The sequence below is a fragment of the Nuphar pumila genome, chromosome 14 (genome assembly GCF_984573655.1).
Source record: "Nuphar pumila chromosome 14, dmNupPumi1.hap1.1, whole genome shotgun sequence".
In the NCBI taxonomy this organism is placed as follows: domain Eukaryota; kingdom Viridiplantae; phylum Streptophyta; class Magnoliopsida; order Nymphaeales; family Nymphaeaceae; genus Nuphar; species Nuphar pumila.
The window spans coordinates 24,543,349-24,831,706 of record NC_143262.1 but is presented as its reverse complement, the minus strand read 5'-3'; the positions used below and the strand labels follow the sequence as shown (position 1 = coordinate 24,831,706).

The 288,358-nt window shown below is 37.3% G+C and overlaps 3 protein-coding genes across 4 annotated transcripts; 1 reads left to right on the top strand and 2 right to left on the bottom strand.

The window, feature by feature from the left end:
- Nucleotides 1–81,561: 81,561 nt before the first annotated feature.
- On the bottom strand, nucleotides 81,562–83,276 carry LOC149816648 (uncharacterized). Its single transcript, XM_089987878.1, has one exon. It carries the CDS (start codon nucleotides 83,243–83,245, stop codon nucleotides 81,941–81,943), a length of 1,305 nt encoding a protein of 434 aa, XP_089844004.1. The 5' UTR covers nucleotides 83,246–83,276; the 3' UTR covers nucleotides 81,562–81,940.
- Nucleotides 83,277–115,465: 32,189 nt separating this feature from the next.
- On the top strand, nucleotides 115,466–156,008 carry LOC149816647 (uncharacterized). Its single transcript, XM_089987242.1, has 5 exons — nucleotides 115,466–115,744; nucleotides 115,872–115,945; nucleotides 153,670–153,787; nucleotides 154,775–155,086; nucleotides 155,423–156,008. The coding sequence occupies exons 1-5, from the start codon at nucleotides 115,604–115,606 to the stop codon at nucleotides 155,693–155,695; spliced, it is 918 nt and encodes a 305-aa protein (XP_089843368.1). The 5' UTR covers nucleotides 115,466–115,603; the 3' UTR covers nucleotides 155,696–156,008.
- A 15,440-nt stretch (nucleotides 156,009–171,448) lies between these two features.
- On the bottom strand, nucleotides 171,449–249,081 carry LOC149816646 (polyadenylate-binding protein-interacting protein 3-like). 2 transcript variants are annotated; one of them, XM_089987455.1, is made up of 16 exons: nucleotides 248,957–249,081; nucleotides 231,763–231,916; nucleotides 231,297–231,467; nucleotides 230,971–231,107; nucleotides 230,537–230,727; nucleotides 204,929–205,106; nucleotides 204,601–204,828; nucleotides 201,352–201,476; nucleotides 201,155–201,227; nucleotides 200,773–200,806; nucleotides 197,367–197,414; nucleotides 197,038–197,258; nucleotides 196,760–196,906; nucleotides 181,362–181,457; nucleotides 181,137–181,199; nucleotides 171,449–171,812 (listed from the first exon to the last, which is right to left on the bottom strand). In XM_089987455.1, the coding sequence occupies exons 2-16, from the start codon at nucleotides 231,896–231,898 to the stop codon at nucleotides 171,783–171,785; spliced, it is 1,878 nt and encodes a 625-aa protein (XP_089843581.1). In that variant the 5' UTR covers nucleotides 231,899–231,916; nucleotides 248,957–249,081; the 3' UTR covers nucleotides 171,449–171,782. The 2 variants fall into 2 exon arrangements, with proteins under 2 accessions (XP_089843581.1, XP_089843582.1); XM_089987456.1 differs by lacking the exon at nucleotides 197,367–197,414.
- Nucleotides 249,082–288,358: the final 39,277 nt, after the last annotated feature.

Below are 288,358 nucleotides of genomic sequence, written 5' to 3'. Positions count from 1 at the left end.
ACCTTATTATTGCTCAGATGAGACTCGTAATGAAAAGGTAAAAAGCGAGACCTTTTATTATTCACTGTTATCATTGCAAAATTTTACTTTTTCAAGTCAAACTCACCTTTGAAAAAGATTTTGAAAATTACTCGCCTCTGTTTTAAAATACAGAATAATTCCGAAGAATGGGACTCGCCTGTCGGTACGAGGTTCAACCATTCCTGGCACCATAACCAGGGGTAATCGAACCAAGAATCAATCATGTGCTTTGCTATACTCAACTTGTCTAAATCGATGTTCGATTCCTAAATGCACAAAGAATCAGGCATGTACTATGACTTAGAAATGTTTTGACTGAAAACATGATGTATGCTTCAAATATTAAAAATTACTTGGAAAAGCGGATACTTTAAAAATCGTGAACCACATCTAAGAAGTATTTTTGAAGAAAGGAAAATCGATTTCTGAAGAAAAGGATATCGAATTCTGAAGAAACTTTGGAGATGTTTGAGAAAATCGATTTTTCTGAGTTTTGAACTCTTGAATTGATCAAAAGGATGGATGTGTAGCCCTGTGAAAATTATTCATGATGCAATCTAAACCTAGATGAATGAATGAATGTAATTTGCAAAAATATTTTCTGAAGAATTTGAGGAAAATCTTTGAAAAGGAGAATTTTTGTGCCTTATAGAATTTAGATGAAAGAGATTCTTTACATATCCCTCACTATGGCCACAAATATATATTGAATATATCTTATTTGATTCTAAAAGCATAAAATACTTAGAAAAGTTTGGAAAACATGCTATGATTTCTGAAAATGCCTAAGAGTGTAGGTCATTTTAGGCTTAGAAAAAGATGATAAATCTAGGTTTCGTTCGTATTCTGACTATGGCCATAAATACGAAACCCACCGAGTTTATCAACTCCTTAGAAGCTGGTGCACGTGCCATTCATGTAGACCATGGTGAATTTGAATATGCATGAATTATCATCCATCACACAATTAATATTTATTAAAAAAAAATAAACTATCTGCATATGCAAACCCTAATCTAAGCAGGAATTTAAACTCTTATTTCAAATTTACAATTACAATTTACATAAGAAAAGAAAAGGAAATAAAATAAACTCTTGAAGGTACCTGCAAAACTATAAAACTTGTTAGTGAAAATATGTTGGCTTTTCTGGATTTATCTAGTAATATCTGGAAATTACTGGATTTATCCAGATATAAGCTTTTTCCATGTATCCCTAAGATAAACATAATAAAATATGATGTAAAATTGAAAAAATAAAATAAACAACTTTCAAATTCAAATTTTGGAGAAAAATAACAAAAATAGCCCTAAAAACAAGACTATGGCCTTGAAATCAGAGTTTTCAGAAATGATTTTTTGTAAAACTTTAGATTTAGGGTTCAAATGGATTTAAATCAAAGCCAAATTCGATATTAAGTACCCTAGCATGATTATAAACATGATAAAACCCTAAAAATATGAAAAACATGTATAATAATTCAAAATATCACAAAAAGAGTAATTTTTAACAGTGTTTTACTCGAATCGGGACTCAGTTAGCACCATAAAAAGAGTAATTTTTAACAGTGTTTGATTATAACGAATATATAACGAGCTGAAATACATACATCAAGTTTCAGATATAGGAAAATATAGCAAATCGCATTAAAAAATTATGAAATTTTAAAATATAAAATCAGACACATAGAGGAAGATTTTACTTTTTACGGATCATCAATCGGATCTCCGGTGAGAGGGATATGATCAAGAAAAGTTGATCTAAGGTTTAAACAAGATGTAACAGACTCTGTAAAACTGATTCTATCTTATGACAGAGGAAAAATAGCAGACAGATACATAAAAATATGGAAAAATTATAATAAATACTAGACATCAAGCTGAAGCCACTGTAACTTACAAATTGTCAATCAGATCTCTGATAAGGGAGATATCATCTTTGAAAGTTGTTCCCAAATCCTCATAGTGATTTCATGGTTTAAAAAATAAAGTTTGGTTTTCTATTTTTTTGACAGGGGTCTAGAACCCAAAATAATCTGATTCTTTTTCAGAAAATCACTGACAAACCCATAAACTAACCCTAAAAAAATCGATTTTTACGAAAACTTAAACATGCACTAACATGATTTTCGTGTGCTCGGGATTGAAACACATGGATTATCGATAAAGCAATAAAAACCCTAATCTAAATATGAAAAATAAAAAAAAATGTAAATAACTCAACAAAATCAGATTTAATGCTTGAATAAGTAAATTAAACATTAGTATGATAAGAAAAAAAAATAGGGAATACATGGTTGGATTTGATTTAGCCTTTGAAAAGAGGGATTTGACCCATTGAACAGTCGAATCTCATCTTTTATTTGGATTAAATATAAAAAATAATATTTATAACGATTTCAACAGATTGAAATCATAAAAAACATCCATATACAGCCTTAGATCACTTTCTTGAATCGTTTTTATGATTCTTGAACAAAAGAGAAGCTTGAATCTCATAAGTAAGGGGTGGCAATGGTGAAATCCATGGAAAACTTGTAATAAATTTAATAAAATAATGAAAATAAGTAAAGAAAACTCACCTTGGGTTGCTGCAGCTTCAATGGAGGAAGGAGAGGATGTTGTGAGAAGAAAGAAACCACAAAAATTGAGAGAGAAAAGAAAGGAAAAGATCCAAATTGACCCCCTCAAAAGAGCACCTTTTATTGCCCTTGAAAACTCATTAATTAAGGCATAATTAATGCTAACTTTGACTTTTTCAAACTCTATCTAAAACCATTAAGGGGGTACGATTTTTAAGAGGACTCCTAACCTAATCTAACTCTAGTTAATTAACCTAATTGTCCTAATTAAACTAAAAATGACCTCAAATGTGTTGCCACCTGGGCGGGCCCACATTTGGTTTTTAAAATTTTAAATAAAGCAAAGCTAAAACACTAAATTGAAGATGGATTTTTAAAATTGATTTTGACTCCTAACCTAAATAAGACATGGACTTACCCTAAGCTAACCTTAACACTCTCAAATGTACCACCACTCAGAGTGGGCCACACTTGGTTTTCCAAAGAGCTATTTTAAAAGGCCTCAAAATAAAAGGGGTTAAAAACAGTTTTTCAAAACTTCAAAAAAGGACACCTAAACTAACTAATAATTTTTTTGTATTTTTGAAATATGAAAGATGTTGAATGAAATGAAATTGAAAATTAAGGTTTTGCACCCTGCAGGGTGGGCCTTGCTTGAAGAAAGTTGAAAACTGATTTTAAAATCAAGTTTTTGAAATAAAGGGTTTTAAGAAGGAAAGTTTTTTAAAGAAAGTTTGAAAATAAAACTGAGGTTCTAAATCAATCAGAGTCCTAAATGAATTGAAACTCTTCCAGATGTGGTGCTAACTGAGTGGGCCCCACACCAAGGTTTTTAAAAAAGTTAGAATAAAAACTGGAAAGGGTTTTGAAACAGAGTTGGAATCACCAGATGAGGATCATAAGCTTCGAAAACAGAGTCCTAAACTGACTGAAACTTTGGACTAGAGTCCTAAAATTTTGAAACTCTTAAAATTTGAGATTTTTTGAAAGAAAACAAAGAGGTTTTGAAAGATCTTTTCAGAAATTGGTAAAAATGAATAAAATACGAGACCAGGGTCAGAGTTCTAATCAACCGAGACTCCAGGATAGAGTCCTGAAATTTTGAAACTCTTAGAACTGAATCTGTTTTCGAAAAACAAGTGAGATAAAAGTAAAAAGAGGAAATCATAGTAGAGTTCTCGACCGATTGAAACTCTAGGACAGAGTCCTAAAATTTTGAAACTCTTCTACGAAATCTTAGAATTTGAAATTTGATTGTTTGAAGGATAAATAAAGAATTTTTTGAAAGATTCTATAAAAAGTGAAGTCGAAGTTAGAGTCCTGATTCAACTGGGACTCTGAGACAGAGTCCTGATCCGACTAAAACTCTAAAATTTTGACTTCTTTTGAAAGATTTTATTGAAAACAAGTAAAAACTGCAACAAAAGATAGAGTTCTGATCTGACTGAAACTCTGAAGCAGAGTCACAGTCCAACTGAAACTCTAAAATTTTGACCCAAAATAAAAGATTTTGATAAATTTTGTTGAAATCCTAATCCGACTGAAACTCTGTGATAGAGTCCTAGTTCGACTAAAACTCTAAGATTTTGGCTCTTTTAGAAGTCAGATAAGAAGGTTTTTGAAAACAAGTGAAAAACAGGAATAAAGGATGAAATCGGGATAGAGTCCTAATCCGACTGAAACTCTGAGATAGAGTCCTAGTTCGACTGGGACTCTGTGATTTTGGCTAAAAACATAAGAAATTGACAAGGGATAGGACTACCTCTGTTTTAAAATCAAAATAAAATTTTGAAAAGGTTCAAAAAGATGAAAAGGCAGCTCCTAATTCGATTAGGACTCTGAAATTTTGAGAATTTTGACAAATGAAGGAATCCAGAAGCGACACCACCTATATGGGTCTCATCTGAGATTTGAAATCAGTTAAAAATTGAGTATGAAATAAATCCAGATTGTTTTCTAAGGAAAATATTTTGAAATATAGGATCCTAGGGGTTGACAAATGGTAAATGTTGATCTAAAACCCAAGTTTTTAAAATTGATTTCGAAAGAAAGGTTTTAAAATCAAATCTGAATTTGAAGATTTTGAAAAACCAGAGTGCTGGATCTCGAGAATGGTATGCAATGCCATGCAATGCGATGAAATGATATGAAATGATGAGAAATGATAAGAAATGATAAGAAATGATGATATATGATATGGAATGTCATATGAAATGCAAACCCTGGATAAAGGATTTCAGATATTGGACCCCGATCGACAGTTGTACCAATTAAAATGTGATAAAATTCATAAAAATGAATAAAATGATTCAAGAAATGGTTTTTGTTCCTGTAGGGCTAGGAGTGACTGAAAACTGGGGTTTCAACTAGTTTTAACTGGAATAAACTCAGTTTTAGGGTTTCAAAACTCAAATGAACTGACAAGACACTGGCTCAACTAAACTCCTAGACTGAACGATCGAGAAATGATATCATTACTTAGAGAAATGGTGAGAAATGATCACTGGAGTGAAGTGAGTTACGAACAAGAACTGGGTTTTGAGCTGGAACAAAGATCAACAATACTAAGATGAACTAAAATTGAAGCTCAAACATAGCTCAATTGACTGGACTAAGCTCAATTTTAGCAGAAATGAGCTGAAATGGGCTAAAATTGACTCTTAGACTGTGGGAAATGGATTTGAACTGGAACCGCGCTACTTGAACCCCTGGTGAGTTCAAGTTAGACTCATGGGAATAGGGTCGACTGGATTTGACTGACCCAGGAACAATTGACTGAGATTCAAGTTAGAAATGAGCTCACTTCTCAAGAAATGAACCCATTTTGGCAGGAATGGTCAGAAATGAACAGTTTCTGCTCATCGCGAGCTCAAGTGAGCTAGAAATGACTGACATTCTAACTATTCTGAGCTTAAAAATGAGCTTGGTCGACTCTGACTGACAAGAATCTAAGGTGACCTAGGGGTAAAATGGAAATTTTACTGACAGAATGGGGGCGGTAATGATACCTAAAAGGGGACAAACCTAGGGTTAGACTCCTACACTGACCTACATGTTTGACATCTATGGCAGGGCGTCTGAAAGTAAACGAGGAAAATTTGGGGTGTTTATAGATGCCCCTCTTTGCTACTAAGCCGGTTAAAAGCCGAGCTTAGTGGCAAAAAAAAACACACCAAATTTGAACTATAAAAATGCCCGAGTTAAAAGGATCTGACTGGATATGAAAGAATTAGCTCAGATGATAGTGGTAGATATGGGATGGAGAATAAAGAAGAAAATTCACCTTATTGGAATGAGGCTCAGGATTAACCCTTAACCTGGATGGGACGAAAAATACCCCGTGAAAGAACGAGGTTCAGGCTTGACCCTTGACCTGAACGGGGAAAATAGAATGGAGAAGAAAATTCACCTCATCAGAATGAGGCTCAGGCTTAGCCCTTAACCTGAAGAAGACAAAAAATGGAATCCGCAAAAGAAGAAATTATGATGGAACCTTTGAATTTTGCACAATAAATCCGAGAGGGGTTTGCAAAAGGAAGAAAATGGGGTTCCCTAAAGCTTAAAATTGATTGATCTTGGATGTCTCATTGCAGAGACTGAATGACTTTTAAAACAGATGACCTTTTTGCAAAAATAATTCAGGTTTAACCCTTACCTTGAACGGGGAAAAGAAATATGGATTCCTCGAATGAAGAAACCATGGTGGGACTTTCAGGTTTTTGCATAAAGAATCCGAAAGGGGTTGTGAAAGGTAATGAAAATGAAATTGCAGAAAGAAATCTTGGAAGACGAATAAGGCAATTGTTTTTGAAGAAGTATAAGGCAATTTTTTCATTGGTGCAAAAGGCAAATAAGGCAACTCTCTCAAAGAAGGGCAAGGGTGATTTTTTCGACAACACGAAAGATGAATAAGGCGATGTGAGGCAATTCTTTCGACAATGCGAAAGACAAATAATGCTATCCTTTTGGAGAGGAATGAGTCAAATCTTTTGACAATACGAAAGATGAATAAGGCGATGTGAGGCAATTCTTTCGACAACATAAAAGACAAATAAGGCTATCCAAAGGAGCATGGTGATTTTTTCGACAACGCAAAAGACAAATAAGGCTATCCAGATGAGAGAAGTGAGGCAAATCTTTTGACAATCCGAAAGACGACTAAGGAAATCCTTTCGAAGAGGAGTGAGGCGAATCTTTCGACAACACAAAAGATGACTAAGGCTATCCTTTTGGAGAAAAAATGGGGTGAATCTTTCGACAACGCGAAAGATGAGTAAGGCTATCATTTTGAAGAAAAGTGAGGCAAATATTTTGACAACGCGAAAGATAAATAAGGCTATCCTTTCAGAGAGAAGTGAGGCAAATCTTTCGACAACGCGAAAGACGAATAAGGCTATCCTTTTGGAGAGAAGTGAGGCGAATCTTTCGACAACGTGAAAGACGACTAAGGCTATCCTTTCAGAGATGTGTGAAATGAATCTTTTGGCAACGCGAAAGACAACTAAGGCTATCCTTTCAAAGAGAAATGAGGTGAATCTTTCGACAACGTGAAAGACGAATAAGGCAATGTGAGACAATTCTTTTAACAACGCGAAAGACAAATAAGGCGATGTGAGACAATTCTTTCGACAAAGCGAAAGACGATTAAGGTGATCCTCTCAAGGAGGCATAAGGTGATGCCATGATGTGTTAAAATGGACATTGAGCTTTTTTTTTATATCAGGATAACTAGAAAATATTACCAAAAATGATAAAAAAAATGCAGTTGATTCAAAATAATTAAAATGTGCACATCCGTGTGAAAATATTCCCTCTTCTACCTAGAGTATTACCTCCAACTGGGTTAACTCCGTAGAATCCAGAATCAAAATCAAATTTATTTTTGTTGAGTTTCTTCAAGAAAGCTATCTATTTCTTTGATATGAAAAGAAAGGAATTTGTTCTCCGTATCATAAATGCAATTGATGAAAAGATATTGATAAAAGAATTTCACATAAATAAAGATAATTCTTGACAATTTTGGCAGTTTGATATCTGAGGTTTACCCATGATGATCCTTTTGCACTCTTTTGAGACATAGAGAATGAGTTTTCTTGAGATTTGGCGAGAATTTCATCACATCGGCCTTCAATCTGGCTATGTTATGATTTTTCCTGGAAGGACATGTCACATACTCCTTCAATTGGAGATGATCTGAGTCTTTTTTGGTCCCAGAAATTATATTAATGATATTGTCTCTTTAATTGAAATCTCTTGATAATCTTTTACGCTCTTTTGAGACATGAAAAGTAAGCTCTCTTGGGATTGGGCAAGAATTTCATCACATCAACCTTCATCTTAGCGATGTTCTGATTTTTCCTAGAAGGACACGTCACATACTCCTTCAATTGGAAGATGATTTGAGTCTTCTTTAATCCCAAGAATTATATTGATAAAATTGTCTTATTGGATTGAAAATCTCTTTATGATAACAATGATCAAATATCTTTTAGGGATTGGCGGGAGGTTCATCGCATCAGCCTTCAACTTGACGATGATTTAAACTTTCTCTGGAAGGACACGTCACATGCTCCTTCAACTTGGAGATGATCCGAGTCTTCTTTGGCCCTGGAGGTCTAACTCATCCCTCAATCTTCATCTTGACGATGATTGAGAGATCCTTTTTGCAGATAGTTGATTGTAGCTTAATAGATTGGAGAGATATTGAAATTGAGATTGAGTGAATTCTTTTATATCGCCCAGGATATTTTCACTGCCTTATTATCAGAAGAATGATCTTTAAAAATGTGTCATAGCTATGATCAATACCGATTCACTTATGGCTTCTCAACATCATTGATTTTTTTTCTTTACTGGTCATATCGAGGATTTTTCTTCATCCTTTTGGTTGACCAACAGAAAAGCTTGAATTTTATTCTTTCTTCGCAAAGGCTTTGTCCTTTTGGAAGGAATACTGAAGGTAATATGAGGTGAAATTTTGTGCAATAAATATTTGGAGGTTAACTATTCTTTACAACAAATTGGCAAAAATATTCTTGAAATTTTTAGTGAAAGAAATTGCTTGGCATCCAATTGACACATCCGTGACTAAATAGTGAACCTTGAAAAAGGCTTGGTATTAATAAAAAATCAACTCGAAAGTTGAATTTTGGAAGAGCAACCAATATGAAAACCGAATTTTGGTGAGAGGACCAACACAAAACTGGATTTGATAAAAGAACCAACGAGAGGTTTGGGTTTTGTAAAAGGACCAACATAGAGCTGGATTTTATAAAAGAACCAACGTAAAGCTGAATTTTGGTGAAAGGACCAATGTAAAGCTAGATTTTGTAAAAGGACCAACGCAAGGCTGAATTTTGTAAAAGAACCAACGCAAGGCTGGATTTTGTAAAAGGACCAGTGCTAAATGAGATTTGTAAGGACCAACTCGAAAATTGGATTTTATAAAAGGACTGATGCTAAATCGGATTTGGAAGGACCAATGCTAAACTGGATTTGTAAGGACCAACTAAAAATTGGATTTTATGGAAGGACCGATGCTAAATCGGATTTGGAAGGACCAGTGCTAAACTGAGTTTGGAAGGACCAGTGCGAAGCTGGATTTGGAAGGACCAGTGCTAAACTGGGTTTGAAAACATTGACCAGTAAAAACTGGATTTAGAAAAAATGCTTAACCCGAACGTTGATTTTGGTAAGACCAGTGAAAATGGTTTTGATAAAAGACTGGACCCCAAGGTCGAATTTGAAAAAGATTGGTGTTTTGAAAAGTGTTTGTTGATTATGATGGGCGTTTTTCAATCCTTGCCCTGACAATGACTTGGACAACTTGTCGGGGTCTCAGGATTTATCCCTTATCCTGAATGGGTAAATAAATTTAATGCAAATGCAAAATGGATGCAAATAAATGCAAATATATGCAAATGAATGATGAAAGATTTTGTTTGATCCTGCCAGCATACAGGACATTTTGAAGTAAAGACAAATTTTTAAAAATGCCCCAGTGTAACTAGGAAGTAAGATGTTGGACAAAGAATAAATAATTGATATTTGAAGAATGCTCTCTGAAGATAACAATAGAAAGATTGACGATGTGCTTCTTGATTGATTTGAGAGACACTCTGAAAGAGGTTATTCCTCGCAAGAAAACATTTTGCGAAAAAAGGAGAAATACAAAGAAGTGCGTCGAGCTATGAGGAAAGTTGATAATTTTATTAATGCATTGAAGGGAGGGGAATAACAAATCAATAAGAGAACTTGGACTACATTGCCCCTCCAAAATGACAAAAGATAAATTAAAGAAGTGATATAGCATTTGCAACATCCTTCTTCTTCGCATCCAGAAAGGATGTTGGTCGGATAACTGATTGATTATCTAATTTGCCTCAAGCAAAAAATCCTTCGTCGATGCAATCCTGCACAATGTTCTTGAAGATGAAACAATGCTCGGTGGTATTTGCAAAATTGATCCTTTCTTTTCTCGAGAGTGACAAAAGGATCAATGGTCTGTGGAAGTCTGACCATATCTTTTGTGAGCATGTATGCGAGAATACTCTCGAGTGTTTGATCTAATGGGGTAAACTTGCAGTCATGGTTCCACCCTTCATGCTTTATTTTTTGCTGAGTGCTTGATTTCTACTGAGGCTTGGTCGGCACAGTCGATTGGTCTTTTTCTTCGTCCTCAATGAAGAGATTCTTGTCGATATAGTCTTGGACGATGTTCTTAAAGACAAAACAATGGTTGGTATTGTGCTCTACTGCCCGATTGAATTTGCATAACTGACTCATGAATCTTCCCATGATCGTGGGAGGGTCCATGGCTCTTGGGAGCTTGACTAGTCCCTTGGTCAGCATGTATTCAAGGACTTCTTCGAGCGATTGCTCTAGGGGAGTAAACTATCGATCATAACCCCAGTCGTCCTGCTTTATCTTTTCTTTCTGCTGGGATTTCTGGTGAGAACTTGATTGAAAAAGCTTGTTGTCGTGCTTGAAGGTATCTCCCTTTTTGCCTCCATTGTTGCTTTTGTTGGACTTAGAACCTCCTGTGCTGTTGCTGTTGCTAGTGATGTTCTTGGAGAAGGTGACAAATGTCTTCTTCTTGGTGGGAGCCATTTTAGGATTGTCCTCAGCTTGCTCAGACATTATTTTAATCATCATTTTCCTAAACAACTGATATACGGCGAGATTGATGTCATCCATGTCAGTCTGACTTTGTCTTCTGACAGATTTAGGAGAACCCATTTCTTGCTCGGATGCAAAAGAATAACTGGTATGTTGGACGAGTGCAGTTTTCTTGCCAAACCTTGTCCGAACTGTATGGAATCACAAATGCTCTCTGCAGAATAAGATGGATGAGTAGGCTCTAAAATGATTTAGGATAAAGACGAATAGATGAAAAATATTTGTTAAGGACCAGATTGACAATTTGAAGAATATCTCATTATCAGGGATTGGGTCATCGCTGGAATCGTGACAATTGCATTGATAAACAACTAAAATATGCCTTATTACCTAAGTGAGGTCGTTAAACCATGATAGAATGTGAATTATTGAAGGATGATAATTTTATTAATACTAAACTTGACAAAGAGGAGGTGGACAAACAATTTGCCACCACTCATGGTAGTCAGAAGATAATCAAGGACCAGGAAAAATAGCGAGAGTAACAAAATGATCTCAATTATGCTTGGAAAAATGGTATGCTCCAGACCACTGAGCATACTTTAGATCGAACTCTGGCATAATGCCTGACATTAATCGGGCCTCAATGCGCTTCTGCCTCTGCGAGAATTGTCTGACACATCGATCTGACTGGTAATAGACGGAGAAGAATGGTCCGAGTAACTTGAATCGCTTACCATATACATAAGTATATCGAGGGGGCGACTCCTGGTGGTCGAAGTAGTCCCGCACGATTTCTTCTTCATGGAGGTTCTTGATCAAGAATCAGTATTGAGAAGTAGGTAGTGGCTTCTTGCTATTGTAACTGAATGAGCTGCCTTGCGCTAGCACATGCCGGAGGAACCAAGATTGTAATGCGTAGATGCACCCTTCTACTAAGATCAAATCTTTGAGCGTGAAATGGGTCAATCCACGGTACAAGAAAGCAAGTGCAGTCATGGCGATCGAGAGACGGTTGGTCTGTGGATTTCCTCATCTTTACAAAAGTTGCACTATTCTAATATCAACGTAGTTCTGTCCATCTTGGAAGAAGGCTAGTCCTATGTAAACACCCCAAATTTTCATCATCCATTCTCAAATAACCCTCCTCGTGTAGTGCCAACCCTGTTAGGTCAGTGTAGGAGTCAAACCTCGAGTCAGTTTAAAAAAATCACCATTTTACCCATTTTCATTAGGAAAATTACCATTTTACCCCTAGGTCATCCCGGACCCCAGTCAGTCAGAGTCAACCAAGCTCACTGGTTAGTTCAAAACAATTAGAATATCAGTTATTTCAAGCTCATCTGAGCTCACAATGAATAAACCATTTTCATTTCTCACAATTCCTGCCAAAATGGGATCATTTCTTTAGAAATGAGCTCATTTCTCATTCAAATCCAAACCAATTGTCTTCGAGTCAGTCATTCCCAGTCAGTCATGTTCCCTAGAGTCTAACTTGAGCTCACCAGGAGTTCAAGCACTCCAGTTTCAGTTCAAAACCATTTCAAGTGTCTAGGAGCCCATTTTATTCCATTTCAGCTCTTTCAGCTGAAATTGAGCTGAGTTCAATCAGTTGAGCTAGTGTTTGAGCCTCGATTTTAGTTCATCTCAGTATTACTGACCTTTGTTTCAGCTCAAACCCAGTTCAGGTTCGTAATTCACTTCATTCCAGTGATCATTCTGTACCATTTCTCTAAAAATGACAGCTTTTCTTGAAAATTCAGTCGGAAAGGTCAGTTGAGTCAGTATCATTGTCAGCTCATTGAAGTTCTGAATCTCTAAATCCCAGCTCAATCCAGCTCAAACCCTAATTTTCAGTGTCACTCTAATCCAGTAGAGTCCCGAAAACCATTTCTTGAGTTATTTTGCAAATTTTATCAATTTTAATGCTTTTTGAACTGGTACAACGGTGAATCGGGGTCTAACATCCAAAATTCTTCATTCAGGGTCTGCATTTCGCATGTCATTTCTCATCATTTCATATCATTTCTCAGAATTTCATAACATTTTATCACATTTCATTTCATTTTCGAAGTCCAGAACTCCAGTTTTATAAATTTCAATCCAGATTGAGTTTTTAAAGTTTTTAGAAATCAATTTCAAACCCTGGGTTTCCAAAATTAACATTTTTACCCCTAGGAGTCTAAATTTGGAAATATTTTCTCAAGAAAAACAATTTGGATTTATTTCAAACTCAAATTATCAAATTCTACACTGGATTTGCTTCGCAACGGGGTATTGAACTTCAAAATCCGAGCTCGTTTCAAAAATTGCCAAAAATAGCTCGTTTCATCTGAAAATAAATTTGGAAGTATTTTCTCGAGAAAAATAATCTGGATTTCTTTCAAAATTACATTTTAAAATTCTACATTGGATTTGCTTCGCAACGGGATATTGAACTTCAAAATCCGAGCCCGTTTCAAAAACTGCCAAAAATAGCTCGTTTCGTCTGGAAATTTTCTGAAAAGATTATTTTACCCCTCTAATCGTCAAAATGAATTTCAAAAGTGGAATTTGGACCCGCTCTGAGATAGCCCACTTATTTACATTTCTGTTTTATTAAAAAAAAAATTCTTTTATTCCTTTCAATTTTCTTTTTTATTTATTCATTTTGTTTTTTTTTTTTATTTTGCATTTTAGAGAGATGGGACGCACAAGGTGGTCGCCCAAGCCTCCAGCCCCACTTTCCATTTTTTTTCCTCATTTTTCTTTCCCTTTTCCTTTTTCCCTCCTTTCTTTCTTTCCTTTCTTTTTCCCTTTCCTTTCTTTTTCTTCTTTTTCTTCTTCCTCTTCTTTCCTTTTCCTTTCCTTCTTCCCTTCCTTTCCCTCTTGCCCAGCCATTGACGTAAAGGCCTTCTTCCTTTCTTTCCCTAATTAAAACTAAAAACTTAGGGAAATATATGATCTTTCCTAAGTTAAGAAAAGAAAGAAAAAGCCACTTACGGCTGGCCCCTTTTCAATCTTTCATCTCACGCCTCTCTCTCTCTCTCTCTCTCTCTCTCTCTCCCTTCAGCTCTCTCTCCTTCTCTCTTTTGCTGCTACAACCACAGCAAAACTTTTTGTTTTCCATCACATAACTCTCCAAACAGCAGCCTTGGCTGCAACTTCCAGCAAAAAGGGACACAGCCCATCAGCCCTTGGCTCCAGCCCAACAACAAGGTGCAGCCCCATCGTTGCAGCCACTCCATCGGTTCATCAGCCTCCACGCTCAGCCGGTTCAAGCCACCAGCAACACCTCTTTGAAGCCTCCACGCCCAGCCAGTTCAAGCCACCAGCAGCACAATCTTCAAGGCAGCCTCCAACCAACAAAGAGGCTGCACCCTTTTTCATTCTCTCTACAACAAGAACAATAGCCTCCGCTTCCAGCTAGCAGCAGCCACCCGCTACATCCCAGCCACCGGTGCAAACCATCACTACAGCGCCACCTTCAGCCTCTGAAGGTGACTCCTTTTCATGCACAACCTTCTCCCATCATCCATTGTAGCAAGTCCAGCTCTTCCAAGACCTCCAGCCAACGCTCCATATCCTCTTCCTTCAGCCGGTTCAAGGCCACCCTTCCTAAGGTAAATACTGATTCTTTTATTGTTTTGATTATTGTTTTCTTGCTGAATAATAATATAAGGTTCTTCGGTATTGTGTTATGAATATAGTGAGAAATCAAAATAAAAAATGGGTTCAGACCTTGCTTTATGGGTTTAAGCCATGTGAAATGTTGGTATGACAAAGTTATACGAATGAGGCGATTCATCCGTTCAAATGGATTGAATCCCTCATTTCAATAGCTAATATAAATATAAAAATTCATATCTTCCTTATTTTATGTTATTTTATCGTTGTTTTCATATAGATTATATACTCTAGATATCATACTTAGTTTATGTTATTGTTTTATAAGTATCTTATTTAATTTCATTAATATGTATCTTTTAGTTTGTAGGGGTTAATTTTGGTGTCTAATCTCGTTGACATTTCATGTTTGATTGCTAATTCATAAATATTGATAATTTCATACTAAATGCATCTACATATCTCTGATCTTCTGTAAAAAACCCAGATCAATTTGGGTTCTGTAACTCCATTCTAAAAATCGAATCCCAAGCTGGGATTTCGCAGTTCTCTGAACTTCCAATTTCTGCTTTAGCAGACAAAAACCTCCGGCACCACCCTCGTGGGGGATTCGAATTGTCCTCCAAAAATCACAATGGATTCATGATTGAATCTACTAATGATATGGAAATTTTTAGGTTTTTCCAGTTAGTTTTGGCTCTCTGTAAAAAATCGGTTTTTTCAGACCATTGGGAAAATATTGATTTTCTTTCGTCAGGGTATAGACAGACCCTAATACACCAAGTCCGCCCAATCTGTAGCTCGTCTGCAAAACCTTTCAACACAAAAGTTGTTTCTAACATGTTTTGCTGTCATTTTCCAAAATTTGGGAATTTTTGGAACTGTTTCAGTATTTTTCCTGAAATGTTATTTTCTGTCTAACAGATTTCAATATCCTAAAATTCCAGAGATTCGAGTCTCTGATAACAGCATGCCCTTTTTCAAACCGTAATCCGAATCCCAGTTTTGTAAAAAGACAAAATTTTTATATGTTTGTCAGGGACAGTTTCCCATAATTTCAGTCTTTATCCCATCTGTTTACAGATTTTCCCACATTTTATACCGAAACTTGTCTGTTTCCCCTAAATCCTAGAGTTGCCAGATTCCGATCCGACTTGCCGGAGTGGCACTGCTCCGACCATAGGTCAAAACCAGAAAGTGTAAAAATAAAAAATTCACCCCATAAAATGTGGGAAATTTTTATAGAAGTTTGATATCTGAAATCCCCTTTAGAATCAACATTTTAGGCAAAAATCACAAAATTTAGGGTTTTTAGTTGAATTTTCATATTTAAAAATAAACAAAATTTAAATTTTCGAGATCCATTTTGTTTTTAGGGTTAGTTTAGGTGTCCATGCCAAATTTGGCTTAATTCTAAGTTCATTTGCTCCATGCGTTAGTTTATCTTTAAATTCAAAAGCAAAAATCAGGCGAAAATCAGGTTAAATTTGATATTTTATGATATTTTCGCCATTTTAGGGTTTTTATCATGTACATAAGCATGTAGAATCATATTAGGGTTAATTTCAATCTCATTTGCATTTCATATTTTTCAATTTTGCAAAATTTATTTCATTAAACCCTGGTTTCAAGGCCATAGTCTTGTTATCAGGGGTATTTTGGTCATTTTGACCATAATTTCGAAATTTCAATTTCTAATTCTCCAAAATTCTATGCATATCATCATATTTTATCATATTATGTTTGATTTTTTTTATTTGATTTTCAAATTTCCAAAATTTCCAAAATTTCTTTCATAAAACCCTAATTTCAAAGTCATCAGGGATATTTTAGTCATTTTGACCCTAATTTCGAATTTCCAAGTTTATTTTCAAAATTTATTCATTATTTATCATGTTTATATCAAAGGGGGTATGAATTTGGGTTTATATCTGAATAATATCCGATAATTTCCAATATTTTCGGATAAATTCAGAAAAACCTACATTATTTGTGATAACATTGTTTGCTAGTTTTGCAGGAACATTCAAGAAGACTTAGTTACTTTATTTCTTTATTTTATTCAATTCAATGTAAAAAGCAATGTAATATTTGAAATAAGAGTTACATTTTTGCTTAGAATAGGGCTGCATTGCATATAGTTTAATTTCTGCAAATTTCAATATGTGATGTATGATTCATGCACATTTATTTCAAATTTACTATGGTTTACACGAATGGCACGTGCACAAGCTCTTATGAAGTTTATAAACTCGGTGGGATTAGTATTTATGGCCATAGTCAGAATACGAGGAAAACCAAGATTTATGATCTTCATATTAGCCACATTCAGCCTACACTCTTAGGCTAACTTTAAAAATGCACTGCATTTCTCCAAGTTTTAAAAGGACTTCTCAATTCCTCAATGAAATTTCCTTTTCGAATTCATATTCATTCATTCATATTATTCAAATTGTATTGTTTTCAAATTCATATTCCAATTTCAATTTAAAAAAAAATCAATTTTCTCAAGGATTTACCAAGTCTTTCTCAAGATTTGATTTTCTCAGAATTCTAAATTTTTAAATGAGATTTCAAAGCATTTCCTAAGTTCAAATCAATATTTTCCAATGTTTTAAAATTCTCAAATTTCAAAATCCCAAGTTTTTAAAAATCGATTTTCTCAGATTTTCCAGTTTTCCTGAGAATTCATTTTCCATTTCAAAAGTCATTTTCCAATGAATTTCTTAGATTTTCTCAGATATCTCAAATCCATTTTCTCAGAAAAGCGATTCCAAATTTCAAAATCGATTTTCTAAAGTTCAAATTTTCCTGAGAAATCACTTTCCAATGCAAATTTCTGATTTTCAATGAAATTCAATGATTTTCCCAGGAATTCCAATTTCAAGCACTTTTCCAAGCATATTTCAACTTTCCAAGCAAACATCATCCTTTCAAAACTTGCATTATTTTCAAAATTTCATAGCACAAGCCTGATTATCTGTGCATTCTAGGAAAAATAGAGCATAATTTAGATATTTGAGTCAAGTTAAAGCACATAATTGATCCTTGGTTCAATTACCCATGGTAAAAGCGCCAGGAACGGTTGAACCTCGTACCGACAGGCGGATCCCATTCCACGGAATTTTCCCACAAATTTTCAAAACAGAGGCGAGTTAGTTTTCAAAACAATTTTCAAAACTTTGGTCGAGTTTGACTCGCGAAATTCGTTTCTCTCTCGCAAGGGAGGGGAAAATTTTTGCGATGATAACAGGTTTGGCGACCGTGATGGGACCTGTCTTCGCCTGATCAATTATGTGCTTTGACTTAGCTGAATTATCAAAATCGTGCTCTATGAAATGTCAGCTTTAATTCCTGATATCATGTGAGCCTAGGAGCTTAGACTTGAACCCAGCTGACATGGATTGCATGTAGACTAGGCATGGTTTGGTAGGACTATATTGAGGAGAATTATTCATGCTCACTTAGACTTAGGTCTGAAATACAACACTCCTCAATCTAGGAATTGTATGAAAACAATGTTTGCTTCTTCAAAAAAAATTCAAAATTCTATCTCTTTAGGACTTAGAGCCCTCTGTTTGCCTGCATGTGCTCATGTTTTAAAAAAACCACCCCACCTATGTCTACCTGGTCTTCACGTTGCTGGGCTCTCTTCCAGAACCATAGTTCGGGACAGAGCCTCACAACTGGGCCACTTATTTGGGCTAACGTCTCCCTGCCACGTACCAAGGGCCATAGTCCAACGTATATCGGCAGACGCTCAAGGATGTCGGGAAAACACAAGCCTAGACCCAGAGATGAATTTTTATGCCACGTACATCGAGCCTGGGCTCGAGTATATCGGCATAGCATGATTGGACACAGTTGATCTGAGCCTAAAGTCAGGATTAGGGTCCTACAACTCTTTCAAAATCAGTGCATTTAGAGTCGGCTTCTTAGGGAATGTTGTATGTGCTTAATTGTTTGTGCATGATATGATTGAATGCATTCTTCTTTTATTTTCTCATTTCCCTTTTGTTTCCCTTTTACATCATTTTCCAAATTTCATCTATTTTTTTTCAACAATTTTATCAAAACCCTGGACGATTTTCAAAACCTCATATTTTTCCTCAAAAGTCCAGGCGATTTTCCTTTTCCTACCTTTCCTTTGGACTTTGAATTTCTAACCTTATTTTGATCCTGCCTGCAATTTTTCAAATGTTCAAATCTTGTCAAACTTCTTTTTTCTAGGTCTGCCAGATTTTCGTCTCTTTCCAAGTCCTTAGATATCTCTTGCATCATCTCAATTTCTCTCAAAAATTCTTCAGTTTAAACCATTCCTTTATTCTGCAGAAAGCATTGGCATTTCGCCATATTTCAAACAAAGTTGGGAAAGAGAACAACACCAAGCAGTGTCGAAGAGATGAGTTCTTCGAGGCCAGTCAAGAAGAAGGACAAGACAAGTGAAGATGAGATTGATCCAGTCATGTATAGGATGTTTCAAAAAATGATGACAAAGATGTTATTGGAGCTACCTGAGTCAAGCATAAAAAAGGTGCCAGTCAAGGAGATGACACCAGTCACATTCTCTGTGAACATCGAGGGCAACAACAATGGCAAAAGCAAAAGAGGTGGCAGAAAAAATCATACTGTCAGATCAGGAAACCCGAATACAGGCAGAAAGGACCACGCAGGTCAAAAGGATAAATTGGACAGTCAGAATGCCCGACCCCTCCAGTCCAGTCCCCAGCATCAAGGGAAAGAGCAGGAAAAACCAAAACACAAAGACTGGAGCACTGATCGAAAGTTCACCCCTCTGAATCAGAAGCTCGAGACTGTTTTAGAAAATTTGCTTGCAAAAGGCATGGTTCATTTACCAAAGGTCGTCGATCCCCCGTCAATCATGGGCAGATTTAAAGAACAATTTTGCAAGTTTCACCGTGCAATAGGACACGATACAGAAAATTGTTTTGTCCTCAAGAATATCGTTCAGGATCATGTAGATAAGAATATTCTGGGGGAAAACAAAATAGTAGACCAGCCGGCTATCCTAACCAAATCCCTTCAATCCTGCTCCCAGCAGAAAGCAAGCAGTCAAAAGAAGCCAAAGCATGAATGTTGGGAGCGTGACTGCAAGCTCACTCCTCTAGATCAACCCCTCGAAAAGATCCTTGAATACATGCTGAGCAAAGGAATGATTAAGCTTCCAAGAATTGCTAATCCTCTAGTCGCCCTAGGGAAATGGAAAGATCGCTTCTGCAAATTCCATTGAGCTACGGGGCATGATATTGAGCGATGCTTTGTCTTAAAAAATATCGTTCAAGACTATGTTGACAAGAATCTCCCTGTTAAAGACGAAGACCAGTCGGCCGTTCTGACCGAGCCTTTCCTTGATCATTCATGAAGATGACAAATGCTAATGCTTTCTCATTTCCATCATTTCTGCTTTTTGCTTCTCTGAATAAATGTAGTCTCCAGTTGCTTTCTTTAAATTTGTCATCCTTTCTCCAAAACATCAATAAAATCATCAGTTTTCCTTATATTTGAAGGTCATTTTCTTCATAAGGTTATTTTTTTGAACTCTCATGCAATATTCCCTTTGTGATGAATGCTTTTCCCTGAAAAAAAAAATTCTTTTTGCCTTCCTTCTCAGATATTCTACCAAATTCACAGGGAAGCTCATTATCAATTATGCATTACTTTGTTATATTCCTTCAAAAATGTCTTTTTCTTCATGGTTGACGACCTCGCCTAGGTAACAAGGCATATCTTGGTTGTCTATTTCCTCTCATAACAATGCAATTGTCGCAATCCCAGCAATAATCCCATCCCTAGGAAAGGGATATCCTTCAAATTGTCAACCCAATTTCAAATCTTTATCCATTATTTTCCTTCTATTCTCCAAGTCATTGCCCTCAAGAATTTTTCCTCATTCTAATCATTCTATTTGTCTTACAGAGAGTTTCGGCATCGTGGAATGGTTCAGACCAGATCCAAGAAGAAAACGGTGTCGCTTCAGCACCCTAACAGTAGCAGCGAGCAAGAGATGGATTCTTCGCGATCTAATAGGAACCAAAGTCAACAAGCCAATGATGATATTGATCCCCAGATGTATGCCATGTTTCAAAAGATGATGAATAAGATGATGGCAGAGCAAACAGGGGCCAGTTCCGACAAGATTCCTACCAAGAAAAAGATCAAGGGCCGAACATTGATGAAACAACTAGAGATATCCAAGAAGTATATCCAACATGAGGATACATCTGATGAAGCAGAATCAGGAGGTGGCACCGATGAAGAGTGTGAGACTCAACAAGCTTTTCAGAAGATGACATAGGGGCAGGGGTCAGCCAATAAGCTAAAAGATCAGTCTGCTAATAACTTTGACCTGTCACAACTCAAAGATGTAGTCAAAATGGTTAAGGATCTGCAAGCCCGCGACAAGGGCAAAAGGATTTTTACAAGCGAAGATTTCTATGATGGTTTAGATGAGGATGATAGCCTAGAAGATCTCCCTCGTAAATTTGTCAAATTTGATGGGACTGGCGATCCCAAGGCTCACCTGGCTATGTTCTTTGCGGAGTGTAATCGATTCAAGAGAGACAATCGTGCTTTGTTCAGATGTTTTCCTTACAGTCTGGAGGGCACCGCCGCCAAGTGGTACTCAGAACATATCAATCCCATCGAGTTGAAGGAATTCAATAAAGTAGCCAATCTGTTTATTGAACGATTCCTTCTCAACACTGAAGCACTGCCGACGTTAAACCATCTCTATAATACAAAGCAAAGAGATAATGAGAAAGCCAGAAACTTCATCCGCAGATGGAGAGACACTTGCAATAAAATGAGAAATCCCATCTTAGAGGATCATGCACTCCAGATTATTCTGAACAATTTCTCACAACCTTTGAGATGTCTTATCTCCACCTCGCCTTCCAAATCTTTCATTGATCTCACTGAACGGGCCGAGTGGCTCGAGATGGGAATAAAGAATGGGGTCTATGATGGCATCACCCTCATTAAGAGTAATCAAGATTCAAAGAAGAAAGAAAATTTCACCTTCTCTGCCAATGTCAGCCGCAACGACTACAAAAATAACAAGAGCAATCATGCAAGTCGGAAAGAAAAGTCTTCAAAGAATAAAAAATTGAGTCAGCAGAAAGAAAAGATAAAACGGGATGGTTGGGGTGACGATCGTCAGTTTACTCCTCTTGAGCAACCTTTTGATGAAATCCTTGAATATATGTTGACCAAAGAAATGGTAAAGCTCCCAAGAGCCACAGATCCTCCCACGATCATGGGAAGGTTCATGAACTAGTTCTGCAAATTCCATCGGGCTTTAGGGCACGATACTGACCACTGTTTCATCTTCAAGAACATCGTTCAGGATTACATTGATAAGAATCTCCTCGTTGAAGAGGAAAAGAAGGACTAGCCATCTTTCCTCGATTACTCAAAAAGCCGACAATGGTAGCATTTTCCCACTTCTCATTTTGCCTTCAAAGGATAATGTAATCATGTCTATCTTTCTTTGATTTGTCATTTTTTTTCTTCATCAATAAAATTATCAATTTTCCTCATAAGCTTGTTCTCCTTCTCTGTACCATGTCCTTCCGCGAGAAGTGATATTTTTCAGAGTCTCTCCTGAATCAATCAAAAGTCAGTTGCTTTGTTACCTTTATACAGCATTCTTCGAACATCAATTATCTTTCTTTTATCCAAAATCTCTTTCCCCTATTACACTGGGGCATTATTTTAAAATTTGTCTTCAAAACATTCTGTATGCAGGCATGATCAAACAAATCTCTCAATTTGCATGCATGTGCATTCATTTACATCATTTTGCATACATTTGCATTCGTTTGCATTTACATGCATTCATTTGCATTCATTTACATTCATTTGCATCAAATTCACTTCTCCTTCAGGTTAAGGGATAAACCTGAACTACCCATTCAGGATAAGGGATAAATCCTAAGACCCCGACAGTTGTCTAAGTCATCGTGAGGATGAAGACTGAAAATCTCTCATCAGAATCAGTTGGGTAAGATTTTTAAAATCCAATGTTCGTGCTGGTAAGATTTTCAAAATCCAGTGTTCGTGCTGGTAAAATTTTCTAAATCCAGTGTTCGTGCTGGTAAATCTTCAAAATCCAGTGTTCGTGCTGGTAATTCTTCCAAAAACAGTATTCATACTGATCCATTTTCAAAATCCAGTACTTATACTGGTTCATTTCCAAAATCCGATATTCACACTGGTACATCTTTCAAAATCCAATTTTTATTGGTCAAACTTTCTAAATCTGGTTTTACTGGTTAGTGTTTTCAAACCTAATCCATGATGGTCTAGTCTTCTTGCGGGATTCGAGTTCCGACTCGAATTTTCTTTCCTTCGGGATTTGAGTTTCAACTCGAATTTCTTTCCCTTCTGAATTAGTCTAGAAAATTAGAGTTCCGACTCGAATTTTCTTCCAAATCCAATTCAAATGTCCTAGAATTGGTCTAGAAAATTGGAGTTCCGACTCAAATTTTCTTCCAAATCCAATTCAAATGTCCTAGAGTTGGTCTCGAAAATTAGAGTTTCGACTCAATTTTTCTTCCAAATCCAATTCAAATGCCTGGAATCGGTCTAGAAAATTAGAGTTCCGACTCGAATTTTTTTCCAAATCCAATTCGCTTGGCTTTCTTTAAAGGTTTGAACTCCTACTCAAACTTTTCTACAATTTAGTAATTGGTCTAAAAGATCCAAGTTCCGACTTGAATTTTCTTTCAAAACCCAATTCATTTAGTTTTTCCTTGAAGATTTGAATTCCGATTCGAATCTTTCGTCAAAACCCAGTTTAGCACCTGGTCCATTCTAAGCTCACAAGTTGAATCCTTCCTTATTAAACTATGGTCCTTAGGTTAAATCCCTATGGAATTGATAGTTCAGAGGTTGAACCCCTGCTAAACCGATGTGATCCCTATGTTAAATTTCTATGGAATTGATAGTTCTTAGGCTGAATCCCTATTGAACCCATGTCGTTCCCAGTGAAGCAATGTCGTTCTCAATAGAACCAATGTCGTTCTTAGGGTGAATTCCTATTGAACCCATATTTTTCCTAGTAAACCAATTCCAATTTCAGCCCTCAGGCCATCCAATCAATAATGTCGACCCTTAGGCCATCCAATTACCAATTCGGCCCTCGAGCCACCCAATTTCCAAATTTCCAATTTCGACCTTTGGGTCACTCAATTTCCAATTTCGACCTTCGGGCCAATCAATTTCCAAAATTTCCAATTTCGACCTTCGGGTCAATCAATTTCCCAAATTCCAATTTTTAAATTCCAAATTTCGGGTCAACCAATTTCGACCTTCGGGTCAATCAATTTTCAATTTCCAAATATCAATTTCCAAATTCCAAATTTCCAATTTCAAATATCAAATTTCAAAATTTAAAATTTCAAAATTTCAAAATTTCAAAATTTCAAATTCCAATTTCGACCCTTTTGGTCACCTAATACCAATTTCAATCATTTCCTCTTGCGAGAGACCCTTTTTGCAGGGAGAGTTCAAGGGAGCTCGTTCTTTTCGCATGCTATCCTTTGTTTACCTAGCCCCTTTTCAGGATGAGTTTGAAGGGACTCGTGTCTATGTGAACCATTTGCAAAACAAAATTCCAATTTCATGCAAGGAACGCTTAGTTCAGGGAGAGCTTCGACGGAAGTTCGCTTTCCTTGTGACCACAATTTCAAACTAGGCCATTTCATCATGAAGGACCCTCTTTTCAGGGAGAGTGTGATGGACTCGTTTCTTCATGACCAATTCACCGTCCTCACCATTACCGGCCCTCTTTCCATAAGAGAAGCCTAATGTTAGGAAGTTTTGACGAAAGCTTAATTTCTCTTTGAAAGTTTGTTTTGCAAACACCTCCTCTTCAGGGAAGAGAGGAGTAATTTCTATTTCCAAATTTCTGAATTTTCTCCTTTGGGGAAAGGAGAAGAAAATTTGTGTCATGGATGCATTGCGTTGTGCTTCAGATGCTCGCTCTCACCAAGGATTTCAAGAAAATTTTGCCAATTTGTCATTAAATATTTGTTGATTTCAAAATCTTTATTGCACAAAAACATTATCTCAGAATACCTTCAGTATTACTTTCGAAAGGACAAAGCTTTCGCAAAAAAGGATTCAAAATTCAAAACCTTTCTTTTGGCCAACCAAAAGAATGAAGAATAAATCCTCAATATGGCCAGCAAAAGAAATTAAATGTTGTTGTAAAGCCATAAGTGATCGGTATTGATCGCAGTTAATGGCTCATTTTTAAAGATCATTCTTGGGAAATAAAGTAGTCGAAATATCTTGGGTGATACAGAAAAATTCATTCAATCTCCATATCTCCTCAATTACCTAAGCTGCAATTAAATATCTACAAAAGGGATCTCTCAATTGTCGTCAAGATGAAGACGAATTATGCGAGTTGACCCCAGGGGCCAAAGAAGATTTGGATCATCTCCGAGATGAAAGAGTTTGTGACGGATCCTTCCAAGGAAAGTTCAAAGCACCGTCAAGATGAAGGCGACTGCGATGAGCCTTCCGACAAACCCTAAAGGATATTTAATTTCAGCTATCATCAAGAGATTTCCAAACAAGGAGCCAATAAACGTCAATATAATCCCTGAGAGCAAAGAAGGATCAGAGCATCTCCAAGATGAAGGAGTTTGTGACGTACCCTTCCAAAAAAAAGAGAGAGAAAAGTCAGGACATCTCCAAAATGAAGAATGATGTAATAAAATCCCCAAAAGCCCAAGAGAGCTCTAATTCTGCCAATAAAAAAAAAGTGTGCAGAAAGATCATCATGAGAAAGAATCCCAGGATATCAGACTGCCGAATTTGCCGAAGAATCTTCTTTAAATTTGTGAAATTCTACTATCAATATTCTTTCACCAATTGCCTTCACAATATCAAGAATACTCGCTTTTCTGTTCATATCAAGGAAATTGATAGCTTCCTTGAAAGAAAGTCAATTGCAAGAAATTTGAATTCGAATCTTGATTCTACGGAGTTAAGCCCAGTCAGAGGTAATACTTCAGGTAGAAAAGAGGGAATACTTTCAAACCAATGTGCATCATTTCCAATTATTTTGAATCAACAAACAATTTTTAACATTTTGGCAATATTTTCTTACTATCTTGAGATGAAGTGAAGAGCTCGATGTCCATCTTGACACATCTTGGTATCACCTTTTACCTCCTTGAGAGAGTAACCTTTATCATCTTTCGCGTTGTTGAAAGATTAGCCTTTTCTCTGAAATGATAACCTTTGTTATCTTTCGCGTTATCGAAAGAATCCATCTTTTGCGTTGTCAAAAGAATCGCCTTGCTCCTTTGAATCGCCATGTCATCTTTCGCGTTGTTGAAAGAATCGTCTTGTTCCTTTGGATCGCCTTTGCTATCTTTCGCATTGTCGAAAGAATCCATCTTTTGCGTTGTCAAAAGAATCGCCTTGCTCCTTTGGATCACCTTGTCATCTTTCGCGTTGTTGAAAGAATCGCCTTGTTCCTTTGGATCGCCTTTGCCATCTTTCACATTGTCGAAATAATCCATCTTTTGCTTTGTCAAAAGAATCGCCTTGCTCCTTTGGATCGCCTTGTCATCTTTCGCGTTGTTGAAAGAATCACCTTGTTCCTTTGGATCGCCTTTGCCATCTTCCGCGTTGTCGAAAGAATCCATCTTTTGCGTTGTCAAAAGAATCGCCTTGCTCCTTTGGATCGTTTTGTCATCTTTCGCGTTGTTGAAAGAATCGCTTGTTCCTTTGGATCGCCTTTGCCATCTTTCGCGTTGTCGAAAGAATCCATCTTTTGCGTTGTCAAAAGAATCGCCTTGCTCCTTTGGATCGCCTTTGCCATCTTTCGCGTTGTCGAAAGAATCCATCTTTTGCGTTGTCAAAAGAATCGCCTTGCTCCTTTGGATCGCCTTGTCATCTTTCGCGTTGTTGAAAGAATCACCTTGTTCCTTTGGATCGCCTTTGCTATCTTTCGCATTGTCGAAAAAATCCATCTTTTGCGTTGTCAAAAGAATCGCCTTGCTCCTTTGGATCGCCTTGTCATCTTTCGCGTTGTTGAAAGAATTGCCTTTAGATCGCCTTTGCCATCTTTCGCGTTGTCGAATAAATCCATCTTTTGCGTTGTCAAAAGAATCGCCTTGCTCCTTTGGATCACCTTGTCATCTTTCGCGTTGTTGAAAGAATCGCCTTGTTCCTTTGGATCGCCTTTACTATCTTTCGCGTTGTCGAAAGAATTCATCTTTTGCGTTGTCAAAAGAATCGCCTTGCTCCTATGGATCACCTTGTCATCTTTCGCGTTGTTGAAAGAATCGCCTTGTTCTTTTGGATCACCTTTTTCATCTTTCGCGTTGCCGAAAGAATTCATCTTTCGCGTTGTCGAAAGAGTCGCCTTATTCTTCTTAAAAAAAATTTGTCTTATTCACCATCCAACTTACCATTTTCTATCTTCCCAATCAGGATAAGGGTACAAACCTGAGCCTCCTTTGATGAGGTATTTCATTTTCCGCCCAATCAGGATAAGGGTACAAACCTGAGCCTCCTTTGATGAGGTATTTCACTTTCCGCCCAATCAGGATAAGGGTACAAACCTGAGCCTCCTCTGAGGAGGTATTTCATTTCACGATCAGGTTAAGGGTTAAGCCTGAGCCTCCTTTGATGAGGTATTTCATTTCCCCGGTCAGGTTAAGGGTCAAACCTGAGCTTCGTTTCTACATGAGGTATTTTCCGCCCAATAAGGATAACGGTACAAACCTGAGCCTGCTTTGATGAGGTATTTCATTTTCCGCCCAATCAGGATAAGGGTACAAACCTGAGCTTCATTCTGATGAGGTATTTCGTTTCCCGATCAGGTTAAGGGTTAAACCTGAGCCTCATTTTGATGAGGTATTTCATTCCCGGTTAGGTTAAGGGTCAAACCTGAGCTTCGTTTCTATACGAGGTATTTCCCGTCCCATCCAGGTTAAGGGCAAAACCTGAATCTCACTTTTTTGAAGTAAAATTTTCTTCTTCATTCTCCATCTCATATCTATCATTTTCATCAGGGCTAATCTCTTCGTATCCAGTTAGATCCTTCTAACTGTGGCATTTTTATAGCCCAAATTTGGTGTGTTTTTCTTTGCCACTAAGCTCGTCTTCAAGCCGGCTTAGTAGCAAAGAGGGGCATCTGTAAACACCCCAAATTTTCATCATCCATTCTCAAATAACCCTCATCGTGCAGTGCCGACCCTGTTAGGTCAGTGTAGGAGTCAAACATCGAGTCAGTTTCAGAAAATCACCATTTTACCCATTTTTATTAGGAAAATTACCATTTTACCCCTAGGTCATCCCGGACCCCAGTCAGTCAGAGTCAACCAAGCTCACTGGTCAGTTCAGAACATTTAGAATATCAGTTATTTCAAGCTCATCTGAGCTCACAATGAACAAACCATTTTCATTTCTGACCATTCTTGCCAAAATGGAATCATTTCTTGAGAAATGAGCTCATTTCTCATTCAAATCCAAACCAATTGTCTTCGAGTCAGTGATTCCCAGTTAGTCATGTTCCCCAGAGTCTAACTTGAGCTCACCAGGAGTTCAAGCGCTCCAGTTTCAGTTCAAAACCATTTCAAGTGTCTAGGAGCCCATTTTATTCCATTTCAACTCTTTCAGCTGAAATTGAGTTGAATTCAATCAGTTGAGCTAGTGTTTGGGCCTCGATTTTAGTTCATCTCAGTATTACTGGCCTTTGTTTCAGCTCAAACCAAGTTCAAGTTCGTAATTCACTTCATTCCAGTGATCATTCTATACCATTTCTCTAAAAATGGCAGCTTTTCTTGAAAATTCAGTCGGAAAGGTCAGTTGAGTCAGTATCATTGTCAGCTCATTGAAGTTCTGAAACTCTAAAACCCAGCTCAATCCAGCTCATCTCAGTTCAATCCAACTCGAACCCTAATTTTCAGTGTCACTCTAATCCAGTAGAGTCCCGAAAACCATTTCTTGAGTTATTTTGGAAATTTTATCAATTTTAATGCTTTTTGAACTGGTACAACGGTCAATCGGGGTCTAACATCCAAAATTCTTCATTCAGGGTCTGCATTTCGCATGTCATTTCATATCATTTCTCAGCATTTCATAACATTTTATCACATTTCATTTCATTTTCGAAGTCCAGAACTCCAGTTTTATAAATTTCAATCTAGATTGAGTTTTTAAAGTTTTCAGAAATCAATTTCAAACCCTGGGTTTCCAAAATTAACATTTTTACCCCCAAGAGTCTAAATTTAGAAATATTTTCCCAATAAAAACAATTTGGATTTATTTCAAACTCAGATTGTCAAATTCTACACTGGATTTGCTTCGCAACGGGGTATTGAACTTCAAAATCCGAGCTCGTTTCAAAAATTGCCAAAAATAGCTTGTTTCATCTGAAAATAAATTAGGAAGTATTTTCTCGAGAAAAACAATCTGGATTTCTTTCAAAAATACATTTTTAAATTCTATATTGGATTTGCTTTGCAACGGGGTATTGAACTTCAAAATCTGAGCTTGTTTCAAAAACTGCCAAAAATAGCTCGTTTCGTCTGGAAATTTTCTGAAAAGACTATTTTACCCCTCTAATCGTCAAAATGAATTTTAAAAGTGGAATTTGGACCCGCTCTGAGATGGCCCACTCATTTACATTTTTTGTTTTATTAAAAAAAATATTCTTTTATTCCTTTCAATTTTCTTTTTTATTTGTTCATTTTTTTTTTATTTATTTTGCGTTTTAGAGAGGTGGGACCCACAAGGTGGTCGCCCAAGCCTCCAGCCCCACTTTCCATTTTTTTTCCTCATTTTTCTTTCCTTTTTCCCTTCTTTTCTTTCTTTCCTTTCCTTTTCCCTTTTCTTTCTTTTTCTTCTTTTTCTTCTTCCTCTTCTTTCCTTTTCCTTCCTTTCCTTCTTCCCTTCCTTCCTCTCTTCCTTTCCCTCTTGCCCAGCCAATGATCGTAAAGGCCTTCTTCCTTTCTTTCCCTAATTAAAACTAAAAACTTAGGGAAATATTTGATCTTCCCTAAGTTAAGAAAAGGAAGAGGCCCCTTTTCAATCTTTCATCTCACGCCTCCCTCTCTCTCTCTCTCTCTCCCTTCAGCTCTCTCCCCTTCTCTCTTTTGCTGCTACAACCACAACAAAACTTTTTGTTTCCCATCACACAACTCTCCAAACAGCAGCCTTGGCTGCAACTTCCAGCAAAAAGGGACACAACCCATCAGCCCTTGGCTCCAGCCCATCAACAAGGTGCAGCCACTCCATCGGTTCAGCAGCCTCCATGCTCAGCCGGTTCAAGCCACCAGCAGCACCTCTTTGAAGCCTCCACACCCAGCCAGTTCAAGCCACCAGCAGCACAATCTTCAAGGCAGCCTCCAACCAACAAAGAGGCTGCACCCTTTTTCATTCTTTCTACAACAAGAACAATAGCCTTCGCTTCCAGCTAGCAGCAGCCACCCGCTACATCCCAGCCACCGGTGCAAACCATCACTACAGCGCCACCTTCAGCCTCTGAAGGCGACTCCTTTTCATGCACAGTCTTCTCCCATCATCCATTGTAGCAAGTCCAGCTCTTCCAAGACCTCCAGCCAACGCTCCATAGCCTCTTCCTTCAGCCGGTTCAAGTAAGGCCACCCTTCCTAAGGTAAATACTGATTCTTTTATTGTTTTGATTATTGTTTTCTTGCTGAATAATAATATAAGGTTCTTCGGTATTGTGTTATGAATATAGTGAGAAATCAAAATAAAAAATGGGTTCAGACCTTGCTTTATGGGTTTAAGCCATGTGAAATGTTGGTATGACAAAGCTATACGAATGAGGCGATTCATCCGTTCAAATGGACTGAATCCCTCATTTCAATAGCTAATATAAATATAAAAATTCATATCTTCCTTATTTTCTGTTATTTTATCGTTGTTTTCATATAGATTATATACTCTAGATATCATACTTAGTTTATGTTATTGTTTTATAAGTATCTTATTTAATTTCATTATTATGTATCTTTTAGTTTGTAGGGGTTAATTTTGGTGTCTAATCTCATCGACATTTCATCTTTGATTGCTAATTCATAAATACTGATAATTTCATACTAAATGCATCTACATATCTCTGATCCTCTGTAAAAAAACCCAGATCAATTTGGGTTCTGTAACCCCATTCTAAAAATCAAATCCCAAGCTGGGATTTCGCAGTTCTCTGAACTTTCAATTTCTGCTTTAGCAGATAAGAACCTCCAGCACCACCCTTGTGGGGGATTTGAATTGTCCTCCAAAAATCACAGTGAATTCATGATTGAATCTACTAATGATCTGGAAATTTTTAGGTTTTTGCAGTTAGTTTTGCTTTCTGTAAAAAATCGAATTTTTCAGACCTTTGGAAAAATCTTGATTTTCTTTCGTCAGGGTATAGACAAACCCTAATGCACCGAGTCCGCCCAATCTGTAGCCTGTCTGCAAAAACTTTCAACACAAAACTTTTTCCTAACATGTTTTCCTGTCATTTACCAAAATTTGGGGATTTTTGAAATTGTTTCAGTATTTTTCCTAAAATTTTATTTTCTGTCTGACAGATTTCAATATCCTAAAATTCTAGAGATTCGAGTCCCTGATAACAGCGTACCCTTTTCCAAGCCGTAACCCGAATCCCAGTTCTGTAAAAATACAAAATTTTCATCTGTTTGTCAGGGACATTTTCCCACAATTTCACCCTTTTCCCCATCTGTTTATAATTTTTTCCACATTTTCTACCGAAACCTGTCTGTTTCCCCTAAATCCTAGAGTCGCCGGATTCCGATCCGACTTGCCGGAGTGGCACTGATCCGACCATAGGTCAAAATCAGAAAGTGTAAAAGAAAAAAAATCTTTGCCTTACTGTCCTCTGTCACCCCATAAAATGTGGGAAATTTTTATGGAAGTTTGATATCTGAAATCCCTTTTAGAATAAACATTTTAGGCAAAAATCACAAAATTTAGGGTTTTTAGTTGAATTTTCATATTTAAAAATACAAAAAAAATTAGATTTTCGAGATTCATTCTGTTTTTAGGGTTAGTTTCGGTATTCATGCCAAATTTGGCTTAATTCCAAGTTCATTTGCTCCATGTGTTAGTTTATCTTTAAATCCAGAAGCGAAAATCAGGCGAAAATCAGGTTAAATTTGATATTTTATGATATTTTCGCCATTTTAGGGTTTTTATCATGTACATAAGCATGTAGAATCATATTAGGGTTAATTTCAATGTCATTTGCATTTCATATTTTTCAATTTTGCAAAATTTATTTCAGAAAACCCTGGTTTCAAGGCCATAGTCTTGATATCAGGGGTATTTTGGTCATTTTCACCATAATTTCGAAATTTCAATTTCTAATTTTCCAAAATTCCATGCATATCATCATATTTTATCATATTATGTTTGATTTATTTCATTTGATTTTCAAATTTCCAAAATTTCTTTCAGAAAACCCTGATTTCAAAGTCATCAGGGGCATTTTGGTCATTTTGACCCTAATTTCGAATTTCCAAGTTTATTTTCAAAATTTATTCATTATTTATCATGTTTATATCAAAGGGGATATGAATTTGGGTTTATATCTGAATAATATCCTATAATTTCCAATATTTTCGGATAAATTCAGAAAAACCTACATTTCTGTGATAACTTTGTTTGCTAGTTTTGCAGGAACATTCAAGAAGACTTAGTTACTTTATTTTTTTATTTTATTCAATTCAATGTAAAAAGCAATGTAATATTTGGAATAAGAGTTACATTTTTGCTTAGAATAGGGCTTCATTGCATATAGTTTAATTTATGCGAATTTCAATATGTGATGTATGATTCATGCACATTTATTTCAAATAAACTCGGTGGGATTCATATTTATTGTCATAGTCAGAATACGAGGAAAACCAAGATTTATGATCTTCATATTAGCCACATTCAGCCTACACTCTTAGGCTAACTTTAAAAATGCACTGTATTTCTCCAAGTTTTAAAAGGACTTCTCAATTCCTCAACGAAATTCCCTTTTCGAATTCATATTCATTCATTCATATTATTCAAATTGCATTGTTTTCAAATTCATATTCCAATTTCAATTTAAAAAAAAAATCAATTTTCTCAAGGATTTACCAAGTCTTTCTCAAGATTTGATTTTCTCAGAATTCTAAATTTTCAAATGAGATTTCAAAGCATTTCCTAAGTTCAAATCAATATTTTCCAATGTTTTAAAATTCTCAAATTTCAAAATCTCAAGTTTTCAGAAATCGATTTTCTCATATTTTCTAGTTTTCCTGAGAATTCATTTTCCATTTCAAAAGTCATTTTCCAATGAATTTCTTATATTTTCTCAGAATTCTCAAATCCATTTTCTCAGAAAAGCAATTCCAAATTTCAAAATCGATTTTCTAAAGTTCAAATTTTCCTGAGAAATCACTTTCCAATGCAAATTTCTGATTTTCAATGAAATTCAATGATTTTCCTTGGAATTCCAATTTCAAGCACTTTTCCAAGCATTTTCCAAGCATATTTCAACTTTCCAAGCAAACATCATCCTTTCAAAACTTGCATTATTTTCAAATTTTCATAGCACAAGCCTGATTCTGTGTGCATTCTAGGAAAAATAGAGCATAATTTAGATATTTGAGTCAAGTTAAAGCACATAATTGATCCTTGGTTCAATTACCCTTGATAAAGGCGCCAGGAACGATTGAACCTCGTACCGACAGGCGGATCCCATTCCACGGAATTTTCCCGCAAATTTTCAAAACGGAGGCAAGTTAATTTTCAAATCAATTTTCAAAACTTTGGTCGAGTTTGACTCGCGAAATTCATTTCTCTCTCGCAAGGGAGGGGAAAAAATTTGCGATGATAACATCCTACTGTGCACAAGGCCATCTTATGTTGAATCCTTTCTCGTATTGCCTGGGATAGGGAGTCAACTTATTTAAATGCTCCATACTGTCGGTATAGCTTAAATAAATCAACACATTGGCTTTCATATGCCTCTATTAGGGGCCAGGATCTGCGTCCAGTCATTCATGCCAAAGCATCTCGGGGGTCCAAACCCTTGACATTGATCAGAAACTACTGCTCTAATGGATCTTCTGGTTGACTAGCTGGCTCAGGTAGACTCATAATCTCTAAAATTTTGTCAAATAGTAGAGTCATCTCTTCCCATGGGAACCAGAAGGTGCAAGTGCATGGATTGTACCGCTCTGCTAGTGCTTGAATCAATTGCCATTGATGATCTACTCTCCCACTGATGGTGTCAGTTCTAATCCGCAATCACTCAGATGGTTCAGGAACATATAAGAGTAGTTCTTGAGCCAAGAATAGTACCACCTAGGAATGAAAAGTCCGGTGTTCAGAGTTCGATGACCAGAGAGACCTTGCCGCACCTCATAGGAGATATGACCCTCAGGAAAGACTGAATTAAGCTGACTGGATGCCATCAGGATAGGCTGGAAAATAAATAAGGACAAGACTTGAGGGGAAAACCACACAATTTTTGAAAAAATTACAAGCAGGATAAAAACAAGGCTGAAATTTCGAGATCTAGAGAAAAGGAAGTATGGAAATCACCTGTAGTTTTGAAGAAAAACAGAGGAGTTTTTTGAAAAATCATCCAAAGTTTAATAAAATAAAAGAAAATATTTGATAATTCATGAAAAATAAGGGATTTTGAAAATCGGCCAGTATTTTTAGAAAAATATGAAAAAATAAAAAGAATAAAGGAAAATAACCAAAGTACATTCAATCACATCCTGCACAAACAAGTATGCACATACAACATTCTCTAAAGGCTGACTCTAGATGCATAAATTTTGAAATAGTTATAGGATCTTAATCCTAACTCTAAGGCTTAGATCATATATGTTCAATCAAGTTATGCTGATATATTCAAATCGAGGCCCGATGTACGTGGCATAAAAAGAATTTTTTCGATTCTAGGCTCATGTTTTCTAACATCTTTGAGTGTCTGCCGATATACTTTAAACTATGGCCCTCGATACGTGGCAGGGGGGACCAACACAAATAGGTGGCCCAGTTGTGAGACTTTGTCCTGAACTATGGTTTTAGAAGAAAGCCCAGCAACGTGGTGGCCAGGTAAAAGTAGTTGGGGTTGTTTGTGAAATATGATCAACATGCAAGAAAACAGAAGACTTTAATGACCTAAAGAAGTAGAATTTTGAAATCTTTATGAGAAGCAAACATTGTTTTCAGTCAGATCCTAGATTGAGGAGGATTGTATTTGACCCAAGTCTAAGTGAGCATGAATAATGCCTCCTCAATTGGTCCTACCAAACCATGCCTAAGTCTATATGCAATCCATGTCAGCTAGGTTTGATTCTAGGCTCCTAGGTTCACATGAAATAGAGCTGACATTACAGAACACGATTTTGACAAATTGAATAGAGCAAAGCACAAAATTGATCAGACGATGATAGGTCCCATCACGATCATCAAATCCGTTATCATTGCAAAATTTTACTTTTGCAAGTCAAACCCGTTATCATTGCAAAATTTTACTTTTGCAAGTCAAACTGACATTTGAAAAAGATTTTAAAAATTACTCGCCTCTGTTTTAAAATGCAGGATAATTCTGAAGAATGGGACTCGCCTATCGGTACAAGGTTCAACTATTCCTAGCATCATAACCAGGGGTAATCGAACCAAGAATCAATCATGTGTTTTGCTTTACTCAACTTGTCTAAATCGATGTTCTATTCCTAAATACACAAAGAATCAGGCATGTACTATGACTTAGAAATGTTTTGACTGAAAACATGATGTATGCTTCAAATATTAAAAAATACTTGGAAAAGCGGATACTTTAAAAATCGTGAACCACATCTAAGAAGTATTTTTGAAGAAAGGAAAATCGATTTTTGAAGAAAATGATATCAAATTATGAAGAAACTTTGGATATTTTTGAGAAAACCGATTTTTCTGAGTTTTGAACTCTTGAATTGATCAAAAGGATGGGCGTGTAGCCCTGTGAAAATTATTCATGATGCAATCTAAACCTAGATGAATGAATGAATGCAATTTGCAAAAATATTTTCTAAAGAATTTGAGAAAAATCTTTGAAAAAGAGAATTTTTGTGCCTTATAGAATTTAGATGAAAGAGATTCTTTACATATCCCTGACTATGGCTACAAATATAGATTGAATATATCTCATTGGATTCTAAAATGAGAAAATACTTAGAAAAGTTTGGAAAACATGCTATAATTTCTGAAAATGCCTAAGAGTGTAGGTCATTTGTGGCTTAGAAAAAGATGATAAATCTGGGTTTCGTTCGTATTCTCACTATGACCACAAATACGAAACCCACCGAGTTTATCAATTCCTTAAAAGCTGGTGCACGTGCCTTTCATGTAGACCATGGTGAATTTGAATATGCATGAATCATCATCCATCACACAATTAACATTTATTAAAAAAAATAAACTATATGCATAGGCAAACCCTAATCTAAGCAGGAATTTAAACTCTTATTCCAAATTTACAATTATAATTTACATAAGAAAATAAATAAAAATAAAATACACTCTTGAAGGTACCTACAAAATTAAAAAACTTGTAAGTGAAAATATGTTAGCTTTTCTGGATTTATCTAGTAATATCTGGAAATTATTGGATTTATCCAGATATAAGCATTTTTCATGTTTCTCTGAGATAAACATAATAAAATATAATATAAAATTGAAGAAATAATAATAAAAAAACTTTAAAATTCAGATTTTGAAGAAAAATGATAAAAATATCTCTGAAAATAAGACTATGGCCTTGAAATCAGGGTTTTCAGAAAAGATTTTTTGTAAAACTTTAGATTTAGGGTTCAAATGGATTCAAATCAAACACAAATTGGATATGAAGTACCCTAACATGATTATAAACATGACAAAACCCTAAAAAAATAAAAACATGCATAAAAATTCAAAATATTACAAAAAGAGCAATTTTTAACAGTGTTTTACTATAATCGGGACTCCGCGGGCATCCTATTTTTGTAATTTAATCAAATAATATATCAAATGAATTAAAAAATTAACAAAAATTAATAAGGATAGTTATGATAACCCTAAAATTAAAATAGAATAAAAAAAATATTTTTGACATTATTTTAATATGAAAATTGAATAAAACCCTAAAATATACAAATTTGCTCATGGGCACGTACCTGTCATAGTGTCAGACTCGAATTAGGTATCAAATAACCATGAAAATTCATAAAAAATTACAGAGAGTTACTAGATAAAAAAATAAAGATTTACCTTTTTACAGATCTGAAAAATCATCTTCGGTTAGGGAGATATTGCTCTGTCAATATATGACTGATTATAATGAATATATAACAAGCTGAAATATATGCATCCAGTTTTGGGTATAGGAAAATATAGCAAATCATAATAAAAAATTATAAAATTTTAACAAATAAAATCAGACATATATAGATAAATTTTGCTATTTACGGATCATCGATCGAATCTCCGGTGAGAGAGATATGATCGACACAAGTCAATCTAGGGTTTAAACAAGATGTAACAGGCTCTGTAAAACCGATTCTATTTTGTGTCAGAGGAAAAATAGCAGACCAATATAGAAAAATATGGAAAACTTACAGTAAATACTAAACATCATGATGAAGTCACTGCAACTTACAGATCATCAATCGGATCTCTGATGAGGGTGATATCATCTCTGCAAGTTGTTCCCAAATCCTCATAGCGATTTCACGATTTAAAAAATAAGGTTCACTTTTCTATTTTTTTGATAGAGTTTTAGAACTCAAAATAATCTTATTTTTTTACAGGCAATCACTGACAAGCCCGTGCACCAACCCTAAAAAATCATAATTTTTTTATGAGAACTTAAATATGAACTAACATGATTTTCGCGTGCCCAAGATTGAAACACATGGATTATCGATAAAGCATTAAAACCCCTAATCTAAATATGAAAAATAATGAAAACAATATGTAAATAATACAACAAAATTGGATTTAATGCTTGAATAAGTAAAATAAACATTAGTATGATAAGAAAATAAAAAAATCAGGGAATACATGGTTGGATTTGATTTAGCCTTTGAAAAGAGAGATTTGACCCATTGAACGGGCGAATCTCATCTTTTATTTGGCTTAAATATAGAAAATGATATTTCTAACGATTTTAATGGATTAAAATCATGGAAAACATCCATACACAGCCTTAGATCACTTTCTTGAATCGTTTTTATGATTCTTGAATGGAAGAGAAGCTTGAATCTCATAAGCAAGGGACGACAATGGTGAAATCCATGGAAAACTTGTAATAAATGTAATAAAATAATGAAAATAAGTAAAGAAAACTCACCTTGGGTTGTTGCAGCTTCAATGGAGGAAGGAAAGGATGCTGGGAGGAGAGAGAAGCCACGAAAATTGAGAGAGAAAAGAGATAGAGGAAAATATCCAAATTGACCCTCTCAAAAGATCCCCTTTTATAGCCCTTGAAAACCCATTAATTAGGGCATAATTAATGTTAACTTTGACCTTTTCAAACTCTATCTAAAACCACTAAGGGGGGACTATTTTTATGAGGACTCCTAACCTAATCTAACTCTAGTTAATTAACCTAATTCAACTAAAAGTGACCTCAAATGTGGCGCCACCTGGGCGGGCCCACATTTGGTTTTTAAAACTTTAAATAAAGCAAGGCTAAAACACTAAAATAAAGATGATTTTTTAAAATTGATTTTGACTCTTCTAACTCCTAACCTAAATAGAACATGGACTAACCCTAAGCTAACCCTAACACTCTTAAATGTTGTGCCACTCATAGTAGGCCACACTTGGTTTTCCAGAGAGCTATTTTAAATGGCCTGAAAATAAAAGGGGTTAAAAACAATTTTTCAAAACTTCAAAAAAGGACACCTAAACTAACTAATATTTTTTTTGTATTTTTGAAATATGAAAGATGTAAAATGAAATAAAATTGAAAATTAGGGTTTTGCACCCTGCAGGGTGGGCCGTGCTTAAAGAAAGTTGAAAACTGATTTGAAAATCAAGTTTTTGAAATAAAGGGTTTTAAGAAGGAAAGTTTTTGAAAGAAAGTTTGAAAATAAAACTGAGGTTCTAAATCAATCAAAGTCCTAAATGAATTGAAACTCTTCCAGATGTGGTGCCAACTGAATGGGCCCCATACCAGGGTTTTTGAAAAAGTTGGAATAAAAACTGAAAAGGGTTTTGAAACAGAGTTGGATTCACCGGATGAGGATTAGAAGCTTCGAAAACAGAGTCCTAGACTGACTGAAACTCTGGACTAGAGTCCTAAAATTTTGAAACTCTTGAAATTTGGGTTTTTTTGAAAGGAAACAAAGAGGTTTTGAAAGATCTTTTCAGAAATTGGTAAAAATGAACAAAATACGAGACCAGGGTCAAGGTTTTAATCAACCGGGACTCTAGGATAGAGTTTTGAAATTTTGAAACTCTTAGAACTGAATATGTTTTCGAAAAACAAGCGAGATAAAAGTAAAAAGAGGAAATCAGAGTAGAGTTCTGGACCAATTAAAACTCTACGACAGAGTCCTAAAATTTTGAAACTCTTCTACGAAATCCTGAAATTTGAAATTTGATTGCTTGAAGGATAAATAAAGAAGTTTTTGAAAGATTCTCTAAAAAGTGAAGTCAGAGTTAGAGTCCTTATCCAATTGGGACTCTGTGAGAGAGTCCTGATTCGACTAAAACTCTAAAATTTTGACTTCTTTTGAAAGATTTTAATGAAAAATAAGTAAAAACAACAACAAAAGATAGAGTCCTAATCCGACTGAAACTCTAAAGTAGAGTCCCAGTCTAACTGAAACTCTAGAATTTTGACCCAAAATGAAAGATTTTGATAAATTTTATTAAAAATAAGTAAAAATGAAGATGGAGGACACTGTCCTAGTCCGACTGAAACTCTGTGATAGAGTTCTAGTTCGACTGAAACTCTAAGATTTTGGCTCTTTTGGAAGTCAGATAAGAAGGTTTTTGAAAATAAGTGAAAACAGAAATAAAGGATGAAATTGGGATAAAGTCCTAATCCGACTGAAACTCTGGGATAGAGTCATAGTTCGACTGAGACTCTGTGATTTTGGCCAAAATGAAGGAAATGAACAAGGGATAGGACTACCTCTAATTTAAAATGGAAATAAAATTTTTGAAAAGGTTCAAAAAGATGAAAAAACAGAGTCCTGATTCAACTAGGACTCTAAAATTTTGAGAATTTTGACAAATGAAGGAATCCAAAAGCGACACCACCTAGATGGGTCTCATCTGAGATTTAAAATTAGTTAAAAATTGAGTATGAAATAAATCTAGATTATTTTCTAAGGAAAATATTTTGAAATATAGGATTCTGTGGGTTGACAAATGGTAAATGTTGATCTAAAACCCAAGTTTTTGAAATTGATTTCCAAAGAAAAGTTTTAAAATCGAATTTGGATTTGAAAATTTTGAAAAACCAGAGTGCTGGATCTCGAAAATGGTATGCAATGCCATGCAATGCGATGAAATGCAATGAAATAATGAGAAATGATGATATATGACATAGACTGTCTTGTGAAATGTAAACCCTGGATAAAGGATTTCAAGTATTGGACCCCGATCGAGAGTTGTACCAATTAAAAGGTGATAAAATTTATAAAAATAAACAAAATGATTTAAGAAATGGTTTTTGTCCCTATAGGGCCAAGAGTGACACTGAAAACTGAGGTTTTAACTGGAATGAACTGAGTTTTAGGGTTTCAGAACTCAAATTAACTGACAAGACACTTACTCAACTAAACTCCTAGACTGAACGGTCGAGAAATGATATCATTTCTTAGAGAAATGATCACTAGAGTGAAGTGAGTTACGAATAAGAATTGGGTTTGAGCTGCAATAAAGATCAGTAATACTGAGATGAACTAAAACTAAAGCTCAAACACTAGCTCAACTGACTGGACTTAGCTCAATTTTAACTAAAATGAGCTAAAATGGGCTAAAATAGATTCCTAGACTATGGGAAATGGATTTGAACTGGAACCACACTACTTGAACTTCTGGTGAGCTCAGGTTAGACTCAGAGGAATAGGGTCAACTGGATTTGACTAACCCAGAAACAATTGACTGGGATTCAGGTTAGAAATGAGCTTATTTCTCAGGAAATGAACCCATTTGGCAGGTATGGTCAGAAATAAACAGGATATGCTCATCGTGAGCTCAGGTGAGCTAGAAATGACTGGCATTCTAACTGTTCTGAACTTAAAAATGAGCTTGGTCAACTCTGACTGACAAGGATCTAAGGTGACCTAAGGGTAAAATGAGAATTTTACTGATAAAATGGGGGTGGAATGACACCTAAAAGGGGACAGACCTAGGGTTAGACTCCTACACTGAGCTACAAGTTTGGCATCTATGGCAGGGGGTGTCTGAAAGTGAATGAGAAAATTTTGAGGTGTTTACATTCACCTTTTCTGAGACAAGCATAATTGAGTCATTATCATTCCACTTTAGTGTAAACGATAATACTCATAGTTGTTTCGTCTTCTCAATTCATAAGAAATTGACTTCAAGTGGTGAAACTAGTGGATCATGTAAACAAATGTAATTTAGCACTGGACCTTTGGGTATGAACATGCTTTATGGGCTTAAATACAAATCTACTATTACACCATATGTGAATTTGGAATACAACAACCTACCTTTGGGTAGAATCGTTGTTTCATGAAGTCACACACAATCAAAATATCGAATCTTAATACGGTCCAAAGAATCCTCAATCAACGTAACTCAGATCACTTTGGTGATTACATGAGTCAGTTAATTAAGATCTTTTACCAAAATCATATTCATATTATAGAGCATGCTCATGCACACGTATTAATGCATGTATATTCATGATGAAATATGCATTACATCTCCAAAATACAAGTTTATGCTTTAACCTATATGTATAAACTAATTTTGATGAAAATACATTAAAAATTGTCATGAATTTAGTCATAATTCATGCTTAAGAACTTTATGCATAACTTAAATAACATAAAATACATGTATTAGACATGCATAAGTCATGCTTCCTTAACAATAAACACTTATAAAGCATGAAAAATAACAAAAACATACTCTTATAGGTAAAACCCAAGGTTCTCTAAGGGTCTGAATTGGTTCTGAAACTAATGAACTGCTCTAAAACATGAACAAAAGCTCATAAAACTTTATAACCGAATGAGAAAATCCATGTTCTTTCATAGATTCATGAAAACATGGTCTCTACATCTCAGAACCGGTAAAAAAATGATAGGAACTGGTCGAAAATGACTCCGAACTGATCTCAGAAAGAGCTGTATCGGTCATAGAACCGATTCAGGTGTAAATAATAAACGAACCTGTTTCAGATCTGATCTGATCCAATATGGATCCAGATCTAGTTAGAACAGATCCTAGGTTGGATACCCCTGGTCTGGATCCAAACCCATAATGATCAAGTCCCAGATTGGATCCAATATCTAAAACTTGATATGGACCCAGATCCGATACATGATAAGAGCTAAACCTGGTCCAGACCTGGATCCGATTGGGTTTGGATCTTGACTCGATCTTAACCGGATCAGATCAGACCCAGTGCAAACCCAGATCTGGTTGAAGTCGGATCATGACCTGGTATGTCCGTATCAAACCAGACCCAAAATCCAAATGGGTCTAGTTTCGATCCAACCAGGCCAGATCCGGTCACCGACCAGCTGTATGGATTAGACTCATATTCAGAACCTGAAAGCGTCTGGGTTTGGTCCATACAGCAAATCGGGTCCCGAGGCTGATCTAGATTCTCTGGATCAAACCTAAATTCCAATCCAGACCCTTCATATCAAACCCATACTTAGAAACCAGATGGCTCCTTGTCTAAACCAGGGTTAGATCAGTACATTAGGATCCAAGTAGACCTGATCCACCCTTTACGGGTCTAGATCGGGGCCGCCACCGGCTCAGAATACCTGATCTGACCCGTGTCTCGCAAAATAAGCCGATAAAATGAAAGGTCAGTTTCAGAAAACTGAAGTTTCAGTTTTCTCAAAAACCTAAGGTCACCAAAAAGGGCAAATGGCCCTTTAGCCTCCCAGTTACAGAGAATGTTGCCAATGAATCGACGATGCTCGGCGAAAGACACCCTCCCTGTCCTGGTGACATTCCAACTACTAAAACCCCAACAAAAAACACAGGCGATGCATGGGTTTGGGGTTTTGATCAACAGATCAGTCCGACGACAGTGGAAATCTGACGACCCTTTATAGCAACCAGCGAGGCCACCAGCGATCCACGGCGAAAACCCCCTTCCAACGAAGAGCATCGACCACCCGATCTCGCTGACAGAAACCAAAAGCACCACTAGCGAACGGTGGTGCTCCAACTCTACCAGCGGCACCAGCGAGGCCGTCGACGATCGTTGCCCCCCTCAAAAATTCTGGGGCGTAGCAGACCTGGTATCAGAGCAGTGTTTTAGAAAAGTGTTTCAGAAGTGTGGTTCAAGTCTCTGCATGCATCGACCATCGCACTGTAAGTATGCCTAATTTAGTAGAATTGTATTTCTGTTGATCAATTGCTTCTCCTGCATGTTTAGATTAAATTTTATGATATTTCGGATGTCGTCCGATATGAGACACCATTTCGCGTTTAGGCCTTGTATACTGGTTTAAGGTATCGGATGTCGGAACCTAGGGGTTCGTTTATGCTTGTGGATATAGTTTCCTAAGCTAATTCGAGTCGACTTCTGCAAGAGTTGGAGTTCTCGATTGAGACCTAGAGAACTACTTGTGTAGTTCGCTCTTCTCGTTCCACACCGTGTTTGTGGAGACGATTGAAGAATCGTGGCGACGATCGAAACTTTTATCTTTATCATGTCGAAGGCGATGTAGCCTGATAAGAATTGTCGTGTGAGGCTCTAAGTGAGTGTTTTCCCTCCTTCTCCAACTTCGTTGGAATTGTTCGTAACCCTGTCTTTGACGAAGGGTATCTTTTCGGATGTGACCTTTTTGGACAAAAGGCTGAAGCCTTGTCTGTGCCAGTTGAGCCTTTGTGTATCCCGTTGGTGGATGTTGTAGGTCCCCGTCGTTCTTGGTGATGAGAACGTGAACGATGTTTTGCCGTAGCATGTTGCTTTTGTGTTGCCGGTGATGGCAATTGACTCCAGAGAGGGTCATTTTTGGGGATAGCTTAACATCGATTTTCAAAGTGTTGATGCTCTTGAGAGAGCATTGCAGGGATTTTTGTTTTCCCCACCACTATCGGACGGATTGTGGTGAGTTGGCTCAGGTGGTGATTCCTAATAGTGCCAACTATATCGTTGTAGTGGTGACGCTTCAACGATGCCGTTAGAGTGGTGATTCTCTAACGATGCCGTCAGGGTGGTGATTCTCTGACGATGCCATTAGGGTGGTGATGCTCTAATGATGCTACTGGGGTGGTGATTCTCCAGTAATGCCATCACGGTGGTGATTCTCTAATGATGCCATTAGGATGGTGATTTCCTAATTATGTTGTTGAAGTGGTGATTCTTCTGCAATGCCGTCAGGGTGGTGATTCTCTTACGATGCCATCAGGGTGGTGATTCTCTGATGATGCCATTAAGATAGTGATTTCCTAATGATGCTGCTGAAGTAGTGATTCTTTAGCAATGCTATCAGGGTGTTGATTCTCTAATGATGTCGTTAAAGTGGTGATTCTCTAACGATGCCGCTAGGGTGGTGATTCCCTAACGATGATATGATTAACGATGTTATATGAGTAATGATGTCTCTCTTTGTTTTGTTGTGTTAGAGTGGTGATTCTCTAACATTTGTCGTCTAGAATGGTGACTTTCTAGCGATAGCGGCCTTGTATGGTGTCGCTTGAGGTTGTTCGAGGAACGTGTTTAATGTTGTGTTGCTGCATGATTTGGTTGTGTTGTATTTTGCTTGAATTATGTGTTGTGCGCCCGATGATTTTTGAATGATTGCTGCGATTATCGTTTCGCGAGCATGGTTGTCAGACCTATCGATTGATTGTTTTGTCTTTTTGTCATGATAGATGACTTGGAAGACCAGATGCAACGATATTATGGGCACTGTGAACAACCTTGCAGAGGTTGTGCAACAGCATGTGGTTGCGATGCAACAGATGGGTGCGAATCTTCAGTCTGTAGCCCAAGGTGGGCATAACATAAGTACGGTTACCTATAAGCGATTCATGGAATTGGATCCTCCTGCTTTTGAGGGTAAGACAGACCCTGAAGCTGCAGAATCGTGGATATGTGAGATAGAGCGTATTTTTCGCATTTTGGATGTCCCAGAGGAACAAAAAGTGAATTTTGGTACCTATCGTTTGAAAGACCACGCTAAGAAGTGGTGGGACACGATCTCATCGGTTAAATTCAAGGACACAAATGTTACGTGGGATGAATTTCTCGAAGTGTTTAACTCCGCGTATTTTCCTAAGCATGAACAAAGTAAGAAGATACAAGAATTTCTGGATCTGCAACAGGGAATGACGACCCTGTCTGACTATATTACGAAGTTTCGTTGTTTGGAACGATATTGTTCGAATGTTTACGTTGTGGAGAATGATCGAGCAATAAAATTCGCTCATGGTTTGAGGCCTACTCTGAGAACCAAAGTGTTCACTAGCAGGCCAAAGTCGCTCGAAGAGGCTATTGAGGTAGCTACTCTATTGGATAAAGACCAAGCCGAGCAAGAGACTCATATTTTTGCGATTGTGAGTGAGAAGAATCCTAGTAAGAAGGAGTCCTTGCCACCTACTAGAGAGCGAAAGCGTCAGAAAGTATCTCAGAACCGCCAGTAAAGGCAATCCCAACGACCGAATGTCCAACAAAAGTGTCGACGATGCAACGAAGATCATGCTTTTGGAGCTTGTCCTCTCTACGATGGCAAGTGTTTCAAGTGTGGACAATCGGGGTATATTGCCAAGTTTTGTTCGAGGAAGTCTACGAGAGACTTAATTATTTCCGATTAGGCGCCGTCATATGTGATCGGACCATTTTGTCGTTGTTTGATGTTTTGTGATTTCGCGAACGAAATCCTTTTTAAGGAGGGTAGGATGTAAGACCCATGAATTTTTCTGAGGAATTCACGGTTGCATAGAGTGGATATATATACTTTCATGTGGTTATGTGGTTGTAACATGTAATTAAGTATAAATTGACTATGCTTTGTATTTCGGTTCATTATGCGCGCGACCCGAAATCGCGTAAATACACTATATAAGTAAGAAGAGCTCAATTCCGGTCGAATTAACTTTTCAAAATTTAAGGGTAAGTTTATAAGGTATGTATTTAGTTTGTCCCTGAATTTGGGTCCTATACGACGAAAAAAACTCGTCAGTGCATGTGAATTACGAGAATTGCTTAACGATAGTATGCGAGTTGTAACAAGCATATTTCTTGCAAACAAAAGGAAATTTCTTTATGAAGCTTTGAACATTTCATGTCAATTAAGATTGTGAAAATGAGTATTTGATTTATTAAAGTCAAATTTTAGTTAAAAACATTAAATGAACATTGTTTTAAATAGTGTATTATCATTTTGGATCTGGATCGGCTAGAGGTGGCCCAAACCCATGTGGCGCCCCTCTAGTGGATGTTTTTGACCTTGGTGGACCAGTTGGTCAAGGGTTGACCAGCTGGGTGGTGGCATCCTTGTAAAAGGATGCTTTGCTTGAAAAAGAAGGACCACGATTGGTCGTACTCTTGATTCAAGGCCTCATGATGAGGCTTAAAGCTTCATCATGAGGGGCAACTTTTCAAGGAGGAAGGCATGGAGTTGCGCCCCATGGCCTTTCGGTTATTATTTTGAACATTTTCAAATAACAAAAAATGATAGGCTGAAAAGGGTGGCAGCCTTGGGGCTCCCCTTGAAATTTCTCAAAACTTTAATGGTTTTTCAAAACCCTTTTGAGTGGCGTTTTTGAAAGAGTTTTAAAAGATTTCAAAAAGAAGATTTCTATTGGAAGAGTGGGCGGCTATGGGAGGGGGGCGTGGAGCACCCCAGCCCTCCATCTCTTCTACTTTGATCTCAACCACCCATTTTGCTTAACCTAAGTATTTAAGGCATGAAGAAAGAGAGAGAACGCATTTTTGGGCGATTTTCTTGGAGTCCCTCTCTCTCTCCTCTCTTCTCCCTTTCTCCCATCCGTGGACACCATCTTCACTATTGAAAGCCTCGAAGGTGAGACATCTCTTCCCATATCCATGTTGTGGGTTTCGATTAAGCAAGTTTCTACGTTTTCTTGCATTCTTGTGAGCTATCATTCCACTTTGTGTTACCTATGTTGTGGTTTTTGCATGAGTAACCATTCACGTTTTCTTGCATTTTGTGAGTCTATGCTTGCATTCTCTAGCATTTTTGCTTTGCACTTAGATTGCGTTAGTTTTTCCTATTTTTACCTCTTTGGGTTATGTTCGTGATGACCAAGATTCTGCCCGGTTATGGCAGCAAAATCTGGGTTGTTACGAGGAGTTCCTTCGGTTGGCAAGGAGGCCTTAGACCGACCCCATGCTCAGCAGCCATACCCAGCCGGGTCGACCTTCTTGGGTTCGGGTGCTGCTGGCCTCGGATAGGTAGGTCGAGCCATGGTGGATCGCTCCATTGTTTTTCCCCTTTACCTTACTTGTTTCTGTTTTGTCTGGCCAGGGACGTCATGGTCCCCTTGCTGTTCGGTTGGACCAGTCCAGCCAGCTGGACGTGTCCAGCAAGTGCGTCCCAGGTCGACCACAACCGGGCCAGCTCGGGCATCTCTCTCTTTGTGTTTCGGCCTCGCGCAACCCACAGCCGAACCCCCAACTCGGGTGGCTGTGTGGCCTATTTTCGGATGGCCTGACATGGTCTGGACCGAATCTAGTCCAGACCTGTCAGAGGCCCTTGGTCGAACTTGGTTCGGTTAAGGGCGCCTCCACCCTTCAGCCCCAATGGCTGACATTGGTGGGCCTGCTGCAACCGAGTTGCAGCAGGTGGGTTGCATCCGGGTGCAAGCTGCAAAGCCTGCACCCTCTGCATTTCGGTGGGGGCCCAGCCCCATTTTGGATCCTCTCTACTTTTCGTGGTCTGCAAAAACCCATGAGCCGAGCCCCATTTCGGCGGCTATGGGTTTTGGTTACCTTTGGCCTGACATGGTCTGGACCGAATATGGTCCAGACCTGTCAAAGGCTCCGTTCCGAGCTAAGTTCGGTTGAGGGCACTTTGCCTTTGCGCCCAGCTAAGGTTGGCACTTTTGGGGCCTGCTGCAACCGGGTTGCAGTAAGGGGACTACAACCGGGTGCAGGCACGTGGGCCTGCACCTCTCCCTTCGGTGGTGGCCGAGCCACATGTGGGGTCTGGACATTTGGTCTAGACCTTGATCAGGTATGAGCATGCTCATTTGTGGGTTTGAACTAATCGGTCCAGACCTGGGTTTTCTTGGTGGCCGCGACCCATGCATATAGACTTTCCCCTTACCAAGCTCTTTTGGTCTGGGTGGTTCGGCACCTGCAGCAAGCTGCTTGCTATCGCCTTTCAGTTTAAGATGCTGCCCTCTTTCGGTTCAGCAGTACCGGGCCCTGCTATGTGCGTGTGGTGCCCCATGGCACCGAGAGGCTGGTAGGTTAGTGGGTCTGTTTTGGACAGACTCCCGCCCAGCAGTTGGATTTTTCTCCATTTTGTCGCACTTTTTAGCTTCGTTAGCAAGCCTCCGGGCTGCAGCCCATGGGGTTGCATGTGCGCTTATAACACGGGTTCCATTTACCCCGATAACTCCATAGTTTTGACACGTCACGACATGTACGAAGAGTGCGCGTTTGTCCAAAGCAAACTTACGCAAATATGGTTATGTATGCAAAAAAGAAATGATAAAAACCATCGATGTGATGTGGTAGGGACTCACACTTATTCGCGTATGTCCGCTTTTGCACTAGAACACAAAGTGTTTGCAAATGACACCTTATCAAATGCCTTCAAGTAAAATAAGGTTTTTACGTAATTAAGAAACCTATGGCGTATGTCAAACAAATGAATGCAATTATGGCACTTCCCTTACCATACACGACACGACACAAATTATATATTTATTTAAGTGAATCATCGCGTGTTATGTGTTACATGATATCGTAACAAAGTGTGCAATAAAATGATTTAAGGATTTTAGGTAATTAAGAAGCTTACGGTGTATATTGAATTGTAACACTTAGCTCGAAATGGTATAATTGCGGTGTTTTCTTGTCGCACACTCTAGCACGAAAGCTAGTGCATAAATGTATGCTAACATCTGTTCGTATAATGTTATTATTGGGCACGAATCACTTTGGCAATAAATGTATTTCCCTAAGTATGAAGGGATCTTGAGGTACATATATGAGAATTTTTTCTTTGCGACATATGTAATATTTGGAACGCCTTGGCAAGTTGTTGGTGTGGGTGATGGCCCTACCTCGTGAGACGAGCTCGCTTATGTTAGTGATACATAGTTTTATATGCTTTTACATGTCTCATGATTCGCTTCTAGAGATGCCTTACCGTGGTAAAATGTTTCTAATTGTCTCATCGTAATGCTTGATGTTCTGTATCGTCACATTGTCACTTCGCGTACTTGTGGCACAATGCAGATATATGTACACTTGTATCCATGACATATTCTCTTGTGATGTTACGTTGGTTGATTATGTTCTGTGATGCGTACCATGTTACTCTGAATTGTGAAATGGATAGTTGTAGTTATTCTCTCATGTCTTGCTTAATTGTATTTACTTATTGCTCCATGTGTAGTTTTGTCACTCTCTTTATATTTGCTTATGCTATACCTGTTCAATTATTATGAATGAATGAATGTATGAGAAATGATAAGCTTTGCTTCGTTTTTCACATACTGGCATATTGTGATTGGTTTGTCTCACCAACTCGAAAGAGTACTGACCCCATTTGATGGGGATACAGGTGCTTGCTTCTAGGTGTGCGATGAAGTTCGATGTGCGGCGGCGGACATGAACCCACACTTCTAGAACGTCAAGGATCTTGGCAGAGTTTTTGTAAAGGAAAATGATTGTACCATTTTGTAAAATGTATTAAATAAAAGTTGTTTCATATCATTGTTGTTTCACCCCTGTGATCTGCCCAGATTTTTCCACTTGTTTTTCCTTTTTGGTACTTTCGCGTTTGCGCAATGTTTTAAAAAAAAAAAAGTTTACCCTAAAATCCAAAGTATTTTTATTTTCAAAGTCAGAAATTCTGGAGGTAGCACTAAATATGCCAACATCAATGAGCATAGACTGAACATTCCTGATGCACCCACATGCACAGCGAAAGTGTGGTGGGCCCATAACCCAATGTTAGGGTATGCTCAAAAATTAAAATCAAAATGCTAATTCAATACATATCGATAGATGCCAAGTCTGTGCGACGTGCGGGTGCTCGGAGTTCTTCTCAGCCTATCGACACCTACGATGAGCCCAGATCTTCAAGTTGATGGTAAGCAAAACCCTTAACCCAAATAAAAATTACGAAAACACAGGCAATAGGCTCGTGCTGCCAAGCCCGATATTTATAGTGGAGGATAAAGGGTGGTTTTCAGAATGTGAACCCCTTCACATTCTTGTAATCTCTACCCTACTCAATTTCACCTATTGCCCACTAATTACTAACCCCTTATTAGTGGATCACACTATGGGTTGAACTCAAACCCAAATATCCAACAACCATAACAATCCTAGTTCAATTCTGACGGGCTCTGTCGGTGCATGGTTGTAATGCAATCAGAAGAAAAAAGTAGAAGCCACGACCCCATCATGCTCATGACACTGGAAATATTTGGGCATCGAATGGTTGTCAGGTTTCAAGATTTGGTGGTGCTGGTGTTTTGTGAAATCAAGGTCAACAAGGGAAGAGAGAGAGAGAGAGTACACCGTCTGTGCCGAAACGTGATTGCATACTTTTTAAGCGTGCTGCTGCACGTGATAACCTTCCATCATTGCTAGGGCCCCAGCTGACAGGCTTTCCATATCTTTCGTTCAGAAAATTTCAATTAAGCCCCATTTTCATTATAAAAAAAGTTTAATATTTGGTATTAATAAAAGCACGAAACTATTAAACATAAATCAACTTTTTTTTGTTTTATATTTTGGAGCTTTTTTTATTGCTCCTTATATATGCAATCTACAAAGTTTTATTTAATAAAAAATGAATTTTGAATCATGTGATTGTAATATATAACTATATAAGCAAGTATTTTAGAGCTTCAAAAATCAATAGCTCCCGATGCACTAAATTTTACAACTCAAAACATCATATTTTTAAATTAAAATAACGCCATCAATGGTTTGATCTTTGGAAAACAAACCATATACATGATCAGATTGAATCAACAAAGAATGAAGCTATTTCTATTTCAATAGTTTTATGCCTTCTATAATAATAAATATTAGCTCAATGATAAAATAATTGAAGAAGAAAACTGTAGAAAAATAATCAAATGTCTTGACAACTAATTCCTTTATTTTTTTCCATAAAAAACAGGTCAGAACTGATAAGAGAAGTCTGGTTAAATTTTTTCCATGTTTGCTACAAAACATGGAAAAACATTGTGTATGGAATAAGTTTTTCCTTCCAAATTTTATCTGCAATCAAACAGGGTCTTAGCAGATATTTGTTTCATGCCAATAGGTAGGAAGGAGGCCCACATTCAGGTGAAAGAAAGGGTGAGGAACAAACGCCTAATGGAGCCCGCAAAACAGTACTGAATTACGCCCAAAAGTTTAATTTTAAATTTGTTCAAATATTCAATCCAAACACAATCCGTTGACATTCAATTCAATCATATATATATATATATATATATAATGTCGAACTCACAAAGAGTTAGTCGTTACATCCAATGCGGGCACGTTCATAAGATATAAGAGCTTTTGCAGAGGTCGCGACCACCGCTAAAACTCTTTTCGCAGTGACATTTAGCGACGGTCAAAGGCTGCAAAAGCCATTTTATGCTAAACTTGGTGTGTGTTGGACACGTCCGACTTTTGAGAGTTCGATGATACTTTCAATCGTGTGTCTATATATATAAGCCTGAATCATCAAACAGTTAAAATATCTGATGCAAATTTGACAATTTTGCATTAAATATAGTTTTTAAAAACCTTTTTTTTATTGTGTAACAGGCACCAGTTCAATGTTACAGGTTCAAACAGTTAAAATATCTGATGCAAATTTGACAATTTTGCATTAAATATAGTTTTTAAAAACCTTTTTTTTATTGTGTAACAGGCACCAGTTCAATGTTACAGGTTTTTGTGTGTATATATATATATATATATATATATATATATATACACGGTTGAGAGTATCATCGAACACATCTGAGCATAAAAATGCTTAATCAATAACATGTTTTTGATTTAATAAATAATGCTGTCAAAATTTAGCATAAAACACTTAAACCTGTGATTTTTCGAAGGTCTTAAAGGTGACCTAACTAAAAAAGCGGCACCACAATCCCCATTCTCATATATATATATATATATATATATATATATATATATATATATATATATATATATATATATATATATATATATATATATAATATTGGTTTATTTAGCAGAAAAAATTATTTTGAATCGTGTGTTTACCACAAGGAATTAGGTTTTTAAAGAGGTCCAAAAATCAATAGCCCACAATGTGCCAACATTTCATAACTCAAACGATCACATTTTTACATAAAAAAAAGCACAATCCAAGGCTTGATCCTTAGCAAACAAAGAACATATCGATGTGAGTAGATCGAGTTAATACAACTTGCACCTACGATTTCTAACTCATTAGTTTTAGTAGCTAATATTAACCCATATATATAAAATTTCTTTGACTCAAAAAAACTGCCCCACGCAAAAAGACCAAGCCGCGCTGGTGAGCCTGCTGTACTTACAATCACGGTCCTGTCAGCGTAAAACTCTGAGGTCTTACCCCTCGACTCTATGGAGTCACCAAGCTTCGGCTTACACCCAAAAGCTATCCAATAGTAATGGACATGTGTGCGATCCAGCGACGTGCAAGTCAAAACACTCAAAAAAGAAGTCTTTAGGATGGACTTGACCGGCACTACAAACCCCATGTCTGTATGGATGTCATTAGGGATGACATTGGATCCGGGTGGAGGCTGGGAACACAGTCTCCACCTCGCTCATTTTCAAAAAATTTGTATTTGAATCATGGTTAGGGCTCAGATCCATATTTAGATTTGTGTTTACCTGTTTTCCTATAAATATTCATTGTAAAGACGAGTTATTCTTTTATTGTTTTCCTATAAATTATCAGTTATTTTTCATGGAATTTCTTTGAATTTGCCATAGAACATAGATTAGGTTAGAATGGATCATAACTTAATTTTTTATGTTTTTTTTGCGAATCCAATCCGGTAAAGGATTTACGTCAAATGGGCTGCAATTAAACCATATCGCCACCTACCTGACCGAGTACGGACCTTGTTCCCTCACCCACATACCCCACTCCCACTGGGCCCATGCCTTAACCATTTCACACGACGAGCCAATGCCATCAGTACCATTACGGTGTATTTTCCTCTCTCTCTCTCTCTCTCTCTCTCTCTCTCTCTCTCTCTCTTATTTTTATATATATATATATATATATATATATATATATGAGCTGCTGCAGTTCACTCCATTGCGTCACACTGACGTGCGTGTGATATCACCCCTTTGGAGACTGCTTTTTCTTTTGTCTGTCTCCTTGTTCGTTTGGATAGTCCTCCGGGATTTGTAATTCCACGACGTTTGGAGAGAGAGAGATGGTGCAGGTAGCTCGACAAATATATACATCACAAAGATACGGGTGCACCCTAGGCATGAGTCGAAGTTGACACGCAAGTTCAATTTATTTTGAAAAACAAAACATGAAGACGTGAAGTCTTTCTAAATAATTTGAATAATAAAAAATTTAATTTTTAATATTTTTACATATAAAATGTATTTTTATTGAAATTTTATTATGAAATTGACAACTATTTATTTAATATTCAAATAATCTTTGTATGTGTTAATATCATTGGGTCATATTGTGTTGACTCGTGTCAGCTTTGGATATAATCAATTTAAGTTTTTTTTAGTATTTTTAGTTAATCAAGTTTTTAGTGTTATATAAACCGGATTTTTTTGTTAAACAAAAAACACATCTATACATGAAAAATGTTTAAACCAATACATGTTTTTAACTAAATAAAACATAAACATCACATCTACACATTTAGATTAAGTAAAAACGTTTTTAAAAGATGCCTAAGATGGTCTAGAACTTACACATTGCTCTGCATTTGTTTCTGATACTTTATTGTTGCACTTTTGAGATACAGGGGAACGTTCAAGAGGGTTGTGAGGAAGGGGTCGGTGGAGGATTTCAAGGCAATTCCTTATGTCTGCACCCTGCTCAGCACTTCCCTGTGGACGTACTACGGTCTTCTTAAGCCGGGTGGGCTTCTAGTGGTCACCGTTAACGGTGCCGGTGCGGCATTAGAGGCCATTTACGTCATTTTGTTTCTGATCTACTCACCTAAAGATGCAAGGGTACTCTCTCTCTCTCTCTCTCTCTCTCTCTCTCTCTCTGCTTGCTCTCTCTCACCTGAGCCCCCGCGACTCCCTCTCACCTGAGCCCCCGTGAACCTCACCGGCCCCGGGGAAGGGCCCCGGCACGCTCTCCTGAGCCCCCTTACCTTGCTCTGCTAGGATGACCCTGACCCTGAGCCCCCGTGTCTCCCTGAACCTCACCGGCCCCGGCACGCTAACCTGAGCCCCGACCCTCCCTCGCCTGAGGCACGCCGGAGCCCCCTTACCTTGCTCTGAGCCCCAGTGTCTCCCTAATCCTCACCGGCTCCGGCACGCTCACCTGAGCCCCGATCCTCCCTCGCCTGAGGCACGCCGGAGCCCCCTTACCTTGCTCTGCTCTCTCTCTCTCTCTGTTAGGATGACCCCGACCCTGAGCCCCCGTGTCTCCCTGAAACACACCGGCCCCGGCACGCTCACCTGAGCCCCGACCCTCCCTCGCCGAGGCACGCCGGAGCCCCCTTACCTTGCTCTGCTCTCTCTCTCTCTCTCTGTTAGGATGACCCCGACCCTGAGCCCCCGTGTCTCCCTGAAACACACCGGCCCCGGCACGCTCACCTGAGCCCCGACCCTCCCTCGCCGAGGCACGCCGGAGCCCCCTTACCTCCTAGCTTTCCCCTGACGACTCCTACCTCACTGTTTCCCTTTGAACCCCCTGATGCCCCGTTTCTCTCTCCCTGACTCTTTCCCTAAACCTCTCCAGCTCACCCGATCATCGTCTCCCTCATCCCCTCGCCAAAGCAGAGCCTCCATCCATCGACCTCCTCTACAGCTACGCCCCGCCATCGCCCGACCTTAGGGTCACCCTCTGCAGCGTCGTCCCTCACTGCTTCGGAGCCACCATCGCCGAACCTCTGCAGCTTCTTCCCTCTCTGCATCGGAGCCACCATCACCTGCGTGCACTTCCACCTCTAGTGCTGCCCTCCTCTCCTCCTCATATTGCCGCCGTAGTGGACAGCCGCAGGAAGCCGCCCCTCTTCTCCCTTCGCTGCTGCGTGTGGGAGATGCCCAAACAGTGGGAAGGGAGGAACGATCGTGGGTGGTGACGACCTTCTCCGTGCGGGCTCTGTAGCGACGCTCATCGCCGCTAAGGAGCCACCGTCGGCAGACCTCCCCTGCATGATGCCCCTCGCTGTGCCAGAGCCACCATCGCTCGACCTCCTCTACAGCTACGCCCTGACCTTAGGGTCACCATCGTCGGACCTCTGCAGCGTCCTCCCTCACTGCATCGGAGCCACCATCGTCGGACCTCTACAGTGTCTTCCCTCATCGCATCGGAGACATAACCAACTGCAATCGCCTCGACCCCCCTCTGCAACCGTCCAACGTCCCTCCGACAGCCAAGTGCTCTCTCTCCTTTCTTCCTCATGAGTTGCTTGCCGCATGTTTTTTGGGGTCTTGCTTCTGATCGTTCCTTGGGAGCAAATCAGAGGGCCCTCCATTTCATTCAGGATGCTCTTAATGACTGGGGCGCAGCATTCGCCCTTCGACGGTGGGGTTTCGATGTTGACCTGCCTTTCAGACTCAAGCATCAATTATTTTTCAATCTCTCGGATGTTCTTGGTTCATGCTTGGATGCGGGCTCTCTTCATATCTCGAACGTCAGAAAATTTATCCGTGCCGTTAGGAGAGAGCCTCTCGAAGCCTGTTCTGTCATGGCACTGCTTGACCCGCCTTTCTTTTTTCGGGAGCTTCCGCATTGGGTCGTTGATCGGGGTTGGCAGCAGGTTCAATCTTCATGGCAACGCTCTTTTTGTGCCCTTCGCGCTAGACCGAGAGACTGGTGGTGCGCATCATGTTTGTCTTTGAATTTTCAGAAACGCTTTGACTGCCATAGGTGTGGTTCATCTTTCCTTGCTCGTCGTCATCCTGTTTGGAAGCGAAAGCGAATAAATGCTCCTCACCAACATTCAACCGGGAAGCCTCTTGACTCCAACGAACCTTCAGTGTTGGGGACCCACTTTGCCTGTCAGAGTTCTAAGCGACCTTCGCGACGTACTTCTTTTTCGTCATGGGTGCAGATTGGAGATCTTCAGGAGCCGCAGACTTCTTTTCATGCCATTAAGATTGGGACTATCTGGGTCCCGGTCCAGTTATCACATGCTCTGCCAAGGCAGCTTACCAGGAAATCTTGTTCTAATACGGTTCCGGCTTTATCATCTACATCTTCGACGTTCGTTGCCAAACCCAACACGTCTGCTCGACTTCTCGCTTCTCGCTTTCAACGGCCGTCGAACGTGCTGCTGGGGAGCCCTAAGATATCTGCCGCAACTAGTTCTGAATATTATCCTACTGGTGATAATTCTATTATTATTCCACATGCTCATGCCCATCATGGTTTATCTGTTAGTGACTCTGTGCCTTACACAACTAGCGCCCCTTCTCGAGGTGGATTGGCAACTCGGTTAGACAGTCATGCTAAAGGTGAAAAAAGGTCAATTTTGTCATCGTCTTTCATTAATTTTCCATTGAGGCGCTTTGATTATATGGCGGTTCACATTATGGCGTTTAATGCTCGTTCGACTGAGGCTCACAGATGCATGATTATTGGTTTATCGGTTCTTTTTTCTTTATCGCCGGTCGTTACTGAGGCCACTATTACTGCATCTACCGTCACTGATTCTGTGTGTAGTTCTTGGAGGTGTGAGGCTCTCCCAAGTGTGACTCTCCCTTCCTCTCCACCTGTTCCTCGACAGTCCCCCCCTCTGTCGCCCTTGGGTGTTGAGGTTGAAGAGGCAGCCCGGATGCTTGATATCTCTCTCTCCTCAGCTCAGCTGCATCATATAATTGTCGATATGGTATCTACCATTTCGGTAGTCTCTACTATCCTAGGTGGCTCATTAGGTCCTTCACTTGATGTTGTCTCTGATCTAAGGGGTGATTCTCCCAGTCCTTCGAGGGCTACTCAACGTATGGGGGTTGTTCGGCACCGACAAGTTAGCAGTGGTAGTAGAAGCAAGAGGAGCAACCCACTCAATGTTACGACTTTCGATGGCAGGTCTCCATGGGTCTGTTTTCTTTGTCTGTTGCCTTCACTTTGCAAGACAGTGGCAGGAGGGTTGTGGTCACTGTTGTATATGGCCCTAATCACGCTGTCATGAGGCCTGCTTTCTGGAACGACTTAAATAGGATCGTCGTCTCAAATGGAGAGTACCATTTTCTTATGGGAGACTTTAATTGCCTTTTGTCTATTCAGGATTCTAATAACCCCGTTCTTCCAAATCCATCTATGCGAGGTTTTCAAGATTTTGTTCATCGGCATCACCTTTACCCAATCCCTTTTAGTGGGGAGCGTTACTCTTGGTCGAATAAGCGAATTCGCCCATGCTGCAGAGTTCTTGACAGGGTTTTTGTCACTCCAAATTTGCTGGATCTCATTCCAGATGTCAAATGTGTCTTGCTGGCTCCTTCTATCTCAGACCATGGTCAGTTAATCACTACTTGGGGGGGGGGGGTTTAATTCCGCCAGGAGTTTTGTGTTTGAACAATGGTAGCTCCAGGAGCCAGATTTTCATACTATTATTTCAGACTCTTGGAACAAGCCCTCCAATGAGCAGTGGGCAGCTATCCGGTGTCATGAGAAGTTGTCTCGTCTCGCTAAGGATATCAAAGATTGGCTCCATAATCGAGACGTGGTTAAATTTCAGCAAATGACTGCTTGGGAGCAAGAGATTTCAGCATTGTATCAAACTATGTCTTCCCCGGAGTCTCTATCTGATTCACACTTGCAAAGTTTGCAGGCCAGATCTATTGAGTTATCAACGCTTTTGAAGAACTGGAGGGTCAAAGAGGAAATTAGATGGAAGCAACGGGCAAGGGTGAAATGGCTTGCGGTCGGAGACGGTAATACTAAATTTTTTCACTCATATGCTTCTCATCGTCATAGGAGGAATGTCATCCCATCAATCACCATTGGTAATGTTTCGTTCCTTAATCAGCACGTTATTTCAGCTGTCACTCAGTATTTCAAAGATTTATATTCTGTTTCACTTACTGCGAATGGTGTCATTGGTCCTGTTTCTGTTGGTTCGATTCGGCAAGATCAAGCTAGAATTATGCAAATGAAGTTCTCTGAAGATGAGATTTTTAGGGCAATCAAAGGTTTGTCAGGGTGGAAAGCTCCAGGTTATGATGGGTTTCATGTGGATTTCTTCAGAATTTTTTGGCCTTGTGTGAAGCCTGATGTTATTAACATGTTTGTTGAGTTCTATCGCAACTCCAGATTGCCTATTCAAACCCACTTGGCAATTATTTCTTTAATTCCGAAAGATGATGCTGCTACTGATATCTCTAGGTTTCGTCCGATTTCTGTTATGAGTGCCCTTTATCGGATGATTGCCAAGGTGTTGGCTAATAGGTTGAAGGTCGTGGCTCACCAAATTTTTTCTAACTCTCAGTTTGCCTTTATCCACAATAAGAGGATTCAACATTCATTCATCTTGGCCTCTGAAGTCATTCACTCCTTACATCTTAGTGGTCAGGCCTATTTTTCTCTTAAATTAGATTTTCATAAAGCCTTTGATTTTGTGCATTGGCCCTTCTTATTTCAAATGTTATCCAATTTTGGCATTGGTCGTCGTTTTTCTGGGTGGGTGAGGGAATTGGTCTCTAATGCTCAGGCCATGATTAAGATTAACGGCACTAGAGGTGGTCAGATCAAATTGGGGCGTGGACTAAGGCAAGGCTGCCCTCTATCGCCTTTGTTGTTCAATGTCATTGCTGAGGGTCTCGTGGTGTTGCTCAAGCGTGCTGCGGAGAAGCGCCTGATAGATCCTCTAGATCTTCCGGATTTTTCAGACCATATTCTTATTTATGCTGATGATATGATTATTTTTGGGCGAGCAAACGTGCAACAAATGCTTAGATTCAAGCTTATTCTCCAGTTTTTTCTTTCTCTTTCTGGGCTTTCCCTAAATGATAGCAAATGCTCTATTACTATGTTTAATGTTCAGTATCCTATGCTTGCAGCGGGTCAACGGATTTTCAATTGTGCAATCTCTGAGTTGCCGATGACGTATTTGGGCCTGCCGTTACAAGTGAAGCGCCTATCTTCCGCTGCTTGGGCTCCAACTATTCAAAAAGTGAAAAACAATCTTTTTTCGTGGCAGGCGTCTTATCTCTCCATTGCTGGTCGTCTGACTTTAATCAGACATGTTCTTTCTTCTATCCCTGAATTCTTCATGTCAATGTTCGTGATGCCGGTGGGCGTGGAGAAGCAGATTTGTCGTTTAATGACGGATTTTCTTTGGTCTGGGTGTCAGCTTAAGAGTAAGCGCCATTTGGTTGGTTGGCGAACGTTGGTGTTACCTAAGCGTATGGCTGGCTTAGGTGTTTTTGCTCCAAGACAGAGGAGTATTGCTCTTGTGGCCAAGCAATGTTGGATGGCCCATCAACCAGGTTCTCCTTGTGCTCGTTTGCTTCATGCTAAATATGGTGCTCCTGATTTATCTAACTTTCGTCATGGAACCCGGGGGCTGGCGATCTCGCACTTGCGAAGCATGTGGCTGAGAGCCTTATTGTCCTTCAGAGATCAAATTGGGGATACAGGTAATTATGATCAGTGGTTGCATTGGGCTATTGCACCAAATGGTGCGTTCCACACCCATAAAGTGTATAGATCGTTGCTCCCCCCAGGGGCAGATTGGTTCCTTGAGTGTGCGTTATGGGGTAAGGGCCCTACCCCAAAATCTCAGGTCTTGGCTTGGTTAATTTTGCATGATAGGGTTCAGACTCACAGTTATTTAAAGAAGTTGGGCTTTCAGTTCCCAAGTTGGTGTGTGTTGTGTCAAGCTGCTGAAGAAACTACTTTTCATTTATTCTGGTCCTGCCCAATCTTCGTGGCCCTATTTAATAGCACGTGGAGATCTCCGAACGTAATTGTTAAAGAGGAGTCTTTTGCGCTTGATCTGCTCCTAGGCCCTATTGAAATTAGACGTTGCAAGCGGTGGAGACTGATCTGGAAGACATGGTTGCTTACCACTTTGTGGTTTGTTTGGATGGCACGCAATGATGCTACTTTCCGTCAAATTCCGGTCATTCTTAACAATCTTGTCCATAAAATCTTGGTTGATGTATACGCGATTCTACGTATGCATCTTAGAGACCTCTCCTTCCGTCTGAACAATGTTCACTCATCGGTGGTTCCTTCTTTTCCAGAGGATCCTGGTTGAGCTTGGCTTTGTTGTTTGTTGCTAGCTGGCTGTAGTTTCTTTTCCTTTTGCTTTTGTTTTTCTATATTTTAGTTTTGTTTTCTATTTTGTTGGGTTCAACATTTTGTTGATCTTCATGTGTGATAATGTTGATCCTCTTTCGGCTCTCTCTCTCCAAACTCTTTCAAAACATGTATTTGAATGTGTTTAATGCTTGATCCAAATATGTAGATGTGTTTATCATTGCTTATTCACTAAAAACCATGCTTCATATGTAGATGTGTGTCAGCCAAGCTACCACCGCCCTGCCACCTGACCGACCACAACCACCAACCGTTGACCTCTTATGTTTGTCGATTGCATCCAGTTGCAATCCACCATCAATTTGTGTCGTTCATCGATTGACTTCGATTGTCAGGCACTAACCTGCCTGATTGGCCAGCCAAGCCCTCTGTCTATCGAGGCCTCCTTTTAGACGAGGCCACCTGACCCCCCATCAGCCTCCTCTACTAGTTGAAGCCTACCGGTTGATCCAGACGACCACTTGCTTCTCTCCTTCCTCGATTCCGTCTCTCTTCCTCCCATAGAGGGGAAGAAGAAGAAAAGAGGAGAAGAGTGAAAAGCGGGACCCACTACCTCTACCCCCATGCGCAACTACAACTATCGTGCCTTCAGAGCTGTTGTCGCCTTTTCGTCGGGCCATGTGGGCTCTGCTGATGTCGGGCAATCCTGTTGTTATAACTGCACTGTTGCCACACTATGCGTGCATGTTGCCACTCACCCACACCACAACTGCCACAATTGTCATTGTCACACACCCCTTGCGTAGTTGATATGCCACCAAAGTTCATGCCAAGCTAAAAAAAATTCTCTGAAGTAAAGGACGTGACTATAGAAGTACGATTCCTTGCATTCTTACTGCGTCTTAGGATAATCGCGTATGAAGATAGGGCAAGTTCTATCCTAACTTTCGTTGATGTACGTAAACTCTGAAAAAGGCTTTTTGGGGTTCGTAAATATTTAATTATTGTTTACACACTAACCTGAGTTGGGAATTGGCGGACAGGAGATTAAAATTATAGAATCGGGTAATCCAGTATATTTGAAGTGTTTTGTTTTGAAGGACAAATGTTAAACATTTAAAAGATAAAATTTGGTATATAAAATTATGTATTTTGCAGGTTAGACTGTTAAAAGTGTATGTTTGTGTGTGCGTGTGTCAGAATGACATACGTATGAGTGAATAATTATGCACATATGCTAGTAAGGCATATGTGATTAGGGGTGGCAATCAGGTCAGGTCGGTGGGTTGGCGGGTAAGGTTGGTGGGTTGGCGGGTCAGAATACCTCAACACGAAAATGACTCGTTTATTAAACGGGTCGGATGTGGCAAACATGAACACAACCCATTTATTAAATGGCTAACTCGACACGACACAGTTAACCCGTTTAATAAACGGGTCGGGTCGACATGACACGGCGACCCATTTATTAAACGGGTCGACCCAATAACATAGACACAATAACCGCACAGGCGCACACCACCACTGAGGAGAGGTCTCGGGCTCTCGGCTGCGGCTGGGTAGGAAGGAGTTAGGTGGGTGACTAAAGTGTAAAGTTAGGAGTTAGGGTTAGATAAGTTTATATATATATATATATATATATATATATATATATATATATATATATAAACGGGTTGACCCACCCGCCTAACCCGTTTATTAAACAGGTTAAACGGGTTGGCGGGTTGGCATACCCCTAACACGAACACGACCCGTTTAATAAATGGGTTAGGCAGGTCAACCCGTTTACGATACAAACCCGTTTAAGCCAAACCCTAACCCGGCTAAGAAGCAGGTTGGCATGTCGGGTCAGATTTTGCCACCCCTATATGTGATATGATGTGTATGTATGCGATCATGACATATGTATGAAAAATCTGTTGTTATTTGTGTGCATATGTCGAATCAACATACGAATGAATGTTTATTTGTTCATGTATGCAATGATGCATACACTTGATCATGTGTATTATGACATGTTTGTATGCAATTCTGACATACATACCAAAATTATTGTTATGTGCATGTACCCAAGATGCATATTTCTGTTGCACTCATTTTCAATATTCAAGTCCTTGTCTGGTTTGTTTCTTTCACTCACTGATTCCTAGTGGGCTAATATACACTTGTGTTTTCTCTCAAGCGGGCCCCTAGTACTTAGTTTGGTTGGATTATCTCTATTGATCAAGCTCATATCATTGAGAAAGTAGAGTGAATGATAATATTCACAAGGTACATGTGCTTGGATAGTTTGTATAATATTGGATGTCGATATGCAACACATGCATATGCAACTGATGCATACCTAGAAATATTTGTATTATGTTTGTTCATAGTTGAGAAATGACTGAACTGAAATCAGGTAAAGTTGGTATGATGATATGGCATAAACTTTAATGATGAATGTTGACCTTATGATATATCTATGCTAGCTTGGCATATTCATTATTAGTCAGGGTTGTGCTATTAAGTGAACCTGTGATCCTAAACATGTTTGGAACATGACGGAACGAATGAGTGCATGTATTAGAATTTAACTCCATAGGGTAGATTTCACGCAGTAGAAGATATTTGATTATGATAGGTCGCGTAGGGATGATCCTAAATGAGTTCTCGAATACGAGGCTTCGTTGTACGTATTTGATAATCGCGAGTTTGATGAATAGTCTGTGATATGCATATGCATGATTGGTTAATATGAAATGTATGAGTATTGACCCAAGTGTGATTGCTAAAGTGATAATATTTGGGCATGTGTATTCCTTGTGAAATGATATGTATCGAGGAAAAAGTTCTCATAAGATAAGATACGTAGCACACATTATGGTCAAGTTCAAATCTTGTGATACCGTAACTTCGGCTCATACTATTGAAGTCGAGCAAGTAGGTTATATATGAACCTGTACCACACTAAGCCTGAGGGAATGAGTGAATGTAGATAAAAGTTATTCCCATTAGATCAGATGTGAACCTTTCTTCTACCCCTCAATGGTCTAAGGAGATTTATACTCTGATACGTTTGGTGGAGTATGAGTTATAGTTGTATACCTTTGCAGTGTTGCAAGAGACGCCCTAGACATCTTCTAGAGATGAGGGAGAGAGAGGGGGGTGACTAGATGTAAATGAATTTTCATAATTTCAAATTACGTGTCTAACAGGGTACCCAAACCTCTATTTATAACTTTTGGTTTGCGTTTGAGTCTAGCTCAAATCCAAAAATAAAATCTTATCCAGATAACCCATACACACTCTAACTCCCAAAAGAGATCCTAATTGTCAGTTAGAACTCGACAAAGAAAGAGGTTCGATTGACCTAACTAGAGTCCCTTCCTAACTAGATCCTAACTAGGCCTTATCATCTTGGCCTTACTAGAAAGAACAATTAAGAAATAGAAAACATAACTTAGTTGAACCCTATCCATATCTTTCACTTTCTAGAAAGGAGGAGATGCCTCCTACTTGTCTTTCTTCTCCTTCTTCCAAGTTATCCCCTATATGCCTCACTATCTTACATATCTTTTATTTTGGCATTGACATGTCTCATTTGACTTTTCTTCTTAAAGAGGAGCCACATCAACTCCTTAGGCCTCATTTTGATTTGACTTGATGAGATGACATTAGGATCTGAAAGCAATGTTCTTGACGTCAACTCTGAATCTATGACCATAATAAATTGATTTCAATTTAGTTTCCAAGATACCAACTATGTTAAGCTTGTTCTCTTAAATCCACTTGGCGAGTAAAAACTGCTTGTGAGAAAAATTTAAGCCACTAATAAGCTAGACCATGAGCTTCATTCCTGGAGATGGGTGAGAGCCTTGGTCCTCCTTATAGACCACACGAGGGTTTGTGTGGTTTGTAGACAATGATCAATATTGTTCTTGCCACTTGCTTGATCTGTCGTAAGGAGGATGGAATCATACCCAACTTCAATTTGAGTTTGGAGGCTAGAGTAGTCATCTAGAATGGCTCCAGTTGACACCCAAGTTGATAGAAACCCAAAGTTAATGGCGCCTTTAGTTTGTGGGTCAAGGCATCATTTGGAGTCAGAATGCCAAGATCCTGCAAGGTGTATGACATTTAGGATCAGGGTGTATGCAATGAGAGAAGAGAACTGGAGAAAAAGAGAGAAAGAGAAAGAGAGAGAGGGGGGGGGGGATTCAGTAAGCGGCCTGCCTCAAGGGGATCCAATGCTTGATATCTTCTACAGAGTGCAGAGGCTGGGTGCATATAGCCCTCTCACTCAGTAGTCGATTTCCATCCTTAATAGATGTTTTAATATCATGTGTTCTAGAGTTTATCTCATACATTTGTGTTTCCATGAGTTACGACCCCACCATATTGTGTGGCTCCTTGGATTCCTTGGTGAGCTCATATATCCACATTAGATCTGATACATATATCCAACATCTCTCACTTAGCTATACGGGGTGAACATGCATATTATATTATAATTGGTGCATCATATATCACATATAGCACTTCATGACAAAACATGCACCAAATAAACCTGCACAATTCCTTGGGTTATATCAATATCTAAGTATGATATTTTTCTCATATGATATGAATTATTTTTTCATATAGTCATGTGGATTTTTCATTTCAAGTATGAGGTTTTCACATATGCTATTGGTTATTTTTCACAGAGTCATGTGGATCTTTTCATCATTCATATTCAAGTATAAGGTTTTAACACATGCTATGGGTTATTTCTCTCATAGTCGTGTAGATCTTTTTAGTTTTTATATTCAAGTATGAGGTTTTCACACATGCTATGAGTTATTTCCCACGTAGCTATGTTCACTTTCCTTAATTTTCAAGTATGATGTTTTTCATACATGCTATGGGTTGTTTATCACATAGTCATGTGGTCTTTCTAACATCATATAAACCATGATTCTTTTTACATATAGTATAAATTTAACCATGTCATTATCCTTTCATGCACTCATTTCACGTATTTATATGAGTTTCTTATTGTCACAGTTTAAATCATAACCTTTAATGTGTAATATCATATTCAAACCAATACATAATAGTGTGAGTTTTACTTTCTTAGTTAGCCACAAGATTCTTATGGCTCCTCTATGACCATACCATAGGACATCATCATGTGCTGATAACCTTGCACAAAGTCCACATGCACAATGGTGGAATACTATGAATTTTCATCAACTCATAGATTTTTGATAAATTATGATTTAATTTACCAAACATGATAAATGCCCCAACTTTTCAAATGTTTCACCATAGTCAATACTCACAATTTATGTGAATCATCATCACATGCAACATGCTTTAACTCTCATTATGCCATTATTTTGGATTGATATATCTATATCCAAATAATCATAAATATAATTATTGAAAATATGAATACCACCATGTTGCATACTATGCATAAAACTTTCAAAGTATGAGAAAATATAATGTTGCATACCATGCATAAAGCTTCTAAAGCATGAAAAAATAATCATTCATGCATTCACACAAGCAAACCATAGGAGCACAATTTATGATGATGATGATTTATCATCATATGCAAATAAATATTCATATGCATGTGCAAATAATAATTCAATTCTTATTTTTTTAATGCATTGCAATTAAGCAATATGTGCATTATGACATCACAAACTAGAAGTAGTATGCATTAGGAATAATGCATAAGTTCTCACACTACAAGAAAATACATCATTGTTGATGATATTTATTGTCGACAATATATGATTTATGGTGGCCAATAACTTAAACGATGATATTTATCGTTGCTCCAGGCGTCGACTTTTTATGGTCATTTATATTACTAATAATGATGATATTTATATATCATCAGTTTTATAAAAATAAATTCGATGATATGATATAGTTGGTATAAAAAGATACTGCTCTAGAATATCATCAATAATAGTATTTAAAAATGATGATAATTATCATTGGCTATACTAGTTAAAACTGGCGATAAATATCATCGCCTATATTACTTAAAGCCGACGATAAATATTAGCAGCTATACTAGTTAATAAATTTGATGATATGATATAGTTGGTATAAAAAGATCGGCTCTAGAATATCGTCGATAATAGTATTTAAAAATGATGATAATTATCATTGGCTATACTAGTTAAAACTAATGATAAATATCTTCGCCTTTATTATTTAATGCTAATGATAAATATCATCAATTATATATTAAAAGCAACGATAATTATCATCACTTATATGTTGAAAAATTATATATTTTCAAATAGCCGAGAATAGTTATCGTCGGTTATAGTAATTAAATTCAATGATAAATATCGTTGCCTGTGTTGTTTTAAGTCAACAATAATTATCATCGACTATATTTAATAATAATAATGATATTTATCATTGGCATTGACTATAATTTTTTTTAAAAGCTCGATAGTATTTATCATTGATATTGACTACATATATATTTTTTATTTACATCTAGTGCCATAGATGAGCCAAAGAAGCAGTTGTTGCATAAAAAGAATAAAATAAGAAGAATCGTAACTTACAAGAAAGATCAACCATATTCCCATTATAGTAGTGTATACAAACAACAAAATAAAGATATACAACATGCACATATTCTAAGCCAAGATTAGCTTGAAACATGAAGAGAGGAACAAGAAAAGAGAAGCACAGACAGATCACGGTGATGCAGGCCAATCAATCCCATCATGTGTATCATCCAAGGCAATGTAGAGCCTCAACTCGAAGCCATCCAACCCTTAGCCAATACCCCCAATGGATGCAATGCCCTTTTTAGAGATACTAGAGATTTGCAGTTCATGTCAATGGCCTCTAGGGCTTGAGCTTCTATACCCCCACAGTAGCCCACATCCTAGAATCTCAATTTTTGAAACTTCTATGCAACTTGATAAAAAATGACATCACTCAATTGGCTATTTGTGATTCGCAAGTCCTCTAGAGAAGAAGCACTAGCAAGTTCAACAGAATCAAGTCAATCTTTGTAAAGTAAGAAATGGGCAACAATAGGAACAAAAGAAATTGAAGGAACAAAGGCATAAAATAGGCAAAAAATCAATAAACCTGAAGGGGTTAGATAAAGAAAGATGAACACCATCAATGTAGCTTATGGACTCAGATATGCTCCTTACAATGATGAACACAATGTGTGCTTCAGAAATCCGATATCTTGAGATTTTCAGTTGAAGTTTGGCCTCATTAGTACAAAATCATGTTATGGGGTATGTATATCCTCCAACAGGTAGTTTACCATCTATTTTAAATTGTTGAATAATATGTTGCACATCTCCTCCCACCGCGCAACAAAAATATGCTTTGGAACATTGGCTATGGCTTCATCCTTAGTTGCATATCCCTTAAAGATATTGTTGTAATCATGGCAGATCTCTCTATAGGCTCGAGCTAATTGAATGTTTAGGGTTTTTCTATCCTCTGACTGATTCATGTCTAAAATAAAGTCAGACTGAAACATACCAAGTCTTGCAATTCTTTTTGTGTACTTCGAGCACCTTCTTTCAAGATATATGATAAAGGTGTGCATGCACATATACAATGTGTGTCACCAGCCCAACAAATATAGGAACATTCGTGCACTCCATTGCATGTGATCCATCTGGGATACTAAGTGGGATAGGGCATGTTTGCCTCAACAGTGCAAACCTTGTGCACATGTTCTTGCCTCAAGGTGCTCTCGTAGATGGCATGGTTGCACAGACAAGTACATATGGTTAAAATAGATTGCATCAAGGTAAAATATACGAAAAAGAGACACAATTAACATGAAAATGACCACTTACATGTAGCATTGCTCGATGCACCATGATTATCTGATACATACCATTGAGCCCTAACTAGAAGAATATCATCTAGTGATACAAACTTGGAAGCTCCTAACCCACAAGCTCGTTGAGAGAAAACAAATAATTTTGTATGATTCTCAATCGACAAACCATTATAGTTACACTCTTCATGGTTATGTCTTGTTTCAATTCCACGTAGCTACATGGAAGAAAAACTCAACCATTTATCTGTGATATATGTCATTGTAATTGATCCTTATGGATGTACTTTGTTCCTTATAAAATGTTTAAGTTTTTCAAGATATCGTTCAATTGGATACATCTAATAAAATTGTACAGGTCTTGCAAGCTTAGCCTCTCAAGGTAAATGAACTGATAGATGCATCATGATATCAAAGAAAGACGATGAGAATATCTTTTTCAACTTGTATAGAATCAAAGTCATATCATCCTTCATGCAGGTCAAGACATATACTTTTAAAGTCCTAGCACATAATTCTTTGAAGAATATGCCTAACTCAGATAAAGTTGTGGAAACTTGTTTGTTGGTAAATCTACGAATTACAACAAGTAGTAAGCGTTGAATGAAAACATAACAATCACGACTCTTCATTTCCACCATCTTACCATCGTTAATGTTCACATATCGACCAATATTAGATGCATAGCCATCAGAAAATTTTACTGATTTTAACCCATGAAGGCAGTTAGTCTTCTCAGGTCCTACCAATGTGAATGTTGCCACCAACATATATGTAGATGTACCACAACTCTGTAGATGTGAATTTAGATGTATGCCCATTGCATATAGATCTCTTTATGCATTTTCATTGTCATTTGTTCTCAGGTGTAGTAATACACTTAACATATTATCACATACATTTTTCAATATGCATGACATGTAAGTTGTTCCTTAACTTCAATGTTGACTAGTAAGGCAATTCCCATAAGATACATCTCTTAGACTAATTCAACTCGATCTCGCTACGCTTCAACCTTCTTGTATCCTTCCCAAACGGCCTATATAGAAGTTGCGCTAACTGCATATTTAATATATCTCCAAATAATTCTTTGGTACTATCATACTCTCAATAGTACCATTAAATAAATTCTTTTGCCTTCGCCATGGATGATCTCGAGGTAAGTATCCCTGAAATCCCATGTAATGCGTCTTTTTTGCCAAACTCGAGTCATTTGTATTATTATATGTGGGACACATAGACTACCCAAATAGGTTAGCATATGCAAGAAAATCATTTATAGTCCACAAGAATGACACATGCAACTAAAATGTTTGATTTGTGGATGCATCATACGTATGCAAGCCATGATACTACAAATTTTTTTATATCTTCAAACGGTTGTAAATAGACATTTATTTCATTGTTAGGTGTCCTAGGTCCTGAAATAAGCAGAGACAACATCATGAATGACGATTTCATACACCTCCACCTCCACGGGGGCAAATTATACAAAATTAACACTACGGGCCATATGCTATATGATGTGCCTATAGTTTCAAATGGGTTGAAGCCATCACTTGTCAAGCCAAGTCATATATTGTGGGAATCTATCATGAAAAAACTATGTTCTTTTTTGAACTTTTTTCAAACTATAGAATCATCTGGATGCCTTAGGTAAATCCCATTGTCTACACATCCTTTTTTGTGTCATCTCATTGTCTTTGCAATATCTTTTGACATAAACAACCGTCTCAACCTGGGCTTAATCGGAAAGTATGATAAAACCTTTTGAGATAACCTCTTATGTTTACCGTCACAACGTTCTTCATAGTACCAACTTGAAGTTTGACACTTTGGGCATTCATTGATATTAGTATTTTTCTTTCAAAACAATACACAATCATTCTTTCAGGCATGCATTTTTTTTAGCTAAAACCCAAGTCTTTTTTTGTAGTTATTTGCTTCATAAAACGAATTTGGCAAGCCTACCCACTCAGGAAACACATCACTTAACAAGTCAATCAATATATCAAATGACGTATTACTCCAATTGTTAGGTGTCTTCAAACGAAGAAGTCTAATGATGAAAGAGTGTTTTAAGAACTTATTACATCCTAAATAAAGTTCTGGCTATAAACCTGAATATCGGTAAAACTAAGACCTTCCGGCTATAAACCTGAATATATTATCCCCAAGAAAAAGCTAAAGCCATATAATGAATCTCTTGAAATCCATCTTCTTCACAAGAAGTAAACTCTCCTGTATTGTTAGGGTTATACGTGCAACCCAAACATGAAATGTGTGCACCAGAAAAATTCTTAGTCGTTTCATACTCGAGAAAACACTAAACCATGGAAACCATTTTTTCTATGCATATTTACAATCAAATAATAGTAAAGCTATGTCTCAACAAAGGGCTAAGCTATCAATGCATGTGAAGATGAACCACATTTATGGGAAATGTTTGTGAACATGTAAAAATACAATTCTTTTAAAATTTTCTTTAAGATGAATCCTGTAAAACTCCATAAATTTTTAAAAGATATTTACCAGTGTCAATGAAACCAATCCACATTCACAACTACACAAAATAATCCAATCAATACAACTAACAAAACGTAATCTCATATGAAGTTTACTATAAACACGGACTCAGTCAAAATCCTCAGTTATTATAAAAGAAAAAGAAAAACAGAAAAAACCTAGACGTCGCATAAGGGATCAGATCTAACGTTTCTACTACTTTCATTGTTATCATCTATCAACACAACCTATTGAATCCTGAACCCAAAGGTATTGCAACAATGCAAGAATAATTCATTTCATAATCACAAAAATTAAAACAAAAAAAGGAAGAAACTAGTTTTTGTGCAGAGAAGAGGGATCCATTTCAACTCACGACGACGACGATGGTGGTGCAGAGAAGAGGGATCCCTAAGCAAAAACCAGTTTTTGCATCGACGGTCAGGAAGGCAGTAACGGAGAGGTGCGAGAGGCGGCAACAAGGCAGGGGAGACGCCCGACGTTGAGAGGGGGAAAAGGAAGAATTGGAAAATGCTTTTCTCTCTCGCGAAGACCTTGTAGCATTTATTGGGTTTTTGCTGGCGCAATGTTAGTTGCGCCAAAAAAAAATTGGATTTCCTGGCCCAGGCTGGAGTTGGGCCAGAGAAACCAAGTTTTTTCTGGCGCAACTTCAGTGTGCACCGGCAACAAGGGTTTTCACTGGCTCCGCACACTCAATTTCTGTACCGGTAAAAGAAACTTTCTGCTGGCGCTACCGCTTAGGTGCGCCAGAAAAAACTACATTTCTTGTAGTGTTGGTAAAATCCGATCCAAGATCCAGTTTACTCATGATCCAAATATGACAAAATTGAGGTGTGTACAGTGATATTTGTATATTATCTAGATTTTTCATTCAATGTTTTTTTTGTATCTCTTTTTTTACTGTATATTTTAAAAATATATATACAATATTTTTCATGAAACACCAAAACTTTCAAAATATCATGAGATTTACCTCCCCAAAGGTTTTCTAGAGAAGAATTGAGACCGCAAATGTACCTGTCAGTAGTTTTAAAAGGTTGAAAAGGTTAGTTTGAGATATTGTGCGTCCATGTCAAAGGCCTGTAATTCAGTAAAAGGGTTAGGGGGAAATACGTGCCACCCTCCTGGCTAAGTGCATGTTTTCACTAAATCAAACCCATAAATGTGTTCAGCATGGTCAAAATAATAAGACTATCCTTAAGATCGTGTCTTTTTTTACTTCAAGATATGATATTTTAAGAGTTGAAAATTCAGTATATTATAGGTCGTCGATTTTCGATCCTTCAAAAGACCAACATATATACACATCGAAAATACATGATCAATTGGGTTGGTTTGTACTACTCTAGTCTAAACATGTAGATCACATCTCAGGGGTCAGATGCGCAAAAAAAAGAACACAATTAGACGGTAGCAAACAAAGTTTAAGAGAGGAAGGTATTTGGCATTCACGAAACATGAAGAGGATCCAGGGAATTAGTTGCAAGAGTGGACTGAGATGAAAATCTTTTCTCAAAAGGAAAATGTAGGTGCAACTCCAGAAAAGTCAGCTAACTTTTTTTTTTTTACTTGGAGAAACCGCTCCAGGCGCGGAGACCTAGCTGTGCTGGCTCAGCATGGCATACTTAGGTCTCTGTCCATGTCAGCGTAAAACTCTGAGGGTTTACCCCTCGACCCCAAGGAGTCACCAAGCTTGGGAATACACAAGGGGTGACACCCATGGGATTTGAGCCTAGGCTGCCCGTCAAAAAGGTTTAGGCTCCATCCCGCTACGCCAAACCCCTTGGGTCTATAAATCGGCTAACTTTGGGAATGAGAAATAATGCAAAAACTAAAGGAAGCAGCAGAGGAAGCCACGGAGAAACTGGGAGCACAGAAAGTGTGCCCTTGCAGCTTTGCAGGTTCATTTTATTTATGCAGTTCTTCTTTCTATTCTATGACTCATATATAGTTGAATCAGTTGTGTTCTTCACAAGTCAGGTTTTGGGGAGACACGCATGCTTTCTGTCTTTGCTTTGCACCATCTTAAAGTACGGTTCTTGCTGGCACTACTTTTCAGTGGATTCATTTTGCTGGTTTTGGATTAATTACCAGCTACCTCACAAGAACTCCATGCAGGTAGGGCTGGTAAATAATCGAGCCAACTGAACATGAAGGGTTCAAGCACAGTTCTCATTGGCTTGTTTATAAAAAAATACATTGCTTCAAAGCTGGAAGTAATAGGATTTAAACTTTTGACCTATTGAGCCAGTCTCAAGCCGACTGGTTTATAAGAAAACTACATGGTTTCAATGTTGGAAGCAACTCAAACATTTCTACTGTAAAATATGTGATATAAAATATACTTAAGATATATTTATTGCTGCTTAAAGAGCTTGTACAAGCCAAAGCATAGCCGAGCCAAAACACTTAGTGCTCATTTTCTGACAGTTTCACTCATTTGGACAAGTTCTTTAGGAGCCGAACTACAAGCAAAGCAGCTCATCTTGTTTCTCTGCCCGAGATGCAAGTACTATTACAAAAGTATAATTGTTTTAAAATAAAACACAAATATATTTTTCATATCTTAAAATATAAAATTATGTTATTATTGAAAGTATTACTAAATGTAATAAAATTTATTCGAAGATATAAAAATAAGGTTTCAATGTATTTTGACAGATTCCTCGGCAACCCATTGGCCGGTACTCTGACAACACTATTTGGTGGTCCGACTCTACAGCACATCTGCCTATAGCGAGCACCAGTCGTCACCGCGACCACTCATATTCGAAGATGCAATAACATGATCTAGCGACAAGTGTAGCAATGACCTCTGAAAGCTTGCCACCAACAACGGTAGGTTTTGGTGCACCCTGTGTTGAATTCAGAATCGACACATCGACCCACCACCAGTTGGTTTCAGCAAGCTGCACACTTTTGACAACGAGTTGTGCCCTATTGATGGAGGGATCTCTGTTCACCACCGTCGGCCCCTTTTCTTTGCAACAGGCCATCCAGGCAGACAGGGGTACCCCCGCCGGCCAGCACTTGGCTGGAGATTGTTCACCGGCCATGTCTCCTGGTGAGCTTGACGGAAGGCTGCCTGGTCCTCGTAACTTTCCCACCACCATCGCCTGTTCCCTATCCCTTCATCTTCTTTTCCCTCACCATCTTCGTTCACCCAACCACCATCGCTGCCCACTATCCCTGACCAGTGGAAGCCCTTGCCGCCGGCCGCTGGCATTCAAGCAGGTTGTTCTGTACCTACTCCGCTTTTCTCTTACCCAGCCGCCCAAGGAGAGGCATGGGCCGGTAGGAATCCGGCCGGAGATACGTCCCACCACCGGCTGGCGGACCTGCTGGCCTGCTACCAAGCATGGAAGCGGTGGTGGATGTTTCACAAACCCTAACCTACAAGCCCCTCCACCCATTGTCAGTGTCGATGGGTGTGAGCCAGCCAGCTTGTTTCATTAAACCCATCACTGACTCCTTTGAACCTTTCTATCCCCACCGGTTTACTCTCCTTTGCAACAGTTTGGGAACGGCTCTTGTAATTCACCAAGACTATGCCCAGCCCTTTATTTTGGATCAAAACCAATTCCAAAACCCTATAAAACCGACTCATTTATTCCCAAATCTCAACCTTGGTGACCCAAACCCGACTTTGGACCCTCTAAACTTGACCCAAATCAGACCAAAACCTATGTTTTGTTTATAACCCATCCGACTCACCTAAAATGGAAGTCGTATGTAGCAATGAGGCATTTTCAACCAAGTTGGGTCTTTCAGTTCTCAGGCTAACAAGATCCAATAACGCCATTGAATGGACCCATGTGATGGATGACTTATGAGCACTACCAATTTCTAGATTTTGGTCAAGTCATCTTAGCATCTACTCAACTTCGTTTGGTAGCCGAGTTCGAGTTAAAGGAATCTAATGCAAATTAGATTTGTTGATGATCTATATCCATCTTATGTTCATGTTTTCACAAATGTTCAAACCCAAGTAGATGAAATCTAATCAAAACCCTGTCCAACCAAGCCTCTCTTAGAACTCATCCAAGATCTTCCTCAAGACCTGAATTCAATTCAAGATGATTTTGATCTAGAACAATATCTTGAACCAAATATCTTATATTGAATCCACCTAAACATATTGTGGGCCCTCATATCCCTATACCGAAAAACCTGAAGTTGGACCTAAACCTGAGCTTGTTGAATCCAATCCAAGAAGGATGTTTTCATGTTCTGTCTCCTAGCCAGATCCAAATCAATCCTATACCCATCTTGCCAAACATAAGCGTGTTTCATACCTTCATTTTGCCTTAGATCAAATCGGTATGGGCTTCCACAACTAGCTATGGATGAAGTTTTTTTTAGAGTGAATCCAAATTTTATTTCGGCCATCTGCTCCAGATTCATTTGACCAGTTAGACAACTTTTATTTTCGAGTCATACATCGATTCAATTCTATGTTGTGAGCCTATAACACACAAAGTGGAGCAAAATTGAAGAAAGCGAAAACAAGATCCATACTTGAGAGCAAGTATTCTCCAACCAGTAGTGAATGATGCACTTGCAGAAAAAAAAAGAACAGGGTCCATAACGACTCAATTGGATCTATTTGCATTTTAGATTTTTATCTGATATTTTGGTTCTTGAATTTGAATCGCCGTATTTGATCCATATTTTTAGGATATATTTTATTTTTTAAAAGGTTATATTAAAAGGTAATTTTTTTATTAGATTAGAAATTTCTTTTTTTTAAGGAAAAAAATCTAATTGTGAATTCAGAGTTGATATGAGAATTCTCAGTCAATTATTTTATTTAATTTTCAGTTATTTAAATTTTTCATTATTTCTTGCTGTTCCAATTTTCTTAGAAATATTCACAGTTTGGAAGATCTCCGCAAATTGGGCAACCGATTTGCATCTGCAGTGGTATCTAAAATGGAGAGAAGATTAGTCCAAGAAATCTTGGATTAAAAGCTGTCCTCGAAACCTTGGGTGTCATTCAATGTTACATGTTTTGCACGAATCTGGAGTACCTTGCAAGGAACTCAGTCCAATCACTATGTACTACACATCCAGTCATTGGGAAGGAGGATGGGTGAACGCATGTCTGCCAGTCATTGGGCCATGGCCAAGTACCTTGCTTTCATTTGTGAAGCTTTCTTATTTCAAATTTGTGTTCATACAAATGGCTGCCAATCTTTCCAATTGTGTTCTAAAGATATGGCTCAATAAATTTTTGACATTGATAACAAGATACTCTTATTCAACGGGATCTAGAACTTCTTCAAGGCTAATATCTGCACTAGAAAATGGCTGAAATTGAGCAAGTTTTTTTTTTTTTTTTTACCTCTCTCTTTGTTAGGAGCAGGGATTAGGTGAAATGTGCTTGTACGCAAAAAAAAAGGTACCACCCCCGTCTCATGCAATGACATCAGTGATTCACTGGCTCTTGGGCTGATCTAGACAGGAGTCAATGCATGAGAAGGGCAGGCACATTTTTTTGTGCAATCACATTGCACCTGATCTGCCTGGGTTAGGGCAGAGAAATTTAGTAAGTTTTTGGCATCTAAGGATCTCAATAGCTTCATATGATACTAAAGAGTTTCTACAATTTTTTATATGGATTTGTGTGTGCCTAAGAATCTACATATATAGTATTCCTCTAAAAAGGAATTAGCCTTGCTAGAAGCTAGGGGATGGCAGTGGACCGGGGCGGGTGCGGGGATAAGGTTTCTACCTCCTGCCCCGTATCAAAATTTTGCCCTCCATCCCTGCACGGGTTTTGATTTTAACTTTCATCCCTGGTCCATTCTTTGTTTCATGTCCTCTATCCCCAGTCCAAATGAGGCAAGGCAGGAACTTGTTTTACTGGTTTTTTCATCGGTGTTGTCTTCCACCATTAGAGGAAGAATATGAGATAAATGGGAGCTCGCATGACTTGTTAGAGGAAGGAGAAGAAGGAGAGAGGAGAGATTCGAGAATGAGTTTTATGTTAGGGATATGAATATATATAGGATTTTATAATATGTATAAGGGTATACTAATAATTTTTTTAATGGAGATCGAAGATGGGATAGAGCGGGGGAAAGAGTAAGTCCATTCTCGCACAAATTTTGATTTTAACCTCCATCCTCGATTCATTCCCCATTTCATGTCCTCCATCCCATGTCCAAATGGGGCGAGGCACGGTGGAGCCCCGTTTTCCCCCGGTCTATTGCCATCCCTACCAGCAGCCCATTATATATTGAATAAATAGGAAGAATACTATGTGTCTATGCATTAGGGGTGTCAACGGGTCTGGTTTGGTTCGGACCCAGGTGAAACCAGACTTGGACCCGATTTTTGGGTATGGATCGGGTCTGGATCTAGGTCTAATCGGGTCCACTATAAGAAAAACATACCCAAACCTGATAAGGACTGCATGAACCAGACCCAGTAAAACCATATTTTTTTATCATTTTTACATTGAAACTTTACGGGTCTTAATCGAAACTTGGGTCGGGTCTGGGTCTAGTATAAAATTTTATAAACTATACCTGGGTCCATGTATTAATCAGATCTTTGGGTCTGGGCATGAGTATTAATTGGGTCTTCTTATTTATCACCATACCTGGACCCTATAGGGTTTGGTTAGGGTCGAGTCCAGGTAATCTCAACCCATTGAAACCTCTGTTGTGCATGTGTGCGCGCATGCGTGTGTAACCAGCCTTGTTAGTAGTCCAGTTACCAATATCAAAAACATTTTTAATAACCAATGGTGCTCCGCATGGTTGGTAGGAGCTACCAGTGCATGTCTCCCTGTGGTGGGACGTTGCAGGTTCAAAACCCCAATGGTACTATTGAATAATAACTGGTAGGGGTCTGTGTAACCCCCGCTTGCCTTTCCAAAAAAAAACATTTTTAAATAAATAGGAAGAATATTACAGTGTGTGTGTGCACGTGCGCTTTTCGAATGGGTTCCAGCAGGTAAGAAAAGTTCTGAGGAATCCAAACATCCAACAAGTACTTTTTCCATAGTCGTTTAGCCTCACTTTCTTCAAGCAAAGGCAAAGGGAAAATTGGAAGATGGTGCTCATTCCATCCATTGATCATGCTCGCCACACTCCACCATCCAAGTTGAGATTGCACTGTCCCCTCTAGGCAGTGCAGTTTCATGGTTCAGTTAGGTTCACTACTGCTTGCGTTTCCCCTTCAGGAGAAAGCCTATATTGCCACTGTCTACTTTATTAGTCTTGGTGAGGCATATGGTAACCATGTGTGCCAGTCGGGTGACAATGGATCAGATGCCAGCCAGGTCATGTTTAACACGAACCCTAATCTTAATATTGAGCAAGAAGCCGGAATCTAAATCTGAGTCCGAAACCGATCCTATAATTAAAGTACATTTGAATCCTCAATTGAAAGTCATATATGGTACTATTAGATAAGTTTAAATTGGCCGATCCGGACTCGGACACAGATCTGACATAGCATGTTGATGAGAATTCATGTCTGAAATACTGAAAAAGTGACCATAAAATTATAAATCCGGTCAGGAAGTACATTTAGGTTCTCATTTAAGATCCATATAGAAATAAATAATGAATTAGATTCAGATCAGAAGTCCAACCAAATCCAATTTATTTGCGTGCTTGCATGACACTGTCCATTTTAGAGTCCACAGTTAGCAATACATGTAAGTCTGTGCATGCACACACACATACACGTGCACACTCACTAACATGCACATGCACATACACACACATACAGGCAATAACATGCATGCACACGACGCATTGCAGGATAGCATAACTAGTGTAATACTCAAAACGCGTGCATCATGGGACAGGGGTGTGATACTGCGTGAGATGATGCATGCTTATTAGTTGTTTACTCGACGTATTTAGGTCAAATCCTACTCAAAAGGAAGATGCATGGATATATTTATTACTAAATCCTACTACCAAAAGGAAGGTGCAATATTGTTCCAACTTCTTTCAAGATACAAACTCACGTGGGGAGTGACTCTGGCTGTCATGGTTTGGTGGTATTTGGTATGCATGCAATCCAGCCTCAAGTATGCACAGACACACCTCATACAGAAAAAAAGCAAAAAAGAAAAAACTGTATATCAATAGAGATATATACCTCGTCCCTATTAATTAATAAAGTTCACATTTTTGACGTGCCTGTAGTTACAGCAATGTGTTGAGTATCATGATATTTCGAAAATATTGCAAAAACAATGCGATATTCTGTCAACCGTTCAAAACATTCAAAATATCATGATATTTTCAAAATATTGTATATTTAACAAAAAAAAGTGCAAGAACAGCAACAGAATTTCAATTTCTCACGATAATTTGGCTGCCGGTGTTTTGCATTGGAGACGGAGCCTTGAGCTTGCAACCTCCAACAAATTCGTGATTTTTTCTTTTCTCTTGTTAAAAACGATTCTCTCATTTCACGTTGTCAGAAATTGAATAGACTTCTGTTTTTCCAAAATGCCATCGTTCAGTCTCCAGGGGCTCGTGTGGAGCGACACGGTGAATGAGAATCGCTCAAAATTGATGTTTCTTTTTTCATTTAGGGAGTATTTGGATACACCCACTTATCTAGATATCCAGGATGAATTGGGATATGGTATTGAGATTCAAAGTGCAATCTTCCAACTTGTCTTGGTTTTTCTAAGTCAAGGGGTGCATCCAAACACTCCCTTGGTGTAAATATGTTAGCTAATTGAGATATCATTTGTAAAAAACAAAGAGAATATTGCTCCGACTTTGATCACAAAAGGACAAAAAAAAAAGAGAAAAACAAGGGTCTATGGGACTATCATGTAAGTTTGGTAATTGATACCAAAGCATTGATTTGATATATATATATATATATATATATATATATATATATATATATATATATATATATATATATATATATATATATATATAATCTTAGCATTTATTTAAGTTATTAATTTTACTCAATCAAGGATTTCTAGACCAATAACTCTACCCCAAGCAACTGTTGGTGCAAAACTTGTCCACGTAAAGAGTTCGATTAGTCAATAATCATCCAGATACCAGCAGCAGTTGTGTATTGTGTTTTGCCACACGAGTTGACTCGCTGAGAAATCCAACCATGAATGACATTGTTAGGTATGCAGTGACAGTCAGAAACCATAATAACATGCCTCCCAGTTTTAGTCAAGAAGTTGACGTTTCATTGTCACTCGTTAGATTTCAAGGGCATGCTTGTTTGTCCTCGAGAATTCTGGATTTTCCAAATTCCATGCTGTTCACCAGCAGGTGGATTTGCAAATCTAAAAGTTTGTGCATTTTCAGGAACATCCAAAATGGGTCATGGTGCATGGTCACAAAGGATTCACAATTTCCTGAACTTGGCAGTTCTTTTAAGTCTTCTCTGGGTAGCTTACATATAGGCGCCTAACATGTGGTAAATTTATGTTAAGCTGCCTCCAGCCTCAAATATTTATAGAAAATGAGTTACTTTCTTTTGAAATTTTCAGAATTACTCGGTTATCTGTCTGTCACAATTAAAGGATTCACAATTTCTTGAACTTGGCAGTTCTTTCAAGTCTTCTCCGCGTAACTTACATATGATAAATTTATGTTTAGCTGCCTCGTGTTCCAAATATTTAAAGAAAATGACTTTTTTTCAAAAAAAATCAGTTGTCTGCCTGTATTACTTTTTACTTTACTTTCTGAAATTAACTGTTTGCCCTTTTGTAGGGAAAAAAAATTTTAACTCTCATTTTCAAGAGTGAACTAAAGTTAGGCCAATAAAAAGTAACTCCAGCAGCCATATGAGCAATTTCATAAAAAGTTAGGCGAATTATTTTAAAGATTTCAAACCTGAAGTGACTGACATAAATTTTTCATAACGAGGCGCAAAATTTTTCCACAAGTATAGTTCTTTTATTTTGAAATCTAAGAATTCATGGTCACCAGTGCCATCAAAAAGTGCAAAAAAAAATCACAGGTCCAGTTCTTTCAATTTGAAATCTAAGAATTCAAGTCCAGTTCTTCTAGTTTGAAATCTAAGAATTCATGGTAACCAGTGCCATGAGAGAGAGAGAGAGAGTTGATGCTTTGGCTCATATTCATACAAAAGGCGGCGAAAGAAAGAGCATAGTCGGGGGATAATCAATTCATTAAGATAATGTCCCCATGGATACCGATCTGTACATGACTAATATAAAAAATGAAGAAATGGACTTAGAGTTACCTAACTGCCTTACAAACATGGTAGTTGACCCTTTCAGCGGTTCATCCCATGGTGCCATCTAGCTAGCTCTTTCGCGCACGTAGGGTAGTTTACCTGTCAATAGAAAAAAAAAAAGAGAAGGCAAGGAAAGATGGGGCAACGCTGACAAATTAAACATAAAATAGTCCACAGCATTCAATGCAAACAAAAAACAGATCTCTCCCCACACCAAAACAAGGATCCCCAGTACAAGAAAAAGGAATCAAAGAGATTAATAATGTGGAACGATCATGAAGAGACTAGCAGCTCTGATTCGCTCTATTAACTAAAAAAAATAATGCATTCCTTTTAAAATGTCGCATTTATATTAATCAAATGCAAGTAAAGAGAAACTTAGCATTAGCATGTTTCTGTCGCTCCCAACCTCTGTAACAGGATTTACGCATGACAATAGCAAATTTATTCTTTTGGTGCTTAATTTTTTTTTAAAAGGTGTACTTTTTTCATTTAAAAAGGCAACGGTCTTTTTGAGAACGGAGAAGAAGAGCCTGGGGATGCAGTGGGGAGGGGGTGTCTCCCTTCATCTTGACCTAAAGGACAGGAGACGTTGGGCGATGCCATCATTACTAAAATGCCATCATTACTAAACACCAGATTGTTCATTGGCATGGGCCACCATGATTGCTACTAAGAGTCACATGTAGTCACCTCCGGAACCCCAAACACTGAAGAAAAGCAGCCATGACTGATCTCCCACCCTACCTCAAACCCGTCCAAAACCCTCTTCTTATTTCTCATGATTTCTTTTCTCCCCATGTTTGCCTCACTACCATTTCACTCTTCTCATGTGGATGCGACTCCCTCCAAGTTCTACACCATCTACAACATTATCAATATAATTCTCCATGATTATTTTTCTCCCCTCCTTATTTTTCATGAATCCCTCCCATCTTTTCCTATCTCCTTAATTCACTAAAATTACCAAGAAAACAAGTTACCATCGTGCAGAAGGCGACGGGAAATGCCCAACGGACAAAAGAAAAACTCAAATGTTGACGTTGCTGAAGGTATGCGTGTTTAATAATAAGGGATTTCATAGAGAAAAAAGAACAAAACTACAAATGAAAAACAAACAACCAAAAGGGTTTTATGTACAGTACTAAAACCTCAATCTTTGGTGCGCATTCTCTACTCCTGCGTCAATAAAACCGATGAGGAGCACACCGTACAAGACTGACGCTAATCAGAAGAGCAAAGCCAGGAGTCGACCATGCCTTCGCCTCTCGACACGCCTTCTGATGATCCCATCTCCACGTGAAAGTCCCCCGAGGACGTGTTGTAGATCATCTTGCAGCTGCTGCCACCCTTCTGCGGATTACCACCAGCACCAGGGGGCCTAATAGACACCTGATCCTCACTCTCTCCACCACTAACTCCACCCATAAACACTCGAGAAGGCCCAACACCAGAGAGGGTATTGTTACTGCTCATATTCATACTATTCCTCATGTGAGCAGTAGTATCAAGTCCCACTTGACATGGGTTGCCACCAAATTCGTCCAAAGCTCCACCACCCACCTTCATCTGTGCACCAATTGACGACATCGCCGGAGCAGACGACGGCGACAGAACCTGCGTTTGTTTTCCGGGGAGGATGTTAGGCAACGGAAACTTGAGCGATGGGTTTATGAGGGATTGGTAGATGCTGAACAAGTTGTTGGACAGGTTGGGCGCCGGTAGATGGCCGAAGTGGCCGTCGTGGTGGTGGCGGAACAGCGAGTCGGGGGCCGAATAGGAAGCGGTAGTAGAGGAAGAAGGGTTGCAAAGAGGAACGTCGGCGGAGCTGTTGTTGTTGTTGTTGGTGGTGGTGGTGGTGGTGGTGGTGGTGCTGTTGTGCAGATTGACGATTTGAGGCTTCCTGGGGAAAGGGCGGAGGAGAAAGGGAGGCGGAGGGGCACCACCTGGTCCGCCGGCCAGGGAGAGCAGATCTAGCCGGCCCGTCCGAGAGAAGGGAGATGTGGAAGCGAAGGGCGGTGAGGGGATGCCGGTGAATTCCTGGACCATCTGCCGGAAATTGGTGGTGTCAGTCGTGAGGACGGTCGTCGGAGCCCTCCGCGATGCCCTGGACCGCTTCTTGCCGCTCTTGGGGACGGACGGAGCCCCCTCCCCTGCATCGCCGGAGCACTGGTACATGATCCCGGCAGCGTCGGAGAGCTCGTGAGCTCCGGCAGGATTGGGGGTTGCACCGGCAAGAGGCGAGGAGGGAGAGGGATGGAGGCCGCCGATCAGAGACGTCGCTGGCCTCTTGGCGGCCCTCAGCCATGTGGGATCGAGATAGGAGGAGGAAGAGGAGAGGGAGTCGAAGAAGAACGGAGAAGACAAGGAAGGTGGTGGGTTGATGCCCGATCGAGAGTTGCTGGAGAAGAAGCGGGAGGATGACGACAACAACGATCTCAATCGAGGGTCGTCGTAGTCATCGTCTGCTGCATCAACCAGATCTACGTCTCTCGAGGGCCGGACGTCCCCGCTGTGACCGGAATCCATTGGATCTACAACCCTCCCGAGATCAGAACTGAGGTGTGAAACAAAGAAGGATGATGCTCTTTCTCTAATAGCATAAGTCTCCTGAAGCTGGGGGGCATATCGTGCTCACGTTTCCACTTGAAAGATTTGGCGGATATTGATAAGTGGGACTCACAGTGACAGCTAATGAGAGCATGCCACTTGGTCAAAGAAAAAAGAGGGAGAGAGACACGATAGCGTGTTCTCTTTCTTAACTTATATATATATATATATATATATATATATATATATATATATATAAAAGAGAGAGAGAGATTAATTTGATTTGTTGTTTGGGGGGGGGGGGTTAAAAGTAAATTACTTGGAGGGATGAGGTGGGCAGGGCAGGCGACCAAATTGGGATGTGGTGGTGGTTGATGAAAAGTACAAAAAAAAAAAAAAAAATTAGAGAAGAAAAAGAATATAAAACAATGGGAGAGTTAAAAGAAAAGAGCTCAGGTGGTTTTATGAGGAAACAGAAAAGGGATGAGGAGTGCTTGGGGCTGTCAGCTCTCGTGCACCAAAAGAACTAATCTTCCTTTTGTATAAATTGGTAACTGGAATCGGTCAAAAAGATGAACCCTCCTTCACTTGGTAGGATTTGTTTAACTTGGGTTGTTATGCGGTCGTTGTTACACTGCATTCATATGCGTCTAGGGAGTAGTTCCAATCTAGACCAATGAAAAAGCTGATTACTTGGTAGGATTTGTTTAACCAAGCTGATTCGGATTATTTTAAATAAATTTTTTAAAAATAAGTAAATTATTTTTAATATTTTATAATATTTGTTTAATACTTTATGACACGTGTCATTGGGAGGGAAACATTGTGATGTCAAGTATCCAAGTTTCACCAAGTCTAAGTTTCTCAGACTGGATCGGGTCTAAAGTTTCTTAGCTCTTCTTGTTCATCATTAACAAGAGGACTGACTGCCAATGTGCAGCAGGCAGGTGATGAGGGGGTTTTCCTTTGGCCTAACCTAAAAATAAAAAAGTGAATGACATCCTAGACCCGTAGTCCATGAATGCTGTTCATCTTAAGAGTAGATGGCAGGATGAAGGCTTGGAGGGGTCAATCTATGTGTAGGATGTCCATTTTGAAACTGTTTTGGGTGCCTCATCCAAGCTGAGTAATCCGAGCTGGATAATATTTGTTTAAAAATACTTTTTATAGAAATATTATTAAAAAAGTAGATGAGCTTTTTTTATAAACATGAAAATAATATCTGTATGAATCCGTGTTTGAATCAGGGGGTTCCCGCGTGTCGTCACCAAGAACATGCAGTCAAAATGGCGTGTCCCTGTGTTATAGCTTGTTACATGTTTTTGAGGGGTAGGATTCAAACCTGCCACCTTATTAGAACATGCTCAATCTATTAAGGTGAGTCATATATTTTTGCTTTTTATGCAACCAAAAGGATATACATTTTCATAAATTGGGCTTAATCAGGATTATCAGGCTTAATCAAACTCAGTTACTTGATCAAGATTGGGCTTGGTGCTCAGGCTCAGTTCATTTACCCATTGGGATGAGCCACCACTAGGGATGGCAGTGGACCGCTCACTCCGTTTGGACTGGGGATGGAGGACATGAAACTTAGATGGAGATAGGGATGGATGTTAAAATCAAAACCCGTGCGCAGATGGACTTACTTTTTTCCCCGCCTCGCCCCATTTCATTCTCCAATCCCCGCCCCGTCTCCTATCCTTCTTTAGGGATGGCAATGGACCGAGGGAAAATGGGGCTCCGCCTCGCCCTGTTTGGACCGAGGATGAAGAACATGAAACAGGAAGAGAGGCAGAGATGGAGGTTAAAATCATGACCCATGCGGAGATGAAGGCTGGGATGGAGGGCAGGATTTTGAGACGGGGCGGGGTTGGAGACCTTGTCCCCCACTCCGGTCCACTGCCATCCCTAGCCAAGACCAGGCTTAAGCGAGCTAAGTCAGAGCTTACAAGTTCATTGTGGAGGACTATCTCTGTCTGAAGGTGAGTGGACTTCGGAGTTCCTAGCTTGGAGAGTTTTGTTTACCAACGAACTTTGGACATGATCCATTCGACGACTTCCCTATTTCTAACTTGGGAGTTTGTGCAAAGTTTGTCGTGAATTACCCAAGGCTGACGCCTCCTTAGGATCCACAAAATGGGACCCTGGACTCAGACCCACATCCAGTTTGTCAGCATGCCATGGATCTAGCCTTTTATTGGACTGCATTTCTGCATTAAACTTGGATATTTATATATTTAAGTTCCTGATTTTTTTTAGAGGAATTTACGTGTAGCACCTAATGGATGGTAAAAACTACATTTAACCTTTATCTTTTAAAAAAATTCAAAGAGACGGCTATCTTTTTAACAAATTGCTCACATGACCACCTTAAGTTACTTTTTTTGTTACTTCACTCCGGTTAACTTTTTAAAATGACAATTTAACTATTTCTTTTCTTCAAATAATTGAATGTCACTTTTTGTAGTTGCAGTACAGTTAAGACCAAACAAGTAATTTGGCAAATATCTATCTTAAAGTTTTAAAATATAAGCCGATTAATAAGTTACTTTTGTTGTGACTCCACTCTAGTTAACTATTTAAAATTGACATCTTAACTATTTATTTTCAATAAATAATCGGATGTCATTTGTAGTACAGTTAAGGCCAAACAAGTAACTTTAGCAAAAAAAAAAAGATATGCCTATCTTAAAAGTTTTAAAATATAGGCGATTAAATGTAATTTTGCTGCCTTTTAAAAAAACAGTAATTTACAATATATTTGGCATCTGTACGTAAATTCCCTTCTTTTTTAGGCTCGAAGGATGAATCAAGTGGTAAGGAGTAGCACTAGAAACAGAGGAAATAATTGGCTCTACTTGTAATTAGGGGTGTTTACCATGTCTGGTTTATGTAGTTAATATTGGGTCCGGTTATAATTTAACTTATAGTAGACCCGATTAGATTCGGGTCCAGACCCAATACCATACCTGAAAATCTGATCCAAGTCTGATTCCACCTGGGTCCAAACCAAACCCGTCTCGTTGACACCCTCTACTTGTAATTATCAACTATGAACTGCCTTCTAGCAACCAACCAGCATCATGGCTGGATTGCTGTCAAGATATGGAAAAAGAAAGGTGATCGATCTATTGTCACATAGGGTGCAAATGGATCGGGTATGAACTTTTCCGGATTCAGATCAATGTTTTGAATCAAATATATGTTTAGATTTGGTCTAATCCAATCCATTTGCAGATTTTACATGTAAAACCCCCGATTGCAGTCTTATTTGGTTGCATCCATTATTACCCATATATGATTTGGATCTGGTTTCAATCCTACACCATAGGCTCATATTCAAGTTATAATCTAGTGCTCAAAATTCAGATTTGGATAAAAAAATCTGTTCCATATCCAATCCATTTTCATCCATACATATATGATCTAAAAAAGAAAAAAATTGTCTTACAACAACTTGATAGGCAGGAAGACGAGGCCCAACAGGTTGAAGGTTCAAGTCAGAATTTGAGCGGCGCAGTCAAGAAGCATTGCTGAGATATACCTGAAAGGTTGAGCCTTTTGGCTGATCCTGCCGGTGGGCGAGATGAGCGTGCTGACAATGGCGCCTTACACGTTTCTAGGGTTAATTGAGGGTAAACAGGGACAACATCCATCAACATTTACTAAATGAAAATGTTAATGATATAGAAAGAACTCAGTGAACAAACACAAAACCAGTATAAGAGGATATATATAGTAAAATGGAAACCTACAAAATGGGCACAATGCTAAATAAAACATGCTAATGGTTTTTTGAAGTGTTTTTTTTTTCAAAATTCTGACCTCACAGATGTGTTCAAAAAGATTGATTTACTAAAAATCGACACTTGGATCACATATTATATATTATGGATGAAAAAGTCATATTCACTACAACAAATCAGTGGATTAGCGATGACTTAATTCCGTCGCTAACCGGCTTAGTGACGGATATCTTCTATCATGAATTTTTCGACGCTAATAAGCGACGACATATATCCGTCGCCAGTTCCATCGCTAAGTTGCGACGGAATAACGAATGGCAACGTTCGTCACAAAGTCGTCGTTACTAAACGACGACCTCAATTTGGTGACGGCTTTACAGTCGTCGTTAATCTGTCGCTAACTTATACATCTAGCGACAAATATATCTGTCGCAAACAAGGAAAAAAATGTTAAAAAAATATTTGAAAATTAAATATCGAGAAAAAATTTCTCGTGCTACAATTTATATTTCCTGTACAATTTATATTTCTTTTGAATAAAAAACAAAGTATACATAAAATTACATCTAAAAGGAAACTAAAACAATTAATCGTTCCACTTTAAAATTCACAAGTTTTAATTACTTACAATTCAACAATTACATTTTCAAAACAAAAAAAAAAGTAGAACAAATTCAACACATTAATCTAATCATCGCCAAGATTTTGTGCGTCTTCTTGTTCATTGCCATGATCTGTCCCTTCAGCTCCGCTACGCTGATTATCGTCAGCAACCTACATAAGAAAAGAAAGGTAAGTATTGATAAACAAAATGTATTAAAATAAAAAAAAAACTCTATATGTGATTCTATCATGCTCATATGTGTTCTAAGGCAGTCAGAAAAACTTTATATGTAATTCTACCATGCTCATATGTGCTCTAAGGCAGGCAAAAAACTTTATATGCGATTATAGCATGCTCATATGTGTTGTAAGGCAATCAGAAAAACTCTATATGTGATTCTACCATGCTCATATGTGCTCTAAGGCAGGCAAAAAGTTGTATATGTGATTTTATCATGCTCATATGTGTTCTAAGGCAGTCAAAAAACTAAATATGTGATTATAGCATGCTCATATGTGTTCTACGACAATCAAAAAACTGAATATGTGATTATAGCATGCTCATATGTATTCTAAGACAGACAGAAAAACTCTATATGTGATTCTACCATGCTCATATGTGCTCTAAGGCAGGCAAAAAGTTGTGTATGTGATTTTATCATGCTCATATGTGTTCTAAAGCAGTCAAAAAACTGAATATGTGATTATAGCATGCTCATACGTGTTCTAAGGCAGTCAAAAAACTGAATATGTGATTATAGCATGCTCATATGTATTTTAAAGCAGTCAAAAAAACTCTATATGCGATTCTATCATGCTCATATGTGCTCTAAGGCAGGCAAAAACCTCTATATGTGATTCTATCATGCTCATATGTGTTCTAAGGCAGTAAGAAAAACTCTATATGTGATTCTACCATGCTCATATATGCTCTAAGGCAGGCAAAAAACTTTATATGTGATTCTATCATGCTCATATGTGTTCTAAGGCAGTCAAAAAAACTCTATATGTGATTCTACCATGCTCATATGTGTCATAAGGCAGGCAAAAAGCTGTATATGTGATTTTATCATGCTCATATGTGTTCTAAGGCAGTCAAAAAACTAAATATGTGATTATAGCATGCTCATATGTGTTCTACGACAGTCAAAAAACTGAATATCTGATTATGGCATGCTCATATGTGTTATAAGGCAGTCAGAAAAACTCTATATGTGATTCTACCATGCTCATATGTGCTCTAAGGCAGGCAAAAAGCTGTATATGTGATTTTATCATGCTCATATGTGTTCTAAGGCAGTCAAAAAACTGAATATGTGATTATAGCATGCTCATATGTGTTCTAAGGCAGTCAGAAAAACTCTATATGTGATTCTATCATGCTCATATGTGTTCTAAGGCAGTCAAAAAACTGAATATGTGATTATAGCATGCTCATATGTGCTCTAAGGCAGTAAAAAAAAATGTATATGTGATTTTATCATGCTCATATGTGCTCTAAGGCAGGCAAAAAACTCTATATGTGATTCTATCATGAATGATATGTGCTCTAAGGCAGGCAGAAAACTCTATATGTGATTCTATCATGAATGATATGTGTTCTAAGGCAGTAAAAAAACTCTATATGTGATTATATCATGCTCATATGTGTTCTAAGGCAGTCAGAAAAACTCTATATATGATTCTACCATGCTCATATGTGCTCTAAGGCAAGCAAAAAGCTATATATGTGATTCTATCATGCTCATATGTGTTCTAAGGTAGTAAAAATATTATACTGAAATATTATATAAAAGGTTAGTACTGATAAACAAAATATACTGAAATAAATTATATCCAATGCACCTAAGTTAAGGCAATCAAAGTTACATGAAATCTAACGACATGCAATATATTGCATGAAACTTTCATACCTGAGAGGCACCTGCAATCGAAGTTCCCCTGTTCAGCAAAAAACCGTTGAACTCAGATCGGAGAACGTCGACGATGGTTTCATGAAAGTAGTCACACATTATGTCCTTAACGATCTGGTGTACATCATCACCGGAAAAAATAGGATGTTGCTTGGAGCTTATGTCGATGGAAGAAGTCTGTGAGCCGTGACTAGAGGAAGCAATGATAGGTGAGGTGTTCATATTACTCCCAAACCCGAACACATGACCATTTTTGGGTTCACCTGCTATAGTCACCCATGCTGCAGAATCAAATGATGGATGTTGATTAGAGTCATCGTCATATCGCTCTACCATCTGTTGCTCATATGCCTCCTACAAAATAATGTTTACAGTATGCATTAATAATTAAGAATTACAATGTTTATGATAACTTGTATATTGCAATGATTATTAACAGAATAAATACATATTGTTGTCGTTCTCGCCTTCTCTGATACGAAGTCTTCCGTGGTCTTCCGTTTATGTGTTTCAACAAACACATCCTTATATGGTACAATGTCTTCTTTTTCTGCTTCCTGCGAAGTTAAATGATAAAAGATTTAGTTAACAAGTTTGCAACAATACTTATAAAATTGATATTATATATTGATGAGTTACCATTTTCTTCAAGTGACTCCCAAAAGTCTTAGATTCATCTGTGTGTAGATGGGCTTCAGGCATTTTCGCTCGATTTTGTGCTGCCTTCGTAGAGCGATTTCGAAATGCATCCTCCGCCCACTTGTCGCACATTCCCTTTCAATAATCTCTCCTGATTGTAATAGGGTCATGGCTCTTCCACTATAGTGGATCATCTATTCCGCCAGATGCTTTTTTTGCTGCAGTCTTCATATTGTGCAGCATGTCTGCAAATCGATTGGCAACCACCTTCTGCCACATCTTCCTTGCATCATGTTCCTCCACCGTAGTCGCGAAGCAATTCGAAGCCTATATATATTTTCAAAAAGTTAGTAGACATGACTATAAAAAAAATTAAAATATGAAACACATTAACTATGACAAACAACTGTATACTGTGAATGAGGACCATAATCTGTCTATCACCTCTTTTGGATACTCTTTCCATTGAGCGACTGGTCCTAGTAGATGTTGAAAAAGTAAATTCTTAATCTCGCATACTACTTTTTGTGACTCAAACTTCGTGTTGCACATGAATTGGTACACATTAAATATCAATATAAAATATTTATAAGATATGCAATAAGTGAAAACGAAATACTTACGGTCGATTATCGATATACACTATTCGAATGAGTCTTCTTGTGCCAGACTGAGAAGACCCTGCATCCTGTGTTGGCTCCTGACTTGTGTGATCAACTAGTGTAGGTGGGTCATGTACAGGTGAAACATCATCTGTAAAAAATACGTTAGAAATTCTCATAATGCACATTTCAACTAATCAAGCATCCAATTAGTTAAATGATATACCTATCACAGGAGCTCGTGAAGATGAAGGTTGGGCATGACTACTACTGGATGAACGACCACTGTAAGCTCCACGAACCATATTCTCATAAATAAAAAATGGCATACAATACATTCAAATAATTCACATCAAGTATTACAATACATTCAAATAATTTAAATCATTCACATCAAGTATTGCAATACATTCAAATCATTCGCATCAAGTATTATAATACATTCAAATCATTCACATCAAGTATTGCAACACATTCAAATGATTCGCATCAAGTATTACAATACATTCAAATAATTCAAATCATTCACATCAAGTATTGCAATACATTCAAATCATTCGCATCAAGTATTACAATACATTCAAATCATTCACATTAAGTATTGCAATACATTCAAATGATTCGCATCAAGTATTACAATACATTCAAATAATTCAAATCATTCACATCAAGTATTGCAATACATTCAAATCATTCGCATCAAGTATTATAATACATTCAAATAACTCAAATCATTCACAACAAGTATTGCAATACATTCAAATAGAGGTTTGTATTACAAGATTTTGCTCACTAGCTTGAGAATTCTTCCTCATCACTTGTTTGACTTTCATATTCTTCTTCTTCTTCTTCTTCTTCTTCTTCTTCTTCTTCTTCTTCTTCATTGTTTGCCCATTCACTTGGTATATCATTTTGATCACATTCTTCTATGAATGTTTCATCGGCCAATGGAGATATGACATGCATATCATGCGCAACATCGTGACCATAAGAGAAGTCATAGTTATCATCTGATTGATAGTAATCACTGTCTTCAGCTAACTTGTCTTCTTGTAACTGATCATACTCAGGGTATAGTTTGGACTTCACCTTGCAATCTGCCCACCATTCATTTCTATGTGACTTTTTTGTACTTGGATATGAAGTATAATAAACTTGTTGAGCTTGTGAGGCTAATATGAATGGTTCATATGCTGCAAACCTTGATATATGATTCACCTCCACAATGCCTGAGGATTTGTCGAGTCTTGTTGCAGTTGAATCAAACCAATGACACTTGAATAAAGTTATCATATTATTTATGCCTAAGTAAGTCAACTTCATTATTTCCTCTATAACACCGTAGTAATCATGTTCATTTTCACCGTAGTTGCTACCCTTGACACACACGCCACTATTCATCGTTGATTTGTTTATACCGTAATCTTTTGTATGGAATCGATAACCATTTACGATGTACCCGTTGTAACATTGCACAACTTTGGTCAAATCATTTTCTAAATCACATATTCCTTGATCTTTAACATCACTATGGCGGACCTACGCATAAACATAAACAATGATTGTGATCACGACCAATTAAGTAACTTAGTGTTGTTTACAAGTACACAATTTATGTTAGCGTCCTTACCAACTGTTTCAACCACTCTACAAACTTAGTTTCACGTTCTTTTGTACTTCTACATCAGTGAGATGTGAAACTTCTCTTCCCAACTCCAGATCAAATCGTCTGCAAACCACAAATACTTATATTACCGAACCATGTATGCACGTATAGAACATAAAAGGATTTATAATTGTGTTGCGTCTACATATACTTACTCGATGTATGGGTCGATTGCTGAGCAATTAAAAAGAATATAGATTTGTGTTGCATCTTGCTCTCGATCTGTCAAGAGCCTTGATCGGCAACTACCAAATGCATGCCCAAGTGGTTGAAATATCGACAGCTTGTCAGCTACAGTTACTTGTTCTCCATCATCGTTACGAGGCGAGTATGTGTAACGTGTTGGAATTTGAGGTTCAAAGTACATAGATGAGAAATTTGAAATCTCTTCTAAAGTGTACGCCTCACAAATAAAGCCTTCTACTCTTGCTTTATTACGAACCTTTTTTTTTATGTCAAACATGCATCTATCAAAAATATACATTTCAAATTTGAAATATTTGTCATTGAAGAGACAAATATAAGAAAACATATACCTTTCAAATGGGTACATCCATCGATATTGCACAGGGCCACCAACCCTTAGTTCATATGGCAAATGTATAATCAAATGTTTCATAACATCGAAAAATGTTGGCAGAAAAATCTTTTCTAGCAGACAAACAGTGGTGATGAAAGAGTTCTCGAGATTCTTTACATCAGATACTACGACTTTCGATGCGCACAATGTTCAAAAAAATCCACTCAACTCAGATAATAACCCCCATATAGGTTTGTCTAACATATCATGGAATGCTAGGGGTATCAATCGTTGCATAAAGATATGACAATCATGGCTCTTTAACCCATATAATTGTCCATCGTCAATCTTCACAGCCCGAGCAATGTTAGAGACATATCCATCTGAAAATATCAATTGTCTCAACCATTGACATACATGCTTTATTTGATCAGGTCCAAGCACGTACTTTGCCTTTGGTTTCAGTACTTTGCTATTATACTCTTTGAGTTTCAATTCTGGTCTTTTACATATTACTTTTAAATCCATATGAGACTTCGGATTATCCTTTGTTTTCCCTTTAACATTCATTATTGTATTGAACACATTATCAAACACATTTTTCTCCACATGCATCACATCCAAATTATGTCGTATCAATAGGGTCAGACAATATGGTAGTTCACAAAAAATAGATTTCTTTGTCCAATTGTGATCCTTCCCAAATCCACGAAAGGGTGTAGGACTGCGGGCATCTGTTAATACATCTGGAAAGTATCGCAATCTTCTTAGAATCTCTATGCCAGACAATCTTATGGATGAACCTTCCATTTCAGTTGTGTCTGCTCTAAACGCATTCCTTTGTCGTCGAAATGGATGGTCGCTGGGTAGAAATCGACAATGGCACTCTAACCAGCAAGGCTTCCTTCCATGCGTCAATCTAAAAGCTTTGGTATCCTCCATGCAGTACGGACATGTCAACCTCCCATGTGTGCTCTAACCAGATAACATACCATATGCAGAGAAGTCACAGATTGTCCATAGAACAACGACCTTCATATTCAAAATTTGTTTTTTGTGGGCATCATACATGGTAACACCGTCATCCCACAGTACTTTTAGTTCATCAATCAATGGCCTTAAATATACATCAAGATTTTGGCTAGGTGAGGTCGAACCAGGGATCAACAGAGACAAGAAAAGATTTGGATGCTTCATACACAAGCTTGGTGGAAGGTTGTATGGAGTTACAAATACTGGCCAACATGAGTATGGAGTTGATCTACCCCCAAATGGATTAAATCCATCTGTACATAGACCGAGTCTAACATTTCTCACTTCCATTAAGAAGTTCTGATGAGTACGATCAAAGTGCTTCCAAGCTTCAGCGTCAACAGGATGCGTGATCTTGTCTTCATCATGTTGAACTTTATTTGCATGTCATCTCATGTGTTTAGCTGTCCTTGAAGACATATACAATTGTTGCAATCTAGGAGTGATAGGAAAATAGCGGAGCGACTTGTATGAAACTTCTTTTGATCTCGTGCTACCATTGCCTCTTGTCTTTGGCTTGAACCGAGGATGCCCACATGACGGGCATGATATGTTATTTTCCTGATCCTTGAAATACAACATGCAGTGATTTGGACAAGCATCAATCTTTTTATACCCCATACCTAGAGCGTTGACCATAACTTTCACACGATAGAAATTTTGTGCCCATTTCTCATCTTTGGGCAACATACTCTTCACAATCATGCACAAACAGTCAAAACATGATTGACTCAAATTATACTTGAACTTCAAATTCATTAGTTGAAGAACTGCAGACAAGATAGTGTGACTCTCACAACCGTTCCAAAGTGGCTCATCAGCATCTCTAAGTAAATCATAAAATCTACTAGCTGCATCATTTGGTGATTCTTCATCTACTGTAGTTCTTACATCACTAGGACTCATAGCAGAACCCAGTTCTATTCCTGCGGCATCAAATATCAAATTCATATATGGATTACTATGCACCGCATTCACCCGTGCATCAAAATTGTTTCTAAATTCTTCTCCATGAAACATCCAATTCTGATAATCGCTCACAAAACCCTTCCTGTATAGGTGATGTCTAATGCCGTGAGATTCTACAAATCGATTATTCTTACAAATCTTGCAGGGACACCTAATCCGACCTATGAGATCCACTGTACTAACACTTGTCGTTGCAAATTCAATAAAACTTTCAACACCATCCATATATTCATGCGATAACTCATTGTCCACTATCCTACGGTACATCCATTCACAGTTTGCAGTCATTTTGTTATATGATGTTACGAATAGTATCCTAACTAGTTAAAAGAGAATCATCAGAATGCTATGATGAAGAAAATATCAAATTTATCATGCAATATATGATGTCATACAATCACAAGAATTATGATGCATGTATTGATAACTTAATATTTTCATGTGCAAACTATTCATGACACGATACATTCATTTGAAGCATGCTTTCATTATACAATTTCACATGGAAGCCATAATCAAATTGAAAGTAACTACATGCAAGCATGGATACAATCACATCAAACATTGCAATACATCGAAATCATTCATATCAAACATGTACCTGCAGCAAATACACTTCAATATCCCGCTAACTACTACCATGCTTAGCATGGAATCCGTACTCCAAAAATAAGAACACTTATATTCACATACATTAAAATCATACTCAGCATGATCTCCGAACTCCAACAAAGCAGTCCTAGATATCAACAACTAAGTGAGTGTGTGAACAATAAAGTGTTACATCCAATAAATTAAATAGCATGTGATACGCTTGCATCACTTACTCACTACGGGTATTTACCCTATTTGCATTGTTTTTGTCACTTACTTACTACGGATGGCGGGGCACAAGCGAGTTCCGTTGAGAAATCTGCAAAAAACATTGTGTTAAAATGAAGTCACCACCTGCCGAAAAAAAAAAAACTGAGGCAAATGAAAAAATCTTGCATAGGCCTTTTATCTAAAAAATGTGGCCCTTACAGAAGCCGGGCTTTGGTGCACGTATTAGCTCTAGCTTTACTAGAGTTATCCGAGTAGCAGGAACCATCAAACAAACTATAACTGATTTAATGAGTCATTCGCGGTTTCACAGAACGATACAGTTTCATAGAACACAAGGGGCGACCCCCCTGCCTGAATTGCATGGGGGGCGACCCCTGCTTGCCGGAAACGCGGGGGGGGGGGGGGGGGGGGGGGTGACCCCCTGCCTGCCGAAAATGCAGGGGGTCGACCCCCTGACGGAAACGCAGGGGGTCGAACCCTTACCGGAAACGCAAAGGGGTCGACCCCCTGCCTGCCGGAAACGCAGGGGGGGCGACCCCCTGTGCCCTACTACCGAAAACGCAGGGGGCTGACCCCCAGCCGACGAAAACGTTTACATGCGTGTCGCCGGGCGGCTGACGGGGAGCGGCGGTCGACGAGCAGTGGACGTTGAGGGCCGGAGAGAGGCCGACGAGCGGCGAGAGGGAGAGGGCGGCGGGCGGGAGCAGTGGAAGAGGCAGCGAAACAGGAAAAGAGAAAGAGGGCTGAGATTAGGGATTTACACGACATTTAGGGACAGCTTAGCGATGGAATTATTCCGTCGCTACACCGTCGTAAATCAAAACACGAAAATAGCGACGGAATCTATTTCATCGCCAAATCCGTCGCTAAATAGCGACTGAATAGATTTCGTCGCAAAATATGTCGCTGAATGGCGCGACTATTATGACAAAACCTTTCATCGCAAAATCTGTCACTAATTACCGACGATGTTTGCGACGGAATCTATTCTGTCGCTATTTTAGTAAATATTATTCATTTTAGCAACGAATTTGTTTATCTCGTTAATCTGTCGCTAGTTAGCGACAGAATTATTCCGTCGCTAACTTCCGTCGCTAATTCCATATTTTCTTGTATTTAGAGCCTAAAAAATTTATGAAAATTATAAGTTGTTGATTTTTTAAACCTTGTATATATATATAGGAATCAAATGCTCAAAAAAGTTATTCATATAAAAACAAGCATACATATCACATGGGTAGGGTCAAAAATTAAAAGAAAATGTCAAAAATAGAATAACATGTTTCATTTAGCATTGTACCGTTTTGTAGGTTTTCATTTTCATATATATATATATATATATATATATAAAGAGACAACGTGGATTGTGGTGCACACTTTTTTTGGTTAGGTCACGTTAGGACCCTCAAAAAATCATAATTATAGGTGTTTTATGCTAGATTTGAACTGTTAGATGTGTTTGTCATTATTTATTCAATAAAAACTTTTTTTTATTAAACATCTTTATACTCAAATGTGCAAGCGGTAAAAAAGAATGGTTGATATTATACTAAAATTTGATGATAATATATTTACATCTTTACATCAAATCAATTCATTTTTAATAAAAAGGCAATGACAAACACATCTAACGGTTCAACTTTAGTATAAAACACCTAAAATTATGAGTTTTAAAAGGTCCTAAGGTGACCTAACTAGGGGACAGCACAATCCCCACTCACCATCAAGGTTGGTTTGCCGGATGGTGGCTGGCCGCCGAGCCCACTACCGACAACTACCTGCTGGTGGCAGTGGCCAGGGAAAGAGAGTAAACAAGGGGGTGAGTGGTAGTGGAGAAGTTGAAAAGGCAGAATGGGTTGAGTGTTGGGCGATGGCGAGTGTGGGTCGTTGAGAGGGAGAGATTCATCTCGACTGTTTGGATGGTCGCCTTCCCCCTTCCCTGTATACATATATATATATATATCCACATTGAGCCATTAGAATATGAGAACTAGAATGTGAACCGAGATTTTCGGGTTTTTTTTGTATTTTATTTATTCAATGGATGCAATTGACAAGTTTGGTTTTAAAGCAACCGGCTCTTGAATCATCGTATTGTGACGCATAAGCATGATTTTTTATGGAGGAAAAATTAACAACTTAGAATTTTTATAAAATATTCAAGCATAATTACTTTTTAAAATACTTAGTTTACACTCCAGTTCCCATATTCTGGTAGTCCCTATATATATATATATATATATATATATATATATATATATATATATATATATATATACTGTCCTATTGAAGGCATGAGACCATTGAGTATAAATCACCTGCTTTTCTTAATTTTTAGATTGTTTTTTTTTTGTAGATCAGAATTTATTGATGTGATATACTTAGAGTTGTTTAGTAGAAAAAGAGTTTTAAATCATGTGATGATATACAAGTAGGACTTTTAAGGGCTTCAAAAACCAATGGCTCACAATCATTAAAATTTTACAATTCAAAAAATCTTATCTTTAGATTGAAATAACACTATCCAAAATTTGATCCTTAGCAAACCAACCATGTTAACATATCTGTGGTTAGATTGAGTTGATAACGTTTGAATCTGTGATTTCTAGTTCAATACTTTAGTGCCTTCAATAACACCAAACATTAACCATATATATATATATATATATATATATATATATATAGAGAGAGAGAGAGAGAGAGAGAGAGAGTTCAACCAGCGGGCAACAGACCATGCGTGATCTAATGGTTGCACACTTTTAAGTTGCAAAAACAACTTTTAACGACAGTCCATTGACCACCAACAAAGGATTTTTAATAAAACAAATTAGCCCACAAGATGCAGGCCGGCTTGGGCCTCGCTTAGAAGGTGATAGGCAGCTCTCTCTCTCTCTCTCTCTCTCTCTCTCTCTCTCTCTATATATATATATATATATATATATATATATATATATATATATAAAGGTAGCTGATAACCACTTTTCTAGCTAAGTGTCGTGCTAACCGGGCTTTCAAAGAGTTTTTTCATATTCTTCTTAAATTATGCATTCTACATGCTTGATTTTATAGGAATCAAGTCTTGGGTCATCTGATTCTGATACACAGGTAGGTTTTTACAAGATTTAAAAAATCGCCAGTCTAAGATTTTTGTAAATATTCAAGCCTAAAAAAAATAAGTTTTCATTGAAAAAGCATGATCCAAGTATCGTTTTCTAGTAAATCAATTGTGCCAAACACATCCTTATGGTCAGATTTAAGTAATACATGTGAAAACTCCTTCAAAAACCCTGTTAGCGAGTTAGTTAGCTAGGAAAGTGGTTAGTCTCTCTCTCTCTCTCTCTCTCTCTCTCTCTCTCTCTATATATATATATATATATATATATATATATATATATATATATATATATATATATATATATATCAGCTACAAGAATATGAGTGCATTTTTTTCCTTAAAATTTGATTGTTGACCTAAATGCTTAGCTTTCTTCACAAGCTCCATTAAAGCTTATTCATGCAAATCTCTAGGATTATGTTCCTACCTAGTCTCGTCAAGGGTACAAATTTTATTTGTTGCTTGTTGATGGTTTTTTGAAGTTTTCATGGTTGTTTTCTCTAATCAAGAAATTTGATGTTTTCTCATGTTTTATAAATTTCAAAAATATTGTTGAGAAGCAAATCAATGGCCAAAATCAAGATTTTTCATAGTGATTGTGGTGGAGAGTTCTTTAATGATATTTTTATGAATTTCATAATTGGTTGTCATTAAACAATGGTTGTCATGTCCTCGTACCCTTGAACAAAATGGATTGGTAGAAAGAAAATATTGTCATGTTGCTGAAGTGAATTTAACTTTGTTATTCCATGCCTTTTTGGATCATAAATTCTAGGTATATGCATTCAGAACGGCTACATTTCTCATTAATCGACATCCTACACTAAACCTGAGTAAAAAATTCTTATACAAACTTTGCCTTAAACGTCTTCCTGGTTATGAGCATCTAAAGATTTTTGGGTTCACATGTTATCCCTACCTAGTCTCCTATACTAAGTCTAAACTAGATCCAAGATCCAAACCCTATATTTTCCTAAGCTATGACTCTAATTACAAGGGTTACCTATTTTATGATCATGTAACCAAGAAAACATTTATTTCAGGACAAGTTGTCTTTGATAAAGTACACATCCTTTACACCATGAAAATGAATCTCATACATCTCAAGGAGTGTTTGCATGGATTCATAATTCACGAGCCATTTTGCCTAAGAGTTCAGTCAGTGAAATTGCACGACAAATTTGCTCCTCTATTCCTATTCTGTTGCCAAATTTTATGCTCCTTTCCAATCATGTTAGTCATTAAGAGGTTCACCTTGATAAATCTATTGAGTCATCTCAAGACACGCGTCCTCTTGACTTGCCTCCACTTTAACTTGAACATGAACCAGAGACTCCCACACCTCTCCAACCTAACCAAACTAGTGACCTTCATGAGCATACTATCTTGTCCATTTCTATATCTCTAAGTCTAAACTTTATGCTTGACCTAAGTCATCAGACTCTTCCCATAACTCATTAGATGGTCACCAGGTCTCAAGATGAAACTCTAAAGTCAAGGTTTTTATTTGGAACCAAATATCATATTCTTTCTTGATCAAAATAAGCTGAGAAGATCAAGAACCCTATTGGTGTAACCAAGCCCTAGCTAAACCCAAGTGGTGTCAATTCATGGAAAAGAAAATTAAGACTCCTTATCAAAACCAAACTTGGTCCCTGATTCCTTTCGATAAAGCCATAAATCATGTTAGATGCAAATGGGTCTATAAAATAAAAAACATTCAGATGAATCTATAGCTAAGTATAAAGCTCGGCTTGTAGCCAAGAGTTATAGTCAACTAAAGGAGATTAACTACTTCAAAACATTCAGTCGTATGATCAAACCCACATCAATAAGAATGCTTTTCTCTATTGTAGTTAGTTTGGGATGATTGATTCACCAATTGGATGCAAACAGTGTGTTTCTTCATGGTCTCTTGAAAGAAGAAATGTACATGAGCCAACCTTCTGGGTTTGAAGATAAAACTCATCCTAATATTGTATGTAGGATTAATCATGCCCTATATGGGTTAAAGCAACCTCCCAACATGTGGTTTGAACGACTGCGTACCTATTTAGAAAAAATTGGATTCATTGAGTCTAAGGTTGATCTGTCCTTATTTATTTTTCATGGTCATGGAATACATATGTTTGTTCTAATCTATGTTGATGTTATTATCGTTACAGAGAACTCAGTCACAAACATTAAAAATACTATTCAAAATTTTTGGCATGAGTTTTTTTATTAAAGATTTGGGGACTCTACGTTATTTTATTGGGATAGAAGTTATTTGTGAATCCTTATTACTCATGCTCTGCCAGAAAAAACATATTCTTAATCTCTTGGTCAAGACAAGTATGACATATTGTAAACCTATGGTAACTCTAGTTGTTCCAAGCGTGACTCTATCCAAGCATGGAGGACAACTTATAGAAGATGTTATATAGTACAAAAGTATCATTGGAGCCCTGCAATATGTCATGTTAACTAGAGCAGATATAGCATATTCAGTTAACAAGGCCTGTGAATTTATGCATGAATCTGATCACGACCATTGGGTCCACATTAAATGGATTACGTGCTATTTGAAAAGACCCAATCAATTTGGGTCTACAAATTAAAGGGTCTTCCTCTTTTTGACTATATGCGTTTTTTGATGTTGATTGGGTTGGGTGTCCAAATAATCATAAATCTATAAGTGGTTACCTGACCTATATAGGAATCAATTTATTGTCATGGAGCTCAACTAAACAACATATTGTTGCTAGGTTCGACACAAAATTATAGTATAAAGTTGTTGCATGTGCAACATCTGAGCTAACCTAGCTCAAACAACTATTATCAGAGTTGGACATCCTCTCTTGTAAAGTTCATATCCTATTGCATGACAATCTGGGTGCCACATACTTTGTCGCTAACCCAGTGTTCCTTGCATAAACTAAGCACAACAAAATAGACAATCAGTTAGTGCGAAAGAAGGTTGCTAGAGGTGAAATTGATGTTCAATTTGTTTCCTCTAAAGAACAAGTTGATGATATCTTGACCAAGCCTTTTTCCAAACCCAATTCCAAAAGCAAACTCAACCTCTTTGAGGAAGACTTGAGGTGGCATGTAAAGTTGACAGATCAAGATTCAGACTCGAGTCAACATCCTGGGCCAAGCTCCACCGTAACTAAGGAGAGCCCACACGAAGTGAAGTTCTTCATTTGCACTCACATTGACAAGGACTCTAATGTGAATTACTCTGATGTGGAGAAGTTAGTTGTACATAAAAAGCTTAATGTAAACACTAATGTAAAATAAGCATACCATTAGAAAGACTCCTCAACCACAATCATCAAGACTGTGTGGACTCTAGGTGATTAGAAATTATAGAGTCCATAATCAAGTTTGTGTCTCATGTAAACAATTATTTAAATTGAGAGATCATCCCTCCTCTCATTGTGAATTAGAGAGAGAGCTTTGTCGTGGATGTAGGTCAAGTTTGACCGAACCACGTTAACCTTGTGCGCCATTGTGATTTTGTGTGTATGTGTTCAATGGTTTAGTTTCACCTGATAGCAAGGTTTGCTGGGGAAGACAATATGGAACATATGGAGTTTAGGTTCATATTTGAGAACCTAAGGAGGATCTGGCCTAATATTCAGTTCTCACTATGGAAAAATGGTCTGTTTATGATCAGAGTTAAGAATGAAGAGGATTTGAAATTGATCGTGCGAAAAGGCACGGCGGTCTTTGATTGCTAATAAGTGGTCACTAGGAATGGAGTGGAAACTGGAAGTCACGCCCACCGTCCCCTAATGGATTTGTCTTCCAGGTCTCTCGGTTGAATTATGGAATGAAGAATTCTTTTGTGGGGGTGGCTGAACATATAGGGGCTAAGCTTTTGGAGATTGATGATCCTACAAAGAATTTGGGGGAGAAACCTTTATGAAAGGAGTTGCATAAATGATCCGGTGAGTTTTTCTCCAGAAAAAAGATATTGAAGTGCTCATTGGTAATGGCCGTTCATTTCACCAAGTGGAATCTAGGGTCACATTTTGCTAAAAATGTGGCTCTACCTATCATGCTTATGGTGGATGCTTGAGAAGATCATAAAGGACTCAAAAGAATTCGACTAATGTGGAAGAGGGTTGGTAGAAAGTTAAAGCAAAAAAAGTATGGAGGCAGAGGGGAAGCGTTTAATGTAGAAATTTGAAGAGGAGGTCATGGATGTAAGTTGATAATGATGATCAAAACTCTGGTGGCCAAGAGATGGTGAATGCCAATTAGTTGGATCTCAATAAAGCCAATGAAGATAGATAGTATGTTAGAGGAGGAATCGTCTTATAAGGCCATTAGGGTATGTTTGATGGCTTTTCTAAGGTTGGATGAAATGAACAAAAAAGACCGAGAACATTGGTTTTGTTCATTCCGTAACAACTATTCAAAGTCCAACGTTTGTTTGGACCGTACACAAAAGCTATATATGTTCTAAATGTCCATTGTTTGATGATGATGTGTGAACAACTTAGACAATCATTGGTAATGGGTCAAATTACTTTGTTTTGAATCGTATGACCCTATCCGTCCATCATTTTACATGTTTTAACAAGTTTATTATGGTTTTTTGCCCAGATATAAATCCAATTATGAAAGTATGATAAAATCATGATTTTTTCCCCTAAATATGGAATTGAATTTGAGGAAGAGAATAACCATCAAGTGAAGCTGCATTTCTTATCAAATGCTTGTATACTAATAATGATTTTAATTAATATGCTTGTATACCAACAATCAAAAACAAAATGAGTGATTATGAATAACATAATGGCTGGAAGAACAAAGATTAAAGCCATCCAATAGTTGTTGCATCCACCCCTCTAGGGATGAATTGGTTTTGTGATGGAGATACATATGGTGGATTTGAGTTGAACCGGTTCAAAACTATATTGGTCCTCTCTATCCCACCCATCTCTCATGATGGAAATTGGAAAGTGGGAGGAAGGTAGTTAGGGTTTGGCAACTCACCCTCTTCCACCATTCTTGAGAATCAAGAGGTAGAGCTGCCGACTAATGGCTTGGCTTGCCCACTGGTCGTGGGTGGACGGTGGCCATCGTCTGGTTTGAACCTCGTCGGAGAAGGCCGATTGAGGGGAGGCAGTGAAAGAAGAAAAAAGAGGGAAGAAGAAAGGAGGGATGAAGAGTAGTGGGGTGGCAATCAGGGAGTGTCACCGATCGTCCTTGGTCGGCATATAGTCATCGGTTATGTAATGGCCGGTGATGATGCTTGGCGCCGCCTGATTTTTGGGAAAAGAGTGAGTTTGAAGGGAGGAGGAAGGTGGAGAAGATGGGGGTGGTGGAGGGAAAGGGAGGAAGAGAGGGGTGGCTAATAGGGTCGGTCTGGCAAACCCTCACGGGTGGCACATTGTTGGCAACAACAAAGGTCAAAACTCTGGTTTCAACCCACAGTTGGAGTGGATGCATGACTTAATTATGGTTGGAGCCTATTTGGTCAAGGCGAACAGTGAAGGTCGGGCTGGGGGCCACGCCACAATCGATTTCTCTGGAGCTCCCACCGGACATGCTATGCATCCTCTTGAGGTAGAGGCGGTACTGCTGGAGGTGTTGGGAATGACATTCTTAATGTCCAGGTGGAGAGAGAGATGCATCAACGGGTGCGGTGCGCCCGTCGATGCTTTTTTTTTTAATCATTCTCTATGTTCTTGTTCTTTTTGTAACAGAGGAGGTGGATCGAAAATTACACATGTTAATGAACGCGTGAAACATCGTCCACCGTGTGCAATGTTTGTTAAAAATCATGTTCTCGACACTCACGATGGGGATCGAGTGAGGGGGCTTGGTGATCGATCAAATCACTTTGAGATGGTGATCTGACATCCCCTACCGTTCATTGTTTCAATCTCATGGTCTCATGTGCAAGCTATGGGGCTCACCAATAAGTGTTTGATGACATCATCATTAGCAGTCAAAATGGTGACCATTGATCACCATAATGGATGGTGGGGATGTCAAATCAAATCACTTTAACCTGATCCACCTTCAGAATAGATTGCCATTGGTTGTGTTGGATAATGAATAGGGTAGATTTGTTACGTCTTCAGATAGATCGGGTAGATCCGTTACGTCTTCTTCAGATAGTTCGGGTCCTAAAAGAAGGGTACAATCAGGTAACTCTCTTTCTGCAAAGCAGGTTATATGTTACCCCCTGAAGACAGGTGCGTGTTCGGGGGTCCGAATGAGCGCCACATATATAAGCACATGGGGCTCGTATCCTCATGTGTATCGGCATCACTTAGCATTGGAGTCTAGTGCGGTTGCAAATTCTCTTGATTTCTGTTCTTTTTGTAATTGGGGGGAGGTAGATCGAAAATTACACACGTTAATAAATGCGGCGAATGCACGGAACATCATCCACCACATCTAATGTTTGTTAAAAATCATGTTCTCGACGTCTTTTTCATTCCATAGGGGAGTCAGATAAGGATTCTTGGTTGGTAGACCTACCAAGAATAGCAGCAATCAAAAGTGGCAGAATGAGAAGGAAATTTACTTTTCTATGAGAAGGACATATCAAATTCAAATGGTTCAAATAACAGGAATGCGGTTGACATGCAAGGAGGGAAAGAAAATCTTCCTAATGGGGATCCCACTTTTAGATTGAAACAGTCACGGCGGGGTTCGGGTGAGGGGTCTTGGTGATCGATCAAATCACTTTGAGATGGTGATCTGACATCCTCTACTGTTCATTGTTTCAATCTCATGGTCTCATGTGCAAGCTATGGGGCTCACCAATAAGTGTTTGATGACATCATCATTAGCAGTCAAAATGGTGACCATTGATCACCATAATGGATGGTGGGGATGTCAAATCACTATCACCTGATCAGCCTCCGTAATAGACTGGCATTGGTTCTGTTGGATAATGGATCGGGTAGATCTGTTACGTCTTCAGATAGATCAGGTCCTAAAAGAAGGGCACAGTCAAGTAACTCTCTTTCCGGGCCAATCTATGCTATTCATTTAGAGTTTTCGATTCAAGTGAAAGGTATGACAAATTTACTTGCCATCGGCTATAAGGAAGAGGACCATGGTCCTGTTAGTCTGCATTCCTTAATCTTGAAATGAAGATGTTATTCTGAAGTATACGTGGGCTGGGGAGAGCCTGGACCCGGAAGAAATTTATTCTGTGTTGCCGCACAATTCTATGGTCCGTGGGCACATTTGGAAGAGAAAAACTCTTATCGAAAAAGAAAGTTTTGACTATGAGAGTTTTTGATATGAGAAGTTTTCCAAAAAAAAGAATTTAACTTGTTTGTGTAGCATGAAAAAAACAGAGTAAAAAAAATGTGAAAAAATAAGAGAGAGGAGGAGGGTGGTGGTGATGGTATGACGGTGGGTAGTGGTGGTGGTGGTGAGATGAGTGGTGGGGGAAGAATGTCTCCTATCAAAAAATATACTTTTTAGAAAAAGTCTCAATGAAAAAATCTCTCTAGTTTGGAAGGGTTAAAAAAATCTTTAAGGATTTTCCATTTTGCATCACTTTTCCTACATCTTTCTCACTTCCAAATGTGCCCTATAGCTGTTGTGTTTCTCTTTGAAGTCAAACTTTCAGTGGGAAGTGCTGATAAGGCGATGAACAACTTTGGTCAGTATGATTGGGTTGGTAATTTTCACCTATTTGCCACATTATGTGTATTAGACCTTCCACAATTTGATGTTAATGGATTCTGATGGAGTCCTTGAATGTGATCGGGTTTGGAAGGTTAACCCACCAGATTGGTGGCCTTCGGTTGATTCTCTCAGTGTATACCTTCTTTGAGGTAGACTGGTAGGGGTCATGCCTAACCACAACTTGTCTATAAAAAAAAAATCAACAATTTCAAAGTTAAGGAAGAGCACTTCTCAGCAAGGTTGTTAAATGCGTTGAGGCGAAGCGAGGCGTTGAGCTTGTTATGAAGCGAGGCGTAAGCCTCGAGGCGTTGAAGCGTAAGCTTCATGATCAAAATAAAAAAATATATAATATTAATAAAATAATAAAAATTTTAAATAAAAACTAATAATAAATGACAATATAAAATAAATAGTATTTTCTTATAGTTAACTCGTCGTTGTCGTCGGGTTGCTGCTCTTCCTTGCTGCCAACCTGCAATATCAGATGACATTTCCTTTATATCACATAAGAGTAGTACAACCTGCAATATCAGATGATGACTATGTGACTGTATTTGCACCATGTTTAACAGGTGTTTAGGAATGCCCTTTTTTCCTTTTCCTGTTCCTGTTAAGATTTATCTAATCATGAGGCAATAGATTAGATAGATGAATGACTCAAAAGGGGTATCTTGTTACTCTTTTTGTGAGTTTATAATTTGTTTATTTACCTGGTTGCAGTCATCTCATCTATTTATCGGTTGAATTCATTTCTTTAAAATATTCACCTTGCCTGAAAAAAGTAACTTGCAATTAATTTGGATTCCCATCAATGAGGAATCTAGGAAGAGTGGGAATTCACTATATGCAGACTTAATGTTGTAAACCACACTACAAGTTTAATTGATGGACAAAATCGTATTATAGAGTCTTCTCTGTCTTATTCATGAAAGGGCACAACACAAGGTACTTCACTCCTTTTCATTTTGATATGTCACTTCTCAAAATTGAACAGGGAGATATTTGTTTGATTATGCCTTAGTGATTGGATAAGAATTTTCTTCATTTTCAAATTAGCATCATGAATTTTCAAAGCATGTAGCTATTGATTCAGCAAGAACGTATTGGCCCTCTAAAGATAATTGGATGAATCACTAAAAGTTAGTAAGATCATTATGGATTGCTAATGCATGTTTATGACATGACAAGTTCAAAGTATGGCAAAATGTGATTGTGAAGTCACTTTTCTGTTTCACACAATCTGTGCCTGTCACCATTATTTGCTTTTGTGCTATTTGTGCTTCCAATGTATTCTGGTTTTCTTTCTCATTTATTGATCAAATTTTTATCATTGTGCCCATCACAAGTATTTCTATGTCTTGAGATTCTTGCTGCTACTTTTCCTTTTACTCTTGCCAACGGAATTTTTCCACAAACATTATAAAATGCAAAGTTTTGCTCACATTCTTGATGTTGAACCAAAACTTGCAAATTCTTGATTTTTCAGTGGAAGGGGTTAATCTACTGCCGTTAGCTTTTGCTAGTGATGTAAGTTTGGGTTATGTTTGAAAGCATTCATTATAGTTACTACCTTGCTAGCTTATGCGTGTCAACAATTTTGTTCAGCTGCATCAACAAAAGCAACCTCACATTGTTGCCAAAAGTAAATTTTGTTATTGCTCAAAAAAAAATATTGTGCTGTCATGTGGTCAATGTCCTCCTTGTAACCTCATAGAACTGAGATGAATTAACCAACTTCTTGAGTTACTATATTTTGTTCCACAAGTATATGCAGCCACAAGGACTGCAGAAACCATGGTTTGCCTATTTTCAGTAAATCTTTATACCCAACTCACAAAGTGAGTGTGGTCTTTTATGTCTTTAAATCTTCAAGGCTTCTTTACAACTTTTTCTCCCTAAAGATGCATAAATGGACCATCCTGTTAAATATTCCTTCTAGCAGGTACAACTGAGAAAGAGTTATGTTTATGTTATAACTTATAACTGATGAGTGCCCACTAATTTATTCACCAATATAGCCTAAAATGCTGACATTTCATTTTCCACCAAAGACTTATAGTGCAGACACTTACATTTTTGTGAAACATAAATGGAGAAGAAATAGTTGATTATGAATAAATAGCTTAGGGATCACAAGCATCTGTAGGAAAGATGTGCTAGCTACCTTTGAGAGTATCTCCATCCTCATTAGAAAATTATCATTAAGATACGAGAAACAGAATCTGTATAAAAGTAAAGGCCATGATTGTCGTGTAACCTATCCATTTTCAAGATTAAAGCACCATCCTCGAGATTAAGTTAGACTCATAGTGCAAGATAAAACAAGTTATATCTACAATCATGAAAACATATTGAATACATGTGCGGCCATCTCCAAATTGACATGTTCTAGAAATTTGGTTTCTCAGTTTCTTTTGGACAATAAATAAAAACAGCAATATAATAGCTTCCCAGAATCTCAGAAAAAATTAATAACGTTAAAAACAAAATTAAGGCTAATCATTACGTTCCATCAATCGACAAAATACAGAGCATCAACAATTATGAATGGAACAAAAAAGGGAAAATAAAGAACCATAGTTTCAAATTGCTTCCATCAATGGAGTGAAAAGTAGGTATACCCAAAAAGAAATTCCTGATTATCATCAACTCTCTTTCATCAACTCTACATTATTCAAAATCAGCATCGAATCTACAGTTTAAAGGTGCAACAACTTATCAAACAAGGCACTACTAGTTTTCCTCCACTTTATTGTGCATTAGTCTACCGGTGACTTCAGAAGGCCAATGATGACCATAAGCAAACTGTATTGGAATCAACAACTTAATATTAAATCCTCCAAAAGCATGCTTACATTTCCTGGTCTTCAATTGTTCCTTCAATAAATGAAATGTCTATTTTAATGAGTATCATTCTCACTAATGCCATGATTATCATAAAATATGAGGAAGGAAATGTTCTGATATAAGGCAGTAGATTTTCCATCCAAGAGTTTTGTTACAACAATGATCATAGAACAATATTCGGCCCCAACACTTTAACAAGCAAGTAATGTTGCTGCTTGCTGCTCTAAGAGATAGGATATGACTCTATAAACACCATATATAATGCCAAAGCACCCAGTAAAAGGACTCCAGCTCAGCCAACATGGAAATATGCCATCAACGAGAAGCATCTACCACAAGAAAGAAAGAAATGGAAATAAACAAACACATCAATGCACTAAATGTCAAAGATTTCGTCATTCATTCATCAGTCAATAAAATTAAAAGCCACATCTGACAAACACCTAATCTATAGTGGACGAACACCTTTTCAATTGTTACAGAAGCGGATTTTGGTTTCTGTTTTTTCTAGTTCCAGTGACCAGTTTGGATGTTGTGGTAGTTATCAATGGGAAACATTTTGCACTTGTCTTCTCTCATCACAATAAGGATGATTCCTCTGCTTAATGTAGTACATTTAGCTGGTATAAGGCATTGCACTGTACTAGTTGGATCATAACCTAAATCTGCATTTTACATCATCAGTTGATTATTGCCATATCTCCACTACAATTTCTACCAGCAAAGGAAATCAAAGTCTCCAAAGGTTCCACCCTTGCAAGTGATCTGATGAAAGACGGTTACAAACACCCTTTTGTCAAAAATCTTACACAAGAAATACCCTATCAAGCACAGACCAATGTAGTCAAACTGCAAAACCAAGAACCAGCATCCCCTGGACAATATCTAATTGACTACCACCACTGGTTGGCAGTAACTAATACTTATATATGAGAACCCTAACCAAGCTATGGCACTGGATGTTCATGACCTGATTCGTAGAGAAAACAATGCCTATAGGCTATGGGATAGATAGACAAAACTTAAATATTGAACAAAAACCTGCAAGCTTTTTGCTTAGTGAAAGGAAATGTGTCGGCCTCCCGACGAAATAGAAGAAAGGGGGGAGAAGGAGAAGAAGTAGACAGAGGTAGAGAGGGTATGTACCTTAGAGGTCGACGGCGATGGCGGGAGCAATGTTAATCAGACGCAAGGTCGTCGGCAATGGCGACAATAGTGTTGATCAGACGCAAGGTCGTCAGTGATGGCGTTGTCGACACTGGGAGCGAGAGACGAGGAGAGGAGAGGAGGGAGGTGCAGGCTGAGAAAGCCCTCCCTGCCCTCTGTGATTTTTAAAGAAGGTTGGGGGAGGCACGAAAAGGGAAAGGAGGGGATGCGACACACGGGGGGATGAAGGTTTAAAAGAAACCCTCACCCTCCCCCATCTTCAGTGTTTTACTTTTATATATGTGGGTTGTACATGATGCGTACGCCTTCGAATAGAAGCGGGCCTCAAAGTGAGGCGCACGCTTCACTCATGTGAAGCGTGCGCTTCGAGTCTGCAAATGCTTCACTACAGTGCTTCGGTACTTAGAGGTTGTGCTTCGCCTCTGAGGCGTACGCTTCAGGTACTGAGGCGTACGCCTCTCACAACACTGCTTCCCAGTTAAGCGGTAGGTAGATGCTGTATCTAGCCATAAAAATATGGATATGGTGTGTGTGCACTATAACAGTTATAGTACTACATCCATTTGCTATATATGTTAAGCCTGTCAGATCTGGATTTGGTATCAGCTTTTCTCATCTGAATCTGGATCCAATGAATCATGTATGATTTAATGATGCCTACAACCAAATGGAATCCGAGTAGTTTTCCAAGTAACATATCTTTCTATCCTTTTTCCCACCTACGTTGAAGAAAAACTTACAAGCAATGACGTTGTTTTGCTTTATTTGGATGGAACAGTGACACATATTAATCACTTTGATAATTACATTATTGTACGCTATACCCTCATTTCCACCAAATGCCTCTTACTTTCAAACCAACCTTTTCACACGAAAAAGAGGCCCTCTTTCATATGAAAGGAGGGCTACTTACCACAGGGCTCACTTTCTTTCCTATGAAACCACAGCTTTCGTGTGAAAGCGGCATTGCACCACCTCTCTTGGTTCTCGTAGGAGGGGTCTTTTGTGCGATGCCGGCATCCTACCCTCTGATAGGGGTAGACATCTAGCCTTGCATAGGCTGCTTTTTCGCAGTCAGAATCTAGTCTGGCCGGATTACCTAAATGCGCCTAGTGCACTGTGCAAACACACAAGGCCAACGGGGGCTCTCAGCTTGTCTGGTAGGAGCAGCAGATGCATGTCACCTTGTGTTGGGACGTTGCAAGTTCAAAACCCAATGGTATGGTTATACCCCCTGGTAGGGTCTGCCTAACCTCACCTTGCTTTTAAAAAAACCACACAGGGCCTGACAAGGCCCAACCCATTTATCGATCGCTTTTAGGCTCAGCCCAATGTCTTCTCAACTGTGACAAACGCCCTCGGAAGGAGTGCTAACCTTGACCGAATGGTCACTAAAAAAAGAAAGCCACTTGGTGAGCCGTTGGTGTCCCTAAGGGGTTGTTTGTTTGATGGCTTGTTTAAGATTGGACGAAATGAGCAAACAGTTCGTTCCGTTCTTTTTGTTCCAAGTCCAACAAATGTCCCTTATTTGATGAGGGAAGAATGATGAAAAAGAAAAAACCTAATCAATGAAAAAACAAAGCTTAATCAAGAAGAAAAAACCCTAATCAATAAAATCAAACAAAAACCACTAATCTAAGAAAACCTAAAAATGCCCTAAAAAGAAATTTGATTCAAACCCAAATAAAAGAAGAAAGAAAGAAAAAGGAAAAAGGAAAAAGGAAAAAAAGAAGAAAAAGAAGAAAAAGAAGAAAAAAAGGGAAAACCAGCAGCAACGGCCTTGCCAGTCTCGATGGCCTCGCATCGCCTCACCGGCCTCTTGACAGCGGCCTCATCCCTGGCATCCGGGGACCCTTACCCCCATTTTTTTTTATGTGTTCCCCGCGTTCTATTCTTTTTTTTAACAAGAAAATGGGTGTTAAAAAAAAACAGTTTTTTAAGGATGCGGCAGACGCCGTTTCAAGCATCCAATGTTTGTTAAAATCACTGTTCCCTGCGTTCATTTCGTAACCATTTCTGGCAGGGAAAAGTGATTCAAACATGCCCAGGTAATTGTACGGTCATTTTTTCTTTTTACCAATTTTTTGTCACTAAAATCCAAATTTAACATAATAAACAATACTTTATTAACTCGCTTGATGTCCATGTCCATGTCCATGGCCATGGTGGCAAATAATGATTTATGTAATCACATTTCTAATAATGAAGCTGTTTAACACAATACCATAATGCGAGAAAAAAAAAATGCAGAAGCTTTACCTAATTGGATCTTGCCTAATCAGATTCCAATTGGATGAAAAAAAATCAATGCTGAATCTCAACCTCATTCATTACCTAATTGGTTAGGTTTTATACTTAATCATGTTGGCTTATTGGTTGGATTTAGATTTGGATGCAAAGCTGCATCTTCAATCCTAATGCAAGGAATTCTAGCTTCTTTATTCACAGCCATGAAAATAATATCAATCAGGTACTGTACCTACTTAACTGGATCCAACTAATCCAATTAAGATTCAGTTGGATGATCATTTGAAATGCATTTAGATAAAGGGGACCATGTCACGTGATGTGAGTGTGTGACCTTTAAATAGGTGATAAGCTATGCACTTTTTTTTTTGAAAGGCAAGTTGGGGTTAGGCATACCATTGGGTTTTGAACCAGCAACTTCTCAACAGACATGCACTAGAGGCTCCTATCAGACAAGCGGAGCCCCCATTGATAAAAGCTATGTACTTTTGGACCGGTGAAAAATCAATAGCTCACAATTCATGAAAACAATTGCGGCTTAAGAGCCCCAAGCGGGGTTGGCTTAGTGGGGCGGGGTCTTGGCTGCTAGACGGGCAGTCAAGGTTCTATTTTCATGAGTGTTGCTCTTCAGCACAAACCAATGCGTAGCATAAGTCTTGAGGGCAGGGGTGCTAGCCTGAAGTTTAGGCTGTCGGCACAACGACCGTAGGTATGGCAGGCTGAGCCAGTGCGACCAGTTCTTCGTGTCTAGTGCGGTTTCTTCAGGTTATAAATTCAAAAAAAAAGGTGTGGCTTAAAAATGATATAAAACATTATATTTGGGTCAACTTTAGCATATTAAATTAACGTGTAAAACATGCTAAACATGATCCATTGATCAGATTTTGCTTCTCAAACTTAGATCTATGTAAATTAGGTATGTACAGTACCACCATACATAGAAGTGCCCTTTCCTAAATTATTTTATTTATACCACCGATGCAGCGCAAGGATGCACATGGGTCGGATCCAGGATGGAGGTTTGCAATTTTTGGTTGTTCCTAATCTGATTCTGATATGAATCTCCATGTATTTAGATGTTCTGGATCCTAACCATTTGCATCCCTAATGCAGCGCAACAGTTATCCAGGGTGCAAGCATATAGGGTTTAGCCCCATCTTCAATCTGGATATGGTTTTCTGATATGAATCATTAAAGTAAGATTCGAAAAGATATTCGGATCATATTCAGACTTACATATTTGGATTTTTTTTTGCATTTGGGTCGGGTTCACATGAATGTTTTATATCGGATTAATGGTTGGTTCGAATCTAATCTAATTTGTTTCCACATTTTACATGTATAAACATTGATTTATATTTTATTTTATTATCACCATAAATATTTAGGATTTTCCTCAAAAAAGTATGTTTCAAATATGGATTCAATTTTGCATAATCGGATTTCATTCTGAAGAAGATATTGGCTACACTCGAGGGTACGAAAATCTCTAGCTGAATCTCATAGATGCCAGCTTTATTTGACCAATTTGACCTCACGAATGCATTCAACATGGTACGGAAATGCATTATGGATTGAGTGGTTTCTACGTAAAAATATGTTTTTTTTTAATAATGAAATTTTGAAGCATTGTAAACAGTTGAATTTTGTAGCACTTAGAAAATCTGCTTATTACAATATGATTGTGCGATGTAAAACTTATTTTTAACTAATCTAACCATTGTTAATGTATCGGTGCGTATGGGCAGAAAACCGATACAATACTAGCCAGAATATTCTATTTTTTTAATAAATGTCAAAAAATGGTTAAAATGTAAACTTTTAATATTGTTTTAATAGTTTTAACATGTGCCACCGTTCTGTTTGACACAAAATTTTTTAAATTATTTTTTGGCCGAATTCAGAACGATTCACTTGAGAATCAGTATCGGCCCATTCACCTGAATGGTTGGCCAAACGATTCAGGGTCGATAATGATACTGACAACATTGAATCTAACCACGATCATATCGTGTGAAGGAATGAGCGGTTTGTAGTAGAGGGTACGGTGCACTCGGGGGTAGCCAATATTTTCCCTCTTTCCGATTCAACTCAACTGTAACAAAATTCGGATTCGGACTCCAATCAGGCTGGATTCGTCCCATATATGCTACCGTGATCAGTTGCAGCAGTACCGAGTGCACCGTACGGGTGACAAGCTATGCCATCGATTCAGCTGTATGGGCCGATACCGATACTCATCTGAATCGTTTTGTATCAGCTCAAAAATAATAAAAAATTATTATATGTGAATCATAACGTGATACATGTTAAAACCATTAAAATAATTTTAAAAAGTATTTTTTGGTATTTTTATATTTATTAAAAAATAGGCTATTCAGGCCAGCAGAGTATCGAATTTGTGCCGATACGATGTGTATAGGCTGATACGCACCGATACTGATAACAATGACCGACTCTAGGACTACCTTCGGACTAAAGCCGTTTGAATTTTGAAAAATTAAAAAAAGGGTCTAATCGATGAAAGGACAAACCAAAAACCTACACGTGTCAGTAGCAACAAAGTTACATGACTCTTTTTGTTTCAGTAAATACCTGATTCGTTCCGGGGCTTTTGGTAAAATGCCCAAAACAATATAAAACGTAAAGCAGGAAGAATAAGAGTGGAAAGCGTGAGAGAGCCTTCACTTCACTTCACCAGCTGGGGAGTGTGCCAGAACAGAGTTAAGAAAGCAGAGAGAGAGAGAGAGAGAGAGAGAGAGAGAGAGAGAGAGAGAGAGAGAGAGAGTAATGGATCGGAACAGCCCCGTCAGGAAATCCCACACATCAACGGCCGATCTCCTCACATGGTCCGAGACGCCATTGCCGGATCCGGCCGCCGGAGATGCCGCCACGCCGGCGGGTTCTCGTTCCGCGTCGCGTCCGCACCATGTCCGTTCTTCTTTTGACTTTCTCTGTTTTTTTTGTTCACGATCACTGGTTTTTCCTGTTGGTTCCTTGCTCAAAGTTTTTACTTTTTCCGTTTCTTTTTCTTTTTGGTTGATGTTTTCTGCGGTAGCCGTCAGGAGGGGTAGGGGCGGTGGTATTCGGTGGTCAGGTGACTCCGGATGAGGCGGAAAGCTTGTTAAGAAGGTTAGATCTGGAAATCCCTTGTGTTCATTCCTTCTTCTGCTGTCAATTCTGAGAAAAAGTTTTTTTTGGTGATGGTCTTCCGATTTGCGTTTTGAATAAACTGAGCAGCATTGTTAGCTGCTTCATTTTTTCTTACTTTTATTAAACTTCAACGTTATCATTGTAGATCAGTTTTCAGACTATGATTCTCTACTTTCTCTTTTTCTTTCTTCGAAGAAAATGTCTGATCATGATCCAATAGTGTAGATCGCTTTTTTTTTTTGCCCCTCTTTCAATTTTGGGTTGATTAAAGAAGCGTTTTAGTGGGAAAGATGCATTTCATATCATGATGATCCTCTGCGATATAGATATTCCAAATCTGTTGTTGCTGTTTTTCTTGTGATTGATTTGTATGCTATCTAAATGTGCATTGGCTATTATGAAGTGAAATGTTGGACCGGATTTTTGTTTTTGGCTGTGTTTTATAATGGATTAATATTTGAGAAGATTGATTGAGAGAAAAGGGAAATGATTGAAAGAAGGGATCTTTGTCTTGTTGATCTTCTGTTACATGCAGTTCTCAAATTTGTGCTTGCTTATTTGAAATGATTGGTTTAGATTGTACTGTATGGGGTTCAGTTTTTGTGGAAAAATGGTTTAAGATACATGGCCACATTATGTTGGAAGAATTCTTCATTATTGTTAACTTGAATGTAGATTAGCAGAGTCTTATCCTGTTTATGCCAATAGTTATGACAGAATGTCCCTGATTTTTCAGTTTTGGGCTCTCTCTTTGGAGGGTGCACAATGAGCTGAGTAGCTCAAGCTCTGTTTGATCTCATTTATTTAATAAACAACCTGATCTTGAGCTTAAAGATAAGCTCAATTATATAAGTGAGATCGAGCACAAATGCCAATTTAAGCTTGTTTAATATGTATATTTTCAAGTTCTGTTTACCCATTAATACAGCAAATGTGTTGGGTAGAGTGATTTTACTCATGAAAATAGGGGTCGTGTTGAAGTATGTAGCCCTGCTTCTACAAGTTATCAAAATAATACAACAACAACAACAACAACTACGCCTTCATCCCAAAACAATTGGGGTCGGCGATATGAACAAAAAAAAAAATCATTCTGGGTCTTTCACATGAATCCTTCTCCTCCAATCATTTCTATCCAATGCCATGTCCTCGGTGAGGTTCAAAGCATTCATATCCTTTCCTATCACCTCCATCCATGTCTTCCTAGGCCTACCCCGACCTCTTTTAACTAATATATTTTCCCATTTCTCCATCCTTCTAACTGGAGCATCATTAGGCCTTCGCCGAATATGTCCAAACCACCGTAAATGATTCTCTCTCATCTTATTTTCAATGGGTGCAACACCTACCTTCTTACGTATCTCCTCGTTTCGAATCTTATCTTTTATTGTATTTCCACACATCCATCTAAGCATACGCATCTCAGCTACACTCATTTTTTGAATATGATGTCTCTTGGCAGCCCAACATTCCGTACCATATAGTAAAGCGGGCCTAATAGTCGTCCTATAAAACTTTCCCTTCAACCGCAATGGCATTCTACGATCGCACAACACTCCAGTTGCACTCTTCCATTTCATCCACCCAACCTTTATCCTATGATTTACATCTCCATCAATTTCTCCATACTTTTGAATGATAGATCCCAAATATTTGAAACAATCATCCACCGGTATTTCTTGCTCACCAAGCTTCACTACACTCCCATCACTACTTCGTTGCTTACTAAACCGACATTCCATGTATTCTGTCTTACTCTTACTCAACTTAAAACCTCTTGCTTCCAATGTCTGTCTCCATAATTCTAACTTAGCATTAACCCCAGCTCTAGACTCATCAATCAAAACAATATCATCAGCAAACAACATACACCACAACACATTTTCTTGAATTGATCTCGTAAGCTCATCCATCACTATAGCAAATAGGAAAGGGCTTAAAGCAGATCCTTGATGTAACCCAACCGTTATAGGAAAATTGGTTGTCACCCCTCCACAAGTGCAGACATTGGTTACTACTCTTTCATACATATCCTTAATTATACTAATGTACTTGAGAGAAACACCTTTCTTTATCATTGTCCACCAGAGAACGTCCCTAGGTACTCTATATTATGCCTTCTCCAAATCAATAAAAACCATATGCAAATCTTTGTTCTTCTCTCTATTTCTCTCAATAAGTTGTCTAAGAAGATGTATAGCTTCCATAGTTGATCTTCCAGGCATAAAACCAAATTGATTCTCCGATATCATGACAACCTTACTCAACCTAGACTCAATCACCCTCTCCCAAAGTTTCATAGTATGACTCATGAGTTTTATACCACGATAGTTTGTGCAATCTTGTATATCACCCTTATTCTTATATAGAGACACCAAAGTACTCTTCCTCCACTCATTAGGCATCTTATTTGTCCGCCAAATCTTGTTAAAAAGATTTGTCAACCATTCTAAACCTTTTTCTCCCAAGCATTTCCAAGCCTAGTATACCATCTGGGCCAACTGCCCTTCTTGATTTCATTTTCTTCAAAGCCTCTGCAATTTCTTTCTTTTAAATCTTGCGCATGAAGTCACGATTCATCTCATGAAAAAGAATGGAGAAATCTCCAAGATCTTGAGCATGACTTTCATTAAATAGCTTATCAAAATAATCTTTCCATCTCTCCTTAATCTCCTCATCTTTGACTAAAACCCTTTGCATTTCATCTTTGATACATCTAACCATACCCAGATCCCTCGATTTCCTATCTCTCATCTTTGCAAGCCTATAAATATCTTTCTTGCATTCTTTGGTATCCAACTTGTCATAAACCTCCTTATATACCTTATCCCTCGCGTTCCGAACTACTTTTTTAGCTTCCTTCTTTGCTATCATATACTTCTCCAAATTCTCATTATCACGACTCTTACTTAGATTTCTATAACACTCTCTTTTAACCTTAATAGCTAATTTGACATCCTCGTTCCACCACGATGTATCTTTATCTAGAGGTGCACCGCCTTTAGACTCACCTAATACTTCCTTAGCCACATTTCTCATACCACCCGCTATCTTATTCCACATTGATTCTGAATCCTCCTCGAGACACCAATCAGCTTTCTTAACTACCTGCTCTACAAACATTCCTTGTTTAGCTCCTTTCAGTGCCCACCACTTAATTCTAGGATCTATCCTATGTCTATCCCTTTTGCGGCATTGTCTAATTATAAGATCTAAAATTAAGACTCTATGTTGTGTAGCTACACTTTCTCCCGGTATAACCTTACAATTGATGCAACAACCCCTATCTCTCTTTTGAAGTAGGAAAAAATCTATCTGACTCGTATTAACCCCACTTTTAAATGTTACTAGGTGAGACTCCCTCTTCCTAAACCAAGTGTTTGCTAAGATCATATCATAGGACAAACCAAAATCTAAAATCCTTTCTTCACTTTCGTTTCTTTCTCCTATACCATAGCCTCCATGGATACTCTCAAATCCATCCCTACTAATGCCTACATGCCCATTAAGGTCACCGCCGATGAAAAGCCTTTCTCCATAAGATATCCCTTATACTACTCCATCTAAATCTTCCCAAAATAATAATAATAAAACATTTAATACTATTCTTCAAAAAATAAAACATTTAATACTTAATTTCCCCTCTAGCTTTGGCAAGTTCATTCAAACCGAAAAGAGAAGCGAACTGGGATTCGAAGGGGAAACAAAGAAGGAAGTGAAAATGTAATTATATTTTTCTAATTTATCAAAATATAAGATTTATGTTACCATTGACAAAATAAAACATAAGTAGATAACATTAAAGTTAATCTATTAATCTCAAAACCGAATCATATATGCAAGTGCAATCATTTAACAAATTCATCTTGTTGCAAGCATTGATAAATAATAAATCAAGAAAAATTCATAATTCATATTCCTATTGCAACCATTTAATAAATGCATCCTGTTGCACGCATTTAATACATAATGCATAAAAAAAATCATAATTCATGTTCCCGTTGCAACCATTTAAACAGAATCTTTGTGGCATAGCTTGAAATTTTGATGTGTAGATAATTCCTAACACTGCTATTTTAATTTTGTGAATGATTTGATTTCAAGAATTACTAATAGGGGTTAGCACAAGGCAAACACTGTGCTTGGTGAGTCAGTAAATGTTGTTAGGGTTACCCATGGTGCAACCAAAATTAGCATGATCTAAAATTGAGATAAGAGAAGACAAAGTAATATGCATCCACACACACCAATCAACTAACACATGTTTGGAGATCATACTGAAAATGCTATCAAAATTGAAAAATGCTATCAAAGCGGGAGACATAGAGAGTGTGTAAGATGGATAAAGCGAGCGACAAAAAGAGTGAAAGACATAGAGAGCAAGAGACGGAGAGAGAGAGTACCCGAGGACACCCATCATCGGAGATTCGAAAGTCGGTGGAGATCATATATATATATATATATATATATATATATATATATATATAGAGAGAGAGAGAGAGAGAGAGAGAGAGAGAGAGAGAGAGTTGCGAATGATACACAAACCTACGAGGTTTGGGGTTTTTCACGATTTTTTGAAAATGACCATTTTGCCCTCTTAAGAAATATCATTTTTTTGGTAAAAAAGTTTAATAAGGGGTAAAACTGTCCAAACTCTTAAAAAAGGAAACTCGCTTTCTGATTTTGGGAAGCAAGCTTCCCAATATTAGGAAGTGATCTTCTCTATTAATGGGAATTGTGTTTCCTGTTAACGAGGAAGTGCAGTTCCTATTAATAGGAAGTGCACTTCCCCATTAACGGGAAGTGAGTTTCCCAATTAAAATGGGTGCTTCCCCATGTTTCGAAAGCGTCACATTTTGTGTTTCCGAAGCGTGCTTTGCCACTCCTATAGGCTATTCCGGTAACCTTATTATAGACTCTCTCTCTCTCTCTCTCGTGCGCGCTCGCAGACTCAAGCTCCCTTGCCTTCTACCGTCGCTCTATGTACGCCTTCACCTCTTTTTATTCTCCCCCTTCCTCTGCCTCTTCTTATTCTTTTCTCTGTCTCTCTTTCTCTCGCTCCCTTCCTCTGTCTCTCTTTCTCTCTCTCCCTTCCTCTGTCTCTTGTTCTTTTGTCCCCCTTCCCCTTCCTCTTCCTCTCTCTGTCTCTCCCCCTTTCCTCACCTCTTCTTCTTCTTCTGTCTCCTTTCCTCTGCCTCTTCTTCTTCTATCTTTGTCTTTGTCTCCTCCTTCATTTGCTTCTTCTTCCTCTTCTCTCTGTCTATCTTTCTCTCTCCCCCTTCCTTCGCCTCTTCTTCTTATTCTTCTATGTCTTTGCCTATCTTTCTCTCTTCGCTTCATCCTTTCTCTCTTTGTCTCCCTTTCTCTGCCTCTTCTTCTTCTCTCTCCCTTCCTCCACCTCTTCTTCTTCTTCTCTCTCCCTTTCTATGCAGCCAATTTTCCTTTTAGTTGTAAGTGAGTTTAATATCTGAAATTTTTTATACATGGATTATCCATGTACTGAAACTAATCTCTCAGTGGCTCTATCATATTATATTTGTTATGGACAATTTTGTTGTTAGTAATTCATACATGTTTGCTATTAGTTTTAACACTTTATTTTAAAAATTTATATTATTTTTAAATTATTTGGCATTTGTTGATATTCGTAGTTGTTTGCTTTGCTTATTCAATTGTGTTTAATATTTGGATAGGTTTTGTAATGTTCTACATGTTTTTTTTTTGGGTCTATTGCTTATTGTTGATTGATTTTATGTTGCATACATGTTTGTTAATAATTTTAGCAGATCATTTGCATATTTTTTAAATTTTTGTATTTTTTTAATTAAGGTACCGACTAGTCCACCTAGTCTTCGACTATTCTTTTTAGGGGTCCAGTGACTAGGCACCACCGAAATATTTTTGTCTACATTATCATGGATATGATGCTGGAGCAGGATATGATGCAGATATGCTTGGTACTTTCAAAATTTGCGACCCGGGGATATGGTTGTATAAACACAGATATATGCATGTGTGAGTGTAAGACAACTGTTCTAAATCATTATAGTTAGGAATATCAAATAATGACACTAAGTTGAAATTGAAATGTAATGTAATTCATGACAAATTTTAAAGGAAAAAGATTTTAAGTAAATACAAAATAAGTAGGTTCGAGAAAATAAATAAAGTTAATGACACAATGTTGACTTTGTGTGAAATTGGTTCAATGTTATGAAGTGTTGTGTCATGTCTGTTGAAAGTAAGGAGTAAGGAGAGATGCACAACAACCAAGGTAGAGAGAGAGAGAGAAAGAGAGAGAGAGAGACGGCTGGAGAATAATCTAACTTCCTCAATTCAATTAGGGCTACTCTCTATATTAAATAGAGATAGTCCAAAGAACACAATTACACCCAGGTCCCTCATTAAAGAATAAGATTCAAATAACCTTTAGTTTAGAAAAACTTATTTACTAAAAACATCATAAAAACATCTTAGTCTCAACACTCCCCCTCAAGCTGGAGCATAGATATCAATCATGCTCAGCTTGTCACAACACTTTGAGAAATTTGGTCTCGCCAGGGCTTTGGTAAAAACATCAGCTATTTGATCTTCGGAAGATATATGATCGGTGCAGATATACCCAGCCTGAACCAAGTCGCGGATATAGTGAGAGTCAATTTCAATATGTTTAGTCCTTTCATGAAATACTGGATTGTTGGCAATATATGTAGCAACCCTATTGTCACACATCATCAACATAGGTAGGGATACTTTCTCCTGAAGCTCGGTCAAGACTGATTTTACCCACATAATCTCAGCTGCAGTCTGGGCCATTGCTCGGTATTCAGATTCAGCACTCGACCTGGCTACACCGGTTTGTTTCTTACTCCTCCAGGTAACAAGATTTCCTCCCACAAACACACAAAATCCAGATGTTGACTTCCTATCTTCAACAGATCCTGCATAATCCGCGTCAGTGTAAGCAACAACGTCCAAAGATGGATTTCGTTTAAACAACAGATCTTTACCAGGAGATGCCTTTAAGTACCGAATAACCATCATAGCTGCATCCCAGTGAACTTTTGTAGGTTTGTCCATGAACTGACTGATTTTACTCACAACTAATGAAATGTCAGGTCTAGTAACAGTAACATATAGTAACTTACCCACCAAGGATCTAAAGCTGGCACTGTCCACATACTCAGAATTCTCATCGAACATGTGAGTTTTGGGATCCATTGGAATATTAGCTGGCTTGGCTCCTATCATTCCAGTCTCTTTTAATAAGTCCAACACATACTTTCTTTGAGACAACACTAAGCCCTCTTTGTTTCTTGCAACTTCGATACCTAGAAAATATCGTAGGTGATCAAGATCTTTAGTAACAAAGTGTTTCTGAAGATGATCTTTTGTGGCAGAAATATCTTGGGCACTGCTCCCTGTTAATATGATGTCATCAACATATACCACCATAACAACGATTCCAGCACTGGTTTTCTTGATGAACAAGGAGTGATCTGAAGCGGACCTGACAAAGCCAAAACTCGACATTACCTCAAATAATTTGTGAAACCATGCCCTTGGACTCTGCTTCAGGCCATAAATAGCCTTCTTCAACTTGCACACCTTCTTACACTCCCCCTGAACCTCGAAGCCTGGGGGTTGTTGCATGTAGACAATTTCATGCAAATCCCCATACAAAAAGGCATTCTTGACATCCAACTGAAACAAGGGCCATCCATGGTGCACATCAACAGAAAGAACAAGACGAATAGTGCCAAGACGAGCAACTGAGGAGAAAGTTTCAAAAAAGTCAACACCATAAGTCTGAGTATACCCTTTTGCAACCAACCGGGATTTGTACCGTTCAATTGACCCATCCGAGTTATATTTAATGGTATATACCCACTTGCAGCCAACAATATTTGCATCAGTTGGAGGATCCACCAAATCCCAAGTGCCCCTAGAACATAGGGCATCCATCTCATCCTTCATAGCCTGCATCCATTTGGGGTCGAATAGAGCCTGGCTATGATGAAGCGGAACAGAGGAGGCAGACAAAGTCGAGATAAAATTCTTCATAGAAGCCCCAAGATTAACTTTAGAAACAAACTGAGAAATGGGATGAAGGGTGCACTGTCTTTTCCCTTTTCGCAGAGCAATAGGAAGATCCTCATCAACAGCAGAAACTTCAGTATGCTCAGAGATACTAACTTCAGGAGAAGGAGATAATGGGGGCATGGAGGTAGGTGGTAACCTGTGAGTATACACTATAGGAGGGTTTCTGTATCGAGACTCCCCAGAGGATGGAGCCACAGGCTTTGGAGTGAACGACTCTAAAGGAAAAGGGGGAATTGGCAGAGGAAAAACATCACCCTGACTATCTTGTAACCTTGGAGTAGTACTCGAAAAATAAGGAATAGACTCAAAGAAGGTAACATCCGCACTGACATACTCTTTATGAGATATAGGGTCATAGCAACGATATCCTTTTTGGTTCTTAGGATACCGAAGGAAAACACATTTAATAGACTGAGCAGCAAGTTTATCTCGATCAGGACCCAGCTTATGCACAAAACACACACATCCAAAGACTTTAGGGGGGATAGGGAAGAGAGGAGCCTCCGGATGAAGAATTTGAATTGGGATCTGGTCTTCTACAGAACTTGACAGCATGCGATTTATAAGAAACCCGGCTGTCAAAACAGCATTGCCCCAGTATGTAGCAGGCATATTGGATTGAATCATAAGGCACCGAGCAACATTAAGGATTTGTCTATGTTTCCTCTCAGCCACCCCATTTTGCTGGGAGGTATGGGGACATGTAAATTGAGGTTGAATCCCATTAACAGAGTAGAATTGAAGTAAGTCTTTGTATTTGAACTCATGAGTGTTATCAGTGCGAACAATTTTAACACATATGTCAAATTGAGTTTTTATCTCTGCAATTAAAGATTTAAGAATGACAGGACCTTGAGACCGATCTTTTAACAGGAACACCCACGATAGTCTCGAGAAGTCATCAACAATAACTAGATAATAACGACATTGAGACCTATTCAGAATCCTACTTGGACCCCACACATCTACATGAAGAAGATCAAACAATCCTTGACTTGATGGACTCTGACCGGAGGGAAAAGAACTTCGACAATGTTTTCCCAATTGACATGTTTTACACTGAAGAGAAACTGAGGGAGGTATATGAGGAATAACACGACGAAGTTTTGTCACTGGAAGGTGACCCAAACGATGATGCCACAAAAGAGGACTTGAGGATGATGTAACAACAGAATTGGCCGAAACCTCTGGTTGGTGTAGGTAATACATACCACCTTCCTCATAGCCACCACCAATCATTTTCCCCGTCAGCAAGTCCTGAAAGGTGCATCCCATAGGATAAAAAATCACTCTACAATTCAACTCTTTTGTCAATCGACTGACGGATAATAAATTCTGTGGAAACGAAGGAGCATGAAGAACATGCGACAATTGAAGAGTAGGGGTAATAGACATGTTTCCTTGCCCTACAATTGGGGAAGAACTACCATTAGCAAGACGTACCCCTTTTTGACCTGTCACAGGTTTTAAACTTACAAAGTTGCTCGAGTTTCCGCACAAGTGACCAGAGGCTCCAGAATCAATGACTCACCTACCACCTTGAGTAGATAGGCCATCACCTGCCGAGAACACAACCTCCGCAACAAAAGGCTTCAAATTGGATGATCGTAAAACTAGGAGCTCGTCATATTTGTTAAAACATATGTAATAATATGTAATAATACATCTATATATATATATATAAATATAGATATATATTCACCATAATACCCGATAGGGGTATTATGGTCTTTTCACAAGTACCCAATAGGGGTACTTGTTTTATTTCTTTTATTTCACTGTTTTTTATTTTTTGTTTTTTATTTTTTAAATGTATTTTTGGATACCGAAAAGGGGCCCCACAATGGAGTCATTGGGGCCCCCAACGGTCACAATTGTGACCGTTGGGGGCTCCCAACGACTCTATTGGGAGCCCCTTTGGTCTCCTTTTCTTATAAATAGGGGGAACCCCCCTTGTATGTTGTATTGCTCTTGAGAGCTCCTCTTCAATAATAGTGATATTATTTTTCATGTGTGTAGCCTTTTTATAAGGCCCTTCGTATATCCCTTAGTGGATTTCCTCTCTTATGCTTGTTGCATTTGTCCGTGTGAGACATAGTGAATGCTTTAGCATTCTTGGATTCTTCCGCATATTTCATTACATGGTATCAAAGCCATACGATCTTTTAAGGTAAAATCATGTATCTCTCTACTTCCTTTTTTTCTCACACCTCCATTTTGTAGCAATGGAAGTCAAGATCGATCTATCATTCAAGCTCAATGGGAAAAATTACATGATGTGGGCATCCGCAATGGAGAATAATCTCAAAGGTAAGAAGCTTTGGGGTTATGTAATGGGAACCGTTCCGGAACCCCAACTTAAGCTCACAAAGATGGAAGAAGATCAAGAGAAAGCACTTGAAGGCGATGCTCGTCTCAAGGCTATTGAAGATTATCATCACCAAATGGAAGATTGGGAGAGCAACCATGCAAAAATCCTAGCATGGTTTATGAATAATGTTGAACTTAAGGTATGTGCAAATATTGCAAAATTCCGCCGGGCGAATGAAGCTTTTGTTTTTTATGAAGGGTATGTTTACCCAAAAGGATCTTGCAAACGCTTATTTTTTGCAAGAAAAAGTGAGAACCACAAAACAAGGTGACATGAGCATACAAGACTATTATAGTGCTCTAAATCCTTTGTGGGATGAATTGGCTCTTTTAGAGCCTAAATGGGTGTCTATGGAGGATGTGGTACTAAGACAAAAACAAATGAAACAAGATAGATTGTTTCAATTTTTATTTGGGCTTCGTCCCGAATTTGAACAAGTTAGATCCTCACTTCTCCATAGATCTACGTTTCCTCCCTTAGAAGAGGCTATTGCCGAGATTACTCAAGAAAAGACTAGGCATAATATGGGTAAAAGCATTGATGAAGTTCTTGCCGTATCTAAACCCGACAATCATGTCAAAACATACAAACCACCTCATTTTGGTAAGCAAGGGAGTGGTGGAAGAAAAATGATTATATGTCATCATTGTTATGAGCCGGGGCATATTAAACCCGTTTGCCCAAAGCTAAATGGAGCATTCAAGCCAAAGGTGGCTTCTGTTGAAGAATCATCCACTAAAGAAGATGACGGCAAAAACGGGGATCTCAAAGATACTCTTGGACAAATTTCCTTGGCTCTCCAACAAATTCTAAAGGCTACTTCTTCCACCTCCGGTGCCGCCATTGCCTCATCATCACCTCCCGGTACGTACTCTTGGATTTTAGATTTCGGAGCTTCTTTTCACATGACTCCTCATGAAAATGCATTAACCAATGTGCACACCAATTCAAAAATATCTTGTGTCTCTACGGCCGATGGAACTTTTCTCAAAATAAATGGTGTTGGAACTCTTGATTCTAAAAATGTTCAAAATTTCCTTGTTCCAAAAGTTAGAATAGTTCCAAAATTAAATCTTAACCTCTTTTCCGTTTTTCAAATAGCCGACCATGGATGTGAAATATCTTTCTCATCCCAAGGGTGCTTTGTGCAGGATCTTCGGTCCGGGAAGCGGATTGGGCAAGGCCATAGGAAGGGAGACCTTTATTTTATGGATAACTTAATGCTTCCAAATACCTCATTTTGTACTTATGTCCAAGACAAAAATATTGAAACTTGGCATAAAAGGCTTGGATATCCAAGTTACTCTAAAATGTATCTTTTTCCTTTTGGACACAAGTTTTGTAAAGAAAAAGATATCAATTGCAAAGATTGCATTTTTGGAAAAATGAAGTTTACTCCTTTTCCTATTAGAACCTTTGTGACAACAAGACCTTTTGAATTGGTGCATTCCGATGTTTGGGGACCATCTCCGGTTCTATCCAAAGGTGGTTATTCGTATTATGTTACTTTTATTGATGATTATACTAGATATGTATGGATTTATTTTCTTAACTTTAAATCGGAAGTTTTTAATTTCTTTAAAGAATTTCATGCAAAAGTTCAAAATCAATTTCAAAGTCAAATATCCATTCTTAGATCTGATTCGGGTGGAAAGTACTTATCAAATGATTTTCAATCATATCTAAAACAACATGGCATTTGTCATCAAAAATCTTGTCCAAGAACTCCTCAACAAAACGGTCTAGCGGAAAGAAAACATAGACATATTTTGGAAACCACTAGATCCTTACTAATTTCTAAAAATATTCCTAAAAGTTTTTGGGCCGAAGCCGTGTTAACCTCCACCTATTTAATCAATAGGATGCCATCTTCAAAATTGAACAATATCTCTCCTTATGAAAAACTTTTCAATATGACACCCGACTACAATCGTTTTCGTATTTTTGGGTGTAAATGCTTTGTTCTTTTACATAAAAGAGATAAATTGTCACCTAAAGCAATAGAATGTGTATTTTTAGGATATGGTGAAAATCAAAAGGGCTATAGATGCTTTGACCATAAAAACAATAAATTATTTGTCTCCAAAGATGTGACCTTTTTAGAATATGAAAATGGATTTGAAATATTGGAAAAACCAAATGAAATTGATTATATGTTTATCAATGATCTTTTAGAAGATTCAAATGATGACTCTTTGAGTCATCCGAAAGTTTTAGAAAATACTCATGATTCTCATGATAATGATGTATCACCAACTAATGGTGACAATCTCCAAGTTTACACTCGGCGTGAGGAAGCCCAACCTATTAGTGCTTTAGAAAAATTTTTGCGGCTTAATGAACCCCTAGAAGAAACCTCTCTTAGGCGTTCTTCTAGAACATCAATTCCACCTAATAGGTTTGTCTCATATGAAACTCTCTCACCTAACTATAGAGCTTGTCTAATAGCCTTGCATTCTTACTATGAACCTTCCCATTATAATCAAGCAAAAAATATACCTCATTGGGTTGAAGCAATGAAAGTTGAACTAGATGCTTTAAATAAAGCTAAAACTTTAGTTCTTCTTCCTCCAAATAAGAAAGCTATAGGATGTCGATGGGTCTACAAAGTCAAAACTAAAAGTGATGGTTTCCTAGAACGTTATAAAGCTAGATTAGTTGCTAAGGGATACTCACAAGAGTATGACATCGATTATGAGGAGACTTTTGCTCCCGTGGCTCGCATGACAAGCGTTAGAACTTTAATAGCGGTAGCATCATCTAAGAAATGACCTATATTCCAATTAGATGTTAAAAATGCCTTTCTTAATGGTCAGTTGAATGAAGAAGTATATATGGACCCTCCGCCGGGAATTAGCGTTAACCAAGGTCAAACTCTTCGGTTATTAAAAGCTTTATATGGTCTTAAACAAGCCCCTAAGGCTTGGTATGATAGATTTAGTGCTATCATGTTAAAATTGGGCTTTCGCTCATGTTATACTGACACTGCTCTTTTTGTTAAACGTGCAGGTAATAGTATCATCATCCTTCTGCTTTATGTTGATGATATGATCATCACTGACAATGATGAAAGTGGTATTCTTAATGTTAAAAATATGTTAAAACATAATTTTGATATGTCTGATCTGGGTTTTCTTAGGTACTTTCTTGGTATAGAAGTAGCATACTCTCCTCGAGGGTATATATTGCCACAGATGAAGCTTGCTGCAGACATTTGTTCCAAATCTGGGATTTCAGATGACAAAAAGGTGGAGACTCCTGAGGTTATCAATGCTAAACTACGACTGGAGGATGGAGTTCTGCTGGATGATCCTACGCCCTACAGGCAACTCATAGGCTCCCTCACCTATCAGACTATCACCAGGCCGGATATTGCTCATGCTGTGCACTCTGCAAGCCAATTTCAGCATGCTCTTACATCTGTGCATATGAGTGCTGTGCTCCGGATCATTCGATACATCAAAAATACTTTGACTAAAGGGCTATTCCTATCCTCACTCTCTTCTTTAGACTTACTGGCTTATACTGATGCTGACTGGGGAGGAAACCCAAATGATCGAATCTCAACTACTGGCTTTTGTGTTTTTCTAGGAGATTCGCTAATTGCTTGGAGGTGCAAGAAACAGCAGAAAGTCTCATTGTCTTCTACTGAAGCAGAATACAGGGCTATGGCAACTACTAAAATGGAGCTTGTGTGGCTTCGAAGTCTTCTTCAAGATATGGGAGTCGAAATTACCGGTGCTTTGAAGCTTTGTTGCGACAACAAAAGTGCCATCTACATTGCCAGCAACCACACCTTTCATGAGAGGACTAAACATATTGAAATAGACTGTCATTATGTACGTGATGAATATCTTCGTGGGACAGTTACATTGCTATATGTCACTTCAGAATATCAACTTGCAGATTTCTTTACCAAAGCCCTGCCTGCTTCTCGCTTCTTGTTCCTTCTTGGCAAACTTTCGGTCATTCCCCCGTAAAGTTTGAGGGGGGGTGTTAAAATATATGTAATAATACATCTATATATATAAATATAGATGTATATTCACCATAATACCCAATAGGGGTACTTGTTTTATTTCTTTTATTTCACTGTTTTTTATTTTTTATTTTTTAAATGTATTTTTGGATACCGAAAAGGGGCCTCACAATGGAGTCGTTGGGGCCCCCAACGGTCACAATTGTGACCGTTGGGGGCTCCCAACGACTCTATTGGGAGCCCCTTTGGTCTCCTTTTCTTATAAATAGGGGGAACCCCCCTTGTATGTTGTATTGCTCTTGAGAGCTCCTCTTCAATAATAGTGATATTATTTTTCATGTGTGTAGCCTTTTTATAAGGCCCTTCGTATATCCCTTAGTGGATTTCCTCTCTTATGCTTGTTGCATTTGTCCGTGTGGGACATAGTGAATGCTTTAGCATTCTTGGATTCTTCCGCATATTTCATTACAATATTCAGCCCTGCTAAGAGTTACACAATCATTGGAGGAATTTGCATCTGATTTAACCACTTGAGTCATAATATAAACTGATGGGCTTGATTCACAAAGTGCAGGAGCAACCACAGGCGCATACCCACAATTAACAACAAGCCCGACTATATCAAGTTTTGACTTCACCAATGAAATCTAAGAAACACGACCTTCGACTGTTCAGATCCAAACTTTAAATATAATTTTAAGAAACTTGACCAAAACTTTCCACCTCAACCAAGGATGACTATAGGTTGTAAATCAAGATCACACATCCAACACGACTTAGAATGTGTTACCATCACACATCCGCCACTACGACAAACAGTAGCAGCACCCAACACAGAATCTCACTTCAAAAGACAAGGTTCCCACGAACAGAATATTTTTCCACATGCTGTTTTCAAACATCAACTGAGTCAAAAGGATCACGACACAACACCCAGCTGCTTGCTAAATAAAATCTGAGCACAACCAGCGATAACATGAGTAGAAACAAAATAATTTTCCCTGTGCAATTTCACGACTGCTTTTCTGATCAGTTTCACGACTGCTTCATCCACGACCTTGACAGGCTGAATACCACGACTACAATATGCTGTCTACTACGACTATACATCCACCACTATAGAGATGCATATCACAACTAAGATAGAGATGCATACCTCGACTGCACATCCACCACGAATATGCCTCTGATTCATGCTAGAAACTAGAGTCACTCGAACTTGGAGCAGGGCACGAGATCACGCTCACAAGGACAATGGATCAGATCTCTGTTGTATCTGATTCTTCACAGCCTTTAACAGAACCGACCCCCACTTGATTTGATTTCGCGATTTCTCTGCATCAGATCTTCACTCAATCTGAACTTCTCCACCATCCACACTTCAAAGATCATTTGTTTTGAAGCCCGCAGCATCCAATCAATTTGCAACGATCAGATTTTTTTTTATGTAAAAATCTGTGTCGACAACACAAGGAATCAAATCAGACCAGCGGCATCACACGACCCACGTTCTGAGTGCGTCCACGATCAGCCACGATCTGAGTTTCATGACACATGATGCAGCTTGCTGCAGTTTTCCACGATCAACCACAGCAGCATTACACGACCCACGATCAGCAACTGTATCCCAGGAGGGGACGCGGCTCTGATACCATGTTGAAAGTAAGGAGAGATGCACAACAACCAAGGGAGAGAGAGAGAGAGAGAGAGAGAGAGAGAGAGAGAGAGAGAGAGAGAGAGAGACGGCTGGAGAATAATCTAACTTCCTCAATTCAATTAGGGCTACTCTCTATATTAAATAGAGATAGTCTAAAGAACACAATTACACCCAGGTCCCTCATTAAAGAATAAGATTCAAATAACCTCTAGTTTAGAAAAACTTATTTACTAAAAGCATCATAAAAACATCTTAGTCTCAACAATGTCCATGAAGTGTCTGAGTGTCGACACATGATACACTTTCTAAGTGAAGTGTTCTTGTGACAAACCTACTTGAATGAATTCTTGACTAGATCTAGATCCAAACTCTATACAGAAAACAGTTGATGGTCCAATCCAAATTCCAAATTTCCAACATATAGCCTACATTTTGTTGCTAATATCCAACAAGTTCATGTGCTCAGTAGACCTCTCAGTAGGATGACCAATAATCAGGTTTAGAGGAGGTTCAATTATACAATGGGGGCAGTTCTACAGGATCCAAGTACTAAATGGGTCAAAACCTTGCTTAGATGTCTATAATCAGATCTGGTTCAAACTCAATGTTTAATTGAGAGAATTGCATACAAATCTTCATTAAAAAGGCATTTTTTTACTGTTTAATTGATGTCTGGTTCTAACCCCAAAGACTTGGACCTGTTACCTTCAAAGATGGGTCCTACTGATCCCAATATTGACATATGCTACACCTCAAATTTGGCCCTGATGTGTTTTGAAAGTCTACTTTAGTTTTCTTGTAATCCCGGATATGCAACTGGTTTTATATACCTGACAGTGATTTATTATGGATAGAATTTAGATATTACTTGTGGACATTCTATTGTTACTTTTCATTTAAATAGGTTGATATGCATTAATGTGAATCAAATTTATTATATATACATACATATATTTACAGTGGTGGATCCAAGGGGGGTCAAGAGGAGATATATAATGACTTGGCATTGCCTTCTCTCTCCTAAAGGTATAGGCTTTTAAGGGTATTTCCAGATCAAAATCATGGTGTTTGAAGACCTATAGCCTTATAAAATATGGAATCTGAAAAGGTGCCTTTGTAAGTGTATGAAATTAACAAAAAATATTATATTTGAAAGTGAAAAATTACTATATTCTCTCATTGGTAAGTTTCATGACTTTTAAAGTGAATAGCTTTTTAAATAGTTATCTTTTGTAAAAATGAGAGATCATAACTATTCCAATTTTTACCTTTTTAAACCTAAAGATTATTAAACAGTTTAGGAATGTTTGTCTCTCTCTCTACTAAGGATGTCAATGGGTAGGATAAAACAAATATGTTATCCACTAATAAGTTGGATCCAAAAGAACATGTCCAACAAACTAACTGGTTCAAGTCGGAGGGTTAGTTACTAGGTGAATTTGGGTACTGTTGAGCTCTTAGATTTATTTTGATGATTACAAAACTCTCTAATGACTAATATTTGAAAATTAAGTGTGTAGAGATTTGATCTTATTCGTATTGTTTATAAAGTTCAAAATGCAGTTAAAAATGCCCTAAAATCTATTAAAAGGTTACTTATAATCGATGGAGAAATTTGAAAAAGTTTGGAGTAAATTTGACCAAGGTACATGCTCCTAATGCTTAAGAGTCGACCTTTGAAAAGTTTCATGTTCGTATGAGTCAACCCAAGAAAGGACAAGCATACTTTATTTTGAACACTCTAAGAGTCAACCCCCAACTCTTGAGTAGTAGAGTCGACCCCTGAAGAGCATCTGAGTCGACCCTCAAAGAACTGAATAAAAATATGGCTCCTATGCAAGCATGAGTCGACCCCTATAAAGCAGGAGTTGACTTTCAAAGAACAAAATGTAAACATTATGAGTGTGCAACCAAGAGTCGACTCCCATGAAGCAAGGGTCAAGTCTCAAATAGGAAGAGTTGACCCTTATAAAGGAAGAGTCAACTCTCGAGGAAGAAGAGCCGATCCCAGGGACTAAAGAGTTGACTCTAGACTGGAACGGGTGGAATTTAATAGACTTCTAGTCATTGCAAAACGGTGTTTTACGTCTCCAATGTCTATCTAATGCTTATTTCTTATCCTCAACCATATATTGATGATGGTGAACTGTATAAAACCGTGGGAAATCACATCAATCAAAAGTACATCAAAGATTCAAGCTTTCAAGCGCTTCAATGCTCTCCAATAACGAACTACTTTGGTATTCTCATCTTTTTGAATTTTTTGAATCTTTGATGTACTTTTGATTGATGTTATTTTCCCCCGTTTCATATAGTTCACCATCATCAATATATGGTTGAGGACGATAAATAGTCGTTGGATAGACGTAAAACACCTTTTTGCAATGGCTAGAAGTCTATTAAATTTCACTCGTTATAGTCTGGCCTTTGGGGCTGATTCTTCTTCATCAAGATTCAACTCTTCCTTTATAAGGGTCAACTCTTCTTATTTGACAGGGACTTGCTTTAAAGGAGTGGACTCTTGCTTCATAGGAGTGTGAACACCTCAATTTTTTCAAAAAAAATCAAAAATTTCTTTTTTGCCCCTAGCCCCATCCTTTTGAATAATTGGGTCAATTTCTGATCAAATTTCATTCATTTCTCGGATCCACTAGTTGAAGATCCGAAATCCAAATTCAATTTCCATATCTGACTCGATCTCGGATCCAAATTTGATATCCGAATCCAATTCTGAGCCCAGATCTTCTATTTTTCAAAAATAAAAAAAAAATCAATTCTCTTTATTTTCTCAGATATTTTATCTGGACCCAATCTCAATTCAAGATCCAAACTCAATATTTTCTCAAAATATTGAATCCAGACCCATTTCTGAAATCTAATTTCTGAAAATTAACCTTGTGTTTCACAAAATCTTCTTTTGTAAAATCCTTAATTTTTCAAAACAAATATTTTACAAAAATACTCCAAAACCCTCGTTTGGACCCCATTTTGTAAAAATCCCTCGTCTTTCCTTCTTATTTTTAGAATCTCTCTCAAAAATATAAAAAGATTTCAAAAAATATAGCTTTTACACTGTTTTGAAGAAAAACTTGTAAATCAGCCCTCTTTTGAAAATTTCTAGAACTAGAGGGACGTCTTTTGAAAAACTCCTCAACGGCCTTCTGTTATAAGAAGAGCCGCAGGTGAGTCTCTCGAATTCATCGTCTCCACCCCTCCCTCCTCTGCGCATGATCCATCTTCACCCATTCCATTTCACGCATCCTTCTCCCCCCTTCTCCAAGCCCTCCTTCTTCTTCCCTTTCCCCCTTTTCCCCTTCTCTTTCTCTTCTTTTCACTGTTTCTCTCCCTATCGATCGATTGAAGGAATCTCTCCAAAGCCCCACTACGGTAAGTGCCCTTCCTCTTCTCTCTTTTCCTTTGTTTTTCTAGTTTTTTCCATTAAAGCACCCATGTAGTGTCGATTTGCTTGTGGCAAAATCGATCTACACCTGTGCAACATCAACGGAATATCCATATTCTGACAACTCTTTTCTTCTTTTGTAATTCATTTTTTAATTCCTTTCGGTTTACTTTTGTTCATGCTATTTTCTTTTTCTGTAATTTGTCTAAGATCATCTTCAGCATCATCATCTTCTGTATCGTATTTCTTGATTTTCTTCATCATCTATCTCTGCATTCCACGCATTTTTTTAGATTTTGTGGTTCATCGATTTAGTTGTTTCTTCTGTCATTTTCCCTATTGTAATTTAGTCGTTTTGATTTGCATCCTCCCACTCTGGTTCATCTGCGTTTTGGTCATAGCTCATTTCTAGCATCCGAAGCATCCTCTATTTATCTATCGTGTATCCATTTTTTTATCAGATATGACTCAGTCCAAGGGCTGCAATCGGGTGTTCAGATTTAATTCAATTCAACATCTGTATTATTTGATTCTCATCGCATACCCTTCCAATTTCAATCTCATTGCATTTTTTCAATTTAGCTTCAGTTCATAATTGATGAGTTGTAATGCAACGGTTTATATTTCTGCGATTTCTAGTTGTTGTGTGTTAACATGTTAACGGATAACATTGTGTCTTCATTTACCTGTGCATTTTCTGCATTTCGCTTTTTGCTTTGAATTTGCTACCCCCCCACGACACCCTATTCTCGCATAGCATCATCTGTAATCCATAATGTAATACCACCATAGCACTTCAGCAACCTGGTTCGTCTATGCGTTCAACATTTGATAGCAAGCTTGGATTTCGGCCCCGTTGGATTCAATCCAGAATTAGGATTGTGTCCTCTATAGCATTCATTGCCATCGGCCACACCTTCATTTATGTTCCATGGTCATCAATCGGCCTGCCCCTGGCATGCTCATTTCAGGAGATATGTACATTTGTTTTGCAATAAAATATTCTGTAACATATTCATAGCATCGTATGATTCCCTGTTGCATGGTTTGCCTTTTATTTTATTATATTTCAATCTCGTACCTAGATGTGTTCATCAACGCCCTCTGCATCATCTAGTTCACCTTATATTCATTGAACTCATCTACTGTTTGCATCTTCTCTGTAAGCGTACCCCCCTGAGCTCATTCACCGAGTTCATCTTCTGTGTGCATTTTCTCTATAGGCGTACCTAGTGAGCTCATTCACTGAGCTCATCTGCTGTTTGCATTCTCTCTGTAAGCATAACCACTGAGCTCATTCACTGAACTCATCTACTGTTCTGCACATTCTTTGTAGACATATCCATTGAGTTCACTTACTGCACATACATCAGCTGTGTGCACATTGCTCCATCGCATGTCAATTCCAAGTTTGAGCAATATTTTGCAAATTGTTACATGTTTCTCTTAATGCATATGCTCTTAACCTGTCTGCCCAGAGCAATTTATGTAGCACCTCTGCTTGATTAGAAGATCTCAAGAACCCATTTTCTGGAGTCTATTTGGTGATCCTTCTACCACCCTTCCTTTTCTGATGTATCTCTTTATTAGGAATTCTGCATATTTGAAGATTCATCCATGGGGATAAAAAAAGAATATACAAGAGACAGGCTCCAATGTCTGTAATGAGTTCTTTACATTTTCTTATATAACATTTTCCACTAGGCGCCTATTTTCAAAGCTTATACTCTTTTTTTTTTGAAGTTTGATGTCACCATTGGTTTCCGCATTTGGCTTTGATCAGAAAAGAATTCCAGCAGAACCTTTGGCATATTAAAGTTGAACGTGTTCTGCTTTCTGGAGCATCAATATATTTAAGGCTTCAAGGGGTGTTTGGCTTGATGAAAATCTTCAGTTCAACCTTCCGAGATATTGAAGCTGGTTGCACATTTTGGAATAGTTGAAATTTAGCATATCATCACCCATTATACTCACTGCACATCTTCACTACACTTTTCACAATATTTTCACAGCACCTTTGCACCAACACATCTGCATATTCACCTGTATGCTCCCGAAATCTGCCAGAGTATCATCACAGGTTCATGGCTAGTACTGTATAAGTTCATCAGGAATCAGACTGTCCAGGGGATGCTGGAATAAAGAGTCTTTAGTATGTTCCAATGACCTCTATCATCTGCAAATCACTTGTGAAAATCATCTTAAGGTTCTAAATTTGCTGTGAAATATGTGATGTGATGAGATAAAGTCAGATGCCCTGTGGATTCAAAATCAGGATTTCTGATTTATTGTAAAACTTATGATCTGCCGAATTGAAATCAGGTGCTCTGTCGATTCAAAATCAATTTTCTGATTTACTGTAAGATACTTTGCCAGCACCCATATCACTGTTATTTCTTATATAATTGCCACCTGTGCATTCATCCCATCATCAGCCTCCATCACAACTACGAATATCTTCAAACACATCACCTGCTGCCTTCAATAGTTCCACCTGCATGTTCACCCAATATCACCTCCTTCAGCACTTCACTTGCACTTTCATACCATCTACTTCCACTGCTACAGCAACACTTGCACAGCCACTGCTGTACTTTCACACCATTCACTGTACCTTCACTGCACCTTCACATATAGCATCCATATACCCAACACCGCATGTCATTCCCCTGTCTCCAGTTGATGTTTGGCATTCACTATAACACCTGCACACCACTTACACTCTCACACTCACTACACCTCTGTGGCTTCCAGCTCCCGCACCTTCACTCTTTCACAGGCTGCACATCTTCACACCTCTATCCTACTTGCCCGCAGTATACCTTCACAACCTTTCACTTGCATTTACCTTCCTGCACTATGCTTCCAGCCACATCTCATCATTTGTTTCTGCACCTGCTATAGCATATCCAAACCCCTTCGTGAACTGACCTCTTCATCATCTACATAGCATTCACCATTTACACAACACCTTATTGTAACTTGCCACCTCTTTCACCTACACTTATACTCACCTGTAGCATCACTTCTTCACTTTACTGCAACTACCATCACACTTTCCAGCTCACTCCATCCCACTGCTGTAACACCTTGCCATGTACCTACAGCCCCACCACCATTGCACCCATATTTCTGCACTTTCACAGCATTCACATCTACACATTGCTGTGTATTCACATCACTTCCTTCACAAGCACCTCACAGCACAACACTTCCTTCACAGCTATATCACAACACCTCCTTCAGCCTATCACTTGTGCATTTTGCACTTATCTTCAATCCCTGTGCAAAGTACCTCTTGCATGTTATTCATTGCATATCAGCCCTCTCCCCTATATTGCCTTGAGTTGCATGTCAGCATTTGCCTTTTCCATGTGCAATGCCACGTAGCTTATTTAGGCATCAGCATCTCATTGTGCATGAGCATTTAGCCCAGCTAGGCATGGGTATATCCTCTAATATAGGCATTTGTATCCAGTTAGGTCTAGACACAGGCATGTATATCTCTTTATTAGTCTATGCATTTTCTATTAGACATAGGCATGTGTATTCTTTTTGTTGAGACTAAGAGGTTTTTAGTTAAAAGTTTTTCTAAACTAGAGGTTATTTGAATTTTAATATTTAATGAGGGACCTGGGTGTAATTTCGTTCTTTGGACTATCTCTATTTAATATAGAGATTAGCCCTAATCCAAGAGTAACAAGTTCTCTTTTCATACAGCCGTCTCTCTCTCTCTCTGCCTCGGTTTCTGTATTTGTTCTCAGGTCATCAACATGGTATCAGAGCAGTAGATCTCGGGAGCGTGATCGATCTACACACCAACGAAAAAAAAAATCAAATAAAACTGAAAGAGGTGGAAATAGGCGTGCTGCTCTTTTTTTCTCTCTCTGATGACAGATCTTTGACACGATGAGTGTGTGTCATTAAGAGCTGGATATGAAAAGTTTTTTTTGGTTGCTGAAGAAGAAAAAACAAACGAAAGTTTCTGGATGTCGTGATTTCTATGCTTCTTCGTGCGCCTGTTATCGTGGGTCGTGAATCTGGCTGCCGAGTTCTCTTTAAAATATATTTGGGTGTTTGATTTCAGACGTGATTCCCTGCTGAGTCGTGAAAATTTTCTTCCAGCGATAACATGCTGTCATTGGTCGTGAATCTGGGTGCCGAGTTCTTCTCAGATCTTATTTGGTTGTTCATTTTCAGAACATGAATATCAGCAGTCGTGATTCCTGCTGTGTCGTGATTTTTTTTTTGAGTCGTAGCATGAGTGCTGTGAAAACAGAATGTTAATAGCAATTTCTGTTCGTGGAAGCAGCAGGCTGTGTCGTGAATTTTTTTTTTCAGTCGTAGCAGGAGTGCTGTGAAAACAGAATGTTAATAGCATTTTTTTTTTGGAAGCAGCAGGCTGTGTCGTAGTATTGGCTTGTGGAAAGTTTTTTTAATTAGTACTGCTGCTGTGTGGAAACATTTGTCACCTGTCAAGACTTCATTTCTGGTGTGACAACTTGTGTAGTCGTGGACTTGCTTGACGTGGGGTTATAACACACGATGTTCACGTGAGTAAGTCTGATTTTTTTTTTAAGCTGAAATAGGATTCAATACTCAGTATGGGTGAATCTTCGAAATGTGACTCCAAAATTGAACATATTGGGGAATATAAGGCTTTTGCAAATCCCTTCTCGTATGGTTCTTCTGTAAGGTTGAATGAAACTAACTATGCCAAGTGGTCCAGAACTTTTATGATGTCGGTATCTGGACATCGTAGAAAACATATTTTGTTGGAAGATGAACCTAATAAAAAGGTTGGAAAATACGTTACTTGGGATGAAGATAATGACATAGTTATGTCATGGATCATGAATAGTGTCGAACCCCATATTGCAGATGGTTTAGTTTATTATCATACAACCAAACAGATGTGGGATAATCTTCAAGATACGTACTCACAAGAGACTAATGTGAGTCGTATCCTGCAAGTCGAACATGAGATATATAATTTGCAGCAGGGAGATCAGACGTTGGCCCAGTACTATGCCTCTGTCAAAGTTGCGTTTGAAAGACTCAATGCTCACAGACCTCTTTGTTGCTCGAAGCAAAAGGATCATCAAGAACAAACTATGGTTGCTCGGTTTCTTAAAGGTCTCTCTTCAGAATTTTCTGTTTCAAAAGTCCAAATGTTCACTGGATTACCTACTCTTGCTGATGCATGCAATCGTCTGAGTAGACTTGCGATCTCTCTTCCACAATCTCAGCCTGTGACTCAGTCATCTGCTCTTGTTGTCTCGTCTGGTTATGGGCGTGGAAATATTCAAAATATCAGAGGACGAGGTCGTGGACGAGGTATGGGAGGCAGAGGAAAACTTCAATGTACATTCTGTGGAAAATCTGGACATTTAGAAGATCGTTGCTGGGATAAGCATGGTCGGCCAACCTCTTCTTCATCAAAGTCTTATGCTCCTAAAGCAAATGTTACTACTCTCGAGGCAACAAATGTACAGGATAATATCTCTGCAAGTGACAGTAGTATCGCCCTCAGTCGTGCTGAATATGATGAACTGATAGCTCTTTGCCCCTTGAGTTCAACTCCTCCTGTAGCTGGTATTGCCTACTCAACAGGAAATCATCTTCATCCGACTGACAGTAAGTGGATTATTGAATCTGGTGCATCCAGACACTTGTGTGGAAATTCACTTGTTTTTTTAGATCTTAAGGATATTACTGTTCATCGAGGAGTCTCATTAGCTGATGGGAGTTCCTCCCCGGTTGTTGGTCAGGAAAATATTTCTATATCCTTCTCATTACAGTTGAAAAATGTTCTTTATGCTCCAAACTTTCCTCAAAGTCTACTCTCTGTTAGTTGCCTTACAAAAGAACAAAACTATAGAGTAATATTTGATCTGATGGGTTGTCATTTTCAGGATTTGCTGACGAGGAAGAAGATTGGTGGAGGCTATGAAGAAAATGGAGTCTACTACCTACATCATCCAGTGGGTAATGTTCATGTTGCAGTGGAACACTCATTCAATCCTGTTCAGTGGCATCGTCGTCTTGGTCATCCTTCATTGTCAAAGCTTTGGTCTGTCTTTCCTCAAATTCCTTCCACTACATCCTTTCAGTGTGAAGCATGTCAGTTGGGCAAGCATCATCGAAGTTCGTTTCCTTCGAGTCAGAGTCAGTCTAGTAATAAAGTTTTTGAACTTCTTCATGCAGATGTATGGGGTCCTAGTAAGATTCCTACTAGGACTCAGTGTCAATATTATCTTGTTATTGTTGATGATTTCTCTAAGTTGTCATGGGTGTTTTTAATAAAAGAACGATCTGAAGTTCCAAGTATTATCAAATCCTTAATTCTTGAAATAAAAACTCAGTTTGAATCTATTGTCAAGATTGTTTGCACTGATAATGCTCTTGAGTTTAAATCAAAAGTTCTGTTACAATTTTACCAAGATCATGGCATCCAACCCCAAACTTCCTCTGCCTATTCATCTCAACAAAATGGGGTGGCTGAGCGAAAACATCGGCACCTGCTTGATGTTGCCCGGACCATTATGATTCAATCCAATGTTCCTGTGTTATACTGGGTTGATGCGATTACCACTGCTTGTTATCTGATCAACCGCATGCCTTCATCATCTGTGGGTGATCAAATTCCATTACATATCCTAAAACCTAATGCCCCACTCTTCTCTTTCTCGCCAAAAATATTTGGATGTGTTTGTTTTGTACACAAACTTGGACCTGACCGTGATAAATTAGTTGCTCAAGCTACAAAATGCATATTTATAGGTTATCCCAAAAATCAAAAGGGATATCGATGTTATGATCCTATTTCTCGCCGAAAGTATGTCAGTGCGGATGTATCTTTCTTGGAATCCACTCCATATTACTCTAGTATCGGTTCCCCGCTGCAGGTTTATCCAGCTGAGTCTTTTCTATTACCTATACCTCATTTTCCTTTGGAGTTTGTGCCCTCATTACCGAACCAAACTTCATCCTCTTCAAGATTTAATGATCCTCCATTGGTATATGTGTGTAGAGCTCCACCTCCGCAAGTGCCTTCATCTTCTTCTTTCCCTGAGGTAAGTTCTACTGACAATAGTGATCTTCATGATGATGATAACAGGCCTATTGCTCTACGCAAGGGGACACGACAATGTACCTTATATCCCATATCTCATTTTGTCTCCGATGCCAGAATTGGAAATCAGATGAAAACGTTTATTTCAGCTTTATCTGTTGAAACTATTCCTCCGAACTATCATCAGACAGATCTTGATAACCGCTGGAAGCTGGCTATGCAAGAAGAAATGGATGCTTTAGTATCTCAGCATACATGGGATCTAGTTGATTCCCCAGCAGATGCTGACATTGTTGCATGTAAATGGGTATATACAATAAAGTACAAATCTGATGGTTCTATTTAAAGGTATAAGGCCAGATTAGTAGCAAAAGGGTATACTCAGACATATGGTATTGATTTCTTTGAAACCTTTTCTCCTGTTGCACGGATGGGTACTATTCGTCTTGTTCTCTCAATAGTTGTTCAGCATGGTTGGAGCTTGTGCCAATTAGATGTGAAAACTGCATTTCTATATGAGGATCTATCTGAGACTGTTTACATGCAACAACCTCCAGGATTCGAGGTTGAGGGGGAGTGTCAGAAGGTGTGTAGATTGAGGAAGGCGATTTATGGTTTGAAACAAAGTCCTCATGCATGGTTTCAGAAGTTGTTTGAAGTGATGTCACGCTTTGGCTTTAATAGGTCAGCGACAGATCATACACTGTTTATCAAGAAAACTAATTCAGACATAGTTGTTATGGTGGTATATGTGGATGACATCATTCTTATAGGAGACAATGTGAAAGATATTGAAGCCACAAAGGCTCATCTTCAAAAACACTTTGTTACAAAAGACCTTGGTTCACTTAGATATTTCCTGGGTATAGAAGTTGCTAGGAGCCGTGAAGGGATGGTTTTGTCTCAACGGAAGTATGTTCTTGACTTATTAAAGGAAACAGGAATGTTAGGAGCTAAACCATCAAATATTCCCATGGACCAGAAAGTTCAGTTGTTTGAAGAAGGGTCAAAACCGGTTGATAGCAAAAGCTATCGCTCCCTAATAGGGAAGCTACTGTATGCAACTGTGATCAGGCCGGATATTGCTTTAGCAGTAAGCAAAGTTAGCCAGTTTATGGACAAACCAACTGAGGTACACTGGAATGCAGCTATAATGATTCTCAAATATCTAAAATCATCTCCTGGAAAGGGATTATTGTTCAAGAAAAGTGAAACTCTGGAGATAGTGGCCTATTCTGACGCTGACTATACAGGATCTGTAGTGGATAGAAAATCTACCACAGGATTCTGTGTGTTTCTGGGAGACAACTTGATTTCTTGGAGAAGTAAGAAATAAAATGTGGTTTCTAGGTCGAGTGCAGAATCAGAATATCGGGCTATGGCCCAAAGAACTGCTGAATTGATGTGGGTTCGTACTGTTCTTCATGATCTTTAGGTGAAGGTTTCCTCTCCTATGACCATGATGTGTGATAACAAGGCTGCCACATATATAGCGAACAATCCTGTCTTTCATGAGAGAACAAAGCACATTGAAGTTGATTGCCACTATGTAAGAAATATGGTGCAAGCTGGTCATATCACTACCAAATATCTAAAGTTAGAAGATCAAGTTGCAGATATGTTTACAAAGCCTCTTGCTAGACCAAATTTCTCAAAATGTTGTGACAAGCTGAGCATGGTTGATATCTATGCTCCAGCTTGAGGGGGAGTGTTGAGACTAAGAGGTTTTTAGTTAAAAGTTTTTCTAAACTAGAGTTTATTTGAATTTTAATATTTAATGAGGGACCTGGGTGTAATTTCGTTCTTTGGACTATCTCTATTTAATATAGAGATTAGCCCTAATCCAAGAGTAACGAGTTCTCTTTTCGTACAACCGTCTCTCTCTCTCTCTCGGTTTCTGTATTTGTTCTCAGGTCATCAACACTTTTAACATAAGCATAGTACATGAACATGTTAAATTATGTAATCAAACTTGTAATTTCGTATATATATTTTATATATATAAGGTAATACATATACATATATATAATATATGTATATGTATTTACCAATTATATATAAAATATATATAGTCATAGTAAGGGTAGTTTAGGAATTTTACACATTCTTTTTCAAGAATATGTTTTTTGTATTTTCTTTTTTTCTTTTTTCTTTATTTCTTTTTCATTTAATGCATTGTACATGCATTGGGAGGGGCCCAACCCACTAGTCGTTGGACCCCTCCAACGGTCACATTTGTGACCGTTGGAGGGGCTCCAACGACTATGTGGAGCCCCTCCCAAGGCTTCCTCCAAAGCCCTATATATATGGGCAGCTCCTCTTGTATTTCGCTAAGGGATTTGGGATTATAGCCCAACCTCTTTAGTGTTTATGAAACTTATGAGTGCAAGTGCACATTTGTGATTCGGTGTGTTGTGTTTGTTGTGCACAAGTGTTCTTGGGTGTGTATGTTCACACATTTATTCTTAAGGTTGTTGTGTTATCGACTAAAGTATCTTGTTGAAGATACTTTTACATGGTATCAGAGCCTCGTTGAAGAAGAAGAATTGCGACTCGCCTTCTTTTGCATTCCTCGGGAAGCATGTCTTCAAGTTTTTTAAAATCAAAGAGGTTCATCTTCTTCGAGCAATATTTTAGGAGCTCCTTTTGTCAAGAAAGACGCAAAAAGTAATTAAGGTACATACTATCTCTTGCATTCTTTCCTCTCTAATGGGCGAAAAAGACTCCCATTTCTCTCTTGGGTTTAAGCTTAATAGCTCAAACTATCATGTTTGGGCCGGTAATATGGAAGCCCATATTAAAGGAAAGGGGCTTTGGGGTTACGTTTATGGATCCATACCGGAACCGGAACCCAAAATTACCATTGTTGAAGGAGGTGATATTAAGATTCTTGAAGGGGATGAAAGACAAAAGGCCCTTGAAGAGTATTCTAAGAAACATGATGATTGGGAAATGAAAAACTTCAAGATATTATCTTGGATTTTCTCATCCGTTGAGACCAAGATAAATGCCAACATCATCAAATTTAAAAGGGCTTCCGAAGCTTGGGTATATCTTGAGAAAATGTACACCTCAAGAGATCTATCCCACAAGTACTTTCTTCAAAAGAGGGCTTTGACTCTCCAACAAAATGACATGACCATTCGGGAGTACTTTGTCGAATTATCCTCTATTTGGGACGAGCTCGCAATTCTTGAACCTAAATGGAGTGGTGAGGCTATCGAATTAAGGCACAAACAACTTGAAGAAGACCGGTTCTTCAATTTTTTAAATGGCCTTAGACCCGAATTTGAACAAGTTCGGTCCTCTCTTCTCTCCGCCTTCACATCCCCCTCACTCGAAGATGTTATCACCAAGCTAAGTGGTGAAGAAACCCGTATGGGGATTGGCAAAAATAACCCTAGCATTCTTGTTACTTCTTCTACTCAAGAAGATGGTGAAATGGCTAATGCCGTGTCAAGACCGGGAAATAACATGAGGACCTATAGACCTCCTCATTTCAAAAATCAAGGTCAAGGAGGAAATGATCGGTATGGCAAAAGAGACTATAGCAAAGTAACTTGCTATCATTGTAAAGAACCCGGACATATCAAACCCTTGTGTCTTAAATGGAAGAAATTGATTGCAACGGCTATGGCATCTCAAGTTGAAGAACGACCCCCTTTATCAAGTGAGTCTCTTTCTCTTCAACAAATCGTGGAAGCCCTACAACCTCTTCTCAAGGGAGGTACTTCCGGAGCCGCTATGTCATCCTCTTCCCCCGGTAAGACATCTTGGCTTTTAGATTCCGGGGCATCCTTTCACATGACCCCTAGTTATTGCACTCTTTCAAATTTTTCTAAAAGTGCTTTTCCATCCTTTGTATCAACCGTGGACGGTACATCTCTTGAGATTAAAGGAATAGGTAATTTTGAAAAACAAGACTTCTTTGTTCCAAAAATTCGTTTTATCCCAAACCTTAACCTAAATCTTCTTTCCGTTTCCCAACTCTCGGACCATGGTTGCGATATAAATTTTTCTTCTAATAAATGTTGGATACAGGATCGCCAGTCCGGGAGATTGATTGGGGAAGGCTCTAGAAGAGGAGACCTCTACTACGTAGATTTTCTTCAAGTTCCCAAGAGTCAATTTTGCAACGTCGTCCAAAACAAAGACATTCATGTATGGCATAAGAGATTGGGTCATCCCAATATTGTTAAAATCTCGTATTTGCCTTTTGTTAAACATCTTTGTAAAAGTGACTTTTTGTGTAATGAATGCATTCTTGGGAAAATGAAATGTTTGCCTTTTCCTCAAAGATCCATGTTTACGACAAAACCATTTGAAATTGTCCATTCCGATGTATGGGGACCGGCTCCGGTAATGTCAAAAGGAGGTTTTTCATATTATGTGATCTTTGTGGATGACTATACTAGGTTTTGTTGGATCTATTTCCTTAAACATAAACATGAAGTTTTTTCAACCTTTAAAAGTTTTCACATGATGATTTCAAATCAATTCAATGGATGTTTAAAAATCTTTAGGTCTGACTCTGGAGGAGAATACCTCTCAAATGAATTTAAGAGTTATCTTGAAAATTTTGGAATTCTTCACCAAAAATCATGTCCGAAAACCCCTCAACAAAATGGGTTAGCCGAACGAAAACACCGACACATCATTGAAACAACTAGGACTTTGCTCATTTCTCAAAACATTCCAAAAAATCTTTGGGCTGAGGCAGCCCTTACCTCTGTCTATCTCATAAACCGACTTCCATCGAAAAATTTAAACAAAATTTCTCCCTTTGAAAAACTGTATGATAAGGAACCTGATTATAGCAGGTTAAGGGTCTTTGGGTGTAAGTGTTTTGTTCTTACTGATAAGAATGACAAACTTTCTCCAAAAGCCATTCCTTGTGCCTTTCTTGGCTATTCTGAAACCCAAAAGGGGTTTCGTTGTTATGATATCAAAAGTGATAAATTGTATGTTTCCAGGAACGTGAGTTTTTTGGAAAATGTTAGTGGATTTGAACGTTGTGACCCCCATAATGAAAATATGGATTATTCTTTTTTATTTGATTTATTGAATAAGGACGATGATACTAGTGATAATGAGTCAGATCAAAGTAACCCAAATGAACTTGAAACCGAGGAAAACATCTCCTTGTCTCCTTCGTCACATCAACCTATTGAATTACCTAGAGACCCTATCACCTACTCTCATAGAGATCAAAACAACTTTAGGAGTGCTCTTGACAGATATAATGATGCCAGTCCCAGTGCCTCTCAGAATGAAGTGATCCCTCGTAGAACTGAGAGAAGTAGAAGGCCTCCTTCTAGGTTCATTTTCTATGACTCTTTCTCCCCAAGATATAGAGTCTGCCTTAGTGCCATCCACTCTTATATAGAACCTAGAAATTTTGAAGAAGCACGTAAATGCCCTGAATGGATTAATGCCATGAACAATGAACTTGAGGCTCTGAGAAGAGCCAAAACCTGGAATTCCAAAATCTTCCTAAAGGCAAGAAAACAATAGGGTGCAGATGGGTTTTCAAAGTAAAAACTAAAAGTGATGGATCCCTTGAAAGGTATAAAGCTCGCTTGGTTGCAAAAGGATATAGTCAAGAATATGGTATTGACTATGAAGAAACTTTTGCTCCTGTAGCTCGTATGGTCGCTGTTCGATGTCTTATAACTGTTGCCTCTATCAACAAATGAAACATTTATCAAATGGATGTGAAAAATGCCTTTTTAAATGGCGATTTAAGCGAAGAAGTCTACATGGATGCTCCTCCTGGAATGGAGACTCCTAAGGGAAAGGTGCTTCGTCTTCAGAAAGCACTCTATGGCCTAAAACAAGCTCCCAAGGCTTGGTATGATAGATTTAACTCTGTTATGATTGAGAATGGTTTTTCCTCTTGTTTTACTGACACTGCTCTATTTGTTAGAAAATCCAATGCAGGGATTGTAATTTTACTTCTGTATGTTGATGACATGCTCATCACTGGGAGTGATTCTAACGGGGTTAAAAGTATAAAATCTATCTTAAAAGATAAATTTGAAATGTCTGACTTGGGTTTTTTAACTTATTTTTTGGGAATTGAAGTGGCATACTCTCTTAGAGGATATTTCTTATCTCAAACTAAGCTTGCTTCTGAGATCATTGACAGGTCAGGTATTACAGATGAGAAGCTGTGTGAAACTCCTGCGGTTGTAGGAGCAAAGATGAAAATTGATGATGGAGTTCCCCTGTTGGATCCTACACCCTACAGACAGCTTGTAGGATCTCTGATGTATCTGAGTATTACCAGACCAGATATATCCCATGCAGTCCATACTGCAAGTCAGTTTCAGCATGCGCCTACATCCGTTCACATGAGTGCCATCTTACGGGTCGTAAGATACATAAAGGGTACTCTAAATAAGGGAGTTTTTCTGTCCTCTTCCTCTGACTTAAAATTGATTGCTTATACTGACTCTGATGGGGAGGTGATCCAAATAACCGTCACTCCACCACTAGTTTTTGTGTGTTCTTAGGAGACTCACTAATTTCGTGGAGATGCAAGAAGCAACAAAAGGTGTCTCTCTCCTCAACTGAAGCTGAATATCGTGCCATGGCCACTACTACTATGAAGATTGTTTGGATTCACCAACTGCTAGAAGACATGAGGATCAAAATTGAAGGACCAACCAAGCTATGTTGCGACAACAAAAGTGCAATCTACATTGCAAAGAACCACACCTTTCATGAACGGACAAAACACATCGAAATGGACTGTCACTATGTTCGTGAAGCATATCTCCGAGGAGTTATCGATCTTCCTTATGTCACGTCCGAATATCAGTTGGCAGATTTCTTTACTAAAGCCTTGTGCGCTCCGCGGTTCAACTTCCTTCTTGGCAAACTATCGGTCATCTTGCCCTAAGTTTGAGGGGGGGTGTTAAATTATGTAATCAAACTTGTAATTTCGTATATATATTTTATATATATAAGGTAATACATATACATATATATAATATATGTATATGTATTTACCAATTATATATATAAAATATATATAGTCATAGTAAGGGTAGTTTAGGAATTTTACACATATTCTTTTTCAAGAATATGTTTTTTGTATTTTCTTTTTTTCTTTATTTATTTTTGCTTTTTCATTTAATGCATTGTACATGCATTGGGAGGGGCCCAACCCACTAGTCGTTGGACCCCTCCAACGGTCACATTTGTGACCGTTGGAGGGGCTCCAACGACTATGTGGAGCCCCTCCCAAGGCCTCCTCCAAAGCCCTATATATATGGGCAGCTCCTCTTGTATTTCGCTAAGGGATTTGGGATTATAGCCCAACCTCTTTAGTGTTTATGAAACTTATGGGTGCAAGTGCACATTTGTGATTCAGTGTGTTGTGTTTGTTGTGCACAAGTGTTCTTGGGTGTGTATGTTCACACATTTATTCTTAAGGTTGTTGTGTTATCGACTAAAGTATCTTGTTGAAGATACTTTTACAGAACATACACACATGCATTCTTTATTTAGCGTAATCATAGCATTTAGGCATTGTACACACATTTCTTCATTAACATAGGCCTGATCATATGCCTTTCAAGTTTCAATGTAATATTTCCGATCTCTCCATGTCTTGTATCTCTTTTGCTCGGTGCTAACTCAGTTTTTGTAGGAAAATTGTGGAAGATGTTGATTTTTCTTCCTAGATTAAGAATCTTATGATTTTAATTTCAATTTAAGGACGGTAATAAATTAGATATTAATGAGAATTTTTTCCTTTCTAGCTTAGAACAGAATGTACGAGCATTTAGTTCTCATAAATTGCTTGTGACATCTCATTTTAATTTTACTTTTATTTCAAAAATCCACGAATGGTGAAACACGAATGGCACATGCACCTTTCTAATAAGAGGTAAATAATTCTAAGTAAATGATTCACATTTATGGACATAGTCAAAATGTGAACAATACTTAGGATTTTTATTTTTTATGGAATAACATTTGATTTCCATCATATTTTTCTGAAATATTCTTTTCTTCCTTTATCAGAATTTAATATGTGAATTAACTTAAGATATATTTGTGGCCATAGTCATGGATATATTAAAAGTTAATTTCATTTTAAATCCTATAAAGGCACCAAAAATTTATTTTATTCTTTATTAGAATTCAAATATAGATTATATTATAATATATTTGTGACCATAGTCATGAATGTATTATGATTTAATCTTGTTTCAATTCTATTAAAGAATAAAATATGCTTTTAAATTCCAATCTTTAAATTCTTTCAAAACATTCATCATTCTGGATAGAATTACATTCTTTTTCAAATTATTTCAAGTAATTTTCAACATTCCAAGTGATTTTTGAGATAAACTTTCAAAAATGCAGTTTTCATTTCTAAATTCATTTTTTAACTTCCATTTGTAAATTCAGATTTATCCTTCTATTCTCAAAATTCATCTTATTTCAAATTCCAATTTTTCTAAATTTCACTTCAAATTCCAAATTTCACTTTCTTTCAAATTCTCCTTCAATTCAAATTTTAATCTATTTCAACTTTTTGATCTCAATTATGATTTCAACTGTCAAATTTCAAAACTCCTTTTCAAATTTCAAATTCACTTCAAATCCCAAGTATAGATTCAAATCTCATTTTTCTAAATCAAGTTCAACTTTTTGAACCATTTCTTCAAAGATGTTTTTCAAACTTATTTCAAAATCACTTGGAAAACTCAAATTTCTGAGGCATTTCTCAAAAACATACATCTTTGCATTTTCATAAGCACAAGCATGATTCAATGTGCATTTTAGGATCTTAGAATAATCATTTAGACAAATTTAGGCAAAGCAAAAGGCATGAATTTGATCCTTAGTTCAATTACCTCTGATAAAGGCGCCAGGAACGCTTGAACCTTTTACCGACGAACGAATCCCGTCTCTCCATCTTTTCCCGCAAATTTTCGAAAAACAGAGGCGAGTTAATTTTTTAAAACATTCTTTTTCAAATAAAGGTCAAGTGAGACCTTGCAAAGAGTTTCTTTTCTTTCTCTTCTCTTCTCTCTTCTTTCTTTCTTTTTCCCCTTCAAAAAGGAAAAAGGGCGGAAAGGAAAAAGAAGAGGAAAGAGAGAAAAAGAAAAAGAAAAAATTTTGCAACGATCACAAGGAGTCGACTCTTGGTTGCACAATCATAATGTTTACATTTTGTTCTTCGAGGGTCGACTCCTCCTCTATAGGAGTCGAGTCATGATTGCACAAAAACCATGTTTTCACTCAATTCTTTGAGGGTCGACTGGGATGTTCTTTAGGGGTTACTACTCAAGAGAGTTGGGGGTTGACTCTTAAAGGGTTCAAAATGAAGTATGCTTATGTCCTTTCTTGGGTCGACTCATATGAACATGAGACTTTTCAAGGGTCGACTCTTCAACATTAATAACATGTATCTTTGCCAAATTTACTCCAAACTTTTTCAAATTTCTCTATCGATTATAAGTAACCTTTTAAAACATTTTGGGGCATTTTTAACTGCATTTTGAAAGTCGACTCTTGCTTCATAGGAGTCGACTCTTGGTTGCACCGTCATATATTATTTACATTATGTTCTTCGAAAGTCAAATCTTCTTTTCTAAGAGTCGACTCCTGCTCTATAGGGGTCGACTCATGCTTGCACAAGAGCCATGTTTTCACTCAGTTCTTTGAGGGTCGACTCAGATGCTCTTCAGAGATCGACTCTACTACTCAAGAGTTGATTCAAGAGAGCTGGGGGGCGACTCTTATAGTGTTAAAAAAGAAGTATGCTTGTGTCCTTTCTTGGGTCGACTCATACGAACATGAGACTTTTTAAGGGTCGACTCTTCAACATTAGGAACATGTATCTTTATCAAATTTACTCTAAATTTTTTCAAATTTCTCTATTGATTCAAAGTAATCTTTTAACACATTTTGGGGCATTTTTAACTGCATTTTGAACTTAATAAATAATACGAATAAGATCAAATCCCTGCACACTTAATTTTCAAATATTAGCCCTTGGAGAGTTTTTTAATCATTAAAATCAATCTAGGAGCTCAACAACTAGCACCGCTAAGCTAGTAGTTTTAGTGGATTGAGTGTGTGGCTAAGAGGACGTAGGCCGGGGTTGGCCAAACCTCTATACATTTGGTGTTGTGCTTTATCTCTTTCTCCCTACCTCTGTTTATTTCTTTTAGCGTGAATGTTTATTTCTTTTAGCGTGAATCATTAAAAGTTAATCACCCAATTAACCCCCCCCCCCCCCTCTTGGGTGTTTCACCATATTCAGACTCAACAGGTATCATTTGGGTTTATGAACTAGATGCAGATTTGACGCCAGATCTAAATAAGATCCAAACTTTATGGGAATATGGTTTTAGTTTGGTTTACCCTTACCTATTGGTGTTAGATTCAAGACTGGTACAGGTAGTCCTAGATTCAGGTTTGAATTAAATTTGGGTTATATATAAATAAGTGTATAAATATATCTATATATGGGTGTATCTTGTCAATGATACCTTCCATGTTACAACTGTGAATTTCACTATATTCTCATCCTATGTCACATGGGTGCAGGTGTGGGTGCGGGGATGCGGCACTTCCAAAAAACCCGGGTGTGACAATATATATATATATATATATATATATATATATAAGTCCAAAAGTTGGACATAAATGACCAGGGTCAGGTTGACCACATCGGGTGCGGCACCTAGTTGGAGAATCCCGGTGATATATAGGGCAAAAAAAAATTTCTTGGCAATTTTTTTTTCTTTAAGTCTGAAAAATTGGACCAAAATGACCCTGGGTGCGTTGACCACATCCAGGGTCGGGTTGACTGCACCCGGTGACGCACTCGCACCCGCATCGCGTCGCGTCGACGAGGGTGCGGCACCCTGCTAGCCGAATCCCTGTGACATAGTTCTCATCCAATGTTAATTATAAAACTTGGCTGCATACTTTCAGTGGGTTTTCTGTGAGCCATTAGAAAAGCTGCTGATTGCTGATACTAAAACAAGTGGACTATAGATTAACTAATTTCAGTTATTATATTGTTGCTTTTAGGCATGCAGTAGTTTCTGTGTTTTTCCATTTGATGCTTTTTTTTTCATTGCTCAGGAAACCATGTTCAGGCTCCAAAATGAAGGAGATAACTGGCAGTGGAATCTTTGCTGCTGAAAAGGATCTTCCAGACTCAGGAAATCCTAGTAATAAAACTGGCCTACGACTTTATCAGGTATATGCTGCTTTTTTAAATATAAAACTTCACTCACTGGAAAATCTTTGATTTTCTGGATGTGGTTAGGTGGAACTTGAGGGTGATAATTATTTAACTATATGAAATCTTGGGTGGCTTTCTCTATCTGGATTGTTTCTTCTGGATTTTTTTTTTTTTTGAACCTCAAGACTTTTGTCTAACATTTGTTAGTCCTAGATTTCGCTTTGCTTACAATTGGATATTTAATTTGAATGTTTCTCATCCAGTGAATGGGATCCACTTTAGCCTAATCTCAATCCCGCAATTATTCATGCAAATAGAGGCAAAAGTAGGAATTTTCCCTAGTTGGTTGGACCTTGGTCATACAAGGTTGGATCCTTACCTGGATCTGGAAAATAGAATCCTCTGGAAATCAAGAAGGCCTGGTAGAGATAGCTGGATCCAAAGTCTTCTCTCACCTGGATCCAACAGTGTTGCAGCAATATTCATTTGAGTATAGTGCTTATTTTAGGGCAATCTGGAAATTGATTAGGCTTCTCTATCATTCAAATTGCATCTTTAGGAAGCTTATTGATGCTTCCTTTAGCCTGTTCTATTTTTCCAGTAAGATGTGATTGTTCGCATATTTTCAACAAGTATGCTGCTGCTTAAAAACATGACAAAGAAGGCATCTTCCTTTCCTGTCTCTCTTTTTTCTGTACTTCATGACATATACTTGAGTTTTCAATTATGTTGATCCATGATATGCAGCACATGCTTCTGTGGGATAGAGCACCGTTTCTTCTCCCTTCTGTAGATGATGTTTATTATTCATATTATTATGTTATTATTTTTGGTATTATTAAATCTGTGATAGCCTTGCAGTTCATTAGTTTTCCTTGCTGTGAACCACGGTGTTCAGAACTTAAATGCTATCTATTGTAGACAGGGAACACAATTCCTGCTCTAGTGTAGCTGTTTAACCAGTTGATCTGTGCTAACCCAATCAGTGTATGCCTCTTTCAGCAAACTATTAATTCAATCAGCCAGATCTCATTTAGTGCCGATGGAAGTGTGTCTCCCAAGAAGCCAACCTCTCTAACTGAGGTAGCAAAGCAGAAGGAGCTTAGTGGGACTTTAGAGAGCGAAAGTGAGGCAAAGATAAAGAAGCAAATATCCGATTTAAAATCTAAAGAATTGAGTGGGCATGACATTTTTGGGCCTCCTCCAGAGATCCCATCCAGACCATTGGCTGCCCGCACTTTAGAGCTGAAGGAAAAGAATGAGATAGCTGAGCCAACTCCAAGGCATCTTCGCACTTCTGTTAAAGTGTCAAATGTGAGTATGTTTTTGGTGATTATCCCATTATCAGGCTTAATAATTTTTATTTGGTTACTGTATATGCATTAGTTGTGTGACTGCTTCACTAGCTATATTTTGGATAAGGGATCAAGATATTAATAATAGCACCTTCAGTACACACCTCTGAAGCTTCACTATTCTCAACATGTTAATTCACGTGTATGGATCAGTTTGGTTTGGAATAACATTACATTTATATGTGGAGGGTAATATGACCTGTTTACGAAGTTGGTGCATGGAGAATACTGTTTGTGTTTATAATGGGTTCCCCTTTTCCTTGACATATTCTTCATATTCTTGGACATGTTTCAGCCTGCTGGAGGTCAAACTAACTTCATGTTTTGTGAGGAGAACGTTGTGACGACAGCAAAGAAAATTCACAATCAGAAAGTAGCAGAGCTAACAGGAAATGACATTTTCAAAGGGGAAACCACCCCAGCATCCGCTGAGAAGCCACTTAGTATGGCAAAGCTGAGGGAGATGAATGGGAGTGACATATTTGCTGATGGAAAAGCTGCTTCAAGAGATTACCTTGGTGGTGTTCGCAAGCCTCCAGGTGGTGAGAGCAGCATTGCCTTGGTTTGACTTCTAACGTTATCAGTTCTGTCCTCATCTCTACTTTGTTGCAATTGAGGACGCACAGATTGACTGGTTGATAGATACTCTAGTTGTTGACAGTGGGGGTCTGATTTGGGAAGGGGCAGTAAACAGAAGAAAGAAAGAACATAGGACTTATGCTTCTTTTAAGATATTGGTACTTTTCTCTTGCTTGTGTCTGGTTAGATATTCTCATGGTTGGTTTCGGACTTGTTTGTAAAACAGTGTTATGTGTTCTGATTGTTCTCGGACTGTTCATCAATAGAAATTGTTAATTGAAAGTGGAATCTTTAGCCATCTTTTAAAGAAATCTTGTACTGAATATATCATCCTTTTCTCGTGGATGAAATTGTTATTGGAAAGAGAGGTGTTTTAGCCTTTTTAAAGAAATATTTAACTTTGATAGGACTTTTTTACCTTTGTACGTGTGAAACTCACAAAGTTTGTGCGATATATCATTTTACTCGTTGGGTATCACAAACTCCTATGGTATGTATAGACATCACTAAGTTCGCATAATAATATTTGCAAACATTTTTTTAAGATCAAATCTTTAAACTTTGCCAATACCTAACTAAGTTCGCACATCTATATAAAATTATTTCAAATATGTGAATTTTCTTTCAAATATGCAAATTTTCTTCTAAGAGATCTACAAACTTCATAACTTTGCATGTTTTGTTGAATTATATATAAAGTCGATTTTGTTTATTTTAGTTTTGTTTTTTCATTTATTACTAAAAAAAAACTTGAACTCTTTTTCCTTAAGAACCCTAAGCATTTTCTCTCTCCTTACGATGAGTCTTGAAAATTTTTTTGTTGTATTTCGATGAGGTTGTGATATCATTTTTCTCATCGACTTCTTGAGTTAGGTTAAAAGTTGAGTTTTATACGAACAATATATATACATATTATTATATTTTATTTTAAACTTTTTTTTGTAGATATGAGCATTTAATAGCCTCATGCGTATTTGTGTTTGGTTATTGTTGTGGATGTTTTTTTGTATATTTTTTTTGTGTTTTATTTAATATTTATCACTAAATTTATTGATTAGGATTTACTATCTTTACAAATTTTTTCATAAATATATATTTGTTTGTGTTGAAGGTGATTTATGTTTTTTTGTTTATCTTTCAGTTAATATTCAATATTTTTTTATTGGTGTAATGAGGTTAGGGTTTACTATGCACAATAATTGAATATTAGTTAGGGGATTATTGTGGGTAGTTGGTTTTGAAAGTAGTTATTGTAAGTAATTATGTTAATTGAATGTATAAAATGTATATGAATGGTCTTTTTTTACATGTTATTTTTATTAGATGAATGATATGTTGTATGGTTGTTGTGGACAATTAATGATGAACTCTGAAATGGTTATAATATACTACCGCAACACTGATTACCCTACTTGAAAATCCATAATTATCTCCAAAACCAATAGCTATAATTTTTTTTAGCTTTGATGTCTCATAAAATCGGATATGTAGAAAAGTCAATGATCCTTCGATATAATTTTTTTTCGAACCTAAATAGTCATATATGAATGGATGTGTTGGACGATAGTGTGAAATCAATGTTATTTTGAGGTGTTTACTTAGTTTTTTACAAAGCTAAAGAAAGAGTAGAAAATGTGCATTTATCTGATGCACCATCTATCGAGCTCAATCCCTTGCCGATCATCCAATCATATCAAACATTCAACTTAGGCACGCAAAGGGCATGCAATTGCCCGAACCGATTAGAGATATATATGTTCGACGTGAAAGTAATGAAGAACAAATAATCAAAGGATCGTTGTAGATAATATGAAACCACATAGGTAAACCGGTGTTAGTGATCTTTATTGCAGTAATTTGAATAACATTCAGCCTTCCCGGATAAATGACAAAGCTAAACACAAGTTATTGGACTTTGTAATTTATGCAGTAATTTGAATGACATTCAACCTTCTCGGATAGATGACAAAGCTAAACACAAGTTATTGGACTTTGTAATTTATGCAGTATTTTGAATGGACTTCATAAAACTTTGAGTATGAGCCAGTGAAGTTTTATGGTTAATCTTGAATATTGGAAATGTAAGAATGTTGAATGCATGAAAGCAAAGTAAGCGATGGATACAATAAATTTTAATTTAATTTATGCAACCGAATAGTCAATTAGTGGTAGCAGATATCACATTGACAATGGAGAATTTGATGATATCGATGGCAATGACTATTTCATGTCGATGGGAGAGGAGGAAGACAGTGATGACATGAAACAAATGACATTTAAAAAGTCGAACCCTTGGTATGTTGTATAAGCTATACGAACATGTGTTGGACAATATAATTGTTTTATGATTATACTATGAGACATGGTTGAATAGGTTCTCATTCTATGATTTTTTCTACAATTAAGATCAATTAAAAATCATTGAAGCAGAGACATTCCGTTTGTATGTCAACTTGTGTAACAAACATCTTAATGATTATGAATAATTTCAGTGGCTAACAACAAGCTCAAACGATTAAGAAATTGTTTTTAGAAAAAGGTTTAATGATATTCAGCACTATCGTGAGTTTTTGAAAGATCATGCAGTCAAGAATAACTATAAAAAGTTCTTAAAGAGTTGCAATAACAAAGTCACTATCATATATATAAAAAGACCCCGTAAATGACAGTTGATTGCCCTTAGAAGATCCATTGTACAAAGGTGCATGGAGAAATATTATTTCAAGTGAAGAAATATCAAAGTGAGTATACATATGGTGGATCACTGAGCAACCTTGTAGTAGAAATTGTCCTCCACGTGCATTTCATGTGTTATTCATAAATACATACATGATAACTTGAAGATAATTCATGAATGACATTCATCGCAAGGAAGTATAAAGGTTACTTATAAACAAGCATGGTGTAGACAGGAACAAACTAATGAGTTATATAATTCATTTGAAGAGTCCTTCAAGATGTTTCTCGTCTATTAAGATCATTTGATGAAGGCTAACTGAGGATCATTATGGTACATTAAGATCAATCAAAAAGATTGATTTCAGTACTTATTCTTATCCTTATGTTCCAGCATCGATAGATTTTTTAAAGGATCTTCTCGAGTTGTTATGATAGATGGCATGTTCCTAAAAGAAAGATATGTGGGTATATTGTTGTTGGTCATAGTATTGATCCTTGTGGTGAGATGTTCTTTGTAGCATTTTGTAGTTGTTGATAAAGAGTCAAAGAATTCATGGGTGTAATTTTTGAAGCATCTAAAGAAAAAACTCATACACTTCGATGAATATAATAAGGGAATACAACTTACAGTTATCTCATATAGGCATAAATGTCTAAAGTATGTTGTCTCTTACACATGGCCTAAATATCATGTTGGATATTGCATGAAGCATTTGACAAAAAAAAAATTAAGAAACTTGGTTACCACTCAGTGCACTTCGGTGGAGTGTAACTGGAGCAGTCACAAGACGATAGTGCAGTTATTTTCTTCAAAAATTTTGGAAGCAAAATGAAACCACATACAATTATGTTGCTATTGCTATAAAACTGAAACATTAGACTATCAATCACTTTTCTGCAAAAAGATATGAGTTTTTAACGTTTAATATAGCAGAGAGCTTCAAATTTGTGGATTCTCGTCATATATGACAAGCTCTTAATTTTTCTTATTGAAAGACTCAGTCTTATGTTGATGTAATTTTTTGAGAAAAAAAAGAATATCGGGCAGCATATGACAAGCATTGTAGTGCCGAAGGTAAAAGAAAAACTAGAAGAAGTAAAGAAAAGCACAACTACGTGTGCAAGTAGTGCATTGCCATCGACGTCAGTACGATGGTTGTGATCAATCTCACAGTTACAATATTGATCTTGATAAGCAAAAATGTCTTGTGAAGAGTGGCAGGTTAACAGAATTTCATGTGATTGTATGCATTTTATAAGGGCAAGCTACCAGAGGACTACTGCGTCAAGTTCTTCACAATTGAATCATATCGAGCTATATATAATGCACATACATTCCTTCTGATAACACATAATGTTTCACGCATCGCTCCATCAACTCTTATACATGTCTATCCACCAAAAGTGGTTTGTAAAGTAGGACAACTTAAGGTGAAGAAACAGAGAATAAAACACAAAGATGTTATGTCATATAGGTGCAGTATATATGGTGAGATTGGTCATAACAGGCAAAAGCATGAATAACAGTATGATAAAGTACGTATGCATTGCAAAATGTGGTATTTGTTAAGAGTTGTTTAATGAATTGCTTTTTTGTTTTTGTCTAGTGTTTTTTATTAAATTACTCTAATGACTCTTATGTCTTTTATGTATATGCTAGGTATGTCTTGACATAGTATATGATTGTTAGAGATATGATTATAGTATATTTGTCCTATTATACATGCACTGCTTAGGCAAAAACTAAGAATGAAACTTCATGCAGGTACATGTTTATATGTCATGTTATGTTCCACGTGCACAACAACCTTAACTATTTTTATGTTGAAGCTCTTAATTTCTGTCAACTAGGGAAACTACCACTGGGTTATTTTAAAAATAAACATGAAGGATGTGTTCAAGCTGTATATTTCCACACAAGATGTCTGGGAAGTCAAAATTCGATCATGTTCCACATGCACAATGGCTATAAACTCCATTTATATTGCAGCTCTTAATTCCTGTCAATTAACTACTAATGGGTTCTTTGGAAAATGAACATAAAGGAGAATGTAAGTTGTACAATTTCACACAAGATGTTTGGGTTTAGAGTTTGATCATATGATATGGGTGGGATATGAAAGCAATGAACAATCAATAGGTTTATTTTTTTTAATGCAATGTATGAATATGTTCAGTTTTGAATTAATGAATGATTGCATGAGCATGCTCATTTTTTTAATGAATGAATGATTACATGAGCATACTTATTTTTTTAATGAATAAAATGAATGTAATATATGAGAATGCTTGGTTTTAAATGAATGATTGCAATGTATGAGCATATTCAATTTTTTAATGAGTAAAATGAATGCAATGTATGAGCATATTCTGTTTTGAATGAATGAATGCAATGTATGAGTATGTTTATTTTTTGAATGAATAAAATGAATGCAATAGATGAGCATATTCAGTTTTGAATGAATGAATGCAATGCATGAGCAAATTTATTTTTTAAATGAATGAAATGAATATAATGTATGAGTATGTTTAGTTTTGAAAGAATGAATGATTGTATGAGCATGCTCATTTTTAGAATGAATGCAATATATGTACAAGTTAAATTTTGAATGAATGAATGTAATATATGAGCACGTTTTTTTTTTAATGAATGCAATGTATGAGCAAATTCAATTTTGAATGCAATGTACGAACATGTTCATATTTTGAATTAATAGAATGAATGCAATGTATGAGCAAATTCAATTATGAGAAGTTTAGTTTGAATAATCAATGTAAATTTGTATAAATTGTCAAACTTTAATTATATAAATTATGAGTTTAAATTTTAATATTTTTTTAAATATTCTATGATTTATAAAGTATGTTTTGTAACTGAAGGATGTTCCTTAAACAATTAACGAGGTTTTGTAAATGTAAACAAGTGAATTATGTAAATGCTATAAATTAAGCAGGTAAAATTGTAAACTTGCGATAATGAGAAAGTTCACATAAAATATAGACGAATAATGACAAATATTTATGAGGATGATGAAGCCCGAATAAAATATAGGCAAACAATGATAAATATTTGTGAGAATGAGGAAGTCTACATAAAATATAGTCAAATAATAATCAATATTTTCAAGGATGAAGAAGTTTGGGAGGTATATGCAAACTTTGTCCAATATTTGTATAAAATATACATGAACTTCATTCAGTATTTGGGAAGTTATCTAGTTCAATTTAACTTTGCATATATAGAATGAAGTTCATATAAATGTATATACGAACTTCCTATAATTAAAACATGTCAAAACATCGCAAATATTACACAAAAAAATCATAAATTTACTAAAGATTTAAATGTGAACCTCATATTTTTGTGAATGTTCCTATAAGCATAAATTGTGACACTACGTTTTTTAAAACAATGCTTCGATAATAAAAAAAGTGATGATTCACATTTTAGGGTTTGTTTTCTTTAAAAAGCGACAGTAGAGAATATTTTAGAACAACAAGGAGAGGATGCCACGGTTGAGGTGAGAAAGATTTTGGAGAAGTGTAAACACCCCAAATTTTCCTCATTCAATATTCATCAATTTCATGTGTCATTGCTTATCATTGCATGAATTCAGCATATCATTTCATTGCATTGCATGTCATTGCATCCCATTTTCGAGATCCAGCACTCATGTTTTCAAAATATTTAATCCAGATTTGAGTTTTAAAACTTTTTCTTTCAAAAATCAATTTCAAAACCTGGGTTTTTACTCAACATTCTGTCATTTTCCAACCCCAGGACTTTATATTTTGAAATATTTTCTCAGAAAACAATCTGGATTCATTTTAAACTCAATTTCACTTGATTCCAATTCTCAGATGAGACCTATTTAGGTGATGTAACTTCTGGATTCCTTTACTTGTCAAAAATCTCTAAAAACTTCAGAGTCCTAGTTGGATCAGGACTCTTTTTCCAGAGTCCTAGTCGGATCAAAACTCTACTTTTCACTACCTTTTTACCTGTCTTTGAAGAAAACCTTTCAAAATCTTCTGTTTTGGCCAAAATTTCAGAGTCCTAGTTGGATCAGGACTCTTCTTCAAGAGTCCAGTCGGATCAGGACTCTTCTTCAGAGTTTCAATTGGATTGAGACTCTAATATTTTACAACTATTTTTATCCATTTTCAATCAAATCTTTCAAAATGAGTCAGAAACTCAGATTTTCAGTCAAAACAGGACTCTGTTCAGAGAGTCCTAGTTGGATCAGGACTCTGATCCTGATTTCAATTTTGAGATAAATCTTTCAGAAATCTTTCAATCTACCAAAACTATTACACTTTTATCAAAGAATTTCAAAATTCTGAGATTTTATCTCAGAGTCCTGATCAAATCAGGACTCTACCCCAGAGTCCTGATTGAAGTAGGACTCTATCCAAAATTGATTTTCTCACTTCATTTTCACTGGTTTTCAAAAGCTTTGCCCAAATTTCATCATTTGCTTATCAGAAAACCAAAATTCTTAGAGTTCTGATCGAATCAGGACTCTTTCTCAGAGTCCTAATCAAATCAGGCAAAATTCAATTTCATCCTATTTTTAATTGTTTTCAAAATTCTCTCATTTGTTTTCTCAAAAAATCCAAAAATCTGAGAGTCCTAGTTCAATCAAGACTTTGTCCTCAGAGTCTCAGTTGAATCAGAACTCTGTTTTATTCCAATATTCGTTATTGTTTTCACTGTTTTGACAAGTTCTTTCAGTTGTTTTTCAGAAAAATACCAAAAAAATCTAGAGTTTCAGTCCGATCAGGACTCTGTCCCAGAGTCCTAGTCCAGTCAGGAGTCTGTTTTTATTCCATTTTCATTTATTTCCATTTGTTTTAAAAAATTAGGTCATTTTGCAGAGTCCAGTTAGTTCAGGACTCTATTTCAGAGTTCGGTCGAGTTAGGAGTCTAACCCTGACTGTGTTTTTTTTAACTCATTTCACCATTTTCTGATAAAATCTTTCAAAAAAACCTTTATTTGGCTTTTAAAAACCAAAATCACAGAGTCTTAAAAATCCAGGACTCTAGCCCAGAGTTTCAGTTCGCTTAGAACTCTATTTTCAAAACTTTGAATTTCAACTGGTGATTTTAACCTTTTTTTAAAAGCCATTTTTAGTATTTATTTCAAGTTTTTCAAAACTTCAATGTGGGGCCCACCCCGTTGGCGCCGTATATAGAGAACTTTTGACTCAGTCAAGACTCTGTACCATTTCAAAACTTTCAATCTCAAAGTCTACTTTTGCATCTCTTTTGAAAAACCTCTCATTTTCAAGTTTTAAAATCGTTTTTGAAAATTCAAGTGGGGCCCACTCGGGGTGGCGCCACATTTGAAGAAGTCAAGGTTAGACTAGGATTAGTCAATGTCCTACCTAGGTTAGATGTCTAGGTGAGTCAAAATCAATTTTAAAAATCCATTTTATTTAAGTTTTAAACCATTGGGTTTTAAAGGTTTTAAATTCAAGTTTTAAAAACCAAATGTGGGTCCATACTAGGTGGTGCCACATTTGGACTTTCTAGGGTTTAATTAGGTGTTAATTAGGGGTTAATTAGAGTCAATTTAGGTTAGAATTCTTAAAAAAAATCGTCCTCCCCATGTGGTTTATCAAAAACAATTAAAAAGAGTCTAAAAAAATCAAAACTCTTCCTAAACAAATCCAAAAATAAAAAAATTCTATAAATAGGGGAGCTAAACGGGGTCAAAGGGGGCTCTTTTTCTCTCAAATTTTCATGGACTCTCTCTCCTCTCCAGCATCTCCACCTTCCTCCATTGCATCTGCAGCCCCAAGGTGAGTTATTTAATACTATTTTATTATTTTTTATTAGTTTTTTATGATTTTCAATAGATTTCACCATGTAAACTCTTGTGTTCATGGATTTAACCATGGATTTCATCCAAGAACCCCAAAATCAATTCAAGAAGATGATCTAACTCTATTTCATGCTGTTTTTCATGATTCTAATCCATTAGAATCGTTTATTGCATTATTTTTTATATTATTAACCGATAAAACATGTGATTTACCCTTTTAATGGGCTAAATCCATGCTTTTAAAGGTAACATTAAATTCCAACCATTGATTCCCTGTATTTTATTTATTTATTTGTTTATCCATGTTTATTACACGTTTTTCAGCATAGAAATAATTTTTATTTTACTGTTTTTGTATTTATTTTATTATTTTTCATTAGTTAATGCATGTTTTCTCAAGTTTCTTAGATTTCTGTGTGTTTTTAGTTTAGAACAGAAAAGAGCATGCTGTTTTGGATTGAAATATTCACTGTTAATTCTGATTTTTTTTATATGTGATACATGCATATGTAAATGAACTACTGTAAAAAAAATCAGAGTTTTGGGGATTCTGGAACCCTGTCAGAAAAATCAGACATCAAATCGGGGTTTTAAAGCTTTAAAATCGTTGTTAAAATTAGGAAGGTAACTTGCTGTGATGATATTTTTCTCATCCTATATCCGATTTGAGATCTGTAAAGTACCATGGATTCATATTGATTAGATCTATCTACTGTGAAATTTTGAGATTTTTTTATATCTTTTAGTATTTTTCCTCTGACAGAAAGTGTGATTTTAAATTTAAAACTCGTTAGGGTTTACCAAAACCCTAATCAGATTTGTGTTGTTCATAAATCCCAAACCAAAGATCTGATTCATGATCTTTAAAAAGTGAGTATTATTATTTTTTTGTCTACTATTTACTGTTAAAATTTCAGAAATTTTTGATTAAGTTTGCTCATTATGTCTGTATTGTCAATCTGAAGTAGCTGTTTTAACCCTTGTTAGGTTTGTTAGATTCTAGTTCAGATTGCCGGAAGAGTTTCTCCCTAACTGGAGATGCTTTTTCCGATCTGTAAATTGGGAAATCTCTGTTTTTCTTTTTAGTTTATCTCTGTAAAAATTAAAAAGTTTTCATGGAGGATTGATTCCTGATTCGGGTTTAACTTTGAAACCGATATGTGACCTAGGTTAAAAATAGCTTATTTTAGGTTGTTAATGCAATTTTCGGATTAAAATAATGTCAAAAATTATTTTTGCAATTCCAATCTGATTTTAGGGTTATAATAAGTGTTTGTGCCAATTTTTATAAAATCTAGAATTCATTTGATGTCTGAATTAATCAAATTGCAAAATAGGGTCCCTGAAAGATCCAAAAACACTGCCAAAATCACAATTTTTGTGATATTTCTTGATTTTCGTGCATAAGTGTGTGTTTTTAGGGTTTTATCATATCTAGAATCATATTAGGGTGTTTCATGTTTGATTTTGTGTTTATTTCAATCATAAATCCCAAGTTTTTACCAAAATCTATTTCAAAAAACCCTGATTTCAAGGCCATAGTCTTGCTATCAGGGGCAATTTGGTCATTTGACCTCAATTTCGAAATTCTAAACCCTAATTTTCATATTTTTAATAATGTCATATCATACTTAGTTCAAATTATTCTTATTTGTATTTCAAAACTTGCATTTTATAAAATATCTTTCTGAAAACCTTGATTTCAAGGCCATAGTCTTGCTATCAGGGGTATTTTGGTCATTTTGACCCTAATTTCGAAATTTCAAATTCCATTTTCATATTTATTCAATCTTATTTCATATTTTATCAATTTTGATTTAAGGGAATCATGGCAAAAAGGCTTATATCTAGCAAAATCCAGTAATTTCTAGATATTACTGGATAAACCTAGAAAAGCCAACATATTTTCATTAACCAGCTTTTCTAGTTTTGCAGGGACATTGAAGACTTTAATTTCTTGTATTTAAATTCAATAGTGATGTAAATTAAATTAAATTTGGAATAAGAATTTAAATTTCAGCTTAGACTAGGATTGCATTGCATATAGTTTAATTCTGCAAATATTAAATGTTTGATGAATGTATCATTCATGCACATTTTTATCAATTCACTATGGTCTACACAAATGGCACGTGCACTAGCTCTTATAGAGTTGACAAACTTGGTGGAATTTGTATTTATGGCCATAGTCAGAATACGAATGATACCCAGATTTGTAATCTTCGTATTAGCCACATTCAACCTACACTCTTAGGCTAACTTCAAAATGCACTGCATTTCTCAAAAATACAAAAAGGATTTCCTCAATTCCTCAAAATCAAGTATTTCAAATCCATATTCATTCAATTCATGCATTTGCAAATTCCAATTTCAATTCAGAGAAATCAATTTTCTCAAAAATTTCCTAAGTCTTATTCAAAAATTAATTTTCTCAAAATATGGATTTGCTAATGATATTTCAAGTATTTCCCAAGTTCCAAATTCGATTTTTCTAAGTTATATTTTCAATTTTAAAGTTCTAATTCAAAGAAATCAAGTTTTCCAAAGTTATTTCACATTTCTCAAAATCGATTTTCACAAAATCCTTATATTTTTTCAAAAATCGATTTTCACTTTCTCAAATACAGTATCTCAATCATGATTCACGATTTTCAAAGAGTTTATTTTCCAAATATTTTCCAATCTTTGAAGCAAACATCATGTTTTCAAATATGCATTTTCAGAAATTCATAACATATGCCTGATTCTTTGTGCATTTAGGAAATAGAACATGATTTAGACAAGTTGAGCAAAGTTAAGCATACAATTGATCATTGGTTCAATTACTCCTGGTAAAGGCGTCAGGAACGGTTGAACCTCGTACCGACAGACGAGTCTCATTCTTCGGAATTATCCCGCATTTTAAAACGGAGGCGAGTTATTTTCAAAATCTTTTTCAAAGGTCAGTTTGACTCGCAAAAAGTAAAAATTTTGCGATGATAACAAGAAGATAGGAGGTAGAGATGCTGAGGTGATAAATGATGTTGATGATCCTTAGTAAAAGAAGCAGGCCCCAGTTATGGAGATTGCAAAGGAGGTGGTTTCGTCTCATTCATTTACTTAAGAGAAGAGGGGGTTTGCAAACAAAAATAGTAATCTGCCTGACATTAACAAGCCAAAGATTGAACCTAAAATGCTAGGTGGATCTATGTCTGACTGAAAATGAGCTATTGAATGAACAAGTGCATGCTTCAGGTCGGATTGTAAGATTTGCAAGCTTAAGAGTCGAATTGCAAAGAAGGCGATTTTGCCTTAATCATTTGCTTGAAAGAAGAGAGATTGAACACATTCACTTTTAGTGTTGAAAGGCTTTGTGAAAAAAAATAGTAACTCGACTGACATTAAGAAGCCAAAGATCGAATCCTCTAGTGTTGAGCTATGCAATGTGAATATTTATAATATGTTCATTTTTAAATGAATGAAATGAACATATGTATAAGCAGGTTCGGTTTTGAATGACTGGAATGAATATATATATATATATATAACAGATTTATTTTTGAAAGAATGAAATGAATATATGTATGATGACGTTTAGAGGAAATAAATTAAATGAAGTTGTAAGAACAAGTTATTTTCATGCAGATCTCGCAAATTTCAAGAGGTTTCAGTTTTAGAAAGTTCACTACATATATGCGACTTCAGTCCAGTATTTGCGAAGTTATATGGTTTAGATTAACTTCACATATATTTTTATGTGAATTTTGTAAGGTATGTGCGGATTAAGATGAATATTTGCAAAGTTATGAGGTTCAGTTTAATAATAAGTTCATATATTTTTATGTGAACTTCGTATTATATATGCAAACTTTATTTTTTGGATTTATAACCCGAAGAAATTGCACCCAACACGAAGGCTTGGTCACGCTGGCTTCGCCTGCCTTTCCTATGATCATCATGCTAACAACATAAAACTCTGAGGCTAGGACCTCTGCCCCTTGAGCCCATGTTACGCGTTGTCTTGTGCATAGGGGCAACAACCATGGGAATCAAACCTTTGACTGCCTGTCTAACAGTCAAGGCCCCACCCCGCTATGCCAACCCCCCTTGGGGCATATATATATATATATATATATATATATATATATATATATATATATATATATATATATATATATATATATATATGCAAACTTAGTTAGGTATTCGTGAAGTTTCGAGGTTTGGGCTTAAAAGGATGTTAAAAAATATTATTATGCGAACTATGTGATGTCCGGAAAAAAATGTGTTGACTTTTTAAGTGAGAGTTTGTGATACCCGATGAGCAAATAGATATACCAGGCAAACTTCATGGGTTTTGCACATGTAAAAGGTTAAAAGGTCCTAACAAAGTTGCCTATTTGCAATTTTGGCTATCGGACAGATTTTGGCAAATTGTAAGGTTTTTAATGAAGTTGACTATTTTACCGTACAGTAGGGTCATTTTCTGAAGTTTGATCTCATCAAAGAGATTACCAGGTCACATCTGTCCTGCCTAGTTTACCTCTTAGTTGTTTTATTTATTTATTTCTTGTGGGGCGTTCTGGTTCATTATCGGTTCTACGAACTACCATTCGCTTCTGAGTTTCTGTACATGAGTTGCGCCACGCCTAATTGTTCGTGGACAACTTGGTGCACTTGGGGGTAGTATATGTATCAATTCTTTTTTTTATTTGTTAATGATGAGAAGGGTGAATGATTAAAAATGGTCTGGGACTCCTGATTGAGCAGAACTGAGCTTGGGCTCCATTGCAGTTACCTATCAAACCTGGTTATCAAGAAGAAAATACCATTAAAATGAGTCAGTTAAGCTTGAATTTTTAGCCAGTGGCGCATTTAGCAGCATGTTGACCCTTGTATGTCTATGAATCCTCGTTGGGCAATCGGATGGTGAGATGGAACTGTGTTGGTTTTCAAAAGAAAATACTGGGATTGATGATTCCTTGGATCGTCCTATGTCTAGTTTGATCACCCAATTATCCCTTTATTTTTCCTTAATGAAACCTCAGAAAAACCACAAGTGGGTTGCCTGCAATTGGAAGCCTTGAGGCCTGGACAATCTGTTCTAAGCATCAAATCCTTTGCTATTGTGTAACAGCAAGATTGAATAGCACATTATAGGACAAAACTAATCAAATTCGATTTGTGAGATGCTTAGTTTGATATAATGCTTGAAACCTTTTCCATACACCTTTTGCTATGTCTCTTTGGTAATGTTGAATATCAAGCTCTTGGACAATCCTATTCAAATTGTTGATCAGACCTTCCTATCTAACTCGTCATTGTGCGTGTGGTTGTGGCGTATTTCTTTTCTTAAAAAAAATGCTTTGTTATCCTTTTCATTAGAAATGTTGTCATGTTTCTATTGAAATAAAAAATGTGTGATTCTGCCTAACCCTAGCATAGTTTATACAAAAAAAATCTTCTCATGGCATTAATCTTCTTCACCTTAAGCACGTGGCTCGTGAGTTATCAAAGGTTTACTTCTTACAAGCAAATTGACAAATACGTTTTATACAGGAACTCCCACAAGCTCCTATAACAATTATTCATGTATTTGATTCTAGTGACGCTGATTTAAGCAACCCACGTAATGGTCCCAAGATATATGAACACAATTAATATTAGAGAAATAGAAAAATAAAAGAGTCCAAACCATAACGATATGATTTTACATGGTTCACCTATGAACGGACTACTTTCACGAGCAGTGTTGGCAAGCAATAATGAACTATCATAACTAGATGTTTAGCGTCCCGTCCATATGGGCCTAGATAAATCATGTTTATATCAACCTTTTATGACAAATAAATAAGTAAAGAAATATAAATATGCATATGTTTAAAACGCATAATAACATTTTTAAATATACAACTAAATAACTAAAAGCAATAAATACCTTTATATGGGTTAATATATATTTAAACTAAAACATAATGACCCATCCACAAGACGGGCATAGATTATGTTAATTTTTCATGATAAATAAAATGAATAAACACAGAGAACATTGTAGGCGTTTCAAACACATTTTGTTGAGAACGTGACGCATAGGGCTGGCCAACCCCATGAATAAGTTTTTATTTTATGGCTAATGATAAAGGAAGACGAGTGATTTATGGAGATATTTTAGGGGAGAGAGTTATATATATATATATATATATATATATATATATATATATAATTCAAGAGTTTTTGAATAATGACAAGATGCTATGCAAGTCTTTTAAAAAAAACTATATAAAGAAGGGCAAACAAATTTTTAATGACATTGTGAAAACCCATTGAAAGGATTTCAATTTAGAAAAAAGAAGCATCTAATTGTTGACACCTACTACCCTTATGCTTTTATAATATTTAAAATTAGGATAAAACGGAAAGATCAAGGACCAACAACTTCATCTTCTCATTCTAGTGAAAACCTCAAAGTTTGACAACCTATGCGATTGGAAAAAGCATCGTGATAATGAATAGCTCTAATTCTAAGTTGGATTTGAGATAAATCCATTACATAATTAAGATCCAAATTTAAATAAAAAACTCAAATAAAACCTAAACTAAGAACCAGATCTGAGTTACCAATGGGGGCTCCGCATGGTTGGTATGAGCTGTCAGTGCACGTCTCCCTGTGGTGGGAAGTTGCAGGTTCAAAACCCCAGTGGTATGATTGAATAATAACTGGTGGGAGGACAGACTAAGCCCAGCTTGCCTTTCAAAAAAAAAAAACGAACCAGATCTGTATTGATCATTTAGACTTGGATTGCACGGTGCTCCGCACTTGCATCAATTTGAAAGGTAAGATTTTCAAAAGAATAGAAAATACAGGTAAAAACCTTGATTTTTACTCAACACATCATTTTTTTTCTTGGAAATTTCTAGGATTTAGTTTGAGTAGTGACATGACATACCATGTTATATAGATTATATATAGCCGATATTGTTACAATGCTTAGAGCCACTTCCCACAGTGCACCCTCTAATTTGTTGTCATATCGTGAAAGAACACAAGTACCTTAATCAGATCCATGACAAAATCTGAAGCCTTATGTTGAATCGGAAAATGAACAGGGCAACAGAATATTTTCCAACATTGATTCCTGGAGAAAACTATGGAAATAGGATGGCAGGATAGTGTAAATGTGTATGGAAGTATCATCTGCCAACATAAAGAAATGGCAGGACCAAGAGAGCAGGAAGATGGCAACAGATGAGGGGCAGCTGGTCAATGATGGTAAATCAAATTGATGCAAAGTTATATGTAAACCAACACTGGAGTTGGCCACGCAGCAAACAAGATCTTCAACCCACGATGGAGATGGCGATTTTAATACAACATGCCAGCAGAATTTACAAATACATTGTAGGAAAATAAAGCATCGACGATATCAATATTCCCACATTCAGAGCAGCACAGCCCCTGCAACTCTGTCACTGCCAATCATATAATCTTAGTCACAAGGCCCGTCTTTCTTGGTGAATTCCATGAGCCACCGAATACAAAATCCAGTATGTACACGTATGATTGAAGGACCATGCCCTTGCAATTGTGAATTAATACTCTCTTCCTTTGAACTGCAACTCCTGCCAATAGTGTTAGCACAAAAAGAAGCATGATGGTCAAAATGGTAAAAATGATAAATGAGACAAAATTCATATTGGCCAAAGCACTCGATAGTACAGACATATCCAGAATAAGCCCAAGAACCCTGAAATAGGTACAAGACATTTGCTTATAAAAAATCTGCAGGTGTCAGAAATATGACCAGTCCTGCTTCACACACATGCACGCACACAAACATGCCTATACTTTTGGCATCAACAAAAGCATAAAGCCAACACACTTAGTAGAAAATGTAATATATATATATATATATATATATATGTTTTCTTATATATACATATACTTGGTATATGTATATACTTGTAGATTGTATTTTAGGAACTTATGTATTTTTGTTTTTATTTTTAAAATTTGTTTTTTGTATTTTATCCCCCTTTTTTAGGGTCTTTTTAGTCTTTGTGTGCTAGCAATTAGACCAAGCTAATGGCTAATTCTCTCTCTTTTTTTTTGTGTATATATATATATATATATATATATATATATATATATATGGGGTTAAACCCCCCTTGTAAAGACATGCTTCTCTTGAATATTTTATGGTTAATAAAATAATATTTTTTTATATTGTCCATTAAGCCCATTAGTGGCCTGTGTGTGTGCTCTTGACTTCTTGTTCTTTCCCTTAGTGGTTTATGTGAATTTCCCATTGGGGACTTGTGTTTGTGCACTTCTTTGCTATCTTCATTACATGATATCAGAGCCAATAGGCTCTTGATACTATTGGTAGACCTGTGGTGATTGAGCCTTTTCTTGGAGAATGTGGCAAAGCTTCAGGTGTCCAACTCTCCCTTTCTCATCATGGAAGAGTCCGTATTCGTCATGCCCCATCAAGTTGAATGACTCCAACTACCAAACGTGGGCTTCTACTATGGAGAACCACATCTTATCTACAGGCCTCATCAAGTACATTGAGGGTGATTGTCCGGAGCCTCAACTTTCATTCACAAAAATTGTGGATGAAAACTTCAGGTTCCTTGAAGAAGATGAAAAGACCACCGTCACTCCTGAGTTTGAAAGAAGTCACACATGGAATGACGGATGGATAATGCAAAAAATCTTAGCATTGATTGTGAGCAGTGTGACCCAATTCAAAGTGGCCAAGGAAGCATGGGAGTTCTTAAGAGACATGTATACTATGAAGGACATGGCTCATTGGTGGAATCTTCACAAAAGAATAGTCTTTGAAGCAACATGACAAAACCATCCGACATTACTACAATGAGATGACCTTTTTATGGAGAGAACTTGTCATCTTAGAGTCTAAGGAAAGACCATTGGGGATCTTCGCCTTAGACAAAATCAACTTATGTTAATGGTCTAAGGCCCAAGTTCAAATGGGTGAAAATGATGTTACTCCAACAACAACAACAACTACGCCTTCATCCCAAAACAATTGGGGTCGGCGATATGAACCAAAAAGAAAATCATTCTGGGTCTTCCACATGAATCCTTCTCCTCCAATCATTTCTATCCAATGCCATGTCATCGGTGAGGTTCAAAGCATTCATATCCTTTCCTATCACCTCCATCCATGTCTTCCTAGACCTACCCCGACCTCTTTTAACTAATATATTTTCCCATTTCTCCATCCTTCTAACTGAAGCATCATTAGGCTTTCGCCGAATATGTCCAAACCACCGTAAACGATTCTCTCTCATCTTATTTTCAATGGGTGCAACGCCTACCTTCTTACGTATCTCCTTGTTCCGAATCTTATCTTTTATTGTATTTCCACACATCCATCTCAGCATACGCATCTCAGCTACACTCATTTTTTGAATATGATGTCTCTTGGCAGCCCAACATTCCGTACCATATAATAAAGCGGGCCTAATAGTCGTCCTATAAAACTTTCCCTTCAACCGCAATGGCATTCTACGATCGCACAACACTCCAGTTGCACTCTTCCATTTCATCCACCCAACCTTTATCCTATGATTTACATCTCCATCAATTTCTCCATACTTTTGAATGATAGATCCCAAATATTTGAAACAATCATCCACAAATATTTTTTGCTCACCAAGCTTCACTACACTCCCATCACTACTTCGTTGCTTACTAAATCGACATTCCATGTATTCTGTCTTACTCTTAACTTAAAACCTCTTGCTTCCAATGCCTGTCTCCATAATTCTAACTTAGCATTAACCCCAGTTCTAGACTCATCAATCAAAACAATATCATCAGCAAACAACATACACCACGACACATTTTCTTGAATTGATCTCGTAAGCTCATCCATCACTATAGCAAATAGGAAAGGGCTTAAAACAGATCCTTGATGTAGGATCCCAACCGTTAAAGGAAAATTGGTTGTCACCCCTCCACAAGTGCGAACATTGGTTACTACTTCATACATATCTTTAATTATACTAATGTACTTGAGAGAAACACCTTTCTTCATCATTGTCCACCAGAGAACGTCCCTAGGTACTCTATCGTATGCCTTCTCCAAATCAATAAAAACCATATGCAAATCTTTGTTCCTCTCTCTATTTCTCTCAATAAGTTGTCTAAGAAGATGTATAGCTTCCATAGTTGATCTTCCAGGCATAAAACCAAATTGATTCTCCGATATCATGACAACCTTCCTCAACCTAAACTCAATCACCCTCTCGAAAATGATGTTACTCCATAAACCCAAAATTCCTTCTCTTACCGAGATGAGTATGTAGGAAGGAAGATTGAAAGAGGAGGACAATGAAGACAAAGTTAATGACACCTTTTTTGCCTCCTCCAAACCCGATGTCACTACCAAGACATATAGATCTCCGCATTTTGGAAAACAAAACAATGGAAGATCTAGGAAAACTATGTTACTTTTGCAATGAATCAGAGCACATAAAGTTGGCTTGTCTAAAGTTAAAAAAGGTGGCCTCCGTTGGAGACCCCTCCAAAACAAGCAATGATGTCAACAAAGGTGGTGAACTTAAAGATCTTTCAATTACACAATTGGTGGAGGCTCTATAACAATTCTTGAAGGCATCTACTCCTACTTTGAGTGTTGTGGTCTCATCCTCTTCTCTCATCTTGGATCCTTTGGCTCGAGGGTCTCTTTTCACATGACACCTAATCAATGTTGTGAAAAGCGTTGAGGCGTAGCGAAGCGCTCCACCAAAATCTGAGGCGAGGCGTAAGCGTAAGCCTCAATTTTTTTTTTTTGAAAACTTAAAAAAAAATTATAAAAATATCTAAAATTACAAATAAATAAAAAATGCTTTATTGATGAAACAACCAACAAAAAATAAAAAATCTCAAATAAATACTGAAAAATATGAGATTAACATGTAAAAGTAACATTAATGCAACAATTCCATTTTCTACTATGTGACCTGCAATACACAGATTTGAAATTCAATCTAATTCTGTTTTCTACTATGTGACATGCAAAATACAAGCAGTGGTCTTTGAGTTGAGTAAAGAGGCATCAATACAATGGCTTGAAGTTGAGTAACATTAAAGCCACAATTAAAATTATAAGAAAATAAGGTGTCAAGCATACTTAGCAAGATAAGAAAACAACAAAAATAATTTAGAAACAACATATAGTAAAAATCAACCACTAATGTTGTTCTTTACCAGTTTTAAGAATAAACATTATCACCAACAGCAAGGCCAAACTAGCAACTCATACATTCACAAATAATCATTATGTTATACCGAGTTTTTAACACAATCAGTAGTTGCCAATACAAACATGCACGCATGCACACACACATACACATACACATACATATAAATGTTTATACAATGAATGTTGTACAACATAAATTCTATCTATTTCATGTTGTATACCAGCCCAAAATTTAACGCTAAAAGAGAGTAGAACTCAATCGAACTGCAGACTGTTATTTCACACAGAAAAATAACAGAAAAGAAAAATATATACAAATTTCTTTCATATCTAAATGACAAAACAATAACAGAAAAGAAATTTTGTAAATGAAGAGGAGAAGGAGCATTACCTAAATGAAGAAGCTTGTGTGGCCGAGAGAAAGACTGTGTGTGAGAGACGAGAGAGAGACCGCGTGTGAGAGACGAGAGAGAGAGAGAGAGACGGTGTGTGAGAGACGAGAGAGACTTTGTGAGAAAAATATGAGAGATAGAGAGAGACTGCGTGAAAACAAATATAGGGTCGGGGGCCCTTTTTAAACCCTAATTTTTTGTCAAATGAGGGATTTGACTCCTCATTTGACCAAAATTTCAAGGCGTGCGCACCTCAGCTTGAGGCGCGCCTCGCCTTGCCTCGAGGCGTGCGCCTCAAGGCCTATGAGGCACACGCCTCGGGGCTTTTACACCTCATCCTTGCACCTCAAGGCATAAAGCCCCTCGCCTTGAGGCACGTTTTTAATAACACTGCACCTAATGGATCTCTATTATCCAATTGTCACACCAATAAATTTTTTTTTGTGTTTCTACTGCCGATGGTACTTCTTTAGAAATCACAAGCATTGGAGATTAAAAAATGATTCTAAAATTTTCTTTGTTACAAAAGTTAAGAGTTATTCCTAAATTAAATTTGAATATCCTTTATACTACATAGACTTTTTGTGTATTCTAAGAAACTCTTTTTGTAACTATGCCCCAAACAAAAAGATTGAAACTTGACATAGAAGACTAGGTAATCAAAGTGTATTTAAATTATCTCTTTTTCTTTTTTTGGAAAAAAATTGTAATGAAAAAGAATTTGTGTTCAAAGATTGTATACTTGGAAAAATGAAAATTCTTTTTGTTTCTTCTAAATCTTATGAAACTTAAAGACCTTTTTAATTGGTGCACTCAGATGTGTGGGGACTAACTCCAATAATGTTGAAAAGAGGATTCTCCTATTATGTTACATTTATTGATGATTATACTAGATATACTTGGATTTATTTTCTTGGACAAAATAAAAAACATTCTCTTGTTTTAAGGAATCTCATAATTTAATTAAAAATCCATTTCAAACTAACATTCATATTTTTCATTCGGATTTGGGAAGCATGGTTGGTAAACTCGTGACTCGGGCGGGTTGACTTGGTGACTTGGACGAGTTAGGACTATATTTTATAATGTTAGCACATGAATAAAACATAAATAACTCAACTTCAAGCTAATATGTCAATAGCTAAGTTACAAAAACATATAATTATACATGATTATTAACTTTTTGCATTAAACAATATTAGATTCTTCATAACAAGTGACTTTATATAAGAATTATGCATTAAAACAATAAAATACATGATAAAAAATTTATTTGATGGGTTGGATTGGTAGTCCTAAATCGTGACCTAGTTGAGGTCCGATCTGGATCGACTCGGGCGATTCCAGAGTCGAATCGCCGAGTTTGCCAACTATGTTGGGAGGCAAATTTTTATCAAATGAATTCAAGTGTTATTTAAAGGAAAATGAAATTTTACATAAAAGATCTTGCCCAAGAACCCCACAACAAAATGGTCTCATCGAAAGAAAACAAAGACACATTATAGAAACTGCTAGAACATTACTTATTTCGAAAAAATATTCCTAAATTTTTTTGGGCCGAAGCCGCTCTTATCGTTGTCCATTTAATAAATAGAATGTCATCTTCCGCTTTGAAAAACATCTCTACCTTAGGAAAGCTTTGTAAATGTGCTTTGTGAAAGGAATGAAAAATTATCTCCTAAGGCCATTGAATGTGTTTTTCTTGGTTATGGGAAAAATCAAAAGAGTTATAGATGTTATGACTTAAAAAATGAAAAACTTTATATTTCAAAAAATGTTATTTTTCTTGAAGATGATAATAGTTTTGAGAAGAATATGACTAAGATATTGATTATTCCTTCTTGTTATTGCTTTAAGGAAATGAATGAATCATCTAACATTGATGAAATTTGAGTTAATGATTGCATCACTAATGAACCTAGTAATAATGTGAATACCCTCCAAACATTTTTAGTAATGAAGAAAATATTAACAAAGCCAATGGTGTTCAAGAGCTTAAGGTCTATTCCCGGCGTAACAATGAGGAACATCCATGTGCACTTGATAGGTACATGCAAAATCAACCCATAGAAGAAACCAATCTTAAGAGATCGGGTCGTATATCTAAGGCCCCTAGTAGATTTGTGTTTTATGAGTCATTTTTTCCAAAATATAGAGCTTGATTATTAGTCATTCATGCCTTTTATAAATCATCTAAATACAAAGAAGCCAAAAATGATCCACATTGAGTAGAAGCTATGAATGTTAAGTTAAATGCCCTCAAGAGCCAAAACCTGGGAAACTATGAACCTTCCCTTAGGAAAGAAAACCATAGAATGTATATAGGTTTTCAAAGTTAAAACAAAGAGTGATGAAACTTTAAAAAGGTATAAGGTTAGGTTAGTAGCCAAGGGGTAAGATCAAAAATATAAGATAGACAATTGAGAAACCTTTGCACCTGTAGCTAGAATGACAAGTGTTGGGACTATATTAAAAAAGAGTTGATTTACCAATTAGATGTCAAAAATGTCATTTTTAATAGGGATCTTAATGAACAAGTTTACATGAACCCTCCACCCGGGTTTGATGTTGAGCAAGGTAAACTTTTTTTACTCAAGAAACCCTTATATGGTTTTAAACAAGCCCCCCTAAGGTATGGTATGACCATTTTAACAAAGTTATGATTGATATTGGTTTTATATCTTGTTATTCTAATACTGCTCTTTTTGTTAAGAATGCAAGAACATGCATCATTATTTTACTATTACATGTAGATGATATAATTATTACTGGTAGTGATAGAAAAGGAGTTGAATTTATTAAAAATGTTCTTAAAAACAATTTTGATATGTCTAATCTTGGTTTTCTAAGGTATTTCCTAGGTATCGAGGTTGCCTACTCCTTTCTAGAGTATGTTGTCTCAAATAAAATTGGCATCCGAGATTGTTGCTAGGTCAGGGTTGTCAGATGAAAAGGTTGTGAATACTCTCGAAGTCATCAATACTAAAATGAGGACCAACGATGGAACTCCCTTAGAGGATCCCAATCTCTTACATATTTGTTTATTACTCGACGTGACATAGCACATAGCGCCTGCCAATTTCAACATGCACCCACTTCAATTCACATGAGTGCAGTTATGCAAATCATTCAATATATCAAGGGCACTTTAACTAAAGGATTATTCCTCTCATCTTCGTGTTTAAATTTAATTGCTAAAATTGATTCGAAATTGAGAGGCAACCCTAACGATCGTATTTCTACTACAGGTTATTGCATTTTTCTCAGTAAGCCACTCATATCTTGGAGGTGTAAGAAGCAACAAAAGGTGTCTCTCTCTTCCACCAAAGATGAGTATCAGGCAATGGCAACTATCACCTCAGAGATTGTTTGGCTAAGAAATCTATTGAAGGATATAGGTGTTACCATCTCTACAAGATCGAATATGTGTTGCAACAAGAGTGTTATCTACATTGCTAACAATCACACATTCCACAAGCGTACCAAACATATAGAGATGGATTGTCACTAGAGAAGAGTTTCTCAGAGGCACTATTGAGCTTCCCTATGTGACATTTGAATACCAAATTACGAACTTCTTCACCAGAGCATTATCGGTGGCTCGTTTTTTCTTCATTCTTAGCAAACTTGCAGTGATTTCACTGTTAGTTTGAAGGGGTGTTAAATATATATACATATATATTCATGTGTATATAAAATATATATATATATATATATATATATATTTGGTAGATGTATATACTTGTAGATTGTATTTTAGGAGCCTATGCATTTTTGTTTTTTTGTATTTTGTCCCCTTTGTTGGGGGCCTTTTAGTCTTTGTGTGCTAGTCGTTAGGCTAGGTCTAACGGCTAGCTAGTTAGCCATTAGACCAAGCTAACAACTAACTAGCTAGCCGTTGGATCCCAACGACTGGTCCTCTCTCTCTCTCTCTCTCTCTCTCTCTCTCTCTCTTGTATATATATGGGGTTAAACCCCTTTGTAAAGATTCTTGACCATTTTATGGTTAATAAAATAATATTTTTTTTATAGTGCATTAAGCCCATTAGTGGCTTGTATGTGTGCTCTGCTCTTCAGTTCTTATTCTTGTCCCTAGTGGTTTGTGTGCATTTCCCATAGTGGACTTGTGTTTGTGCACTTCTTGGTTATTTTCATTACAGAGAACAGTGAAATTTGAACCAGTAGACGAGAATTCTAGGATATGGTTAACCATGTATTACAATTTACACATGATCCCCGAGTTGGTTATCTAGAAGCACTGAAGTGTTTGCAGTATGTGAAAGGGAAAATGAATGATGAGCTGAAGTTTATGAAAGAAGCAAAACATCCATTGGTTGTGTTTGGTGTTTCAGATGTCATGGGTTTCTTTATATGGTTATATATGTGTTCATGGATAAAAGTACTATTCCATGAGCAATATAGTAAAAGGCAGCAAACTATAACCAATACAGAAGTAGAATACAGGTCTATGGCCTCCTTGAATACTGAAGTTACATTGATTTGACATTTGCTTAATTTGTGAACTGAAAGTATATGGAAATTTATTATATACTGCAACAATCAAAATGCTATCAAGTTGTACTTACCCCTGTACATCATAAACAAAAAAAGCACATACAAACAGATTATTATTTCATAATAGAAAATATAAAAGATAAAAAGATAAAAGCATATTTCTTTGGGATGAAACTAGATAACAGATATATTCACTAAGGAGCTCAACAATCTCTGGCCTTGATTTCTTAAAGACAAGTGTCCATGATAAGAAACCATGCATGGCTTGAAGGAGCTAACAGGAAATGACATCCTGCTTAAGCCAAAAAGTATTAATGTTCATAGTATTGCAATTTTACATGCAATGAGATTTATGTTATCAATATAGAATACAGTTAAGGCATCTTGGACAATGTACATTAAGCCTTAAAGTATTAAAAGATTCAATAGAATGAGATGACATGCATTGAGTAGTCATAGGCTGCTATCTTCAGCAAAAACATTCCCTGCATTCTTCTCCCTAAGACTATTTACAAGTACACAAATAATCCAGACAGCTTTTATTGAAAGTGTATACATGTAGATCCCAGAAGCCAATAGTTTTCAATCAACGCTACAAGCACAGAAGTATATAGAAACAGGTGGCATAAGCTGAAGCAAACTTAACATTATAGCATTGCATGCATACAAATTATCAAAGGAAACTCTGGCAGCACTATGAACACAATAATTTAAATACATAACCCAAATGTATCATTTCCACAAAAGCCAATGGGAAACAATGGATAAAGAGAGTAATGTACAAATTAAAGATGACTTACAGGAGGATAAGTAGGCATATACAAAACTTGCCTAGGCTGACCCATAAACATCTGCTGCCCATACTACCATGAAAGAAGCAAAAAATTAGGCAGATAAAACTTTAAAATAACATTATCAGTAAATTGGAAGGTGCATTTATAATCTGCAAAACTGCATTTAAATTGTAAATTTACAACCCAAAATTCCACAAGAAATGTAACAAAGCATCAGAATTGCTCACATACCATAGGTCCATTTGTATAATATCCTTGAGGAGATGGCATTGGCGCAGAATGTGGATTGTATATAATAGGCTGATGTCCACCAAAGGAGTGAGCAACCTGTAAAATATGATAAGTGTACAATTCAACCTGAAGATGCAGGTTGTACTTGGAGATAAGCATAAAAGAAATTATGATGTGTGGAATTCATGAACGTCTGTTTGTGTGTGTGCATCTGACTACTAGGTTTAGCCAACAGTACAGCCCAAAAGAAACACAAACACAAACACATTTCTATGCTATTGTAACCAGCACAAGCGACACACCAATAACCTCCGAGTAGCAAACCCTGTCTTACAAGCTAGACGTTTTCTGCAGGCACTTTTCTACCACTATTTAAAGAGGAATGCTTAATTTAGCATGTCAAGCATTTCAGAAGTTGGGCTAAAGTAACTTATACTTGTTACAGGGCCTCGTCATTTGTTGGTGATAGAATATCTAGATGTTTTTTGCCAATAATGTAATGGGTCTCCATGCTACTCATAGGGTGTGTTTGATTACCGTGGATCTCCCCATTACATTATTGGAAAAAACATGTAGATATTCTATAACCAACAAATGACGAGAGATCCATGGACACAAGGATCAAGGCTGGGGACCCACGCCATGACCAGACTTCCATACAAACAGAAGATTTCAGAACCGAGGATCTAAGATCCTCGTTTTAGGCCACCCCTGCCCCCCCCTGCCCCTCCTCAATCAACACATTTTAAGTCCAATGGTGGGGGTGTTGAGAAGTGTAGTGTTTGTCATACATATTTTCTTCTTTCTTTGTAATACCCCTCCTATGTAAATATCATTTATTGTAGGGGCATTCTTGTATTTTAGCCATAGTTAGTTGTAGGGATGTAGAGTTAAGCATTTTTGTCTTTTTATGTCATAGAGGGGTAGACCCAGAGTTACCGGAAGCGCCCCTACAGTAGGGGAAGCATGCTTCCTCGATACACGTTTCGGAAGCGCAAAACGTCGCGCTTCCGAAACGTGTGGGGAAGCATCCCCTTTTTTTGGGAAGCGTGCTTCCCCCACGCTTCCCCCTCGCTTCCTAGGCCGTTTCTGGTTCGCTTCCTAGGTCGCTTCCGGTTTGCTTCCTAGGTCGCTTCCGAGACGGTTCGTGGTTCGCTTCTAAGTAGTCCCACGCTTCCCGCTTTCTAAATTTTTTAAAGTGCCTCGCTTCCCACTCCCGCTTCCCGTATGCTTGCCGCTCCCCGCTCCCGCTTCCTCGACTAGCAACCATGGGTAGACCCCATATATGTTGTAATCATTCATTCTTTGTCTTAATGAAGTTTCTCCTCATCTTTTTTGCACTCTCTCATGGTTGGAATGCTATTGCTTTGACATGGTATCAGAATCATATCCAACCCTAGAGAGACGTTTTTGGTGATCATTGAAAAGGAAAGAGGAAGAAAAAACAACATTCTGGTGTATCAGGAGTGTGCCTCATTTTGCATGCCCCAAGAAGGGTGTTCGCACATTTGATGCAGTTTGGTTCGGTTGAGTTGGGGCTTTGGTAGCTCCTGATTTTAGATGATTTCTAAATCAAGAATCATTCCAATCAGAGGTATACTTGATTTTATACATTTTTTTTTGTTCTGAATAATGACATGAACAATGTTCAGATTTGAAATTTTTTATTGATCTGACCATATCAGTGAATTTAATGGGGGCTTGTTGGTTGGTATTGAGTTTTTTTTTTGAGTGAGGCCATCAAAAGTGGTTTGTGCAAAGATTATTTCATTTTTGTCGAGTTTTGGAGTATTTTTGGTTGGTTACTAAGAGGCGATAACCTAGTTTTTCAGCATATTTTGAACATTGACTACAATTGATACTTGTTAATGGTGAGAAATACTTGTATCTTGGTCGTTCTACTATAAGTGACTCTTTGGTGCCAGTTTTGTGTTGAAATCTGGTGGTGATGATGAGATTCCTCAAGATTTCTTGATGTCCATATCCGGCAGTAACTCTATTTTGGGTTATTGAGATTCTTGCACTATCTCTTTTGCACTTGGCTTGTGCAGCAACTTGGGGTTTCTTAAAAAGAATCATGAATATCATGTTTGGTAGCTGTCATTTGCATCACTTGTTGGGGTTGGGAATAGATTTGGTCCACTTTGTTATCTGTTGCATAATCTTTGGTATAAGTTTCAATCATACCCTATGTAGTCAAAAGCGGTATGCAGTACTTAGTCGGTGGGACCCCTAAAAAAACTAGTCAGAGACTAGGAAGGACTAGTTGGATTAGTTGGTACCCTAATTAAATAATATAAAAAACTTAAAATTTACAAAAAAATGCTAAAACTAATAGTAAACATGCATGCAACATAAAATTAATCAACAAGACATCTCTACTCGTCAAGCACAGTAAACTGTTACATTACAAAAAATATATTAGAACCAAATAATCAAATATATATGTATTGTATTTTTATATAATATGCAATTAATAATTATACATATATAGACACACATACACAATAATAAAAGCCCCAATCATTTGGCGATACAGAGTTGGATCTTTCAAAAGTTCTCCATCGTCTTTCTTCATTTTGGCATTGATGACCTCTGGCATATCAACTCGTTTTTCATCTGAACTACCTGATATTTCTATTATCTTGGTTGCATACTTAGTCTGAGACAAAAAATACCCACGGGATGAATAAGCTACTTAAATTCCAAGAAAATAACGAAGAAAACCAAGATCCATCATATCAAAGCTAGTTTTAAGAACATCTTTGATATGACTAACTTCTTGTTTATCATCTCCTGTGATAATCATATCATCCATATAGAAAAGCAAAATGACAATATCATCATGCATTGTAATCAAGTCATGAGAGTGACAATGATGACACTCATGATGCACATTTTCAATATCATCATTCACACTATCATCAACAACATCATGCTCAACAATATCATCATGCATTGTAATCAAGTCAAACAAGAACAAGTAGTCACAAGGTTTCTTAGACTCAATTTTTTCAAAACCATTTTTTTTTCAAGAAAAGTCACATTTCTTGAAACATAAAATTTATTTTTTTCAATATCATAACATTTATATCTTTTTTAGTTTTCGACATAACCAAAGAAAACACAAGGAATAGCTCCGGCAAAAAGTTTATCTTTTTTGTTAGAAATAACAAAACATTTACAACCAAAGATTCTTAATCTCTCATAATCGTGAGGAGTTTTAAATAAATTTTCAATAGAATAAATATTATCAATAACAGTAGAAGGCATTCTATTGATTAAATAGACCAGTGTTCGAGTGGCTTCAGCCCAAAAGAATTTCGAAATATTTTTAGAAATGAGAAAGGTCCTAGTGGTTTCAACAATGTGCCGATGTTTTCTTTCTGCCAACCCATTTTGTTGTGGGGTATAAGGACAAGATTTTTGATGAACTATTTCTTGTTGATCAAGGTAATTTTTTAAATCTTTAGATAGGAATTCTCCTCCAGAATCGATTCTAAAAATTTTAATGGAGGCTTTAAATTGACTTTTGACATAACTATGGAATTTTTTTAAACAATCAAATAGTGTGAAGTGTGCTATTTGTCCTTTGGTGAGCCCTTAGTGGCCTTGTGAGTGTGCTATTTGCCCTTAGTGGCCTTGTGAGTGTGCTATTTTCCCTTTGGTGGCTTGTGTATTTGCCTTAGTGGCATTGTGTTATTGCTCTCTTGAAGGCCATTTCATTACAGTAAGTATGTATGTACGTATGTATGTATTAACACTTCCCTTAAACTTATGGTGAGATCACCCAACGTTTGTCAAGGAAAAAATGGAAACAAGAAAAGAAAAGTGCTTTCGTGAAAAAGTCTGCTAACTGATACTTCGAAGTCAAATAGGGCAAATAAATGGTCTTCAAATACTCTTCCCGAACATAATGGCAATGCATCACAATATGCATGGTTTTCTCGTGAAATGTATGATTCTGGCAATATAAATATTGCTCTTGTTATCACAACACAATCTTAAGGACAATATTAAATGCACTCCCATGTCCTCAAGTAGATGTCTCAACCATTCAATTTTTTAAATCGTAGTGACCATGGCTCTATACTCGGTTTTGGTTGATGAAAGTGATACATTTTTCTACTTCTTGCATTTCCACGAAATAAGATAATAACTTAAAAACACAAAAACACGTGGTTGGTCGATGATCGTTAGGATTTCCTCCCCAATTAGAATAAGAATAAGCAATTAAATCTAAGGAGGATAACAAAGTCTTTTAGAAATGATATTTTTATTATATCTAACAATACTCATCACAACAATCATATTTAATGTGGTGGGAGAATGTTGGAATTGACTCGCCCTATGGACTGCATAAGAAATGTTTGGTCGCAATAGACAAATATATGCATAAGCTCAAGTGGTTTTGAAGAAAATAAGTTTCTTTGACTAAAAATGCTTTTATTTTTCCAAGAATACATTCCATACATGAGAATTTCTCATTACAAAATTTTCTCAAATTTGCAGTAAAAGACTATATGGATATGCTTGTCCTAGCTTTTTGTGTTATAAAATCACATCTTTTGGGCATTACAACAAAACATATTCTTTAGAAGATGTAAATGATCCATGTAAAAACTGCCTTCTCTATGGCCTTCCCCAATCAACTTTCCTAACTAATAATGTTGCACCCAATGGTCCGATAAGAAGGAGATAACAACCATAGTCGGTAATATGAAAAACATAAGAGGTTTAAATTTAGTTTTGAGATAAATCTAACTTTAAGAAATAAAAACCTTTAAAAAATTTCAAACTTCTCAACTTTTATATCAAGAAAAGATCCATCGGCCATGAGAACATATAAACCACTAGAGTTATTGTGACAATCAGATAGCAAAGAATGGTTTGGTGTCATATGAAAGATTGTATTGAAATCCAAAAGCCAAGAAAACATATCAGAAGGTGTTGAAGTAGAGAATGCGGCTCCAATAAAGGAAGAGCTCTTGAGGAGTGATTGGACTATTGCAACCAATTGGGACAAGGTCATGATTTCATGGACTCAGAGTCTTCATCGGTTCTACTCTTGTCAGCATTTCGGAAAGATCCAACTGATGCTACCTTCTTCTCATCTTTCCTCTTTAACTTTGGACAACAAGGCTTGATATATCCTGGTTATTTACAATGGTGACAAACAATTTTTTTTCTTCCATCTCTATCAACTTATCACCTCCTAAAATGTGGAGGCTTGTAGGTGTTGGTGTTGTCACCAGACCTAGAAATAACCAACATGCTTTCCTTGGAATCTTTATATTCCATCATAGATTTAAGCTTAGTTTCCTGTTGGCAAGAACTTTATGTAGAGCAAGATTCTCGGGTTGATGGAATATGGAAACACGAACATGTTCAAATTCAATCCTCAACCCCTTCATTTAGAGAGCATCATTTGGAGTCTCCCAAATAGGCTCCATCTTGCCATTTCATCCCATAATCATTTTAGAACACTGTAATATTCTCTTATGGTCTTGTCACATTGCTTACAATTGTGGAGGTGATCCCTAATCTCCCATCTGTGAGTCATATCCTTTTGACTATAGATTTGTTTATTAAAATTCTATGCCTTATCGGCTCTTTCAAACTCAAGAATATTAGCACACATCTTTATTCATACTACTCATAAACCAAGAAAAAATCCTGGCATGACCAACTTCCCATTCTCTTATGATTCTTCCATAATTGGCCATGGCATCCTTTTCGACATCTTTTAGAAATTCTTCTACAACATTGACCTTTTTGGTGAGAACAAGTTGTGGCTCGAGTGTGGAACCATCCACAAGTACCATAAATTCTACCCAATAGAAATTTCTTGATTGTGGTTGCCTACATAAAATAGTTGTTTCCATTAAATTTGATGGGCACAACAGTGATAACTTCCTTTTTCTGCCATGGTAGAGAGAGAATAAGGGATAAGAAGAACCAATCACACCGTGAACCATGATTATTCTTGCCACAAAGCGAATCAACACACTTCGAGCCTTCACCACTTCTACACTGTTGACCTTTTTGGTGAGAACAAGTTTTGGCTCAGGTGTGGAATCATCCCCAAAGTTAAATCCTCCCCCAATAAAAAAATTCTTCATTGTAGTTGCCTACATAGAATAGTTGTTTCCATCAAATTTGATGGGCACAACGATAGCTTCATTTTCCGCCATGGTGTAGAGAGAAGCGATCAAAAGAGGAACCGATCACACCATGAACCACGTTCCTTTTTGCCACAAGATGAAGCGAATCGACACACTTCAAGCCTTCACCCCTTGTTCAATCATGAACCACTAACACTAGCAAGAGATCAAGAGCCAAAGACTTATACCATCTAATGAAATAGGTACAAGAATGTTAAAGCATACATGAGCCCACAAAGGGCACAAGCACAAGCCCCTAGGGTAAAGAAGCACAAGCCACTAAGGGCAAGAGAGCACACACAATATAAAAATAATAATTATTTTATTAATCCTCACAATGTACATAAAATGCATGCATTCCAAGGGAGTTTAACCAGTGTTGTAAGTATTGTACCATACCGTACGATAATGTACAATATGTATTGTTACTTTCGGGTTTTGTGATACGATACCAGAGTTACCGGAAACGTCTATGGGATAAGGGAAGCGCACTTCCCCGAGACGCGCTTCGGAAGCGCGAAACGCGACGCTTCCGAAACGCGTGGGGAAGCGCATGTTTCATTAAGTGTGTCCCCCTTTAAAGGGAGACGCATCCCCCTTTAAAGGGAGACGTGCTTCCCTTTAAAGGGGTACGCGTGTCTCTTTAAAGGGGGACGCGTACCCCTTTAAAGGGGGACGCGTTTCAAGGTTATGACTAGTTTGCCCTTAAAAAAAATTTTACACGTGTGCTTTAAAAATCAACACGTGAATATGCCCTTTAACTAAGGGTAAAATCGGCATTTTACAAAACCTATGAAAAAACAAAACCCTAAGGGCTTAGGGTTTCATTTTTTCACGCATCCGAGTCTCTCTCTCTCTCTCTCTCTCTCTCTCTCTCTCTCTCTCTCTCATTTTCGGCGAGTTCCGAGTTCCAGCGACCTCTGACGACCTCCTCCCTACTTCTGGCGATGAATCCATTCAGGTGCGCTCACTTCTCTTCTCTCAATCTATTTCTTCTTTCTCCTCTCTCTCACTATCTCTGCTGGGTCCTCGGTGAAAAGGGGTCGGCATGGGTTTTCTATCAGACTTGCCGATGTGTTCACCTTCATTCATGCTGACCCCAGGCTGGCTTTTTGGGAAGCTCATTCCCACCTTGCTAATGGCCATGCTGGCATGCCAACAGCTAATCGGTCAGGTGGATTGAGTTCCCACCTTGCTTTGCTGGCCTGCCAACAATAATCGGTTAGGTGGGATTGAGTTCCCACCTTACTAATGGCCCTGCTGACCTGCCAGCAGTAATCGATATGAAACTTCGGCACACTTATGGCTGGTATTAGAATATTGTGTTGGTGGAGATCTTATGACCGTGCTAAGACAGGTAGTTCTCTTCTCCTATTCCTATTATCACCACAGAATTCCACATAATCAAATATTCCATCACCAAAGTTTTTTTATTATACTTCTTAGGTCCATGTCGTGCTTCATATTTTGCTCATGACCTTTTAATGGTCATTTTTTTTGTTGGAATAGGTGATAAGACACACAGACATGATTTATATTGCTCCTCATATTGGACAAGAAAATCATGCCATTTTAGTTAATTTTTATTGCTGACATTCTCAGAAGATTCCCCCCTCTTGTCCTTTTTATTTCATGTAACTGATAACAAGAATATTTAATGTAGTTTTACATTTTGTAGTGGAAATTAGATAGTTAATCTTGACTCCAATTTTGGCCAAGTGAAACTCGGTGTGGCAGCGAGACAATAATATTGTACCGCATTGTGAATATTAAATTTGACCAAATGCATAAAATGTTTATATCCCCTATATATGGCCATATCCATGTGACATTGAGATAAATGTAATCTCATTGTCTCAGCAGTTTGTGAAAACAGGAGCTATTTAAATTTTCAAACACATGCCATGGGGTAACTTATTTGGTTTTCAATGTAAAGGCCTCTCAACAAGAATTTGATTTCATAATTTGAATGGTTGGGAATGTCAAAGATAATACCTATTTATGTAATTCATACTTAATAGTGTTACAAGTTGATGGGCCTTGGTTAAGCTGTCTATAGTTCAAACTTGGGACCAAGTCTTTTTTTAAACCACGTTTACCAAAACCCATCTTCTTCATTCATCCCTTTAGAATTTTCTAAGCATCAATAGCAGAAAGGTTAATCAAAACCATTTTCTAAGCTCTTGAAATGTTGAATTCTGAGACATGATCATGTTTTTAAAACTTTCAAAAAATCAATCGTCCAAAATATTTTTTTCTTTCTTTTTTTAATTTTGTCTGCTTTATCATAGTATATTATAAAATCATAAATCTTCACCTCCTTAAATGATGTTTATTTTTTTGTTTTATTAATTGGTAAATTACGAGAGTAATGATTTGTGTTCTTCACTATCCATCCTTTGCTACTAATAATAATTTTTTTAAAGTGTTCTAAAATGATTCCTATACTTTTATTATGCAGGTATATTTGCCTGTTCTTTGCTTCATTAATGACCATCACAAGCTATGATCACGATAATTATGATGACGATGATGATTCTTAATCGTCTAGTGGTGTTGGGAAAAACAATGCAAGAAAGGGCAAGAGGTCTTCTGATTGTCCATATCAGTTTGAGGACAGAAATGAAAATTGTTTTGACGAGGAAGATGAATAAGAATATGACTTGGATGACTACTATTATGAAGATGACCAAAATGATGAACCACCTAGCATGCATAAAACAACACTGCTATGACGCCATGTATTGAAACAAAAGAAGAGTGGGCAAGGAAAGCAAGGTGAAACCTAGGTTTTTATGTGCAAGCACTGCAAAAATATTTATCATGGGTCATATACTCGAGTTTTTGCACATCTCATGGGATCTCCAAAGGGACAAAGTGTTGGGATTGCCTTTTGCCCTGTAGTTGCAAAAAATGCAGAATTGGCAAGAAAAATTAAGAGACAAGTTCGTCGAGTGGAGGTTTCATCAAGTGCATTTGAGTTGAGTAGTTCAAGAATTGATAATCCGAAGAAGCCTATTAGTATGACTATATTATCTAGTGGAAGCCGAAAACAGTTGATATTTGTGATACCTTTAAAAAGGTAGAAAGAGATGATGTAGATCACAAAATTTTCATATTTTTGTGTGCAAATGGCATACCTTTCAATGTGTTTCGATCACCATATTGGGAAGAGATGATATCTGCAGTTAGTAAAGTGTCTTGATATAAATCCCCATCATATGAAAAAACGCGGACAACGTTGCTTGACAGTGAGAAAGAGTGTGTTCACAAAGTTAAATGAATTTCGAGAAAAATTTGAGGAGTTTGGAGTTTCCATTGTCTCCGATGGTTAGACAAATATCAAGAACAAACACTTGATAAATATACTTGCATCAAACTGTTTTGGCTCGATGTTCTTATATGCAAGCGATTTTTCTAATGTGCAACAGTCAGCTGCAAATATTGCCGAGTTTTTGAATACAGGATTTAAACTTGTGGGGTCTTCTAATGTAGTGCAAGTGATTACAGACAATGCAGCAAATTGCAAGTTAGCAGGTGAAGAATTAAAAAAACGTATAAGTATATATCACAAATCATTTAAAAGCACTAGCAATCTTTAGAAGCAATGAAAAATTAGAGCTAATAAAGATTGCAAAACCAAGGTTTGCTTTACATTATACTACTTTGAAGCGCTTGCCTGATGTGAAGGAGAGCTTGAGGCTCACAGTAATTTCAGATAGATGAAGCGAGTGGAAGCAATCATGCACGGATGAAACTATGAAAAAAAGGGTTGTTACAACAGAAGCAACTGTTCTTGATAAAGAATATTGGGATTCTGTACGTTTAGCATTATTGATTGCAAAACCCATATATAAGATTATTAAATTGTGTGATCAGGAAGGCCTTATAATTGGTGAAGTATATGAATACGTGGACAACATGTTGGCGAAAATCAAAGACAATTTAAAAGGACAACCAGATTTATATGAAAAGATTCATCAGATTGTCTCAAATAGATAGGATAGAATGAATGTGCCTCCTCATAGTCTAGCCCACATGTTACTCCAAAATATTACAAGTCGGATTATCTCAAGATCCCAGCAGCAGGAGGGGTTAAACGAGTTTCTCCTGGTAAAAATTTTATTCTATCTATTTAATAAAGTTTAAAGTTTAATGATTTAATTATTTTATTATTTCATTTGCATTTTCTTGTTATAGTTATTAAACTTTTTTTTTTGCAGAAAAGGATAATAATATCTTAGACGATGCAATGCTCGCGCTTGAAGTCATATCTGCTAGAAATGAAGAGTTATCTATACTTTATAGGTCACAACTTGTGGCTTTTGCAACAAGAAGTGGAAGATTTAGCCGAAATGCAGCAAGAATAGATGCATTGAATCCTATAATGTTGGTGCTTAATTGGTGGCATTTTTATGGTGGTGATACACCTGAGTTGAAAGCATTAGCCGTTAAAGTTTTATTTCAACCTATTAGCACATCTTCTGCAGAAAGAGTATGGAGCACCTATAGTTATATTCGCAATATTAAAAGAAATAGGCTCAATGAAGATCGTGTTGATACCTTGGTGTATATTCATTCCAATTTTTTATTGATTGACAGGTATAATTAAATCATGTTGTACTTTTGTTTTGGTATTTTTTTTTCTTTTTCTATCATTGATTGTTTATTAGCATTCATATTTTGTATTCTTGTTATAAAAGGTGCAACAATCGCTACAAAGAAGAACCTAGTCGAAAATGGGATATCAATCCAAAACTTCCTATTATAGAAGAAAATACGTTGAGATTAGAGGACATGCGATGGAGAGATTTGGATGATAGTACACAATAATCAAGCACTATTTCCAAATCCAAATCTAAACCCAAAGATGCACATCCAAGAGCTCCATTATCTCCAATAATCATACGTACAAATGAAGTTGAAGATGATACAAATCAATCCAACAGAACTAGTAGAACTGCAGATATACAAGAGCGATCATCAGTTCCTCAAGGTCAGATTGATTGTGTCTTTAGCAGGAGACCTAGGCAAGGTATGTTGATCTTGTGTTTTTTATTTTTACTTTTTTCTATATATATATTTTTTATATTTTAAATTAAAGTTTTTGACTATTTTTATTTTTTAACATATTCATTATAGGAAATGAAGGAAGGGGCAGAATGCATGGTCGTGGAGGACAAGAAGCACGTGATGATGCAGAAACTTCTCGATCTATTGCTGACTTGAAGGGAAAGAGAAAAATGACAGATTAATGAACTCTTGAATTTTTAATTATTTTTTTGATGATGTAGTTGGAGTAGTCCAACTTAGAAACTTTTATGTTACTTTTTTTGTCATGGTCTTGTAATATTTTGTTGGTTTGATATGTACTTTTATTTTGAACCTTGCATGATGAAGTGAAGTAGTGGATTATGTTAATTTTAAATTTATAGTTTAGAACTTTATAGCTTATAATTTACAGTTTAGAACTTTATAGCTTAAACATTTAACCATATCTCTATGTAATCTTTGAGTTTATTGATTTCTCATTTTCTGTGTTGCAGAGATCACAAGATTTACAACAATCAAGTCATTTAATTCTTTCATTGAAAAATGTATATTTTTTAATCAAATTTATTAGTTTTCTTAATGCATTATTTAGTCCTTGCATGTATTTGTCAAAGGGATGCAACAAGAATGTGAATTATGATTTTCTCTTGATGTATTTTTTTTAAATGCTTGAAAGTTGCAAACTATGCATTTGTTAGATAATTGCAACTTATATTATTTATTGTCTTAAATACATGTTTTATTTTGTCAATGATGCCATAAATCTTATTTTTTGATAAAATAAAAATATATAATTACATTTTCACTTCTCTTTCGATTCTTATTCGCTTCTCTTTCACTTCTCATTCAAATCCTATGTCGCATCTTAAGTCGCTTCTGGTTCGCTTCCTAGGTCACTTCTGGTTCGCTTCCGAAACGCTTCCCGGATCGTTCCTAAGTCATCTCGCGCTTCCTGCTTCATAAAATTTTAGAAGTGCCTCGCTTCCTGCTTCCTGCTTCCCGCTTCCTCGACTGGAAACTCTGTATGATACATAGTCTATCGGGATACGAGTGTGTAACGTACCCTTATCAGATGTATCGTACAATACACCCCTATATCAATTCATGCCATATATGATACACCTTCGACAAACTTTAAAAAAACCGACAATTACTTTTTTTCATTTGGGGTTTTAAATACCTTTTGAGAGCCGACTTCTCCATTTGTCTAGAGGCCATTAAATGCAGTGTTTTAAAACTCGCCGAGTCAACTCGTTGACTCGGCTGACTCGGCTCAGCTCGGCCCTCCAGCGAGTCAACCCGGCAAGGCAAACTCGGTTAGCCAAAACTCGGGCTTGACTCGGGCTTGACTCGGCTTGACTCGGCCTGACTCGGCTTGACTAGGCCTGACTCGGCTTGACTCGGGCGAGTTTTGGGATGTTTGAAATTTGTTTTTTGAGTTTCAAATTACAGTTTCGAAATATATAAGTACATATATTTTAACAAGGGTTACCCCCAGATTTTGTATAAAAAAGAAAATAAAAATCATTTAAAGATAAAAAAGCATTTAAATCCATAGAATAAAATCGCCATGTTGTTCGAACTACTGTTCACCTTGTGTTATCAACTTATTCTAGCAAAATATTTTAAAGAAATGATTCTCACTATATATGGAGGGTCAATTGTGCCTATGGGAAGTCACATTTAGGTTTCATCATCCATTTGTTATGTGAACAAGCATTGTACATATTCAAATATTAGTAGTCTTTTTATAGTTGTGCCATTAATATATTTCCTGCATAGTTTTATACATGAGAAAATTGCTTATTTATGTTGATATTGGGCATTCTGTAAACTTTCAATATGCACATATATCCCTATTTTATATTTATGGATTTGTTAGAGAGGGAAATAAAACTTTTAAAACAAGCTAGCATATATGATTGGCCATTTTAGGAACCTTAGGTAGTAGCAGACTGAACTCATGGTGACCAAATCCTCTAATTCAAGTCATGAATTAGTCAAAGTGCTTGTATAGATATCAAATTCAATTATTCAAGCAAACCTCTATTATGTTTACTCAAAAACATGGTTTCAGACAAATTATATATTGTTTTTCTTTTAAAATCAAAAGTTAACAAAACCCGGTCCAAGTCACCGAGTTAACCCGCCGAGTCACGAGTCAATAAAGAACGAGTCGAGTTCCGAGTCACGGGTTTTAAAACCTTGATTAAAAGTGCATTTTCACTATTTTTTCACCCAAAGAAGTAGGTTAAGGTAAAAAAAATGCATTTCGACCATTTTTTCATTCAAGAAAATGGGTTAAGATAAAAAATCTTTATTAAGAGTAAAATTGCAAAGTTACTCTCCAAAAAAAAATTGCCTCGGGGGGCGCTGCCCCCGTACAACCCCTCGTCAACTGGATCCGTAAAAATTAAAGATTTATATAAGGTAAAAATCAAGCTCCATGCTCCAACAAAGATGGCATAAGATGATCCAGCATGGCAATGGGGCGCTCAAGTCATGAGTGGAAACCGATTGAATATAGAGTGCGACTATTGCTATAATATTTTTGTTTATGTAGTATGAAAGTAGGAGTCTTGTGGCATATTCTTAATTGCAAGATATTTAATATTTTGCATTGTTCTTGTGAGATATGCATGCAATATTATCTATGATTCTATATTAGTTAATGTTTGATGATGTCTTGTACGGCTCATAAAGGCATAAAAAATTCATACGTGATTTTATGATTGTATTTTGTGCAATTCATCATTGTTTCATGTGATATGATTTTTTTAGAATTTTTGCTATTTTTTCTGATTTTTTATTTATTTATTTTTGGATTTTTTGGAAAAAAAATTATTAAAATTTTACGGTTCAGTATGGTACGGTGTTACTTTGGGCCTGACCGATACGGGTAACGATACTATACTGACAACCTTGGTTTTAACCCCACATATATACACCACAAGAGAGGGCACCAACAGCTAGTATGCGAAAACATAAAAAAAATGCATTTACGTCCTAAAATTACATTCTAATATATATATATATATATATTAACAATAAGTTATGCATGAATTGCAGCACACATTTTTTTATTATTTTAATATTATACCCAAACTCCAAAATAAACTTATTAAGTTTTTTTAAATTTCTTGGACTTCTATTGAACGCATATTAGTGTGTTATTCTCTTAAATGATTTAGATATTTTTTCTAACAAGAGTATATAGTTGTTGATTGTAAACGTCATTTCTTAATTATTAATTAATATATTCTCCTCCTAAAAAAACTTCATTTCTTGTTTTTTTCACATCCATTATTTTTCAGTATTTCTCACAATTTCAAATATCGCTTCCTAAACAATTCCCCTTACCACTTTCTACTCGCTTCTTGCTTCCCGAATCCTCGGAAAATTTTAAATGACTATTTACCGATTCTGATTCTCATACTGCTTCTTTCGATTTCTACTCTAAATGCATTATTTCAGATCCCTCCATCAAATTATTATTTAAGGATTGACACATACGTTATAGTAGTTCATACTTTGCTTATATCACCAGAAAATTTTCTTTTCCTTGGAAACAGACACATAGGTTATAGTAGTTCATACTTATATCACCAGGAAAATTTATTTCCCTTGGAAACATAACACGACAGACGCCAAAGCAAGTAGATAGTCACTCTGAAGGATTCCATAAGCTCTCCCTTAACAGTATACATCTAGAATGTAACAATTTTGTATACAATGTATAGAATGATTTCTTAAGATGGGTTATTAAGCAGCTAACCATCATCCATTCAGTCTAAAATGGTATGAACAAGCTGAAATATCGCATAAGCACATCCTACCATTGCATACCCAAAACACAACCAGAACATTTGCTCTCAAAGTAAAACACAGATTTTGCACAGAAAATATACAAAGACAAATCATTTGGATTGAACAACAATGTAGTGCAGTAAACAAAGAGCTTTTGGGAACCCTCTTTCCTGTCAACCAGGCCCCAGGGAAATATTTTTTTTGGTACAATTCTTTAAGACTACATGGAACAAGGGTTCTGCTTAAAATAACAGTGATTACTTGTCAACACAAGTCTTGCTGATGACAATCTAAAGACACCCAAAAACCAGAAGCCAGATATAGCACATCACATAGCACAAAAAAGCAAATAGAAAATTGAATTTAAGAGCTCACCCCTAGGCTCATTGGCACACCATGCATATGCGGAACAGTGGATACATTAGCAGGCAAATAAAAAGAGCCTTCAGATACAGGAGCTGGAGGTCTTAATGGAGAGACAGATGGGGTGAAACTCTTTGCATTGGGGTTCATCTTAAACTCCTGGATCATGGTGGGAACAGAGAAAAATAGTTAAATAAGAGATTCCCAGCAGGCTATGTAAGGAATTCCATATACAAAGAAATAAAGAGAGAAAAGGAGTAAAAGAACAATGACAGAAAAATAGCCTTTACCTTGGCATAAGGGTTCAATGTTGATTTTTCTGAAGATAATGATCCCACCGATGAGCTTGGAGACAATGCAGGATCACTTGAAACTGAGACAGACGCCACACGATCAGAAGTGGATGATGTTGAACAACCAGCTCTAGCTCGATTGTTCCCAGCTTGGACTGGCAGGCTTGTCTTTTCAGATGCCACGGAATCTGAATTTTCTCCCGAAGAACATGAGCTGCCTGGATTTTTCAAGGTGATGAACAAATCACAGTTATTGATAAATCCAGTTGGCATCAGCGAGGAAGGTGGAACATATGAAACAACATTTAGTGCCAATGAACCTTTACCAAAGCTAGGTTTCTTCATATTCTGCAAAGGCTGTACCTCTAACTCACCTGGTGAGATGTACAAAATATGTACATTCAGCTAATATAATCTACATTATGAAAATTCGAAACAAGTGAAAAAAAAATTAATAAACAAAGAGAGCAAAACCCTGAATTGTTTTATTAGAAGTAGAAAGTTTTAACATCCATGAATGAACATGTTTAAAAGAACAGACTCGCCTTCCTAAGACCAGGCTCCAGTTGGCGATAGTGAATGATGTCACCGAGGTGCGAGTACGGAGGATACGACACAGCGATTCCAAAAAATGTGGGTACGGGGACACAACTATATATATAAAGAAAGTTTGGACTTGTAGGCTGGACTCGGAGTCCAGAGAATTTGGGTCTGGGTCTGGACCAGGTCCAAACCTTTTTCTCAGCTTCATTGACCACGTTTGGAGTTGTCCAAACCTGGTCAACGAAGCCATGTGTTACTCTCTCTCTCTCTCTCTCTCTCTCTCTCTCTCTCTCTCTCTCTCTCTCTCTCTCTCTCTCTCTCTCTGCAGCAAGAAGAAGAGGAGGAGGTACGCTCCTCTCTCTCTCTCTTGCGTGCGTCCTTTCCCCTCTGGACAAAGAGCCGAGGGTTTCGGGAGAGGAGAGAGAGAGAAGGAGCGGGGGGTTACTGGGTGGGTTTGGACCAAAATGGCCCCACCCCTTTGACCTTGGTTTGACCAAGGCAAATTTTATAAAATAATATTAGTCTGAGACCAGACCCGACCTGACCCGTGGCGTACCGGCACCCGTGCCCGTGTCGCCATGTGTCGACGTGGGTACGCCGAGCAAAATACTGTGTCGCAGTGACAGAGGTGAAAGGCAAACAAAACTAGAAACAGCAAATATGTAGTGATTCCAGCCATTCAAAGGACAGTACATCCCAGGCCAGATGTGAAAGGCAAACAAAACTAGAAACAGCAAATTTGTAGTGATTCCAGCCATTCAAAGGACAGTACATCCCAGGCCAGATGCATGTATAAGATCACATCTTGGGTGGTAAAGATTCAATTCCACCAGTTATAAGAGCTTTATGAACAAATTGTCATACATGTTCATGAGAATCAAATGCCCATAATCTTAAAGATCATGGAGCAACTGACCAGCCTGGCTGTACAAAACCCATGTCCTATATACAGCTCACACAAGAAATCTTTACTACAAATATTTTCATTGAGTAGAAGTTGTTGATAACATAACCTTAAAATAGAATAACATTTCGGACAGATGTGAACAAGAAAATATTGAAAAGGTCATATATTTACAAACTCTGGAACTACCCTAGCAATGATGTTTTCTACTTTGCAGAAGTCCTACCAAATGCTATGGTGATGGTAGTAAGAAGAAACATTCTTATAACACCGTGGGGGTGCCAGGTGACTACTTCATGGAGGTAGAACGGCTTACTTTAAGTGTCATGATCAACAAGAAACCAAAAAGCTGGAATGCTACTCATATAATAAATGGGGCCAGTTTTTTTTTTACTTTCTTCAAACCTGTGACACAGACCTTCTACATAGGACATAGCACTCCTTGGAGACCATGGCTTAAATTAGATGCAAAAATAGACAACAGAAAGAACCATCATTACAAACTATCTTTACAAGCTGGGATGTAGGAGACCCTATCACAAGTCAAATACCAAAAAATCTTGCCAAATAAGTGAACGATAAGTTACAATGATACCAACAGCCTAAGGACACAACAAAGAACAGTCCAAACTATAACAAGACGTTTATTTTTGCATAAAATATGGCCAACAAGGATAGTTTTAGAAATAGGAAGTTGCTGAAACCTAATAAATATAATTGTTGAAAACAGAATTTCCTGACAAAATTCTAGAACACAGAATGTTTGAAAGCAATACATCAAAGAATGGTTACCTACAAGCAATCCATAAATTTACATGAAGTCTTAAAGGTCAGTTCAAAAGCTCTTAATATTTGCCTGACCAAATCGCAGGCATCAGATTAGTACAGACAAGAACATGTCAGATCTACAAAATCTAATGAAAACCTAAAGGTCAGCCTGGAGCTCTTAAAATTTGCCTGACCAAATCACACCCATCACATTAGCATAGACTAGAGAATGTCAGATCTTATTCAAGCTTCTTAGTTAGCACAAAGAAAGGAAAAATGAGACCACATGGAAAAGCTGATCAGAACAAAATGGTACAGTTTTTAGTGCCATTTCATTAGAAATTCTCATTATTGGTTACCGGATACAGAGAAATCAGATGAGGTAGGACAGGAGGCCAGAACAGGAGGCTTTTTGTAAATTCAGGAGAGACAACTGAAAGATGCATTAAATAAATAATATTCTTTTACTTTGTGTAGGATTACTTAATAAGCCTAATGTTGATAAATACTCTATGGGACAATTATGGTACTTCACATATGGGCAGAGTAATCTGCTGAACTCTTTCATGTCCAGTAGAGGTCGTGGAAGCAACACACACACACACACACACACACACACACACACACACACACACACACACACACACACACACACACACACACACACACACACACACAAAAGTTCAACCATTTAAGATCTGCCACATTGGTAAATCAGCCATAAGTCCACGCACAAAAGAACTTATACATATACTGAAGAAATACACATATGTATGCATGTATGTATGCAGAACACAAATATCAGTTGGGCAATAATACCAATGAAGGCTTTTCTCAAGATCAAATATAAGCTTTCTTGCAGGAAAATCACAGGGATTTTCAACATAAAATTAGCATTGGAAAATGGAAATATGAAAGGATTTTGAAAATGAAAAAAAAAAGTATCATGATGATATGACCACATTCTTGCAATATTATTATTTTGAAAATTTTCAATTTCTTGTGATATTTTTTTTAGAAAAAGGCTTCAGACCACAATAATTGAAAAAAACATATATGCATACATGCATGTATATGTAATGTACATGTATGTACATAGAAAAAAGTATCATGTCATTTTTAAAGTGCTATAAGGAGTGATCTTTTTTAACATCCAAAAAAAGGTGGGACATTAACAGCCCTCTTATCTTTGCTACTACTGAAAGTACCATACTATCTGTTGGAAACTCCAAGTTGCAGACACTATTCACTATCTGACCTTGTAGAAATGCTTATCACTGTTTATTTACTAATAAATAAACACACTCTGGATCTATTTGAACTAGATATTTTATTATGAAATGTTGGTGCAGTGTGAGCCATTGACTTTTGAAGTCCTCTAAAAACCAGTAGATCCAGTACAAACAGCAACATTCAGAGCAAACAACCATGTAAATACTAGATGGCAACACACACACATACATATGCATGTGTGCATACGTGCATGCATCATGGACCAAGAGAAGGTCGCTACTCACCATCTAGCTTCAAAGGCTGACCTTCCTCACAGACCTGCACAAACTAAGATGTCATGTAAGAGAAGGTAAAAAATGACACAAAAGGTTCTCTCAAAATGTAAATACAAAAAAATTGGTTATCTGTTGCATAATATTGTTCTAATTGAAATGTTGATTTATATATAAGGATTCAAGAAATACATGTATGATGTATGTGTTTGTGCATGTAGGTCATTATATACAAACCAGCTGAAGGAAGAACCCTGATCCAAGAAGATAGGTCATGGGTCAGGGGTTGTAACACAAAGCAAAGAAGTTGCCATCTTACCACCATTAGAATCAAAACAACAATCAAATACAGTATAAATGCTCCATAATACTCCACAATAGAAAAACGACTTACAACTTTTCTTCCCATGGGCTTTTTAGGTAATCTTTTCTCCGAACATTGATCACTTCCCTGATTCTCACCGACCCTGTTCAACAAGACAGAATTTAAGCGCATGCTTCTTCATGTCCATGTGTAATCATTAAAAACACGAAGTTCGAAGATATGACTACTATGGACTATAAGATGTGAATGAATGATAGGAAGAAAACCTGATCGTGCCATCCACCGCAGAAGTGTTCAAAACAGAATCAGAGTGTACTGCCCTAATATAGGTATTTGAGCAAGAGAGATCCCCGCTCTTGTCAGAGGGGAAAGAAGAAGACATATCCTCAGGCTGTGAAAGGCAAATGCATCAGAAATCATGTTGAAGGAAAACACTTAGAAGAAGCTATTTTCGGTTTCACCAAAGTTCCTACCCAAGAAGCAAAAAGGGAAAAAAAATTACCGGACTTGAACCTACAGAATATAAAACAAAAGCATTAATTGATACTAGGAAAAAAAAATTTACTCCCCACAAGCTCATTCAGGAAGAGTTATTAACAATAATTGCGACAGACGAGTCTTTGCCATGGAATTAGGCTCACTTGATCAGATGGATTCAAACACCCTTTGTGTGATTTTTTGCTCTTTTCAATTAAAGGTTTTATTCCACTAAACAATTAAAAAAAAAAGAACCCAAGAAGTGAAAGCCCAGCATGGTCAATGTCCTAGGCATAGTGATACTCAAAGTCTCAATTAGCTGATGATTTCCAGTTGCTTTCAGTGGTTTGCATTATTCATGTTGCCCAATAGTGAGATAGCTCTAAATCTAATGTTGTCAATTATTGGCTCCTTTTGAATAAGAACTTACAATGACCTAAAAATTTACTTTAGCAACCTTTCATTTTAGTGGAAATCCTGCTTTACAGTCTTTGAGAAGCACCCAAACAAATCTATAGGCACTTGAAAGTCTTTAATGGCTGGAAGACCTCAGCCATGGCTCCAATGACTTATGCTTTGCAGTCTTTGGAAACCACCTAAAGAAATCTACAGGTACTTCAATGGATGGAATTCGATGACTTTATTTTCTTCCTCAATGAAACATAATTCAGTGACGCTTTTTTATCCTCAGCCAATTCCGTAAATGACAAATTCACCATTATGCCTTTGACTTCTGGATATTGCCCAAATCTTTATAGAAATAAGAGGTGACAGAAATAATATCATTCCCTTCAACTGTCTTGACAGATGGAATATTATTGGTTTTCCTTTTACTAGATGTGATCTCGTTGAGAAAACATAGTATTCTGGTCTCCGTCCTTCAAACAGCTTATATTGTAGACCACTGCTCCAATGGATTTGAATAAATCATGAATATCATTGGGCACACTGTTCATTCTTCATGATAGTAGAATGCATCAATGACTCAGGCCTTTGTGCCCTAAGCACTCTAACAGACCAAAATGGGCAACTAAGGACAGTTACAAATACCTCTGGTCATATACAATGTACATATTTATGGAAATATCCCTATTGTCTATTATACACTTGTTATACACTAGTAGGGATGGCAGTGGACCGGGGGAAAACGGGGCCCCGCCTCACCCCGTTTGGACTGGGGATGAAGGGCATGAAACGGGGATGAAGACGGGGATGAAGGTTAAAATCCATCCCCGTGCGGGGATGGACTTACGCTTTCCTCCACCCCGCCCCGTCCCCGTCCCCATTCCGATCCCCGTCTTGCCCCGCCCCTCTCCATCCCCATCCACAAATCTTCTAAGGGATGACAATAGACCCAGGGGAAATGGGGCCCCGCCTCGCCCCTGTTTGGACCGGGGATGGAGGACATGAAACAGGGATGGAGGCGGGGGTGGAGGTTAAAATCCACCCCCGTGCAGGGATGGAGGCCGGGATGGAGGTTCGGGTTTTGAGATGGGGCGGGGGTGGAGACCTTGTCCCCCGCCCCCGCCCCGGTCCATTGCCATCCCTATACACTAGAACTTGTATGCTGACACCCCTTTAAGCTCTACATGAATTAAGTGGGAGCATGGACAGTTTGGACGACAGGAAATCAATATGGATGTCTGTCAAGAAATAGGATATTTGATTTTGATATGACAGATGGCAGTTGTATCGATCCAACCAATATGTGTTTAGTTTTTTGGCTAGGCTAAGGAAACCCCCCCCCCCCCCCACAGTGCTTCCGTCACCGACCACACATTGGCAGGCATCCGGTTGGTAAAACCTTGAGGTCCCCCTGCCCACCACGGGAACACCCAGCTTCAACACACACACAAAAGCTTGCTGTGGCCTCACCAAAAATTTGTAGTTAGAGACAATGAGCTCTTTGAAATTTTGATATTAAAGAATGGAGGACCAAATTTGGAAGGAAGGAGGGGCATGGATGCAATGTAGCCTTGTTGAAGCCTCACAAGATCTTTGCCAGCGTATAACCAGAACTTCAATGTTTAAAATTGATTATTGGAATTCACTTCCTTTGAAGAAAAAAAATGGAGATTGGAAGAGGAAGACAAAGGGACAGAGGGGGGGTTACAGGGGATGAAGGCCAATAGTACTTCAAGTGTTCTTGACTTTTCAGTGCAGGAAGGAGAAATGTCTCAAAGAATTGGTCAATGGACATTTTGGTTTTCGTTGACCATATATGATTGAGGTGCAACCGTGCAAGGTCACAGCAAGGTGTAATGCTTCTGCTAAAGGCATGCTCCTGAACCCCTAGTGATTGCATTTCATAGACCAATGCATGGCAACCTTGTACCTTTAGGCATGGGACTTGCACCTTGCCTTAAGGTGCAGACCACATGTCGTGAGGCATTGCTTTTAATAACACTGCTGTTAGACATATCACTCAACTAGGAAGCAAATGAAAGAAAAGATTATTAACATGATCTTTTTTGCAATACTAATGCCTATTAAAAACTGAAGTTAATCATTTTGAATTTTGTTAATGGCTCAAGCCTCAAGGTTTAGAAAGTCTCAGATTGAACTTCATTTGCAGTCCTGTCTTCCACTAACTTTAATCAGTTCTGTAACTAAGAAAACATATTGTTTATAGTAAAAGCTATTTCGGAACATTCTTCGGAGCAGAATGACAGCTTTATGTTGCATGCACCAGTGAAGCAAAGAGATGAACACCAATCAGGTTTGTCTAAGAGATTCTGAGACAACACCTAGTGAATGCTCTATGGGACAAGCATGACCCAGTGAATGATTTGCACTACCAGTACCATGAGCCATGAACATCCTATATATTTCTGTGCAAGAACAAAATATATGTGACATTTAGACAAGGACAAATAAGGGAAATAGGAGAAACTGGATATTCTCTGACAAATTTAGGAGTGTGAATATTTTAGAGCTCAAAGAAGGACCATACCTACAATGACAATGCACTACTGTCAAGCCATATTAAAAGCATGATTTATGATTCATCTCATAAATGTAAATGTTTGCGAGCTTACCACAGAGCTAAAGCCTGATGAATCTTGAGTTCCATCACTGGATTTCTTTTTCTGTAAGCATGGAATGGAATTAGCTTTGGACGGCACACCAAAAGTTTCATAATTACAGGAATCAAATAATGTTCCATCATTCTCTTCACACGCTCCATCATCTGCTCCCCTATATACTGCTGAAAACCTGCTTTCTTCATCAAACTCAAAATCTTCAGGAAGGTTAATGCCCCTTTCCTGTTGATGAATAAGCCAGTATAAAAATAACATCTGAATAAATTAATAAAATGGAATTAGTCTAACCAAAATAAAATTTGGATGGTATTGAAAATGAGACCTCAGCTAAATGAATATCTCGAGTTTCCTCTCCCTCAATTTCTCTAGCCATTTTCAATGCCTCCTTTTCTAGCTGTTTCATTTGAGGACCCTTCTCAAGTTTTGTAGTGTATAATTCCTCATCAAATGTGCTTTTCACTCCAAATAATGCTTCATTTGCTTCAAATTGATCCCAGTTCCTTTTATCAGATACAGGAAACTTAGTCACTAATAATCCCATAAAGAGGATATTATACAAGAAAAGACTGTTAGTGTTTTGTTCAGAAGTACCATAAAGATAATGCCTCGAAGTTATAACGGAGAATTTACTACTGCTAGAACCAGGCAAAATTTATTGAGAGGGGAGCTCACCAACAATTTCATTGTTTTAATTCATACTATATAATGGTCACTTAGAATGCATATCAAATATAAATCTGAGCTCTTAAAAGGCAGAAGAACCCAAAATGTGCATATGTGTAAAGAAAAATTTTATCCTTTTAATTTACTACGCACTTCATGCAAAGTACTGGAACCCCCAACCACACCCCCTCCCCCAACCCTGTGGGCACACCTGCACACACAGACACAGAGAAGGGGCATACAGACCTACAGTATCACAGAGCAATTTTTTCCACCAAATTTCAACACTACTGGCAATGGATAATATGGAAAACCTGAAACAGGAAATCCTTGTTTTGATGAAAGTGCAGAGTCAGGATTCCAAGGAAAAAAAAACTAATTAACAGCTAACCAGGCAGTATGGGATGTAAAGAAATGAAAGCCTCCAACAAGATCCACCATAATGCTAAAGTGAACACACCAAAAGCCACAAATGGGCTCACTCACAAAACCCACACAAAGGGCAAAACAAGAGGCTAAAACAAATAATATTTTATTGATAACCTTTATGCAACAAGCATACAAATGGGAGGGGGTTTCACCCCCATATATACACAAGCAAGAGGAGTTTCCAAAGAGACGTTGGACCTCCCCAACGTCTCTTTTGGTTGACTAGTCAACAAATGTTGACTAGTTCAATTTAAACAAAAAAGTGAAAATTAAACTATCCTAACCAGAGTTACCGGAAGCTTCTTAGGTAGGTGGGAAGCTTGCTTCCCGAAAACTCGCTTCGGAAGCGAATACTTCTCGCTTCCGAAACTTTATGGGAAGTTTGATTCCCCCACGCTTCTTCTACGCTTCTCATACACATGGTCTATGCAGACTATATACTTTTCTCACGTTTCTTTTTATCTTTTTCATGTATTTTCTCTCATGCTTTCACTCACTTTCCATGTACTTTCTTTAAATTGGTAACCATCATTGTTAGATTTTAACAAAAAAAAAACTTTTTTTACAGAAAAATCATGAAATATAAGAATGATCAATTTCATTTTAGTTTTTATTTGTTTCTTGTTTGATTCCATATTGCTTCATTTTTTATTCATATTTTGCTTTTAAATTGAAACTTCGCTTTTCGCTTAATATAAATTTTAAAATGCCTCACTTCTCGCTTCCGCTTCCCGTATCGTTTCCCGCTTTCGCTTCCTAGTTTGGCAACCTTGATCCTAACCTAGTTACATATCTATTGAAAACTATGTCACACAGACTCTGCTCCAAGGTCGACACACCCGCGTCAACACGCACCGACATGGGTGCGGACACGGGTGTGGCTTGGACTCGCTCAACCCGACCCTGGGTGCAGTCAACGCACCCAGGGTCATTTTGGTCAATTTTTTAGAATTTTTTTTTAAAAAAAAAAAGTTATGGGCTACAGAATTTAGAAAAAAAACCCGCCAGAGGCGGCCCCCCCTGGACCCCCGTCCGCTGACCGCGCAGCGGGACTCGCGCCGGGGGACCCCCCCCCCCCTTCTATAAGGAAGAAAACCCTGAATCAAGCTTCACAACTCATCACCTGTCCCCTAATGGGCACAACTTTGACTGATATATATATATATATATATATATATATATATATATATATATATATATATATATATATATATCAGTGTTGTGAAAAGCGTTGAGGCGTAGCGAGGCGCTCCACCAAAATCTGAGGCGAGGCGTAAGCCTCGAGGCGCAAAGCGTAAGCCTCAAAAAAAAATTAAACTTAAAAAAACTATAAAAATTATCTAAAATTATAAATAAATAAGAAAAAAACCAATGGAATGCTGCCACGTGCACAAATGAATGTAACTAATGAAAATGTATTTAATTCTAATATCTTTCATGTAGAAAAGCGCCACTGACTGGCCTGAAGTAAGGTCATTCAAAATGCGGCCACTGAACCACCAACTCAATAAGGGTGTACCCACAAACGAAAGAGTTTGAGATGGGAGTTTGTAAAATTTTTGAAACATAGCACGAGATAGTGAGAATTTGGAGAAGTATATGATAGCAAAGAAGGAAGCTAAAAAAGTTGTTCGAAACGCGAGGGCTAAGGTATATAAGGAGGTTTATGACAAGTTGGATACCAAAGAAGGCGAGAAGGATATTTATAGGCTTGCAAAGATGAGAGATAGGAAATCGAAGGATTTGGGTATGGTTAGATGTATCAAAGATGAAACGCAAAGGGTTTTAGTCAAAGATGAGGAGATTAAGGAGAGATGGAAAGATTATTTTGATAAGCTATTTAATGATAGTCATGCTCAAGATCTTGGAGACTTCTCCATTCCTTTTCATGAGATAAATCGTGACTTCATGCGCAAGATTCAAAAGAAAGAAATTGCAGAGGCTTTGAAGAAAATGAAATCAAGAAGGGCAGTTGGCCCAGATGGTATACCTATCGAGGCTTGGAAATGCTTGGGAGAGAAAGGTTTAGAATGGTTGACAAATCTTTTTAACTTGATTTGGCGAACAAATAAGATGCCTAATGAGTGGAGGAAGAGTACTTTGGTGCCTTTATATAAGAATAAGGGTGATATACAAGATTGCACAAACTATCGTGGTATAAAACTCATGAGTCATACTATGAAACTTTGGGAGAGGGTGATTGAGTCTAGGTTGAGAAAGGTTGTCATGATATCGGAGAATCAATTTGGTTTTATGCCTGGAAGATCAACTATGGAAGCTATACATCTTCTTAGACAACTTATTGAAAGATATAGAGAGAGGAACAAAGATTTGCATATGGTTTTTATTGATTTAGAGAAGGCATACGATAGAGTACCTAGGGACGTTCTCTGGTGGACAATGATGAAGAAAGGTGTTTCTCTCAAGTACATTAGTATAATTAAAGATATGTATGAAGGAGTAGTAACCAATGTCCGCACTTGTGGAGGGGTGACAACCAATTTTCCGATAACGGTTGGGTTACATCAAGGATCTGCTTTAAGCCCTTTCCTATTTGCGATAGTGATGGATGAGCTTACGAGATCAATTCAAGAAAATGTACCGTGGTGTATGTTGTTTGCTGATGATATTGTTTTGATTGATGAGTCTAGAGCTGGGGTTAATGCTAAGTTAGAATTATGGAGACAGACATTGGAAGCTAGAGGTTTTAAGTTGAGTAAGAGTAAGACTGAATATATGGAATGTCGGTTTAGTAAGCAACGAAGTAGTGATGGGAGTGTAGTGAAGCTTGGTGAGCAAGATATACCGGTGAATGATTATTTCAAATATTTGGGATCCATCATTCAAAAGTATGGAGAAATTGATGGAGATGTAAATCATAGGATAAAGGTTGGGTGGATGAAATGGAAAAGTGCTACTGGAGTGTTGTGCGATCGTAGAATGCCATTGCGGTTGAAGGGAAAGTTTTATAGGACGACTATTAGACCCGCTTTACTATATGGTACAGAATGTTGGGCTGCCAAGAGACATCATATTCAAAAAATGAGTGTAGCTGAGATGCGGATGCTTAGATGGATGTGTGGAAATACAATAAAAGATAAGATTCGGAACGAAGAGATACGTAAGAAGGTAGGTGTTGCACCCATTGAAAATAAGATGCGAGAGAATCGTTTACGGTGGTTTGGACATATTCGGCGAAGGCCTAATGATGCTCCAGTTAGAAGGTTAGAGAAATGGGAAAATATATTAGTTAAAAGAGGTTGGGGTAGGCCTAAGAAGACTTGGATGGAGATGATAGGAAAGGATATGAATGCTTTGAACCTCACCAAGGACATGGCGTTGGATAGAAATGATTGGAGGAAGAGGATTCATGTGGAAGACCCAAAATGAATTTCTTTTTTGGTTCATATCGCTGACCCCAATTGTTTTGGGATGAAGGCGTAGTTGTTGTTGTTGTTTGTATAGCACGAGAACACCAAATTTTTTGACTTTTTAATCAATACACAAGAATAATTTTGTGATATTTTACTGCATCTTTTATACATTTCTATCAAAATACATATTAAATGCTACTTTTTTTATTCTTACGCAGAAAAATCATCCACAAACTTGAGCTCCCCAACATTTCCTATGGAAAAAAAAGATTAGTGCAGCTTTACCATCCATCTATCTCATTCACCCCACTATTAGGGATGGTAAGCGAACAAAGCAGCTCACTGCTTGGCTCAGTTGGCTCGCACAAAGCTCATTCAGACTTGAGCTCAGTGAGTTGAGCAAGAAGCAAGAAGCAGTTCGTGCAATATAAGTGAAACGAGAACGATTAGGTTTATCATATGCCAACAAACATAAGAGTAAATGAACTGGTTATGCAGATATGATAAAAACAATGAGGTCACTGGTTCATTTTTGTTGTGGCTTCTTGTAAAAAAAAAACTAGTTCTGCTTAACGAGCCAACTCAGTTTTGGCTAGCTCGAGCTTGTGCAAGCTCATCTTCAGCTAGGTTGTAATCAAACCGAGCCTGAACAAGGCTTTCAGTTTGGTTCGTTTACCCACTGCTCTTCTCTATAAACATTGGTACAACCAACTTCCCAACCTTGGTCGCAAGGTCTACGAAGGGGGTCGGGCCTGCCGGAATAAATCGCACGGCAGGGGTCGTGCCCCTGTCTGCTACAAAGATTCAAGAGAGAGAGGCAGATACGAAGGAAAAAGAATGAATGTAACGCCCCAAAATTTCAACTTGTAATTTCGAAAACATTATCGAAAAACCTTTCAAAGATTTAAAGTTTTCACTTTTAAAAGAGACAGCGAAAGACATTTAGAAAGGAGCACAAGTCAACAATCTTTGGTACGTTAGCTGAAAAACCATCATTCACATTAACAACTATTAAAAAGGAATTGAGGAAATAATACAATAGATTATTAATAAAATCTGCACTTTATTACAAAATGAGCAATTTCTCAATATTTCATAATCTAAAGAAAAACTCTAAAACTCAGAGCCATGACGCCAACAGAAAGAAGAGAAATCTTGAGCCATATTGCACCACGCCATCGGCCGCCTGTGAAGTCCTACTCCTCACCTGCTCATGAAATGAGTCAGTTTCATAACAAACCAGCAGGTGCACGAATAGATAAGTAAAATAAAATAAAGCAGGACATTCATGAGATAAGCAGTTTATCATATTAAGGCAACAAATACAATTGAAAGTTATTCTAACAAGTGTAACGTAAGCAAAGAGCTGTTGTTTGAAGCATTTCAAGCAGTGTAAGACTCCATCATCTACAACTATTTAAAAAGACATTCTTTAAGTTCTGATATTAACTGGCATGTGGGTACGTGTGAAATTGTCTACGAAGAGACAATACATAAACAAGCATAAAAACTTTATAAAAGAAGTGCACGAAAGCACTCTCACAACACTTGAACAAAATACACAAAAAGTGTATAAATAATAAACATGCAATAATGCATGTATTTCAATATATAAAAGCAAATGCTTGAGACTCTCAAGCTTAGGAAATACAAGGGGGGAACACCCCTATTTATACAAATGTTAGAAGGTGCAAGGGGGGGCTCCCAAAGGAGTCGTTGGGAGCCCCCAACGGTCACATTTGTGACCGTTGGGGGCCCCCAACGACTCTATTGGGGGACCCCCAATGCACATAAAATAAATCAAAAAATAAAAATAAAAAAAAATTACAAAAGTAAAAATAAAAAGAAAATTACAGCATATTCTAAAAGTGAATATGCGCAAAACAGAAAATGACAGAAATGCCCTTTCGGGTAAAAATATATAAATATATATATTTATATATATAGAGATATATGTACATATAATATATTATATGTAAATATATCTCTATGTATATAAATATATATATTTATATTTACAATGATTTTAGGAGCTACATTTTAACACCCCCCCTCAAACTTACGGTGTGATAACCGCAAGTTTGTCAAGAAGGAAATGAAATCTGGGCGAACATAGAGCTTTTGTGAAGAAGTCGGCAAGTTGATACTCAGATGTCACATATGGCAGATCAATGACCTTCTTCAAGTATTCCTCTCGGACATAATGACAATCCATCTCTATATGCTTTGTTCGCTCGTGAAATGTGTGGTTCTTGGCAATGTAGATGGCACTTTTATTGTCACAGCATAGCTTTGTTGGTTCTTTGACAACTACTCCCATATCTTCCAAAAGACGTCGAATCCATACTATTTCCATGGTGGTAGATGCCATGGCTCTGTATTCGGCTTCAGTGGATGATAAGGAGACCTTCTGTTGCTTTTTACATCGCCACGAGATCAAGGATTCTCCTAAAAAAATACAAAAACCAGTGGTGGAGTGACGGTTACTAGGGTCACCTCCCCAATCTGAGTCAGTATAAGCAATCAATTTTAATTCAGAAGAAGAGGATAGGAATACTCCCTTATTCACTGTTCCCTTCAAGTATCTGATGATGCGAAGTACAGCACCCATATGGACGGTTGTAGGAGCATGTTGAAACTGACTGGCGATGTGTATAGCATGTGACAAATCGGGTCGAGTAATGCTAAGATACATTAAAGAACCTACCAACTGTCTGTAAGGAGTAGGATCAGTTAGAGGAACACCGTCGTCAATCTTCATTTTGGCTCCCACAACTTCAGGAGTTTCACATACTTTGTCATCAGAAATCCCTGATCTGTCAATAATCTCACAAGCAAGTTTAGACTGAGATAGAAAATACCACGTTGCGAATAGGCAACCTCAATTCCAAGAAAATATGTCAGAAAACCTAAGTCTGACATCTCAAATTTTGAAGTCAAGACGGACTTAATACCCTTGACTCCTTGTATATCATCACCTGTGATTAACATGTCATCAACATATAATAACAATATTACAATCCCTGCTTTAGATTTTCTAGTAAATAGAGCAGTATCAGTATAACATGAGGAGAAACCATTTTCCAGCATTACACTGGTAAATCTGTCATACCAGGCTTTGGGGGCCTGTTTCAAACCATAAAGGGCCTTTCGAAGACGAAGGACTTTATCTTTGGGGATCTCCATGCCAGGTGGAGCATCCATATACACTTCTTCATTAAGATCACCATTTAAAAAGGCATTTTTCACATCCATTTGAAAGATATTACAATTTTTGATAGATGCAATAGTGATAAGACACCTAACTGTAACCATTCGGGCTACAGGAGCAAAAGTTTCTTCATAATCAATCTCATACTCTTGCCCATACCCTTTTGCAACTAAGCGAGCCTTATACCTTTCAAGTGATCCGTCACTCTTAGTTTTAACTTTAAATACCCATCGACAACCTATAGTTTTCTTTCCTATAGGTAGAGATTGAAAATCCCACGTTTCAGCCCTTTTAAGAGCACTAAGATCATTTTGCATAGCTTCTTGCCATTCTATACATTTCTTTGCTTCTTCAAAGTTCCTTGGTTCAAAATAAGAATGAATGACACTAAGACAAGCCCTATATCGGGGCGAAAAGGAATCAAAGGAGACAAAACGAGTGGGAGGTCTCCTATTCCTCTCAGACCTTCGATGATCGAGAACAGGAATATGTTCACTATATTGGTCAATAGCACTTCTAAAGGTGAATTGGTTTCTACGAGAGTATGTTATAGGATCATTAGAAATCCTGTCTTCTTGTTGGTTATGCTCTTCGATATTACTTTCAATGTTCTCATCATGGTTTGATGACATATCATCATCACTGGATGTATCATCATTACTAGATAATAAGTCAAAAAGGAAGGAATAATCAAAATTTTCTTGTTGAGAAACATTTTTTTCAAATCCACTTTCATTTTCCAAAAAAGTTACATTTCTAGAAACATATAATTTATCTTCTCGAAGATCATAGCATCGAAATCCCTTTTGAGTTTCGGAATATCCAAGAAAAGCGCAGGGGATAGCTTTGGGAGAGAGTTTGTCATTCTTACGGATAAGAATGAAACACTTACACCCGAAGACTCGTAACCTATTATAATCTGGTTCGAGTTTATACAAGATCTCAAAAGGGGATATTTTTCCTAATATTCTAGAAGGCAAACGATTTATTAGATAAACAGAAGCAAGAGCAGCTTCAGCCCAAAAAATTTTTGGTATGTTTTGAGAAATAAGAAGGGTTCTAGTGGTCTCAATAATATGTCTATGTTTTCTTTCGGCCAACCCATTCTGTTGGGGGGTTTTAGGACAAGATCTTTGGTGAATGATTCCTTGATCTTCAAGATATATTTTAAATTGGTTGGAGAGATATTCTCCTCCAGAATCACTTCTAAAAATCTTTATGTTACTATTAAATTGATTCTTGATCATCGAATGGAAAGTTCTAAAGCATGAAAAGACTTCATGTTTGAATTTAAGAAAAAAGATCCATGAATATCTAGAGAAATCATCCACAAAAATAACATAATAAGAAAAACCTCCTTTTGAGACAACAGGTGCTGGTCCCCAAACATCGGAATGAATAATTTCAAAAGGTTTTGATGAGAACCTATGTCACATGGGTGCGGGTGCGGGTGCGGGTGCGGGTGCGACACGGGTGCGGCACAATTTTAAAATTTTTGGACACGGGGACTCGGCAAAAAAAAAAAATATATATATATATATATATATATATAATTTTATTTTATTTTTAAAATGCCACAGGTGTCTGTGCAGTCACAGACTGTGACTGTGCACAGGCACAGCACTGTGCACAGTCACAGACTGTGCACAGTGCACACTGCAAAGACTGTGCAGTCACAGTGCCTTTTTTATATATTTTTTTTTAAATAAAAAATATAAAAAATTAGTTTTTTAGAGACATTTTTGGACTCGGTCAAAGTTGACCGAGTCCAAAATGTGGACGGACTCGGCCTGGACTCGTTGACCGAGTCTGACTCGGCGTTGACCGAGTCCGGGCCGAGTCTGAAGCCGCACCCGAGTCCGCACCCGTGTCGGGGCGTGTCGACTCGGGTGCGGCACCTCCTTAGCCGAGTCCGTGTGACATAGATGAGAACATAGTTCTTTGCTCAAAAGGTAAACTTTTCATTTTTCCGAGAATACAGTCATTACAAGAAAAGGAACTTTTACATAGGTCTTTTGCAAAATGTAAGTAAGACAACTTGGTGATATTAGGATGACCAAGTCTTTTGTGCCACATGTTTATATCTTTGTTTCGGGCAACATTACAAAAAGATTTTGGAACTCGAAGAGATTCCATGTAGTATAAATCGCCTTTTCTAAAGCCTTCCCCAATCAATTTCCCGGACAGGCGATCCTGTATTAAACATTTATCACATGAAAATTTAATATCACAACCATGATCCGAGAGTTGAGAAACAGAAAGAAGATTTAAATTAAGTTTAGGTATAAATCTAATTTTTGGAATAAAAAAATCTTGAGTTTCAAAATTACCTATTCCTTTAATTTCAAGAGAAGATCCATCCGCAGTGGAAACAAAGGATGGAGAAGCATTTTTTGAATAATCGGAAAGTGAAAACATGTTTGGGGACATATGAAAGGATGCACCTGAGTCCAAAAGCCAAGGGACTTTACCTGGAATGGAAGAAGTAGACACGGCGGCACCGGATGTAGCTCCCTTGAGAAGAGGTTGAAGGGCTTCCATTATTTGGTTCAACGAGAGTGACCCACTTGATGATGCCTCTTCTTTTTGTGGTGCGCCGGTGGTGGCCATAGCAAGAAGCTTCTTCCATTTGGGACATACTGGCTTGATATGCCCCGGTTCTTTACAAAAGTGACATATAGTCTTGCTATAGTCCCGCTTCCCTCTTTGTCCACCATCTCCTCCTTGATTTTGGAATTTAAAGTGAGGAGGACGATAGGTCTTTACATTATTTCCGGGTCTTGATACGGCATTAACCTCATTATTTTCTTCATAATTACAAGGAACCATAAGAACACTTGGTCCTTGTTTACATAAATTCATACGAGTCTCCTCACCACTTAATTTGGTGAGAACATCTTCAAGAGAGGGAGGAGTAAATGAGGATAGAAGTGATGACCTTATTTGCTCAAATTCCGGTCTCAACCCATTCAAAAAATTGAAGAAATGATCTTCTTCAAGTTGCTTGTGGCGGAGTTCAATTGCCTCTCCACTCCATTTTGGTTCAAGCATAGAGAGCTCATCCCAAATAGAGGAAAGATCGGCAAAATATTCCCTAATAGACATTTCACCTTGAGTAAGGGAGAGGGCCTTCTTTTGAAGGTAATACTTATGAGATAGGTCTCTTGATGTATACATCTTCTCGAGATAATGCCAAGCTTCCGATGCCTTTTTGAATTTGATAATGTTGGCATTAATCTTCGTTTCGACGGATGCGAAGAACCAAGAAAGAATCTTGAAGTTCTTCATTTCTCATTCGTCGTGTTTCTTTGAGTATTCTTCAAGAGCTTTGATCCTTTCCTCTCCCTCAAGAATCTTGATTTCACTTCCATCCATTATGGTTATCTTGGGTTCCGGCTCCGGAATTGTTCCTTGCACATAACCCCACAATCCTTTTCCTTTTATGTGGGCCTCCATATTCCCGGCCCAAATATGATAGTTGGACCCATTCAATTTGAAGCCAAGGGCAAAGTGAGACTCTTTCTCACCCATTAAGACGTAGAGAGAAGAAGAAAAAAGACGTACCAATACGATGTTTCAACTTCTTCTTAGCACAAGATCCTTCTAAAATATTTGAGAAGCAAGATCCACCACTTCAATCTCAAAAAATCCGAAGGCACGGTTTTTGAGGCACTCGAACAAAGGCGGATCTCACGATCTCCAATCACCAACCGAGCTTTGATACCATGTGAAATTGTCTACGAAGAGACAATACATAAACAAGCATAAAAACTTTATAAAAGAAGTGCACGAAAGCACTCTCACAACACTTGAACAAAATACACAAAAAGTGTATAAATAATAAACATGCAATAATGCATGTATTTCAATATATAAAAGCAAATGCTTGAGACTCTCAAGCTTAGGAAATACAAGGGGGGAACACCCCTATTTATACAAATGTTAGAAGGTGCAAGGGGGGGCTCCCAAAGGAGTCGTTGGGAGCCCCCAACGGTCACATTTGTGACCGTTGGGGGCCCCCAACGACTCTATTGGGGGACCCCCAATGCACATAAAATAAATCAAAAAATAAAAAGAAAAAAAAAATTACAAAAGTAAAAATAAAAAGAAAATTACAGCATATTCTAAAAGTGAATATGCGCAAAACAGGAAATGACAGAAATGCCCTTTCGGGTAAAAATATATAAATATATATATTTATATATAGAGAGATATATGTACATATAATATATTATATGTAAATATATCTCTATGTATATAAATATATATATTTATATTTACAATGATTTTAGGAGCTACATTTTAACAGTACGCACAGACGCAAAACGTAGAAACAGTCGAGACCGATCAGAGGGTTTATTATGTCAGGTGTTTTTCATTAACCTGAATGGCTGACTGAGTCTGCTCCAAAGGGGGGCGGTCAGTGACCAAGAGAGTAAATCCCCAAAGGCATTCATGGCCCATGGATGCATCCAACTTCTGCATAAGTACCTGGGAGTTACCACCTAGGATAATTTATGGTAATCCCAATTCCCCTAACTCCGATGACTGGGGAAGCCGAGTCTTTTGTCCGTGAGGTGGTTGTTAACAACCTGTCCATCGGAGTTTTTGTACCATCCATCCTCTCTCTTGATGAACCGTGAAGGTCGAATGGGTACGACGGGGGTTTCTTAACCGCCGCCCCCATTCTATATGCTCTGGTCTGCATCTTGAGGTGAGTTGTCACCATTTATGTGATCTCAGCATTGTGCTAAATGCACGCTTCGAGGTTGCTACAACCTCATCATCCAAACATCGTAACACACATGGGACATACTTGTCCAAAAGTACGATCGTAGCTACCTAGAGGTACGACTACGATGCGAGGGCAACATTTAATGTCTTGTGATTCTTTTGGTTCATACATGACATATATTGCTCTTTGAGCAATTGGCCCGTGGAGGCCAACATAATTTCATTGATATCTATAAGGGGTTGATTGCCCACTTCAGGGTACTTCATTATCTCTCGTAAAACTTATACCGTACCTGTCTTAAGGTCCGGTTATAGTAGCAATTGTCGTGGGTTTCTTTCTAGAAATGAGTCTACTCATAGAGTTTTACATTTAAGCATGCAATTTCAAAAGAATAAGGATGAGTAGACGCAAAACAGACAATCACAAGTTAGATAATCCTACAGGTAAGCATGTATGCCAAATAAATTATTCTATCACAGAGTCCATATATTTTATTTCATTCATACAAACCCTTCGTGCGACTTTCCCCTACCTCGGGATGTCGTGCATTTGCGTGCGTCTACGGGTGTAGATGATACGAGGATCGGGCCGCGGAGCGTGAATTGGACCTATTGCGTAAATCAGCAAGAGTGTGAATTATTCAAGTATGCTAATATAATTTAATGGTGCGACGGGGGCATGGGTAGGATTAGGCGACAGGGAGTGAGCCCCTGACTGCCGACGACAGTGGGGCGACAGGGGATGAGCCCCTGTCGAAAACAGCGAGGCGGCAGGGGGGCAGCCCCTGCCGACAGCAACGAGGCGGCAGGGGGCCAGCCCCTGCCGACAACAGCGAAGGGGCAGGGGTCGAGCCCCTGCCGACAGCAATGAGACGGCAGGGGACCAGCCCCTGCCGACAGCAGCGAGGCGGCAAGGGCTGAGCCCCTGCCGACAGCCACGAGACGGCAGGGGGTCAGCCCCTGCCGACAGCATCGAAGCGGCAGGGGCTCACTGAGCCCCTGCCGACAGTCACGAGACGGCAGGGGCCAGCCCCTGCCGACAGCCGAGAGGCGGCAGGGGGCCAACACCTGCCGAGAGAGAGAGAGAGATCGGGACGGGGGTGACAGGGGGCAACCGACCTCCCGTCGGTCGCCCGATCACCCACAGGGGAGAGGGGTGTCGCAGGGGCCATTGGTCCCCTACCGGCACTCCGACGAACCCCCAGAGGGAAAAGGGGACGACAGGGGCCTCGTAGGGCACCTATCGGGCCTCCGATGGGCACAGGAGAGGTGGGAGGGCGCGGCAGGGGCCGTGTGCAGCCTGTCGGCCTCCCGGCGAGGTGACAGAGAGGGGGGTGAAGAGGTCGTACCTGGGAGGAGACCGACGGTGGTGGCCGGCGTGGGTCGCAGAGGCGGCGACGATCGATGTTGATGGCTTGCGCAGGGAAGGAGGAGGTTCGAGAGGGAGGTGCCTCCCCCTGCCCTCCTGCGGTGCTCTTAAAGAGCTCGGGGGGGGGGGGGGGAGGGGGCGATAAATGGGGAAACCCCGATGGGTTTCCCTTATCCGCCCGTAAACGAAAGTGGGGGGTGCGGCGCTCGGGAAGAGGATTTCTTAAAATCCTCTTCCTGAGTCGGGTTATTAAAACCCTATCGAGGACGGGCCCGGGTCGAGTCCGGACCCGACCTGACCCGGCCTGGGTCCGATACAATTAAATTTTTTTTTAACTGTGGGTTTTACAATGAAGGGGTCGGGTTACCTGGGGTATGGCTGCTTCCAGCGTCGCATCTGCTTCCGGCGAGAAGGAGGCCGATAAGGGAGAGACACTAGAGAGGGGTTGCGAGAGACTGCGAGAGAGAGGGAGAGATTGTGAGAGACGAGAGAGAGAGAGGGGCTGCGAGAGATTAATTAGGGCCCCCGACTCTCGTTAGGGTCAGGAGCAAGATTTTAATTATGGTCAAATGAGGGATTTGACCCTCATTTGACCATAATCACGAGGCGTGCGCGCCTCATCACCTCGAGGCATACGCCTCAAGGCCTATGAGGCGTACGCCTCTATGCATTTGCGCTTCAAGCCTGCGCCTCAAGGCACAAAGCCCCTCGCCTTGAGGCGAGGCACGCTTTTTGTGAAAACTGCTGCAAGGATTGAGAAATGAGAAGAGAAAAAGAAGAAAGATAACTCGGGTACCTGTTAAAAATCGGCCGCCACACTAATCTCTCTATTCTGCTGTTAAGTTTAATAGGGTTACAACTTCTTTTGCATGGACAAAACTACCCTGCATTAGTAATATAAAATACATAAATATACATGTGATATGGATCCTTCAATGGATCCATATCCGATCCATATTCTAATACCCTCCCTCAAGTTGTGCATGGGATTGAACCATGTGCAACTTGTTCTTCAGATACCAAAAACGATTACTTGTGAGGCCTTTTGTGAACATATCGGCGACTTGGTCTTCTGAAGTCACATAAACTGGTTCAATCTCTTTGTCTGCTATCTTTTGTCTGATGAAATGTTGGTCAATCTCAATATGTTTAGTCCGACTATGATGAACAGGATTGAACGCAATTTGTATAGCACTTCTATTATCACACATAAGAGTCGAACTTGAGATATTCTCTCCCATCTCTGTAAGTAGATGTTTAATCCAGGTCACTTCTGCTGTGGTAGCTGCCATAGATCTATACTCTGCCTCTGTACTAGATCGTGCCACAGTCTTCTGTTTCCTGCTACTCCATGAGGCTAGATTTCTTCCGATAAAAACACAGTATCCTAAAACAGACCTTCTCTCATCTGGGTCCCCTGCCCAGTCTGCATCTGTGTAAGCCACTATGTCATGTTTCGGTGTCCCCCATGAAGATTGTACATATGTGAGTCCATCACCTACTGTGCCTTTTAGGTAACGAAGAATACGTTTAACAACATCCATGTGACCAGTCTTTGGCTCATGCATGAATTGGGATACCTGGTTTACAGAATATACAATGTCTGGTCTAGTAAAAGTAAGATATTGTAACATGCCCACTAAACTACGATACTTGCTTGCATCATGGTATAACTCACCATCACAAATACTGAGCTTTTGATTGACAACACTAGGTGTAGGTAGAGGTTTGCAATCTATCATTCCTGCTTTGGTAAGAAGATCAAGAGTATATTTGTGTTGGGTTAATGACATTTTTCCATCATGTCTGTCCACCTCTACACCAAGGAAATATCTCAGTTCTCCAAGATCTTTCATCCTGAATCGCATACTCAGCAAATCTTTAATTCGTCTAATATGGTCTGGAGCATTACCAGTGATCACGATATCATCAACATATATAAGTAAGAAAACTATATTGGATCCATCTCTGTACATAAATAGCGAATGATCTAGTTGGGAGCGGAGGAAACCGTGGTTCTGAATCTCTAAGGAGAAGCTTTCAAACCACGACCTGGAGGCTTGCTTTAAGTCATACAAAGCTCTGCTCAATTTGCATACATATTCTTTTGGGTCTCCCACTGCATAGCCTTGAGGTTGCTCCATGTAGACCTCTTCCTTTAAATCCCCGTGAAGGAATGCATTTTTAACATCAAGCTGACTAAGAGTCCACCCATGTTCAATGGCCAGGCCAAGAATAATACGAATGGTTCCCATTTTCACTACTGGGCTAAATGTCTCATCATAATCTTGACCGTATTCTTGAGTGAAACCTTTGACAACAAGACGTGCCTTGTATCGTTCAATGCTACCATAAGGTTTATATTTAATCTTATATACCCATTTTGAACCAACAACATTTTTATCTGGGGGACGACCAACTATCTCCCATGTTTGACACTCATGAAGTGCCTCAATTTCCTCATTCATTGCTTCAATCCATTTGTTGGATTGAATAGCTTGACGAAATCCAAGTGGTTCCTCGTGTTTTTCAATCTTGGATAGAAAAAACTGAAAATCCATAGAGAAGTTATCATAACTCACCCATTTCTCAATGGGGTGCCTTATCCTGCCTGATCTTCTTGGTGCCTCTCTGTTACTGGACAATGCCACCTGTCCTTCTGTAGGTACATCAGTTTGTTCTCTGGGCCTCCTGGTATAGACATTTCCTCTATATCTTTGACATTCTGTTCCTGATGCCTCATCTGAAACTATCTCATCGTTTATGCTTCCAGGAGCCAAAGTAGTATGTTCTGCAGCATGTGAGATGAGTTCAGCACTTAGCCATGGATCATACCAATTGACAGATGCGTCAATATGTTCATAATCATGATTTGCTTTATTTTTCAAAAAACTATTTTCATCAAAAATAACATTTCTAGAGATTTTGATCTAGCACCTGTATCCCTTGTGTTCATCTGCATAACCTACAAATTGGCATATAGAAGCTTTGTCCTGAAATTTAGTTCTCACGGATTTATCAATATGTACATAACACATGCAACCAAAAACTCGTAACTCATCATAATCTGGATGTACTCCAAAGAGAACATAATAAGGAGACTGATTCTCAAGAATAGGCATAAGGAGACGATTTATCACATGAGTGGCAGTATGAAAAGCTTCTGTCCAAAGACTAATGGGCACGTTAGAGCCATGCATCATGCTCATTGCACTTTCCACAATATGTCTATGTTTACGCTCAGCAACTCCATTTTGCTGTGGAGTGTATGGGCAAGAAACTCTACGATGTATCCCATTATCTTGAAGAAAATCTAAAAATTCTTTTGAGGAATACTCACCACCCCCATCACATTGGAGAATTTGAATATTTTGAGAGAATTGGGTATTAACATAGGCATGAAAATGACGAAAGATAAGGGAAACCTCTGATTTGTGTTTCATAAAGAATATTCAGGTAAAGCGAGAAAAGTTGTCAATAAAAGATACGTAATATTTACTTCCGGAAGAAGAAGGATTGGGGGCTGGGCCCCAAACATCAGAACATATTATCTCAAAAGGCATGGAGGCTCTTTTATTTATTTGATGAAAGGGAAGTACATGACTTTTGCAAACCTGACAACTGGAACACATCTTATTCTTCAACGAAGATGGAACAGACTCTGGAAGAAATCCATTGGACACTAATTTTTCAATAAAGACTTGACTACAATGACCAAGACGAGAATGCCAAATTTTTGGCTTATTACATTGAGATATACTTAAAACACTTCTAGAGACGTGATCAGAGTTGGAAGGCTTCAGAACATTGGAGGCTGGATCTTCATTGAAGATATACATGTTTCCACGTCGCTCTCCTTTAGCGAACGTCTTCTTCGTTTGAAGATCCTTGACAAAGACAGAAGTAGGAGTAAATTCAACAGATGAATTGGTAGAATCAACAAGCTTGGAAACAGAGACTATATTTTTCTTTATATTTGGTGCATGCACAACATCAGATAAAGGAATGGACAAAGATTCAGACAAAGGAATGAAGACGTTGCCTACGTTTGAGATAGAGTGGTGAGTTCCATCTCCAGTTACAATATTAGATTTTCCAAAATAAGGGATCAAGGTAGAGAACTTACCTGCATTGCCAGTGACATGAGCAGCTGCCCCAGAGTCGACATACCATATTCCATCATCATTCTGCTTCAGGTTCAAGTTAGCCATAGCTGACAAGAGAAGATCCTTAGCATCATCACTGACACGAAAGGTACCCGCAGATCCTGATATAGCAACATTTCTATTGTTTTGTATTCTATTGCGATTTTGAGGATTCTGAGGATTTAACCAACAATTGGCTTTGATGTGGCCACGTTTGTTGCACTGGTAACACGTGGGAACATTCCTTGTCAGACTGGGAGTGACATTTGGTGTAGGTAGCAACCTACGTCCACCCTGGATTTGTACACCCCTACCTCTGTTGCCACGCCCTCCTCGTGTACGATCAGCAGTCATCCCGGTGGCAAGAACATCATGCATAGATGATTGCCCTGTTGAAGCATCAGAAATGCTTTTCAAGGACATCTCATACTGGAACAGTTTAGCACGCAAATCTTCAAAACTAGGTAACATAGGCAAGCACAGTAAGGAAGTCACAAGGACATGATACTCTGATCCCAAGGCATTCAGGGTTTGTTGTACTTTTTCTTTATCGGACACTGGATATCCAACAATGGCTAGTTGATCTGTGATGCTTTTGACTTGATTTAAGAACTCAATAATAGTCATTGTCCCTTTTTCTAAAAGCTGGAATTCGCGCTTGAGAAACAACACCTTAGCCTCTGATATTTGAGCATAAGTCTGAGCTAGATTCTCCCATAATTCTTTAGCTGTACAATCATCAGGAATAGAAACAAGTACTTCTTGTGTCAGTGTAGAAGTAATGTACGCGACGAGAGCTTGATCGCGCTTCATCCAAGTAACAAAGGTAGGATCACGAACAATGTTTGGTAAGTTTCCATCTTTTGCTTCTTGTGAAATAAATTTTGGAGGCATTGGAGTAGAGCCATCCAAGTGGCCTGAAAGATCTTGGCTTCGGATGAAGGGAGTGATTTGACGTTTCCAGGTCAAATAATTATTGGTATTCAATTTTTCATAAACTAGTTGTCCAAGAAAATTGGAGGAAAGCCCCGAGCTGACTGAATTGTCCATTTGCAAACTTATGATAGAGAACAGTTTTGTGGTAGGGCCCGGCACACAAAGGAGATTATGTCACTAGTCACGACAGAGTAATGGAGAATCAAGAAAGAGGAAAATAACTTTAATTCAGCAAATCTGCGTAGGGTTCAGATCTGACTCAATCAATGAGAAATGCAAACAATGATAGATAACAGTGGATAAAAGAAAAGGAATGTAAAGACTCTATTGCTGCGTGCTTGAGCAAATCTGTATAGGGTTCAGATCAAACTCAATCAATGAGTTGCGTGGACCAAGAAGATGTGAAAACAGGAAAAAAAAACACGAATGACGTGAACAGGAGGTGTTCACGTGACTAGGGTGTTTAAGTGACCAGAGCTGAGTTGCGTGGACCAAAGCAAAAAATAAAATAAAAATAAAAGGGACTTGTGTGACCAGACTTTACCAGGTGTCACGTGAGATGAGGAATCAAAATTGTTCCAGGGCAGCTTTATTCAGATGAGACAGAAATGATGAGACAAGAAGAATAAAGGAGTAAAACCTGACAAGAAGAAAGAGGGTGCAGCCTTATTCAGATGAGACAAGAAATAAAGGAGTAAAACCTGATGGCTAGAAGACAAGGGTGCAGCTTTATTCAGATGAGACAAACTTGATGGCTAGAAAACCAAGACAAAAGTGCATCTTTATTCAGTCAGCAGCCTTGCGTGAGACAAACTGGAAGACACGAAGTTGGAGAACACAGCTTTGATGAGAAGGTGAACACAGCTTTTCTCGGTCCCGATGAAGGCCCTTTTTATTCCCAGAGGGGTCGATGCTCTGATACCATGTGAAAACTGCTGCAAGGATTGAGAAATGAGAAGAGAAAAAGAAGAAAGATAACTCGGGTACCTGTTAAGAATCGGCCGCCACACTAATCTCTCTATTCTGCTGTTAAGTTTAATAGGGTTACAACTTCTTTTGCATGGACAAAACTGCCCTGCATTAGTAATACAAAATACATAAATATACATGTGATATGGATCCTTCAATGGATCCATATCCGATCCATATTCTAATACTTTTTGCGCCTTGAGGCACGTTTTTAATAACATTGATATATATATATGTATATATATATATAGCCGAGTCCCCGTGTCCAAAATTTTTGAAATCGCGCTGCACCCGCATCCATGTGACAGATTGAAAAAGAGAAAAATAAAGGAGAAAATATATTTATATAAATATATATATACATAATATATATATGTATAATTTTTAACACTCCCCCTTAAACTTACAGTATAATAACTGAAAGTTTATCTAATAGAAAGTAGAAACGGAGAGCAACGAGAGGTTTGGTAAAGAAATCTGCTCACTAGTATTCTAATGTAACAATCGATGGTCCCATGTAAATGCTCCCCTCGAACATAGTGACAATCTATTTCGATATGTTTAGTACATTTATGGAAAGTACGATTGTTGGCAATGTAGATCGCACTCTTTTTGTAGGGGTGGCAATCGGGTCGGGTTGGCGGGTTGGCGGGTCAGCATACCTCAACCCGAACCCGACCCGTTTATTAAACGGGTCGGCTGTGGCAAACACGAACCCGACCCGTTTAATAAACGGGTAACCCGACACGACCCGCCAACCCATTTAATAAATGGGTTGGGTCGGGTAAACGGGTTTTCAGGTTGGCGGGTTGGCGGACGAGTTGGCGGGTCGGGTTGGCGGGTTGACCCACCCGCCTAACCCGTTTATTAAACGGGTTGGCGGATTGGCATACCCCCAACCCGAACCCGAACTGTTTAATAAACGGGTTACGCGGGTCGACCCGTTTATTAAACGGGTTGGCTTAAGCCCAACCCGAACCCGCCTAAGAGGCGGGTTGGCGGGTCGTGTCAGAAATTGCCACCCCTATCTTTTTGTCACAACACATGCGGGAGGCTCCTGTCACTTGAGCCCCCATATCAGCCAACATCCTTCTGAGCCAGACTACCTCCATCATTATAGTTGCCATGGCCCGATATTCAACTTCAGTTGATGAAAGCGAAACTTTTTGCTTCTTGCATCGCCACAAAATTTGTGATTCACCTAAGAAAACACAAAAACTCATAGTTCAGTGTCTGTCATTGGGATCATCTCACCAGTCAGCATCAGTATAAGAAATTAAATCTAAAAAAAATGAAGCAGACATAAAGAGGCATCGAGAAAGAAAAGTCTTAATATATTTAATAATACGCAAAACTGCTCACATATGATTAGAAGTGGGAGCCTGCTAAAATTGACTAGTTGTGTGTTCAACGTATATTATGTCAGGTCTAGTAATTGAAAGATAAGAGAGTGCTCCAATAAGTTGTCTGTAAGGAGTAGGATCTTCAAAAAGTTCTTCATCATCAATTCTCATCTTGGTATTGGCAATCTCAAGGGTATCACTCTTATCATCTGTGATGTCAGACCTGAAGACAATGTCAAAAGCAAATTTATATTGAGATAATAAATATCCTCTAAGAGAGTAAGCAACTTTGATTCCTATGAAATATTTTAAGAAGCCTAAATCAGTCATTTCAAAATGTTTTTTGAGGAATGTTTTAATATTTTCAACTCCCTATTTATCGCCTTCGGTGATGATCATGTCGTCCATATAGAAAATAATAATAATAATACCTGCATCAAAAATCTTAACAAACAATACAGCGTTAGTCAAACAAGTTCTAAATCCAATATCAAGCATAACTCGACTAAATCGATCATATCAAGACTTTAGTGTTTATTTAAGTCCATAAAAAGCCTTTTTCAAACAAAGAGTTTTATCCTTAGAAACATTTATACCTAGTGGTGCATCCATATAAACTTCTTCAACTAGGTTTTCATTAAGAAAATCATTTTTAACATCCATTTGAAATATAGGTTATTTTCGAGCAGAGGCTAATGCTACTAGAGTTCTAACAGTGGTCATTCTAAAAACTGAAGCAAAGGTTTCCTCGTAATCTATGTCATATTCTTGAGAATATCCCTTGGCAACTAATCTGGCTTTATATCTTTCAAGGGTTTCATCACTTTTTGTTTTAATCTTGTATACCTACCTACAACCTATAGGTTTCTTTCCTTTTGAAACATCTTGAATGGTCCAAGTATTAGCCATTTCTAAAGCTTCTAACTCTATTCTCATAACTTCTACCCATTCAGAATGTTTTTTAGCTTGAGTATAGGTTGAAGGTTCCACATATTAATGAATTAATGCAATAAATGCCTTGTATTTTGAAGAAAAATAATCATAAGACCAGTGTTGTTAAAAGCACGCCTTGAGGCGAGGCCCTCTGCGCCTCAAGACGCCATCCTAAGGCGTGAAGAAGAAGTTTCACTTTCTCAATTATATATGTTATATATTTAATTAATTATATAAATTTGTGTGTATTTAGATAGAAAACAGATATACATAGACGTTAGGACATTATATTTTGTTGTTAATCCTGTTATAATCAGTTTCTTATTTACTTTTACATGTTAATCTCATATTTTTTAGTATTTATTTGAGATTTTGTATTATATATTTAATTAATTAAGAAGAAGAAGAAGAATAAGTTTTTAAATTATATATGTTATATATTTAATTAATTATATAAATTTGTATGTATTTATGTAGAAAACAGATATATATACACGTTAGGACATTATATTTTGTTGTTAATCCTGTTATAATATGTTTCTTAGTTACTTTTACATGTTAATCTCATTTTTTAGTATTTATTTGAGATTTTCTATTTTTTATTAGTTGTTGCTTCATCAATAAAGCATTTTTATTTATTTGTATTTTTAGATATTTTTTTATTGTTTTTTTTAAGTTTTCAAAAGAAAATTTTGAGGCTTACCATGCAAATTTAGATAATCTTTAAATTCTTTTGATAAAAATTCTCCCCTGAATATGTGTGAAAATAGAAATATCATTTTCAAACTTATTTTTGACCAGGTTGTGAAATATTTGAAAATGTAAGAAGATCTCATATTTATGTTTGAGAAAGTAGCTCCAAGTATACCTAGAAAAAATTATCAACAAAAATCACATAGTATGCAAATCCACCCTTTGATATAACTGGTGTTAGCCCCCAAACATCTTAATGTATTAGCTCAAGCGGTCCAGAAGAAAAGAAAGTTCTTTCATGAAATGGTAATCTCTTCATTTTACCAAGAATATAGTCTTTACACAAAATTTTCAGAGTTACAAAATTTTTCCAAATTTGGAAAGTGTTGAATTTTGAATTCATTAGGATGGCCAAGTCGTTTGTTTCATATATCCAACTCTAATTTTTTAATAATATAACAAAAGGTATCCTTGGGTATTTCCAAAAAATCTATATAATAGAGACCTCATTCTCTATAGCCTCTCCAAATCAGCTTCCCTGACTGACGATCATTTACCCAACAACCATCAGAAGAGAATAAGACATTATATCCATGGTCAGATATTTGTAAAACTCATAAGAGATTTAAATTTAACTTAAGAATATATCTAACTTTTGGAATGGTAAATTTTTTGGAGTTTTGTAAAATGTTTTCAAAATTCCCTATTCCTTCTATTTCAAGAGATGTACCACCGACTGTAAAAACATTTGACATGCTTGAGTTGGTATGACATTTAGATAAAATTTTACTATTAGGGGTCATATGAAAGGAAGCACCAGAATCAAGAAGCCAAGGAGTTTTATCGGGATCGGAGAAGGATGAAACTGTTGCTCCAGTTGAGGCTTCATTTGAAGAAGATACCCCTGTGAGAAGTGGTTGAAGAATCTTCATAAGTTGTGATATTGATACGGGTGCATCATTAGTTTCTTGTGAAGAACCAACTGAAGCCACCTTGTTTTCCTCCCTTCTTCTAAACTTTGGGCATTGAGGTTTAGTGTGCTCGGGTTCATGACAGTTATAACAAATATTTTTTTTTGTCATAATCATTTGCCTTGTTTCCAACAAGGCTTGTTATCATGCTCATTTCCTTGTTTCAAATGAGATGGCTTGTAGGGGAGTATGTAATTTCTTGGTCTAGAGATGGCCAAAACAGAGTTGTCTTCATTTTTTAAAGAGTGCATTTTTAGCCTATTCTTTTTCATACTCAATTCTTCAATAATGTCAACAATAGAAGTTATGTTTCCTCTATGAAAAAGAGTTGATTTGGTGTTTTCAAACTCCAGTCTCAAGCCATTTACAAATTGATACAAATATTCTGCATCAAGTTACTTTTGTCGGAGCTCGATATCTTTCGCGCAATGCCACTTAGGCTCAAGAATAAATAATTCTTCCCAAAGTTCAAACAATTCATTTAGTATTCCTTAATACTTTTGTCATTTTGAGTCATTGTTCGAATTTTATTTTGAAGATTGCACATATGAGCAATATCCTTAAGAAAATACATATTATTAAGGTATTCCCAAACTTTGGTGGCATGCTCAAATTTTGTGAGACTAGAGCATTTTTTAATATCCACGTTATTGATTAACCAATACATGATCTTGGCATGCCCCATTGTCCACTCTTTCTACTTTTTTTCATAAGTGACTAGTGTCTTAGTTTTCTCACCATCTGCAAGATGCACCTCTTTTTCGTTCTCTACCCTTGTGAGGACTAATTTAGGCTCTGGATATATGGTGCTTTATAATTAAAGACTACATTACAAAATTAGTATCACTGAGTTTCATGGGTACGATGGTGACTTTCTTATTGTCATCCATCCTTACAAAGTAGAGAGAAAGAGAAGAAAAAAAATAACAAATGAGAAATGAGAGAGTAGTAGTACGAGCACACCACCACGAATACATGAGCACTTGAATCACCAAGAAATTCTTTTTTTCTCCCACGAGCACGGAAAATGAGCCAATACGCAATCTTCAAGAGTCAAGAGCGAACCTTGCTATGATACCATGTAAAGAAATGAAAACCTCCAACAAGATCCACTACAATGCTAAAGTGAACATACCAAAAGCCACAAATGAGCTCATTTACAAAACCCACACAAAGGGCAAAAACAAGAGGCTAAAACAAATAATATTTTATTCATAACCTTATGCAAGAAGCATACAAATGGGAGGGGGTTTCACCCCTGTATATACACAAGCAAGAGAAGTTTTCAAAGAGACGTTGGGAGAGGCCCAACAGCTCTAAATAGAGTCGTTGGACCTTCCCAAAGTCTCTTTTGGTTGACTAGTCAACAAATGTTGACTAGTTCAATTTAAACAAAAAAATAAAAATTAAACTATCCTAACCTAGTTACATATCTATTGAAAAAGAGAAAAATAAAGGAGAAAAATATATTTATATAAATATATATACATAATAATATATATGTATAATTTTTAACATGGGATTCACATTAATGGGCCCTTATCTGTCCTTTTGTGAAAAATCAACAAAACATTTCTATGAAGAGGAATAAAAAAGACCCTTGAAGCTGTAAAAGTTACATCTTTTACTTGTTCCATGGCCTATCCAGAATACATAATAGGATAGCACATGACATTCACAAACTTACATGGAGAAATTGAACCTGCAAAAACAAACCTTTGTGGATGGGACAAGGATGATTATGATGATGCAATAATTTATACAAAGTCTGGCCTACATAGTTATCAGCATCATGGATTACAGGTCAAGGCCAGGCACCTACAGACCCTACATAGAACATTTGGCTATGAAGCCATGGGTTGCAGGAAATGACCCATACAGAAAGCCAGGTAGCTATAGTTGCTCAGCTACACATATAACAAAGAAGACTTTGATCCCTTTTCCGAGATCCACACTTATTGAGTATTATAATAACACTAGGCCTATCCGTGTGCATGTGCTGGGCTTTCAGAACCACATTCAGGATAACCATCATCTTTAAAAAGATAATAAAAAGTATAGCAGTCAGAAAAAGAATGATAGAAAGACGGTATTCTTGACAAAAAGATCAAGCATGATATGCTTTTTGCTAAAAGTAACGAGTAAAGGTCATACACTCACCTGTTCCAGGTGTTCTCAAAGATATTTTCCAACTCTGGACATTGTGGAATATCTTCATCGGGAACCCAGCGCTCAAGCTCCCTCTCGACCTCAACATAATGAGACTGGGATATCAAAGAGTCTGTCATGATATCTTGCCGTTTTTCATGTGCATGTCCATTGGCAAAGCCAGTGGTTGTCAAGGGGACATCCTGAAATTAAAGAAAATGACAATGATAATCAATCAGTGTGGAAATAGAAAATTTAAACTGCTCTGTACCTAACAAAATTATCATCCGCAACAGCTGAAATCAGAATCATGGAGGTTCATACTTAGATACATCCTATTGAAGTCAGCAGACGAATGTTATTCATTTAAGTACCAGGAATGGATTCCCCGGATCACAAACTTCAATATACACTAGACTAGTTTGAGACATGAAATAAAGCAGAACCTTGGCTATGACTTGCACAAGTTCGTTGGATGGAATGATCAATGTCTTTGAAGGAGCCTTGCTCGCAAAATCAGACAGAGATTTCTGGCCCTTGAAGAAAGGATCCATAGTTAGCCGAGCCATTTTCAGAATAATGCCTGCAAAACATCAATAAGTTGCTAACTTACAAATTACACCTCAAGGAAAAGAAAAAAATGTTCTCTTAACAGATATTAAAAAGAAAAGGTTCCAGGGAAAAGAATAGGTCATGTGAATTATACCAGGAAATCATTTGAACAGTAAAAGATCTGGATATCATATTGAAAGCTGGAGCATCTCAAACTTACCGAACTCTTTTTCAGCACTCATTGCATGAAAAATTCCAGTGAATATAGATCCATTTTTAACCTGGACTTCAACGCTTTGTCCAATAAGGCTTGTCGTCAGGAATAATAGCCGATCCCGTGAAGGACTTTCATATCCTCCACCTTTGCCTCCATTCACAAGATCAGTAAGATCTGTACCACAATCCTGTTAGAAAATTTAAGATTTGCCACCAACTTAACACATGGCACATCCAAGTCCCAGGTCTAAAAAATGTGTGACTTTTAAAAATCAGAAGACTTGGCAAAGCCCTCAAGACTGATTTTTACAAGACTGGCAAGCAAAGGCAGCATTAAAATCATCCATGTTGCCAGAGTGATTCCTGACCTGGGCTCATCCAAGTTAATCTGATCATATAGATGGCCAATCGTTACCTAAAGGCAAAAACATTTGAACTAATATAAAGCAAGCTAAGAAAATGACTTGAACCTGTAACACCAAAACTGCTGGGACGAAATTTTGCAGGTTGTAGCTTGTTATCAAATCTGTTTCCTGTCTCTCGGTCTGCCTTCCTGCGTCCAAATCCACTAGAAGAAATTGGGTGCAGTGCCTGCTGTTGGTTCATTCTCACGTCTCAAGCTTACTGCAAAACTTTGAAGATAAGTAAACAATGACACTTTCCATTTTATTACTCAAATAATAAGGGCAAGCAGATGAAAGACATCATGCCAAGATACAGACTGTAAGGCATACATGCGACAGCAACTACAAAATTTAAAAAATTCAAATGGTAATTCCATAGAGAGCATCTTCCGAAACTAGGAATAGCCTTAGTGCCAGTCCCAGCTTGTCTCTTGTTGTTGATTCATGAATGATCCAACAACATCCCAGTGATTAACCCCATATAGTCCAGCTGCTTTCACTTTGTGGCAGTTTTTCCATTTGATATCGTGCCTTTTGAGATTTCAACCACTCTTTTCTTTAGATATGCAGCTTCAGTTCACTCTTATAAGAAGAACTATAAACATTTCAGCTAATACCAAGCTTGGTCTATTCAAGCAGACCTCTACAGCCTGTACCAAACTTAAACTTCATTGTTGGAGCTTGAGCTGGATAAAGCAAAATGCAGCCAATCATACTTTCCAAAAAACAGGACAAAAGAAAAGAAAGAAGTGGATGAACATAGCAGGGAAAGGATTTGAACCAGTTTTCATCATATGGAGGGAAGAGTTCCAGTATATAAACAGATTTCTCGAGTGAACTTCTGGATAGAAAAGATCACCCATGCATGCACAGAACTTGAAGCTTTCACTGAATTAGAGAGTTTAGGAAGTTCAAGATGACAAGGCATTACCTTCAAGGTAGATAAGCAAAATCAGAAGACAAAGTGTCTATGTTTATCATTGACACTACTATGTTTAAGCTATCTAGAATTCTAGATCCAAACCAGTGGATGCTCTTTCCCTGTGAGTTCTCTCTTATGCATAGATTTATCTCACCCTGTATGAATCGAGGATACATCACATTACACATCTTCAAAAGTCATCCTATTTTTTATCCATTTAGGTATACTGCCAAGCTAGTGAACACCACCACTTCCAAATCCTTATCCATTTCATTTCTTTGGCACTTGTCCAATATGCTAGGATGGCCTGTCTAATTTGACTCATAGTCCTGCTATCTAATGACCAGTTTGTCCATGCTAACTCAAAATCTGTGGGAAGAAAAAACAAAAAGAGATAAATTTCTTCTGACCTGTTAGACAAACATGTCATGCACAAATGTGCACAATGCATATGCACAGAAACACAGATATTAATAGAATTCAAGCACACACAAAAAAATCCAAGAATATAACGTGGTTTGGTTCTGTTGGGAACCTACATCCAGTCACCAAGCACTCACGATCTATCTTCATATTAACTTGAAAAGGAGTTTTACAGGGCATACATATATATAGGGAGAAGCAAAGTCGCTGGAGACTTCCTATAGCAACTCATACCCTTAGGTAACTTTGTTAACAAGTTTTTCCTTTGATTTATCCTTATCTCCAACTTCAACCGACGGCCATTGCCTTCTAGTGTCTTCACATTGCCTTCTAGAGTCTTCCTTGTTCATATCTTGAGAGATTTTGGATAGGTTTGGATCCTGATCCAATCCACTATGTCTAACAGATATATGTTGGTACATGTTTATAAGACTTTTCACTTGAGGTATTGCTAACACTACAGCTAGTCTGAAGCCCCAGCAGCTTATTTACACAAGCTTATCTTAGGCTCAAGATAAGCTAATTAATCAAATCAAGACCAAAAAAATGGTTATCGAAAGTGCTGCTGAAGATGGCTCTGGCGTAGGACAGCTGATTGGAGCACTTGGTTATAATGTATTTTCAGTAACAATGGTATGCCAACGGCTAACCATTGCAGTATATCACATTTCTGTGATTAACTAGGCATACCTACAGAAATATTACCATTTTGTACATGAAAAGTTTGATCATGATTATTCAGGTGAAAGTTTATACAAAAGGCATCTGAACCCTCTCTGGATGTCCCTTCTTTCCTGGTCAAGCAGCTCATATTCTTCCTAGATTGAAGTAAAGAATAGAGGATGCTAGTAACTTGGCCACTAAGGTCCATAACATAAATCAAGGACACTGCTAATTCTCTACAAATAATAATATCCAAAGGCCTCGTCATTGGACCTAAGGATCAATGTAGTTAGGCTCCTGCCTAGGCCGCTTAGGCGTAAGTCTACCGCCTAGGAGCGCCTAGGTGCCTAGGCAAGTACCTAGGTTGGGAGAAGGGAACCAAGGTTGGTATTTTATATTTTTATAATATTTAAAACATTATATGTAATGAAATGGTGGTCTTCCACAAAAGCACGAGAAATCTTCAAAAGAGTGTCTATTGAAGACCCTTCAAGCATAACCCATAAAAGGGTAAAAATGGAAGAACACACAAAAATAAATAAATCTTTATTTCTTCACAAGAAATGCTTAAGAAGCATTGATACAAAGTGGAGGGGGATCACCCCTATTTATACAAGTGGAAGAGATGAAGGAGCTCTCCTTGAGAGTCGTCCAACGGCTCTAAATATAGCAGTTGATTGGACTAAGTCCAATGACTACATTGCTAGTCAAATCTTAGTTGGGACTTGACCATAATGTAATATCTAGTTCAAAATGAACTAGACAATAAATAAAATATATAATAATAATAATATAATATTATATTATTATATATGTTACATTTTACATTTTAACACTCTCCCTCAAACTTGCGATACAATGAGCGAAAGTTTGTTTAAGAGAAAGTGAAATCTGGGGGCAGCAAGAGGTTTGGTGAAGAAGTCTGTAAATTGGTATTCTGATGTAACATAAGGCAAATCAATGGTTCCATGTAGATATTCCTCTCTAACGTAGTGACAATCCATCTCAATATGTTTGGTGCGTTCATGAAATGTTTAGTTGCAGGCAATATAGATCGCACTCTTATTGTAATAGCTCATTCTTGAAGCTTGTATTGCTTCAGCTCCCATATCAGCTAGCAGACGTCTGAGCCAAATTATTTTCATAGTCGTGGTGGCCATGGCTCTATATTCAGTTTCGGTGGAGGAGAGAGAGAGAGACCTTCAGCTGTTTTTTGCATCTCCACGAAATTAACGATTCACCTAAGAAAACACAAAAACCAATGGTTGAGTGTCTATTATTGGGATCACCTCCGCAATCTACATCAATATAAGCAATTAAATCTAAAGACAACGAAGCAGATAAGAAGAGTCATCGTGAAAGGGAGGACTTTATGTATCTAATAATTAGCAAGACTGCTCCCATGTGAACAGAGGTGGGAGCATGTTGAAATTGACTAGTTGTGTGTACAATGTGTGATATATCTAGCCGAGTAATGGAGAGATAGGAAAGTACTCCGATAAGTTGTCTGTAAGGAGTGGGATCATCAAGAGGTTTTCCATCATCAATCCTCATTTTGATGTTGACAACTTCTGGAGTGTCTAATTTCCATTTGATATCGTGCCTTTTGAGATTTCAACCACTCTTTTCTTTAGATATGCAGCTTCAGTTCACTCTTATAAGAAGAACTATAAACATTTCAGCTAATACCAAGCTTGGTCTATTCAAGCAGACCTCTACAGCCTGTACCAAACTTAAACTTCATTGTTGGAGCTTGAGCTGGATAAAGCAAAATGCAGCCAATCATACTTTCCAAAAAACAGGACAAAAGAAAAGAAAGAAGTGGATGAACATAGCAGGGAAAGGATTTGAACCAGTTTTCATCATATGGAGGGAAGAGTTCCAGTATATAAACAGATTTCTCGAGTGAACTTCTGGATAGAAAAGATCACCCATGCATGCACAGAACTTGAAGCTTTCACTGAATTAGAGAGTTTAGGAAGTTCAAGATGACAAGGCATTACCTTCAAGGTAGATAAGCAAAATCAGAAGACAAAGTGTCTATGTTTATCATTGACACTACTATGTTTAAGCTATCTAGAATTCTAGATCCAAACCAGTGGATGCTCTTTCCCTGTGAGTTCTCTCTTATGCATAGATTTATCTCACCCTGTATGAATCGAGGATACATCACATTACACATCTTCAAAAGTCATCCTATTTTTTATCCATTTAGGTATACTGCCAAGCTAGTGAACACCACCACTTCCAAATCCTTATCCATTTCATTTCTTTGGCACTTGTCCAATATGCTAGGATGGCCTGTCTAATTTGACTCATAGTCCTGCTATCTAATGACCAGTTTGTCCATGCTAACTCAAAATCTGTGGGAAGAAAAAACAAAAAGAGATAAATTTCTTCTGACCTGTTAGACAAACATGTCATGCACAAATGTGCACAATGCATATGCACAGAAACACAGATATTAATAGAATTCAAGCACACACAAAAAAATCCAAGAATATAACGTGGTTTGGTTCTGTTGGGAACCTACATCCAGTCACCAAGCACTCACGATCTATCTTCATATTAACTTGAAAAGGAGTTTTACAGGGCATACATATATATAGGGAGAAGCAAAGTCGCTGGAGACTTCCTATAGCAACTCATACCCTTAGGTAACTTTGTTAACAAGTTTTTCCTTTGATTTATCCTTATCTCCAACTTCAACCGACGGCCATTGCCTTCTAGTGTCTTCACATTGCCTTCTAGAGTCTTCCTTGTTCATATCTTGAGAGATTTTGGATAGGTTTGGATCCTGATCCAATCCACTATGTCTAACAGATATATGTTGGTACATGTTTATAAGACTTTTCACTTGAGGTATTGCTAACACTACAGCTAGTCTGAAGCCCCAGCAGCTTATTTACACAAGCTTATCTTAGGCTCAAGATAAGCTAATTAATCAAATCAAGACCAAAAAAATGGTTATCGAAAGTGCTGCTGAAGATGGCTCTGGCGTAGGACAGCTGATTGGAGCACTTGGTTATAATGTATTTTCAGTAACAATGGTATGCCAACGGCTAACCATTGCAGTATATCACATTTCTGTGATTAACTAGGCATACCTACAGAAATATTACCATTTTGTACATGAAAAGTTTGATCATGATTATTCAGGTGAAAGTTTATACAAAAGGCATCTGAACCCTCTCTGGATGTCCCTTCTTTCCTGGTCAAGCAGCTCATATTCTTCCTAGATTGAAGTAAAGAATAGAGGATGCTAGTAACTTGGCCACTAAGGTCCATAACATAAATCAAGGACACTGCTAATTCTCTACAAATAATAATATCCAAAGGCCTCGTCATTGGACCTAAGGATCAATGTAGTTAGGCTCCTGCCTAGGCCGCTTAGGCGTAAGTCTACCGCCTAGGAGCGCCTAGGTGCCTAGGCAAGTACCTAGGTTGGGAGAAGGGAACCAAGGTTGGTATTTTATATTTTTATAATATTTAAAACATTATATGTAATGAAATGGTGGTCTTCCACAAAAGCACGAGAAATCTTCAAAAGAGTGTCTATTGAAGACCCTTCAAGCATAACCCATAAAAGGGTAAAAATGGAAGAACACACAAAAATAAATAAATCTTTATTTCTTCACAAGAAATGCTTAAGAAGCATTGATACAAAGTGGAGGGGGATCACCCCTATTTATACAAGTGGAAGAGATGAAGGAGCTCTCCTTGAGAGTCGTCCAACGGCTCTAAATATAGCAGTTGATTGGACTAAGTCCAATGACTACATTGCTAGTCAAATCTTAGTTGGGACTTGACCATAATGTAATATCTAGTTCAAAATGAACTAGACAATAAATAAAATATATAATAATAATAATATAATATTATATTATTATATATGTTACATTTTACATTTTAACACTCTCCCTCAAACTTGCGATACAATGAGCGAAAGTTTGTTTAAGAGAAAGTGAAATCTGGGGGCAGCAAGAGGTTTGGTGAAGAAGTCTGTAAATTGGTATTCTGATGTAACATAAGGCAAATCAATGGTTCCATGTAGATATTCCTCTCTAACGTAGTGACAATCCATCTCAATATGTTTGGTGCGTTCATGAAATGTTTAGTTGCAGGCAATATAGATCGCACTCTTATTGTAATAGCTCATTCTTGAAGCTTGTATTGCTTCAGCTCCCATATCAGCTAGCAGACGTCTGAGCCAAATTATTTTCATAGTCGTGGTGGCCATGGCTCTATATTCAGTTTCGGTGGAGGAGAGAGAGAGAGACCTTCAGCTGTTTTTTGCATCTCCACGAAATTAACGATTCACCTAAGAAAACACAAAAACCAATGGTTGAGTGTCTATTATTGGGATCACCTCCGCAATCTACATCAATATAAGCAATTAAATCTAAAGACAACGAAGCAGATAAGAAGAGTCATCGTGAAAGGGAGGACTTTATGTATCTAATAATTAGCAAGACTGCTCCCATGTGAACAGAGGTGGGAGCATGTTGAAATTGACTAGTTGTGTGTACAATGTGTGATATATCTAGCCGAGTAATGGAGAGATAGGAAAGTACTCCGATAAGTTGTCTGTAAGGAGTGGGATCATCAAGAGGTTTTCCATCATCAATCCTCATTTTGATGTTGACAACTTCTGGAGTGTCTACTTTCTTATCATCTGTAATTTCATACTTGAAAACAATATAAAAGGCAAATTTAGACTGAGATATTAAATACCCACGAGGAGAATAAGCAACTTCAATTCCTAAAAAATATTTTAATAAACCTAAGTCAGTCATTTCAAAATGAGTTTTAAGAAGAGTTTTGATGTTTGCAACGCCTTGTTTGCCGCATCTGGTGATGATCATATCGCCTACATAGAGAAGAAGAACAATAATGCCTGCATCAGAATTCTTAATAAACAAAACGGTGTCAGTCAAACAAGATTAAAAATCAATATCAGTCATAACACGACTAAATTTGTCATACCAAGCTTTTGGTGCCTGTTTAAAACCATAAAGTATTTTTTCTAAACGAAGAGCTTTACCCTTAAGGATACTAATACCAAGTGGAGCTTCCATGTATACTTCTTCAATTAGATTTTCATTGAGAAAAGCATTTTTGACATCCATCTGAAATATGGGTCATTTTTCAATGAAGGCTAAAGCTATTAAAGTTCTGACAGTGGTCATACGAGCAACAGGGGCAAAAATTTATAATCGATGTCGTACTCTTGGGCATACCACTAAACGGGTTTTATACCTTTCAAGAGTTTCATCACTCTTGGTTTTGACTTTGTAGACCCATCGACAGCCTATAGGTTTCTTACCTAGAGGAATATCTTGGATGATCCAAGTGTTAGCCTTTTCTAATGGGTCCAATTCTGTTTTTATGGCTTCTACTCATTCTATATGGTTTTTGGCTTGAGAATAGGATGACGGTTCTACATTTGATTGTATTAATGCAATAACTACCCTGTATGTTGGTGAAAATGATTCGTATGACACAAATTTTTCAAGAGATCTAGAAATTTTGGATGACCTTCTGATTGGTACTTCAGAATATTTTTCTAATGCACATGGAAGATTTGATCATCTACGTCTTGAATATTATAGACTAACGTCCCTATGGGTTTGCTCCAAAGTTACCGAAAGCGCCTAGCCTATTGGGGAAGCACGCTTCCCCAAAGCGTGTTTTGGAAGCACGAAACATCGCGCTTCCGAAATGCGCTGGGAAGCGCCAAGGTTTTTTGGGAAGCGTGTTTCCTCCACGCTTTCCCTCGCTTCCCCTGCGCTTCTCCCCTTTTTCATTTTTTTTTGTATTTTTATTTTCTTTTTTCGCTTCTCCCTCACTTTCGATTCGCTTCCTAGGTCGCTTCTGAGATGATTCTTGATTCGCATTTAAGTCATGCCACGCTTCTCGCTTTCTAAAATTTTGAAAGTCCCTCACTTCCCGCTTTCTGCTCCTGCTTCCTCGACTGGCAACCATGGTTTGCTCTTCATTATCATCATTATGTTCAACAACAATAGGACTTTGATCATTGTCAAAGTCACATTCAAGATCCCATTCATTGAATTTTGAAGTCAAATATATTAAAAAGGAATATTCAATAACTTCCTTGGGTTTTTCGAATTCAAAAAAACTTTCTTTCTCTAGGAAAGATACATTTCTTAATACATATAATTTTTTATTTTGAAAATCAAAACACCTATAGCATTTTTTATTATGGGCATATCCTAAGAAGGCACAAGGAATCGCACAGGGAGAGAGTTTGTCATTCTTGTTGGTGAAAACAAAACACTTGCATCAAAAGACTCTTAATCTAGAATGATCAGAAGATAAGTTGACAAGTTTTTCAATTGGAGTTATGTTTTTCAAAGAATAAGATGGCATTCGATTAATAAGATATGTAGCAGTTAGGACAACTTCCACCCAAAAATCTTTTGCAACTTGATTTGCTATTAGTAAGGTCCTAGCGGTTTTCATGATGTGTCGATGTTTACGTTCGGTCAGGCCATTTTGTTATGGTGTGTGTGGACAAGATCCTTGGTATGTAATGCCATGTAAGTTGAGATATTCTTTAAATTCTTTGGACATAAATTATTCCTCCTGAATTAGTGCAAAAAATGAAAATATTGAGATTTATTTTTAACCATTTTATAAAATGTTTGAAAATGTAAAAAAAAAACCTCAGATTTGTACTTAAGAAAGTAAATCCAAGTATGCCTAGAATAGTCATCGACAAAAATAACATAATATGCATATCCACCTTTTGAAATAACTAGTACAGGACCCCAAACATCCGAATGTATTAATTCAAGTGGTCTAGAGGAAACAAAAGTTCTATCATGAAATGGTAATCTTTTCATTTTGCCAAAGATACAGTCTTTACAAGTAAAACTTTCAGAATTACAAAATTTTCCTAAACTTGAAAAATATTGGATTTTAGACATATGAGGATGACCAAGTCTTTTGTGTCATAAATCCAACTCTAGTTTCTGAACATTATAACAGAAAGCATTCTTAGGCAACTCTAAAAAATCCATATAATAGAGTCCTCATTCTCTATGGCATTTCCCAATCAGCTTCTCTGACGGGCGATCCTGTACCGAACAGCCACGAGAAGAGAAAGAGATATTACACCCATAATCAGATATTTGAGAAACAAATAAGAGGTTTAAATTCAGTTTATGAATATATCTAACTTCTGGGATAAAAAATTTCTTTGTTTTAAGAAGTTTTTCAAAATTTCGTATTCCTTCTAATTCAAAAGAAGTCCCATCAGCTGTGAAAACTTTTGACACACTTGAGTTATTTTTAAGACATTCGAATAAGCTATTGACATTTAGAGTCATATGAAAAGAGGCACCAAAATCAAAGAGCCAAGAAAAATTACCGGGATCGGAGAATGATGAAACAGTTGTTCTAGTTGAAGCTTTAGTTGAGGTGGATGCTCCTTTGAGAAGAGGTTGAAGAATTTCCATCAATTGAGTCATAGAAACCGGTGCATCTTGATCTTTTGATTTTGATCTGACTGTTGCAGCCTTCTTTTCATCTCTTATCTTTAGCTTAGGACATTGAGGCCTATAGTGCCCCGGCTCATGACAATGATGACAAATGACTTTTCTTTTGTCACAATCACTACCTTGTCTACCAAAGTGAGGAGGCCTATAAGTGCGCACATAGTTACCCGATCTAGACACAGCTAGAACGGATTCATCTTTAGTTTTTGGAGTATTCTTCATAAGTCTGTTTTCCTCCATAGTTAGCTCCACTATAGTTTCAATGATAGAGGAAACTTTTCCACGATGTAGAAGAGCCGATTTAGTCGACTCAAATTCCGGTCTAAAACCGTTTATAAATTGATAAAAATATTTCATATAGAGTTACTTTTGGAGAAGCTCGATATCTTCGAAACAATGTCATTTTGGCTTAAGAAGAGTCAATCAATTCCTCCAAAAGTTTGGATAACTCATTGTAATATTCTCTAATAGTTTTGTCCTTTTGAGCAAGGTTTTAAAACCCGTGACTCGGGACTCGACTCGTTATTTATTGACTCGTGACTCGACGAGTCAACTGGGTAACTCAGACCGGGTTTTGTTAACTTTTGATTTGACCTAATTAATAGTGACTAGTAAAAATATATAAAGGTTTGTCATTTAAATTGTCATTACTAGTGACAAACAACAAAAAATATGATCTAGACATTGGAAATTATAGGAATATGCCCCTAATAAATCGCCTCATCATGTTCCCTATGAAGGATTTCCAAAAGTATAAGTACATTAAAGCATGTAATACAAGTAGGAATATAGATTATTTTGCAATTTGCAAGTCAATTGAATGAATAGCACTAGTTAATACAGAACACGGACCATGAATTGAATTTGGCCTTTTATGGATCACAAATCATGAATCTGTGGTCTTTATCATCGTCACAAACACCACAAAACAACATCGCCAAGCCTTATTGCATCTATATGAATTAGCCTTTAGAACATTGTCTTAACCAGTGTTATTAAAAATGCGCCTCAAGGCGCAAAAAGCATGCCTCGCATCAAGGCGAGGGGCTTTGTGCCTTGAGGCGCAGGCATAAGGCGCAATACCCTTGAGGCGTGCGCCTCATAGGCCTTGAGGCGAGGCGCGCCTCGGACTAAGGCGCACACGCCCTATTTATTTGGTCAAATGAGGGTCAAAACCCTCATTAGACCAAAAAAATAGGGCTTAAACAAAGGCCTACCGACCCATTTTATGTGTTTTTATTTTTTTCTCACCTCCTATCTCCCTCTGCCTCTCATCTCCCTCTCGTTTTCGTGCATGACAGCAGGACCACCGTCGCCGACAACCTCCTTCTCGCAACAACAACAACAACAGCCCCAAACGTCGGTTAAGGTAGGATCTCTGCATAGTCTTTTTCCTCGTGTTCACACATAATGCATTTGCTGGCCACATGAATCTCTCTTTTTAAGGTTAAACTGGGTTGTCAAGAGAGACCAACCATAAAAACATGCGAGCTCTAGGGAAAGTCTCAGCACTTAATAAGGCATGTTTGGAAACCACCCAATGCCAGATCTTGTCTTCAGTGCATCACACCCACCCCCAGTCTGCCAGCAGGGCTCTGTTCAAGATATCTAACCTGGTGATGCCTAGTCCACCTATGTCTATTGGGGAGGTGACCAGTGCTCATTCAACTATCTGCCTTTCCTGGCTTCAGTAACACCATACCAAATGAAGGCCTGCATCAATTCAGAATTACAAATTCCAGTGACATGGGTATTATTGTATTTCTGAGCAATGTATATAGAAAGAGATCCCCAACCACACCCAATATCCAGAATTGTCTGCCCATCTTTTACATTTGCTCTCTCACAATATGTCTTCAGCATTGCTCTCTCAGCTTCCTCTAACGTGTTAGACTTATTTCTGAAGTAACAGCAGCTGCAAAATACAGTTCATAATATTTCAATTTGTTTAAACTGGGTCAGAAAGACCTGATATAAGAAAGAACCAATAGTAGCACACTTCAACAAACAGTTCTCGTGCATTCTTATTTTTGGCATTCTTGGGTCCCAGCAAACAAAGTGTTCTATGTTGATTACATAGGATTTCATTTTTCAACTTAGATATTGACAGAAATTTATTTATGTTAAGTTCCATTGACAGGATATAGATGTATTAAGCTTAATGACAGTTTTGAATTTCTGTATTAAGCACATTGACAGAAAGTGATCTATGTGTTAAGTTTCAGGGCAGTTTTGATTCTTTTTAGAAAAGAATAATTCGTTTGTTTTTTGTCCACAAGGATGCTTACTGATATTCTATGTTGTAGTTCATGCGCAGATGTACGCTTTACTGATATTCTATGTTGTAGTTCATGCTTACTAATTTTAGATATTTTTTATAGTTTTTTTAAGTTTTTTAAAAAAAAACTTTGAAGCTTACGCTTTACACCTCGAGGCTTACGCCTCGCCTCAAATTTTGGTGGAGCGCCTCGCTATGCCTCAACGCTTTTTACAACATTGGTCTTAACATAGATACCAGGCTGATGAAATTTGAAATCATGAATATAATTGATAGATTTTAAGAGCATAACTTTGGGTAAAAAACTAAAAAAAAAAGAATTTCAATCTTATATGTTTCCAATGAAGTTTTTTATTTATTCTAATGTTGTGTGCTTCTTAGCAAATATAATAAACAAATATGATAATTTTCATATGCACTAATAAACACATCTGAAAAAAGAAAAAAGTGCCCAAAACTCGCCTGAGTCAACACGAGTCAGCCTGAGTCAAGGCCGAGTTTTTGCAAAACGAGTTTACCTTGCCAGGTTGACTCGTTGGAGGGCCGAGCCGAGTCACCGAGTTGACTCGACGAGTTTTAAAACCTTGCTTTTGAGTCATTGTCTGAACTTTATCTTATAAATTGCACACATATGCAATATCTTTAAGATAATACATATTTTTAAGATATTCCTAAGTTTTATCAGCATGCTCAAATTTAGCAAAACTAGAGCATTTTTTTATGTCAACGCTATTAATTAGCCATGACATAATTTTGGCGTGCCCTATTCTCAATTCTTTTCATTTTTTCTCATAAGTTGCCAACGCCTTATTCTTCTCTCCTTCCGTGAGAGGTACTTATTTGTCATTCTCAACTTTTGTGAGAATTAGTTTTGGTTCTGAATCAGAACCATCAACTATACCCCACAACCCTTTTCCCCAAATGTGGTGCTTCATGATTGAAGCCCACATTACATAGTTAGTGTCATTTAATTTCATGGGTATGGTGTTGATTTTATCATTGTCATCCATCTTTTACAAGGGTTTGAAAAAGAAAGAATAGATGAGAAGAAAAAGAAGAGAAAGATAAGATAGGAGAAGAATGAGCACAATCTCAAAATTTTGTAGCCAAGCTTCCTCCAAAGTCCTTTCCTTCTCTAAAACGATCCCCTGAGTCACGAACAAGAAGATAAAACACTATTTGCAAAGGGAGCACGGAAAATGAGGCAGAAATCTTCAAGATCGAAGGTTCTTCAAGGCTCTGATACCATGTAATGAAATGGTGGTCTTCCACAAAAGCACGAGAAATCTTCAAAAGAGTGTGTATTGAAGACCCTTCAAGCATAACCCATAAAAGGGTAAAAATGGAAGAACACACAAAAATAAATAAATCTTTATTTCTTCACAAGAAATGCTTAAGAAGCATTGATACAAAATGGAGGGGGATCACCCCTATTTATACAAGTGGAAGAGATGAAGGAGAGCTCTTCCTTGAGAGTCTCCAACGGCTCTAAATATAGTTGTTGGACTAGGTCCAATGACTACACTGGGACTTGACTAGAATGTAATGTCTAGTTCAAAATAAACTAGACAATAAATAAAATAAAAGAAATAAAAAGAAAAAAGGAAAAAATACATATAATATTATTATTATTATATTATATTATATTATATTATATTATATTATATTATATTATATTATATTATATTATATTATATTATATTATATTATATTATATATTATATATTATATATTATATATTATATATTATATATTATATATGTTACATTTTACATTTTAACATTATAATCATGCTTTGTTTGAATCATTTAAATTGTTCAAGTTTTCCAATATTTTTTTTATTTTTATGTTTTTTATATTTTTATTTTAAATAATTATATTCATTTATGCATCTCTAGATGACGCAACTAAGAAAATATTTGTTTAGATGAAATTGAATGTTAGAAGCAGGGGCAGAACCAAGGGGAGGATGGCAGCCCACCCCACCCACCCAAAAAAGAAAATAAATTAAATAAGTTATATGTCTAGGGCCTATATATATATATATAGAGAGAGAGAGAGGGGGGGGGGGAAGAGGATTAATCCTCCAATACTTGCCAATATTATTCTTTCATTTATTGAGTCATACCTCTTATAGTAGAGAGTTCTATTATCTAAAAGGAAATATTATCATCTTTAACAATGTCATATTTAAATTGATAGAAATTTACTATAACTAATCCCCTACTTTTAGCATCCCAATCCATCTTCAAGTTTCTTATCCCTACCAATTCAAATCAACATTTCCTAATTTACATATTACATTAATATAATTTCTTAATAAGCCTATCATTCCCTACCCCATATTCCTAGCCTTGTTCTAAGGTTGACCCTAAATTATCTCTACACTCCCACTACTTTCATCTTCGATACTGATTGGATGACACCAAAACCCAGTTTAAAATTCGGTTTTGAGTGCAAACTGGGTTTTGGTGGGTTTGGGTGACACCAAAACCTGGTTTGAAAACCAGATTTTTACCAAAACCCAGCCAATTGAAAAAACCCTTCCCCAAATTGAAAACTTGGCTTATCGAGGAGGGGGGTTTTCACCCTCTTCCAACCCCCCCACCCCCCCCAACCCTACTCCCTCCCACCCTAACCATTTTCCAGTCATTTCTGGTCAGCCACGGATCGGAAAATGACCGGACTAGTATTGCCCGGTCAGGGTGATACCCATCCCAGCCGTTTTTCGGCCGAAATGGCCAGAAAACATTCTTTTTTAAAATTTCATGTGTTCGACCATTTCACGGCCGGTGGGTGGCCGGACGTTGCCTTATTTTTTTTATTTTTGGGTGGCCGACCATTTTCCAGTCGGGTAATGCTCGGGCTGGTGTCGCCCAGCACCGGCAACACTAGCCTGGCCATTTCCCGGTTAGTGACTGGCTGGAAAATGACCGGCCATATTTTCTTTTTATGAGATTTTCCTTTTTAAGTTATTTGGCTAGCCAACCTTGGCCGGGAAATGGCCGGGACGGTGCCGGCCAGCAAGGGCGACATCATCCCGGCTGGTGGCTGGCTGGAAAATAGCTAGTAGGGGTTTTTTCCTGATTTTCTTTTTCTTTTTTTTTGGTGACAGGTTTTTGGTCTCCCTAACAGGTTAAGAGAACCTGGTTTTTTGCCAAACTAGGTTATGCCCCATGTCACCCAAATGGCTCCTTCGGCTTCAACTAGCATGGGCTCTATAAAAAATAGTTGTTTTTCTTTACACCTATGGCCTTTGTGCCATTTTTCATCACAACGCCAGTAAAGACCATGCATAATTCGATTATAAAGTTCTTTTTGTATAAGCCTTTTAGCTGGGAGGGTTTTATTGGTGGTGCTTATCCATTAATCTCTTTTATGCACTTTAGTCCAATGATGAGAACCTTGTTGAAGATATTCATTGCACTAGCTCTTCAAAACTCTTGACTTGTTGAGCCATAAATGATTGGATAGCCTCCTCATTGCAATGGCTTTGATACAACTTTTAGATTTTCAAGGTTTTGATAGAATCAAAAAATACCTTTATACTCTTGATATCCTTTTAAAGAGTGCCTATCTATTGTGGTTATATGCAATTTGTTTATATTTTCTTTATATTATATATTATTTATTTATATATTTATATATTGTCGGCCCCTCCTATATAAATTTTGTAGTTCTGCCCCTGGTTAGAAATGTAATTGTGTTTTAATTGTTTAGATTCATTCATGAATTTTTTTTTTTAAGCTTCAATTGTTTAGCTTCATAAACTGTGTTAAATATGTATTTTATATTTTATATTATTTTTAAGAATTTATTGTAATTGTTTAATTTTTTAAAAAAAATCTTTTTTTTTGGTCCTGACTAAGTAGGCACTGACTAGGCCTCTTAGAGGGCTGGCGCCTAGGTGTCAACTAGTGTTTTTTGACTACTTAGCAAAGGATAGTAAATAAATTTCATTTGCTTATGACCCTATTGGTAAAAAAATCACTTTCAGACACAAAAGGCAACTAGAATGAGGAGCCTAACGATATCAAGCTCAGGTATATCACCTACAATACATGTGTGGATGGCAGATTATGTCACAGTGACAATATGCCATCCAAACATGTATCATGTATCTAACTTGACTTCAAATTTCCCTTTGAGCTCTTGCATGGTCATGCATGTTTTCACAAATGTTTAAGTTAACCCCACCTAAAATCTAAGCTATGGACTGGGTCTCACCTAAATTGCAGCAATTAACCTTGCAGAAGCGTTCCTCTTTTTGTTGGCCCAAGTTAAACAAGTATGGTGTGTTTAACAGGAGATTGGAAGGGTTAGTTGTAGTGGCATTTGTCACTTATGGAAATCATAGAGCTACCATCCTCATTGTCTTTCTCAAATGAATAATCACACACAGCCTTATTTCTGACCCTGAATCTGCGCTATTAGAGTTATCCCTGAGATATGATCCTTGGAGATGTGGATTGAGATGGAAATCCTCTTTTTGGTGCACATGCCATTTAAGATGAATCAATTTGTGGTGGGATTGCTTTGTAATCCAAATCACCACAGCCTTAACCTTGCCTTGGATAGAACAAGGCAGACATACTGCATTTTCCATATTGCGTTCTGAGAGCATCAATTTATGAGAAGCTCAAAAATTCCTCAGTTTTCATGCTATTTTACTTTTACTCGTTGCTTTCTATTATTTGAACCCCACAGTAGTCATTCAGTTTATACCTTGAATCATGCTAATGTAAAGCACTTCTCAAGAAAAGAATAGTTAGAAAAATAGAAAATAGGCAAAGTTTCCATGCCTGTCACGCAAGCCTCTTCCAGGATGGACCTAACATTGTAAAGGCAAACAAGCCCATCATTGCCCAGATTTAGCCAATGGACCAAGGGGCAAGCCCTGGTTTTCAGGCATGTTCACTTAAGGAGGACGGAATTCACTAACCGACCTGAGTCCAGACCACGACTAAAATATGTCGTTTTTTCGCAATATTTTTCAAACTACCGCCGATAGTTGTCACACTCGAATCCCTACTTCACCTGCTATTGTGAGCCCAAAGCGGTCGCGGAAGTGCTCATGTAAATATGTCACATCCTAACCCTTTTTAAACGAAAACGAAATGGGAAAACAGAAAAGAAGAGGGAATGAGATTGAATTGGTAGATAACGTGTTCCAATTTTCTGAAAATGAGACCACAGACATAAATCGATCATCGTACAACTCGGCGTGCCGCCACAATCCCACGTCAGAAACCACGCCGATCGCGTTACCGGGAGATCGTGGGAAGTGGCAAAGGAGGATCTCCAAGTTTCCGGTGGAAGATCACCAGAAAATGGGCGGTTTTTCGGTTCCCGTCGCTGGGAGATTCCTTCCCAGAAGAGGCGATCTCCTTTTCACGGGAAAAGGAGAACAATTCTGGAGAAATAGAAAACAAAGGGAGGGAAGGAAACGAGTACCTCTGGACGCCGTCCGACGGAAGGCTGTTCCGGTGAGAGTTCTTGCCGAGGAGACGCCTGACTCTCTCTCTCTCTCTCTCTCTCTCTCTCTCTCTCAGGCGTCTCAACAAGCCTCAACGAGAAAAGTCTTAGTCTTGACTCGGCCCGGGTAATCTAGGCCGACGATTCACTGCGAGTTTGGATCGGGTCCGCTGAAGTCGATTATATTGCACCATGGATATCGAGGCTGCCTGCAACCCGGTTCCACCCCAAATATTCTGATATGAAGTTATTTCTGTCAATGGGTCGGGTATCGCACCTTCAAGGTTTGTCCAAGCCCACCCAAATAACTTTTTTTTGTTCGAGGAACCCTGCTCAAATAACTCGTTGTCGTATTCAGCTTCAGGTAAATGAAATCTCAAACCCGGATCAGTATAATTTATAATTTTAAGAACTTCTATTCATTAAAAAATGCATATAAAATACAAAAAACAACCCTATTGCAGAGAAAACGACAAGCTTCTTGAAATGCACCATAGTTTCCTAAATATGCCCCCCATCTTCAAAATCTTAAGCCAACTTAGTTAAAACCCTTTAACCCCTTGCATGTGAAGTTTGCATAATTTTCATTCACTCATCGACATTTTTTTTGCAAATATCGTGAATTTCACATAATCATATTTGTAATCATTTTGTTAAACCCAAACCACAAAACTTTGTTAAACTAAACCTCTTAACCTGGCAAATATTCTAGTTAATATGTATATACCTCACAAAGTTTACATAAAAATATTTGTTAAGTTAAATTGAACTATGTAATTTCGTAAATACTAGACTAAAGTCGCATATATGTAACGATCAATGCATATATCTTATCCTAAAAGATTGAGTATAAAAACTGATTGTCCGCACCTTAAGGTTATTTTTGCATAAACTATTGTTTTTTGTGGCCCCCAACCAATGGTCTCTAACCTGCTTTTTGCCGGCCTTTTTTTTGTGATTTATTGGTGGTACTTCATCCTTTGAGTATTTTAGAATCATCGATGATGATTTTTTTTAAGCACATCTTTAACGGTTGAACCAGTTGATTTTTTTCACAATTTGCATGAGTTAGTTATTTTGTAAAAGAATTTCATAGTTTTCAAGTTATCTTTGCATGTTCAATAGCTTATTTTACTTGTTTCAATTATTTGTATATTTTTATCATCCAATTTAGTTGTTTATATGTTGTGTATCTTGTATGGTAAACATATTATGTTGGAAACATTGTTTTATTTTTTTGTTTCCTTAACGATTTGGGTTTTTTCATTGTTAAGAGGCTATTCTTTTTATTTTTTTTAATGCTTTTTCAATAGCGTATGTCATGTGTTTCTATTGACCACATGTTTACTTATATTTCATATATTGTTATTATAGAAAATTATGATATATTTAATACAATATGGTGACCAAAGAAGATTGTATGGGAGGGGTCTATGCCCACATCATCTTCTTGTGTTGGTGCACAACAGAAAAAACCAAAGAAAAAAATTTATGAAGTGGGTCATCCTATGTACTTTGAAGCATAAAGTAAGCTTGACATATAGATAGAGAGGGAGCCACATCAAATGCCAAGAATCGAGGTGTCCGACATTTTTCACAAAAAATGCACACTTTGTATACCCAAAAATTGTGTTCAAACAATCGGCAACAAACACCTTCAATATTGGCCAAAGAGTATATAGCAATTTTAAAGTGGCGCGTATCTAAGACAAAACATGTAGAAAATGTAGAAGGATTTGTGGCTACCAGCTTGTTTCCCATCCTGAAATCATCTAAGGAGAGAGGGGGTGGCTTAGTGGTAAAGAATAGTGACCTATTGACTCATATTGATGTTGTTGCTAACCTTAAATAGTGGTGAAATGAAGATGGAGAGTACAAATAAAAGAGGAAAAATATCATATATAAGGGTGGAAGAGACACCTTACCAAGGGGAGGATGCAAACCCCAAGGTTGAGGTTAATGTAGACCCTCCTCAGGAAGTGGATGTGTGTAAGGGTCTTGTGGTTGTATCGGATGCTCAGGATGATGTGTAAGTTGGGTTGGAGAGTGCACTAGATGATTATGAGGGAGATCATCTTTAGGAGTCCAAAGATGATGTCCTAAACGAGAAAGTGCAAACTCTGAGAGGTCACAGTAGAAAACAAGGTTTGGTGGTCATAGACAGGTACTCTATTTATTTGTTATTTTGTATATACATATTTGTAAGATGTCTAATATCATTGTCAAGTTTATATTCAATCATTGATTAAATTGTCCTATATATATATATATATATATATGTGTGTGTGTGTGTGTAAAGCATATTTTTAGGATAATTAGTTTAATTATTGCAATTCAATGTGTAAAATGTTATATATGTATGTGTGCACGCATGAAGCACAAACTATTGTTTTTTTATTGAATCAATAATAGTGTTTATTAACATTCTTTCATACTTAAAAAGTACATGAATAATTTCATTTTGTTCACAAGCATTCTGTTAAGTGTTAGAGAAATTGGCTCAAGTTACTTGGTAGTCTTAATTTTACATTAAACATTCTATGTTAATTGTAACGACCCTAACTCATACTCATTAAAAAGTGGAAATTTTTTTTTTTTAACATTTGCAAAAACATTCTCAAAGACTTGAGGAGTTTACAGTCATAACCAATCCACAACCACACGGGATCTTAAACCCATCATCCAAACTAAAATACCAACTTTATTAATTAAAAATATAGAATCTCAAAACATGCGCAAAGAAATATAAATAAATCATAATATGGAGTCACGATGTCCCCAAGTAAAGTTGTAAAGCACTCGTAGCTCCCCAAGTAGCAGGTCTCTTCACTGGGCCTCAGAGATTGCGAAAAATACAAAAGTAAAGGTGTTAGAATTAAAGATTCTGCGTACAGACCTCTCTATTGAATCAAATAAACAAAAAGAATATGAATAAGAATCATGCAACATTTTAGAGAAATACAATTATGACAAATTTATAATCTAAATAATCATTTAAGTAATAGAAAACTATTATTAAACAAGAGTGAACAACTAATAAGCAATAGGGAACATCAATTAAGCAATAAAGACATTTATCATGCAATCACCAATACATCACAAGGGAACAAGTAAATATGCATGATCTAATGCATAACAGAAATATGCATGACATCAATGCACATGCATGAATTATGATATTTTATCAGAGTTATCTTTTATATGCATGTCCTTATTAAATGTACATAAATTTTAGTTCATCTTTTTATTATTGTTGCCCGCAGATACTCAAAATGGGTAAATAATTTCTCAGGTCAAGTTAGGTTCTCAGTTGTAGCTTAACACACAATTTATATTTTATTATTGGGTTTCACACTTAGTACTCTACTAATATCAAGAATTAACACCATCCATCAGAATATTAGAAATTAACATTTAATGCCAGGACATTATGAAAATCAACAAACACAATGTCACTTTCTTGATATACCAAAACAACAACTATGTCTACATACCACCCCAAGCAAAGTAGCGGAATCTCTCTAAAATCGTGGTAAGGAGGTGAACCTTCATATCGGGTTCAGGGGCACAACAACATATATGGAGTTTTAGTATCCTCACGGTTCTTCAAAATTGCAAAGTTCAGGATTCTCACACTAAAGAAGGGACATCGAGGAAGCATAGATTACATTATTCTTTTCTTTTATCTTATTATTAATTCAACTTTTTTATTTTGCAAATCAACATGCAAACTTAATAACACAGGTTCGCAAATCAACATGCAAAGCTTATCATGAGACCATATCCATGGCAACATGGAACAATGCAATTAGAACAATAATATCAAGTTTGATTTTTTATGATGCATAGAAACAACTAAAACAAAGAGCAACACATACTCAATGCTCACATGGCCTATGATGATCCACTTTTGATCATTGATGCATCCATATGCAAAAATCATAAAGAATATGCCACGAATGCATTCTTTTCAAATGCTTTTTAATGCACAATCATATATGCTAATTTAGAGATGTGCACGAACAACAATATTAGTATGCATGTGTTCACATAATTATGCTCATTACATGCTTATATTCATGAACTTTCTCAAAGTAAACAACTGAACACTCATGCAACAGTGCACGCGCCAAAACACATCAATTTAATGTATATTCATGCACAAGAAAGCAACCTTGCAATAATACATTGATTCAACATAATATATCAAGTCTAAGCATGTAAAAATTTTATTCTTTTGCATATAAAAAGCCAAGTCTAATACGAATAGCAAAATTCTAGAAATTACCATGCCAAACTGGGTTTTATACGAGCCATACATGTATAAGTAATATGCATGAACTAAAAGATTTGATTATGTAACAATCTGCATATTATTTAGTCAAAAGTCTGGACAATTAATAACAAAAAGAATGGCATGCATTGTTGTTCTATTTAATAAAAAATTTTGTAGATAAATGACTCAACCAACCCAGTCGGCTAGGTCTGGTACATTGTCAAACTTGGTTGGGTTAAGCCCTCTGCCCAGGAGACCCAGTCGACTGGGGCTGACCTGGCCAAAATAGCTCAATCGACAGTGGGTTGGCTGGGGACCCAATTGCTTAACATAAGGAAACAGAAAATAAAATTTCCATTTAACAGTGTTTCTTGTTTTTTTTTTGAACAGGCAACTGGCCCAGGGTCGGCTGGGTCTGAAAGGCCTTGTCCTGCCTAGCCGAACCTTGTTTGGCAGGGGCCTAAGAGACCTTGTATCATCCCAACCGAAACTGGTTCGGCTGGGCTGCCAGCCAGCCCATAAAAAAAGGGTTATATATATAGCTAGATAGATATATATATTAGGCAATGACCTGCCTAGCAAGCCTGGTAGACTTGGCCCGCCAAGCTCAGTCCTGCTCGGCTTGGCAGGACCTTGCAGAACCCGATTCTATTGGGCTGCCTGCCAGCCCATCCAATAACCCAAATACTTTTATTTTTTATTCAATTTGTTTTTCACTAAAAATATGTTTTATATATATATTTATTATTTATTTATTTATTTATATTTATATGCTGGTTGTCGACCTGACCGAACCCAGGTCAGCTGGGTCGGATTCGCCTGGTAAGGCCTGGCAAGTCGAACTTAGTTTGGCTGCCCGCCAGCGCAACGAAACAAGGTTTTTTTTTTACAGTATGCCAGCCCAACCGATGGATCGGCTGGGTCTAGACTAAACCATAAATAGTCCAGCCAAGTGGCTGGCCTGACAGGGTCTGCCAGGCCTGCACCAGCCCAGCCGAGTGGTTGGGCCTGGCAGGGACTGCCAGACCTACACTAGCTGAGCCACTCAAACCCAAAGATTTAATTATATTTAAAGTCTTCATCAAATGCACATGCATGAACATGTTTAAAAACTCAAGCGCTCATATGTATGCACAGTCAAACTCAATCATGCATGTACTAAAAAAATTTACCATCAAGAAACTTGCATATGATGATTATGCATTCAAGATTTCACATGGATCTAAAAGAGCAAACTTAACATGGAACATGCAACAATATATGTTGTTCAAACATAAGCAATAACCAAGAACAAAATTTCATTTTTCAAGTTTTTAAATGCAAGAAATCCAGGCCAGATTTGTGCATGTGTCACATATGGCAAATTTGTCCTGATTTAGGGATTCACAGTACATAATAAAAAATATATACAAATATATGTATTGATATATGCATTTTTCGCAAAATAAATCCTGAAAAGAGAAAGTCGTGAATCCCAATCCATGCGTATTAGAGTAAATATCTAGATTTACTCTTTTCCCATGAATTTCCACTAAAACCTTGCATGGAAATTCAATCCATGTTCTTTTTTCTCATTCGAATCAAGAGAAAGACCCGTACCTTCTTTTTGAAGTTTGCAAAACCAAAAAAAGTCGATGGGTCTTTGAAGAAGAAGCCTTCTTCTTCTTCCTTCCTTCTTCTCTTTTCCTCTCTTCCTCTCTTTCTTTCTCTTTCTCTCTCTCTTTCTTTCTTGGAGTCCATGTTTTTTTTTATCTTTATATAGACACTAAGGGGTGACCCCCCCCCCCCTCTCTAGCCCCTTCTATAGAGGAGAGAGAGAGCATACCCATTTGGGACTCTCTCTACTCTCAGTGTCCATTTTTTCTAAAACTTTATCTTTGACTTTTCTAATCTTTTTTTCTAAATAAATTAAACTTTCTCAAACCTTCCTTACCTTTCTTAAACCTATTTAAGGACACTACTAAGGAGTCCTAATTAGTTTACAAAAATTCAAATTTAGAATTAATTAAAATTTATTTATTAATTATTTATTAATTATTAATATTTAAATATCCAGAAACTTTCAAAGGGCACCTTATCCCTCTGGAGTCTTTTTAACTCTAATTAACTTTAATTTAAATATAAAAAATGAATTTAAAGCTATATTTTTGTTGAGTATGGGTTTTGGATATGGATCCAAATCCATATTCAAACCCCAATTGGATCTTGGGCTGAATCAAATTCTAATTAATATGGGTCTTAAATAGAGTTTAGATCCATATTAATTTGGATCAAAAGCATTGAATCTAGTCCAATCCAAAATCCAGACCCAGCCTGTCGAGGCAATCCTTTTTTGAAAAATATGATTTTTGGGCCAACCATAGCCCGAATTCAAAAAAGTAAAATATCATTATACTCAAAATTTTGAAACATATTTAACAATATATAACTCGAATTTCGCCTTTAAAATTTGTCAAAATTTTACCCAAATTTTGCTCAAATTTAAAGGTAAAAAATAAAACTTGTTCTCACCTTTTCGTTGGCTCATTTAGGCCTTGTCAATACGACCTAGGCCAAACCTAGACTCAAAGGATATATGCCTATGTCAAAGTTTTACCGATTTATCTTCTATACTTAGCCAAATTTTCAAAATATCGAATTTGACTAAGTATAAAAATACATGATATTATATTCCTACCCCCTTAAAAGAATTTCATCCACGAAATTAGGACGTACTGAAAAGGTGTGGGTATACATCTAAAACATAAAAACTTTTGAAAGTTATATCAAGATCGATCATATCCTCTTAGAATTGATCCCGTACAATTACAATCATACAATCATATCAAACATTCTTAATTCACACCAAAAAAATTAAATTTTAACTACGCATATATTCTATTATAAGAAATTCATATACTTTCATAAAAGTATCTAATAGCCTTACCATTGAAGAAGACTGTTCTAGAGTACGAGGCACGACTTGCTGTCATTCTTGGATAGGGCTTAATTACCAAAAAGTGACTTTCAGTATATAAAAGATGATAAAATATAAGATTTTATGGTGTGCTCTGATATCAAAGCTATAATGACCCCAACTATATATATATATATATATATATATATATATATATATATATATATATATATATATATATATATATATATATATATATATATATATATATATATATATATATATATATATATATATATATATATATATATATATATATATATATATATATATATAGGCAATGACCTGCCCAGCAGGCCTAGTAGACCTGGCCAGTCGGTCTCGATCCTGCTGGGCCTGGCAGAACCCAGTTCTGTTGGGCTGCCTTGCAGCCCATCCAATAACCCAAAAACATTTTTATTTCTCATTCAATTTTTTTCTCTGAAAATATGTTATATATATATTTTTTTGTATGCTTGCTACCGACCTGACTGAACCTAGGCCAGCTAGGCCGGACTGGCCTGGCAAGGCTCAGCTAGCCGAACCTGGTTCGGCTTCCCGCCAACACAATGAAACAAGTTTTTTTTTTACAGTATGCCAACCCAACCGATGGATCGACTGGGTCTGGACTAAACTAGAAATAGTCCAACCGAGTGGCTGGACTGGCAGGGACTGCCAAGACTGCACTAGCGCAGCCGAGTGGTTGGGCCTAGCAAGGGCTGCCAGACCTACACTAGCCAAGCCATGCAAACCCAAAGATTTAATTATATTTAAGGACTTCATCAAATGCACATGTATGAACAGGTTCAAAAACTCAGGTACTCATATGTATGGACAATCAAACTCAATCATGCTTATACTAAATAGATTTACCATAAAAAAACATGTGTAAGTTGATTTTGCATTCAAGATTCCTCATGGATCTAAAAGAGAAAACTTAACATGGAACATGCAGCAGTATATGTTGTTCAAATATGAGCAATAACCAAGAACAATTTTTTTGTTTTCAAGACTTTAAATGCACAAAATTTTGGCCAGATTTTGGCATGTGTCACGCATGGCAAATTTGTCCTGATTTAAGGATTCACGATACATAATAAAGAACATATACAAATATATGTATTGATATATGCATTTTTTCTAAAATAAATCCTGAAAAGAGAAGTCATTAATCCCAATCCACACGTATTAGAGTAAATATCCAAATTTACTCTTTTTCCATGGATTTCCACTAAAACCTTGCATGAAAATCCAATTCATGTACTTTTTCTCATTCAAAACAAGAAAAAGACTCGTACCTTCTTTTCAAAGTTTGCAAAACCGGAAAAGTCGATGGGTGTTTGGAGAAGAAGTCTTCTTCTTCTTCCTCCTCCTTCCTTCTTCTCCTTTCCTCTCTTTCTTTCTCTTTCTCTCTCCCTTTCTTTCTCTCTTCGAGTCCATTTTTTTTTAATCTTTACATAGGCACTAATGGGGTGACGCCTGCCCCCTCTCTCCAACCCCTTCTAGAGAGGGCTGGAGAGAGAGCATACCCATTTGGGACTCTCTCTACTCTCACTTTCTAATTTTTCTAAAACTCTATCTTTGACTTTTTCAATCTTTTTTCCTAAATAAATTTAACTTTTTCAAACCTTTCTTAAACCTATTTAAGGACTCTAGTAAGGAGTCCTAATTAGTTTACAAAATTTGAAATTTAGAATTAATTAAAATTAATTATTAATATTTAAATGTCTAGAAACTTTTAGAGGGTACCTTATCCCTTTGAAAGTCTTTTTAACTCTAATTAACTTTAATTTAAATATAAAAATTGAATTTAAAGTTATATTTTGTTGGGTATGGGTTTTGGATTTGGATATAAGATCCAAATTCATATCCAAACTCCAATTAGATCTTAGGTTGGATCAAATCTTGATTAATATGGGTCTTAGACAGAGTCTAGATCCATATTAATTTGGATCAAAAGCATTGGATCCAGTTCGATCCAAAATCTAGATGCGGCTCGTCGGGGCAGTTATTTTTAAAAAAATATGATTTTCGGGCCAACCATAGCCTGAATTCGAAAAAGTAAAATACCATTATACTTAGAATTTTGAGATGCATCTAACGATATATAACTCAAATTTTGCCTCTGAAATTCATATGAATTTAACTTGAGTTTTACATGAATTTTGCCTCAATTTAAAGGTCAAAATTAAAACTTTTTTTGACCTTTTCATTGGCTCATTTAGGCCTTATCAATGAGACATAGAAGAAACCTAGACTCAAAGAACATATGCCTATATCAAGGTTTTACCGATTTATCTTCTATACTTGGCCAAATTTTTGAAATCTTGAATTTGACTAAGTGTAAACATACATGATATTATATTAATTAACTATTTAAATAATTTGAATACTAAAAAGTAAAAATGCTAATGTGACTACTTGAACTTTTAATTAGTTTAATTAGTTGAATGTTGCTAAGATTACCACTATCCATGGATGTAATTGACTATTTGAATGTTGTTAAGGTTACTACTAATCATTTTAACTAGTTTGAATATTGAAATATTTTGATCAGTTTGTCATGTATGTGTGAAATATATTTTTAGGATAACTAGATTGTTAAAATATTATATTTGTGTATATATAATTCAATAATTAATTTAACTGATTTCAGCAAAATTAATTGTGATTGCATGATCCGTAGCCAAAAGATTCAGAAGATTCAGCATCTTGCATGCATCAGTTCTATTTGAAAATGTAGTAGGATTGAGGCAACGAGCACTAGAGGGGAGGGGGGGTGAATAGTGCTTTTAAAATTGTCTGTGGAATTATTGGCAGATTTTGCAATTCACAAAGCAAACACACAAAGAACACAATAATTTATCCTGGTTCCGTCTTTCCCGACCTACATCCAGTCCCCAAGCAAAAACCCGCTTGAGATTTCCACTATCAACCTTGTGTAACTACAAGATCATACAGACCAAATCCGGTCCCACTTTCAGTAACACACCTATTGAAAGCAAACAACTTCTTTAAACCAAGGAGTCCTTCCTTTTACAGAAAATTAGTAACAAATTACAATACAACCTATGAGCCCTTCCTTTGAATGCAAATGAGATGCAATTGGCTTTTGAGGTTGTTGAAATACTCTACTCACGAATTCAATATCTCTCAAAGGAATTTGAGTGAAAAGCTGAAGTGAAAAATATCAGGTGAGTGAGAAAATGAATATGAGTGAAAAGCAAAGAGTAATTAATTCAAATTGATTGAATTGAAGTGCTTTTGAGTGTAAAATGCACTCATATTTATAGTTGAAAGTTTTCATACGTTGAGGGTATGAAAGGGTGTCAAAACAGTCCATTCTGAACGATCAAAACATTTGAAAAATGAAAAGACACGCATTTTTAAAGTTTCAGGAAAAATGACAAAATTAGTCGACTGAAACAGTAGTTAGTCGACTAATAGTTAGTTATTAGTAGACTGACAGTTATCGTCGGTCGACTGATCTGTTAATCGAGCCGTTTGAAAATCTAAACTTTTGAAACTTAGTCGACTAGAGATAAAATTAGTCGACTGATAATATCATTAGTAGACGGAAAAACCTTTCAGTCGACTGCTGCTAAAATCTTCTGAAAAATATACATTATGTCCGGTCGACTGTTAAAAGCATTAGTCGACTGCTGCTAAATTTCCAGAAAACACATGTTTTGTCCAGTCGACTGATAAAGTCATTAGTCGACTGCTGCTAAAATTTCCAGAAAACAGACATTCTGTCCAGTCGACTGATAAAACCTTCGGTCGACTAATTTGACAAAAATGACTTTTTAGAAAATATGGCGCGAAAGGATTAGTCGACTGGTGAGTCTATTAGTCGACTAATAAACACAAAAATTTATGAAAAGAGTATTCTAAAAACATTTTCATGAAGGGTTCTTTTAGAAAAGTTTTTCTAAAGACTTTTTAGGTGAAATGCAACCGAAATATGCACTATAAGTAAGGCTCTTATAAGAATCTAAGACTTTTAATGAATTTAACATTTGCACACTAGTCTTCAAAGATTCTTCATTGATTTCTTCAATGCTTGTCATATTTCTTCATCGCCTTAGCTGAAATGCAGTTGATTTCACTTGCTCATCATCAAAACCTTGTACTTGAAGTATCATGTACGACTTTAGTGACGTAACAATCTCCCCCTTTTTGATGATGACAAACTTAATCAAAGATGAAGCATTTAGATGCATAGATGGAGATTTTACTCCCCCTATCAATATGCTGCAAAACATTAAAAGTTAGTACATTCAAAGCACATATATCACATATTGATTGGATTACATTTCCATCATTACGTCAAGCATTTTTAAAACTTTTTCATAAATGCAATTTTCAATGCTTTCACATGATGTAATTTCCATGTCATAATGCAATATGCAATTTCTATCTTTTTCTCTTAATTTCTCATTTCTCATGCAAGGTCTATCTTTTCTATCTTTTTCTCCCCCTTTGTTATAATAAAAAAGAGTAAGGGCAGAAATAGCATAAGCAAAACATAAATACAAGTTTAAAATATTACAACCCATAAAGTATTAAAGTTCAGTAAAGACAGAAAATAAAGATCAGAAAAGTGAGTTGAGCAAGTCCTTGATTGCAGTAACATCTTTCTGAATCGAAAAAAGTTGTTGAGTCACATCTTCACAAAAAGTGCGTTGATGCAGCTCCAAAGCTTCCAGTCGCTGCAAAACTTCATCATTGTCTTGACTTGTAGAAAATTTCTTTTGTTTTGCTTGAGATGAAGGTGTCGCAGAAGATGGCGAGGGTTCAGAAATTAATGGTTCAGTAGGATCAGATGGTTCAGTTTGATCAACATTTAAAGGAGGCAGATATTTGATTTTCATTCGTTTAAAAATAGTTTGATCAAAGAACTCCTTTTGCTCAATATATTTTTCATTAGTTAAGGAAACTTTGAAATGTCTGAAAATATGAGTTAGAAGACATCCATAAGAAAGAAATGGTTTTTGTTTCCACAAATTTGTAAAATACACATTGGCCCAATTTACAAAAATATTTCCAAATAAGACATAAAGAACCATAGATAGATCTGTGGAATAATAATCAAAAGAACCAGTTTTAGGTAGAACATTGTGGGCAAGGATTCGTCCAGCAATGTGTGCACGAGTTTGAAGATTAGTATTTTTGAAAGGAGGACAATGAGGTGCACCGGAAAAAAGAATTTGTTAAAAAATTCTTTCATCATTTAGTTCAATAGTATTGAAAAGAGTGTCTGAATGTGGAATTTCTAGGATTTCTCCAAGTAGTTTAGAATCAAACTCAATTTCAACATCACAAACAAGAGAGGAAAGAACTCCAGTTTCATGATCAATTTGTAAATTTGTATAAAACAAGTGAATCAAAAAAGGATAATGAAGGGTGTCTGCACAGGCATCAAAAAGATATGAAATACCTGAAAATAATTCTCTGATATTGTAACGAGAAAATAGGTGAAACAATACATTTCGGCCTAGTAAAATAGGTAGTGCAGAAATCGATCCAAAAGTATCATATAAAAGAGGATTTCGGAGTAATCTGAGAGAAAAACCATGTCTTGCTGAAGGTGTAGAAGGAGGAGAACCTTTTGCAGATGCAGTCTTCGAACGAGGCATGGTTAAAACAGATTCACCAAAAAAATTAGTTGTAGAGAATGATGACAGCTTCCAAATGACGTCCGACAGAAGGAAGATGTTGTCCAGCGTTGTGAAGGAGAACCAATGCAACAGAAACAGTGAATAGACGAGGAGGAGTCTGCGGTGGATGATGGCAGATGCGAGGAGGCTGCCACAAGGGGATTACAGCGATGACTGAAGATGCACCGTCACGGCAAGAGGATTCCGGCGAGATCTGAAGATGCGCCGGTCACTGCAAGAGGATTCTGGCGTCTCCCTGTCACGGCCAGAGGATTCTGACGAGGAGAGGTTCGAACGACACTCTGAGGGTTTTTCGGAAGAGAGAGAGGAAAGAGAGAGAAAGAGGGTTTCGTTTTTTTTCAAAGGGTTTCGTTTTTAAGAAAAACGAAAAGGTGTAAAAAATGAAACGATGCCTTTTTAAAAAAAATGAGGTGTTAAAAAAAACAAAGGGGTATCGGGTCCCTTCAGTTAAAATTTAAAAAAAAAATTAGTCGACTAAAATTTTATCGGTCGACTAATAATGTGCGACTCTTTCAAAAAATTTAAAAGCATCAGTCGACTAGAATTTTATCAGTCGACTAATATAGTGCGATTTTGAGATTTTGTTCAAAAAAATAAGCATTTTATAAATCCAAAAATGAGCAAATGCCTAGTTATCTCCTAATTCTCATAAAATCTTTATTTTTAAGTGGTTTAATGAAGATATCGACATGTTGTTCATAAGTGGAAATAAAATTTAACGAAATATCTCTTTTAACACATGATCTCTTAAGAAATGATGTCTAACTTCAATATGCTTAGTTCTTGAGTGCTGAACAGGATTTTTCGAAAGATTTATAGCACTAGTATTATCACAATAAATAGTTGTTGTGGAGTAATTCAAACCAAAATCTTTTAAGGTCTATTTCATCCATATTACTTGTGAACACGCTAAACTAGTTGCTATATATTCTGCTTCAGTTGTTGAGAGTGACACTGAATTTTGCTTTTTACTAAACCAAGAGACTAAGGAATTTCCTAAGAAATGACAAGTTCCGTTAGTACTCTTGCGATCAGATTTACTTTCTGCAAAATTTGCATCACTATATGAAACTAAATCAAAGGAAGGTGATTTTGGGTAAAACAAACCAAAATATGAAGTATCTTTCAAATATCGAAGAATTTGTTTTACTGCAGTTAAATGAGATTCCTTTGGATTAGCTTGAAATCTTGCACACATACAAACACTAAACATTATATCAGTCGCCTCCGTTTTGAAAATTTGTGAGAAAATTCCGTGGAATGGGATCTGCCTGTTGATACGAGGTTCAATCATTCCTGACGCCTTTACCAGAGGTAATTGAGCCAAGGATCAAATGTGTGCTTTGACTAAGTTCAATTATCTAAATCATGCTCTATTTTCCTAAAATGCACAGAGAATCAAGCATGTGCTATGAAATTTTGAAAAGATGCAAGTTTGAGAAATATGATATTTGCTTGGAAAATACTTTGAAAAAGTGATGATTCTGGAAAAATCATGGATTTTATTGGAAAATCAGGAATTGCATTGGAAAATGAATCTTGAATGAAAAATGGATTCTCAAAAAAACTTGAACTTTGAGAAAATCGATTTTGAGATTTGGATTGTTTTTCTAAGGAAATCGATTTCTAAAATGGATTTGAGAATTCTAGGAAAATCAAGAAGTTTATTGGAAAATGACTTTTGAAATGGAAAATGGATTCTCAGAAAAATCAGATCTTTAAAAAAATCATTTTTTTTGAACTTTGAAAATTATACTGAGAATGTTAAAACATTGGAAAATCATTATTTGAACTTGGGAAATACTTTGAAATGTCATTTGAAAACTCAGAGTTATGAGAAAATCAAATCCTGAGAAAGACTTAGAAAATTTTGAAAAAATCGATTTGTCTGAAATGGAATTGGGAAATGAGTTTGAAAATGAAAATAAAGAAAATAAAAGGGTAAAACATAATGAATATCTTACCTTGGGATCGGTTGGAACTTTGCAACCAAAGGAGGCCTTAGATACCTTGTTGCAATGACTAGAGTGGCTGCACTTGTTAGAGAAGGTTGCTGAAGCTGCTACAACGGAGTGGCTGCAACTTACTTGACGCAACTGAGGACCTTGCTTGCTGGAATGAGTAGTGAAAAAGGTGGTTCGGCTGGAGCAAAGGGTGTTGGAAGCAAGAGTTGCTGTTGAGGATGGTAGTACCGATTGGAGATGCTGTGGCTGCAAGGCTGGTTTTGTTGTTGCCTTGGTTGTAGAGGAGCACCTTGGTGGAGGTGGCTGTAGCCAAGAGGATCGATTGGAGAGAAGTAGGCTCGTTGATGGGCTTGGAGCTAATGGAGGTAAGTGCTGGATGGAAACCTCAAAGGGGTGGCTGAAGGTGGTGGTGTAGAGGAAGAGAGAGAGAATGAAAGAGATGAGAGATGGGAAGAGGTGAGAGAGAAGGGCCAAAGTGCCCAGCTGTGTAATGCCCTCTCAATTAAAACCTAAAACTTAGGTTTTAATTGAGAGGTAGAGTTAGGTTGATAGAGGCTAATGAGATGGGGAATGCAATAGGCGTGAATGGGAGAGCCTCTAGGGATCAACTGTGTGCTGTCTTTCTTTTTTTCTTCCTGAAGAATGGAAAGAGCAGGTAATATTTAAGGTGGCTGGAACATGAAGAGGGGAAAGAAAGAAAGGAGGGAAAGAAGGAGAAAGAAGAAGGAAAGAAAGGGAAAGAGGAGAAAAGGAAAGAAGAAGAGGAAGAAGAAAGGAAGACGGTTGTACGTGAATGAGAAGGAGAGGGAGGAAAGAGAATGAAGAAAGAAAGAGAAGGAAGAAAAAGAAAAGGAAAGAAAGAAAGAAAAAAAAAAGGGAAAGAAAGAAAAGAAAGAAGAAAAGAGAGGAAAGGAAAGAAAAGAAGAAGGAAAATGAAGGAGAAAGGGAGAAAGAAAAGGAAAGAAGGGGGGAAAGGGGGGTCGACCCCCTTGTGGGTCCCACTTTTCAATAAATAAAATAATAATAAAAAATGGTAAAATAAAGAAAAATCTAGTAAAAGAAAATTATTTATTTATTTTATTAAAAGGAAATACAAATAGGTAAGACATCTCAGAGTGGGCCAATTTTCAATTTCGAAATTCATTTTGAAGATCAGAGGGGTAGAATAGCCTTTTCAAAAAAGATTTTTGGACAAAATGAGCTATTTTTAGTAGTTTTTAAAACGAGCTCCGAATTTGAAATTTCATACCCCATTGCGAAGCGAATCCAGTTTAGAATTTGAAAATTTGAGTTTGAAAGGAATCTAGATTTTTTTTTTGAGAAAATATTTTCAAATTTAGAATCCTGGGGGTAAAAATGTCAATTTTGGAAACCCAGGGTTTGAAATTGATTTCTGAAAACATTTTAAAACTTAATCTGGATTGGAATTTATAAGACTGGAGTTCTGGATCTCAAAAATGAAATGAAATGTGATGAAATGTTATGAAATGCTGGAAAATGATGTGAAATGCCATGCGAAATGCTAACCCTAGATGAAGAATTTTGGATATTAAACCCCGAATGACAGTTGTACCAGATCAGAAAATGATAATTTTGACAAAAATGGTTCAAGAAATGATTTTTGTCTCTGTCGGGCCAGAGTGACACTGAAAATTAGGGTTTGAACTGATTTGAACTGGAATGAACTAAATTAAGCTGGGTTTTAGGGTTTCAGAACTCAACTGGACTGACAAGACACTGACTCAACTGAACTCCTAGACTGAATTATCAAGAAAAGCTGCCATTTTTAGAGAAATGGCGAGAAATGGTCACTGGAGTGAACTGAATTATAGACCAGAGTTAGGTTTGAGCTAGAATAAAGATCAATAATACTAAGATGAATTAAAACTGAAGCTCAAACACTAGCTCAACTGACTAGACTCAGCTCAATTTTAGCTGAAAGAGCTAAAATGGGCTTCTAGACACTTGGAAGTGGTTTTAAACTGAAACTGGAGCACTTGAACTTCTGGTGAGCTCAAGCTAGACTCAGGAAAATATGACTGACTCAGAGACAATTGGCTTAGATTTGAGTGAGAAATGAGCTTATTTTCGATAAAATGATCTCATTTTGGCAGGAATGGTCAGAAATGAATATGGTCTACTCACTGTGTACTCTGCTTGAAATGACATACATTCTAACTGTTTCAAGCTTACAAATGAGCTTGGTCGACTCTGACTGACCACATGATTGACACCTGCATGAGGGATGTGTCTGAAAATGGATGAGGAAAATTTAGGGTGTCTACAGATGCCCCTCTTTGCTACTAAGCCGGTTTAGGGTCGAGCTTAGTGACAAAGAAAAACACGCCAAATTTGAGCTATAAAAATGCCCCAGTTAGAAGGATCTGACTGGTATGAAGAAATTAGCCCTGATGAAAATGGTAGGTATGAAATGAAGAATAAAGAAGAAAAATTTACTTCAAAGAAGTGAAGCTCAGGTTTTTGCCCTTAACCTGGATGGGACGAAAAACACCTCATATAGAAACAAGGCTCAGGTTTGACCCTTAACCTGATCGAGAGATGAAATTCCTCATAAGAATGAGGCGCAGGTTTAACCCTTAACCTGATAAAAAAATGAAATACCACATCCAAATGAGGCTCAGGTTTATCCCTTAACCTGATCGGGAAGTGGAAATGGTAAGTTGGATGGCAAATAAGACAACCTTTTTGAAGTGGAATAAAGAAACACTTTCAACAACATGAAAGACAAACAAGACGATCCAAAGAGCAGAGTGAGTCTTTCAACAACGCGAAAGATGAATACAATGATCCAAAGAATCAAGGCGATTCTTTCAGCAACGTGAAAGATGAATTCTTTAGACAACGCGAAAGATGACAAATGTGATCCAAAGGAGCAAGGCGATTCTTTCGACAACGCGAAAGATGAACAAGGCGATCCAAAGGAGTAGGGCGATTCTTTTGACAACGTAAAAGATGAATTCTTTCGACAACGCGAAAGATGACAAAGGCAATCCAAAGGAATAAGGCGATTCTTTCGACAACGTGAAAGATGAACAAGGCGATTCAAAGGAGCAAGGCGATTCTTTCGACAATACAAAAGAGGAATTCTTTTAACAACATAAAAGATGACAAAGGCGATCCAAAGGAACAAGGTGATTCTTTCGACAATGTGAAAGATGAACAAGGTGATCCAATGGAGCATGGCGATTCTTTCGACAATGCAAAAGATGAATAAGGCAATCCAAAGGAGCAGGGTGATTCTTTCGGCAACGCGAAAGATGACAAAGGCAATCCAAAGGAACAAAATGATTCTTTCGACAACGCGAAAGATGAACAAGGCGATCCAAAGAAGTAGGGCGATTCTTTCAACAATGCAAAAGATGAATTCTTTCGACAACGCGAAAGATGACAAAGGTGATCCAAAGAAACAAGGTGATTCTTTCGGCAACGCGAAAAATGAATTTTTTCGACAACGCGAAAGATGTCAAAGGCGATCCAAAGAAACAAGGCAATTCTTTCGACAACGTGAAAGATGAATAAGGCGATCCAAAGGAGCAGGGTTATTCTTTCGATAATGCAAAAGATGAATTCTTTCGACAATGCGAAAGATGACAAAGGTGATTCAAAGGAACAAGGCGATTCTTTCGACAACGCGAAAGATGAACAAGGCAATCCAAAGGAGCAGAGCGATTCTTTTGACAATGAGAAAGATGACAAGGCTATCCTTTTAGAGAGAAGGCTAATCTTTCAATAACGTGAAAGACGACAAAGGCTATCCTTTCGGAGAGAAAGCTAATCTTTCAAAACACGAAAGATGACAAAGACTATCCTTTCGGAGAGAAGGCTAATCTTTCAACAACGTGAAAGATGACAAAGGCTATCCTTTCGGAGAGAAGGCTAATCTTTCAACAACGCGAAAGACGACAAAGGCTATCCTTTCAGAGAGAAGGCTAATCTTTCAACAATGCGAAAGATGATAAAGGCTATCCTTTCGGAGAGAAGGCTAATCTTTCAACAACATGAAAGATGATAAAGACTATCCTTTCGAAGAGAAGGCTAATATTTCAACAACGAGAAAGATGACAAAGGCTATCCTTTCGGAGAGAAGGCCAATCTTTCAACAACGTGAAAGACGACAAAAGCTAGGCTATCTGTTCAGATCGAAGAGGGCTAATCTTTCAACAATGCAAAAGATGAGAAAGACTACTCTCTCAAGGAGGCAAAAGTTGATGTCAGAATGTGTCAAGATGAACATTGAGCTCTTCACTTCATGTCAAGATAGTAAGAAAATATTGCCAAAATGTTAAAAATTGTTTGTTGATTCAAAATACTCAAAAATGATGTTTATCGGTACGAAAATATTTCCTCTTTTCTACCCAAAGTATTACCTCCAATTGGGCTAACTCCGTACAATCAAGATTCAAATTCAAATTGCTTGTGATTGACTTTCTTTCAAGGAAGCTATCAATTTCCTTCATATGAACAAAAAAGAAGATATTCTTGATATTGTGAAAGTGATTGGTGAAAGGAAATTGATAAAAGAATTTCATAAAATTAAAGAAGATTCTGGGCAGATTCGACAGTTTGATATCCTGGATTTTTCTCATGATGATCTTTTTGCATTCTTTTTGTGACATTGAGTTTTCTTGGGTTTTTGGGGAGAAGTTTATTGCATCATCCTTTATTTTGGAGATGTTCTGACTTTTTTTTTGGAAGGGTACGTCACAAACCCCTTCAACTTGGAGATGTTCTGATCCTTCTTTGTCTCAAGAATTATAGTGATGATATTGTCCCTTTGGTTGAAAATCTCTTGATGATAGCAGAAACTAAATATCTTTTAGGATTTTTTGGGAGGCTCATCGTATTCGCCTTCAACTTGGTGGTGATCTGAACTTTTCCTGGAAGGATCCATCACAAACTCCTTCATCTTGGAGATGATCCAAATCTTCTTTGGCCTCGGAGTTCTAACTCATCCACCACTCTTCAACTTGATGATGATTAAGAGATCCCTTTTGCAGATATTTAATTGCAACTTAAATGATTGAGGAGATATTGAAATTGTGTGGATTTTTCTTTATCACTCAGGATATTTCAACTGCCTTGTCTTTACAAGAATGATCTTTAAAGATGTGCCATTGACTGCGATCAATATCAATCACTTATGGCTTTGCAACAACATTGAATTTTCTTTACTGACCATATCAAAGATTTATTCTTCATCCTTTTGGTTGACCCATAGAAAGATTTTGAATTTTGATTCCTTTTTTGCAAAAGCTTTGTCCTTTTGGAAGTAATACTGAAGGTAATTTTGAGGTAATTCTTTGTGCAATAAAGGTTTTGAGGTCAACAACGATTCTTCATGACAAATTGGCAAAATATTCTTAGAATCTTTGGTGAAAAAAATTACTTGATATTCGAGTTGACACATCAGTGGGATTCTTGATGAAAGTCCAACACGAACCTGAACTCTGAAGGTAAATCCAATACGAAATTAGAATTCTGAAGGTAAGTCATAGCACAATGCTGGATTTTGAAGGTAAGTCCAACTTAGAGGTTGGTTTTGAAAGAACGACCAAGTCGAAACTCAGATCCTGTAAGAAAAACTAGAAAATTCGTCTCAAAACCCGAGTCTTCAAAGGAAAACTAGAAAGTTTGGTTTTGAAGAAAAGAAAATTCAAGTCGGAACTCAAATCTTCGAAGGAAAACTAGAGCTATTCAGATTTTAAAGGAAAGGAAATTTGAGTCGGAACTTGAATCCTGAAGGAAAACTAGATCAATTTGGAAGGAAAAGAAATTCAAGTAAGAACTCGAATCTTAAAGAAAAACAAATCAATTTGGAAGAAAAAGAAATTTGAGTCAAAACTCAAATCCTGAAGGAAAGCTAGATCAATTAGAAGGAAAGGTAATTTGAGTCAAAACTCGAATCCTGAAGAAAAACTAGATCAATTTGAAAGAAAAAAAAATCAAGTGGGAACTCGAATCCTGAAGGAAAACTAGATCAATTTGGAAGAAAAATAAATTCGAGTCAGAACTCGAATCTTAAAGGAAAAGTAGATCAATTTTGGAAGGAAAAAAAATTCGAGTCGGAACTCAAATCTTGAAGGAAAGTTAGATCAATTAGAAGAAAAGGAAATTTCAGTCGGAACTCGAATCCTGAAGAAAAATTAGATATATTTGGAAGGAAAAGAAATTCGAGTCAGAACTCAAATCCTGAAGGAAAAGTAGATCAATTTGGAAGGAAAAGAAATTCGAGTCGGAACTCGAATCTTGAAGGAAAGCTAGATCAACTGCAAGGAAAGGAAATTCGAGTCGGAACTCGAATTTTGAAGGAAAACTAGATCAATTTGGAAGGAAAATAAATTCTAGTGAGAACTCGAATCCTGAAGGAAAAGTAGATCAATTTAGAAGGAAAAGAAATTCGAGTCAGAACTCGAATCCTGAAGGAAAGTTATTACAATTAGAAAGAAATGAAATTCGAGTCAGAACTCGAATCCCGAAGGAAAATTAGATCAATTTAAAAGGAAAAGAAATTCGAGTCGGAACTCGAATCCTGAAGAAAAACTAGATCAATCTAGACACTGAATTTTAAAGTGTACCAGTGTGAACACCAGATTTTAAAAATAAATCAGTACAAGCACTGTGTTTAAAAACTTACCATTACGAACACTGGGTTTTGGAAAATTACCAGTATGAACACTGGGTTTTGGAAAATTACCAGCACAAACACTGAGTTTTGAAAAATTATCAGCACGAACACTGGGTTTTGAAAAATTACCAGCATGAACACTAGGTTTTGAAAAATTACCAGTACAAACACTGGGTTTTGGAAAATTACCAGCACAAACACTAGGTTTTGAAAAATTACCATCACGAACACTGGATTTTGGAAAATTACCAGCACGAACACTGAGTTTTGAAAAATTACCTGCACGAACACTGAGTTTTGAAAAATTACCAGCACGAACACTGGGTTTTAAAAAATTACCAGCACGAACACTAGATTTTGAAAAATTACCAGCGTGAACACTGGATTTTAGAAAATTACCAGCGTGAATGCTGAGTTTTGGAAAATTACCAGCACGAACACTGAGTTTTGAAAAATTACTAGCACGAACACTGGGTTTTGAAAAATTACCAGCATGAACATTGAATTTTGAAAAATTACCAGCGCGAACGCTGGGTTATAGAAAATTACCAGCACAAACAGTGGGCTTTGGAAAATTACCAGCACAAACACTGGGTTTTAAAAAATTACCAGCACGAACACTGAGTTTTGAAAAATTAACAATTGATTCTGATAAGAGATTTTCAGTCATTATCCTCACGATGACTTGGACAACTGTCGGGGCCTCAGGATTTATCCCTTATCCTGAATGGGTAACTCAGGTTTATCCCTTAACCTGAAGGGAAAATGAATTCGATACAAATGGATATAAATGAATGCGAATGAATGCATGCAAATGTAAATGTATGCAAAATGATGTAAATGGATGCACATACGCGCAAAATGAGAGATTTGTTTGATTCTGCTTGTATAAAAAATGTTTTGAAGACAATTTAAAAAAAATACCCCAGTGTAATAGGGGAAGCAAAATTTAGATAAAAGGAAGATAATTGACAAAGCGACTGACTTCTTGATTGATTAGAAAGGCATATGGAAGAATATCACTTATCGCGAAAGGACATTGTGCAGAGAAGGAGAATAAAAGGTGGCATCAAGCTTATGAGGAAAATTGACAATTTTATTGATGCATTGGGGAAGATAGATAACAAATTAGTGAGAAAACTGAGACTGTATTATCCTTTAAAATGACCAAAAGTAAAATGATAGAGATAACATAGCCTTGACATTGTTAGTTTCTTAGAAAACTTGATCAGGATGGTCAACTGGTATCTTTCTCATTTTCAACAAGGAGATTCTTGTCAATGCAATCTTGGATGATGTTTTTCAGGACGAAACAATGTTCAGTGTCATGTCCTACCGCCCGATGAAATTTGCAAAACTGCTCTTTGAATCTGCCCATGATTTCTAGGGAATCAGCTACCTTAAGCAAACAGATCATATTTCTCATGAGCATGTATTCCAGAACACTCTCGAGTGTCTCGCCCAGAAGGGTGAACCTTTGATCAATACTCCAATCTTTACGCTTTGGTTTCTTCTGATCTTTCGCTTTATGCTGAGGACTAGATTGAAGAGGCTTATCATTGTTGGAGATCTTTTCTTTTTGACCCTTGGATCTCTCGTAATCGCTATCGTAATTTTTCTTGTTACCCTTGTTATTGTAGGCAGAAAGAGTAAAGTGAGCCTTCGAAGGTTTGACCATATCTTTTGCGAGCATGTATTTCAAAAAGCTCTCAAGTATTTGATCCAATGGAGCCATCTTGCGGTCCTGATTTCGACCGTCATGTTGTACCTCTTGTCGAATGCTTGACTTCTATTGAGACTTGGCCGAGACGGTCGACTGGTATTCTTTCTTATCCTCAACGAAGAAATTCTTGTCGTTATAATCTTGGACAATGTTCTTGAATACGAAGCAATGGTCGGTATCATGCCCTATTGCCCGATGGAATTTGCAGAATTGGTTCATGAATCTTCCCATGATCGTGGGAGGATTTGTGACTCTTGGAAGATTTACCAATTTCTTGGCCAACATATATTCATGGATTTCATCGAGAGACTGCTCGAGAGGAGTAAACTGGCGATCATAACCCAGTCGTCCCGCTTTATCTTTTCTTTTTGCTGAGATTTCGGATGAGAGTCTGACGTGAAGGGCTTGTTGTCTTGTTTGAAGGCTTCTCCCTTTTTGCCTTCATTGCTACTTCTACCGGATTTAGAACTTTCCGCGTTGCTGCTCTTGCTAGTGATATTCTAGGAGAAGGAGACAGATGTCTTTTCCTTGAGGGGAGACTTTCCAAGATTGTCTCCAGCTTGCTCAGACATCATCTTGATCATTATCCTTTTGAACATTTGATATACAGCGGGATCGATGTCATACCCGTCAGTCTGACTCTGTCCTCTAACAGTTCTCGGAGAATTCATCTCTTTTTGCTTGATGCTTAAAAATCACTGATGCACTTGATATAGCAGAGTCTTCTTATCTTATCTGGACCACTTGGGAATACCGACTCTCTGCAGAATGAGATGGATGATTAGATTTTGATGATGATGATTCAGGATAGAAATGAATATAGGAAAAATATTTGATGAGAATTTTGTAGGTAATTGGAAGAACATCTCATTAATAGGGATTGGGTCACTGCTGGAGTCACAACAATTGTGTTGCCATTCTTTGCAAAATAAACAACTGAAAATGTGCCTTGTTACCTAGGCGAGGTCATCAAATCATGATAGAATTAAAATTGAAGGAATTTTATTAAAGAAAGACGTGTTTTTTTTTTCAATAATAAACTTGACAAAGAGGAGGGGGACAAACAATTTTCCACCACTCCTGATAATTAGCAAACACTCGAGGACCCAGAAAAAGAGTGAGAGTAACAAAAGAATCCCAACCATATTTGGCAGAATGGTATGCTCCAGACCACTGATCTGATATGAGGTCAAACTCTGACATGATCCCTGATAGCAAGCGAGCTTCTACGCGCTTCTGCCTCTGAGAAAACTACTTAATACAGTATTCTGGATGGTAGTAAGTGCAGAAGAAATGAGCCAAGTAGATTGAACCGCTTGCCATATGCATAAGTGTATCTGGGAGGTGATTCCTGACGATCAAAATAGTCCCATACGACCTCTTCCTCTTAAAGATCATCGATCGAGAACCGGTATCGCACAACTAGAAGAAGCTCTTTGTCATTGTATTTGAACAAGCTGGCTCTGGTTGGCATATGCAGGAGGAACTAGGACTGTAAGGCATAGCTACACCCTTCGATTAGAATTGATTCTTCGAGTGTGAAGTGGGTCAACCCTCGGTACAGGAAAGCGAGTGCGACCATGGCTATAGAGAGGTGGTTGTCGACTTCCCCACCTTCACATAAGCTGAACTATTCTGATATCCACATAATTCTGTCTGTCTGGAAAGAAAGCTAGTCCCACAGTGCATAGGACCATCGCATGCTAAATTCTATCTCAAGTTGTTCTAGATAATGAGCTGACTTCTACAAATGTCCCATATTGTTGATAGATCTCGAGCAAATCCATATATTCATTTCCATCTATCTCGGTCAGTGGCCAAGACTTACATTCTGTCATACGAGCTAAAGTGTCTCGGAAATCCAGACCCTTGACATTGATCAAGAACTGCTGCTTTAATGGGTCTTCAGGCTGACCAGTTGGTTCAGGCCATCCCATAATCTCTAAAAATTCATCCATCAATAGAGTCATCTCTCCCTATAAGAACCAGAAGGTACAAGTATGCGGATTCCACTGCTCTGCCAGTGCATGGATCAAATTGCCGTTGATTGTCTACTTTCCCCACTGCGGTTGCCAGTTCCAATCTACAATCGCTCAGATGGTCCAGAAACATAGGAGAGAAATTCTTGAGCCATGAATAGTACCACCGGGGAATGAAGGATCCGGTGGTGAGAGCTTGATGCTCGAGAAGACTTTGCCACACCTTGTAGGAGATGTGACCTTCAGGAAAGACAGAGTTGAGCTGACTGGATGTCATCAGACTGGAAAATAGGAAAAATTGGAATGAGACTTGGAAAAATACAAGAATTTTTGAAAAATTGCAGGTAGAATCAAAGTAAGGTTGGGAATTCGAGATCCAGAGGAATGAAAGGATGGAAAATCAGCCAGAGTTTTGAGAAAAAGTAGGTAATTTGGAAAAATTGTCCAGGGTTTTGAGAAAATACAAAGAAGTGTTTCATAAATTGAAAAATGAGGTATTTTGAAAAATCATTCAATACTTTAGAAAAAATAAAAAAATATGACAAAATAAATGAAAAATGAATACAATACATCACATTTTGCACAAACAATTATGCACATACAACATTCTCTAAGAAGTTGACTCTAAATGCATCAATTTTGAAAGAGCTTTAGGATCCTAATCCTGACTCTAGGCTCAGATTAGCTGTGTCTAATCATGCTATGCCAATATACTCGAGCCGATGCTCGATGTACTTGGCATAAAGATTTATCTCCGGTTCTAGGCTTGTGTTTTTCCAACATCCTTGAGTGCCTGCCGTTATATGTTGGACTATGGCCTTTGGTACGTGGCAGGGGGGCATTAGCCGAAATAAGTGGCCCAATTGTGAGGCTTTGTTCCGAACTATGGTTCTCGAAGAAAGCCCAACAACGTGAAGACCGGGTAGAGAAATAGGTGGGGTAATTTTTGAAATATGAGCACATGCAAGCAAATCAGAAGGTTCTAAAACCTAAAGAAGTAGAATTTTGAAAATTTTGAAGAAGCAAACATTGTTTTCATACAAATCCTAGATTGAGGAGTGTTGTATTTTAGACCTAAGTCTATGTGAGCATGAATAATTCTCCTCAATTGGTCCTACCAAAACCATGCCTAGTCTACATGCAGTCCATGTCAGCTGGGTTCAAGTCTAGGCTCCTAGATTCACATGATATCAGAAAGTAAAGGCTGACATTTTGTAGAACATGATTTTGATAATTAAGCTAAGTCAAAACACACAGTTGATCAGACGAAGACATGTCCCATCACGGTCGCCAAACCTGTTATCATCGCAAAATTTTTCCCTCCCTCTATGAGAAAGAGAAACAATTCTGCAAGTCAAACTCGACCAAAGTTTTGAAAATTACTCACCTCTATTTTGAAAATTTGTGAGAAAATTCCATGGAATGGGATCCGCTTGACAGTACGAGGTTTAACCGTTCCTGGAGCCTTTACTAGAGGTAATTGAGCCAAGGATCAAATATGTGCTTTGATTAAGTTTAATTATCTAAATCATGCTCTACTTTCCTAAAATGCACAGAGAATCAGGCATGTGCTATGGAATTTTGAAAAGATGCAAGTTTGAGAAATATGATGTTTGCTTGGAAAATACTTTGAAAAAATGATGATTCTGGGAAAATCATGGATTTCATTGGAAAATCAGGAATTGCATTGGAAAATGAATCTTGAATGAAAAATGGATTCTCAAACAAAACTTGAACTTTGAGAAAATCAATTTTGAGATTTGGATTGCTTTTCTGAGAAAATCGATTTCTAAAATGGATTTAAGAATTCTGGGAAAATCAAGAAGTTTATTGGAAAATGACTTTTGAAATGGAAAATGGATTATCAGAAAAATTGGATCTCTTAGAAAATCGATTTTTTTGAACTTTAAAAATAATATTGAGAATGTTAAAACATTGGAAAATCATGATTTGAACTTAGAAAATACTTTGAAATGTCATTTGAAAACTCAGAGTTCTGAGAAAATCAAATCCTGAGAAAGACTTAAAAAATTCTGAGAAAACCGATCTCTCTAAAATGGAATTGGGAAATGAGTTTGAAAATGATGCAAATTTAATGAATGAATATGAATTTGAAAGAGAATTCTTTGAGGAATTGGGAAAATCCTTTTGAAATTTTGAGAAATACGGTGCATTTTTGAAGTTAGCCTAAGAGTGTAGGCTCAATGTGACTAATACGAAGATCACAAACCTGGGTTTCTTTCATATTCTGACTATGGTAAAAAATATGAATTCCACCAAGTTTGTGATCTCCCTAAGATCTTGTGCATGTGTCATTCGTGTCAACCATAGTGGATTTAGAAAAATGTGCATGAATGATACATCAGATATTAAAATTTGCATAAATTAAACTATATGCAATGCAGTCCTATTCTAAGCAGAAAATGTAAATCTTATTCCAAATATTACAACTTTGATATTACATTGAATTGAGTAAAATAAATAAATGAAAGTCATCTTCTTGAATATTCCTGCAAAACTAGAAAACATGTTAACACATAAATGTAGGTTTATCTGGATTTATCCAAAAATATTATAAATTATTTAGATATAAACCCAATTCATACCTCCCTGATATAAACATAAATGATGAAATTGGTATAAAAATATGAAAATGATATTTGGAAATTCGAAATTGGGGTCAAAATGACCAAAATGCCCCTGATAGCAAAACTATGACCTTGAAATCAGAGTTTTTCAGAAAGATATTTTATAAAAATAGGATTTTGAAATACAAATGAAAACAAATCAAGCATAATATAATATGACATGATTGAAAATGAGAAAATCAAAGTTTAGAATTTTGAAATTGAGGTCAAATGACCAAAATGGCCCTGATAGCAAGACTATGGCCTTGAAATCAAGGTTTTCTTAAATAAATTTTGTAAAAATGCAAATTTTGAAATTTAAATGAATGCAAATGATATGAAAATCAACTATAACATGATATTAAACGATGACATGCATATTAAAATTCTAAAAATGCAAAAATATCACAAAACATTGAATTTTGCCTATTTTTTGCCTTTGATTTTAAAAATGAACTAACCCAAAAGGCAAATGAGCTTGGAATTGGATTAAATTTGGCATGGACACCTAAACTAACCCTAAAAATAGCATGGAACTCGAAAATCTATTTTTTGATATTTTTTAATATAGAAATTAATTAAAAATTCTAAAAATCAATTTTTTTGCCGAAAATTCTAAATCCAACCTAATAAAAACTGAATTTCGGGTACTAACCTACCATATAAACTCCTCAAATTTTATGGGGTGACAAAGAACAGTTAAGCAAAGATTTGTTCCTTTTACAGATTTTTGTTTTGAGCTATGGTCGGAGCTTGACAGCTCCAGCAACTCGGATCGAAATCTAGCGACTCTAGAACTTAGGGCAAACTGATAGGTTTTCACACAAACTTAAGGAAAAATAGTAAATAGAGGCCAAAACCATTGAAAGTTTAGGATAATTACCCTAAAACATATAGGACCAATTCCTTTTTTGACTGTTTTTTTATTGGACATACGAATTGGATGGACACAGAGGTTTATCAGACCTCTAATTCTGATAAAATCTAACTAACAGGAATTTCAATAGTGAACTTGTAAAATCTGTAAAACAAGAAATATGAACCCTAAAAATTCTGAAATTATGGGAAATGACAAAAGAGTTTACTAGGAACAACTCTACTGTTAAAGGTTTTGACATCCGACCTACGGATTGAATGGCCACAACGGATTAGGGTCGGTCTAGACCATGACAAGCAGAAATTGAGATTTTCACAGGGATCTGAAAAATTTGATAAAATCGGATAATTTTTCGATATTATTGGATACATCCAGAAAAACCTACATATCTGTGCTAATCTATTTTCTAGTTTTGCAGAGACATTTAAGTGAAAAACTTTGTTCATTTACTTCTTTTTCTTATTTATTATTTGATATAATATCAGATGTAATATTGGAATAAGAGTTACATTTCTGCATAGAATAAGATGCATTGCATATAGTTTGCTTTCGTAATTTTCAATATCTAATTGAATGATAATTCATGCATTTTTCAGAAATCCACTATGGTTGATACAATTGGCACGTGCACAAGTTTTTAGGGAGTTGACAAACTCAGTGGAATTCATATTTATGGCCATAGTCAGAATACGAACGAGACCCAGATTTGTCATCTTCGTATAAGCCACATTCAACCTACACTCTTAGGCTATTTTGAAGTTCACTGCATTTCTCAAATGATTTTCTCAAATTCCTCAAAAAATATTCTTTAAAGTTATATTCATTTATTCAGATTGGCTAATTCGCATCATGAAAGCATTTCAAAGGGCCAAATCCTCTTTCATTGATTTATTTCAATAAAGAAATTGATTTTCTCAAAAGAATAATCAAATTATTTCAAAAATCGATTTTCTCAAAGTTTCAACTATCCTGAGAATCAATTTTTCATTCAAAAGGTAATCTTCAATGTGATCCATGATTTCCAATGAATTCCTTTTCCAAGTATTTTTTAAAACTTGAGAAGCAAACATCCTCTTTTTAAAATGTGCATTTTTCAAAAACTTCATAGCACATGCCCGATTCTCTGTGTATTTAGGGAATAGGGCATAATTTAGATATTTGAGCCTAGCTAAGCACACGTTGATCCTTGGTTCAAATACCTCTGGTAAAGGCGCCAAGAATGGTTGAACCTCGTACCGACAGGCAAGTCCCATTCTATAGAATTTTTCTACAAATTTTAAAAACGAAGGTGAGTTATTTTCAAAAACAATTTTCAAAACTTTGGTCAAGTTTGACTCACAGAATCGTTTCTCTCTCTCTCGTAGAGGGAGGGAAAAATTTTGCGATGATAACAGGTTTGGTGACAGAGATGGGACCTGTCTTCGCCTGATCAACTATATGCCTTGACTTAGCTCAATTATCAAAATCATGTTCTACAAAGTGTCAGCTTTTACTTTCTGATATCATGTGAACCCAAGAGCCTAGACTCGAACCCAGCTAACATGGATTGCATATAGACTAGGCATGGTTTGGTAGGACCAAATTGAGGAGAAATTATTCATGTTCGCATAGGCTTAGGTCTCATACAACCCTCCTTAATCTAGGATTTGTGTGCAAACATTGTTTGCTTCTTCAAATAGTTTAAATTTGTACTTCTTTTGGTTTTAGAACCTTCTAATTTGCTTGCATATGCTCATATTTCAAAAACAACCCCACCTATATTTTACCTGGTCTTCACGTTGCTGGGCTTTCTTTTAGAACCATAGTTTGGGACAAAGCCTCACAACTGGACCACTTATTTGGGTTAACACCCCTTTGCCACGTACCAAGGGCCATAGTTTAAAGTATATCGACAGGTGCTCAAGGATATTGGGAAAACACAAGCCTAGAACCAAAGATGATTTTTTATGCCACGTACTTCGGGTTTCGACTCGAGTATATCGGCATAGCACGATTGAACATAGATTATCTGAGCCTAGAGTCAGGATTAAGGTCCTACAACCATTTTAAACTGATGTATTTAGAGTCATCTTCTTAGAGAGTGTTGTATGTGCATTATTGTTTGTGCAGGATGTGATTGATTGTCTTATAATCATTTTTCCTTTTATTTTCTCATATTTTCCATAATTTTCCCAAATATACTGGATAATTTTTCAAATTACTTCATTTTTCATCTTTTGTAAAATATTTCCTTTCTCAAAATCTTGGATGATTTTCACAGACTATCTACTTTTTCTCAAAACTCTAGGTGATTTTTCATCCTTTCGTTCCTCTGGATCTCGAATTCTCAGCTTCATTTTTTTTATCCTGCTTGCAATTTTTCAAAATTCCTATATTTTTTCTAAGTCCCATTCCAATTTTTGCTCTGTTTTCCAGTCCAATGGCATCCAGTCAGCTCGACTCTGTCTTTCTTGAAGGCCACTTCTCCTACAAGGTGCGACAAGGTCTTCTTGAGCATCAAACTCTTAGCACCGGATCCTTCATTCCTCGATGGTATTATTCTTGACTCAAGAAATTCTCTCATATGTTTCTAGACCATCTAAGTGATTGCGGGTTAGAATTGGCATCAACAGTAAGAAAGCAAACAATCAACGACAACTTGATCCACGCACTGGCAGAGCGATGGAACTCGCGCACGTGTACCTTTTGGTTCTCATGTGGAGAGATGGCCCTATTGATGGATGAGTTTTCAGAGATCATGGGATTACCCGAGCCAGCCAATCAGCCTGGAGACCCATTGAAACAACAATTCTTAATCAATGTCAAGGGTGTGGATCCCCAAGATGCCTTAGCCTGCATGTCAGGACATAAATCATGACCACTGATCAAAGTAGATGAAAATAAATATGTGGATTTGCTCGATATCTACCAATAGTATGGGACATTCGCAAAAGTTGGCTCATTATCCCGAACAGCTCGAGAGAGAATTCAACACACAATGGTCTTATGCACTGTGGGACTGACCTTCTTTCCAGATGGACAAAATTATGTGGATATCAGGATAGTTCAGCTCATGCAAAGGTGGAGAAGTCGACAGACCAACTGCTCTTTATATCCATGGCCGCACTCGCTTTCTTGTACCGAGGGTTGACTCGTTTCACACTCAAAGAATCAATTCTAGTAGAAGGGTGCACCTATGCACTACAGTCCTGGTTCTTCCAGCATGTGTCAATCAGAGCCAGCTCATTCAAGTACAGTGGTAAAGAACTTCTTTCAGTTGTGCGATATCGATTCTTGATCAAAAGCCTCCAAGAAGAGGTCATATGGGACTACTTTGATCGTCAGATATCTCTTCCCAGATACACTTATACATATGGCAAGCGGTTCAAGCTGCTTGGCCCATTCTTATGTGTCTACTACCATCCAGAATGATGCGTCATGCAGTTCTCTCAGAGGCAGAAGTGCGTGAAAGCTTGACTACTATCAGGGATCATGCCCGAGTTTGATCTTGCATCAGCGCAATGGTCCAGATCATACCAATTTTCTAGATATGGTTGGGATTCTTTTGTTATTCTTACTCTTTTCCCAGGTCCTCGAGTATCTGTTGATTATCAGGAGTGGTGGCAAATTGTCTGTCCACCCCCTCTTTATCAAGTCTACTATTGATAAAATCATATCTTTCTGCAATAAAATCCCTCAAATTTTATTCTATCATGGTTTGACGACCTCGCCTAGGTAACAAGGCATATTTTCAATTGTTGGTTCTCTTTGCAAAGAATAACAACACAATTGTCGTGGCTCCAGTGATGACTCAATCCCTAATAATAGAATATCTTTCCAATTGTCAACCAAATCCCCATCAAATATTTTCCTCTCATTCAAAATCATCCTCAGAACCTAACCCTCGGTTTTGCCCCGCAGAGAGCGTTCGTGGTACTTAATGGTTCAGATGAGGTCAGGAAAGAAAACTACACCAGTTTAGCACATAGTGTATTCAATGATCTCAAAAGAAGATATGGACTCCCCCCGGCCAGTTAGAAGCCAAGGTCAGCAAGCCAAGGACGACATCGATCCTCAGATGTATGCCCGATTCCAAAAAATGATGGAAAAGATGATGAGTAAACAGGCTGGATCCAGTTTAGAGAAGATTTCTAACAAGAAAGTCAAGGGCCTAACAGTCAAGAAGCCGATAAAAATATCTAAGAAGCACATTCAACATGAAGATACTCCCGATGAAGCCGAATCAGCGGAAGACACCGATGAAGAATGTGAAATCTCGTAGACGTTTCAAAAATCTCCTCATGGACAAGGGACGACCTATAAATTGAAGAATCAAGCAGTCGACGATCTAGTCCAAGTACGGTTGAAAGAAATGACCAAGATGGTTAAAGATTTGCAAGTCCGCGACAAGGGCAAGAAGGTCTTCACGAGCAAAGACTTCTATGATGGCATCACCCTTGTCAAGAATAATCAAAATTCAAAGAAGAAGACAAATTTCACCTTCTCCACCAATGCTGGCTGCAGTGACTACAAAAATGGCAAGGGCAACCATACATGTCAGAAAGAAAAATCTTCAAAGCAGTATGAAAAATTGGGTCAACAGAAAGAAAAGATAAAGTAGGAGGGTTGGGGTAACGATCACCAGTTTACTCCTCTTGAGCAGCCTCTCGATGAAATCCTTGAATATATGTTGACCAAGGAATTGGTAAAGCTCCCAAGAGCTACAGATCCTCTAACGATCATGGGAAGATTCATGGACCAGTTCTGCAAATTTCATTGAGCAGTAGGACACGATACTGACCACTATTTTGTCTTTAAGAATATCATCCATGACCGCATTGATAAGGATATTCTGGCTAAAGATGAAGGAAAGGACCAACCAGTTGTCCTAACCAAGCCTTTATGAATCAACTCTCAGCCAAAAGCAAGCGCTCGACAGAAGATAAAATGTGACAGTTGGGGTTACGATCACAAATTTACTTCTCTAGATCAGCCCCTCAAAAAGATCCTTGAATATATGCTGGTCAAAAGAGTGGTTAAACTCCCAAAAATTGTTGATCCTCCTGTCACAAAGGGCAAATGGAAAGATCGATTTTGCAAGTTTCACCGAGCAACAAGGCATGATATCGAACGTTGTTTCATCTTCAAAAACATTGTGCAAGATTGCATCGACAGAAAATTTATTGACGAGGAGGAGAGTCAACCAACTATCTTGCCAACATCCTCTCCGGACGCGAAGAAGAAGAATGATGCCAAAGCTATATCACTTCCTTCATTTTGTTTTTGTCGTTTTAAAGGGGAAATGTAGTCCCAGTTTTCTTATCGATCTGTTATTTCTCTTTTCAATGCCTTAATAAATTTATCGATTTTCCTTATGGCCTTGACACCATCTTTTATATTTCTCCTTCTTCGCAAAATGTCTAATGTCTTCTCAGGAAGTGACCTCTCTCATAGCGCTTCCCAAATCAATCAAGAAGCGCATCATTAATCCTTGTTATCTTCAAAGTGTGTTCATCAAATATCAATTACTTATCCTTTTGTCCAATATCCTACCCCCCAATTACACTGGTGCATTTTTTTTGAAAATTTGTCTCTACTTCAAAACGTCCTGTATGCAAGCAGAATCAAACAAAATCTTTGAATCATCCATTTATATTCATTTGAATTTTTCATTTGCATTCATCTGAATTTTACATTTGTTTGCATTCATTTGCATTCATTTGCATCAATTCACATCAAATTTTATTACCCATTCAGGATAAGGGACAAATCCTGAGACCTCGGTAAACTGTGTTCTGGTCATCGCGAGGGTGAAGATTGAAAATCTCCCATCACAATCAACTGGTACATTTTCAAAATCCAGTGCTTGTGCTGGTACTTTTACAAAATTGAGTGCCCGTGCTGGTACTTTTCTAAATCCAGTTTTACTGGTTGAAACCCTTAAGCCCGATTTTGTTTTTCATCCTAGCCAATGTTTTCAAACCCAATTTACATTGGTCTAATTTTCTTTCCTTTTAAATTCAAGATTTGGTCTAGAAGATTCGAATTTTCTTCTAAATCCAATTCATCTAACTTTCCTTCAAAGATTCAAAATTTTTACTCGTAATTTCCTTCAAATTCAAGAATTGGTCTAGAAGATCCGAGTTTTGACTCAAATTCTCTTCCAAATCCAATTCATATAATTTTCTTCCTTTTAAATTTGAGAATTGGTCTAGAAAATCCGAGTTTCGACCTAAATTTTCTTCTAAATCCAATTCATACAATTTTTTTCCTTTTAAATTCCAAGATTGGTCTAGAAAATCCGAATTTCGATCCGAATTTTTTTCCAAAACCAATTCATATAATTTTCTTCCTTTTAAATTTCAAAATTGATCTAGAAAATCTGAGTTTTGACTCAGACTTTCTCCCAAATCCAATTCATCTAGTTTTTCTTTGAAAATTCAAGTTTCTACTTGAACCTTCATTTAAATTTAAGAATTGGTTTAAAAGATCAGAGTTCCGACATGAATCTTATTTTAAATCCAATTTGTATAGTTCTCTTTCAAAGACCCGAGTTTCAACTCAAAACTTTTCTTTTTCAAAATCCAATTTTTACACTGGTTCCTTTTCAAAATCCAGTGCTCGTACTGGTTCATTTTCAAAATCCAGTTTTACACTGGTTTATTTTCAAAATCCAGTTTTTACACTAATTCCTTTTCGAAATCCAGTGCTCGTACTGGTTCATTTTCAAAATTCAGTTTTTACACTAGTTCATTTCCAAAATCCGGTGCTCATACTAGTTCATTTTCAAAACCTAGTGCTCGTACTGGTACATTTCCAAAATCCAGTACTGATACATTTTCAAAATCCGATGTTTATATTGATACATTTTCAAAATCCAGTACTCGTACTGGTACTCTTTCAAAATCTAGCACTCGTGTTAGTGTCATGCCCATTGGTCGCGTTAGTCGATCTCTTAGGGACAGTCTTCGTACTGACCTTTCATCAAAATTCAAGCTTTATACCAATTTCGACCTTCGAGTCATTCAATTCTCAATTTCGACCTTTGAGTCAACCAATTTCGACCTTCGAGTCATTCAATTCTCAATTTCGATCTTCGGGTCCATCAATTTCGACCTTCGGGTCACCCAATTTCCAATTTCGACCTTCGGGTCACCCAATTTCCAATTTCGACCTTCGGGTCACTCAATTTTCAACTTTAACCTTCGGGTCAACCAATTTCAACCTTCGGGTCATTCAATTCTAAATTTTGATCCTCGGGTCAGTCAATTTTGACCTTCAGGTCACCCAATTCTCAATTTTGACCTTCGGATCACCCAATTTCCAATTTTGACCTTTGGGTCACCCAATTCTCAATTTCAACCTTCGAGTCACCCAATTTTCAATTTTGACCTTCTGGTCACCCAATTCTTAATTTCGACCTTCAGGTCATCCAATTTCCAATTTCGACCTTCGAGTCACCCAATTCTCAATTTTGACTTTCTAGTCACCCAATACCAATTTTGATCTTTGGGTTATCCAATTTTAACCTTCCAGTTATCAATTTTATCAAAGCCAATCATTTTTGACCCGCGGGTCACATTCGCCAATCATGGTCGTGTGTGGTTCGACCTCTGTGTCAGATTCCTTCTGCCTAATTGGATCAATATCAATCTCAATCATTTTCTCTTGCGAGGGACCCTTCTTACAGGGAGAGTTCAAGGGAGCTCATTCTTTTCGCATGCTATCTTCTTTGTTCACTTAGCTCCTTTTCAGGAAGAGTTTGAAGGGACACGTGTCTTTGTGAACCGTTTGCAAAATAATCTTCTAATTTCACACAAGAAACCCTTATTTCAGGGAGAGCTTCAACGGAGGCTCGCTTTGCTTGTGGCCCCCCCATTTCTTTACTAGGATATTTCGTCATGGAGGACCCTTTTTCAGAGAGAGTGTGATGGACTCGTTCCTTCATGACGAATTTATCGACCTCACTACTATCGACCCTCTTTCCATAAGAGAAGCCTAATGTTAGGGAGCTTTGACAAAAGTTCATTTTGCAAACACCTACTCTTTAGGAAAGAGAGGAGTATTTTCCATTTCTCATTCAGCTAAGGGTTAAGCCTGAGTCTCTCCTTTAAGGAAAGGAGAGGAGAATTTTTTATCATAGATGCGTTAAGCCAGAATTCAGATACTCGCTTTCACCAAGGATTTCAAGAACATTTTGTCAATTTGTCATCAAATACTTGTTGATTTCAAAATCTTTATTGCACAAATCTTTATTGCACAAATCTTTACCTCAGAATACCTTCAGCATTCCTTCCGAAAGAGCAAAGCTTTTGCAAAGAAAGATTCAAAAATACAAATTCTTTCTCTTGGTCAACCAAAAGGATGAAAAATAAATCCTCGATATGGCCAGCAAAGAAAATTCAATATTATCGCAAAGCCGTAAGTGATCGATATTGATCGTAGCTATGGCACATCTTTAAAGACCATTCTTGTAAAAATGAGGCAGTAGAAATATCCTGGGTAATAAAGAAAAATCCACTCAATTTTGATATCTCTTCAATAAATATCAAGCCGCAATTATATATCCACAAAAGGGATCTCTCAAATATCGTCAAGTTGAAGACAGTGGATGAGTCAGATCCTCGGGGCCAAAGAAGACTCGGATCATCTCCAAGTTGAAGGAGTATATGACGTGTCCTTTTGAGGGAAAGTTCGAGTCATCGTCAAGTTGAAGACAAATGTGATGAACCTCCTGCCAATCCCTAAAAGATATTTGATCAATGTTATCATCAAAAGAGATTTTAATCGAAAAAGACAATTTCATCAATATAATCCTTGGGACCAAGGAAGACTCAGATCATCTCCAAGTTGAAGGTTTTGTGACATGTTCTTCTAGAGAAAATCAGAGCATCTTCAAGTTGAAGGCTGATGCGATGAAATTCTCGCCAAACCCCAAGAGAGCTCAAATTCTGTCTAAAAAAGAGTGCAAAAAGATCATCATAGGAAAGCCCCAGGATATAAAACTGCCAAATCTGCCAAGAATCTTCTTTAATTTTGTGAAATCCTATTATCAATATTCTTTCATCAATTGCTTTCGCAATGTTAATTCTTTCTATCCTGTTCATGTCAAAGAAATTGATAGCTCACTTGAAAGAAAGCCAATGGCAAGCAATTTGAATTTGAATCTTGATTCTACAGAGTTAAGCCCAATTGAAGGTAATACTTCAGGTAAAAAAGAGGAAATATTTTCACACCACTGTGCATCATTTTCAATTACTTTGAATCAACAACAAATTTTAACATTTTGACAATATTTTCTAGCTATCCTGGCGTGAAGTGAGAGCTTGAGGTTTATTTTTGACACATCCTGGCATCATTTGTCATCCCTCTTTAGGACTTGATAATGAGAGTTTTCAAGATTCCTTCCCTTCTTTTTTATAATCTGAGCGCCTGGACTCTCGGATTCGCACACTTTTCTGTGTTCTCCACTGTCCCGCCATGGACAGTTCAATTTCAATTTGAGGTCGAACCACCATTCTTTTTTTCGTAAAAGGTCATTTATTTCAAAAGATAGCAATGAGGCGCCCAAGATCAATCCGTTTTCAAGCTTTAGGGAACCCCATTTTCATCATTTTGCAAAACCTCTATTGGATTTATTGTGCGAAATTTGAAGGTTCCATCATGGTTTCTTCTTTCGACAATTCCATCATTTTCATTTCCCGATTAGGTTAAGAGTTAAACCTGAGCCTCATTCTGATAAGGTATTTCATTTTTCCTTTCAGGATAAGGGTTAAACTTGAACCATTCTTCGCAAAAGGCCATTTTTCAAAAGCTATTTAGTCTAAGTCATGGGATGCCTGAATCACTCCCTTTTCCAAAGCTTTTAGGGAAAACCATTTTTATTGCCCTCTTTGCAGCCTCGATTCTACATGAGGTATTTTCTGTCCCATTCAGGTTAAGGGCAAAATCTGAGCTTCACTTCTATGAAGTAAATCTTTCTTCGTCATTCTCCATTTCATACTTACCATTTTTATCAGGGCTAACTTCTTCATACCCAGTCAGATTCTTCTAATTGGGGTAATTTTTTTATATATAGCCCAAATTTGGTGTATTTTTCTTTGCCACTAAGCTCGGCTCTAAACCGACTTAGTAGCAAAGAGAGGCATCTGTAAATACCCCAAATTTTTTTTATCTATTCTCAGACACCCCCTCTTGCAGATGCCAACCCTTTTAGGTCGGTATAGGAGTCCAACCTCAAGTTTGTCTCAGTTTAGGTACCATTTTACCCCCTTTCACCAAAAAAATTACCATTTTACCCCTAAGTTATCTTAGATCCCTATCAGTCAGAGTCGACCAAGCTCATTCTTAAGCTTAGAATAATTAGAATGTCAGTCATTTCTAGCTCACCTGAGCTCACGATGAGCAGATCATGTTCATTTCTAATCATTCCTGCCAAAATGGGTTCATTTCTCAAGAAATGAGCTCATTTCTAACTCAAATCCAAGGCAATTGTCTCTGAGTCAGTCATTCCTAGTCAATCCTATTTCTTTGAGTCTAACTTGAGCTCACCAGGAGTTCAAGTGCTCTAGTTTCAATTTAAATCTATTTCTCATTGTCTAGGAGTTCATTTTAGCCCATTTCAGCGCATTTTAGCTAAAATTGAGCTAAGTCCAGTGAGTTGAGCTAGTGTTTGAGCTTCAATTTTAGTTCAT

Excerpts from the sequence above, each read along its gene's own strand:
- LOC149816648 (XM_089987878.1), bottom strand. The coding sequence starts at position 83,245 with ATGGATTCCGGTCACAGCGGGGACGTCCGGCCCTCGAGAGACGTAGAT.
- LOC149816647 (XM_089987242.1), top strand. The coding sequence starts at position 115,604 with ATGGATCGGAACAGCCCCGTCAGGAAATCCCACACATCAACGGCCGAT. Across the intron at positions 115,946-153,669 it reads GCGGAAAGCTTGTTAAGAAG|GAAACCATGTTCAGGCTCCA; the intron begins GTTAGATCTGGA and ends TTCATTGCTCAG. Across the intron at positions 153,788-154,774 it reads CTGGCCTACGACTTTATCAG|CAAACTATTAATTCAATCAG; the intron begins GTATATGCTGCT and ends TGCCTCTTTCAG.
- LOC149816646 (XM_089987455.1), bottom strand. The coding sequence starts at position 231,898 with ATGAACCAACAGCAGGCACTGCACCCAATTTCTTCTAGTGGATTTGGA. Across the intron at positions 231,468-231,762 it reads CAGCAGTTTTGGTGTTACAG|ATCTTACTGATCTTGTGAAT; the intron begins GTTCAAGTCATT and ends ATTGTGGTACAG. Across the intron at positions 181,200-181,361 it reads ATTATACAAATGGACCTATG|TATGGGCAGCAGATGTTTAT; the intron begins GTATGTGAGCAA and ends CTTTCATGGTAG.